The sequence below is a fragment of the Takifugu flavidus genome, chromosome 16 (genome assembly GCF_003711565.1).
Source record: "Takifugu flavidus isolate HTHZ2018 chromosome 16, ASM371156v2, whole genome shotgun sequence".
Taxonomy (NCBI): domain Eukaryota; kingdom Metazoa; phylum Chordata; class Actinopteri; order Tetraodontiformes; family Tetraodontidae; genus Takifugu; species Takifugu flavidus.
Genome location: NC_079535.1, coordinates 12,462,096 through 12,684,595, shown reverse-complemented (window position 1 = coordinate 12,684,595; position 222,500 = coordinate 12,462,096). Strand labels below are relative to the sequence as shown.

The window sequence follows — 222,500 nt, the reverse complement described above, 5'->3', positions numbered from 1 at the left end:
GACGGTGGACACGTCCAAGTCGGTTCCACCTTGACTGCAAATGTCTTTTATGTCTTTGATCTCCGGCACCTTCGGGAATTCTGGTGGAAAATGCGGGAGCGCAGGCGTCGACCTGCAGCTTCCAGCAGAGGAGCGGCCAATTAGAGAGAGCAGCAGGCGGTGCACGGGTCGGGCAGGCGTGCACGGGTCGGGCAGGCGTGCACGGGTCGGGCAGGCGTGCACGGGTCGGGCCTGGACGGTGGACTGCCGGGTCTACCTGCCGACGCAGGTCCCGGATCAGTTTCACACTCAGCAAATCAGGAACAACTTCAGACGCCGACTCAGCAGCTTTCACACACGGAGACACGAAAACGAGTTCGAATCACCGAGTGACACACCTGTATGTGAACCACAGCCGGTTGCCATGGAGATTAAAAAACCCCCGGAGAGAGAGAGGGAGTGAAAGGGCGTGGGAGAGAGATGGAAGGAGAGGAAGAGAGGGAGGGAGAGAGAGAGAGGGAGAAAGAGAAGGAGGGAGGGAGAGAGAGAGAGAGGGAGGGAGAGAGAGAGAGAGGGAGGGCGAGGGAGGGAGAGAAAGTGTGATGATGAGTTCCTTGTCCCAGTTTCTCCAGTGATGGTTCTGGTGCTGCTCCAGATTAACTCAGGACATCCCAGCTCCGTCCCCGTCTGGCAGCGACGCACGCGATGGCGTCATGGCGACGCTGTAATGATAGAGGGATCAGAGCAGCGTCTGCAGGTGGAGGCGTGAACGCACTTCCTGCGCTGAGCTTTGTGCCAACAGGTCCAGGCAGCCGCTTCCAGGGGCCCCAGGAAGACCACGGCTTTGTGACTGTTTACGCTTCGGGAAGCCGCCGCCTCCGGCAGGAAAGGGGGCAGGGCCGCTGGCAGAGAAGAGGGCGGGGCTGCTGGCAGAGAAGAGGGCGGGGCTGCTGGCGGAGAAGAGGGCGGGGCTGCTGGCGGAGAAGAGGGCGGGGCTGCTGGCAGAGAAGAGGGCGGGGCTGCTGGCGGAGAAGAGGGCGGGGCCGCTGGTGGATAAGAGGGCGGGGCTGCTGGTGGATAAGAGGGCGGGGCTGCTGGTAGAGAAGAGGGCGGGGCTGCTGGCAGAGAAGAGGGCGGGGCTGCTGGTAGAGAAGAGGGCGGGGCTGCTGGCGGAGAAGAGGGCGGGGCTGCTGGCAGAGAAGAGGGCGGGGCTGCTGGCGGAGAAGAGGGCGGGGCTGCTGGCGGAGAAGAGGGCGGGGCTGCTGGTAGAGAAGAGGGCGGGGCTGCTGGCGCTCTGATTCCTGCAAACGTTGCTGCTTCAAACAATCATCAAAGTCAATATTTAATGAAATTCCTGTTTACCGTCCGTTTGTTCCTCTGCTGGGATCATGTGCTCGGCTATTAGCTGCCTGTTTAATGGCTCGGAGGGATCTGGCGGAACCACCTGGATTACGGAGCGCTTTTTTAGCCGACTCTCCCTCATTTGACGAAACACTCCCTGTTTTCCAGAAAGCAAACGGCGTGCGTAGGTCTGTGTCTCTGTGTCCTCGGATGAGCGGCGGAGGTAAACAAAGTGACGGCCTCAGTTCAAAGGTCGCCGCTGTTAGAGGCAACGAGCTGCAGGTCAAAGGTCAGAAGGTGCCGCGCTGCGGCGACGAGCGCCTCGTGGAGCAGGCTGTGGCGGGCAGCCGCGGCGCCCCTCGTGGAGCCGCTCGTGGAGCCGCTCGCTGCGTCTCTCCCCGGCAACAACGACCTCGCCGCAGCGCCATTGGTCCATATTTTTATCTAATTGCTGGAGACGAACAGCAGTGAGCGAGTGGTGGGCGCGGAGCGCCGCGGCGCCGTGTTGGAGCCTCGGCCATGTGGGACGCCGTGGACGCGTTTGTTGCTCTGCAGATAAAATCTCGGGCAACATTTAGTTGCTTCAAACTGCCAAGTGATGAAGAGATGTGAGGAGCACATGAAGAACACGAATAAACGGCTGTCGCTGAAGCTAATCTGGCTAGTAGCTAGCTAGCTAACGTGACCCGTCATTAGAATCGTGCCCAGCTTTGACTTTCGTTCCTGGTACAAGCTTATGCTAACGTTAGCTAGCATTTTTGAGATGAGGCTAAGGTGTCTTTCCGATGTTGCCCTTCCTCATCTGCTCACGTCTCTTATTATTTCCGGCGCGGCTCTGGAGGACGCGGGGCGGATATCCCGCGCTGGCCTCGCACATTCGCTGCTCCACTTTTCTCTTATTTCCTATTTTTCCGTCCACATTCTTGGCAGCTTTCAGTGGGTTTCTTCTGATGAGCACCAGAACAGGAATTCCTCGGTTATCGCCAGGTTGTTGGGTCAAATCCCTCTGGCAGAGTCAGACTGTGTGATTCAGAGGAACTTAGCTTCCCGTCACGTCGCCATGGTAACTTCAGCCATGGCTCCACTCTGGTTTAGAGGCACCAACGGGGCAACTGGAGCTGCTTTAAGACCTTTTTAACGTTGGTTTCTTCCCGTCCAGGCGAAGAGCTGCTGATCCAGCGCAGCATCTACAAAGGGATGATCAACCCCGGCGAGGAGAAGCAGACGGTGGCGTCCCAGAGCCCCGGCGCCAGGCTGGAGTACACCATCAGGGTGCGCTGTGACGAGCACTACTACGGCCCCAAGTGCAACAAGGTGTGCCGCCCGCGGGACGACTACTTCGGCCACTACGTGTGCGACCACCTGGGGGACCGGGAGTGCATGGAGGGCTGGACCAACCTGAGCACGAGCTGCAAGACAGGTAGGAAAAGGCCGCTCCGGCCTCACGGGAACGCCGTGGAAGTTCGCCGGAATGTCAGGAATGCTGGACACCTTCAGCGTTTCCGTTGTTAGCGCACACAAACGGCGGAAGCGGCAGGAATTCTGCAGGAATTCTGCCGGGATCTGACGGACGCTCTTTTCCTCCCCAGCCGTCTGCAGGCAGGGATGCAGCCCGGAACACGGGACCTGCGCCACGCCGGGGGAGTGCAGGTGAGCCCGCCGTCGGGAAGGTTGGCGAGAGGCGGCGTGTGCGTGCGGGGGGAGGGGCCACGGCGTTGGTGGCGGTGCGTTCACCTCCCCCCACGTGTGGGAGGGGCCTCCCCCATCCCTCAGCCATTGTTCTGCTTCCTGTTCCAAACACAGATAGTGAGGCCCGTTGTTATGTTTCCTCCTCCAACCCCGACCCCCCCCCCCCCCCCCCGTCTGCTGCCCCCATCTCCTCTTCCTCTCTTCATCCTTGTTATGGCTGCCGCCCGCCTCGCCGGCAGGGTGGATCCACTCAGGCAGAACACACAGATCCATTCAGCCGCTTCAGTTTTGCTCTTCTGGTCTGAAGTTCAGAAAATCGCCCCCCCCCAAAAAAAAACAGTAGCCACCTTAGCATCGTAGCGCCGCCACCTTTAGCTACAGGAACCTTGAGGACTCCCCCCCGATCGCCAGACGGATCCGTGGAACCTGGAGCTGAGTCGGAGGTCGAAGGGTTAAAAAAACAGGAGAACGGAAAAAGAAGAAAAGAAGAAGAAAATCCCTAAAAGCGGCGCCGAGGAGAAGCCAGAAAGTGTTTGTTTCTCACACACAACCTACGTGTGACACCACCAAACATGTAGCTAGGCAACAGCGGGCTAAGTCCGTCGGCTGGATTTAGGTGCGAGGCTCGTCTGTAAATAATTCACACACACACTCACACACACACACACACAACACACACGCTCGGCCCTCTGGGTGTGGGTTGCCTGAGGGGGCCGTGGTGGAGAAGGGTTATTTGCTGGGATATTTTGGGCTCCGGTCGGCCCCGTGCCCTACCCCCCCCCCCCCCCCATTGATGGGGCAGCAGCAGCCCGGCGACAGGGCTTGTGGGCACCGCCACCTCCATTCACCCCCGCACTCCAGCAGCCAGACAGGCTGTCCACGCCGCCACCGCTGCACGGCCAGCAGTGGGCCGGCAGCAGCGCCGACCACAGCGCCGGACAGTAGTAAACAGTACACACACACACACACACACAACACACACACACACACACACACACACACACACAGGACAGGGCTGAAGTCTCGTAACAGCAGTTCAAATGTAATTATACATGAATAAATATAGATTTCCCCACATGTTTACATTATCTGTAGGTCTTTAGCTGCCAGCAGGACGCGTGGGGAGCGTCTCCTAGCCAGCGTTAGCATGCTAACGGGCTGAGATGAGACGTCAGTCAGCGTCACGGATCTCCGTTGGCCTGATGTTTGAGATGAACATCTGGAGACACATCTGGATCTCTGACATCAACAAAGTTCTTCTTTTCCCTTCTGATGGTTCCTTTGTTCTCACCTGCCTTTGATGTGTAACCTGTGAGATAGCGCCTCCGGCCACCAGGGGGCCGCCAGGCGCTTTAGCTCCGGGTTTGTCACATTAAATCCCGATTTTATGTTATTTTGTGTTAAAAATGTCGACGTTCCCACCTGGATGAGAGGAGGGCTGATTTCATGGTGCCGCGGCCCCCAGCCGTATATCACTGTTAAGTGTTTGCCTGGCATCCATTTTGTAGTGTTTGTGAGGCGTGGCAGCGGCGGGGGGGCCGGGGGGGCGGGTCAAAGCCTAAAATAGCCCCGACAGGAGAAATGACAGAACAGGTGGAGAAGGTTAGTGCTGGCCTTGGAATAACAGAGTGCTGCCATAAACCAACAGATTAGCTAACCCCCCCCCACCCCCACCCCCACCCCCCCCCCGAGACCCTGCAGCCTTCGATCCGCCGGAGCCGCCGCTCGCTTCACGTCTGACCTCCAGCGAACAGGCGACACACACTCAGAGGAACACACCGGCCTGGTGAAACGGTCCGATTCTGTTCGCTGAACAATGCTATCCACACACACACACACACTCACACACCCTCAGGAATGTCCTAAAATTAGTAACAGGCGCACGGATGGAGCGATTCTCCCCAACAGGTCCGGAATCATCTGGTCGGCTCTTCAAACATTCCTCAGTGTGAAAGTTAACGTTAACTTCACGTCTCTGGTGTGTGTGACCGGCTGAAATTCCCTCCAGCGGGAACACGAACACACACCCTCGCTTGTGAAATGAGGGAAATTTACTGTTTCTCCGCGGCTTCTGTTGCGCAACTCTGGGAACGAGCGTGCGGACGGGACGGGGACACGGTCCCCACGATGTGAGGAAAACCAGACTAACTGTGAAACGTTTCCCACCTGTGTCTCAGCTGTAACTACGGCTGGCAGGGCGCCCTCTGCGACGAGTGCTTGCCGTACCCGGGGTGCGTGCACGGGACCTGCGGCGTGCCGTGGGAGTGCATCTGCGAGAAGAACTGGGGAGGACTGCTCTGCGACAAAGGTCAGGACAATGTGGCGCGCGTGTGTGTGTGCGTAGGTTTTCCTGCCTTTGCGGGGACCGGCGTGCACGTGGACTTTGGTGCGCTCGTAACCCGCAATCAGACTGTAGCAACACGTTATTGTGTCTGGTTGTATTTTGGACAGTGGAGTGTGATTAGTGAGCTGGGCGGGCAGAGTTCCCACGGTCAGCGAACGTTACATCAGGAAGTCCTCTGGAAGTTTCAGGAATCCGAACGTTCCGAACAAATCGGATCTTTTGTCCTCGGCAGATCTCAACTACTGCGGAACCAACCGGCCCTGCAGGAACGGAGGGACGTGCATGAACACGGAGCCGGACGAGTACAACTGCGCCTGTCCGGACGGCTACTCCGGCAAGAACTGCCAGATCGGTAACCTTCCGAACGTTCCCAACGTTCCCAACCAGAACCTTTCAGGCCCTGATCCTGTCTCCTCCGTTCAGCCGAACACGCCTGCGCGTCCAATCCCTGCGCCAACGGGGGGACGTGTCACGAAGTCCCGTCCGGCTTTGAGTGCCACTGCCCGCCGGGCTGGTCCGGGCCCACCTGCGCCAAAGGTGAGAGCGGCGGCGTCCTTTGGCCCCGCCTCCAGACGCGATGATGTCGTTGACACTCCCGTTTGTTTTCCAGACACCGACGAATGTGCGTCCGGCCCCTGCCTCCATGGCGGCACCTGCATCGACATGGTCAACGGCTTCGATTGCATCTGTCCCCCTCAGTGGGCCGGCAGGACCTGCCAGATAGGTAACGCCCCCCCCGCGGCGCCGCCGCCGCCGGCGTGCTCGGGAATCCTGTTTGTTGATTTGTTTATCCTGACGCGGTTTCAGCCGCGCGCGTGTGAGGGAGACGAGACGCTCGTCTCATCTGCCCCTCGAGCCAGGTGACTTGGGTGGAGCTAAAAATAGCCCCCAGCCTGGCAACTGCTCGCCACGGGCGCCAAATATACCGCCGGCATGTTTGGCTCCAGACTGGGCGTGGCCAGAATGTACGCTACGGTGAGGCGGCGCCCTCTTCAAGTGCATCCAGGAAACACTTTAGTTCTTCTAAATATGCACACGGAGGATTCTGATGCCTGGATGGGGGGCTGGGGGCGGGGCTGGGGGCGTGACTAGGGCGGGGCTGGGCGCGTGGCTTCAACCCCCAAACAACAACTTTTCCTTTGAAACTTTTATTGATAAAAAAAATTAGCCAAAGTGCCAGAGTGACGTCCTGAGTTTGGGTCAGTACCTGCTGGGGGGGTATTTGGGGGGTATTTGGGGACAGCGTGTCTTTGGGAAGGGGGCGGCGGTCTTTGGGAAGGGGGCGGCGGCTTTGGTTTCAGCAGCCCAACAGGTGCCGCTTACCTCCTGGGAGGGTATTAATGTGTTGTGGCGGTTTATAGTGAGGACGACAGCGTGGCGGGGGGGGTTGTTGGGGGGTGGCTGATGGGGGGGGGGTATATCTGGCGGGAGCCGCCTCTGAAACTGACCACTCGGAATTCTCCTGGTCGGCCTTCAGGGAATTTGATGGGGGGGGGGGGGGCTGGGCATCGGAGCTGCTTTAACTTGTATTTGAATGAAATGTGTGAAAACTTTAGATGAGTGTGAAGCTGTTGACCTTTGACCTCACCTGAACTCACCTGTCGGGTTTTAACCCTGCAAAGATTTGTGGGAGGAGTTAATTTGTGCTTGGTGATGGTGCTTCAGAACAGCTTCATGGCTCTCTCCCCCCCCCTCTCTCTCCTCTCTCCTCCCCCCCTCCTCTCTCCCCCCCCCTCTCCTCTCTCCCTCCTCTCTCTCCCCCTCCCCCTCTCCCTCCTCTCTCTCTCTCTCTCCCCCCTCTCCTCTCTCCCCTCTCCCTCCTCTCTCTCCTCCCCTCCTCTCTCCCCCTCCCTCCTCTCTCTCCCCCTCTCTCTCCCCTCCTCTCTCCCTCCCTCCTCTCCCTCCTCTCTCCCCCCCTCCTCTCTCTCCCCCCTCTCTCCCCCCTGCCTCCTCCTCTCCCTGCTCTCTCTCTCCTCCCCCCCCTCTCTCTCCTCCCCTCCTCTCCTCCCCCTTCCCCCCCTCCCTCCTCTCTCCCCCCTCTCCCTCCTCTCTCTCTCTCTCCCCCTCTCTGCCCCCTCTCCCTGCTCTCTCTCCTCCCCTCCTCTCCCCCCCCCTCCTCTCTCTCCCCCCTCTCGCCCCTCCCTCCCTCCCTCCTCCCCCCCTCCTCTCTCCCTCCCCCCCCCCCCCCCTCTCATCCACAGACATTATGAGTGTCTGGACAGGCCTTGCCTCAATTCTTACTCTTGCAAAAACTTGATTGGTGGATTTCACTGTTCCTGCTTCCCTGGATGGGCGGGTCGGAACTGTGAGCTCAGTTAGTATCAGACGCCATCAGTCACCAGGCTGTTCCCTTCCCACCTTCCTTTAGCTTCCTTTAGCACTCTTTAGCTTCCTTTAGCACTCTTAGCTTCCTTTAGCTTCCTTTAGCTTCCTTTAGCTTCCTTTGCTGGCTAGCTCCTAGCTGCTTCACTCGTTTCTGAACATGACTCTTTTCCTGTCGTTTTCTGTCCACGTTCATAAAGAAAACGGATTTATCAGCAGGATTTTACAGCTCACTATGAAATAATAATGAAATGAGCTACATGCTAATGTTCAGCCGTCAGCACAGTGAATGTTGCCTTTTTTCATCACTATTTTCGTAGCGTCAGCTTCCTGTCTCCAAACTCTCGATTTTCCGGGCTAAAATTCTGACTTTTCCGTCTTGTGTTTGCATGCATGCGCGTCCAGACCGGCGCCTCCGGCGTTCCGTCCCAGCATGGATCCTTTAGCTTGTAGCTTTAGCACCTGACCGCCACCGTTATGGCGTCGCTGGATCGGAAGCTGATGTTGTTGGTTTCCCTTCGCAGGCGTGAACAGCTGCCACGGTCAGTGCCAGAACGGAGGAAGCTGCAAGGTGTGACCCGGAAAATTCTGGTGGCGTTCCGGCCAGGTCGCGAACCCGCCCAGTAACATGAAATGCTGTCGCTTTCAGGACTCGCCCAGAGGACACCAGTGCGTCTGCCCGCCGGGGTTTGTGGGTCGGCACTGCGAGCTGCGGAGGAACAGCTGCTCCGGCGCTCCGTGTCGGAACGGCGGGCGCTGCCTCCCCCTGCCGGACGGCTTCATCTGCGAATGTCCGCCGAGCTTCGCCGGAACCACCTGCGAGGTGACGCCCCCCACGCCGCCGGCGAGGACGGCTGGCCACGCCCCCTCTCTGACCTCTGTCCCGCCTCCCGCAGGTCCAGAAGCACCCGTGCAGCCCCAACCCGTGCCGGAACGCGGCGAGCTGCCGCGGCCTGACGGGCGATTTCCACTGCAGCTGCCCCGACGACTACGAGGGGAAAACCTGCTCGGAGCTGAAGGACCACTGCAAGACCCACCGGTGCAGAGGTGAAACGCCGGCTCGCCGTCGCACACGCCACTCGCACAAACCCCAATAACCACACGGGAACAATCCGTCGTCCGCAGTGATCGACAGCTGCACTGTCGCCGTGGCGCCCAACGACACCCGAAGGGGGCGTGGCACATCTCCTCCAACGTGTGCGGCCCCCACGGACGCTGCATCAGTCGGCCCGCCGGGAACTTCAGCTGCTCGTGCGAGGCGGGATTCACCGGGATCTACTGCCACGAGAGTCAGTCGGCGCCGCACGCCGCACGTTCGTGGGGGGGGGGGGGGGGAACGCCGCGGGCGCTAACGATTCTCTCCTTCCCGCAGACATTAACGACTGCGCGTCCTCGCCGTGTCGGAACGGCGGCACCTGCATCGACGGGATCAACGCCTTCCAGTGCGTCTGTCCTGACGGGTGGGAGGGGGGCTGTGCGACGCAGGTGAGCCGCGCTGCGGGGCGCCATTTTACACCATCGGTCACGTGACCGCGCGCTGACCCCCGTTGACCTTCCAGACGTGAACGAGTGCGGCCGGAACCCTTGTCAGAACGGCGCCCGCTGCGTCGACCTGGTGAACGACTTTTACTGCGAATGCGTGGACAACTGGAAGGGGAAGACCTGCCACTCCCGTACGTCGGCGCCAGAACCGCCGCCCGGGTCGCCACCCTCTGGTGGCGATGCCTTCACTGACTCCCGGTCTTGCTGGTTTCAGGTGTGAGCCAGTGCGACCCCGCGACCTGCAGGAACGGCGGCACGTGCTACGACCACGGAGACTCCTTCCTGTGCAGCTGCCCGTCAGGCTGGGGGGGCCGGACCTGCAACACGGGTCAGACACCTGAATCAGGCACCGCCCCCTTGTTACCATGGAAACATTTAGCATGGTTTCTGTTTTTTTGTTTGCTAGCCAAGAACAGCACATGTGACTCGGGTCCCTGCGAGAACGGGGGAACGTGCGTCGGCAGCGGCGACGCTTTCACCTGCGTCTGCAAGGACGGGTGGGAGGGGCCAACGTGCACCCAGAGTAGGTCACCTGCGTCACCTCTGGTGGTCGGAGTGAAGCAGCAGAACCGGTCGCTGACGTCTCTCCTCTCTTTTGCAGATGTTGACGACTGTAACCCTCATCCCTGGTAAGCCTAAACCTCAAGCCACGCCCCCTACAAGGGGGCCTTTAGCTCCTCCCCCTTTTAGTGGTCAGAGGTCCGGTGTTACCGGGGCAGATGAAAACAAAGCTCCTCAGATTTAATGTGTGACCATTTTAGTTAAACCCCATCCCCACATTCCTCACCCCCCCCATAGTGAGAGGCATTAGCGGTTGCTATGGTTTCGGGGGGGGGGGGTGGCTGCACGCCGCTCTCCCCATTCACCGGCCTCGACCCGGGGCCGGTGCTGAACACTGGAGGTGTGTCGGGGCTCGGCGAGGGGTCGGGCAGGATTAAATACCCAGCGTGGACATTGATCTGGGATCAGCTGCAGCTCGCCGTCGTGCTAGCGGCACAACGCTAGCGTCAGAAACTCACTTCCTGTTTCCCCCTGCAGCTACAACGGCGGCCTCTGCGTGGACGGCGTGAACTGGTTCCGCTGCGAGTGCGCCCCCGGCTTCGCCGGACCCGACTGCCGCATCAGTGAGTGCCCGGGAATCGGGGGGAGGGGCTGGGGTGCTCAGAGGGCGAGGTGGGCGGGAGGGGTCAGGGGTGAAAGGTCACGCGAGTAGATTGTTTCTGGGAGGAGGATTAGGGAGCCTTTCAGGAAGAAGGTGTTAACCTTTTGGGTTGCTGGCGAGCTCCAGTGTGCCGGCGGGTCAGGGCGCTCTCCCACGGCCTTCTGGGAAAAAGGATCTTTTCAGGGTTCTGGAAGATGAGAAAAAACGGTTGTTTTCGTCGCAGACATCGACGAGTGTCAGTCGTCCCCGTGCGCCGACGGCTCCACCTGCCTGGACGAGATCAACGGCTTCCGCTGCGTCTGCCCGCCGGGCCACGCCGGCCCGCGCTGCCAGGACTGTGAGTGCGCCTAGCGATTGTTGCTAGGGAAGGACTGGGGTCGCGTTCCGGGGGAAACTTCGGGCCTAAACCGCACGTTGTCGTTTCAGTCATCGGACTCGGGAAATCGTGCCATCACGCCGGCCTCCAGTTCCCCCACGGCGGCCGCTGGGACGAGGAGTGCAACACGTGCCGGTGCGCCGACGGGAACGTCCGCTGCTCCAAGGTCGGTTCTGACATCACAGGTGAGCCGCCGCTCCAGGGCCGCGGTTCTAAACCCCCCCGTGTTTCCAGGTGAGATGTGGGCGTCGGCCCTGCCGCCTCCAGGCTCCTCCCTCTCCCGCAGACGCCGCAGCGCCCTCCTGCCCCGGAGGCCACGAGTGCATCCAGCATCCGTTCCTCACCTGCTTCACGCCGCCGTGCCACCAGTGGGGGGTGTGCTCCACGCCGGACCCCCCGGCGCCCCTGAACACCCAGTGTGAGCCCAACAGCGGTTACCTTGACGACAGCTGCGCTCGGATCACGCTCATCTTCAAAAAGGACAAAGTCCCAAAGGTGAGGAGTGCTCCGGGACGTTAGCACGCCAGCTAATGTCTTAGCATTAGCATAGCTTGATGTTTTCTGTGCGTGTGTGTGACAGGGGACGACGGTGGAGAACGTCTGTTCCGAGCTCCGGTATCTCCCCGTGACTCACACGCTGGCGGACGAGCGAGCGTTGCTCATCCTCTGCGATCTGTCCTACGCCAACAGCGACGCGGTGGAGGTTGCCATGGTGACTGCCACACAAACACTTGCCGGTGTTGCACGTTCACGTCTTAGCATTTTGCTTTTTTGTTCGCAATTCTCGCTGCAGGATTTTAAGCTCTTAATGGGGGGGGGGATTAGCGTGTGTGTGATGTTTTGATTGACAGCTACAGGAGAAGGAGGGCGGGGTTTACAGCCACCCACATCTACTGAGCCTTTAGCCCCGCCCACTGAGGACTCACATCTGTAGAAAACGCCGGCGCTCCTCAAAGGCGCCGTTGGCTAAAACCGATGAGGCCGTTGATCTTTCACAGATGATGGCGGGGAGAGACCTGTCAATCACGTGGGTGGGCGGGGCCACCAGCAGGCGCTCCGCGTTTGTCTGTGGAGCAGCTGTTCTCCGCTCTATTGTCTGTTCTCCCTGAACACCCCCAGAACAGATAATCCCCCCCCAGCTACTTATTAGGCAATTAGCTCCGCCCTCTGCGGTCTCAGCAGGGGGGCGCCAGATGTTAGAATGAGTCTTTCATTCTTTTCCCCCTCTTGTGTTGTTGCCCCAGTGAGACTTCAAACGGACAAAACTTTATTGTTAAAACCAGCAAAAACAAACCAGGAATGTTTTTTTTTTGCTGTCATGGCAACGCAGGAAGCCGTCAGACAACATCTGCTCGTCCTCGCTTCCATTTTTACGGTTTCTCCTGCTCTGTCTCAGTCCTTCGAGGAGGACAGTCTGTCCAGCGACGGCGACCGTGGGCGGATCCAGAAGGCGGCGAGCGCCATCATCAACGCTCTGTCCAAGCGCCACAACAGCACGGTCATGTTGGCCGTGGTGGAGGTCAAAGTGGAGACGCAGGTGGAGTCCCCGCCCATCGGTGAGTCACATGATCAGCTCTTCTTCACGTGACGCTACAGAGCTAAACGCTAACGGGCTGGTCCTCAGGCTACCTGGTCCCGGTCCTGGGCGTGGTCTTCAGTCTCCTCTGGATCGTCTGCATCATCGTTTGCGTCATTTGGACCCGGAAGAGGAAGAAAGAACGCGAGAGGGCGGCGCGATCGGACGACATGACGGTCAACAACCAGCTGGAGCCGCTGCGGAGCAACGCCGCCAAGGACAACCGCGACAGGGACCTTCAGTACGAATGCAGGAAGCTGATGGGCGGGGCCGACAGGACGGGCGACGGCGCCGAGGGCGTGGAGGAGGCGGAGCTGGAGGGGGAGCTCGATGAAGACGAGGAGAAGAGGGTGGGCCCTGGCGAAAAGTGCCCACCGCTGAAGTGCCCCGGGGCGGCGGGGCAGGACAGGGGGGCGGCGACCAGGGCGGGGCTCATCTGTACCTCGCGCCGCGGCCCGGTGAAGGCGCCGCACCGGACGCCGTACAGCCCGAAAGATAACCGCTGTAAAAACTTAAACGCCGCCAAGCTGAGCGAGGACATTAGAGACCACTACGTGTGAAGTCGTGGCGGCGCCTTCGGGAACAGGAAGTGACGCTTTGATGTTCTTTTATCTTCAGTTCTTCACCTGCAGCTCGGAACAACAACGGCAGGAAACGGGTCGACGCTCCGAGGTGGTTCTGATGTTTACAGGCTGCTCCCCGGCCACCGCCACATCCTCCGGACCCCCACGGGCCTCCGGTGGTCTTCGGGGTTCTGGGCAGCGGTCGGGTCCGTTTCCTGGGCTCGGGTCGGACCTCCTGCCTTAGCCTGAACCTGCGGGCCTTTTCTACACTTCACGCGCTCCCAGTTTAAAGAAAATATGGACAAAAAACAGCGTTTTTGTTTACATTCATGACGTTTTGTCAGTATTTGGTGGAAAAGTGCCTTCAGCCTTGACTTTGGTCTCTTTTCTCCTCCTTTAGCGTTTAAATAAACTCATAAAAAGGGAAAAAAAAAATCCCCGCTAGCAGCTCTTCGTCCCTCGTAAATGCTGTTTCTGTTGCCGTGTAAATATGTACATATGAAGAAATGCCTGTGTATATTTGAATTTAATAACTTAAATGATTTTTGTATCATATTTGTTCTTTCCGCTTTGTTTTGAAACCGCGTCATTCCGTTTTTAGGTCACCACGTCGGCGCTAGCGCTCCAGTTTCCGGCTGTAGCGACGCGTCAACGTGCTAAAGTTAACAGCCGAGCGGAAGAGAAAATTAGCTTCCTCGGAATTCGGGAGAAAGTTACGATCTAAAGTCGGAATTACGAGAAATAAATTTTAATCCCCGAATATCTTCGTTTGGTTTTACTGCTCAGTGCAGCTACAAGAAAAAGCAATTTGAGCGTTTCAGTCAAATCATGGAAATAATTTAAATCACCACAAAGTTTATGCTAATGCTAATGCTAATGTACGTTTCTGTGCTGATTTTAGTGATCCAAACTTTTTTTTTCTTAAACCCCAAAGGTTTGACGTACATTTTTTTTAATATAGTTTGAATTAAAAACAGGGTCCAAATCTTTGAAAAGATCAGTCATAGATTTACCGTTGCTATAGCAACAGGAGGCCCTCTGCCCTGTTATTCCCCCGTGTTTCTGGTCTAATGAAGGGAACCAGGTGTGTTGGCGTCGTCATGCTAGCTGTCTCTGCACTACGAACTCCTCCACAGGACGTTTTAGTTTGGTTTCTCTGCGATAATAAAGCGTATTTCAAGTCTCGACATCCCATTTTCTCAGCTGCCTTTTCATGCTTGTCCCACTCGACTCGGTCTGTAATTGTTTTTTTTTGTACATATTTGGTCAGAAGTCTTGGTTTGTTAGTGGATTTTCTTTGGTCTTTGTTCTTAGAACGAGCCTATTATTTATTAAAGTATTTTATACCAACACTTTCTCCCTTCTGTCTTTCCTTTGTGGGCAGCGCTGCATTAGCCTGATGCTAATCATTAGCTGGGTTTTTAGTGAAAACTGTTCTGGCCCAGTAAGTGTGATCACACGGCCCGGCAGCCAATCAGCTGCCTCGCCGCTGCGCGCCTCGTTTAGCTGCAGGCCAACGAGGTGTGACCCTTCGTCCGTCTCTTTAATGACAGTTGGGGAAATGATTAACGTCGGTTTGGCCCGCGTGAAAACGCCAGCAGCTGCGCCGCACGTCCGCGATGCTAACGCGCCGCATGTTCACCAACCCGCCAGTTGTTGTTGGGAAGAATGGGAAAACCGTGTGGAATCCCAATCCCAATCCGCTCAGGTCACATGTTTGTTCAGCGCTCAGCGGCTGACCCAGTTGGAGATTATTACTGGAACCGCTTCCAGTCAAGGCTGCTGGTCCAAACTGGTTCTTCTCTACCCACACGCAACTATTACACGTCGGTTTCTTCAAATTCAGGAATTTTCTGGGGAGAAAATGAAATGTTAGCGCTAAGCTACAGCTAGCTGATGGCATAGCTCAGGTGAGGGTGGATTTTAGAGGCCGAGACGCTCGGACTCGTCATCTGTCGGAGACACTTTGCTGTAAATACGTGATTGTTTTGTTGTCTTCGCACCAGGACGGAGACGTTTCTACGTTGTCGTCTCTAAACCATCGTTTTAAAGGTGTTTGTGTTGAACATTTACCGTCTGTCCTTCTCTTCCCTCCGCTGTTCCACCTCGTGCTTCCATGTTCAATCAACTGACGTCAGACGGGAAAAGACGCGCCGCTGTGACGTCATTAGCACTGGACGGTTGCGTCTGTTTAAAGAGCATCCGTTCGTTTTAAAAATAACGGCAATTTTATAATATTTTATCTCTTTTTGAGTTTTCCGACTAAGTTAGCTTAGTGGAGAATTGGTAAAAGTTGTCAAAAGAGATTTTAGTTGGTTTTGCAAACGCAAAGTTGCCTCGGGTCCGAAGTCCGCCTGTACCTGAAGGCAACACACCTCCGTTGATTGATCCGTTGATTGGGGCTCTGTGGATCACGTGACCCAATTAGTGCCCAATTGGTACCAAACGACCCAAACGGTGTTTGAAGGTAACGCAGCGGGTTTTGGTCGCCGGTGGAGCAGAAACGGAAGCGGAAGTCGGTGAGTTTTTCCTTTTAACTCCTCGTTTGTTTGTTTTTCTCGCTGATTAAACTCTTTAGGTTCCATTAATTATTATTATTAATTAATTAAAAAGGACAAAAGGACACAAAATATTTAGTGAATAATTCACAAATGACTCGCAATTAAGCCCCCCAACACACGCGCGCGCGCGCACACACGCACACAGATTTTCCCAGTTACTCTTTGATTGATGGAGCGATTTTCATAAATATCACAGGTCTTAAACACGACTGACTTAGTTGTTGTTGCTGTTGTTGCTGCTATTGTTGCTGCTGCTGCTATCGTTGCTGTTGCTATCGTTGCTGTTGCTGCTATCGTTGCTGTTGCTGCTATCGTTGCTGTTGCTGCTATCGTTGCTGCTGCTGCTATCGTTGCTGCTGCTGCTGTTGCTATCGTTGCTGTTGCTGCTATCGTTGCTGCTGCTGCTGTTGCTATTGTTGCTGTTGCTGCTGCTATCGTTGCTGCTGCTGCTGCTATCGTTGCTGCTGCTGTGCTCCTCACTTTTCTGTGTCCAGCTCTGATTGTTGAAAGCTGAAGCCCATAAAAGTGTCTCAGACTGGACGTGAACGTGCACGAGAGGAACCGTGTGTTTGCAAAAGAAAGTGGAGGAAAAACGTGTGCTGACAGATAAACGGAGGAGATGGAACAGGAAGCTCAACATAGCGCGCCTTCCTGGGCTAAGCTAAGCTACAGGCGCTAAGCTACAGTCGCTAAGCTAAGCTACAGGAGACGAATGTCCTGAGTCCTGAGATGATGACATGACATTTAGCCTTGAATCAGAACCTCCAGGCCCGGCTACAGTGTTAGCATCGAGAAGCTACGTGAAGCCAGTTGTGCTTGTGGACCCAGTTAGCTCGATCGTTTAGCAACGGTGAAATTTGACCAGTCGGCGTTCCTCACACCTGGACGACCAGCGCACGTTGGCGCGCACGCTTGTTTGGAGGAAGTAACTGATGTGTAAAAGCTGACGAGCGGTTCGTTGTTGTCTTCATGCTCCATTTGACGTTCGCCGTTGTGGATCATTTAAATGAGCAACACAAAGCCGTCGCCATGGTGACGGAGTGGCGCGACGGCTTGATGTTTAACTGAAATCCAATATGTCAGGTGAGGGGGGGGCAGGTGTTTAGGTCGATTTATGTCGTTAGCTTCCAAGTTGAGCTAATCCTCTGAACCCTGGTGCGTTCAGGGACCGAAGGAGAATCTTGATTTTTGATGTTTGTGCTGATTTAATCGTGACAGATTTGATGGCTCCGTGTCGGCGGCAGGAATGTTGGCCGGGGCTCCCGGGGACAGCAGGTGGGCCGGGTTGCTCCTCGGCGCCGCCACGCCTCGGCCTCCTCGCGAGGTTCGAGCCAAGTCCACATGTTCAAACAGAGATGAAAGGCCCCGGTGAGCTCGCCGCCGCCTGCCAAGTCCGGCCTCTCTGGCGGCGCCCTCCCAGATGTTCCAACGCCTCGGGAGCGAGCGGGGCGCCGGCGCTTGACCCGTGCACATCAAAGCGAGGAGGAGGCCTCAAAACACGAGCACAGACGGAATATCGTGTTTGTACTCCGAGAGCGAATAATAAAGCATCAGGCCACGCCCACAACCTTCCCAGTCTCCTCACGTTACAACCAGAACGTTCCGGTTTGATGCGGATGACCCCGCCCCCAGCCCCCGCCCCCCCCCCCCCCCACGCTGGTCAGCTGTCATCGTATTTAAAGCGCTAACGAGCCTCTTCTTAACGTGATGAAGCACGAGTGTCCGGTTCTGGCTCAGGTTCCACACTGGTCATGTGACCCTCACAGGCGGCGTCTTCCTGGACGAGCTAACGCAGCTAACGGCGGCGTGGACCACAGCGGGAGGAAGTGGGCCCGGTCACCAGCACGCCGGCGCTTCCTTCAGGGGGGCCAGGCGGAGGTTAACGGGCCACTTCACCCCTGACCTTCCAGGTCAGAGGTCACGCCAACAGCACAGCTCAGGTCGGAGCTCAGATATTTGACGCCCCCCCTCCTCCTAAATGTGAAACAGGATGCGTTCACGAGCTTCCTGTCGATGCCCCGCCTCCTTGAGCGGCGTCCAGCACCGCAGCCGACCGTGCGGGCAGGTCTGGGCGCTGGCGCCCGCTTCAAAGCTTCAGGAGCGAGTCGGCGAGCCAGATGTGCTTTTAGCGCGTTGGCTAACGGACGCGCTATGAAGCAGCCCAGAGATCCTCTGTGAAGCCACGACGCTCCACATGACCCTCGTTTTCTGGTCCTGATCAGAACCAGCCGCAGAGCTAACGCTAACATTAGCATCGAAGCCTTTCCTCGCCCCGTCAGGAATGCCGCCGCTTGCGTGTCGGCGTCGCGTTTCGTCGTTCGCTCGCGTCATCGCTACCTGACGCGACACGTTCCCGAGCGCCGCCCCGATGAGGCGTGCTGCGTTTTTAAACCCTGAGTGGCGCCGTTTCCTTCTGTCCCTGAAGGCGTTCATCACGCGTGGCTCCAGATGTGGGCGGGCGGGAGCAACGCCGCCGCCGCCGCTCTCAAACACCTGCTTCTGATTCCCACACATGCTGGCGAGGAGCGCCGGCCGGCCCGGGTTCGGCTGGATCCACTCAGAGACGATGGTATTGGTTTCAAAGCCTGACCCAATTTCAGGAATTCATCAGGCAGAACTTCAAAGATGCAGATGAGCGAATCCTCAGCAGACGTTGAGATTAGAGTTGGCAACAAGCGGCGGCTCCTCGGACTCTCGGGGCTTTCGGAGCAACACGATTCTCCCGTTTGGTTCTGAGGGGTTAAAGGAACGAAGCTTCCCGCCTCTCGGCCTGTCTGGGCGTGAAGGTCTAACAGGAAGCTGGTGATTGGGCGGAGGAGGTGCTCATCGTGAGACCGCTGTGCTCGGGTTCTGTTAGCATGAGCGGGTTCTCCCTGGGTCTGACTTCACCTGTCGGCTAACCCTGGTTGCCGTGGGTAACGGGCGGCTGAAACTAGCAAAACCTGCTCGTTGCTGCTAACGATGCAGCGTCACATGTTTCCAGTCAACGCGCGGCGCCGAGCGCCAACAGCTGACGCACGCCAGCGACACGCCGCATATTTTCCCACTTTCGCGGATCTGCGTTAATCTGGCGCTTTAGCCCGGCGAGAGGCTGCCAGCGCGGCCCGTGGGCCCGGTTCAGAACCTCTTGATCTGCTCGGGGAGGCGGAGAGACGCCGCCGTTCCAGCCTGGCGAACGAGCAACGCCCTTCCAAACACGACCGCGGCTTAAACACGCCGCCCTCGCCGAGCCCACCTCGGCTTGTCTGGGCAGGGAGCAGGTGAGCGCGGCGAGGGGTGTGTCCACGCCGCGTCGCCCCGGGCGCCGCTGACAGATCAAAGCCTTTTCTATCGCGCATCGGCTTAGCTAATGCTACGTCAGCGGTACCATAAAAAGTGTTTAAATTAGCTTCATGCTAACGTTGGACCTCATTACAGTGACCAAGTTTGGCTGTTGTCACGGTAACGTGGCTCTCTGGGAGTTTTGGACGGTGGTGCCGACCTCCGGTCTTGTTCTCGCTTGTCCCCGATGGCAGGAGGACGCCACTCCCTCCCTCCAGAGGTTAGCGATCCCAGGTTAGCTAAGCTGCCGTGTTTCGGATCCATTCGTGACCTCATTGGCTTTAAATGGAGTAAGAACGGGGGAGTGGACGCCACGCCCGCGGGGGGGGGCGACGTCATCACACACACACACACACACACACACACACACACACACACACACACACACACACGTGTTCCCAACCCCGCCACCAGGGGGCGACCACGAGGCTCAGCTTTATCTTTTTGATTTAAGCTGCGTTCAAAATCAGCTGATATTGTGTCCTAATTGTGTGTTAGAACATTATTAATTGGGTTCCTGTCAATCATCTGTTCTGTTGATGGTTCTGGTCCGATTCCCTGCTGTGACCCGCTGCTGGGCGACGCATCCGTGAGGTCGTGTGATGTGCGATGACTTGGCGTTCTAAAGGCAGGGCGGCGTCGCGTTGGGGGGCGTTCACGAGTCCTTGAGGCGGTTCTGTGGGCTCCACCAGGGCGGCGCCGTGCTTGAGATGCTCCGGCCGGCGGGCAGTGGCGCTGAGTTATGGTGGGAACAGTAACACTTCCTGTCTGGTCCCGACTCGGGTTCCTGCTGATAACAAACTGCCACACAAAGACGTCCAGCGTGGACGTGGACATCGGGGTGTGTGTGTGTGTGTGTGTGTGTTGTGTGTGTGTGTGTGTGTGTTGGGGGTGGGGGCTCTACGGGGGTGTTCACATCTACGCTGAGATATTAATAGATTTGAGACACGGAGGAACCGGTTCTGTTTGGTCCGTTCATTGGCAGGAAGAAGGTTAGCGAACGTCCCCCGGCTCCTCTGTAGCGTTAGCGTGTGTTGATCCGACCCAGATGAAGGTTGGGCCCCTAACGTGGTTCCGGCTGCTCGCCCCGGCTGATGGACCGGAACGGACCGGACCGGACCGGAGTAAATGAGACTTTGATGCTCACTGTCATGGTTCCAGTGGGTGTTGTGCTAAGCTAACTCAGCCACTGCGGCCCATCCGTCAGGCTAACGACACGTTTATGGTCGTTACGTTGACAACGGGCGCGTCGCCAGGCGGGTAAAATTAGATCCGAAGGCGGTTCTGACAGATTTACAGCGGCTGACGCCAATAACGGGGGATCTTCTCGCCGTTTGGAGCGGGAAGCCTTCGGATCTCGCGTCTCACACCATCATTTACTGGATTATTTACCAGCTGGAGCAAAGAAGCTACAAAGATTTTCAGGATAACTTGGATCATTTTTTCTCTCCGAAAGTTCTGGATTCAGAAACGGGGCCGGTTTCTTGTTGGCGTCTCTGCGGCCGGGTCTAATTAGCATGTGGGGCTAATACAGGTGTAGCGAGTCCTGGTGTAAACCCTCAATCAGGGCTCTGATGGGTGTTTTAAACAGTTTCCAGCACTGTTGGCCCCCAGGCAGCCCCGCAGCACTGTTAGCCGTAGCACTAGTGAGCTAGCCTGAGCCCAGCATGGCTAACGGAGCTAACTCCTCTAACCCGACACGCCTCGGGTCAGCCTGGCGTTTGCACGTTGGTTCATGAATTGCTGATTCTGTTCTCTGTTCCGATGTTCCCGGGAATGTTAGCAGGTTCTCGCTAGTGCTGAAGAACGTTAGCAGGTTCTCGCTAGTGCTGAAGAACGTTAGCAGGTTCTCGCTAGTGCTGAAGAACGTTAGCAGGTTGATGAGCGCAGCAGATGTGAGTCAGCGTTCGGCTCACTCGGCTGGTTTGCTGCAGATTAGCCTGTTAGCTGCTACGCTGAGCGTGCTAGCACACGCTGATGCTGACAAAACCATCATGTTGGTTAGAACTATTGCCCCCCCCCCCCCCCCCTTCACCACCATCTCGATCTGCCCGATTGCGTCCGCGTAGCTTCTGCGTTAGCATCAGACGCTCATGGGAAGCTGCTCATTAATCAGCAGGTGATTCATGGTTACGGCTCTGTCTGCGTCTCACCACCAGTCTGTCATTAAAGCTTTCCCAGACTTCCCATCATGCCCCCCCCCCCCCACACACACACACACACACCTCCTCCTCTCCAGCAAACACCAGCGAGATGTTTAAAACTCAATAAAACATGAAATTCAGCTGATAAAACTGAGAAGAGTTTTTGTTGCTGGGGGGGGGAAACTTCAAAGGAAAAATATGAAGGTGGGTCAGAAAAGAGCCGTTTAACGGCGCTGACGAGCCGAAGCCTGTGATGTCACAACGGCGACACGGCACCGTGGTCGTCCTGCTGTGGGCGGAGCCTGAAGAAGCCCCACCCCCCAGCTGCCCTGTGGTGGGACAGAGTCCTTTTAGAGGAGACAGGAAGTTAAAGTAGATAATCTCACCTTTGATCCAGATCAGAACACACACACACACACACACACACACACACACACACACACACACACACACACACACACACACACACAGGGAGTGTGAGCTTCTGCTCCTTTTTTTAGCCGCCTCATTAAACCGGTGCTAATGATCCTCCGCTGGTGTAAATGGTCTGAGGGGCTAATTAACGTCTATTTCCGTCCTCGTGCACGTCGCCGTCACGGCTGATTTACGCTCCAGGTTTGGGACTTGGGCGCTTCCGTCGTTCTTCCTGCTTGAACCCAGCCACGTTAGCATTAGCTGCTAGCTGCCGCTGTACATCGGGGATCCGGGGGGATGCTGGGAAAGGTCACGTGCTGGGGCGGCGGTCGAGGGTCAGAAGGTCGAAGGTCGAAGGCGAAGAGGCGAGCTCGCGTTACGGCGCTGTAAATCCTGTTAGCGTGTTTAGCATTTTTAGAGGCACAAAGAAGCATTTTAGCAGTTTAAACCATCTTATTTAACCACAGTTTTTCATGCAGGTTTATTTTATTTTTGTTTGTTTTGAAGCCCCATTTTGTTCCTTTTTAAATGAATCAACGTGTGTTTGCAATAACACGGAACCGATCGACGTCCAGCTCAACGAAATTAGAAAATAAACATAAAATAAAGATGGTAACAAACCAAAAAAGTCGCCCACGATCTCCTCCCACTGGTGGGGAGACTGGGAGCATCGCTGCCCAAAGGTTAAAGGTTAAAGACGTCCGTCCTGCAGGTGGCGCTGTGATGGCGAGTGGCAGCGCCCCCGGTGGCCGCCGCCGCCGCGGCTCGATTCCTGAGACTTTTCGTCTTGGTTTGGGGCGTGAAGGCCCCCAGGGTCCGGCCGGTGGCATCTTCTGGCTGCTGGTGTGGTCTCAGACGGGGGTCAGAAGGTCGGCAGCTCTGACGAGCGGTCTGACCCCAGAGGTCACCTGACAGCCGTCCTGCTGAGTGAGGACGCAGGTCCAGCTCACACACACACACACACACACCAGACATGTTTAGAGCTGGTCATTTAGTGGTGAAGTGTCCATCTATCTGTGTGTGTGTGTGTGTGTGTGTGTGTGTGTGTGTGTGTGTGTGTGTTCTTTGAACTTTGGTTTAATAGCAGCTCCCTCTGTGACCTGAGGGCCTCAGTTTGTTTAGCTGCTGTTCAAGTGCTCTCAAACTGTGTGTGTGTGTGTGTGTGTGTGTGTGTGTGTGTGTGTGTGTGTGTGTGTGTGTGATGAATGAATGGTCCCCCTCCCTCACTTCACCCATGTGCAGCTGATCACCTGTTGTTTGGTCACACGGAGGGGGGGACTGTGTGTGTGTGTGTGTGGTGTGTGTGTGTGTGTGTGTGTGTGTGTGTGTGTGTGTGTGTGTGTGAGAGCATCGGTCTGTGAGGTTGTTGCTGCTCCAACTGGACAGGTCAGGAGACGCCTCCTTCTATCCTGTCGTAGTTAGCGTAGCCGCCGTGTTCAGGCTAAGATGGGCGACAGACGTGTCCCACAGTCGGTACCAGGAGACCCGGGAGGCGTTCCCGACGTTCCCGACGTTCCCGACGTTCCTCGTCTCATTAAGGAACATTTAATCAAATTAGGCTGCCGTGGTGACGGTGAAACCTGCAGTTGCTGCTGCAACAGTTGCCGTTGCCCCGTGATCTTTAGCCTGCTATTAGCATGACGTCATCAAAGCTGAAACTGGGGACCTTTGATCCGTTGTTCCACAGACGGAACACACTTGCAGGATTTGGGTCAGGACGCGGCGAAGCTACAGCCGAACTCTCGGAGACTGAACATCAGCAGACGCTTCGCCGTTAGCATTAGCATTAGCATCGGACGTCTTTAGCACCCCCGACTCTGGATGATCCAGTCTTTGATCTTGTGTTTGACCGCAGCTTCACAGGTGATACGCGGCGTCTGGGTGGGCGTGGCGGCCACCGCCGGCCTGGTCATGTGATCTGGCGAGCGGCGCTTAGCGGCTTTGTGCTGCACAGGAAGCGCGTAAATGGATCTCCCGCTTCCTGCTGCCCTGAGGGCCGCGACCACATAAAGGGCAGAAAACGACGCTGTGAACGCCGCCGTCGCCCCCTGGTGGACAGACGCGTGAAGTTCAGGTCAGTCAAAGGTCAAAGGTCAGTGTACACAGTTACAGCACGTTGCCATGGCAGCCAGGGCTCCCAACAGGTGTGTGAGTGTGTGTGTGTGTGTGTGTGTGTGTGTGTGTGTGTGTGTGTCCATGAAATCTGATCCGATTGTCTCGTCTTCAGTTGCTGCTCAGCTGAAACATTTTAAAGACGTCGGCTGACCTTTGACCCCCGTGGAGCAGCCTTTCGGACCGTGGCGATGAAGCGACGCTGCGTCCAGGAGGGGACCTGCTGAAGTGGGCGGGGCCACGGGATCGGCGAGAAGAACGTGGCGGTGAAACTGCAGCGTGGGCGTGGTCGGGTCTGCTTTGATCTTTGATCCGCCGCTCCTCGCTTCCCCTCCCGGATCCTCCTCAGAGCCTCGAGGAGGCCTGAGCCGAATTTCCTTTTTCAGAGCGCGGCTTCACGTGCACGCTGCCCCCGGCGCTCCCGAATCCCCCTCATCTGCCGGCTTTGATCTCCGTGCCAGCGCGTGAGCTCGGCCCGGTGCTCCGACAAACGCTGGAGATGTTTTATTGATTTTGTCTGGCTCAAACTTCTCGTCTCAGCTTCGGTTGTTTCCTCCGGCTGAAGATTTGGGATTTTTCCTGCCTAAATTCCAGAACATGTAGATTCAGTTACTGGAAGCTAGCTGGGACAATTAGCCTAATGGAGCTAAACACAAGGTTGGTTTTTACTGCAGGATCATCAAAGCTGCTCACGTTTAGCCGCTAATGCTGCCTCACTTCTCCCGCCAACTACAGGAGAACGAACGACCACTTCCGTCCTGCTTTGTGATTGGAGGCTGCAAATGTCACACGCGGGTCGGCGCTGCCCTCTAGTGGCGCTCCAGGGTTATTACACCTCCCACATTTGGCGCTTTTCTGACAGGAAACAATTAAAAATATTACGTGGCGAAGAAGGAGCTGAGGAAGGCGAAGCTCTCGATCTACCGGTCGATCTACGTCCCAGAAAGAACGAGATCGCGGATACGAGCGGCTGAAATGAGCTTCCTCCGCAGGGTGGCTCAGCCTTAGAGGGGGTGAGAAGACATCCGGGAGGAGTCCGAGCTTGTGGCTGGGGGGCCCCCGGAGGAGCTGATGAGGTGGCCTGGGGAGGGCTGCCTGGGGAGGGCTGCCTGTCCTGAAGCTGCTGCCCCCACGACCCGGATCTGGATAAGTGGGAGAAAACGAAACGAAAACTTTTTTTTCCAGCATCTTGTTGCTGAAGATCAGAGAATTTGCTACAAATGTCCCGTTGCATCCTGGGAAATTAACGGTCCTGTGTTTTGCTGTTGTTTTTGGCATCTGGAACCTGATGAGATCTCACTAGATCTCACTAGATCTCACACACTCATTTAAAATTAGTTCATTACTTTGGTTCCTAATCCAGCAAAGCATTTGTAAACTTTGAAGGTTGGATGGATTGTGTAAACCATGGTGAATACGATGGATCTGGGAGGTCAAAGGTCGCGGCTCCTAAAGGCTTCTTAGAGATGCTTCAGTGTTGATGGAAGCTGCAGATTTCTGGAAGCAGCTCCTGGTGGTGATGATGATGATGGTGATGGTGACGATGGTGGTGATGATGATGATGGTGATGGTGACGATGGTGGTGATGATGATGATGGTGGTGATGGTGATGGTGATGATGGTGGTGATGATGGTGGTGATGATGGTGGTGGTGATGGTGGTGGTGATGGTGGTGATGATGGTGATGATGGTGGTGGTGATGATGATGATGGTGGTGGTGGTGACGATGGTGGTGATGATGATGATGGTGGTGATGGTGATGATGGTGGTGATGATGGTGGTGGTGATGATGATGATGGTGATGATGATGATGGTGGTGGTGATGATGATGGTGATGATGGTGGTGATGATGGTGATGATGGTGGTGATGATGATGGTGATGATGGTGGTGGTGATGGTGATGATGATGATGATGATGGTGATAATGATGGTGGTGGTTGTGATGATGGTGGTGGTGGTGATGATGATGGTGATGATGATGGTGGTGATGATGATGATGGTGGTGATGGTGATGATGATGGTGGTGGTGGTGATGATGATGATGATGGTGGTGATGATGGTCTGTCAGGTAACTGCATCATTTTTCTTCACTGTCTCACACTCCTTCTGTACATAATTTCTGTTTATACTGTATAATGTACATAATATAAGAGTCTTTTTATTTTTAGTACTTCTCTGTATCGTACACCACGGGCTACCGCTGTAACGTGTAATTTCCCCGATGTGGGATCAATAAAGTTTTTTATCCTCATCTCCTCGTCGTCAGTGGTTGTCACTCACTTTTTCCCTGAGCTGAACAAAGCGGAGATGTTTAAAGACGGGACGCTGCCGCCCGTGAAGATGATCCAGGGACGCTAACTGTTAGCATTCAGCTAACGGAGGCGGGTCCAGACCTGACCCCTGAAGGTCGCCCCCCCTCCCGATGGCTCGTTTCCTGATCCTACTCCGGATTTCAACGTGTCTGACCGGAGACGGGAGGATAATAAAAAGGAAACGTTAGCGGAGCGACGGCGGCGAAGCCTCAGGCTGCTTCTCCTGCCTGCGTCTTCATCCGTCTCCTCGCCGTTTCTTCCCTAAAGCCCTCAGGACCTCAGGATTCCAGGAGCGGATTAAAGGAGAGCAAACACGGATCTGATTGCTAATAAAACTGTGTTTACTGTAAAAGGCCCAGATTTAACGACGTTAAGCTGCTCTGATCACCTCTGAAATCCTGCTGCCTTCCAGAATCCCACCGTCCTAATTCCACGTTCACGCCGACCTGGTGTGAGCTGGACTCTGGCGCCCTCTGGTGGGAGGCTGCAGGGACCCCTCACAGCTGTGAGGTGGGACAGGGACCATCTGGGGGGGTTTACAGCCGAGGGCGGCTGGGGGGGGGCACCGTGATCCCAGTGGCTCTTTCAGCACTGGAACCAGTTCAGGGGTTTGTAAGATGTTTAATTACCCATAAATCTGAACGCTAACGATGCTAATGAGCAGCATCCTGACCGGCCGAGAGCTGAGGAGCTCTCCCAGGTCCCAGGTACGGCATCAGGCTGCCAACGCTCACCTGTGGAGGCCTCACGGAGCCTGCGGACGGTTGATGGCTGCCTGGTCTGGAGGCTAAATCGAAACATTCAGCCAAATCTCAACTTTAGCAGCAAACATTTGGGCCGTTCCCGCCGAAATTCCAGAGGAACCCGCTCGATTCCCACGGCCTGGCTGGTTCCTCCTGTCCCCCGCTGCGTTCCTCAGACGTTCCTCGGTGTGTCCAGGCCAGGGTTCTCCAGCACGGTATCAGAACATGGAAGCGTGTTTTGGTGCGGCCAGTTAAGGATCCGCGTGTCCATGGCAGCAGAGTGCTGCTCCGAGCGTCTAATTCCCTCCATCCGCTCATGTTCTGAGCTAATTTTGAGTCATTTGAGGGATGTTCTGCAGCTCCTCCTCCAGCTGGTGGTGACAGGAACTGTCTGCTCACCGGACCAGTCAAACCAGGCTTCTCTCCCAGTCCGATCATACATTTGGAAATCTGTTCTCGGACATTTTGATCCCGGATTTTTGAATGTGGACCCTCAGATCTTGTTCTCCATGGGGGTTTTTTTCCCCGGAGACTAGCCCAGAAACGGGTCTGGCTTTGGCAGGCTTGGACGGGAACACTAGGACCAGGATCCAGGAGAAGCAAGGGGCCGGTTGCAGCACGACATCAGGAATGTCGACGGGGTCAAGGATGGAAGCAGCCTGCGTCCTGCCAGGGAATTTAGAGAGAGCCTTAAATTTCCCAGACAAGGGAAGGATTTCCACCAGACTGGAGGTCCGGAGGGTTCAAGGTAACCTCCCTCCCACACGCTCCCGCCGGCCGGATCCAAGTCGGAATTAAACGCTGGCGGACAGTCAAGGGTGACGTCAGTCCTGATTGTTTTAGTCTTCGCTGCTGGTGCCAGCGGGAGACGACGTGGAGCACCGATCCCGACCGATGGGGAACAAACCTGCGCCGATGCCTCAGGGTTGACCTCTGACCCCACCCGGACCTCCTGGAAAAGTCGGAACGCTGATCAAAGGAAATCGGCAGAAAAGTTGTCGTTCCTTTAGCGTTTGCGCTGCTGGACGAGAAGAATGCTGCGCTAACGTTGGATGCTAACGGGCAGAAGCTAATCAGTAAACATTAGCCTGATGTAGCCGAACGCAGAGCTGTTTCTGTTTAAAAAAGCGATAATTAGCTTTGCGTTAGCTGGGTTTGACATGTACTCGCACCAGTTAGCTTTAACTGGATCGCTAACGGCTGAGGATCGGAACCGAAGAAGGTGACGCAGCAGTTTTTCTTCCTTTCCGTCAAATGTAAAAATGCTTCGATAGCGCCAGGCCAGAACCGTCACGGCGTCGCCTTTTAGCGAGAAATGACCTTAAACAGACTCGGGTTTCAGCTCATCGTCTCATTTTAGCCGTAAAATATGTGAAGGCAGAACCGCGAGCAGCCAGAGGAATATAAATCACGGCTGGGAGTCAAATAAAGGAAATTCGGCTTTGAGCTGCGCAGACGGAACAGCGAGAACATCAGCTTTACTCTAATCGCCGAACAAAAGTGACTAATGGCCCCAAATGAAAATGATTACGGAGCTTTTGATTAGCTGAGTGGGAAAGTAGGCGCTCGGTTTGAGACCGTGCACGTTGGCAGTAATTAAAGCCTCCCAGGACAATTCCAATGTTTAGAAAATGAACTCTGCGTGGACTCCTGCCCACATCATCGTCAAGGAAACGGAGTAATTGTTGTTTTGAATCATTAAAGCTGACACAAATGTCAGGAAAGGTCTCCAGTTAATGCGGCTACCGCTAACATGCGCGCGCCCAGACGCACGCCAAGATGAACGGAATGCTGGAGAAAGATGGTGGCGGCAGAAGAGCTGAGACCGGCCGCCAGGGGGCGCGCGCGCCGCCCACCAGTGCGTGCTGCTGCTAGCTAACGCGCGCTCAAAGATGGAAATTCAGGTGATTCTTTACTTGTGCTGTACATCCTGTTTCACCTGGTCAATCGTCACCTGGTTGACGTCAGCAGGAAATGACGCCATTACGTCGCGACTCTGGCGTTTGAAACGACAACTTTGGCGTCGCGGTAGTTTGTTGCCCGTTCTACTAAAGTTTCAGAGCCGCCTCGCGCACATGCACCGTGACGCCCACGGGGCGGGGCGTGGCCAGCGCGCGGTGACGTATCCGCGCCGCTCCGAACCTTAAACGTGCGCTTTGAGGGAGCGGAGCGGCGCGGAGACGCTGGTGATCCGGCCGAGGATGAGGACGCGCCCGCATCGTGCGCTCGCGTGTCGGCGCGCCTCCTCGCTTTGACGCGGTCCACTTTCTCTCCTCACCGGCGGAGACGCGCGGCAAACCCGCAAAACTCCGCCAACTCCCGCCGGAGGGACCGCGGGTCGGAGCCCGCAGACGTTTGTCCGCCTTTGGTGAAGTTTGTCCGGCGCGCAGAGGCGCAGGAGCGGCGCGGCGCTCCCGGGGGCTCCGCAAACTTCCCCGGAACCGAACCAGGCGGAAAAAACAGGTACCGAACAGCTGCACGATCCCGGTGACGCGTCGGGTCGATCGATACCGCTGCAGGTTCCGTGTTTGCGGGTCAAATCTAATCAACAGGTGCGTCAACACTTGCAGGGTTGATCCTGATCCAGGGTAGATCCTGATCCAGGGTTGATCCTGATCCAGGGTAGATCCTGATCCAGGGTGGATCCTGATCCAGGGTAGATCCTGATCCAGGGTAGATCCGATAGACGATCATTTCTGCTGTCTTCACCTCCTGAAGTGATGAAAGTTTGAGACGAGATGTTGATTCTTTTGTCGTGTCAGTTTCAGAACAACGGGAATAAACCCAGTCGGCACCACAGAAGAAGAAACCGAAGCGTTAAAATTTCATCGTTTTATTCATAAATCTGCTTTTACTGACTGAACCATCCATGCAGAACCACGCCGTCGGTCTGGCGTTTCCTCACGTGGCAGCAGGTGGGCGTGTCGCCGACCCGGTTCTGAACGACCAGAATCTTGGTCTGGGTTGACAGGCGAGGGCGGGACCGCCAGAGGTGCTACACGTGGTGGATGATCGGAAGAATCGCTGACTTTTCTCAGCGTTCCTGGTTCGGTAAAGGTCACGGAGCAGCGGTTCTGCAGGGTTCTGAAGCTGATCCAGAACCTCCTCCAACTCTGGGTGAGGATGTTCCCCCCCAGCCTTGAGTCTGCTCCTGGTGCCACAATATTCAGGCTCTTGCTGTAAATACTGGATTCCTTTTCCTGTGAATAACTGAGCTGTGGGGGAGTCGGCGGGGGAGGGGGGGTCGGCGGGGGTGGGAGAGGATGGGGGGGAAGTACCGGTACCAGAAATACGGAGCCCGGTCCACCTCCCTTCTGCTCTTCCTCTGCTGGGTTTTGCCTTCATGGGATGAGAATTCCACCACCAAGCCCCCCCCCTTCCCCCCCAGAACAGCCTGAAGCTGGGCCCCCCCCCCCCCCCCCCCCCAGTACCTGACCAGTACTGACCAGCAGACGGGTCAACAGACACAAACGTCATGCTACATACAAGCTACATGCTAATAGCTTTGATGAGCCCATATTTTTGACAGCGTTGCTGTTTTGGGTGTGTGTGTGTGTGTTGTGTGTGTGTGTGTGTGTGTGTGGGGCACATGACCTTGGTGGGTGTTTGACAGACTCAGGTGAGACCTCAGCAGCAGTGGGAGGGGCTAAACACTGTCGACGCCCCCTCCGTCCACCTATATCACGTTGAAATAATCTTCAATCTTTTTTAAAAGAATTTTGCTAAACTAGTGAGCAACTGTGTAATGACAGAACGCACCACTAGGAGGAGACATTGAGCCAGAACAACCGTCACTCATTTATTTTAATTATTCTTCTCACTAAAGATTGGGCTATCCACATTTTAAAGGTAAACATTTTCACATTATATGTAGTTTATGTATCAAATAATTCAAATTTTGGAGATAAGTGCAGAAATTTGGCAGCTAAATGGCGTCTTGGTCGCGGTTCAGTGCGACGTTCCAACGCTAGTTGCCCGAGTTGTTGCCCCAGGCTGCACCGGCAGGACTCACTACTGCCCCCCGAGGCAGCTCACGGGATTACACCACGACTGCTGGACCGTTTAATATGCTAATTGGGTTCAAATAAAGTGCCGGTTTGTTTGAGGCAGACGCTGCGAACGGTCGTTTGAGCCTCACTAATCTGATTACTGTATTCAGATAATTGGACTCAACCAGCTGTTTCTGTCCCCTCAGAGGTCTGAATTCAGGCTTCTTCTCATCCCTGAGTCTCTGTTGCTTCATTCCACAAAGGAACAACCTTATTTTGTCGTCTCTGTTACCAGGTAGAAACCAGCTTTCATTGATCTTCCGGACGAACGCCATCAGATAGTTCCAATGTCCAATTTATCCTGTGTGACGCTGGTCGGACGGAGCGGTTGCTATGGCGATGGGATGGTTTATGATCAACGTGTGGTGCGTTTGTGGGGCGTCCGAAACGATGCCGTCGGTGTGCTGAAGCATTTTGGCTGCTGTGCAACTCCCCCCCTCACGTTCCGGCTCCCCTCCCCACGGTCCCCCCCCACTCACGCCCCCCCCCCCCCCCCCCAGCTCCTGGTGGGCTTTGTGGGCTGGAGAATGGTGGAATGGAAGCTGGTTAATGGTTTTACTGGGAATCTTTGTGTCTGGGGCTGTGCTGCTGGCCGGGGGCCGTGTTCCTGGGGCTCCTCGTTGTTGACGGGCCTGAGAAGCGCCCCCCCCTCCAGCCCCCCCACGTCTCGTTTGGGGCGTCATGTTCTCCATGTTTGAGGTGATGAGGTGACCTCTTCATGGACGGAGCACTTCCTGTAAGTGCAGCCGGAACAGAGAGGTTTGTGGAGACGGACGGGTTTTAATCTCCAGAGGTGGCGGACCCGGTCCGAACCGGGCTTTCTTCCCCACGGATCCCATTACTGTCGGATACAAACATTCTTCGGGAGTTTGGATGGAATTTCACAGGCTTTTAATGTGTTTGGAAGTTCAGTGGGAAGGAAAATCCAAAGAATTTCCAAAGAAATACTGAGAATGGAAACAAACTGTCTGTCTGTCTGCCTGACTCTGCCTGTCTGTCTCTCTGCCTGTCTGTCTCTCTGTCTGTCTGCCTGGTGCTGAAAGAGTCGATCAGCTGTGATGTCATGGTTGGACGCTGCCTTCAGCGTTGACCTTTGACCCTTTGTTAGCTTCCTGGTAGTTTGCCGTGGCCGTCTGCCATGAGCACCAGTGCGTCCAAAGCTCAAACTTCACCAGCTCCTCCTGCAGAACCAGTTCAGCACAGTTGATGGGTAAACTGCTGCTGCACGCGTCCTGTAGGTGAGTCGTGCTTTAAATGTCATTAACGCTGTCACTAACGAGCGTCTGGAGCTGCCCTCACTTTAATTTAGTGAAGTCTGGAGCTCCTAAATGTCAGCAATAAGCTTGGATGTCATTATTTCTAATCTAGTGTTTGTTCTGTGACTCCACAAAGTTTCTCAGCCTTTTTAGCAGCTCTTCAGCGGCTGTTGCTGCACGTGCACAGTGTGTGTGTGTGTGTGTGTGTGTGTGTGTGTGTGTGTGTGTGTGTGTGTGTGTGTGTGTGTGTGTGTGTCATGGAATGGTGACAGATGCCACCAACATCAAACATTAACTCCGGTTCTGTTCTGTAAAACGATGTTTGATCTTTGTTGGGGAGTCGGCTGGTCGTGATTTAGAATCAGGCCAATCCAGAATCCTCTAGACCCCCCAGACTCCTCTAGACCCCCCAGACTCCTCTAGACCCCCCAGACTCGTCCAGACTCCTCCAGACTCCCCCAGACTCGTCCAGACTCCCCCAGACTCCTCTAGACCCCCCAGACTCCTCTAGACCCCCCAGACTCCTCCAAACTCCTCTAGACCCCCCAGACTCGTCCAGACTCCCCCAGACTCCTCTAGACCCCCCAGACTCCTCCAACTCCTCTAGACCCCCCAGACTCGTCCAGACTCCTCCAGACTCCCCCAGACTCCTCTAGACCCCCCAGACTCCTCTAGACCCCCCAGACTCCTCTAGACCCCCCAGACTCCTCCAGACTCCTCTAGACCCCCCAAAGACCCCCCCGGATTCCTCCAGACCCCCCTCTAGACTCAGCAAATGTGCTGGTGTGGTGTAGTGCTGGTCCTGCTGGCCCTACTGGCCCTGCTGGTCCTGCTGGTCCTGACGAGTGTGTTTTTACGGGTGAGGGACTTGACCTTTGACCCGTCTGGCGGCGGCTCTTCTGCTGTCTCGCTCCAGCATTGGCGATGGACCGTGACGAGTGGGCGGGTCCTTCGGGAAGGAAGGTTTCTGATTGGCCGGTGACTGAGCCATTATTATGTGTTGACTCCAACGCTGCTCCGTTAGCTTCTCTGTCTCAGAGGCCTCCTGCGGCTCCCGGATGCCGATTCTGGTACTGATTAACCAGATAACGGACCTCTGGCACACTCCGGGTCTGTGTGGCCAGACCGGCTGCTGATCCTCCGTTAATATTTCAGCCTTTTGCTCAACTCTAATGTACAGATCAGATTATAGATCTTTGCCAACGTCCTTATCTCGGTCCAAATGTGCAGCGGTGGATCTGGTTTATCTCCTGTTGATCCTCCAGCGTCCCTGAACGTGCAAAAGGTCGCCGCAGGCAGGTCTGAGTTTTCCTACGTGTTAGCATCCTTCACGTCTGAATGACCCGATCACCACAGGATCACCACAGGATCACCACAGGACCCCCCCCCCGGTCAGTGACACTTGTTACTTCTGTTACAGGACTCGTCTCCGTCAGATGATGCGATAGACGGAGGCTCTTCGTCACATCCTTCATCACCGTCGTCATAGAGACACCCCTCCCCCCCCCCCCCCGGCATGGCCTCTTCCCCCATTCTGGACGTCCACCCGCTACTTCAGCTCCAGGAGGTGGACTCCAGCAAAGCCCCAGAGGGGCCCGTTTCCCCGGGACTGCTGCCGGCCACCTACAGCCCCCCCGCCACCATGGACGGTCACGCCGTCTGCATCTCGTCGCCGTTCACCGACTGCAGCCACGAGTACAGCCACGGACCTTTGACCTTTTATGGCCCCTCCCTCCTCAGCTACCCGCGGGCGCCGGGTTCCGAGAGCCCCTCGACGTTCTGGCCGTCCCACCACCACCACCCGACCCTGCCCTCCCTGAGTCTGCACTGCCCCCCGCCTTTCCCCTACAACGAGCCCTGGCTGGAGTCTAAGGGCCATAGCATCGACGCTAACAGGTGGGTTTAGCGGCGCTAACCATGCATGACCACCACCGAGCGTGCACGCGTTAGTGCACGCCGCCACACTGGCGGCGCAGCAGGTTTTCGAGCTGTAAACGATGAACTGCTGTCGAACGCCGCTTTAGCCTCGGTGACGAGTGACAGCTTTAGCCGGTGTTAGCGCGGTGCCGTCGCTATTAGCTCAATAATGGGCGCCACAGATTGGGTCCTCATGAGATCCTTGTTTTGTGGCTGAAAAGCTCCGTTTTTTCCCCCTCAGATTAGCATCATCATGTCACGGCGGCTCCACGCCACAGATTCTTACAGCCATTATTGTTTCACTCAACATTGCCGAAGTTTTCCGATGCAATTTTCTGGTCATCTGAAACGCCGCGCTGACAGCGAGAATCCTCCGGAAGAATAATGGCGGGCGACTGATGGGCAAAAATTCCGAAATGTCAAGTTGTCCCTCTTTCACACGTCTCCCGCAGCTCCATCAAGCCCCCGAAGAGATGCGAGGAGGCCGGCGAGGAGCTGAACTCATCCGTGTGCTCCGCCGCGGTCGGAAAAGCCGACATGCACTTTTGTGCCGTGTGCCACGACTACGCCTCCGGCTACCACTACGGCGTGTGGTCCTGCGAGGGCTGCAAGGCCTTCTTCAAGAGGAGCATCCAAGGTACCGGCGCCGCCGCCGCCGCCACGCGTTCCTCGCCTCAGTCGACCGCGTCACCCGCGTGACGCCTGTTGCTCTCTGCAGGTCACAACAACTACATCTGCCCCGCCACAAACCAGTGCACCATCGACAAGAACCGCCGGAAGAGCTGCCAGGCCTGCCGCCTCCGGAAGTGCTACGAAGTGGGAATGATGAAGTGTGGTGGGTACCGGACAACAACTAGCTGCTAGCTGGTTTTCTCCTGCTATGCTAGCTTGTCTTAGCATGTGTCAGTCCAGATAGTTGTGTCATAACTTTCTGTGTGGAGGAGAGAGTGACCAGCCAGGCTAGGTCAGAGGCGCTAAGCTAACCCTCATCATCAGTCCTCTCACCAAAGTGAGCAAAGATGTCAGGAATGTCAAACTAATATTCCGGAGTCTGACGGTCGGCCGGTGTCACACATTTGACAAAGTGTGCAAATGATGTGCTTGAGCGCGGCGACACGGCCGAGGAGAGTCGCTGCTGATGGAGCCGCTAGCTTCCTGTGAGGATCCCCCCTAATGCAACACATCGAGATTCCGACTCGGGACGGTCCGAACGGAGGCAGCGGCCGTAAACCGGCGAGATTCGGCCTCATTGACGCAGACGGTGGTTAAATGTGGTGATGTCACTGTTCCCAGGTGTGCGGCGCGAGCGCTGCGGCCACAGAGGGGCCCGGCAGCGCCGCGGAGGCCTCCAGCCTCGGTACTCGGGGAGATCTCTGGTCCGCGTGGACCCGGGCTCTCGGGCGCAGCGGCATCTCCACCTGGAGCCCCCGCTGGCCCGCCTCCCCCAGCCGCCTCACGAGCAGCACGCGGCCATGAGCCCGGAGGAGTTCATCTCCCGCATCATGGAGGCGGAGCCTCCGGACATCTACCTGATGGAGGACCTGAAGAAGCCCTTCACCGAGGCCAGCATGATGATGTCGCTCACCAACCTGGCAGACAAGGAGCTGGTCTTCATGATCAGCTGGGCCAAGAAGATCCCAGGTAAGGACCCGGGCGGGCCTGAAGGTTCTGGGGGTCGTGCGCTGTTGACTGAAGGTTCTGGGGGTTCTGGGCTCAGTTGTGCAGATGTTAACATGCTTCTGAGTGGGTGTGGCTGTGTGTGAGCGCCTCTTCCTCCTCCTCCTCTTCCTCCTCCTCCTCTTCCTCCTCCTCTTCCTCCTCCTCACTGCCGGTGATCAGCCCAGCGGGTCGCTCCTCAGAGGAGGTGCTAATGTGCCTCTAACGGACCATTTTCTGGAGCTCTTTCTTCTCCCGCTCCGAAGCGAAAATGAGCGCATTGTGGGAGGACGGATGAGGCGCCGGCGGAGAAAATGCTCCTCAGTTATGGTGCCGTTTGGAATCCCCGGAGGAGCTGATGCGGACCTGACTGTGATCAGGTGGCGTGATGGCGCCGGTGGTCCTGAGCTCCGTCTGTCCGTCTGCTCTCAGGGTTCGTGGAGCTGAGTCTGGCCGACCAGATCAACCTGCTCAAGTGCTGCTGGCTGGAGATCCTGATGCTGGGCCTGATATGGAGGTCCGTGGACCACCCGGGCAAACTCATCTTCTCTCCGGACTTCAAACTCAACAGGTGAGCGGTCAGGTGGGGCGGCGGCGTGCGGCGGCGGCGGCGGCGTGATCTTCCCACAGCGCTGAGCGATAAACAGGCCGTTGAGTCGGGCCTTGAAAGAGAAAAGATGTGAGCAGCGTTGGCGGCAGATAAATGTGATCCTCCTGGACCGAGGCCTCGTGTTTCCTGCCAAAAAATAAATAAATCACTAGATGTTCCTCCAGCGTTGACCTTCAACTTTGGCCAGATGAGCCGCTTTGCTCCGCCCCCCCGTGTGCTCGTGGTAAACATGCTGCTCCTGCAGACAGTGGGACAGGAAGTGGATCCGTTTGCCTCCTAAACTTAATCTGTTTGGTTGTGCGGTCGCTTGGGGGGCGGAGCCAGGTCCAGGTCTGACGTCTCCCCAGATTAACCCAAAACTGTTTTCAGAACACTCTGTTACGCTGGATCGCTGGGAGCAGCGTCTCCGTGGAAACCTCAGCAAAAACATCCGGAATGCGACTCCGTCCGCGTAATCTCATCGAGGCCGAGATCAAAGCCATCAAAGAGATTCTGCTCCCGTGTTTTAGCTGATGAAAGTAGACGAATCATCTGAAGTGATCTGTTGTCGCGGTGATTACAGCGGGAAGAGAACACTCACGCTAATGTTCTCACCTGCTGACAGGAAGTGTGTGTGTGTGGGTGTGTGTGTGTGTGTGTGTGTGTGTGTGTGTGTGTGTGTGTGATCATCTGCAGCTTTTAGCAGTAACACAAATGTCTTTGAGCTTTTGTTTGAAGGTCAAACCTGGTGTCACCAGAAATATGAAGGCGGTCCCAGAACGGGGCCCTGTGGAACACCAGGGCGGGAGAATGACCTGCTGCTTGTCTCCGTCTCTCTCAGGGAGGAGGGTCAGTGTGTGGAGGGCATCATGGAGATCTTCGACATGCTGCTGGCGGCCACGGCTCGGTTCCGGGAGCTGAAGCTCCAGAGGGAGGAGTACGTGTGCCTGAAGGCCATGATCCTGCTCAACTCCAGTGAGTCCGTCCGCTGGTTCCCACCGAGGCGGCGGCTGCTTTTTGAACTTAGCGTGTTGTGAGCGGTCACATAGTCCTCGCCGCCGCACGCCGTTCAGGTTTCATTGAGGTGATCGACCTCCCCCTCTCACACACACACACACACACACACACACACACACACACACACACACACGCCTTCCTTCTGCGGACTGAAACGTGAGGGGAAAGTTTCGATTTCCTCCCTTTGATGAGCCGCCTGCTCTCTGCTGCCCCCCTGCTGTGGCCCGTGGAAATGACCATGTGACCATGTGGTTCAGGCTCTCTCACCTGAACTTTTGACCTTCCGAATCTCGTTCGACCACGTTCAAAATCATGTCTCGCTCCAGAGTTAGGACGTCAGGTCCAGTCACGTGACCCCGGTCGCGTGACCCGGATCACATGACCCCGATCACATGACCCCGATCACGTGACCCCACTCCTCCGTTTCCACAGATCTGTGCTCGACTTCTCCTCAGACGGCCGAGGAGCTGGCGAGCAGAACCAGGCTGCTGCGCCTGCTGGACTCTGTGATCGACGCGCTGGTCTGGGCCATCTCCAAGCTGGGTCTGTCCACGCAGCAGCAGACGCTGCGTCTGGGGCACCTCACCATGCTCCTGTCCCACATCCGCCACGTCAGGTACCGTCCAGACCGGATCTCTCACGGCCTCGTCCTCGCGCTGGACAGTGGCCTTCATGCCATGGGCGGTGCTTCCTGTCTCCATAGTAACAAAGGCATGGACCACCTGTCCACCATGAAGAGGAAGAACGTGGTCCTGGTCTACAACCTGCTGCTGGAGATGTTGGAGGCCAACATCTCCAGCAGCAGCAGCCAGCCGTCGTCCTCGCCGAGCTCAGAGTCGGTCTCCGACCAGTACCAGTACCCAGAACCTCCGGCTCACCCAGGCCAGGACCAGACCATGGCTGACCACGCCCCCGCGCCTCCCGGCAACGCCCCGAACCCACAGGCTCCGCCCCTCCAGTCCTCGTCGCCGTTCCAGAGTTTGTTGGTCGCTCACATGGATGACGAGTAAGAACAGGAACCGTGAATACGTTTAGGTCCAGTTTGGCTTCAAACTTCGTCCAATTAAATCGTTTTATTTTAAATTCATCTCAGATTACAGAATTAAACGCCTTAAACGTCTCGTGACCTTTGCTCCTCTGCAGCTACGCCCCCCCACACCCGTGGTCGCTGGACACCGGAGACGAGGGTCCGCCGGCGGGAGCGCCGCACTACGGCGACCCCCCCGGCCCCGTCGTCATGGAAACCAGTTTGACAGGACTGTGAGCGATTTGCATCGTCCAGACTTGAATGAAAAAAAACAAAAACGCTGTTTGGAGGTAACGTTTTGATGTTTTTAAGTGTTTTTGGAAGAAACGTTGATATTTTGGCGTCGTTTCCTGTGAACGTGGTTCTTCTGTCGGCTTTTATAAAACCGTGTTTGTGTTTTTCACGTGGCGGAAGCAGAACGGCGGGAAGGTGCATGTGCTGAGGATCCCTCACCTCTTTCTCTTCTTCTGTGGACTTTTGATGTTTCGGGGTTTTTCTACGTCTTTGTACCGAGTCCGTGGCCTTTTTAACGAAACGACTGTTAACAGAACTGAAGTTACGGTTTGACCATTTCCTGTTTCCTGTTTCTGTAACATGGATCCAGAGATCTTTCGAGACTTAATCCCAGTTTAAACACTCCAGTGATTCCATCATGTTTCATGGAGCTCCAGTTAGCGTCCACGTGTTCGTTAGAAGATAAACATCTTTTACTTTCTAAATTTTTTAAAATGCTAATTTTCTATGAAATTGACGAATCGAACTTGGCGGCGCTCCTCGGCGCCGTGGCGATGGTACCTGTGAGCTCAGTCCTGTGTCGCTTGTTCCGTGGTCTCGTGTCTGTACGTGCATGAACACGCGTGTTGGCGCTTTAACCAGTAAACAACCAGATGTTGACATCAGTTTATTGTCGATCAACACAAGACGACAAACTAACGTCCCATCAACTCACAAAATAAATCAAACTTTACACACTTTTGCTGTTCTGGACTTTCAGCTTCAGATTATTTACAAATGGGATCAATAATATAGAAAACGAGCTAAAACCCAGCAGAGGATCGTTTACATTCATGTGGCGAGTGGGAGGAGCTTAAGGACGTTTCCACACAGGTAAATCCCGTCTTTAATCTCAAAATCAGATGATTTCATCCTGTTTTTGCAGGTTTTCGCTCGACGAGGTCAAAAATCGGTGAGTTACAAAGAAAAAAAAACACAAAAAACGTAAAAATTTAAAGGTTTCAACGTTGACTGCTAACCAGCTAAAACACGCCTCCGCTAGCTCCGCTAAATCCAGATATTACTGCCGACTGTAGTCGCGCAGCGCTTTTGGCTTCACCGTTACCGTTGCCAAGACAACCATGGTCGTTTCCCTGGTGGCGGTTGTTAACGTTAAACGTAGCTACCGCGTGAGCGCGAGGCTAGCAGCACAACTGGCTAAAAACGGAGACGTTTCGCCCGTTAGCGCTGTGGAGCTTTTTCTGCCCCCTGGGGGTCGAAACCTGTCAAATGTTGTTCCAACGTGCGCAAACGTCCGTAAAACGATACAGAATAACGAGGAATATTCCCGCGGTTCGGTGCTTCTTCGACGTTCCACTTCGGTGGTTTGGGAAAACCTTAAAACAGCACGTAGATAATGATCCGATAAAGTTCGTCACCGATCCAACAACAACCCTTCATTCATAAATGAAATGTGTGGTGACCTTTAGTCCCAGTGCTGGTGTTGCCATGCCGACGGCGCTCACGTGGGCGGGGGTCCGTTCGTGTAGCGCAGCATCGGGTAGAAGGAGCGGGCGAAGTTGTTGGACAGCGCGCAGCTGTAGTCGTCTTCAGACAGCGGAACCAGACAGGCCAGAACCAACAGAACCAGGAAGACCAGCTGAAGGGGGAACGCTGCCCGCAGAACCCGGGAGAAGAGGGAGCGCGGCGGGGGGGCGTCTCTGCGCTCCTCCCTGCGGGACAGGAGCCAGCGTCAGTCGGGTTAATGTTCTGACCCGATGGTAACCATGACAACAGTCCTTTGGTTTAGAAAAGAGGCCTGAATTCACCTTCCGGGTGGTGCCGGTCCGACCGCGGCCGCCCGTCGAGCAGCAACTTCCTGATGCTGAAGCGGCGTGGCGCCGTCCTCGTCCTCGGGTCTGGCCGGTTCCGCTCGGCCGACCTCCTGCAACACACAGAACCACCTGTAGAAGCGGAGCCGGGAAGCGAACGTGCCGCGGCGAGCGTTTGGTACCAGTCGGTGCTGCAGGTCGGCGTTGACCTGCCGCAGCAGCAGGTGCAGCCGGTTGGAGACCACGTGGACCTTCTCCTTGGCCTCCACGCCGTCGTCTCCGGCGGCGTCCAGCAGCAGCTGGGAGGAGACGTCCTGCAGCGAGCTCACCTGCCGGCGCCGCCCCTGCAGCTCCTCCTGCAGCGCCTGCCACCAGGGGGCGACACAGACTCAGCAACACGCCCCCAACGTGCAACACCGCCGCTGAAACGCGGCCTCACCGTGAGCGCGTCTCGCTGCTCCACCAGGACGGACCGGGGGGTCGCGGGCCGGCGGCGCGCGGCGACGGCGAGTTTGTTCTCGGCCTGGGCGAGCCACAGGACCAGCGAGTGGAGCGTCTCGTGGAACTCCTGGAGAGGAAGAGAGGATGGCGTTGGTTTCCCAGCGGGAAATCGGACGCCGCGGCGCCACCGATGACCTTTGACCTCTGACCTGACACTGCAGGAGGGCGGCGTGCAGCCTCCTCTCCCAGCTCTCCAGGCTGCAGCAGGCCTGCGTCCAGCTCTGATTGGCCGAGGCCAGAGCGTCCTGCAGCTCGCCCTGCTCGGCGCCGTCGCCCCCCGCAGGAAGTTGCGACCGCTCAGGTTGACGGAGATCATCAGACATTTGTAGCTGGTGAAGCTTTTCTGCATCTCCTGCGCGAGAAGAATAAAGAGAAGACCGAAGTTTTGCACCTCGTCATTTTAAACTCCCGTTATTTCAAACTCCCGCTATTTCAAACTCTCTTTACTTTAATCTCTCTTTATTTCAAACTCCCGTTATTTCAAACTCCCGTTACTTTAAACTCTTAAACTCTCGTTATTTCAAACTCTCGTCACTTTAAACTCCTGTTATTTCAAACACCCGTTATTTCAATCTGTCGTCACTTTAAACTCCCGTTATTTCAAACTCCCGTTATTTCAAACTCTCTTACTTTAAACTCTCTTTATTTCAAACTCCCGTTATTTCAAACTCCCGTCACTTAAACTCCCGTTATTTCACACTCTCGTCACTTTAAACTCCTGTTATTTCAAACACCCGTTATTTCAATCTGTCGTCACTTTAAACTCCCGTTATTTCAAACTCCCGTTATTTCAAACTCCCGTCACTTTAAACTCCCGTTATTTCACACTCTCGTCACTTTAAACTCCCGTTATTCCAAACTCCCGTCACTTTAAACTCCCGTCACTTTAAACTCCCGTTATTTCAAACTCCCGTCACTTTAAACTCCCGTTATTTCAAACTCCTGTTATTTCAAACTCCCGCTATTTCAAACTGTCTTTACTTTAAACTCGTTTTTTCAAACTCCCGTTATTTCAAACTCCCGTTATTTCAAACTCCCGTTATTTCAAACTCTCTTTACTTAAACTCTCTTTATTTCAAACTCTCTTTATTTCAAACTCCCGTTATTTCAAACTCCCGTTACTTCAAACTCCCGTCATTTTAAACTCCCGTCATTTCAAACTCCCGTTATTTCAAACTCCCTCCCGTTATTTCAAACTCCCGTCACTTTAAACTCCCGTTATTTCACACACTCTCGTCACTTTAAACTCCCGTTATTTCAAACTCCCGTCACTTTAAACTCCCGTCACTTTAAACTCCCGTTATTTCAAACTCCCGTCACTTAAACTCCCGTTATTTCAAACTCCTGTTATTTCAAACTCCCGCTATTTCAAACTCTCTTTACTTTAAACTCGTTATTTCAAACTCTCGTTATTATACACTCTCGCTATTTCAAACTGCCGTTATTTCAAACTCCTCGTTATTTCAAACTCCCGTCATTTTAAACTCCCGTAATTTTAAACTCCCGTCATTTCAAACTCCCGTCATTTCAAACTCCCGTCACTTTAAACTCCGTTATTTCACACTCTCGCTCTCACTTTAAACTCCCGTTATTTCAAACTCCCGTCACTTTAAACTCCCGTCACTTTAAACTCCCGTTATTTCAAACTCCCGTCACTTTAAACTCCCGTTATTTCACACTCCTGTTATTTCAAACTCCCGCTATTTCAAACTGCCGTTATTTCAAACTCCCGTTATTTCAAACTCCCGTCACTTTAAACTCCCGTCACTTTAAACTCCCGTTATTTCAAACTCCCGTCATTTTAAACTCCCGTTATTTCAAACTCCTGTTATTTCAAACGCCCGCTATTTCAAACTCTCTTTACTTTAAACTCGTTATTTCAAACTCCCGTTATTTCAACTCGCGACACTTTAAACTCCCGTTATTTCAAACTCTCTTTACTTTAAACTCGTTATTTCAAACTCCCGTTATTTCAAACTCTCGCCATTTCAAACTCCCGTTATTTCAAACTCCCGTCATTTCAAACTCTCTTTATTTCAATCTCTTTATTTCAAACTCCCGTTATTTCAAACTCCCGTCACTTTAAACTCCCGTCATTTTAAACTCCCCCGTCATTTCAAACTCCCGTTATTTCAAACTCCCGTTATTTCAAACTCCTGTTATTTCAAACTCCCGCTATTTCAAACTCTCTTTACTTTAAACTCGTTATTTCAAACTCCCGTTATTTCAAACTCTCGCTATTTCAAACTCCCGTTATTTCAAACTCCCGTTATTTCAAACTCCCGTCACTTTAAACTCCCGTAATTTTAAACTCCCATCATTTCAAACTCCCGTTATTTCAAACTCTCGTTATTTCAAACTCCTGTTATTTCAAACTCCCGCTATTTCAAACTCTCTTTACTTTAAACTCGTTATTTCAAACTCTCGTTATTATAAACTCTCGCTATTTCAAACTCCCGTTATTTCAAACTCTCCCGTTATTTCAAACTCTCTTTACTTTAAACTCGTTATTTCAAACTCAAACTCCCGTTATTTCAAACTCGCGACACTTTAAACTCCCGTTATTTCAAACTCTCTTTACTTTAAACTCGTTATTTCAAACTCCCGTTACTTCAAACTCCCGTCATTTCAAACTCCCGTTATTTCAAACTCCCGTTATTTCAAACTCCCGTCACTTTAAACTCCCGTCACTTTAAACTCCCGTTATTTCAAACTCTCTTTACTTTAAACTCGTTATTTCAAACTCCCGTTATTTCAAACTCTCTTCACTTTAAACTCTCTTTATTTCAAACTCTCTTTATTTCAAACTCCCGTTATTTCAAACTCCCGTCACTTTAAACTCCCGTTATTTTAAACTCCCGTTATTTCAAACCTTCAGCTTCCCGACGTTGACTTTGAAGTCTCGGATGCTGGTCGCCGGCGTGAAGCTCTGCAGCCGCTCCAGCTCCGGCAGCACCCTGCCCAGCCAGGAAGTGACATCACACAGGTCAGAGTTCAGCTTCTGCCGCTGCTGGGCGTCCGTCTCACGTTCGACCTTCTGGGCCTGCAGCAGCTCCCAGCGGTCGATCACACCTGAGCAACAATTTGATGGCGACAACTTTAAATTACGTAAAAAAAACATGAGTTATATACTTTTGTTACGTGGTTAAAAATCCTGTCGTCCCATTTTGGGTTGTGGAAATCTACTCCGAGTGAGACGTCCTGTCTTACCCGTGCCGGTCTGCGTGTCGGCGGCGCAGCTCAGGCCGGGATCCTCCGGCTCCTCGTGGTCGTTCAGGATCAGTTTGACTCTCTTGACGTCGTTGACGCTGCCGCTGCACTCTGACATCAGCTTCACCTGGACACACACCTGCACGTAAACACACGTTACTCTTTAAAACCGCAACACTTCAACGGGCTCTTACGTAGCCTTGCTGGTGGATCTCTGGCGGGATTCCTTTCTTCAGCGGGGATCCCGGCTGGTGCCAGACGGGCGGATCGCCGACCGACTCCACTGTGGAGGGAAGGGAAAGTGGGCGGAGTCAGAATCCCAGGTAACGTCAGAATGACCCGTGCTAGTTAGCGATGTGCGAGTTAGCGGATCAGCGTTAAAAATCATCTCACACGTTCTCAAACTTCCAACACAAATGAGGACAAAAGTGCAACAACAAGCAACTTTCACTTCAGTCGTTTAGCGTTAGAACGAGTCTGGTGCAGGATGGGGGGGGGGGTTGCCAGGAGACGGGGCATCGTGCCGCCTACCCGAGGCTGCGATCGCCGCTCTGATCGTAGCTCGACGCAGCGACGCTAAACTCTGAGTGAACTTGGTGTCTGGAAGAGAGAGTCGAGGTGAGCAGCTGCTGCTCGGAGATACCAGAGCTGCTCAACCTTCGGCGTGTTAGCCTGGCCGCTAACGTTAGCCTGGCCGCTAACGTTAGCCCGGCCGCTAACGTTAGCCCGTGTGTGTGTAACGTTAGCTCAGCAACGTCAGTTTAACTTTTACCGAGCTGAAAAGGTTCAGACGTGAACTCATGTCACATGTTCTGCTCAGGCTGACAGAAGCGGATTTACAGGAAATGACATCACTTCCTGAACCTTTACGGCCACAGAAGATCACCGATCCTACCCGACAGCGCGCTGAAGAACGCGGCCTCTTCATCCTCCTCGTGCGACGACCCGCCCACGTCCACCGTGTGGTCCCACTCCAGCGGGATGGAGTCCACGCTGACGGGGGTCTCGCGGCCCGAACGCTCCAGGGGCGGAGCCAGAAGGTGACAGGCGACCTGCTGCCCGGCGGCGGACACCTCCTCCTCCTCCCTCTTCCTCCTCCTCTTCCTCGCCTGCCTCCAGGTCGCCCCGTTATTCACACCAGGCGACTCTTCCAGATCCGACAGTTCCTGCTCCTCCTCCAGAACCTTCCGTCCCAAAAACAGACGGGAAACTCAATAAACAAACATTTGTGCTTTGTAATCAGATCACAAGTATTGATCAGCGATCGATATGTGGGCGGGACTGACCGGGCGCCTGTTGACCAGCCGCTGGTGGAAGCGGGCGACGCGGCCGAACACCTCCTGACAGTACGAGTGCAGCTCCTCCAGCTCGTCCTCGATCAGCGCCGCGTCCAGCGGAGCGCTCTTCTGGATCAGGTTCTCGCCGAACACGATCAGAGCGTCGATCTTGTTGGTGTTGAGGGTGATCTCCTGCTGGAAGCCCTGCAGACAGGAGGCGTGGCCACCGGGGGGCGTCAGGAGACCCGGACAGGAAGTGGTGAACGGCGGGCGCACCGGACTCACGTTGAGCTGCCTCATCTTGTCCTCGATGTCGCTGGCAGAGAAATGCTCCACGTTGGTCAGCTGGAGGTCCATCTCCGTCAGCCACACCAGGATCCCCTCCCGGGTCCCCTCGAAGTCCTCCCTCTGGGAGGTGAAGTGCTGCAGAACCAGCCAGAACCACGCAGGTTTACTGATGATGATGTCACCTGATCAGCGGCGTGGCGCCGACGCTCAGTCTTACCCTGAGGCGGCGGATGATGGAGGCTACTCTCCTCTGCAGGTTGTCCCACCTCCGGTTCCCCTCCTGGACCATCTCCTTCAGCCTGCTGGCTGCGTCCATCCGGTTCTCCCGGGCCAGCCGGCGGTACTGTTTGTTCACCAGCTCCAGCTGCGTCAGGCGCTCATGGACCTGCCGCTGGAACGCCTACCAGAACCACAAAATATTAGACACCAAACAAGAGCGGGTCCACCGGGTACAACCGGTCCGTTTCTCATGTCCCAGTCTAACCAGGTTAGCATGTCGGGCACCGGTGCTCCAGCGTGTTTAGCTAACGTCCACCAGGTCACCAGTAAAGGTGCTGAAGTACCAGGAAATCCAGTCGTGTGACTCAAACATCTGGACTGGATGTTCTGGAGGTCAAACAACAGACACACTGACCTCGAACTTCTTCAGCTCCTCTTTGGCGCCGGTGTAGAGGACGTCGGCAGAGTCCGGGTCGGCCGCCGTGAGTTCCGCGCCGCTCAGCCAGTCTTCAAAACGAGAGTAGTCGTCCAGGAACTTGCACCAGAGCCGCCAGGTCTCCTCGATCCTGAGCACATCAAAGAGACCTGACCGGGCGGTTCCTCGCGCGGGTCCGCTGCCCTCCGGCGGCGCTCACCTCATCCTGCGCTCCAGGGACATGGCGCAGATGTTCCTCCAGCGCCGGTCCAGGCTCCTGCTGGTCTGCTGGATGGAGTCGCTCTCCGAGTCGCTGCCGCAGGCGTCGGCGTCGCGAGCAGGAGGTCGCACAGCGTCAGCACGGACGCCACGCTCTCCGTGTGCCGCTCGATGTCGCGCTGGAGGTCCTGAGGTGGAGACAAGGACGCGGCTTCAGCGAGTGCCAGGAACCCTCAACCGCCGCTGATGTCTCAACCCTGAAAAGCGTCAGCCCGCGACCGGCTCGCCAACTTATCCTGGCTGCAAATTTGTTGCCTGTTTGTTCAGAGTCGGCCCTCGGGGTTGCCGTGGTAACCCCTGAAAGCCCAGAGGAGCCTTCCGTCCGTCGCCCTCCTCCTCTCTGCTCCCACTCCTGAAAACTCCCATTTTTTTTGCCCCTCAATCCAATTCCAGCTTCACGTCTTTGCAAATCTGAGACCTCCTCCTCCTCCTCACCTCTAATCTGCTCAGGAACTTTAGCAGCCAAAAGATAAAACCCATAATAAACCCCGATTTCTGCCTCCAGAACCCCGATTCGGAGAGCGTTTAGCACAGTACGCCGTGGTACTCTACACAGCCTAATGGTTCCTCCATTGGTTCCTAATGGTTCCTCCCCGCGGCGTCTTGGGTCTAATGCTGCCTGAGCCGGAACCACGGACTGCTAGCGCTTGTTAGCCATCAGTGCGCTCGTTAGCTTCCGTTTTTAGCTTTGTTTCTAACGCATTTGTGTTTCTTTCTTTGAAACTCGGTGGAAGGTGAGACTGAAGCTGGACGCCACCTGCTGCTCCGTCAGCTTCCTCTGGATCTCCTCGGCGTGGCAGACCTCGTACACCACCGGCTCGGCGAGCTCCGCCTCCACGCGGGACAGCCACGTCCGCAGGTTGCTCATGTTCTTGTCCAGCTGTTGCACCGTCACCAGCGTCTCCTCCAGCTTCCTCACCCTGCAGGGACGCAAACGCCACCGTTAATGAGCTTCCACCGAGGTCATGTGACCTCAACTGGTGGTTTCCTAACACACACACACACACACACACACACACACACACACACACCACACACACACACACACACACACTCTCACGTTCACCAAAACAACAGGAGCATTATGTCACACTGACACACTGACCTACATCAGACTGGGAGACGTTGTGTCCCTGTCCCAGGACCAGGACCAGGACGGAGGTCCATGTGGGGGTTGTTCAGAGAAATAAAGCGAATAAAAACGAGGAAACTAATGAACCAGCTCAGGACGAGGACGTTCCACCACAGGGACGAGTGAATAACCACACCCACATCCCTGGGGGGAGGGGCTTCGGTAATTGTTGTAATTTGATTCCATTTTTAAAGAGGTTATATTTCACCACCACGTTGTGACATCGGCCCTTTTCTGGGTCTCTGACGTCACGTTACGAGCGAAGCTAAAAACAAAGCTAACAAAGAGTCAGAAGCTCCAGGATTCAGGTGCAGCTGCCGAGAAGATGGCGGACACACACTGACCCAGCAGGGGGCCTCGGTGGAAAATCACCCATCTGCCATCTTCTTCTGTTCCAATAAACCTGCCCGAGGTCACCAAATAAAACATCGGGACACAACAGACGGAGGAATAACTGAGAAACGAGCGTGACAAACGAGGCTTCTCTACGCTAACGCAACAAAAGTTCGGCTTCCACATTCAATAAAAGTCTCAATTATGTTCGTAAACCAACACGTTCTAAATCAGAGCTCCCCCTACAGGCCTGGAGAATACTGCAGGCTTTTATGGATTTGGTGCTTTAAATACATTTGTTTTGTATCTTTCTTTTAATCTCCGAAGCTGCGTCACTGGGAAAATCTGCCGAGTTGCCGGTCACACACACACACACACACACACACACACACACACACCACACACACACACACACAGCTGTAATCCACCTGATCACCATGAAACTGTAAATCTTTTGTAACAGCTTTGTAAACTTAGCGATTCGACAAACGTCAGCGCAGGAACTAAAACAAACATCTGCCTGACGTTGGTCTCATTCATGCAAACGGGGACACACACACTCGCCCCCCCGGGGTTGACGGCCAACAGCACAAAGGCCCGTGTCAGCAGGCGGCAGCTGCTGGACCGTTTGTTTTGGGGGACAAAAGCGAGTCAAGAGTCAGAGTCAACTCGTCTAATCCGTCCGCCGAGAGACGAGAGGACGACGGGAGTCTGAGGACGTGAGATCAAGGCAGCGGTGGACATCTGAAGCCAGCTTGGTGTCCACAAGTTGGACCTTTATCAACATCCTTCATCCGCTCGACAAGAAAAAGACGAATAAGAATCTGGGGAAAAGTGGTCTTCATTAAAAACCATCAGCTAGCTTCTATCATGCTATAACATGTTTTTTTTAGGCTAAAGCAGCTCAACGAATTTATAGGCCATGTTTATTTTTTTTAATTTCATTCTGCGTCAGTCGTTAGCATCGTCTCGTATGAAATGAAAGAAAAATAACGTTTACTTTCTCTGTAACAGACAAACATTCCATCAGCCGGCAGCTCATTAACAGGCTTAACCTCGTTACGCTGGTCAGTCACTGGGGCGGGTTGGGGGGGGGGGGGGTTAATCCACTATTGTGTGTCACGCTCCCTCTACACGGGCGACGCGCTGCTACTGTTGATGCTGTGGGGGGGCGTCTCTGTCCCAGCACCCGGGACCACTGCTCGGGTCAGTGACCTCCTCAGACCGAGCCCACACACAGGATCAGGTAGGTTCTCAGTTAAGTACAAAGTCACATGACTGTAGCTGTTGCCATGGCTACTGGAAACAACTCCTGAACCATAGGTAGAAGCTCCATCCAGGCACCATATGGCGGCTCTAAGTCAGCCCCCCCCAGGTCGGGTTTAACCCCTTGGAAGAGCTCATTACTGAGAACTGGTGTCCTGATCGACAACAACGATGGAAAAACAATCAGTGATCAATAATCTGACAGAACCTTTGATGAACAACAACATGATTATTGATGGAGGACAGACTCAAACATCAACCTGTCGTTCCCCATCTACCCAGGAACCAGCCACCAGGGGCAGGTCAACTCCTGAATAAAGTCTTGTTTATAGCCAATCACAGCGCAGGACTCTGCCCGCAGCCAATCACAGCGCAGGACTCTGCCCGCAGCCAATCACAGCGCAGGACTCTGCCCGTAGCCAATCACAGCGCAGGACTCTGCCCGTAGCCAATCACAGCGCAGGACTCTGCCCGCAGCCAATCACAGCGCAGGACTCTGCCCGCAGCCAATCACAGCGCAGGACGGCACTGATAAACAGACATTTTCTCTGCTCCATTTCGGCTTTGCTGGATTAATAAGAATCTCTGCAGGCTGGAAGCTTTTCTGCTCTAATCTGCAGCTGCAGCAGAATCACAGCTGTCAGAGAAAACCTGCTGCATAAAACACATAAGGACCAGGGACCCAGAGAGCCAGGGAACCAGGGACCCAGAGAGCCAGGGACCCAGAGAGCCAGGGACCCAGAGAGCCAGGGACCCAGAGAACCCAGAGAGCCAGGGACCCAGAGAACCCAGAGAGCCAGGGACCCAGAGAACCCAGAAAGCCAGAGAGCCAGGGACCCAGAGAACCCAGAGAGCCAGGGACCCAGAGAACCAGGGACCCAGAGAACCCAGAGGAACCAGGGACCCAGAGAACCAGGGACCCAGAGGAACCAGGGACCCAGAGAGCCAGGGAACCAGGCACCCAGAGAACCAGGGACCCAGAGAACCAGGGACCCAGCTCTAAAGCTGAACAATGCCACCAGAACACAGAGTCATTCGGGCTAAATTAGAGAAGCTTCTGAAGTTCTCGGCCAGCTGACCCCAGGTCAGTGCTCTGGTCCTCACCTGGTCTCGATGTGGTCGAACAGGTGCTGCCAGCGGTCGCTCACGTCCTTCAGCTTGGCGTTGACCTCCGTCTCTTTGGTCCTGTTGCTGGCTGTGATGAGCTGCTCTCCCAGCTGCTTCAGGTGGGTCTTGTTCTCACTGAACAGGTTGATCTCCTCCATGCAGTCCTGGAGACAACCAGGGCATCAGCAGGAACCAGCAAGAAAAACACACTGGTGAAACCCTGAAGGCTGCAGAACCAGAGCAGATCTTCTCATGAAGACACACAACTGTTCAGTCTCTTCAGAGAAACTTCTCAACTCCCACAATGCCTTGTGCCTCTAGCAGGAGAGCAGTTAGGAACTCATTCAGCTCTTTGAGATCTGAACTCCATCACCCAGGAACCTCCAGTGACCTCAAACACGACCAGAACCAGAGACAGTTCCACAAACATCAGACGGTCGACACAACCAGAAGGTTCCTGTGACAGAGCTCCTTTGCAGTGGTTGAAAGGGAAACGTGGGAGAGGTTTTTACCTTCTTGAGCTTCTCCACCATCTCCTCGATGTTCAGGTCCGAGCTGAGCACCACCTTGTTCTCCATCTGCGTCAGCCAGTCACACAGCTCCTTGTTCTTCTCATGGAAGATGATCCAGGCGTTGAGGCGGTCTGCGATCTCCTGTTTACGCAGAGACACCTGGGACAGAGGTGAAGCTTCAGCTGAAGACGTTCGGACATCACGGAACCACAACCCCCCCCCCCCCCCCCCCCCCCCACGGTCCCTGGTGAACATGAGCAGTTCCTCTAGGTTCCTGGTGGACATTCGTTCAGTTGTTGCCCACAGAACTCAAGCTTTAGCTCAGAGAGACCAGAAATGTTCTACAGACTCAAACCACCAGGTTGTTAAAGTCACAGATCAGGACGGCGGGCTGTGATTGGCTGACGGCTCACCTTCAGACAAAGCTCCTCCCACTGGCAGTGGAGGTGCTCCACCTGCTCCTGCAGCAGCAGGACGTCGTCGGCGATGATGTACTGCGACAGGTCCGTCTTCATGGCACTGAGTTCTGTCAGGCTCTGCGCCCAGTCCTCCAGCGAGTCCTCGTTCTCCTGCATACCATAACACAGCAGTGGTCACCACGGCGACGGAGACGACCTTCCTCTGCTGCCTGCTGCGCCCTAATGTCGGCCCCTCTCTCCTCTCTCTCTCCGCCCACAGAGGATTAAGGGCTGGGGGCGGGGCTGAGGGCGGGGCTAATGGAGGGCGGGGGAGGGGGATCAAGGCTGTGACGGGTCACGGAGGATGAGAAACAAACCTTCACGTGTCACTTCCTGTCACACTCAGTCTGAATGTTTTGATCTTGGAAACGTCGTAAATGTAAACAATCTTTACTCCTCTGACGATATTTAAAAAACTTTCTTCACCATAAGGCTCCCTGACTCCGCCTCCCCAGGTCGTTTCTGACTGTTAAACCTGCACGCCGAAGCGGCGTCCGTCGGTACCTGGTTGGACTTCTCGGCGCCCTGCAGCTCGTCGTCGCTCTCTGGGACGGACCGGTTGAGTCTGGTCTTCAGGTCCTTCAGCCTCGTCATGCTGTCCGTCAGCCCGTCCTCGCAGCGCCGCCACTTCTGAGGCGGAGACACGAACCAGAACACATTTGAGGACACACGTCGCAGCTGATTGGCTGCCAGACGAGCCAATCAGCTGCCGTTAGCATTGATTAGCCGATTGGATTAACTAGAAAAAGAAACGGGCGAGTCGGCGGAGGACAAACGTCCTGTTTGATTTTAACGTGATCAGAGGGAACTTTATAGGGTCAGAACTGAGACAAATGTTTATTGTTGGGTTTGTTTTTTAAATTTCACATCAATTAAATTTGTTCAGCAACAAATAAAAAAAGAAAAAAATAATTTTGATCATCAAGATTTTAATGTAGAAACCTCAGAGATTTATTTATGAATAAATACAATTAAATAGGACCGGACCCTGGTCCAGGACCGGTTCCCCGGGCCCTGGGCCCTTATCCTGGTCCAGGACCGGTTCCCCGGACCCTGGTCCAGGACCGGTTCCCCGGGCCCTGGGCCCTGATCCTGGTCCAGGACTACTACTGCAGCAGATGTTCCCTCACCTCGATGATGGTCTGGGTCAGTTCTGTCCTCCGGCCCAGCAGGTTCTGGAGCTTGTCCCAGTCCTCCTGCAGGGTCCCGAGGTCCACCTGCAGCTGCTCCTGGGTCTCCTGGTCGGCCATGGCGAAGAGCTGCCGGCCCAGGTCCAGAGTGTGGACGAAACCAGCCTGATGACGCTGGAACTGCAGCTCGGCGCGCTGAGAGGATCCAAGGAGATTTACTGATTCCAAGTTCAGCAAAATTCTGAATTCACTTTTATCGTCAGAATTCTGCCAGAACTTCTGCTAAAGTTCTGCCACACAAATCTTCACGCTCAGTTTCTGCTGTTCAATCACCTGCTGGATTTAATCAAAGCTCAAACGGGACAGAAACCGTGTGTTAATCTCGTCAACCTTCCGCTGATTCCCGAAACCCTCCTAAATAAATGACTGGAACCGGATTTCTCCGGTTCCGGTTCTGACCTGCAGGTCCTGGAGGCTCCGCCGGAGCTGCTGCACGCCGCAGCGGGCCGGCCCGGCCGAGGGGAGGAGCCTCCTGGTGTCCGCCAAGAACCGCTGCAGCTTCTTCAGGCTGCGTCTGTAGGCGTGCCAGTGCTTCACCAGCCCCTCCACCAGGAGGCGCCGCTGGTCGGCCCGCTGCACCGCCCCCTGCCAGTGCTCCCGCAGGTGGGCCAGCTTCAGGATGAAGCCGCTCCTGCAGACACCCCCCCCCCCGGAGCTACAGTCAGCCCAAGCTAACGCCCGTGGCGTGCAGACGCGGGCGGAGCCCCGGTTACCTGTCGTCCACCTCGCCGCGCTGCAGCAGCTGGAGGGCGTCCGCCAGGACCGAATGGAGGATCTGGTGTCCGATGGAGAGCTCCGTCTGGAACCTCTGAAACAGCACGCCGCCGTTAGCCTAGCCGCGGCCGCCTTTAGCCGCGCGTCGGGACGCGTGTCACCTTGTGCGTGCAGAGCTGCCGTCTGAGGCCGGCGTAGGAGGCAGCGACGTCGACGGCGAGGTCGTCCTCCGTCCGCTGCAGGAACGACATCCAGCTCTGGCACTTCTGCTCGAAGCTCTGCCGCCTCAGCGCCTCCGTCTGCAGCTCGCTGCCCACCCGGAACGCCGGCGTTCCCAGTGAGAAATGAGATGAACGTGGTCGTCATGGCAGGCGAACGTGGATGCGACAGTGATACATGGATCCAACTCGGATCTCAGGAGATTTATTGGGGCTCAGAACAACTTCAGGGTGGGAAAATGGGGAAACAGCGCCCCCCGTTGGCCCGCACGTGTAACTGAAATAACCTTTATGCAACCGTCTCATGTCACAGTTATGCATGTGACATGAGACTAGATTATTTTAGCTCCTTCTAATCTTAGACTAATGTTATGTGTTCTGACCTGCAGGTCTCCTCAGCGCGGGCGGCGGCGGCGGCCCAGCGGCGGTCGAGGAGCTGCAGGCGGCGTGCTGTAGCGTGGTCTGGCGTCACGCCGCGGCTCAGCTCGTTCAACACATCCAGGTCAGCAGAGCGACCGCAGGGCTGCAGGAGGTCAGACTGTGGACAGATGGAGACGTTTAGGAGTCTGGAGGGGGCGGAGCCACCCTGCCGGCAAATGAGAGCAGCCAATCAGAGCCCAGCTGCTTAAACCAGGTGAGACCCAGTTTTAACAATGACGAGAATAAGAATCAAAATAGGACTGAGAAATGAAGAGTTTTAAACAGTTTATAAGATTCTACTGATTCACTTTAAAGAAATGATCTCAAGTAAAAACAAACTTTTGAAGAAATCTCAGAAACGGAGTAAACTTGTACACAGGTAAACTTGTACACAGGTAAACTTGTACACAGGTAAACTTGTACACAGGTAAACTTGTAAACAGGTAAACTCGTACACAGGTAAACTTGTAAACAGGTAAACTAAACCACTCAGAGACGCGACGTCGGCGGCCGGAATAAAACGTTTAAACGTGACCGACCTGATCAGCCTGAACCTCCAGACGCTGCTGCCACAGACGCAGATCCTCCTCCAGAGAGGCCAGAAGAGCCGAGAGCTCCTGGAGCCGCTGCAGCTCCTCCTACACACACACACACACACACACACACACGCACGCACACACACGCACACACACACACACACACACACACCACACACACACACACACCACACACGCACGCACGCACACACACACGCACACGCACACACACACACCACACACGCACACACACGCACCACACGCACACACACGCACACGCACCACACACACACACACACACCACACACGCACACACACACACGCACACACACACGCACACACACACACACACACACACACACACAGCTGTCTAATTTGTAGGTCAGTGTGAGTTTAAGCGTCACTCACAGCCTCAAATGTGTAAGAAACCAAATATTTTATTAATCAAATATTTGGTTTGAAAGAAAAGTTTCTGAAATTAATAAAAACTGAGATTAACACGTGAAAAAAAGTCATCAATACTCCACTCACCCTCATCCCCTCATCCCCTCATCCACTCATCCCCTCATCCCTCCGTACCTGCAGCTGACCCAACCTCTCCCTCAGGTTCCAGATGGTCTCCTGGATGTCACGTGACAACAGACGCAGTTCTGATTGGACCAGACAGGCGGCTGGAGGTTCCAGCAGGTCGGTGAGGCTGCGGGAGGCCTCCAGCGCCCCCTGCAGGTCGGCCTGCAGGACGTCGGCCGTCTGCAGCAGGTTCTGAGGGAGAGTTTGAATGTTGCAGCTCCACCAGAACCTTTGGATCATCAGACGCTTCCTCACCTCCACCCGTCTGATCCTCTCGGCCGTTTGCTCCACGTCTCCTTCAGCCGGCGCCCCGCCCAGCATCGCCGCGGCGTCACGTCGCAGCGTCTGCAGCCTGCGGGTCAGCGCCGCCGCCCGGCCGCAGTGACCCTCCCAGACCTGCAGGAGGCGCCCACTCTTCTGCAGCTGCCTCTGCAGCTCCGAGCGGAGCGCGCTCCACCTGCGGGACCACGGAGAGTGAGCGACCGATCCGTCAGCCGATCCGTCAGCCGACCGAAGACGCCGTCGCGCCCGGGACGCACCTGTCTCGCTCTCGCTCCGCCCGCTCGGCGAGGAGGGCGGCGGCGGCGGGACTGACGACGCCGCTGAGGGCGGAGACCGCCTCAATCAGCCGACGCCACTCTGAGGAAGACGATGATGTCGCCTCCTGAAGAAGCTGCACAGAAGAGAGACTTTCAGAGTGGGCGGGGCCGGGTCACATGACTCGCCACGAGCCGCCGGCGGGTGGCGTCAGGTCCAACCTGCAGCTGCTGGTGAACATCTGTGTGGGCCTGCAGGCAGATCTGAGGCTGATGAAGACGAAGGCTCTGACAGGTGCTGCTCGTCTTCATCGCCAGCTGACTCAGCTCCTCCTCCAGATGTTCCCACAGCTGCTGCGCCGCCGCCAGCTCCTGGTCAGCGGACGCCGCCTGCACGCGAGACAGAAACGTCCAATCAGCAGCGGCCTTCAGGGCCAGTTCGGGTCGAGTTTAGCATCAGAACTTTAAAACGCATCTAAAACGCATCACTGCTGTCCTCACAAGTACATGTAAACCTGACTGGCAGAAGATCAAAGCAGAACGTGCGACAGATGTGCCGACCTGTGAGCCGAGACCTTCGCACGTCTGGATCAACATCTGGGTCTGACTGAAGAGACGGGAGCACATCTGGTCTTCGCCAGAGAACTCCTGGAGGAGAGCAAGCTGCTGCCGGACCTCCAGCTGCAGGGCCTGACACACACACACACACCACACACACACACCACACACACACACACACACACACACACACACACACAGGGTTTCCTTTGACCCTGACCTACAATGTGTGTGTGTCGTGACCTGTCGTGACCTCTGACCTGGCAGGCGGCTCTGCTCCGCCGTAACTCCGCCCTGCTGCTGGGCGTCCTGGCCGCGAGGACCCAGCGGTTCTGATCGGCGGCCCACCGGCTGATCCGCTGCAGTCGGACCTCCTGCTCCGCTCTGCTCCTCAGCTCCTGCTGCGCCTCCTGAACCTGCGAGTCACCTGAAGGTTCTCACGGTTCTCTCAAACACCAGCTAGCTTAGCTTCATTAGCATTTCCCCAATAAAAACTGTTTCCACGGCGATGAAAACAGTCAGAGAAAGTAAAGGTTGAATGTTCTGACCCGACACTGGAGCCTCGCCTGCAGACGGAACCATCTCCGGCTCAAACCGCCCTGCTCCTCCGCAAACTGGTTCTGCTCACAGCGCCGCCGGTGGTCATGCTCGGTACTGCACCCGTGTGAAGGCTGGTCCACAGAGTCCAGGGTGGCCTGATGGGAAACCATCTCGGTCCGAAGATCCTGAGCGGCACCAGACGGATGAATTAACTCCCTGGAACAGTTCTGGGTTCTGAAGTCACTTCAGGTGTTTTTTTACTCTGCAGTCTTTCAGCTGCTGACTCAGCTCTGTCGTGCTGGATCGGGTCCGACTCAGAAGTTCCTCCAGTCGGGTTTCAGCCGAGTCCACCCAGGTCTGCAGGACCTGCAGCGCCCCCTGCTGGCCCACCATCTTCAGCCACCGCTGAGGAGACAAAAATGTCCAGGATGAAACCAGCTGAGCTGGAACCCAGTAATGGGGGGGGGGGGTCTCACCTCCTGCAGGGCTGTTTGGACCGCAGGAACATCAGCCAGCAGACCGGACCAGTCCAGTTCCACCTGTGTGAGCTGGGCTTGGAGGCAGCTCTGAGCCGGGTCTGGAGTCTCATCTCCTTCATCATCTCCTCTCAGTTGAAGCATCTGAGCTCCAGCGCCGACCACCGCCGCCTTCAGCCCAGATCTGGACTCCAAGTCTTTGGTCAGCTCCTGAAGAGAAGAACCAGAACCATGAGGTAAAACCTGCCCTCCTGGAGGCTGGTAGAGCTCTCCAGCATCACATCCATCTCACCACAGCCTGGACGAAGTGTCTCTGGCTCAGGTCAGCGTCCACCTCCTCCAGCCTGGACAGCTGGTCCAATGTGTCAATCACCCGCCTGGCCCCGCCCATCCACTCAACCAGGGCATCAAAGTCATGAAGAAACCTGTTCACAGGTGGGTCCAACCTCCAGGTGAACAGAGCTCAGGGCACGACGATAAGATCTCAGCTTTCTTCCGCTCACCTGCATCTCAGCTTCCACCTCTTCTCTAATCTCGAGTGCTCCTGCTCCGACTCCCCAAACAAGGTTTTCCAACGAGCAACTAAGTTGGCGGTGGACACGCCCACTCCTTTACAGCCCGCCTTCTGCAGCCAGAGCCCCGCCTCCAGCACGCGACCGAACTGGGCCTCGTTGTTCTCCAGAACCTCACGGATTCCCTGTCGGAAACAGCCGAGACAGAAAATGCTAACGCTGCCCGCTCACTCATGCAGACGTATGTGAGGAAGCTAATTTCAATAATCTGAGATAGAATAATTATGCCTATGTTAGCATATTAGCATGAGCTTTAGCATTAGCCTCAAAGTAAATAGGTCGGACTGGTTCCGTTAGCGTCGTTTGCTAAATTTGCAGTCCCCGAATAAAGAGGCAGAACGAACCACAATAACGCTGGAGCTCTCTGCTCACAACTTCTAGAACATCATGTTCTCCCACAGAAAACATCTCATTTACTCCCACCTAATCATCCAATTGGGTTTGGACCGGCGCCGGCTGCCGAGCGCGGAGGAAACGCCGGCGGCGGCGCCCTGATGAGCTGCCTGGGCTCTTACCTTGTAGACTGAGAGCTTCTCTGATATCTGCTCCTCAGAAGCCCCCTCCTGCATTCTGGGAAATGAAGTTTGGAGGGGTCTCAGCAGGGAGTCTGCCCAGGCGCTGTCCTCCTCCCACTGCGACCACACCTGAGAGAGGGGGTCATCATTTCAGAAGAGTCTGACGTGCTAACAGGCTGTAAGATATTAGGCTAACATATTGTAGCATCGTGTAATCAGAATAATATATATTATTAATACATTTTTCTAGCTGTCGGGGTTAATTTTGGAAAACAGAATCATCGGTTTCACTGAACGTTAAGCTATGCTTCAAGTTGACTTCCAGTTTTTATTGTTTTATTTCGTACCCGCAGTATTTCCTGCATCGTAGTCGCCTTTGCTAACCCGCGGCGGCGCAGCCGAGCAACCTCCTCCTGCAGCCCCCCCTCCCACCTCTGGGGGGCGCTCTGGCTCAGGTACTGCAGGGTCCTAAAGTGACGGTCCAGGAACTGGAGGAACTTCTGAGCAGAAATATTTTAAAGATGATTTTAGCGTTCTGACGTGGAGCCGCGCAGCAGTTAGCCGTAGCCGCTCTGACCATGTGACCGGCGTGCTGCTGCCTCAGACCAGCCCTGTCGCGGAGCTCCACCTCGGGACCCGCGTCCAGGCGGTCACGCCCCAGAGCGAGCAGCTCCTCCAGGCTGTGGACGAGCTGCTCGTGATGATGCTGTAGCTCCACGCCGCTGTTCTCCTGGTTGCCATGGCAGCACACACCAGCCAGAGGTTGGTCCGGCTCCCCCTGAACAGTCGGAAAAGACGTCCAGCAAAAGTCGTGCCGTAAAGGCGCCACTTCAGTCGCCAAAAGTTTAGACCCACCTGTGACACCTGATGGATGGAGGAGGTGGACAGGTCACCTGAGCTCACCTGGGCGGTCTGCTGGAACATTGATCAGTTACATTGATCTGATATTTACACATCGATTAGTCGATTAAACCGGATCCTTTGTGACATCATCATATTTGCTCATCAATAAGCCATCGAGGGGGGGGGGGGGGGGGCACTCAGCTCGTATCCACGGTAACCAAGTTCTCACCTGTTGGATGTTCTCCTGTTTCAGGTCGCCGAGCCGCTTCTCTCGGAAGGTCAGGGAAGCTCGAATCACGGACAGGACCCTGAACGCATCGTCCAAACACTGCGGCACACAGGAGCTTTGACCTCCGCTGAACTTTGACCTCTGGCAGGTCAGCGCCGCGCCGAGGGCGTCCAGCTCTGAGGTCAGAGTCTGAAAAACGAAGATTTAAAAACAGCCGAGAGCGGGTCGATGGTTCTGGAATGAACCCGGACCCGCCGGCACCCTCACCTGCAGCAGGCGCCGACGGCGTCCGTCCTCGTCCTCCGTCCCCCCGGCCGTCCACCTCAGCACGTCCCTGATGGCGCTCAGACACGACGGCGTCCTGTGCAGGACCTGGAACAAACCCGAGTCCTGCGGACCCACAGACCCGGTTTCTTCTTCTCTCCTTTTCTCCGCAGATTTAATTTCAATGAAACAACTGATTTTTCTGTTTCATCTTCGACTCTAAAACCGTCGTATTTATTTTCTCGGGGACTCAAAGCTGCTGCTGGTGTGTGTGTGTGTGTGTGTGTGTGTGGGGGGGGGGGGGCAGCTATACGATATACGAGCCGATCACAGGAAGTCATGTGACTAACCGCGGTCTCCGCCGGGCCGAGCGCCCTCAGCGCTCTGGTGAGCGCCTGCAGCTCCTTCACGGTCTGCGTTTCGCTCCCACTCTGTTTCTGTTTCGCTGCTCCATCGCCCGTAAATGAGTCTGTCACCTTCAGAGAGAGAGCGTCGTCAGGGTAACGCATTTACGGGAGCCCAGCAGGGCGCCCAGCAGGGGGCCCCGTAACGCCGCCGCCACAACAGGGCTCCTCCTGCTCCGAGGAGGTGATAATCAAAATGATTCTTTATTTATTTTTTACTCCTGCTGGTCTAGAAATTGAGGACGGAGACGATGCGTCACCTCAGACGGAGACAGCAGCCAGTTTTCCTCCAACAGGAGGAAACGGCGGCGAAGGTCCGACCACGAGTCCTGGTCACGGGGAAGGGCGGGGCTACCGGAGAACAGGTGCGACAGCGCGTTCAAGCCTACTGTTTTTAAGACAACTGTTAAGGTTTTAAAACCTGTGGTTACCATGGCGACGCCTGGCCCCGCTCCCCCGGCGGCGGGTCATGGGGTCGAGCCCGGCTGCCCTGCAGTGCGATGGCCTGGGTCAGTCCTCGCTGCTCGCTCAGCTGCTGCTCCAGCTCCTGCGCAAACAAACGCACACATCGGCGATAAAGCCGGCCGGTTTCCTGTTTTGGGGGGGGGGGGTTCTAAATACAGCTACATGCGTGCTGTTGGGCAGGGGAACAGCACCCCCTGGTGGACAACCATAAAGACTGATCAAATACGAGATCAGCAAAACAATTACAGGTAAAAGAGACAACGTGAAGCAGCAACGTTAAGAGACAACATGAAGCAGCAACATGAAGCAGCAACATGAGGGAGCAACATGAAGAGGCAACAGGAAGCAGCAACATGAAGCAGCAACATGAGGAGGCAACATGAAGAGGCAACATGAAGCAGCAACAGGAAGCAGCAACATGAAGCAGCAACATGAAGCGGCAACAGGAAGCAGCAACATGCTACCACCTTCTGCTGCTGCAGGCTGCTCTGTCTCAGCAGTTTGTTTCTTGGCGATGAGAAAATCTCCTGAAAGCTGCTGCTGCGCTTCAGCCTGGACTCCAGGGGGCGCTCCAGCTGAGGTTCGGGCCTCTGTGCACGACCCCAGGTACCGTCCACGTTTCCTTCCCGTCGCTGTTGTGTTTGACAGGAAGTGACATCACTGGCCTGCTCCAGCGCCGCGCCTCTCTCCTCGCTGCGCCGCTGCTGCAGCTGCTGCTGGACGCCGACCAGCTCGGCCTTCAGGAGCTCCAGTTTGGAGGACAGCAGCTCCACCACTTCCTGCTGGGATCCCACAGCTCCCAGTCCGTCCAGCTGCGGGTGGTCAAGGTGCTGCGGGTGGTCAAGGTGCTGCGGGTCAGCGGCTGGGCCGAGTGCCGACAGCTCCGCCACCTTCTGCTCGATCTCCAGGAAGATCTCCTGCAGAGCAGCAGTTACAGGAGATGAGATCATCACTGTGAGACAAGACGTCTTGAAGGGTCTCACACTATTGATTGATTAATTGGTTTCTGTTTGATTTTGGCCCGTTTGACCATCAAGACTTGAACTCCAGGCACGTGAAAAACTGCTTCCTGTTTCTGGATCGCGGCAACATTTTCTTTTTCATCTAAAACCTGACAAAGATTATTACGCGTCAAACGAGCTGAACCCCCCCCGCCAGTCCCCGTGTCACTGCTGATGACAAACACCTGTCTGCGTGGGCGGGGCTTACCTGGCAGGTGAGCAGACGGCTCTCTATGGCGTCCCGCTGCATGGCGGCGGTTCCGCTTCCTGTCAGGTAGCTCTGGGCTTCCAGCAGCCGCTGCTCGAGCTGAACGAGCTGCTCCCGGAACTCATGCAGGACGCGCCGTCCGCTGCCGGACCGCGGGTTCTGGTTCTGGACATAAACACAACAGAGCCGCTGAGGGGAGGCGCTGCGGTCCAGAGCGGGAGGACGACGAGGACGACAGACGAGCTCAAGTTTCACTTTTTTTAAAACATCGACTCCACCTGAACAGGTGGCAGAGCTACGAGCCCGTTTCCCTTTCTCTATTTGACCGCTCCGCCCACCTGACGTGGGACTATTTACTTCCTTCAGCGGCGGAGGGAGACGGTTCGGCGGACGTAGTCGAGACGAGCCGAACTCGAGCGGTTTAGTCCGAACAGTAACGCAAACACACCTGCGTTTACCTGTGGAGGAGGAGGACCCCAAAACTAACAAGAACCGTTTTTAGGCCACAATTTCGAGCAAAGTTTAAACAGTTGAGAAAATGTCCTCCATGTTTAATTTCCAGATGTTGGTTTTACCTACATTTGATCTGCTTTGTTTTCATTGTGGATCCATAAAAGATGATCTGGTTTGAATCAGCCCGACCAGGATGTGAACGCCCAGTCAACAAACCAGCCGGTGGGAGGAACCAAAGCTCATTAACGGTGTAGAAACCCTAATCCGGTTGGAGCAACTTTTCCTTTGTTTTATTTAGGATCTCCGGAGTGTTTCCGGATCTCCTGAAAGGACCAAACGGCTTCGGTTTGATTCCAGAGATCGAGTGAAATTCTTTGAATTTCTTTCTCACAAAAGTGTCAAATGCAGAATTTAAAGAAAATGTTTCAAACTCCAGCCCAGATTCACCCACAGCAGCAATTTTAATCATTTTAACACAGCTGGAGTTTAGAAACTGGGTTCAGATCTACTGATTCATCACTAAACTACAAAAACTACAAATTCCCTGAACTGGATGTGAATCTGGAACTATAAAAGAAAAAAAATTCAAATGAGGAAAGAGACCCTGAAGTTAAAGAGCACGAGCAGGTTTGAGTTTCTCGAGCAACCACCAACGTCGGAGTCAGTCCGTTAATCTGTGCAACCGAAGTCCAACGTTAGAGGATTAGATGTGCGTGTGTTCTGGTGTCATGCGTGATCAGTGGGTGTGATTCTGACACAGACACGGAGACGGAGGAGTGGATCACTGGATTTATTCAGATTACGTGCTGGTTTAGACAGAAAGAAAAACAAAAATAAAGAGGAACAAAGTACAAGAGCAGCTCATGCCGAGAAGCTCCGGTCCGCTGCTGCCAGGTGAGAACCGGCCGCTCCAGTTTTCACCTGCCGACATCGGCGTTGTTAATGTTAAACCAGTGCATTTCCATGGCCGATTTACCATTTTAACGAGGTTAATTAGCTCCCGGGTCGACCCACATCACATCCTACACAAACGAGCCAGAAGCTGGTTCGGAAACATCTGACAACGAAGATTCCACCTGGCAGGATTCCGTTAGAAAACGGGTCACTGAACAGTTCATGCAAGTTACGGTCAAGCTTATTCCAGCCTGTTCCAGCCAACATGCCGTCGCCGTGACGACCACACGTCAGTGGATCAGCGGCTGCAGACCAAACAGCCGGAGAGGATGAACGTCTCATCTGGAGATCGAAACAGAACATCCCTGGAGAGCTGGACCAAAGCTCTGGGACTAAGCCATGTAAATGCACTGAGATCCGGTTCTGGAGGAACCAGAACCAGAATCTGCTGCTACAACATCACAGGTAGTGTAAAGTTCTCAGAGGGGGGGGGGGCAAGAGGTTTAGTTTGGTAGGAGAAACACAAGTTCTTTTCGGGAAGAAGAAAACCATAAAGTTACAGAGTTGAACCAACAAGAGGAACTAATCTAGAACAGTGTAGAAGAGATTAGGAGGTGGAACGTTAGCTTCTAGAAGAAGTTCTGCTCCTTTTAGAATTCCAGATCAACTCCAGAAGACAGAGGACCACGACTGAAGCAGACGTGTCCAGCGGAGCTTCGAGACTCTCTAGAAGTGGGTTTTCTAGAGTCGCCCTCTTCAGGCGCAGACCTCTGTGGGACTTTGGTTAGGAGCTTCTGGATTTGGTTACCTGCTTTTTTCAAGGGAAGGATCTCTGGAATCCAGTTTAAATAGAAGATCTAAATAGACCCACTGATTCAGAGTCTGGAACTCTGTGGTGGCTTCAAAAGGAAGATCTTGGGTGGACTAGAGGAGACTTAAGGAATCGAGGCTTTCTTGTGGAGGAGCCATCAGGCTGGATCTCATCTGACATGAGTTCCTGTGATTTAGGTTCCAGGGGGGGTGGAGGAGAGGACTAGTTCATGGATCTATTCAAACGGGTCGTTGGAGGAGCTGCAGAATCAAGGAAGGCTTCTAGGGGAGCTTTGGAGCTCCACAAGAAGCTGGAAGTGTAATGAAGTTCTAGACTAGATCTAGGAGATCACGCATCTCTGCTGGGCTCCTGAGGTGGGTTTGGAGAGCTTTTCGGCGGAGTCTGTTTTTACCATGCTGTGGGACTCAGGCTGGGTTCTGACCGGACCCGATGGTTCTGAGGAAGCCTCTGATGCACCTGCCTCAGTGGCTTCAGCGAGCTGCTCGGCGCCCTGAAGAGCAGCAGACGGATCAGGAAAAATCCCCCAGGAACCAAAGATTTCCCCACGTGTGACTCACCTGTGCGTGTTCACCTGTCTGACCAACCTGGACCTCGGGCTCCTGACGGCAACAGACAAGAACGAGAGAATGAGTCGGTACAGAGGTGGAAAACATCACATGACCTGCAGCGGAACAAACTTCTGAGCACGTTTCCTACGAGGACAGAACCCCCTGATGGTTCCTCTGATGGTTCCTCTGGAGAAGAGCCACCAAACTAAAGCTGTTGACATGGAAACATCTTCACCCAGGAGCTTCAACCTGTGTCTCTGACACTAAAGGTCAGCTGAGATCCTGCTGAGATCCAGATGTTCCTCCCCCTCCCCAGCCTGAGCCCTCACACCAACTGGTTCCAGACTCGTTCTCGACAGGCTAAACCAGTTGGACCGCTGGAAAGTCTCCTGGTTGTTTCTGGAACAGCGGCCAAAACTGACCGTTCTTCTGAAGACGGGCGGTTTATTTTTACTATTATTTTTGTTATTTGGCTCCTTTTTAACATGATTTCTATTGCCAAAGTACCAAGGTTAACGAGGAACTCTCGGGCAGAGTCCTGGTTCCTGCCAGCTGAGACCACCTCCAGGACGGCCCCAGAGCTGCGAGCTGCTCTTTAAACCCAGATACCAGAAGCACAAGCTGCTTCATGAGAAGAACAGAACCGCAGGTCCCTTCAGCGTTCCCATAAAAGCGTTGGAGAGCCAAAGTCCACCAGCTCGCCGTGATCCTGGCGCCAGTCTCCATTTCCACTTTCGTTGTGATGAACTTTAAACTCTCTCAGCTCTCCTGACGTGACGTGGAACCAGGAGCTTGTTGTGGCCTCTCAGCGGTGCGGATTTGTTAATAATTGTTGGTCACATGACCAGAACCTCTGGGCTTCCGTTCCCCTTTCTAATCCCTTTATCTTCCCTCTGGCTCTCCGAGCCTGGTTATTACCTGGAAACATCCATTGGTGCTCCTCACCTGGGGCGCATCAGGTGACCTCTGTTCAGGTCTCTCCACCGTCAGCAGTGCCGCTCCAGACCGCTTTAGGACGTCTTCTCCCAGGTGAGCGATCCCGATCCGGCCCTCCGTCTGATCTCTCTGGCGGATCACACATTCAAAGAACACATTCCAACACGGTTCCCACCATCGGATACGAGGAGCCACAGGGGTCTATCTGTGGAACCTTCCTGTTTCTACTGAATAAACTCTGCCTACAACACCTTCTCCTCCCCCGGGAGATGTTCCAGAAGCACAAAAACCAGCCTGACCACAGTGAGTGAAACACGAGGGCACTAAAACCACTCAGACGTGGTTCTGATCCGGTTGTTCCGTATCATCGGATTTTTACGGTCAGGTCAACGGGCGCCACACTGATCGAAGACGACACTGACCTCGGCCTCCAGGTGGGAGGATTCTGAGATTGGAGAAGAAGAACTCGTCTGCTCCGCTGTCAGAACTCTGGACTGGGCCGGATTCAGGGGCTGCTGGGCGAACAGAGCCGGGACTTTCTACAGAAGCAAAGAAATTGAGAAGCTCTGAGAAAGAACGAGAAAAAGACCGAAACTATTGGGACTGATGGGTGGACTGAGGGTCGGACCTTCTCCAGGTCCTGCAGGAGAATCTGGAGCTGGTTGACAACAGTAAAGACTGTCAGAGTCTCCTCGGCGTTCCCTGGAAGACCCAGGTCTGGTTTGCACCTCTGGATCTGAGCCACAGTGGCCCTCATGGACCCGACCCGCTGCTCCACCATCTGAAACACACGTCCAGGCAGAACATCAGCACAGAAGGCGGCTCCAGCCGTGAAGGCGGCGATGGCAGGAAGGTTCTACCTTGAATCTTTGTTTCTGGAGGCTGGGGCAGCTCTCTGGGGACACCAGCACTTTCTTGATCTCAGCCACGTCCTTCTCAAGCTGCCTCACTTCTCTCTCGATGCTTTCCACCTTCTAAACGAACAACGATGGGCGCGTCAGTCATACGGGTATTGAGCTGAAGGTCAAAGGTGGCCGGGCTTACGGTGACGGCGTGCTGCAGCTGAGACAGAGGAGCCGTGAAGCGCTCTTGAACTTCGGCCACCCGGCGGTCGGCCGTGAGCAGCTGCTCCTGGAGCGCCGTGACGTCACAAACCTGCGACATTTCCTCCAGAACCGAGGCGAAGCCCTGCAGAGCGGTTCGGATCTGTGCCGAGTCGTCCAGAACCCTCTGAAACACCAGGGAACCTCTGATTAATCAAGATTTGTCAACGTGGAAGACGTCAAATTCAAGCCGACGGGTTTGGCTCGCCCCCTGGTGGCTAGTGATGGAATAAATAAACCAGCAGCCTTTAAAATAAAAAAATTAAAGCTTTTATCTTGGTGAGATTAACCACCATAAAACTAGAACATCTGACCAGAGTATAAAATCAGAAGCCCTCTAATGTAGCAGCCTTACAAGCAGGAACTCGGCTAGAGTGGGAGGAAGTGGAGCGTCCTTACGAACCCACCTGCAGCGCGCGCACGCGGCCGCTCAAGCATTTGGCGCCGGCGTAGGTGCAGGGCGCGGCGAGCCAGGACTGCGCTTCGGACATCCAGCTGTCGGAGCTGTTGATCATCTCCTGATGTTCCTGGAGCCATGGGGTGACCTGAGCCGAGACACAACACCACTGTGTTCACTGCTCCACCTGAGCAGCAGGTGTGTAACCTTGGTCTCCGTCCTGACCTTCCCGATGAGGGCGGTCCTTCGCTCCGCCTGCTTGGCGAGCTGCGAGTGGAGCTGCTGGACCTCCGTGAGTTTGTCCGTGATGGTCACGGTGTCCTCGGGCTTCTCCAGGTCCTGAGCGTCCGACTCCAGCTGTGCCAGGCACGAGTGCCACGTGTCCAGCTCGTCCCAAACGCGCTGACGCGTCACCACAGGTAAACAGGTATTAGTGATGTAATCAGCCGACCGACAATGGCCCATCAAGGGCAGGGGGCGGGGCTTAAGCCTTGGCGTGTTTTACCTTCTGAGTGTCCTCTGCTTGGGCCACAGTGGAGCTTCTCTGTTCAAGTTTCTGTCGAACTGACCTCAGACCCGTCTGGATCTCAGACAACTTGGCGTCCAACCTGTAGGCGGGGCCACTCCTGTCCACCGCCTCCACCACCTGAGACAGAAGAGCGTCCTCCTGTTTCTCCAGCCTCTGCGTGATAACCTTGGATCCAGATGTTCTCACCTTAACTTCCAGCTCCTGCACCGACTGCTGGACCTCCTGCAGAAGCCCGTGGAGCTCCACTGGCACCAGCAATTGGACATCGGAGTACTTCCTCTTCATCCTGTCCATCATGGCCTGGAGCAAAGCCTTCTGGGTACACAGCTGACGGTGGACTTCCTGAAACAACCAGAGGACTTTGTTTCCTCTTCAGTTTCAACTTTGGTCTCAAAGTTCTTTGACTCTATTGTAAATAACTATTGTAGGAGCACAAGCTGCTATATTCAGTTCTGTTCATCAGATAACTGAAGAAAGAACCACTTCCTGCAGGAGATTCATGCTTTTACTGCAGGATGAGGAATAAAATAAAGATTTTATATCTAAGACTCTATAACAAGGAAACAAGGCCGTAAATAACCTATTTTAGGAAACTTTCCTGGCTTTGGGGATAAAGTTACAAGTGTGCTCACACTAGGGATGTGGCTTGGAAAGGACAATAATAGGCCTCCCAAATGTGACAGTGTGTGTGTGTGTGTGTGTGTGTGTGTCTGTGTGTGGTGTGTGTGTGTGTGTGTGTGTGTCTGTGGGTGTGTGAGAGTCTTGGCTTTCAGCAGAGTCTCCACTTACAACACAGAACAAAACAAGAGGAGGGTGACAAGCAGGAGTGGTGTGGAGGTGTGAGGGGCCGGGGGGGTTCAGGTCTTTCAGACCCTTTGTCTGCTGAGCGGAGGGAAAATGAGAGTGTGATGGAGGAACGACGAGTTCCGAGTCTGAGCTCACGTTTCAGATTCACAGACTCTGATTGGTGGATTCAGAAGAACAATAAAGGTCCATATTCACACGTTCATATTCCCAGAGTCTCTCTGCTACAGTCGGAAACACCGATGCCTGATTGGCTTCCAAAAGCTGTAAATGTTGTTATTTCAACAGAAACATCAAACAGGAAGTGACTTGACCCTGTTGAGGATCGTCTCACCTGAAGCTCCTCAGTGCTCCTACCCTGCTCCATTTCATTCAGGAGAACATCTGCAGCCTCCAGCCACAGCTGGACACCATGGAGCTCCTCACGGACCTTCTCTCTCTCCTCCAGCTCCATTCTGGCCACCTCCAGCCCCTCGCCGCTCCTCTTCTTCACACTGTCAACACACAAACAGGCTTCAGGCCTCGGCTTCAGCGCCTCCACGGGAGGGAAGAACGTTCCGGAGTCTCACCTGCTGTATCGAGCCTGCATCATTTGTAGCTTCTGACAGAGCGGGGTGGGAGGGGCCTGCTCCAGGTGGGCGGGGACACCCAGGAGCCTGGCGGTGCGCAGCTCCAGCGCCGACAGCGCTCGCTGTTCACAGTCCAGCCGGTCCTGGTACTGCTCCCAGGACTGCAGCAGATCCTGCAGCTCCTCACTGGAGGCTTTTACCCCGGCGCCATCAGGAAGCTCCGCCTCCACCTGCTCCAGGACAACGGAGGCCTTCTCCACCTGAGAGCAGAGCAACATGGTTTAGTTATTACACTTCAAGTTCTTCAGTCATTAAATAGCAACAATAATCGTACGGTGTCGCTGATCTCGCTCCATTCCGTGATCCTGTCTTCGCTCCGAGTCGCCAGTTTCCACGTGCAGTGGTGCAGCCTGGACAACCGTCTCCAGAGAGCGGCGAGCGTGGCCTCCCGGCGCCGGTAACAGCTCTGCTCGGTGCAACACTCCTTCAGGTCCTTCAGACACCTCAGCTGAGCCTCCACCTCCTCACCGAGGGTCTGCACAAACAAAAACACAGCTTAACGTTCTCTGCTGAGGGTTTCTCTCACCCTCGGGGATCATACGTACCGTCAGCTGGTCATGCTGCTCAACGCAGTCGGCCAGGGAGGCGAGCTTCTGCCTGGTGACCTGCAGGAGGTTCTCCTCAATGTCCTTCACACTCTGGAGGGTTTCTTCATGACACTGGGTGTATTTCCTGTTGTTTTCTGCACACCTGAACCATTGAAACGTGCTTTTATGGCCTGCTGAGGTCCAGGAAATAAAAAGCTACTCCTTCCTCTATTATGTTAAGGTTTTGTCAGTTTGGCCAAGATGATCAAATGATGAGTGTTAAAGAGAATAAGACCTGATTACTTTGTTGTTACCTGCTGAGATGCTCCAGCTGAATGTGACCTTTTGCCTGGAGCGTGGACATTCGCACCAGCAGCTGGCTCAGGATGGTCTCCTGGAGTTGCTGCACCTTCTGGGGGGAGAGGTAAGGATGCACGATGACCTGGTCCTGGAGATGCTCCACGTGGGTCTGGAAGTGGTGCTGCAGGGCGTGCACGGCCCGTTGGGTCTCCTCTATCCGTTCAGAACAGAGTCCAGCTGGGCCCTGAGGGGGCTGCAGAGACAACTCGATGTCCCTCAGGAACTGCGCTGCCTGTTTAACGGTGCAGGTGTAGCTTCTCAAAGGTTCTCTGGCCTGAGAAATGTTCACCTGCAACATACAGACAATCGATCACCTAGAACAACCACATAAAGTTCTTGAAGGTAACTGAACCTGCTGATGACCAAAAGCATCTCTTTGACACAAAAAAGTCCGAAATGTTCTCCGATATGTTTAACTGAGAATGACGAAGAAAAAAGAACCAGAGTGAGAAGAGAAACTTGCCATTTTGGAGTCACATTCACTGATGACTTTATCCTTCAGGTCCTTCAAATTCTGGAATTCCCCTTCCAGTCTGGGTCGCTTCCTTGTCCGGAGAAACTCCACCACTCTCATCCTGGACTTGATCATCACTTTCAAGGTCATGATTTTCTGATACTCCTTCTGAACAGCAGCCTCATCTGGCTCCAACACTGGGGTTCTCTGGAGCTCCTTCTGGGTCCTCTGGAGGAAAGCCAGAGTAGCCTTCTCCTCTGAATCAAGGTCCAGGTCTTCCAGAACATCCCTCTCAATGATGCTTAGGTTGTTGTGGAGAGTTACCTCCAAGGTTTCCAGGCTCTCCTGGTGGAGCTTCAGCCTCTGTTGCTCTGCATTAAGCTGTGACGGGTAAAGGCTGGCAGAGATCATCTGGAGTTTGGAATGAGTCTCCTCAGAAAGAGACTTTACTAGGGGAATCTTGAGGATGAGGGTCTGACAGAGCTTGTATCGCTCCTCCTGACCCATGCTGGCTCCTTTGGTCTGATGGACCTGTTCCTGGATGTTCTCCCTGAGGTCCTCCACACACTGCCTCATGGACAGATAAGTTTCATGATCTCTGGAATTCCTTTCCAGAGCAGCCATTTTACTGAGAAGTTCAGAAACAACTGAGTACAGTTCTTTCACCTTCTCCTGAGGAACCCATGGTTGCAGAAGATCAATTTGCGACTTGTGCTCCAGGACCATGTGTTTAAGTGGTTCTAAAGCTTGTAAGGAATCTTTTGTTATGGGGTACCGATGTCTGCCCACATCTACTAACATCTGCATGAGGCTTTTTTCAACCGTGTTCAGACCTTCATTACTCAAAGCAATAACCTGTGTGTGATCATTTAGGTCCTTTTTGTTGGCCCTCTCATAGTTTCTGATGGCTTGGATGTCCTCCTTGAGGTTAGTGAGCTTCTTAAGTAGCTTACTGTTCTCCGTGATGCTGAGTTCTGAGGAAATGTCATTTATCTTCATCAAGAGATCCTCACAGACAGTTAGTTGTTTCTCAGCCTCAACCACGTTCTCCTGGGTCTGACCAGACCTCCGATCAAGCTCTGCAAGGCTGAGGTCCTCATCTGCACTCTTGGAGGCCTCTCTGAGCAGGTGAGCCATGACCCATGAATCCAGGTCGGCAATTTGCTCCGTCAGCTTTTCTCTGGTCTGCAGCCCAGACTCCACCTGCCTGACAGCGCTCGTTAACTTTTCAGTGGTCAATTTCGAAAGTTCTTGAAGCAATTCCAGAGTAGAGTTCACCACAGGCACCTCCTCAGCCTGGTCCAGCTCTGGAAGAAGTTCTGTCACCTCCTCAACCAGAGTGCGCAACTGTCCCTGTTTGGCTATGACCTCCAACTGCAGCTTCTTCAGGTCTCTGAGCTGCTGGTGCACCTCCTCTGGGAGGAGAGCCACCTTCGTCCGTCTGCCCTCGATGATGCACTCGGTCTGCTTGGCCCATGAGAGGCCATCCTTCATCACCACCATCATTTTCTCCATGATGGGGTTGCCGCTTCTCTGCATGCACGAGGTCACCAGCCCCTCTGTGTGGGCAAGTTGGTCTCTGACCTTCTGAAGTCCCTGCTGAACCTCTGTCAGTTCCTTCTCCCAGCATGAGTTTAAGCTCAGCGGCTCTGACAGTCGCTGTAGCTGAAGATGCTGCTGTTGGGCTGCTTTAACCTCAGCATTTGCTACCAACAGCTCTTTTGCCTTCCTGCAGCTCCACTGAGCATCAGGATACTTGGCTTCAACATCTTTGCAGATTGTCTCCAGGTTTGTCTGAAGATTTGAGATTGAAGACAGAAGGTTGCTGGTCTCCACAGAGTAGAGTTCTGTCTGAATCAAGGTTCTATCTATGTCTCTTTCCAGGCTGCTCCAGCTCTCTTGAAGATCTCTGATCTCATTCTGTGCAGTCATTCGCTCAGATTGGCTGAGGTGGGGGGCCAAAGTGTCAAAGGCCACAACCATCTGTTCAAGTGATGCTCTGCTCTCCTCTGTCTCCTTCTTTAAAGAGGACAGTCGTTCTCTCTGCTCTGAACTGCTCTCCTCTGGAGACCTGAAGGGGATGATATTTAAATAAGAACCTAAGCTGAGAGGAAACACCTCAGAACATATGTAGCTGCAACAGCCTGAATAAATGTAGTACAGCGTCACTCACATTTGGGCAGCACCCAGCTGCATCTTCAGGCTCTCCAGGGTGGTCTTGGCTGATTGGCTCTGTTGGCTGTAGTCTGCGACCAGCTGTAGCTCCGCCTCCTTCTGCTGGATGACGGCAGCAGCATCCTGAAGAGCAGCGCTCCATTTGTCCTCCATAAGATCCAGATCATCGCTGCCGTCAGCATCAGCAGCTCTGGCCTCAGAGAGCCCCGTGAGCCGCGACTGCGCGGCGTCTCGACACTCCTGAAGATAACAAACATATCACACACTTGCTCTCGTTCATCTCAAACACTTCCCTGTTCCGAGGCCCACCTGAGCCTCCTGGAGCTGCTGAGCCATCGCTGTCACTTCAAGCCTGATTGGGTGGTTCTTACAGCTCAGAACTTTAGACACCAGCCTGTTTCGACAGTTCTCCAGATCACTGGAGGTGGTCATCAGAGCCTCTGGACCATCCTCCTGTTGCATACCCTGAAGACATGACAGCCATCAGGGCACAAATTTCTAAACGTTGACTGGAGGCCTTTCTGCCTGAAGGTGACTGATACCTGAAGGAGCTGGCTGTGGGGTTCTGTCCCCCAGAGCTCCTGGACTTCCCTGAAGCTCCTGAACACGGTGGGTTGCGTGTCCGTCTCAACGGCATCTTTGCCTGCTTCATCGTGAGTTTGCAGAGATGGTGTTCCTTCAGTCCAGATTTGCTCAGCGCAGATAACCTCTGAAGATGATTCCACCTCCTACAAAGATTTGAGACACGTGAACACTCGAAGTAGAGCAGAACATTTCAGCTAATGTCTCCAGCCTTAAATCTTTAGTTATGTTTTACCTGTGGTGACGCCACGCTCGCCATCTCCTCCAGAGTGCTGGTGGTTTTCACCATCGGGAGCGCGAGACTTACTACTTCTATCTCCATCGTGTCCATTTTGGGGCCTGGAATGTTCTTGTTCGCGTCTTGATCGCTTTCTTTCGCCTTTTGATCAGCTGGGACGGGGAGGGCGGAGCTTTCTGAGGCCCCTCCCATCACTATGGTGCCCTCTGACTGGACTTCATTGGTCGTCACACCTTTTCCTTCGTTAACGGTTTCTAAACTGATACTTGACTCCTCCTTTGGCTCCACTCCAGCCAGACTATCGGCTGCATCGTGAACATCCCTTGGTGACACTTTCGCATCACTCACCGCCTCTTCTTTCACCTCTGTGTGTGCTTCTTGCTCAAATTCTAAATAGGTCAAATTTTGGCTTGAGATTAGCTGCTTCTGTTCAGGTCCTTTCATCTGTTGGGCTTCCTCTCCGGTCGTCTCTCCTGTAGCCAGCAGATCGGCTGTAGTTCTTTCAATTCCTGAGACTTGCTCACCACCTTGAACTGGAGCTTGTTCCTGAAGATCCTGTTCCTCGGCGCCCACACCGAGTACGGTCAGTTCCACTGTGTCCATTTCAGGAAGAACATCGTCTGAGACCAAGTCTTTTCCACACTGAACACTTAGATTTAGATCAAGTGCTGGTTCTTTGGTGATTTTAACAGACATGATTTCCTCCTCGACGCCGATCTGAGTATCTTGCTGGAAAATGTGCACTTCAGAGCCCTTTTCAATCTTCTCCATCTTTACATAGTTTTCATCCTGGACCTCAGGCTCTTCTCTGACTTGCTGCTCCTGGACTGGTGCAGGGCAGATCTGTGAGCCTTCTAAAGGCTCTCTGCTTGTTTCTATTGGACTTGTTTCATAGATGCTTATTTCTATGAATTCAGAAGGAGTGATGGATTCAGCAGAGCCGCCTGGAACGTCCACACTGCTTTCCTTTAGTATCACATCAGGTTTCTCAGCTGAAGGTTCTTGCAATGCTACGTCAGCTGTGATGATCATTTCACCTTCTGGGGCTTCTTCCCTCTGGATACAAACATCAGCACGTTCTCCTGTCTCTGTTGTGTTCCTCTCCTCCAGGTCTGCTGCTGTATCTAAATGTAGGATACGGACCTCAGGATCCAAGTGGATTTGTTTGGTCCAGACATCCATGGTGTCCAACGTGTCAGGTGTCTCTTCCTTTACTACTTCTTTTGTGGGGATTTGAGTCAGAATCTGTTTTAGAGTCCCCACATCTCCAGATGATTCTACCATGTCCTCAGTTGGATGGGCTTCTTCAGAAAGGAGAGATGTTTGGGCTAAGACCTCCTGAGAGCCTCCGTGTTGAGCTTCAACTGTGTCCTTCTCCATCTCCTCTTCAGCAGCAGATGCTTCTGTTTCTAGCTGTGTTTCATTCAGGTTCTTGGTGTCCTGCTCAGACAAGCGTTCAACAACGGTCTCTTGGTGATCTGGTGCTCGGTCAGATGTTTGGCTGAAGGACACCTCAGGGAGATCAAGAACCATATATCTCTTCTCAGTTTCATCCGTGTCCTTCCATAAGGTGTCTATGTACTCGGACAGACTTGGAGCGTACGTGGGCTCATTCGAGAGACGAGACAAGTCGTTTTCCATTGACGGAATCCTGTTTTGATCCTCCACAGTGTTTGTGCTCACCTCTACCTCAGACGGTGGACCTTCAGATACAGTTTGCGTGAGTGACTCCACACGTTCTGGTGCTGCAGGAGTCCCGTCTGAGTTTCTTTGTACTGGCGCCGATGTTTCTGGGGCAGGAACCTCCTCCCCTTCCTTTGGCTGTGTTGCGCCTGTAGCTTCAATTGTAACGGTATCTTCAGTGAGTTGCACGTGTTCACCTGTGTCCACCTGTCCTGGCGTGTCACGGTCAGACCTTTCTTCAGGCTGCGTCACCTGGATGACAGCTTCTGGAGACTGTTTTTGGGTGGATGAGCTCATTCCCTTTCCACCATCAGTGGTTTCTGGTGTTTCTCCAGGCAGCTTTGATACTGACAGAACACTGATCTCAGTAGATTCTCTCAGCACACCTGCAGAACGTGCTTCTATCTTTCCTGTCAGCTCATTGGCAGAAACTTCTGAAGGTGGTTCTGGAGCCTCTGTGACCCATGAAACACCATAAACGTTGTCAGCCTTTAGCTCCATCTCGCTCGCTACGCCCTCCACTTTTTTCTGAACAAGTTCTGTTTCGTGCTCCAACGTTGGTTCCTTTTCTGTTCCAACTGAAGAAATATCGTGACCATCAGACTCGTCCTCTTCTGCGGTTGAAGATGACTTCTCACCATCTGAGTCTCTCCTAGCTTTGATTCTTGGTCAGAGAGCTCTGAAGTAGGTTTCCAATCTTCTGAGCGTGGTTTAATGTCAGTGACTTCAGTTGGGACCTCTACAGGTGACTGTGGCTTCTCAGCATCAAGCTCTTCTTTGGTTTGCATCGATCCTCTGTCAGGAACCTCTGGGCTGGTATTATCTGGTGTCATGTCCTCTGGAGAGGAAAGTTTCTTCTCAGCATCTGACTCTTCAGTGGTGTTTGTCACCTCTGGTTCAGAAAGATCAGAAGACTCTTTCAGACCCCCTGTTAAGTCTTTATCTGGTGAAATTCCACTATTTTCCTCAATGGTATTTTCAGCTGCTGTTTTATGAACATCTGAAGCTGAAGACAGAGCTTGAATGTAAGATTCTTCGGGGTTCTGGACCCACTCATCAGGAGACTGTGAGGAAACTTTCAGTTCTTTTGATTCTCTTTCTGTTGGAGAAAGTTTCAGCATTTCTTCATCAGCAGATTCAGAAATGTTGGAAGGTTCTCTGACCTCATCTGGAGCTTCTTTTGTCTTTGGAAGCTCTGTGCTGCTGAGCTCCTTGGAAGCTTTACCAGCCTTTGATTTTCTTTTGGTTGGAGACAGCTTTCCTTTTTCCAAAAAAGTACTTTTAGCTTTGTCTGGAGCCGTCTTTGGACTAGAGGACTGGTACTGGGCGTCGGGCTTTGCCACATCTCTTGTTGGAAACTCTTTGGAAGGTTTTAGACCTTTGGGCTTCCTCTTGACTGGTGAAAGCTTACCCTTCTCAACTGTTTCATTTTGTTCGGTAGATTTCTGACTTTTAACACTTTCTTTTGACTTCCTCGTGGGTGCGACCTGAGTTTCTTCGCCCGAGGGCGTTTCACTCACCTGACCTACTTTTCCTTGCTTTTCTGAAGCCTTTGCGTCATCTTTTTGAGAAGGGTTTGGAGAAATCTTTGGACTTTGTGACTTTCTAGCAGTTGTCAAGAGCTTACTCTCTGCCAAAACTGTAGTCTCAGACGTCAGAGTGGAGCCTTGTGTAGCCGAAGAGATACTCCTACTTTTACTTTCTTTGCCAGCGTCCTTGGACTCCGACTCAATGACAGGTAAGGAGGCCTTTGACCTCCTCCTGAGAGGGGTGAGCTTCCCTTCAGTCTTCTCCAATGACTGCTGTCTGCCAGCTTCTTTGATGGCCTTCCCATTGCCCTTGGTAGCAGGTTCTGGAGGGTGTTTTGGACCTTTTGATTTTCTTTGGGTTGGAGAAAGCTTTGCTTTATTTTCTTCTACAAGAGCAGCAGTAACAGCCAAACCTGTATTTGAAGAGTTTTGGCTATTAACTTCTTTCTTACTGGGTTGAGGCTCCACATTATCTGGACCAAGATGTGGAACTGTCTCTGAAATTATGGAAACTTGACCATTCTTTGACCTTCTTCTGGTTGGTACAAGTTTAGTTTCTTCAACAAGAGTTCCACTGGGAGTCAAGCGTTGGACTTCAGGATCTTCTTTGGTCTGATGCTCCACAGATTTAAGAGGAAGATCTGTACTTTTTGATTTTCTCTTGGGTGGTAGAGGCTTATTTTGTTCACCAGCACTTTCCTCCTGAGCATGGACATTCTCAAGCTCTGCTGGTGCTTCACACAGTGAATCAGTGACTCCCCCTAGTGGAGCCACTGATTCTGAAACAGTGGAGACCTCAAAACTCTTTGACTTCTTCCTCTTTGGTATTTCAGGATCAGCTGTTTTGACAACCTCAGTTGATGCATCAGAAACATCTTGGATGGTGGCTGGCGTTTCCTTTGCTTCTTCAGCAACAGTTTCCGTTTTCAGAGCTCTGAGTGGAGACGTCTGGGCTCCAGGCTCTCGCTCGCTCTCCGTCTCTTCTTGGGAAGCAGATTCGGAGGAAAGCTTTAAGTCCACAGCACTTCTCTTACGGGGAGGAGGCCGATTGTCAGCAGTTGGTTCAGTTACAGCTGAAGAACATCTCAGACCATCACGTTCACTGTTCTCTTCTGACTGAAGCTTCTGCAAAGATTCGTTAGGTCCGGAGTTCTTTGACTTTCTCCTGGTCGGGATGAGCTTTGTTTCAACACTTTCAGTTTTCTCCATCAAACTCACAGCTGCCTGCTGCTCATCCTGACTCCCAAGAGGTTTCAAAGACTCACTGTCTTCCCCAACGGCAGCTTTGATCGGCTCTACGGAAAACATTGAGGATGTAGATTTCTCTTGGTCCTCAGCAAGACCAGAACTGAGGTCTACCTTCATCATCAGTGTATCTTCTGATGGTAAAGCCTCAGAACTCATCATCTTCAGTGTATCTTCTGATGGTAGAGCCTCAGAACTGAGGTCTACCTCATCATCAGTGTATCTTCTGATGGTAAAGCCTCAGAACTCATCATCTTCAGTGTATCTTCTGATGGTAAAGCCTCAGAACTCATCATCTTCAGTGTATCTTCTGATGGTAGAGCCTCAGGACTGAGGTCTACCTTCATCATCAGTGTATCTTCTGATGGTAGAGCCTCAGAACTCATCATCTTCAGTGTATCTTCTGATGGTAGAGCCTCAGAACTGAGGTCTACCTTCATCATCAGTTTATCTTCTGATGGTAGAGCCTCAGAACTCATCATCTTCAGTGTATCTTCTGATGGTAGAGCCTCAGGACTGAGGTCTACCTTCATCATCAGTGTATCTTCCGATGGTAGAGCCTCAGAACTCATCATCTTCAGTGTATCTTCTGATGGTAGAGCCTCAGAACTGAGGTCTACCTTCATCATCAGTGTATCTTCTGATGGTAAAGCCTCGGAACTCATCATCTTCAGTGTATCTTCTGATGGTAGAGCCTCAGAACTCATCATCTTCAGTGTATCTTCTGATGGTAGAGCCTCAGAACTCATCATCTTCAGTGTATCTTCTGATGGTAGAGCCTCAGAACTGAGGTCTACCTTCATCATCAGTGTATCTTCTGATGGTAAAGCCTCAGAACTCATCATCTTCAGTGTATCTTCTGATGGTAGAGCCTCAGAACTGAGGTCTACCTTCATCTTCAATGTATCTTCTGATGGTAAAGCCTCAGAACTCATCATCTTCCACGTATCTTCTGATGGTAAAGCCTCAGGACTGAGGTCTACCTTCATCATCAGTGTATCTTCTGATGGTAAAGCCTCAGGACTGAGGTCTACCTTCATCAGTGTATCTTCTGTTACAGGTGCTAAACGATGAGTATCTTTATGCTGCAGGTTGGCTGAAACATCATCTTTAAATGATGCAGATTCTTCTGTTGAGGGAACTTTCTTCTCTTCCTCTGTTTTCTCATTTGACTTTTTTCGTGACGTCTGCTCTGCATCATCCTGAGCAACATCTTCACTGCTCTCCTCAAGCTCCTTGAATTAAAGAGAAACAAAGTTACTTGACAACTTCAAGGTATTTAACAAAGAGTCATCAATATAAAATACCTTTAGGCTCTCTTTGAGGGAAGTTCTATGAGTTTCTGCTTCTCGGAGGGCGTCAGAGGCATTCTTCTCCAGTTTCTCCAACAATGCTGAGGTCAAAGTCTCTTTTAAAAACTGTTGATGTGAGAGCCCCTCCTGCAGACTGGCCTGGACCTTTTCACCTGCTTCCAAACTCATCTAACAGAAGGGACAATGCAGTCAAACCTCCAGCGACTACAGGCAGCTAGATTCCTCCTATTGGCTGTATCCCAGTCAAAAATGTGCTGCATTTGAAAGCATTGACGAACCTGCAGAGAAGAAGTGGAGCGTGCTGGTCTGCTGCGACTCCACTCCTGCAGGGCGTGAAGATGCTCCGTCAGACAGCGAGCGCTGTCAGCAGAACAGGTATCCTGATTCTCCCTCAGCCTGGACTTCAGACTAGAAACAAGTTAAAAACATGTCACATCTGCACGTATCACTGGGTCATGAGATGATGTTCAGAACACAACACACACATTGTAGTCTCTCAGGGAACAAGCTAAATATGAAGTAGTTCAGGATTCAGGCTCTGAAATTAGGCAGCCAACCTGAAGCAACCCTCTCTGTGGTTCTGTTTATAAAGCCGGAGAGTTTCTGTGTTCTGGTCAAGAGCAGAATGAACCACTCGGGCGTATGTTTGGCATTTATGAATAATTGAAAGTAGAATCGAAACAGATGACATCCAGCTGAGAATCTTTAAAGCAAGCAGCTTAATGTTCCACATCTGGAGTCAAAAAATAAATACAAATATGAAAAAATGTCACAAGCTTTAGATTTAGGAGCCGGACATAAGAAATGCATTTAAAGTATCATAAGATGGCCCTAATAAGTCAGCAAACTTTAGGGAACCGGGTTCATTTCAAATACTCACATCACTGACAACAGTGGTGCAGAATATTCTTAATTCAAAGGCAAAGATACAGCCCATAAATATGCTTGTGTGTTTACGGCCGGCTTCTTTAAGAGGGTTAAAGATGTCAAAGTTAATTAAAGCAGACTTTCATCATCTCTCGTGTCTTTTCTTTCTGTCTCTGTGCACTGATTCTGAGGTTTTATGGAGGAAGGCAAAATCCACCTGTCGTGTTGTTGGCACAGAGCATCGACCAGCGTGCTGATGTCTGTCGGCAGCTCATCACTCCCCAGAAAATCCTGCACTTCCTGGTGAAGATCCTGAACTTTGACCCCCAGATCTCCCAGTGATTTCTGACAGTTCTGAGAGGAAAACGACCTCACGTTAGCCATCGTCACACACAGGCGACGCGTGACTCATCTTCTACCCGATATTTGGTGACAGCAGGACTGAAGTCACCTGGAGGCTGTTCCAGCGCTGCTGCAGACTGTCGACGTTGTTCTGAGCTTCGCTGGAACCAAGCGCCTGATCCAGAGAGCGGAGCTCCCACTGGATTGCTGCTGCTCGCTCCTTCAGTCCCTGGCTCCTCCTGGTCAGCTGGTCCAGCTCAGCCAGCGCCGCCTCACAGGCCGTTAGGCGCTCCCTCAACTCCTGCTCGGAGGCGTCGCACAGATGGTGGAGGTGACCGACCGCCAGGGCCAAAGCATCTCGACCTCCGGGACTGCAGAGGTTCATCAAACTATCCCGGGCCAAGTCCAGTTCCGTCATCTCCCTCTGCTCCCGGTCCACAGTGAGGAGCAAAGCCTGGAAGAAGGAGGAAGAGATGGTCAGAGCCAGTGGAGCCAGCAGAGGTGCTGATATACGCATCCATCCTGTGTAACAGAACCAGGTCCCTCATTATAAGATTAGATTAGACATAACCAGCATCCACACTCTGCCCTACTGTAACTAACACATTTAGTTTGAAAAACCAAACGTGCTCAACGTTATGCTTAAGGACAGCAGGCTGGAGGGCAGCGACCAGGTTTGGTGTCGCTGACATTAACAGCAGGCTAACGGCAGTGATTTCACCCTTTGCTGACCTTCAGTGTGTTGACAGCACTGTGCAGACCCTCTCTGTCCTCTGGAGGAGCCGTCAGACTCTTGACTTGATCTCTCAGCCAGTCCTGAGCAGCTTCGTGCTGCTCCACCAGCTGAGTGCACTGCCGCTCCGCCAGGATTCCCTGATCCAGCTCAGCCACCACGTCCTGAAAAAACAGACCCATTTAAACTGAACTCTGACACCGACTCCACCCACACGATTAATTTCAATTAGTGTGTTTACTGCTTTGTTTTTGCTGTGACAGATCGATGCTAACACCCCCTCCACATACAGATGAAATGACACTAAAGGTGTTAAAACATTGAAGTTAAAACCCATATTGAAGTGATTCGATGGAGATCTCACAGTCAGCTCTCTCAGCAGAGCAGGGATCGACTCCTCCTTGTCCGCCCAGGACGGATCAGTACAGCTCTGGTCCTGGGTGATCTCAAACAGCTCTGCAGTCTTAGAGAAAACACTGTGTTTAATATAAGACACTGTGCAGAGGATCCCACCTGTGTCAGGTATCCCACCTGTTTCCTGACATCCGACAGGACAGGCGACATAGCTGCCGTCCTGTCCAGGAGCATCTGGGCCTGTTCCAAAGCCTGCCTCCGCTCTCCCAGACCGGGCCAGGGGAAGAGACGCGGGACGCTGGACACCTGATGCTTGATCTCGGACAGACGGCCCTCGGCCTGAACCCGCTGAGTCTGACACGACTGTATGAGGTCCGCGACGGCCGTCAGCTGCCTTAAGGGTAACGAGGAACGATAAGATGGGGTAAGAGCCAGATCGTGAGCAGCTGTGATGTGAGAGATGATGGCAGCACCTGTGTGCGTCCTCTGCAGCCTCCAGCAGCAGCCTCCACCGCTCCTCTGCATCTCTGGCTGTCTGCTCAACCTCCAGCTTCCTGTCTCCATCCAGACTACTGTTCCCACACAGACTCTCGGCTCGTCTCCTCAGATCCGTGACTTGGGCTTCGCCGCTGGACCTGCGGCTCAAGACAGCCTGAAGAAACAACCACTTTCTCATTAAATGATAATTACAAAAAAAAGTATTTCTTGGAAGAATAAAGCTCATTTTCTGCCGAACCTGTGCTGTGCTCAGCCTGTCCTCTATTTGTGCCTTGCTGCCCTGCGTCCCACTTCCTTTAGACTCGGCCTCCTGCTGCAGCTCTTTAACCCAGCAGCTGGTGCTCTTTGCCTGGTTCCTGAAGGCCTCCAGCTCTCTGGACAGTGAATACTGGACCTCTGCTTTCTTCATGTTGTCCTCAGCAGACTGCAGAACTCTCCTCCACTGCTCCTCTGAATCCTGCACTGTGTGGTGGACCTGTTGCTTCACATGTTCCTCCAGATCTGGCTGCTCCAACAGACTCTTACTGTGTCTCCTTAGTTCTAAAAGCCTGGAGTCTCCATCGGGTTTACAGCTCAGGACGGCCTGAGGACAGAAATATCTCAGTCTCAGCTGAAACACGTTTATTTCGTCATTTCCAAATGAAATCTGACCATTTAAAAGAGGAGCTAAGCTAAAAAGTGAAGCGGATGCCTTGTCTCCTCGGACTGACCTGCGTGTCATTTATCGCCGTTTCTGGATCCGCCTGGGAGGCCAGAGTTTCCAGGCTCTGCTGTTTGTCCTCCAGCCAGGTTCTGGTGGTTTCACTCAGGGCCCTAAAATCACTCAGCTGGACGTTTAGCGTGCGCTGCTTCTCAGCTTGATCCAGGTTTTGTTTCGTGGTTTGGACGACGCTCATCCATTGCTCCTCAGCTCTCCTTAGCTGTTGCTGGAGTTCTTGTTTTTTGGGTTCCTCGATGTCCAGGTTGCTCGCACTCTGGACTCGCCTCTTCAGCTCCTGGAGTTTGGCATCTCCTTCAGCTTTACAGCTCATTATGGTCTGGTGAGAGAGATGCAAAACCCTTTAAAATGTGCAGGAGTTGACGTATAGCTGCTGAGGTTTAATGTGTCGATGAGGCACCTGAGCCGAGTTCATGACGTCCTCGGATCGAGTTTGACTGCTCAACAGGTCGACTTGTTGTTTTTGATCTGACAGCCAGTTATTAACGTCTTCAAGATGGACGTCAAGTTCGCTCAGCTACAATGAGGGAAAAAAACCCTTGAATATACTGAACCCTTCTTTCATTTCTATATTTCGGCATTTGTTAATAAAATAGCCGTCATAATCGAACAACCTCCAGCTGTTTCTGCTCGGTTCTCTGGGTGATCTCAGCGGAGGCAGCGGCCTCCACGTGTTTGGCCGCCATCAGGACAGTCCGCCACGTCTCCTCGGCATCTCGGACCAGCTTCTGAGCGTGAAGTTTCCGTCCCTCGTCTGCATCCGTGTGGTCGAACAGAGTCTGGCTGCGCCTCCTGAGGTTGTTCACCTGACAGTCGCCGTCAGGTTTTGAGATCAGGATGGTCTGCAGACCAAATACGAACATATGATTCCAACTTTAGATGCTTAAAACCTCGGGCGTAGCGAGAAGGGGGATCAGGTCAGACCTGAGCTGCGATGCTTCTCTCCTCGGGGGGCGTTTGAGCTCCAACAGTCTGCAGCTGCTGCTGTTTCTCTCTGATCCACGACTGCGTGTTTTGACTCTGAGCATCAAAGTCCTCCGACAGAGTCCGGAGCTCCGCCTGTCCGGCCGTCTGCAGCGCCGTCCTCCACTGCTGCTCCGCATCACCAACCAGCCTCTGCAGCTCTGCTCTCACGCTCTCCTGGAGCTGCAGAGCATCGCATCGACTCTTCAGACCCGTCACCATCGACTCTCCTTTAGCTCTGTTGCTCAGAACAGCCTGAAGAACAAGAGACTATTGTCATGAAATCGTATCACTTTTGCATGAAATGTTCCACTTGGAACCCTCAGAGGAGCATCAGCCTGAGTTTTTACTTCACCTTAACAATCTGGATCCGTTCATCAAACGGCATGTGGCTGCTGGTCGACATGAGTTTCTTCTTCTGATCCCTGATCCACATCTGCACATCTTCAATTTGGCTCTTAAAACTATCAACCTGTTGCTGAGTGTCAGCTTCGGTTTGGGCTTTATTCAGAACCTCTTCAGCTGTCTGCAGGAGGTTCCTCCACTGCTCCTCCACCACTCCAACAGACTGCTGGATCTTCTGCTTCTGGACTGTCTCCAGGGTCTCCTGCTCACACAGATGCTCACCTTGTCTCCTCAGGTCATCCATTTTATAGTCTCCCTCCTGCTTGGAGCTCAGGACGGTCTTGTTGGAAATAATTCAAAAGCATTTATTAGAATTGTGAAGTCAGACTCCTCGTGTTATTCTAAGATCTAAGAAGAAAACCTCTGTTAAAGTGTTGATTGAACTCTCCATCACTGACCTGTGCTTTGTAGATCATCTCTTCTGGCTGGTGGTCTGGGTCACTGAGGGGTTTCAGGAGCTCAGTGATCCAGGTTCTGGTGCTCTCGGCCTGGCTCTTAAACATGTCACACTCCCCCTGCAGGACGTTTTGGGCCTCTGCGCGCTCCTCGAGCCTGACGCTCAGGTTTCGATATCGCTGAATCAGGTTATCAGAGTCCTTCAGAAGGCCTTCCGCTCTGACTCCTTGTCTGCGCACAGATCCTAAGAGCTCACCGAGATCCTCTGCTCGACCACTGTCGCATATGGAGGGAAAATTGTAAAATCCTCGATTACTTTATTATTATTACTATGAATTTCACATTTAAGCAAACAAACTGTGGCGCTTCATCATCCACAACGAGTTTCTTGCTGCTCTCTGACCATGTAATTATTTATCTCAGCAGCAGATAAAATAAGATAGAATTGTGCTTTCAACTGAATTCTACAATATGTGATGTTTTAACGTGAGTTGATGTTTCCCTGTTAATATCGACCAGATCTAAAGGCATTAAAGGCAAACGTCACCTCTCCTCCTGGAGGTCCTTCAGAAGAACGCCGACTTTGTCCAACTCCACTGACTGTTTTTCTTTGGTCTGCAGCCAATCGCGAAAGCTGTCATGCTGCTTCTGCAAACTATGAAGAAGAAACAAATCAAACCAAGATAATTTGGTCTGACAGATGATCGGGATCTTCTCCGTCTCGCCGGGACTCTGCTCAGTGGTACCTGCTGAGCTCGCTCAACAGCGACTCCATTTGTTGCTGCCTGTTGTGGCAATGGCTTCTGAAAGTGGACACCTCCCCTCGCTGCTCCCTGAGCCACTCGGTGACCTCCGTTTGCTGCTCGGGGGGGATCTGCTTGCCTCCTCGCTGTAACTGATCTTTGAGGTGATCCAGGCGTCTGTCGGCGTCCTTCGATTTCAGGAACGCCTGAGCGACACGAGACAGTTGGAGCTGCTCACCACCCTCAACCAAGATGGCCACAGAATCCGATTCTTTCTGCCGAGGAGCTTGTGTCCAAGTCTGTGAACCTGAACTTTGACGTTCACTTACAGCCAGCCTCTGCAGGTACACTTCCACGTCCGTTTTGCTTTCCGGGTTCTCAAAACACTCATTGACGGACAGTTGCAGGTCCTGGAACCATCCCTCGAAGGACTGCCTTCCATCTGGACAAGAACCGCGCTATTGTCACGTATGATGTCATCAACCATCTCCTGAACCAGGAAATCAATGTGAGCGTGTACCTTTGAGAACCTGGATCAGGCCTTTGTCCCTCTCCTCTCTCTTCAGATGGATCAAGTCTTTGGTGTGGGAGATGGCCTCCCGTAGACGTCTGCAGTCTACAGACAGAGCTTCCATCACTTGTGGACTGGCCACGCTGGAAACCATTCCCACCTCCTTCAGCACGGCCTCTGCCTGCTCCTCCTGAGCTTCGAGCTCGTCACACAAATTCTGGTGAGGGTGAAATAAAAGTTGGGGGGTATCTTTTAGTAAATTGGTGCCATGGAAAAGAGGGGGGTGTAGTTTCAGAACCACGTACCTGTATCTGGTCTTCAACATTTGATTCTGAACCATCAACCTCATTGAGAGAACTCTGTATGTTCTCCACAGCTGAGTGACACTCCTCAATCTTCTCAGCCAAATGAGTCTTTACGGCAATCAGCTCCTCGAAAACATCCGCGCAGTCGTCGAAAAGCTCCTTCACCTGCTGCATTCTTTTTCTCAGCTGACCCTCCATCACCTAGAATATCAAGAGGAACCTAAATGTTGGACACTTGGACACTATCCAGGCCGTAGCAGCGTCTCTGCCCTGACCTGCAGCTCCAGCGGGGCCTCCCGGCTCTGCAGCATCTCCTGGATCTCCACAGACTTTTTGTGGAAATGTTCAATGTTCTCCTCATTTTTGCAAATCTCTTCCTGTAAAGTGGCAAAAAAAAAAGATTAAAAAGTACATTAACAAACAAGACAAGTTTGAAGTTTTTTAAAGAGATCTCACCTTCATATCGGAGACGTTCTGCTGGTTGTGGAAAGGATGGCTCTCAGCAAACAGGGCCAGTTTGGCCCCCGCCCAGCTGTCGACCTCCCCCCCGAGACTCAGCTGCTTTTCCCACAGCTCCAGCCCCACCCGAAGGTTGTCCAAGTAGGCATCTGTCTTCTCTGTCACCTGCAAGGACGCCAAACATCAACACCGCTTCAACCAGCAACATCAACCTGGAATGGGATCTTTTATTGAACAATAGCAGCTTGAATAACACAATCGCTCATCAAATCTTTAAGCTTCCTACAAAAATGCTCACATCCAGCCAGTTGTCCATGAGAGCATCAGCCTCAGCCTCGAACGAGGTCTCACTGCAGTCAGGTGACTTCTTCAGCTCAGACTGAAGCTGTCTGCAAACACTCCTCATCTCCTCGATTGTTTCACCAAGGCCAGAGAGTCCCTCCTTAATATCAGAGACCTGAACAGACGAGCACAGATCTATGGAGCCAACGTTGCGTTGCGTGTACACGTGTGAGCGTCTCTGGTGAGCACCTTGGTTATGCTCCTCTGTAAGTAGTCCTTGCCCATGTAAGAGGCCTGTTCGTTGACCGCCTGCTCTGCCGTCTGCATGGTGCTGCTCAGGTGACCGCGGCAGCTCTGGAACTTCTTCAGCAGATCCAGTAAGATGTTGCACTGTTTCTTCCTGCCAGACCAGGAACGTGAAAGAGTCGATATGGATTCACAGCAGGAACACAGAAAGCTTGCGTAGAAGATTTTTCCCGCAGTCATTAGAGAACCAATCAGAACTGAGTAACTGAAGCACATCAATTCTAAATAAAACTAGAGTAGAACTTTGTTGATGAACGTATCTCAGTTTTGCTCTCTGCCTCACCCACCTGTCAGAAAATGCCTTCTGTGTCTCCTTCCACTGAGCCTCCAGTTCTCCATAGAGATTTTCTCCTCCTCCTTGTTCTTCCTGAAGGTCACGAAGGTCATGGAGCTCAGATTGGTGGGTCTGAAGTGGACCCTCCAACTCTGTAAGCGCACGAAGTCTAGAAAGATGATGGAGATGTGGGGATTTAACTCCAAAGCTATAAGAAGCTTACACAAAGCTGAACTGGATCAGTGGTTCTGAGTCCACTGATCACTGAAAAGCCTTTAAAGTACAGACCAAAGACGTCAAAATAGCCATGCAGCAAATGATTACTGCAAACAATTTACAAGTACGCGGACAAAATGATGACAGGTTTAGCTTCGATATCGTTGCCTCATGTCGACGGCACTGAGCAGGCACCTGTGCTGGACAGCAGGGATGGTGGGCTCCTTTAGACTCTGCCTCTCAATGGAGTCCTGCAGCGTTCTCAACTCTGCCAGCAATGTTCTCTTCCTCAGGCCCAGGGATTTGCTTTGGTTCTCCTTCTGGAGGGTCCTCTGCTGGCTGGCCAGCCCATGGTCGGCCTCGTCGAGCCGTCGCAGGAGGACGGCCACCATGTCCAGGCAGGACGCTGGCGCTCCGTCCCTGGTGACAGTTAGCCGAGCCCCCTGCAGCAGCAGATCCAACTGAGGTGCTTTCTCCTTGAGGCTGTCAACGCTCTGTCGCATCACAGCCAACTTGGAGCGGCCGTCCTGCAGTAGCTGGGCGTCGCCACTGGGGGCGCTGTGTACTCCGGAGACGTCTTCGTCTAACGTGCGCAACGACATGAGAAAACGGTCGAGGGCACGAGCGGCTGCTTCACTTTTTCGGACCTGTTGTCGAAGGTGGTCCAGGCTAGTTCTGTGAGCCTTGACCTCACTGGAGAGAGGGAAGCAGTCTCTGGGGTCCAGATCACTGGAGTCCGGATCCAGACGGCCCAACTGACCCAGCTCACTCTGAATGTTGTCATCCAGATCCTGGGAACACAGCAGAGTGGGGGCGGAGGGGATACAGTCAGCTGGGCGCTTTTATTTGCCTAAAACTGACCTCAAGTGTTTTTAAAGCCCCGACCCTACGATCCAAGTGATAATCTCTTAAAAGTTTTTGTTCATTATTCCAAAGATTCTTTTTTTTTTATCTTTTCTTTAAACAAACTGCTTTCACAAAGATAATGAAAATGCAAGATGGAAGACCTTGATGTCTCTCAGGATGTTACTGTTGACCAGCGTAAAGCCGACGATGTCCTTGGGCTGCCTCAGGTAGCGGTTCAGGCGGTCACTGAAGTCCACCAGGTGGTTTTGGGTGGAGTCGATCTGCCTGAGAGCGGCAGCGAGGGAGCTGCCTCGTCTCTGGAGGGCGGACTGCTGGCGACTCCACTCTTCCTGCAGACCCTCCTTCTCCTGCTCCATGTGGCAGGTCCCACTTAGCTGGGAACACTGGTTTGTATATTCCGCCCAGAGCGACTCCGTCTCCTGCCTCAGGAACTGGAGGTGACGGCCCAGCAGTGTTTACAGACGTATCCCGGGTTGATGTGCAAACGTGTGTGTGACGGAGGCTGTACCTGTATTTCCTGGAGTCGGGTGTGCAGACCATTCAAAGAGACGGATTCTGGTGGGACTTCAGTGATGCTCAGCTCATTTTTAGCCAGCTGGGCCTGAAGAGTCCTCTTACAGTTGTCATACCTGCTGGTTTTATAACAAACACTAAATGTACTGTAACAAGTTCTGCTTTAGTAAACCTGGATCGGGCGGATTTTATCTACCTTTCTAAACCCTCCCGTTTTTTGACTTCTTCTTCAGACGCCTGCTGTTTAGCTATTCTCTCCGCAGGGACGGTCTTCATGGTCACTGGAGACGCCTGAAAGACCAACCAACGGTTTAAATTCATGGAGATGATCTTGTAATGGCTCATGGTCTAAATAATATACATTCAGACGTGTCGTCAGCTGCCATCAGCAGGTGTAAATGGAAAAACAGGCGAGTGCGATGGATACCTCAGATATCTGAGGGCTGTCGCTAGATCCTGGAGCTTCTCTCTGAGTGAGCAGACTCTCGCTGAAGATAGCAGGAATCCTTCAAGTCAGAGGTGAGAAGAACCGTTCAATCCTTCCTACCGTGGTATTTTAACTGACGCCAGATTTAAAACAAGGCGAGCGAATGTCTGATGAAGATCACCTGGAATCAGAGAGCGGCACATCCTGGTCTCCACTGAACTGGCGCTGGATGTCAGCCAGGCGGGTCTGACACTCCCTCAGCTGAGTCTGGGCCAGCCGGTGAGCGTCCTCTGGGCTCAGCGTGTCGCACAGCTCCTTCAGAGCCTGGAGGTGCCGTCCCGCCTCAACAAAGCTGCTGTCGGCCGAGATACAAGCCTGGCAGACAGCACAGCAGTGAGCTTTGGAACTAGAAAAGCAACTTTCACCACATTAAACATTGGATGTTCTTGCAAATGATTATTACAGCAACAATTGAAATAAGTTGACAGACAACCATGTCTCGACCTGTCAGCACAACTGGACATTTAGACTCTGTCAGAGACCACAGCTCCATGTTTGGATGCTGTCTCTGGAATTAAGGCTCTCGCTCCTTTTCTTATTAAAAGGTGTCTCTTTACCAAACACCCTGCTGAATTATGGGGTTACATTGGGATTTATATAATCACAACTACATTATGACTTTCAGATATTGTCAAATAATGTGGTGACAGGACTAAACATGTCAACCGCATAAAGATGTAGAAAAAAGAAGATGATTACTGTACTTTTAACCACAGATGATAGTGACTCACTGAAATGGAAAATAGTAAATGAAAACAACATAGAGCAATAATGAAGTAGCAGCATTACCAAATCCCACGGACAGTCTCCTGCGAGGCATGCAAAGAAGGAAAAAGAGTGACAGAAGGTCAGTAAGGTCAGGTTGGCTGAGCAGCGATACACCCAAGCAGACACGCCGAGGTCCTCTCCACCTCTAGCTACCCGAGCTCGGTTCTCTACCTGGGACCTTAAGTGCAGCTCACACTGCAGAGCAGCTGTGTTAAAGTGTGTTCTCGTAACTTCAAAGCTCAACTGCTGTAAAAAATCTGAGATCTCAGCTCGCACATCCTGGGGAACACATGGATTTAGGGGAAACACATCACGCATGAATGCTTCACACACTAACGATGTCACATACTAATGGAGATGAGGCAAACATCTCGACCAGTTAGCTTCTTACCTCCCACTGAGTCCTGACACACTGGGTGTAGAACTCCATGTCTCGGAGCTGTGATGGGGAACAGAAGGCCTCCATGCCTTTGGCTGCCCTCAGAAACTCCTCCAGTAGTTCTGGGTCCAGAGTTCTCAGAGTCTCCTGAAGAGAATTGTTTCTACATGTGTTTACACTTCAACGATATAGTTTGGCTTCTTTCGGTTTGTGTGGGACCTGAACTACCAAAGATATCTGACTCCGCAGCTTTTATTAGGCTTCCTGCCGTATAAAGTAGAAATAAAAACCAATGTGTTCACCTCTTTCAGGGACGCTTGCTCAGCAGATACAGACTTGTCCTCAAAAACGCTGATTGTTTCCAGGATGTGTTCTTGCAGACAGTGCTTCGCCTCCTCAAAGCCATTCCTGGCCAGAGCTTGGGCTTTGGTGTACGCCTCTGTGTAGGCCTGGGGGGGTGCCTGGGACAGGGTCAGAGGTGAATCACACAGGTCTGGTGACTCAGACGGGCCCGGAGGCAGAACATCTTCCTGGTAGAGGGCAAGGGTTTGGGATTTCTGGGCCCGTGGAGGTGACGGGGTTGGAGGTTTCGCCTGAGATTGACCCTCAGATCTGGGCTGGGATGGTGACTGAGCCTCTGGTGAGGTTGAAACCTGTCCTGGAGGTCCTGGCTGGGCTGGTGACATGACCTTGGGTTGCGCTGGTGACTGAACCTGATGTTGAATTGGTGATGGATACTCAGGTGGCGATGGTGCCACGTCTACCTCAACCTCAGCTTGATCACAGAGGTCATCCTTGACTTGACCTTGTGCCTGATCTTTGGGGTGGGGTTGTGATGTAACCTGTGGTGTAGGTGGGACATGCTGCGTTGGTGGAGATGACTCGGCCTTAAACGCCGACTGACCCATTGGTTCTGTTGGAAACGTGGGCTCCGTCACAGGTGGCGGCTTTGACCGGACGGGTGACTGAAGCTCTCCCTGTGGGGGCAACTGGGCGGAATTCTTGCATTTTTCTGGGGATTCACTTGTGGAATGCATTTGTGGACGTGTTTGAGCTGGGAGCTGTGAATCGGGAGAAGGCTGCCGTGGTTTTACCTCCAGCGGTGATTGCGCAATAATGTGTTGTTGGGCTAGTGGGAGCGTTGGTGGCTGCAGGGGCATTTGAGGCAAAGTATGGGAGTAATCCTGGGGTTGGTGTTGAGACGAGGTCTGAACCCAAGTCTGCTGCTGAACCTGGCCTGGATGTGTTTGGATGCGGAGGAGATCATCATAAGTCGTCATCTGAGCTTGAGTTGAGGAACTCCAGTTTATTACTTGTGGCAGAGCTTCTGTTTGCATGTGAGGCTGAGTATAAGAGAGCTCCACCGAATATCCAGAGGGACCCAGCTGAGGTCCTAACGGGGGCCACTGTGGTGGAACAGTGCCGGTTGGATGGCCTTGTGACTCTGGTGCTTGAGCCATCTGCTGAGGATATGCTTGGGAAATGGGATGTCGCTGCTGGGGCACGGCTTGGATGTGTGGTTCTTGTTGGGGTACCCAGGGCTGGGCAGGAGCCTGGCCCTGGACGTAACCTTGGGGGTAAAACAGAGGTTGCATTTTTGCGTGCAGCTGCGGGACGGCCACTGAGGTGGAGGCGCCCACTTGAGTCCAATGAGGGATTTGGCTCTGAGAAAAATGGTCCGAGTACTGAACTGTAGTCAGAGGTCGAGGGTGACCCTGAGGCTGAGGGTCCAGCGGAGCGTTCTGGGTCATCGGCTGGGTCATGGTCCCGGGCTGAACGGTTGTCTGCATGTGGGACTGTGGATGTGTTGGTGGTTTTGGAGACGGAGGACGAACGGGGGCCCAAGACGGCGGGTGACTACGAAGCTGAATGTGAGCGGGGACGGGCGGTTGAATATGGCCGTGCAGCGAGGCCTGCATGGGGGAGGAAGGTCTTACTTGCGCCCATATCTGTGCATGAGCGATTACTGGTTCAGGGACGAGACCCTGCGACGGTGTTGATAGTTGAGGTTCAGCTGGAAGATGTGTTTGGACCCGTGTCTGTGGTGGATCCTGACTTTGGGTCTGGGACACGGTCTTCGGTGGTGGCTGACCACCTGTGGGGCTGTAGGCCACCTCTGGTAACGCCTGGCCTGCTGTCTGAGGTGCAGGCTGAACCCCAACCTTGGCTTGGGGCTGACTTGGGAACTTCTTTTTAAGCGGAGGCTGAGTGAAAGGTGCCGTTGTGGACCCTGTGCTGGGATCTGACAGGCTTCGAACCAGCTGTACTTGTTCCTGTTCTCTTTTCTTTAGCTCTTTCTCACTTTGCTGTGGAACACCCTGAACTGGCGGCTCGGGCTGAGCCCGGATGCTCTCAACATTTGCCTGAGATGAATCGGGTCGTGCACCTAAACGTTCTGCTGGCTTCTGCAGCCACGGTCGGTTCTTCGCAGCTTTTGCTTTTCTGCTTTGCAGTTCCTGGGGGGTCAAAGGAAGCTTCACTGCACCTTGTTCTTGAGCTGAAGCACGCTCACTAGGCTCTGGTTCTTCCTGAACTTGTGTTTGAACCTGTATCTTAGCTTCACTTTGCTTCTGAACTGGATATTTTCGGGGGTGTTGCTCTGGTTGCTGGTGTTCCTGCTGCCACTGTTGCTTTTGTGCTCCAGGTTCTGGCTGTTGGACTTGTTGCAGTGGCTGCTGCTGAGGCACCATCTCCTCTTCTTGACTTTGCTGATGCGTTTGTGGGTAGCTTTGATCTCTTGCTCCCGAGATTCCCTCATTCGCCATGAGAGATTGGGCACAGACGGATAGAGCTGATGGCATCTTTTCCTCACTGTATTCCTGCACCACTATCTTTGGCAGGAAGGGATCGTGACACTGCTGAGACTTGAACTGAACCTGGGGACTCAGACAGCCGGGGCCCGAGTCAACCTGACGTTGAGTCTTTTCATCCTGGATAAAGACTTTTGTAGGAGGACGTCCTTCTGAAGGGCTTCTGCTTCTGTCTCTCCTGGCTCCAAGGCTGCTCAGCATGCCCACCACTTCCTGAAAGTGAAAGATCAATCAGCACTGACGTTTTACTTGCCAATTCTGGCCGGTTCTTCTGACCCTTTGAAGAGTTTTGAATAATTTGTCCAGCAAGTTAATAAAGAGAAAACAAACCTGTGACTGAGCGACGGCGCCTCGCACTCGTTCCTGCATTGCAGAAGCGTGGAGATACTGGATGGGAGAGTTCTTCTGACTGGTCATCACTATCACCTGAAGGTCCTGATCCTCGGTGACCACCTGACCCTCCAGCTGCAGCCCACGAGATATCAGAACCTGCAGGAAGTAGAGGCAGGAAAACGTGTTTGTCTTCTGAGTTTCTTCCTTGAGGATCAGAACTGGATTCACTTACTCTGGCTCGAGGGTCTTGGCCCCTCCGCTGTCTGTCTGAGGTCTTCAGATGTTGGTAGACCTCTCTGGCCTCAGTTATCCAGAAATGCAGCTCAGCCAGACGCCAGTCCAGACCTGAGACACTGTGCAGCAGCTCTGCACAAACCTGTTCTGCCTCAAGTAACGTCTGCAGTACCTGCAAACATTGTATGAAGGGAGACAGACAAATCATATTTTATAGACGTTGGAACACAGATATATAAAGGGTGATTAAAGGAACTGTTCTTACTTCAGGTACAGCAAGCTTTAGCTTCTGTAGGTGATCTGCTGGGCATTCTGAGGACGGACTCAGAGCATCAAAATCAACTTCCTGTAATTTTCTGATGATCAACTGCAAGTAAATAAAGCAAACACTCAGTTTATGGCTTCCAACCTTTTACACACACACAGTTTCTCCTTCAAATAAAGCAGAAATCTGAAGCAGTCAGTTTGACGTCTACCTGAAGTCTCTTCCTGTAAGTGTGCAGAGGTCCTGTCATGGCCTCCAGAGGCTCCTTGAGGATGAGCGTAGATTCTCTGACCAGAGTCTGGACATCCTGAGCGCTGACCTGTGTATCAGCACTGGACATGCCGGCCTGAAAAGAAAACACGGGAAAGGAAGTTAAATAGGAACCACATCATCAAATTAGCTCCTGTAAATCATATTGAAGACAATAAATACGGAACAAAACAAGCTGTTACAAGCGATCGGATGACAATGGTTTGACCACATGTGGGTTTTTGTGGTCAGAACCAGTAACTTTAACATCCAGGGGCATCTTGAATCTGATCATAATGTAAACAAGAATCATTTAACTATGTCCAGTTTATGCTTTCATTATGACCGAGGCCACATTTAAGAAACAAAGACCTGTAATTATATAATTCTACCCATCTTTTCAGCAATGCAACCTAAAACAACAATCAACCTACATGATAATACCATGTGACCCAGTGAACTAGCCGTGCCTTTCTAATAACCTCAACACAAAAAAGAAAAGGAGGAGTACGGCTGAAAGCATAAAGACACTCCTTAACCTCTCAGAGTCAAACAAAACACAAATCCAGTTCAAATTCCAAAAAACCTGATGCTTTAAGCTAACAAAGAACTCTGCTGTGGTGAGTCACTGAGGAGCAAAACAACGTTCATATGCTTTAAAAATATGAGTGAGATATCAGAACTCTGCAAGGACGAGGGAATAATGATAAAATAAAACGTTCTATTTTGGATCCTTGTGACTTCGACCCTCATCGCACTCCCTGAACTCTGCTTCTCAACATTAGCGTTGACATACAAACGAATTTGTCCTGGTGAACTCCGTCCAGCGCAGGTGGAATCGACGCAGCTCCTCCTCCAGGATCCTGCTGGTCTGAGGGTCAGTGAACTCCATCAGGAAGGTCCCTGCCTCAGTCAACCGGGCCCTCCGTGACTCCCACTCAGCCAAACACTCTGCTGTCACCTAAAAGAACAAAGATCAGTGGCGGTTGGCGGTAATTGTGATCGTTCACCGAGCCTTTCTAATACCTCTGCTCTGTGTCCGTGGCTCAGTCGGACGGAATTCTGCTCCAGCCACGCCTGCAGCGAGCTCAGACAGTCGCCGTAGGACTCCCAGGCGGACAGGACGCGTCCCATGATGCTCTTTGCTGTAGCCACCCCTGCCAGAGCCGCAGCGCCGTCCTCCTCCAGCTGCTTGACCTGCTGACTGACGTGGGGGTAATCTGCAGCTGAGAAACACGCACGAGAATTCAAAGGTGCACGTGTGTCTCACTGCGAGTGAGGGGAAACAAGCGTGTCCCCAGGAGACACCGTCCAGTTCAACAGTTTTAAGGGTTGGTGCTGCACATGCTGCCACAGGAACGTACCCAGAGCAGATTTGCTGGAATACTTCTCAGAGACCTGCTTCAGCTTATGAAGGGTTGATTCCAACATGGACGGGAGTTGCCGCGTGTTCACACACTCCTGCGTTCAAAAGTATATTTACACATTAAAAAGATGAAGCCGAGCGAGGCCTGCAGCATCAGCGGGGCCACTTACATGCCATTCTTGCAGGAGCACCCGCACAGCTTCTGGTGCGACGTAAGGTCTCTTCCAAACCTGCAGCTTGTTCCGGATCTGCCCCAACAGATCCAGAGCCGTGTGCCGGAGCTCCCTGTACTCCAGCTTAATGCCGTGGTATTTAGCAGACACTCTGACACTGGTGAACCTGGACACCAAAAACCGGTGAGATGATTCCTGATTCACAGGAAGGACTTCTCAGCCATCATTATAAACTTGCATTTAAATATGTCATCAAATCTCAAAAGAATCCTCTCATCTGGTACAAAAATATCTTCCACCAGGACACAAACCCACCCGCTACTGGCAGCACATAAAAGCACCAACTAGCAACAACACAAGTGAACAGGAAACGCTGTAGAAGACTCTGGATCAGGAGTCCCTCAACAGCATTATCTCCCATCTCCATGGCCTCACCTTCTCTTTAATTCATCCAGCTTGTCGCTGGGAACCATCATGTTTCCATCGTGGTCCGTGTTCTGGAAGGACTGGAAGGTCTTCAGGTGCTGAGGCATCTCCTCCAGACAAACCTTCAGCAACAGCTCATGATTCAGTAAAAAGACCTGAACAACCTCCTCCAGTGTTGCTGATGACCAAACTCACTTTCAGCAGTTCCTGCTTCTCCTTGGCGTCGTCTGCAGCTCGGCCGTGGTCCTGAGGCTCCGTCTCTTCCTCGCCAAGAGCGCCCTCTGTCTTCAGCAGCCAGCGGGCCACTGCGTCCAAGGGGGCCGGAAGACTCGTGTCCAACTGGATTCTATAGTCGCGAAGCTGATGAACAAAGACAACATATCTTAAATTAAACGTTAAACAAAAAAGCGTTAATATGGAAGACAGAAAAACCTGAATCGGAGAATATCATTTTACAACTATTTGGGCCAAAAACATGAAAAAAAAAGATGAAGTTTTCAAGTTCTGTGCAAACAAGCGAGAGAAACCTTCTCGGCGAGTGCGTCCCAGGCCTCCCTGAGAGCTCGCTGCTCTCTACTCGGGTTGGGGCTTCGCCGCGTGGCCGTCAGCAGAGGGATGATGGAGCGCCGCTGCTCGCTGAACGACACCACGAAGGTGTGAAATACCTGGGGGTGTCAGAGAGGTGAGACACAGCGTGACCTGATGGAAACAGCTCAGATTTGAAAGCGTTGTGATCCAGCCGGACTCGTACGTGGTATCTCTCAGCGTAGCTCTCCCCCTCCGTTGAGTCCCATCCCTCCAGCAGCTCATCCAGCGCCTGCAGGAGCCAGCAGGTCACCTCCTTCACCTTTTGGTCCGGAGACGCCTGCCCAACCAAAAATGAACGAGCCGATGTTTATTACACATGAGCGCACGAGACGCTGAAGCATCTTCATGTTGTCGAGCTGAAGCTCATCTACCTGCATCAACGTCGGAGATAAACTTGATTCCGACATAATTGAATAACAGCATCAAAGAATTTGCTTCCATCAGCAGAGGAAATGGTTTTAAAAAGCGTTTGTGTCAACTGAAGGTCGAAACAAGTTGAGAACCGGTACGTTTATGCAAACAAGCTGCCCTATTATTTAAAAATGACGCCAGGAGGCACTGACGAGTCATGAGACACTTCTATCGTGCTATCGAGCTATTATTAAAAATAGATCATTTGTCTGCAACACTTTTTTACCACATGAGGTCATTATATGCAGAGCTGCTTTCAGATGGATGATAAATCAGATCGATTTCCACACGGATATCTCCGAGCTGAGGGGGGGGGGTACTATTACCTAAACAGCCTCTTTCTGACTGTTGCCCAGAAGACAAAAACAGGTCATGCAAGTTTCACGCTAGAAAATTGGTCCTGTCTGCAACAGAGAGGTGATCTGTCCACTGAGTGAGGGAGAACTGATGCTGCTGCGCGGCTCCGCAAACAAAATCCCTTTTTCAATACTGGTTTGCGTTCACGACCAGAGAAAATGTCATTTGTCCTGGTGGCTCCAAGGAAAACACACTATGTAAACATCAGGAAATAACGGAAATAAGTAAAATAATGTGTTCTTAATCATGCAGGTTAGATCTTTAGTGTTCACGGCCTGGTCAAGGTCAGGTGGAGGTTACCTGTCGCAGAGGTGAAGCAGAGACAGCAGGAGTGTAGTGAAGAGGAAGACTGACAGGAGAAGGACTTTTAGGGAGAGTCAGGTACTGAGTCTATGAGAAAGAGGAGGTTGAGGAAACAGCAGTTCACACACACACACACACACACACACACAGACCTCAGCATCAGTCAGAGTCCATCTAACAGAGACAGAAGCAGAAAACACAGAGAACCTGCAGCAGGCTACACACCGAGTGTTAAGGTTGATCTGATAGAGTTGTGACTATAAATCATTGCTCATCCGTCTTAATTAACCTTCCCGAACACTGACAGAGAACAGCTAATAAGCTGCCTCGTAGCACACTTCCACAGTACAGACTGGAATCCAGATTCATCGTGCAACGTGTGTCTGAGCTTCTGTGAAAAGCTGCAGCAGCAACAAGCTGCCGCCAACTGTGGCACCTTCGCTGAAAACCATCAGCTGCATCACCTGGAGAGTCAAAACTACGTTTGTCACGTAAGAAAATAAATGTTGAGGACGCTACAGACCTGGACGTCCTCCTCGGCCACCGGCAGGTCCTTGGAGTACTGCAGGAACTGAGCCACGTAGGTCATGATGGACTTCTCGTCCGGATCCCGAACGTCCACATCTGCATCCACATCACAATCCTCCATGACGCCTCTCAACAACTACAGTTCCACCGTCGGCAGGTGGGTTTTTCAAGACTCGCGAACGGAGACGGAACGTTTCTGTCTGCTCGTGAACTGACGGAGCAGAGAGAAACAAGCGGAGGTTTTATGTACGGCTGAGAAAACAAGCAGCGAGTGAGTCAGCAGACCGGGATCGTCATGCCGCGCGCCCTCAGGCGGGCTGGGCACGGCTCCGTCACGGCCGCACTCCTTCACATGCACATCGCAGCCATTCCAACCCTGCCACCCGACACGGAAAGGACGAAAACACAGAGCCAGCTTTCATGAAGCGAGGCGCAAATGGAGCAGACTAATTAGGAGTGACTAATAAAGTCATCCAACCTGAAACCCATCATCATCATCATCATCATCATCATCGCTGTCACGCTCTGGGACTTTGAGACACTTCCTGTTTCTGTTGCTCTCACGTTGTCACACCTGTTGCTCTATATATCAATAGGTTACGGCTTCCTGCCGAGGTTAAGGTCCCGGTTCTGATTTTGTTGAGTTCTTCAGAGGTGGAAAAGTGGTAAACGTGGTAAAAGTGTGTGTTTTAGGGGCCCTGAGGAACACCAAAGGCGTGTGTATGCTAGTAGAGCTGCTGGTGGACTCACCGTCGGGGTCCAGGAGTTTGGGGATCCTCAGCTCGCTCTCAGCGACCCGGAAGGCCTCCTCCAGGTTCTGCCTGTTGCTTCTGGTTCGGGCTTTGGACAGGTCCACCACATCGGGCCGCAGTGCATACAGGATGGCGAGGAAGACCACGCCGCTCCTCCAGCTGGTTTTAAAATCCTTCACGTTTAACGTGCAGCCGGCTCTGGAGGAAACGGGAGAGGGTTTAACACGGAAACGCGGCCGACTGGCCTCGCCGCCGCTCAGCGTCCGCCTACCTGTGGCACTGCTCCCGGACCCACAGCAGCAGGGCTTTCTTGGCCGAGACTCTGAACCGGCGATGCAGCGGCGATCCCCTCGGGGGGACGGGACTGCTGCTGGCCGAGCGGCTGGACAGCGTGGAGCGCGAGTCCAGACTGGCCAGAGACTCCATGGAGGACTGACGGGAGCTGAAGGAGAGGCTGCTGGCCAGCTCCTCGATCTGAGAAGAAACAAGAGTTCTGTTCAACATCTGGAGCAGCTCTGATGGGAAAGACCCAGACACGCTTCCTCACCTCCACCCATCAGGTTAATGTGAACGGAGAGGAGCAACGAAGGTGTGAAGCCTTCAAACTCACGTGATACTGGAGAATGATTGTCCATATGAGGCCCAGGATGATGGACGGCTTCCCATCAATGATATCAGGAATGTTTATGTTGACGAGTTTGATCTGGAGAACAAAACAGGAAGTGAGGTGAGCGTGTGGCGCGGAGGATGGGATCATCTTTGTGGTTGCGGCGCTGGTGGAAGTCACGTACGGATTTGGCCTTCAGGAAGCTGAGGGCCTTCTCAATGTTGCTCCTGTGCTGAAACATTCCGCGGCCTCTCTCACGGCTCTGCCAACACAATGTCGGGGGGGGTGGGTGGGGGGGTGGGGTCATGAAACCATCCGCTGGTGGGACAACGTGCGGAGAACTCACCAGGCGCTGGCCGCTCATCACCTCCAGCAGGTCCAACAGTCTGGAGCCATCCCGGAAGTCCTGGAACAGGTCCAGGATCATGCATGGCGGCCTCCTCTGTCAACATCGGTTGAATAGAGAACAAATAAAATTGAACTCTTGTTTATTTTTTTGACGTAAAACTATTCACAGGCTTCATGACGGGATGTGAAAATTTGGAATTAACATTTCCCACAATGAGCTGTTTCTCTGGAACAACCAGCGGATTCATAACTGGAATTAAGGAGGCGGCGACGTGGATTCTGGCAGGAGACAGTTCAGACACACGTCACGTCAGGGCGATGCTCGTTAACATTAGCAACATCACACATCATCGTTGCCGCGTGACATCGGAAGCCAGTAAAAGTTCGGAGCTCCGATTTAAAACAACATTCAGGATGAAGGGAATGTTTCCCAAAGCAAAACTGGAACCACTTTAACTTCGCTGGGACAGATTTAAATTCATCTTTACTCTGATTTCTCTCCCTTCATTTACAGCTTGTTGGTTCCTTTAACTTTCTGACATTTGAAATAATTATTTTAGTACAATTAAGGCATTTATAGATATAAATATCCTAAAAATGGCGTGACGTGTGCTGCCCTTTAATTCCTATTGCTTGATTATTAAGGACCAATAAAAATGACAAATGTTATTAAATCCTTAGTTGTCTTACCAACAAATAAGAGTCTCGTTTTGAGCAAAACCTCACTGATACCAGCTCGGTGAGGTTTATGGATCAAACTTCTGCTGTGAGGGTGAAGCTAAGGATCATCTCTGAGCTCCGACTGCTGTTGGGTCAGTCGTGGGGGGGGCAGGGGAGGTTCTCTGACCCTCTCCATACTTATGTCCCACCTCTGGAGCCCCTCCACCTCCTGTGGGGTCTCCTAACTCTTATCCAGAAATTTAAAATTCCCCTCAGAATGAAACTGTCTTTCAAACTGTCCTAATATGTGTTGCTTGAATGGACCTGCAGAGAGTCAGAACCAGGGCCGAGCGTGCGTGAGCGAGCGTGCGTGAGCGTGCGTGAGCGTGCACATCCCAACACCCTCCGGTCTCACCTTTGCCAGCTGAGCGTTGACCCAGTTGGTGAAGGTCTTCTTCTGAATCTGTTCTTGTTCCACTGTTGAGGGAGAAGGAGGATCCTCGTGAGTGCTCGCTAGATCAAACGCTCGATACGGTGAATGAAGGTTCCAACGCTCGATACGGTGAACGAAGGCTCCAACGCTCGATACGGTGAACGAAGGCTCCAACGCTCGATACGGTGAATGAAGGCTCCAACGCTCGATACGGTGAACGAAGGCTCCAACGCTCGATACAGTCAGCAGCCAGTGAACGAAGACTCTAACGCTCGATACGGTCAGCAGCCAGTCAATGAAGGCTCCAACGCTCGATACGGTCAGCAGCCAGTCAGTGAAGGCTCTGCGCCACTGACCAACACCAACGTTTGCGTCGACTCCTGTTCTACAAAGGCACCAGCAGCACTTTGTCAACACGTTTCAGAAGCGCTTCGGTGTTCCTCTACATTAATGGATCAGCCTGCTGGCACAAATCCAGCAAAAACTATTTATACTTGCAGACGGAACAATTCTGGAAGGTCGCCCAAGATGGAATTAGATCATTGTTGATATTTCTATTACGTTTTTAGAAGAATCTGATGAGTCTGAGACTAAGATTGGTCGTCGGTTCTTCTCACCGTTGAATCAAAACTGTTGATCTTGATGGATCCTGCAGCTCGAACCACAATATTATTAAACTGAGTCATTAAACCATTTTAAAGGTCAGACGAGCGTCGTCTCAGGTTGACACAGCTACCACAACAATAACTCACCATAATGAAGTTCTACAAAGTCCTTCAGGTCAGAGACTGAATGAAGGGTCTTCTGCTGAACCAAGTCCTCCATGAGCTCTGAATTATTCCCGTAATAACCTGACTCACATCATCTCCATCTCTGACCACCACAGCGTCCAGCTCCTCATCTCTGACTGCAGGTCAGTACATAAAGGTCAAGAAGAAGCTGCTCTCCACTTTGAATTAACAAATCTAATCTCAAATCTAAAGGAGTGATCTTCAGAGCTGCACTTTCTGTCTCCATGTGTTGAAGGGAAGCTCTTTTCCTTGACTTGCAGTATAATTAGAATCACAGGAAGGTCGTTTACTGACTCATGCTATTATAATTAATCTGGTATCAGCTAACAAACACCCGGGAGGTTTTCAAACACCCGATGACCCTTTCAACGCTAATCACTAATCCTGTTTATAGTTTACGTCAGTCAAGAAAAGTCACAGAAACTCACCCATGATCAGGCAAAAGCTCTGAGGCAGATCAAGTGCAAATCTAAGGTTTCTATCAAACCGGCCCAGTTTTCCCCGTCGCAGCAGGTCCAAGGGAGCTCCAGCCTGCAGGGACGTGGAGATCAGCCTGGCTCCCTTTAACCTGCAGCAGAGGCTCCAGGCCTGCCCAGACACAGCCTGCAACACCCTCCTTCATGCTGACTAGGCAGGTTTTGTTTTTCCCTCCAAATGTCAAAACCTGAAATTTGATTCTTGGCTCTCCTAAATTAACCCCACGTAGACCAGTGAAGCCTTTGTGATATCACTCTTGATGATCCATTTATCTTAAATAACACCGATCAAATGTGGACGCACACGTTCTCGCTGCTCCAGCATAACGCATGAACACATGCACGTCCAAACAGGACCTCAGATGCTCCTCACTGTGAGCAGATACTGGTTCTGAGCAGGTCCACGCGGGACGCAGACTGACCCTGCAGCAGCATGTGGACGTCGTCAATGTCCAGAGGGACGGACCCTCTGTCCACCACCTCATCTCGGGAGTAGAAGTCAGACGACATGTCTTCTCATCCGTAACCTCCCGTTAGCATGATCCCGCTGTGGAAGAACAAAGAGAGACACGTTTAAAAGGCGTCGAGGCTAATTTATGTGGGAGTTTCTGATGTACGACTATGGAATGTCTGAACTTCCTGTCAACCTTTAACACTCAGATCAGATCAGATCTTTCAGAGCTTTGAGATCGCGGATGCATCCGTCAGTTCTTGTTGGACAGGTGGGTGTTGGACTTGCCTAGTTCTGTCTCACCCGAGGACACGGAGGAATGAACAGAGAAAAACATCTGACATTTAGATGCTGACTTAATCCCTCGCTGGAACCAACCAGAGGAAAGAGAGGACGGCGGTTCAGATTTGACCCGGTGTTTTTATCTGCTGAGCGACAGTTCAGGAGAACGGACAGGTGGGCGCAGCCAAACCAGGCCAAGACCACGTCTCAGCGTTTGTTAGGGGTTAACGGCCTGTAAGGGGTCGAGCCAATGCACATGTTCATCAGGCTAAAAGGGTCAAAGACGCACCATAAACACACACCAGCCTCTGGAGACGGCCGCTGGTTTCAGCTTCATCTGCAGCGTACGTTAAACATATATGACGTTAAACATATATAATGGACGTTTTCTCCTGACTTTAGAGGCTGAAGTGGAAACGAGTTGTTTGATTCCTGCTGAAAAAAGAAGGCTGAAGTTGCCCAACCAGCTGTTCATCAAAACAAAGGCGTGACATTGTGGAGAACCTCCTCTTTTTAAAGGTTGGTCATGTGCTGCTGCTGCGTTTCTGCAGCAGTTAACACATGCAGCGTGTTTAAGAGGCAGCGTGTGTGTGTGTGTGTGTGTGTGTGTGGGTGTGTGTGTGTGTGTGTGGGTGTCTGTTTGGGGGGGAGACAACTATAGCACGGCATCTGAGCTATCCTAAAGCTTCATGTCAGCTGCAGAGCGAGGAACTGGGGGAGGTGGGGGGAGGAGAAGGGGGGGGGGGGGGGGGCAGGAGCCAAATATGAAACACCCAGAATAGCAGTCTCAAACTTCATTATGAGCAAAAGACAATAAGTTTCACTGCTGCACAGTCTGACATAACATGAGTCAGAGGTAAACAAAAGGATTATCCTGTCTAACCACCACACACACACACACACACACACACACACACACACACACACACACACGTCAGTGAGGAATCAAGACACAGCAAAGGTGTGAGAGGTTTAACTCTGTCAGAGAGATTCACTGTGTCAAACCTCACTGTAAACACATTTCTGCTGCGTTCATCCACTTTGGTGGCTCAAGTTGTTCAGTGGGGGGGGGGTCATCGGGCGTCATGGAGACGACCAGCAGGGACACCATCAGGGGTTTAACACATGGGTTTGAGCTTCTGAGCAGTTCCAGCCTAATTAGACAGAATGACTGCACAGATGGGCTGAATGGACACACTGATGTTTAATTCCAGGGCCTCACAGATGTGCACGTGCACGTGCACAAAACCAGATAATCTGATGTAAACTGGAAACGGAGCCGGGTCCAAGAGCTTCAGTTCTGCTTCTGATTACATGAAATCCACCTATCTGCACCCCCCCCCTTAACAAGACTGGGTCAAACACATAAAACCTCTGCTCAGAAAGGCAGGAACCGCAGCCAGAACCACCCGAGCAGCTCATATTGTTCTGGGTTCAGATGAAGAAGATGAAAAGTTCAGGACATCAAATAATGCAAATAAACTGTGAGGAGAAATCAAAGTTGGACAGAAGTTCGTGGACACACTGTTTTTCCTCCCCAGTCTCGTAAATACGTGTGTGTGTATTTCGAAGCGCTACGCCGTGCGCGCTCCTCAGTGTCACATTAAACCGTCAGCACCAAAAATAGCAGCAGGACAGGAACGTTTCACCTCATCGCCGGCGTGTTGAGAGTCCTTGAGGAACCAGAGGACTTTGGAACAAAGTGCACGACGCGCACGGTTTCACACCAGTGTAAAATGAGAGATCCCCACACTAATTACAGCCGCAGCGCCGAGGCAACGGCCCGCAACCTTCAGCGCACGTGCTGGGAAACAGGTACGACGAGAACACGTGAAACAGAGAAGTGGGACTTACATGCGGAGTGTGTTTCAGGTGGTGGTGCAGGACCCCCCCCCCCCGCAGGTACCGGCAGCAACACGGACCTCCTGAGCGGAGCAACGGGTCTGAGGAGCGCTGAGGCGTCGCCGCTGGAGCTGAAACACGAGCGCAGGGCGACAGATCTGCCGTCCGCACAGTTCCAGAACAGACCGGGTCTGACACCGGAGAAGCCAGAGCCATACCGGGAGGGGGGGGGGGGGGGGGGGCTCCAGTGAAACTGCCTGAATACCTAAATATAGACAGCAGCTAGAGATCAACATGGCTGCAACATAACAACGGTCACCTGCCTAAAGGGCGGCGGCAGATAGACGACACCGATGTCGACCTACCACGAAAAGACTCGAGACTAAATGAATACAGGAAAGAACAGAATGACAATAGAGTTGTTGAAAATAAACCTGCCCCATGTGATGAAACGAGTAGAGGTAGAGGTCAAAGGTCAGTGCAGCTGCCTCTCCTCTCTGAACTATCTGAACCAGCCAGAGGGGCGCTGGTGAGTCCAGCCGACACCAACATTGATTAGGAGCCAGTCCAGCACGATCAGGTAATCGGGCAATACCACCGAAGACCAGCAGAGGGCAGCACAGCACCAGGCTGCGGCTGCAGAGCCTCTGGGATGAGAGTGACACACACGCACGCACACCATATTACACCGCTCGGGATTTTTAATATTTTAAATCATTAAAAGTTGGGCATTCATTGACAAACTCTAAGACCAGTGTTGTTCTGGTTCTGCAGCTGGATCAAAAACAAGCTTTGCTGTCATCCGTCCTTTCAGGACTGGATCAAACTGGTTCCACACATCAACAAGCTTCAGGAATCAAACGAGAGCTTTGGTCGTTAGACTCACTCAGGTTAATTAGACGCCGGCGATCCGTCACAACAATCCCGCTGGAAGATCGACAGACTTAATGAGCTCAGACTGTTGCCAAGCAAAAAGCTGTTATTTCAGAAAATATGTTACAGGAAGGTCCGTTTTTGTTTTAAACATATATTCAATACAGATCAAATCTATTTTCCCACTAATATCCGAGGAAAACGCTGTGTGCTGCGTAAACTTTGTTCCGCTTGCATGCGTGTTTAAACTCTGAGCAGAATCGTCCTGACAGCAGCGCGATGGGGAAGTAGCTCCCAGGAAGTTCCGATCTGGAGCGGATCCCTGGATGATTTCAGCAGAATTTCCCCCCGAGAACAAGCAGCAGCAGAGAAAGTGCGGAGGTGAAGTCATCAGAGCCGGCGTGTGAGGACACGACGCGGTCTGACACCGGGGCAGCGAGCAGAGCTCAGATCAGTGACACAGACGCCGCGCTCCTCTTCCATGTGGACGGCTGCGAACAAAAGGGAAGAGGTTCCCACCTTTAATCAAGCTAATGGACTGGGAACGGGCTGGTGGTGGAGCCGAAGGGCCTCCGGGGAGGATCAGACAGGCAGGACGCACGGCCATAAAAGGCCTGTTCCACGCCAGCGAGGGAGAACTTTCAGGGCAGGTGGGCGTCAGGTGTGTGTGTTTCAGTGTGTGTGTGCGTCACAGCGGCACAGAGAAAATGATCCTGCGGCAGAAGCAGCAACTGTGGTGAGTAAACGTTCATCGCTTCCCAAAACGTGAGGAGGTTTGAATCTCGTGCAGCGGCTTCGTGATGTTTAGATGTTTAAACTCTCCTGGTTTTACAATCTGTCTGCAGCTTGAAAGTATTTTAGCTGCAACAATCAAACGCTGTCTCTTTCCCCGCCAGGAGGTCAGACCTGCTGCTCCCGTTGCTTCTTCTTCTCTGGTTCTCCTCGCCGACACTCTCCGCCCGCCAGACGCCAGCGGTGAACCTGCACCGCTTCGTCGGCTGTGCCGTGCGAGAGTTCACCTTTCTGGCCAGAAAGCCCGGCTGTGGGGCGCTGCACATCACTACCGATGCCTGCTGGGGGCGCTGTGAGACCTGGGAGGTGAGTGCAGAGTGTGTGTGTGTGTGTGTGTGTGTGTCAGAGAGAGAGTTCAGGATTCTCACACCTGTTTGGCTTGTAGAAACCCGTCCTGGACCCCCCCTTTGTGGACACTTACCAGCGGGTCTGCACCTATAACCGGAGCCGTGTGGTGACGGTGAGCCTGCCGGGCTGCCTGCCGGACGTGGACCCGGCCTACTCCTACCCCGTGGCCCTGCGGTGCGACTGCAGCGTGTGTGTGACCAGCACCACCGAGTGCATCACCTCAGTGTGACGCCTCAGCTCTGAGCGGCGCTTTCAACGATCCTGAGGACGGGAAAATCAAAAACTAACGTTAATAACGAGCGCGTCGTCGTTACATTTGAACCCATTTTTAACCTTTTCAATAATAAAAACTGTTTAAAAATAGCGTGAATGTATTTGTGTAGGCGCTTCATCTCATTAAACTCAGACACATCGGTGGCTTTCTCTTGTTTCTGGACACGCGTGAGGAACCAGAGCCGTTCGACCTTCCCCCCCTGACGTGAGCCACGGCGCAGCGTCGCCGCGGCCCCCTGAGCACCGCTAATCACCAGCGCCCATTGATTCTGCTCCATTTGCAGCAGCTAACCTGGTTAAACGGCGTTCAGGTGAGCCGGTCCAGGACGTCTCTGGTCTCCGCTGACCTGTTTGAAAGAGCCAAACCTGCAGCATCCTGTTGACAGCAGCTAGCATGGAGGAGGCGCGTGAAGGTGAAGCCCGAGGTTAAACGGGAGAGCGGCGCCGTCTAGACTTCGGCGTCTCCCGAGAGCTCTGATATCTTCAGCAGCCGTGACAGCAGCGCCTCCCTAATGACTCGCGTGCTGCTAATCGTTCCCGACAGGAGGGCTTCCTCGGGCTGCAGCGGGAGGACGGCGTTGGGGAGCTCCAGCAGCTCTGTCAGGGGAGCTACAGAGGCAGAGAAGCCATCAATGCAGGTTTCTGACCCGATTCCCCTCCTCCAGGAGGCCGGGGGGGGTCGAGTCTCAGGGGAAAGCAAACATTTAGAAGACTTTAGTTACTTCTGAAGGGTCAGTTTGGAGCGTTAGATGGTTTTATTCCTTCAACGTGAGCGCAGGCAGGAGGCATTAAGGGCAGAGACGAGACTTCCCGCTGATTAAAGGGAAAATTAACCGCAGATCTGCAAGAGAATGTGATCACGCAGAGACGCGACATCCTCACGTTCACTCTCGGCTCGTTACAGAAAGGTCACGCTAACCCACGGCGGCTAATAAACTCCAAACATCACCCTTCCTGGTCTCTCCTCCTCCGCTCAAGCGCTTCCAACGGCAGCGCTCTGCTATTCTGTTAGCATTGTGTTGACATTTAATGTGAAACATTTAAAAGTGGGCAGGATTTGGCAGGCGTCACATGTTCAGACCCGTCAGCCACTCATCCCGGCCCCAGGCCCGGCGGCCCCGGCGGCCCCGGCGGCCCCAGCGGTGGCGGCGGCCCCAGCGGCGGCCCCCAGCACGCCCACCTCCTCAGCAGGAGACTGGAGAAAGGCCACGGCAGCAACAGGAGGTCACGGTGCTGCTGCCTCATTATGACGCAGGAGTGTTTTCGGAAGTCTTCAGCTGCGACATGGAGGACAATATCACAATATCAGATGCTGGCTGCAACGTGGCAGTTAAAATCACTTTAACCTGAACTTTAACCTTTAACCTTTCATCTGACCTCCAACGTTTGGTTCAGAAGTGAAGACACGTGTTCAAAATGAAGAAAAACAGGAAGCTGCTCGTCTGTAGGACCGGAGGAGCGACACGAGACGACGCTAAAGATAGATCCCTGTTACACACACACACGCACACACGCACACACACACACACACACGCACACACACACGCCTCTTAACTGTCCAATTCAACGAGTCTTTGAGGAACCACTCAGAGATTTTCTATTAAGGCTTCAATCTTCCTGATCTCACAGATTTGATCTTCAACAGGATAATTAGATCTTTACACACAGTGAGGAGCAGATTTCAGCTCTGAACATTTAATACGCCATATAATCATTTTTTATTAGTAGAGCTGTGTCATTGTGTAAAATGTTAAAGATCCAGATGAATTCAATTTAAAATGAAAATACACCACAAACTGAGGCCAATGAGCTAAATTCGATGAGATAACAGATTAGATTAGATTATATAAAAGCAGAATAATGATCCGATTACCGTCTGCTCTCAACTCTTAAACTTATATTCTGATTGCATCCTTTTATTTAATTGTATTCTACTGCTTTGATGCTTCTAAAACCACATCTACAATAATTTATATCATTAAATCACTGATAGATGATCACAAGTAAAATTAATGCGGACAAAAGTCCAGTAGAACATCGTTCTTTTTAGTTTACACTGAAACTTTGATTAAAGAGAAGCATTTATTTTATTGTTGTAGTTTCATATGAAATTATTTCAATTATCTTTAAAGATAACTGTCTTCTAGTATTGTTTTATGAGTATTTTATTCAGTTATTTTACCCAAGAAGAGCAGAAAGTTGAAGGTAGAAAAAGAAACTTGACTGACAGTAAAATAAGCCAATTGTGATGGAAATGAGCTTCAAAAGCAGCTTGACTTGAAGCTGCATTTCGATAAAACACCTCGGCAGCAGCAATTAAAACTGTTTTGGGAGCGAATCGGCGGCTCCATTCCCAGTTGACGGATGCCAGTTTACGCTCGCTGTCAGGACGTGCTCCCGCTAATGGAGATGAGCGTCCTGGTGAAGCTGCAGGTGTGCCGGATGCTCTCCACAGGCTCATTTCTCCTCTACTTCCTGTAACCAACTGCTCTCGTCATCCTCTGGAAAAACCAACCGTGATGATTCCGCTGAGCCGTAATTGGCTGCAGAGATTTGAGCCCATAGGTGCGGTGTCAGAGGAGGGCCCGGTGGGACCGGTTACACGGTAATGAACAGAAATGCCGACGGATAAAGAAAGAAGAAAGCGATGATTCTAAACTGTCAAAGATCCTTAACGAGATTCTGAGGTGTTAAACGGGGATTGTGGATTATTGCACATTAGATTGATCCTCTTACAGAGCAGCAGCCAGGAGCCAATATTATTAATTCTGCTCACAGGAACCAGAAAAAGGTGAGGGGAATGAATGAGGGAGTTTCCATTTGGACAGCTGGAGTTAAAAAGGAAGGAAAAGCCAAATGTTCTGGTAAAGTTCACTCACTGCCCTCATCTGGGTTTTATTGACCCACAAATGAATCCAGGAAGTCCTCCCAATCAAGCCAGTCCTGCTGGTTAAAGGGATTTTACCGAAGTCTAAAGTCAGATGATTTAACTGAAATGTAACAATGTTTACAGGAACAGTGACTTGTATCTAATGATAGACTGTATAGTATAATATAGACTGTGTAATGATAGACTGCTGTCCTAATTTAAAGATTTGGAACCAATGATCATGTGGTCACGACCACACCACAGCTACTGCAGAATTAGCTTAAAAATACTTTATATATTGTAGATAGATCGATTGTATTAGTGTTAATGTACCAACCACAACAGGGAATTGTGAGGTTCGGAGGACAATTAGGAATAAAAACTGACAAAGTTATCACAAATCAAAGGCAAACGACCATTGAAGCAACTTTACGACGGCTGGACTTGATAAAGCGGCGTTTGTTACCTAATTAGACACGAAGCGCGAAACGTTTACTTACCTTAATGTAAAGACTGTCCCACGTGATCTTGAGCTCAGGTGACTGAAGCTCCTGAAATAGTCCAAACATCAAGAAATGTACCTGCGCATTAATCCATAGTTGTTCGTTTTGTACAGTTCGTGTGAAAGTAGTGAGCCGCCAAAGTCGTATTTAGACAAAGAAACGCTTGATTAAAACAACGCCTGGGTTTATTCTCGGCAGTCCCCGAACAGGTCGGGACGGAGCAATGACGTCAACAGTGCTAATGCTAACGTTAGCGTCACTGGCTGCTCCAGAACTGGGGCAGAACTGTCGTTTCTATCTGCCTCGGCACCATAAGTACCAGGTCCCTTAATTCACCTCCGTTTTCCCGAGTAATACCAACATTGATAAAACTAGCAAGAAACATGTGTTACCCGCCCACGGTTAGTTCTGCGCGCGCCGCCGTAAACTACGGGCGAATACTTCCACGTCACGTGACTTGAAATATTTATTATTCGATTTTGAGCGGATATTTTCCTTGTACTGATAGAATCTGGCGTATTCTTTTCCATTTTTGTACCCAGTTTCACACACTTTAGGGGAAAAAATCACTACCACTAAAACGTTTCTTTTGTTTAATCAACGAGTTCCATCATCAGTCTGAAAATTATGGCGAGTTTAGATGGAAAGGAAGATGGATGTTTAATGTTTGCAAGGCAGATCGATGTCGCAGTTTGTTGTTCCTGTAGCTTAAACTGTTGTGGCCTTAAATTACAGACCCGTCTCAAGTGTTTCAGCCTGTCCTCTGGTGGAGTTTGATACATTTGCTACTGATTGATGACGCAATGGAAGTAAAACACATTTTTGCCCTTAACTGTCCAGAACCCAATCTACAGATAGCAGGCCCTGAGGGCAAGAGTGAGGAAAAAATCCATTTTTTTCATTCCACCAGTCGAAAAATGTTTTATCTAAACTGGATGAAGGCAAATCTTAATGATGCTAAAGCCTTTTTATTTTTTTTTAAACTGGCCGGCAGGATAACAGAGGATTCAAATTCAATTTAATGATAAAGGTTTATTACCAGTTAAATACACTTCATTCTTCGGACTGAAGAAGATTCCTAAACAAAGACAGGAAGTCCAGAATCATCCCAGACGACTGTTTATTTTTGTGAGACTACAGTCGAGTGTGTAACTGTAAACCAAGACAAGTCAGTGTAGCTGCAAAACAGTAGAAATTGATGACATTCAAGCGCAGAAAAGAAAAGGCCTTGTTTATTTGAGTCATCGGAAGCTTTGTGCCCGAAACTGAGCTGAAGCTTAGATTGATGTAAAATTAATCCTGGTGAGAAAATTCAGCAGGTTACCTCAATTTTCTGAGAAAAGTAGAACAATAAAGAATTCTCTCGCTCTCTGGGAAATGAGTTTCCATCTCTTTTATCTTCAACGCAATATGCAGAAATCGAATCAAAGGGTAATTTGAATAAACGAGACTGTCTGTCCATCCCTGCCGAGGCGGCGTTCGTCAGCCAGCACATCACATCACGGCGGCCGCATCATCCACACGCCGAGGGGGTGGAGGAGGCGTGATGGTGGGGGTGGAGGCAGAGGAGGGGGTCCAACCAGCTGGTGGAGGGGCGGGGTCATACATTCATGGCTCAACTTGTGTCTTCAGCTAGCAAGCATCGAACTACAAAAATAAATGTGGCTCGTCGTTCTGTTAAAATGTCCACATCCCTCAGTGGGATCGTAACACATTTCGAGTGCCCCCTGCTGGAGGTGGCTTCTGTTTCTATGTCCTATTACAGTTTTATTCATTTTTATGTCCAATAAAATCATTTTTGGTTTAGTTTCCAGGTGTGTTTGAGTATCGTTAGCTCCTCTGCTAATTAGTGTCAATGTTAGACTGACAGAAGGGACGAGTTGGACGCACCAGTGGATTTAGAGGGTCCACGTTACCAGATCAGAACAGATCCTGAACTTCTCAAGCCTGCGGGACTTTAGTGTCACTGAGGAGAACTCTGAACCTTTTTGACACATGTCCCTCAAGGGCTTCCACACTGACTGATTGACACATCAGGCAGTAAATAAAAAGTCAGATGTGTTCCTCATTTTGGCAGCCGCCTAAATAGCAACTGTGCTTGAAAGTTCGTTAAGAGGCTACAAATGTGACGTAAAACGTCGTCCAGTTTTCAAATCGGTCGACAACACGTTTCAGGTTACCTCAGGTAAAAGATCCCGACGGTGGAAAACGATCGCTATTTTACCTACGTTTTCATGCAGAAATATGGAAACAAAGCTCAACGGGGAATCCACAAACTTTCAAGCACCTCTGCAGCTTCGCGAATAATCTTTAACCCCTCGTCTGAAGATGACACATTTTGGTTGTCGGAGATAAATAAAAGATCAGTTATCTACAAATACAAACAGAATATATTTGCATTAATGCCTCTTCATGCTCTTCTATTCACACTACAGATATGGAGAAAGGAAAGTCCATCACAATCTGTGTCTGGATGTTGCATAGTCATGCAGGATTTCAATCACATGATCAGATATGTGTTTTCTCTACGTGTTGATGGAACTACACATATTAACAACCCGGCCCCCGGCCGCACCCCCCAGAGGAGATGAGGCAGACGCACAGAAACAGAAAAACAAACCAGAAAAACCTTCACGACGGAAGTTTCTCAGGAGAATAAATTAAAGCGACAGTGGAATTAATCTTCACCTCACGTGACCAAGTTACGTCATCACTTTCCAATAGAATCAGTCAAGTTCTGTTTTCTCAATGATTCACTTTCATGCACAATTATTTACCCACATTCAAGCGTCACGCCGATATCGGCGGGTTGGGATGAACCATTATGACTCCTGTCCTTCTAATTAAAGGGTGGAAAATGAAATAAAAGAATCCAGTTACGACATTAAAGTGCGACATTGATCTGAAAGATTTGTTCACAAAATATATATTTCTGTCGGATTTCAACGATCGTGTTAGCGTTGAAACCGCGTCATTATTGCACAAGGTCACCCCCCCCCCCCCCCACGTTTGCATTAGAACGTTTGGCCGTGTCGATCAGGGAACGTTTTATCGTACGGAAGAACAAAACAGCCAGATATCAAGTGTTCACGCTAATAATGAAAATAAAAATAAAAATCTGATTTCTGAGAAAGAAAAATAGTAAACATGTCGAAGGAAGATTGTTTTATGAAACAAGTGTGAGCTAAAAAAATAATTTGCTGTATTTCTTTAGTATATTTGGGCTCAGTTTCAGTTTCAGGAACTAATAATAAAACAGACCAAACTTCCCAGCACTGATATGGGTCAGAACTCACCACAGACGGGTCAGAACCAACGCAGGAAGTGCTGTTTCCAAACCGCCACCATCAGCTGCCCCTAACAAAGCTACAAAGCTGCCCTTCTCCTTCCACACCACCACCTCACAGGTACAGGATGGTTCATTCGAGGGTGAGACTTGGTTTCCTCCTAAAATCTACAGAAAAAAAGTGTTTTGTTTTCATTAAAAAAAGACTTTTTTATTCAACAATAGAATAAAAGGCTTCCACGATGGCTTCTGTGCATCTTTGTTCTGTGGTTTTAGGGAGAGAGAGACAAAGAAAATGAGAGAGAGAGATTTCGGAACAGGAAAAAACCTGAATAGACCTCTTGACTGAGGAGTAAAATTCATCATGAGACGCCGTCTCGCTGCTCTGACAAACATATCTGCTGTGTGTGTGTGTGTGTGTGTGTGAACGCACCCACTCTGGAGCATAAAACTACTCCTTACATGCAGGTTTACAAAACTGATATTGTAAAATATGACGCTCCTCAGAGTCAAAGCAGCTGGAATTTGAATCCACTCGCCGGTTCGGGTTGGGTCTCAGGATTAGGCGTCACCGTGCCAACCGTCGCGTCATGACAGCGAGCGCTGCCTCCATCATGCAGAGGGAAAAATAGAAAAATCCCTCATTCATTGAAATGATAAGAGAGGTACAATTACTCAGAATATTCTATCAGCCAAGTGATGCATAGACACGAGGAGGAGGAGGGTTCACCGCACATCTAACGGAGGACTGATCTGATCAATAAAATAAAAACAGAAAAGACCCTCAAGTGGAGGCAAATATGAGATAAAGATAAAAAAGAGAGCCAGCTTCTTGAATAGGCCATGCACTGTCCCTCGGCCAGGTCGACTCTTGTGTTTGAAGTGCTACCAGTACGCAAACCCTGAAGTCCACATAGGAAATCATCCATGAAAAATATTCCCTTCAACAGTGGAGCTCGATAAAACCTCGACTCTGTAACTCAATCTGCATGCAGTCAACTGCATAATATACAGGCAAGAACCAGGAGTTTCTTTGGCAGGCCAGAATCCAGCTGGACATGCATAGAGAGGTATGTACAATCAAGAGAACCTGTGGCTCCGGGTGGAGGGAGCATCCGTGTGCAAATGTTGGAGAAGCCAGTGGAGACCAGAGGCGTAGCTGCCAACCGGCTCAGACCGAGGGCCCGGTTTGGTGTCAGAGGGACGATTCCAGCCAGGAATATTAACACAGGAGTTTGGAAGATCAGGGTCCGTTCGTGGACTCGCTGCTGCTGCTACCGCCAAAGCCCCCGTCAGTAAACTCAATGTGCTCTTCTCCAACTTCGCCCTCGGTCTTCAGCTACATGGTTGCACATATAGACGACATCAGGAAGGATTCCACGGACGGACACGAAGCTCCGCCCTCGTCTCTGTTCGCCGCTCTGATCCACGCCGCTGGCTGGCGTCCCCTCAGAGGCCCCCGTCCCGCTCTGAGTCTGGAGAAACAGGCCTGGAGACGGTGAAAATGTCCTGACGTTGGATTTTGGTTTTGGGTGTGGCGGCAGCCGGCGGCGCCTCAGAGGCCGCCGCCGGCTGCTTCCTGTCTGACAATAGTTTGATGATTTGGGCCACCTGAGTCTCCAGGGCGCCCAGACGGCCCCCCAGGGTCTGTATGTTCTCCCGCAGCTCCAGCCGGGTCTCGTGCAGGGCGGCCTGCAGGGCCTGCTCGGGGATGGGGCAGAAAGGGTGCGGGGACCCCACTGCCCCGGGGGCGGGGCTGTGGAGCAGCGGGGTGACGGAGACGGGCGTCCTGGCCTCTCCGGCCCGGTCGATCCGCAGCTCACTCTTGGTGATGCCGCTGTCGCAGGAGTCCGTCTTGCGGAGGGGAGGGGATTGGTGCCGGAGACCACGCCCTGCTCCCGACCCCTGCGCGCTTCCTGTCCCGCCCCCTCCTGGGACAGCATCTCCACAGAGACCGCCTTGTTGTTCAGTCCCTCCTTCCTGGCCTCCGCTGGAGCCATGTTGGTCTTCAGGCGCATCCAGCCGCTGGCCTTGGCGGCGGGTTTTGCCGGCGCTGGACTGGTGCTGACCTTCAGCCTGACGGCCGGCTCCCCTCCCCCGCCCACCGAGCTGGGCTGCAGCTCCATGATGTCACAGTTGTTCTGCTTGGTGGCCAGCTCGCCGCCGTGGCCGTACGCCAGCGAGCTGTGCATGGGCGTGACCTGAGACACGGTGAGCACGCTGCTGCTCGGCGGCGCCCCGTTCTGCATGGCGTGGGGGGGCCGCGGCAGGCTGAGCGGCAGCCAGCGAGTGCTGCAGGCTGGAGTGGCCAAGCTGCAGGCTGTGGGGGTGGAGGTGTTGGTGATGCTGCTGCTCCACCTGCAGCTGGTTCTTCTCGAGGTCCAGCTGAGGGGCTGCAGCGGCTCCCTGGTTGCGGAGCTCCTTCTGCTGCTTGAACTTCTGGAAGAGCTTCCTGACGGGATGGTCCTGCGGGATGGTGAGCTGCACCTCGTTCTTCGCCCGTTCCCGCTCCTCCTGCTCCTTCTTCACCTCACTGATCTTGCGAAAAATAATCTGGAAAAGAGAAAACGGAGCTTATCAGAAGGTCGGAGCGCTCGCCTCGTGTGGAAACCGGGAATATGAAATATTCCGCGCCGATGTTCCTGCCGAGGACGTCACATTCGTCGCTGGAGATAAAAACGGAATTTAGATTATCTGCATTGATTTTTATTAAATCGGTGCTTCTCATATTGCGTAATGTCACCAGGTCTGAGCAGAACCCAGGAGACGGCGTGAAATTATCCATCATCTACGACTACGCTACTCCCCACACACACACACACACACACACATCTCCACCCAGATTCCCCCTCTTTCTCCCGCTCCTCTAATCACACCGGGAATGACAGAATCCTGCGGGCACGACCTGGAAGATGAACACCTTTAATTAAATTATGACAGGCTGGTTGGATTCAAGGTTACTGAGGGTGAAAGGAGCTGATATTTCCTGTTTTCCTGTCTGAACAATGGGACCACTGTCACTGTGGAGATGAAGCCACAGCTGAGCTGCGATGATGACGAGACTCGTCAACTCGTCTTTCACCATCACTCTGCATTAGCTTCACTTTCTCCAGTCCGGAACACCAACAGGAGCCGGTATCACCTGCAGGTCGGCAGGATGTTTTCATAATTGTGGGTGGATGAACGCTGACATTTATTCACGTGCCAGATTCTGTCCCAGAACAGTTTAAGTTGTGTGCAGTTTGGTTCAGCTATTGGAGGGAAAACCTGAACCACGATTGTTCCAAACTTCCGCAATGAACTCAAGGAGCAAATATGCTGACATTCATCTGGTGATGATCATGGAGCAGCACCCAGGGAAAGGTTTTGACTGACCTCCTGGCGCCTGACAATAACAGTAAAGCAATTTTGAGATCCGGTGATGAATGAATGTCCTGTCAAGGCTTTTTTTGGGACTGACCGAACCTCTGGACCGGGACAGGTTTCGTCTTCACCTCCTGACTCTTCCTTCAAGAAGACGACTCCAGTTTTGGCTGCTGGTCAGACTGGGAACGGCGGAGGCTGGCAGGAGCCTTCAGGCTGGCAGAATAATCTCCCATTTAGCCTGATTTCTGCTGACCTAATTATTCCGTCCTTCTGTCTCGTCAGCAGCCGGCGTTCGCACGCCGCCGCGTCGCCTTCGGGAGAGGTCGATACTTCAGACCAGAGCGGTTCTAATCAGAGCGGAGGGACGTGAACCCAGATCCGTCCAGCTCTCCACCTCCTGAATATCCTTCATCAGCCACAATTCTCGAGTACACAACTTTACGGATACAATTTCATGATTGAACATAGATGTAATTATGGATAATGCAATCTTAAATTTACAATTAGTTAGACAATAAATATTTAAATCCAATTAAAGCCAAAGAAAAGGGATTACTGACGAACGAGCTCCTCATCTCCCATCTTTGTTGTGGTGACTCTTCATCATCGGATCTGAAATTAGTTACAGTTTGACATAAACGCTGGGAATCAGCAGAGAAATCTGAGTTTAATTATTAATTCACACATTCAAGTGTTGAGTAAATTGAGATAAAGATGTTGTTGAGCTGCTGACAGGGATGAATTCACAGCTCGGCCCTTTTAAACAAACAGGCACGTTCAGTTTTCATGACTGGAAGAGCCGTCGTGCACTTTAATACTGGACGCATGAGAATAAAGGTGGGTGAGGCCATGGCCCACGTCCAGCGCGTCCTCGTCTTTTCATCGGCAGCCACATAAATCTGATCAAACAGGACAACAGATGGTCCTGAGTCACCACCAGGAGAAGAAGGTAATCTGCTAATGTGATCCACTCTTCTGATCTACTGTCCAGGTCAGTCAGAACACCCCTGAATTCCAGATGCAGCAAGAGATCAAAAACAGTCAAATGAAGTGATGAGTCTCATCATCCACCTTTCCCACAGCAGGAAGTGAGATGGAGTGTTTGACTGAGGTCAAAGAGGTTAAAGAGAACCCAAAGTCAGCGACCGGTAGTGGCCCGGTCACGTGCTCGGTCACCAAACATCCATCACACTGCTATTTTTACTAGCCAGCTAAAAATAACTCAAACTTAAAATCAGCACAGCGGCTGGAACTAATGCAACATTATGTTTACGAGCGTCCCAGCGGAAGGTTTAAATATTCAGGAGGCGAGCAGACGGAGCGAGTCAGGTTTATTCAAGGAGAGAGAGGCAGAAAGTGAGTGATAGAGAGACATAGAGGGAGGGAGAGAGAGGCTGTTTGGGCTGAGTAATATCTTCATTTCAGTCCCATTCTGACTGGAGGGAGGAAATACATTCAACACTAAAAGAGAGAGAGTTACATAAGAGAGAGAGTGATGTATAACAGCGCAGGAGAACATGTGGAAATGTTCTGTTTGTTCTGCTGCAGCAGGAAATATTCATATTAATTACAGCCTGACTAAGGAATACGTTTATGCAGCAAAATTGAGAGTGGAAAAAGAAGAGACGAACACAATGAACCATCCAGGATCACAGCTGATCCACAGCAGAGCTTCATGGGGTCGTCCGGGAAACATTCCCGACCCGACAGCATTCCCTCAGAAGGTGCTAATACCTCTGCTAACGTTGGCGTTACCACTGTTGTCATGGCTACGTGGCTAACGGTTAGATGGGTTTGACATAAACTCAATGACAAATGTGCAACGACCAGAGTGAAAAGATGCGAAACCACGTGAAATCCCACTGCATTATGGGTAACAGCGCCTTGTTTCATGTTAAAACATTGATGAGTGTGAACAAATACAGTAAAACAAATCATCTAAGATCATATTTGCGTCTCTAAGCACGGCGACTGCTGCCTCCTCAACTCCAGATTAAATATTCCTCCAGAGAAATCTGCAGCAAAGCATTGTGGGTGAGGATGAGCACCTCCAGCCTCCTTTTTGAATTTGACGTTCTTCTGCGGCGCTGAGGAGGGGATCAGCCTCTCAGTTCGGGGTTTATACGGAGCTGCGGGCGACCTCATTCATCATCGTAATCGCCGGGGCAGGAAGTGGCGGCGTGTTGATGTGGCGGGGTGCGGGAGTGACAGAGGAGCCCATTAAAGATGAGCGTGACTTGCTTTTGTAACAAGTCACACTCAAATAAAGCAGCCAAAGACGGGACAGAGCTCAGAGCTCGGAACAAATGACGCTCAGAGGAAAAGGGAGAGACGAGAAGCCGCCGGGCAACACAGGAAGTCCAGATTTAAATGGTCGGAGCAAAAACGCATCCACGGCTGAAGGGGGTGATTTTGTGCAGCGCACCTGAAGAGACGGTCGCTTCCTGTCTGGATGTGTTCGAGTGCCTACATGAGCTCACATGTGTTGCTGTGACAGGCTCGACAGGTAAGGGGCGGAGCCTGTGCTGCAGGGCTTATTCATCCTGACTAGCAGAAATGGGAGAAGGTCATCACACCACGCTCGTGATGTCAGACAGGAAATAAAGTTAAGGAACTAGTACAAACACATTTGAGGGGCCTGAAGGAACGAAGGCAAGTTCCACTTCAGTTTCCTTCTAATGGAGTCTTAGTTTGCTGTTTCCAGGGTCAAAAATCCACTTTAAACTGCTTAAAGACTCAACTCAGAGCAAAAATGAGTCCTCCAGAACCAAGGGAACCACTAACCAGAACATTTACAATGGCTCTGCGTGTGTACGTGCGTGCGCGTGCACGTGGGTACCAAGAACTGTATACAAAGAATTTAATCAACTGCTAGATTGAACCTGCATCACTGCCGACACACACACGAACACACTCGCATGCACCCCCCCCCCCCCCCCCCCACACACACACACACACACACACACACAGCAGTCAGAGTGATGGATGGACAATCATCCGGCTCACACAACAATATCTGGCCTGAATAAAAAGGGTGTTCACGCCTGCGATCCAACAGATGAACTAAAATAATAAACGTGTGTGTGTGTGTGTGAGCGTGTGTGTGTGTGACCAATGCAGCTCCATCCTGGCAGACTATCAGATGTCATAAAAGCTTCTATAAATAGAAACAATGAGGGAGCGCGCCAGCGAGGCAGCGAGACTGTAGACGCAGACGAAAACAGCTCGTGATCGGCCCGTTTTCACGCCTCATTAACGTGCGATTCAGACACAAACGGCAGCACAACAACAATTAAAAGCAGAGACGATGGTTCTTCTAGAGGAAAATTAAGTCCGACCGCCCGTCCTATTGGTGAGTATCGAACGGCGATGGGACTTGTCTGACGTGCCCGTTGCACGGAGAGCGTTTACCCATCATGCACCCCTCCACTGTCTGAGAAACAAAGACTCATCTGTCTCCATTGTCGGCGGGTTGTTTTCTGCCCACAGAGAAGAATTGTCCCTCTAAGGGGACACGAGCAGGCCGGAGGAAGGCTCCTGTGATCCTGCTGCATTTCCTCCCAACTTCAGCCATTCATTATTTACAGGCCGAGGAGGGAGAAGATGAGAGCGTGCACGGATGACTTCCCTCCTGCTGACACAACCCTCACAAAGCTAATGTATACATGCGACACGCGTCCCCACAGGCTCACACACACACACACACCACACACACACACACAGCAGTCAGAGTGATGGATGGACAATCATCCGGCTCACACAACAATATCTGGCCTGAATAAAAAGGGTGTTCATGCCTGCGATCCAACAGATGAACTAAAATAATAAACGTGTGTGTGTGTGTGAGTGTGTGACCAATGCAGCTCCATCCTGGCAGACTATCAGATATCATAAAAGCTTCTATAAATAGAAACAATGAGGGAGCGCGCCAGCGAGGCAGCGAGACTGTAGACGCAGACGAACACAGCTCGTGATCAGCCCGTTTTCACGCCTCATTAACGTGCGATTCAGACACAAACGGCAGCACAACAACAATTAAAAGCAGAGATGATGGTTCTTCTGGAGGAAAATTAAGTCCGACCGCCCGTCCTATTGGTGAGTATCGAACGGCGATGGGACTTGTCTGACGTGCCCGTTGCACGGAGAGCGTTTACCCATCATGCACCCCTCCACTGTCTGAGAAACAAAGACTCATCTGTCTCCATTGTCGGCGGGTTGTTTTCTGCCCACAGAGAAGAATTGTCCCTTTAAGGGGACACGAGCAGGCCGGAGGAAGGCTCCTGTGATCCTGCTGTATTTCCTCCCAACTTCAGCCATTCATTATTTACAGGCCGAGGAGGGAGAAGATGAGAGCGTGCACGGATGACTTCCCTCCTGCTGACACAACCCTCACAAAGCTAATGTATACATGCGACACGCGTCCCCACAGGCTCACACACACACACACACACACACACGCAGAGACACGCTTCGCTGCCTACAGTGTGGAGAAGATTCACACACGTCTCATTATCTGAAAACCATTCAGCCACTTCCCTCTTTTGATGGAATTTCTTGAGATAAATGTTTTCCCTGCTATTCTTTTTTTTTTTTTTGCACGCTGATAAAATGCGAATCATGTGATTCGCTCGTGTAAACAGCACGGAGACGGGCGATTAACACGGTCGGGAGCCATTCAAGAACCATCAATCTGGTTTCTTTTGTTCCTTCACAGCAGACGTACGAAGGATCAGACCCGGGAACCATGGCGCCAGTTTCAGGTCCTCCTGAGAAGCTCCTGATGCAGCAGAAGCGTGAAGAGGATCAAATTCAGGTGGTTTAAGGTCCAGGAGCAGAGTCTGCTTACAGGTACCTCCACAGGCCTGTGACAATCCTTCAGGATCTCCATCAAACTCCTGAGGAGACACGGACCTCAATGAGTCTCTGCTCAGTTCTCCTGGGTGTTCCCAGAAGATAAACCCTTCAGAAGAGTCCAGCATGATCAGTATGTGGATACAAGCAAAGGGACTGAAGCTGTGCTCATGCACGTATCACCGATAATAACTGAAGAGCATCATCTTTGGTCCAAGTATCCAAACAAAGTGGAGCCACACTGTTAAAACCATCACTGGAACACTTCCAATGTGAAGGTGGAAACGTCCCAGAATACTTTAAACCGGGGGCGACGTGTAAATTTAGAGACTGTGGTTACAGAAACAAAGACTCAGCGCTTCTAACCTCACCGGCTGGTCAACACAGAGGTTCTCCAGATCTTCCTCCCTACACTCCACTCCGAAAGAATGTGCTGAAGCCATTTTTGTAGGCGACACCTCGCGTTTCGCTGCTGCCATCTTGGATTTCCACACCTCTGTTGAAACATCTCCAGTCTCACGAGGCCTCATTACTTATGACCAATACTAGGTCAAGTATAATTATCACCATCATTTTTATGATCCAACTTGTCTTCAAAGCCTCTCGCAGTCTCAGGCGTCCTCTCAGAGTTCTGCTGCAGATGGAATCACTCAGGAGAGCTGAGCTGATGGAAGCAGCCTGCTCCAGTTCTCACCTATGTCTAATAGAGCAAATCAAACTTGACTCTGTGCCATGTAGCCGCGGCGCTAACGCGCTCGCTAAGATCTCTCTGAGGAGGAAGCGCTCTCATCCACATGTGGACAGCTGAAACACATCAGCCTGATCGATGTTCTCCACCGGTGGCTCACATTCCTGTGGAGAAGGAAACCTGCTGATGGTAGCAGAGGCTTTATGACAGGACGAGTCGAAGCATGTGTTAGCTTGTTTAGGTCCCGCCGGCTGCATCTCAGGTCCCATCACAATATCGCTCGTCTTCATCATGACTGCACTCGAGCAGCTGCTTGAGAACAGAGGGGCTAAGTGAGGAGGAGGAGGACAATTCAATCTTCATCACTCTTCCTGCCGCTCAACGTGAGGCGATGCAGAGGCAGATTCTGCCGCAGTAAAACTGCACCAGAGTCAGGTTCTGTTTAACACTGACTGGTCTGCAACACCAGATAAATCAAAGGTAACTAGGTTGATGTTCCTACGCAGCAGCATCTGCAGGATGGATTCAGACTCCATCAGTTCTGATTCAGCACAGGACAAAACGAGAGAAACAAGACCCCAGTATGCTCAACCAAGAGGCAGTTGAGATAACACACGCATGAATAACATCTGATTAATAAAGTAAAAACATTAAACACACATAGAAACGGCGAGAGAGGAGTGGCTGCCTGCCAGACGGATAAAGGCCACGGACATAATGAAGCAGCCACCACGGCATGTATAATTTATGATGCTGGAGGCATGTGGAGAAGGAGACCTCCTGGGTGGAGAGAATAAGATAAGTAAACAACATGAGAATAAGAAGAGCAGAGAGGGTGTGTGATCAGGTCAGATGGGCTCAAAAAACCGACTCTGGATGGACCTTTCATCCATCTTCTCTAATTCTTAGATGAACAAGCCTACGAGCTCAATAACTGAGCACGAGCTCAGAAGAAAGAACACCGGCAGTCTTACCCGCTTGCGGAGGTTGCAGGTGAGGATGAGGTTTCGGGAGAAGGAGTTAGCAAAGGCGGTGTAGAACTCCAGCACCTTCAGCAGGGCTTCCCTCTTAATGACGTGAAGGTCGCAGTAAGTTAGCGCCCTGACGTTAGCGCATGCGTGTGCTAGCGTGGTTTCCTTCCAGAAGACATCCCCGAAGACGTCGCCTTTACCTGAAGACCAGAAAAGACAGAGACGGCCCAGCATCAACCAACCAACCATCAGCCCAAATCATCTGAATGATGATGAACCATGAATGAAGATTTAGAAAATATAGAAACATTCATCTGATTCCTCCTTAAAGACTAACGCAGCGAGTGTGTGACTGTTCCTGGCAGCCCTCCTCCATCCCAACACCCCTCTTAGATGGTTCCTGTCCATCTAAAAACATCCAGCAGGAGACTCCTGGAATTAGTTCCCAGGGGATGCAGTTAGCGGTGGGTGGAGGTGGCGAGGAGAGCCAGACTCACACCGGGAGGAAGGCTGGTGAGATTCAACTGACGGCGAGAGCATGTTGACACTTAGAGAGGATCTAGGGTTCCGGTCTTGATGCGTGGATGCTGCTGGTCACATGCCAGTTAGCCCGTTAGCCCGTTAGCTCGTGACCCGGAGCAGCGACTCTCGGGCTCCTCCACCGTGTTCAGCAGAGCGTTTGTGAAGTGCTGAATGATTAATTAGCTTCTGCTCAGTAAAACTAATAAAAAAGTCTCAACCATGAGAAACTCAATCTGCCTAAAATTCCCAACATCAGTGTCATTAATCAGAATTATTCCCAGTAATGAGGGAGTAATTATTATAATGGATGCGCTCATTTTGCAGCGTCTCGCAGCACATCGCTTATGTTTGTATGAGATGGAGAGCATGAAGGAGGACGCCAAACATTCATCTGGGCTGGAAAAGCTATGAAAGCTAACCCCACACCTGTTGTGGTGTGATGAGACGATCCATTAGGAGGTGATGACAACGTGCTGGATTCATAGGACACCAGTGCATGATGGGAAATAAGAGAGTTATTACTTATTTAGTATTTACTGTGGCTGCCACGGTGCTGCTATTATTGGAACAGGGGTTCTGAGTGTTTACATGTATATGAGTGTGTGTGTGTGGTGTGTGTGTGGTGTGTGTGTGTGTGCACCTGACGGCTCTCCACACTAATGAGATCAGAGTGTGAAACAGCCTCAGGGAGCAGCCTGGGGAAATCACCGCTGTCTAAACCACAACACACCTCCCTTCATTTTCTTCTTCTTCTACTAAATCTTCCCTCTACGCTCCTCCTCTCCCTCTTCCTACCTGGATCTTCTCCACTTTCCTGTCCATCTAACCGTTTCTCCACATTCCCACGTGCGGCCCCCAGACCCAGGGTCAGGTGACTGACACGCTGGCCACGCCCATTTCGCCGCCACCCCCACCTCTCAGGGACAGCATACCTAAGATGGCGATGACCTCATCATCCTGGATCACCTCCAGCGACCCCGACACGACAAAGCACAGCGTGTCCACGCTCTCCCCGGCGTGGAAGATCAGGTCTCCGGGGGCGCAGTGGGTGGTCTGGAACTCCACCGCCAGCGAGCGCAGGCAGCCGTCGCTGGCTAACCGGAAGGCTGGATGTTCGTTGAAGACCTGGATGAGAATCGGGAGGGAGGCGTTACATTTACAGGACAATGTCCACGCCCACCTACAGAAAAACAGGAAACGATGTCAAATCTCATCAAATTAAAGTAATCGCAGATTTCTGGGGAGGATTTAAGGCACCGACAGAGCCGCTCGCTCGTTCAGGCAGCTGCATTTTGTCAAGATTCCCGTCCTTTTCTGCCCGATCAGCAGCTCTGGTGCGACTCCTGTCAGCAGCTCCAGTCTTAAAACATAAAACTGTCCTGGATCCGGCTTTAGAAGGGCTGATGATGGGAGTGGAGACAACGTCCCCCAGCAGAAATCTACAGCATTGTAATTACATGATTATTTCCATAACGAGTTCGTCACACTGACAGTGGACCGCGGTGAGGACGACGGGCTGGGACGCTTACCTTCCTGTTGAGGTGGACACAGATGTCGGCCCGCATGTCTTTGGGACAGATGGACAGGACCTGAAGGACAGAGAGACACCAGGAGACACTGTTCAGGAGGTGCGTCGCTGGATGGGTTTTCCTTGATTAAACCAACGTTGATGGAAATGAGATCAATTTATCTCCGGATGACTTGGCACACGGGACTCATTCTGCAGGAGCCGCAGCCGATGGGCCCGTCTGCGGTTCTACTGGGAACGGGTCACGGAATTAAACACAAGCTGGTGCCGAGAACGTCTGAGATGGTGAATGACCTCATGTCCCGGCTAATTACCTACACAGAGACACCCACGCCAGGCAGGGGATGATTAAGAAGAGAATGAAATGGAATTATTAGCAACAGGACGCGAGAGAAGGAATTGGTCAGACGAGCAGAGGAGATAAAGAGGCAACGTGGTGACGTGCACGAAAACAATGAGGAGATTAGGAAAACAAAAAAGAGATTAAGGAAATAAACGACTGTTGGAAGAGCACGCGCACAGACAGTTCAATTCAATCCAATCTCAGATGATCACATGAAAGCGGAAACAAATACAGTCAGCTCTCATTAATAATAAAAACCCCATCTGCTGTATCGGCAGAGAAGAGATTCTAGAGAAAAGCTTTTTTTCTTCTATCTTTGTGAGGACTTTCAAACCCCTCAACCATAATTTGGACCTAATACCAGTTCTAATGTGACCCGTCCACCTGTATGAACCTCACATACGCCTCTGACCAGAATAAATGTCCCCTCATTGATAGTGGAAAATATTCTGGTCCTCACAGGCATCTAAAACAATCCGTACACACACACACACAGGTCTCAGTTTCAGCATCTCCATCCACTGTGAAGCCATTTAACCACAATCTGTCAAAACAAAAACCCTGGGGGGCATTTATCACATGACTGAAGGGAAACTTGGCCTGTTGAAACAGATGGATGTCTGACAGTAAATAATAAAAACAGGGAACACACACACGCACACACACACACATCAGAGCTGTTCACAGGTGGGAAGTGTAAAAACTGCATCACAGTAAACGGCACTTTGTTTCACCATCGTTGACCCTCGTCACGAGTGAGCCAATAAGACTGTGTGTGTGTGTGTGTGTGTGTGTGTGTGTGTTTGAGGGTCCATAGTTCAGAACTCAGCAGGTGTTTGGGTAAATGAGGACTCAGCAGTGAGCCACCAGGAGACGCTGGAGGCCAGATGACTCCAGAAGATTCGCTCTGAATTGTTTGTTATTTTACTCTTTACCCATCACATCTTCTCCACATGGTGACAGATGTGGTTAATGTTCACAACTGTTTTCACCCCGCGTGGAGAGTCCGGTCCTCACCTTCTCAGTGTCGATGCCTTTGGTCATGGACCACGTGGACACGATGTAGTCCATCACCCGCTCGCTCAGACCTTTGGGAACCTGGTAAAGTTTCAGGAAGTCCCGGACATTGTTGAGCATCTCGTGGTAACGGTTGGTGTTGGCGTACATTTGCTGGAAGATGGTGGTCACGTTTCCAAAGATGGTGGCGTAGAGCAGAGCTGGAGAAGACAGACAGTTTGACTTTTAGCTCAACAAAAGTTGTAGTGTTTGAAAAAGCCTTAAAGGCTGCTTAATTCTTCCTCTAGAAAGTGTCTTTGCACTTAAAGACGAGCAAGACGTCGCTACTGATGAGCATCTTTGGAGACCCGCCAGCTGCTGAGAACATGAAGCTGTTGGAGTCGGAGCAGATACAATTTGTGTGAAGCTGATTTTCACGCTGACAATTCAGAGTAAAAACATCTGAAGGTGCTCCCAGAGTTCCCATAATGCACCATTCTTGTGTCCCCCCAGTTCTCCGTAAAGTTCCCAAAGCAGCACGCGACCGCGTCTCCGTCTTCAGTTGCCGAGGAGGCGGAGCTTCGCCCCATTCGCTGCGGAGCCGTCGGCTGCGACAGTGTTGCGCTGTTTCCATAGAGACCTCACTCAAAATAGTTCCTCTTCCATCCCCTGTGCCCCTCTCGCCTCCCCCCAGTCAATAAAAGTGACAAAAAAGGAAAGATCAGACGATCCGCTTGGATACTTCTACTGGAAAACGGGGAGGAAATGGAAGGAGAGCGAGTGATGCCTTTCAAAATAAAAGACGGGAAGCTGCGAGAGTGAGGGAAGAGGAGAAAGATCTGTGAGAATGAAGAAGCAGAAACAGGAAGTGCTCAAAAAAGAAATGACAGCAAAATAAAGATAAACTCAATGCCGATGATGACAGCCTTCCAGGACCTTCCAGGACCTTCCAGGACCTTTCCGGAACCCTGCCAGCTGGTAAATATGATCTCTGAGCCCTGCTCCCACCTCCACCAAACCAGACTCATAATTGGTGCACCAGAAGCACCTCTGGAACCTCTGCACCTCCGGGGCAGGATCACATCATCTTCTACAACTCTCTCTCTTCCTCCTGAGAGGTTTGATGACACAACACTGAAATGGAAGAAAGACCTGCCTCAGAATTCTGAGGAGGGGGCAGATGTCACCTTGGGAAGTCCCTGCTGGGAGCAGAAGGCTCCAAGCAAGAAACTATCTTTTCCTTCAGAATCTTCTGGGATCTGGAATCTGGTGCTTCCTCCTCCTAAGAAGGGAATAAAAGACGGTAACCGTCCAACTGGGATGTAAAATGCTCCGACAGCGTCAATGAAACGGAGATGGCGGAGCAGTCAGGATGGTTCCGTCAGGAATCAGGAGACCCGGCGTCATAACCGGTCTGGGTTCTGGACCTTCTGCCGGGGGACGTCAGGCCGATTTGTCAGAGCGAATGAGTGTGAGGGACAGAAATCTGTCTGTCCAGGAGGGGCCCCGAGGTCTCGACACCCGAGAAACGTCCATCACAACAACCGTACATGACACACACACACACACACACACACACACACACACACAGGGGGTGGAAAAGGCTGCAGCCCCGTCAGAAAACACTTGATGTTATTTTAAAGGTTTAACCTTTGAGCGTAGGCTGACATTTCCCGTGTGATCAACGGCCATCGTGGCGCCGCCGTGACGCCAGCATCACTGCCTCTCCGGGTCCTTTCATTTGATTCTGAGCGTAAAGGCACCAGGGTGGCAGGTGCGACGCCGCCGCCGCGTCCCAGAGCCGCCGTGGCCTTCAGACCCGCCACCTCCACCACGAGCCGTCCAGCTCGGTCCGTTTGGCTGCTCGGTCGGCCGGATGGCGACACATCAGACGGCGGCAGCACGCTGCTCTCCACCGCCAAACGCGGCGAGGCCGTCCGCCCCATCAGAGCGGGAAAATGAAAACGAGCTTCCGTGTAAATCCGCTCTGACAGGCAGTGATTGCGCATCAGGGGCGCCGAGCACGAGGCTGATTGTTCCTAAATAAATATCGACTAAGCGATCTGCAGGATCGTCGAGCCGCGGCGGCAACGCTCGCCGCCACGGCAACGCTCGCCTCTGCGGCTGGGAGCTGCGGTCGGTACATCTGTCCAGAACAGCTGGGTTTGGAGGGGGGGGGCGGCTAATGTGGGACGCACCCACACGATCAAACCACACAGCTGGACGGAGACAGCTAAACCTGGACTAACAGAGGAAGAGGTTCTGGACCATTTTAGCCGTTTACACACGGTACCAGGCTCCTCGTGGGGGTGAGCAGTCACGCTTGAGATGGTTCTGATGAGCTAACCTGTTTAGCGCTGGTCAGAGAACATCGGTGTGATATAATTACAGTCGGCGTCAGTCAGAAAAGGAGCTGCGGCCTCGTAGATGGTGGAATAACGGTGGTGGAGCTTTACTGGAGCTTTAATCTCTGGATGCCTTCAGATTAATCAGCTCGTTCATCAGCTGCACGAGGGCAAAAAGCTTTAAGAGCGCCCGTTTGAACATCGGCGAGGAGCGCCGTCCTCCACGGGTCAGGTGTTCGATACGAAGACCGAGGCCATGAAAACTATCAGGAATAACAGCCCCCCCGGGGACCGCGATGAATCGCCTCCACTTCAGGTAATTTGTCTGGATGAAATCATCAATAAAGCTGGAATCTCCGGGGAGCTTTAATTCCAGCGAGCGCTTTCTTCCTCACGCGAATCAGACGTGAAAACTCGTCCTGCACAAACTGAACCGAGGATAAACTCCAACCTGAGTTCTAATAAAAGGTCGTCCATCCTCGTCTTTTTCTGTCTCTCTGCGAAAACAAGACAGTTTAAAGAAAAACAGATGAGTTCCGGCCTTTTGGCTCTAAATGTCAGTTTTATTCAAAGTCGATTGGAAGCATTTCAGCATCACGAAGACGACAAACAAACCCGAGTCACTGCTGGAGGTAACAAGGCCATCGGGGGCTGAGAGGGTTCCCGGGGGGGCCGGGGGCCACGGCCTCGGCAGGTCTAATGAAGTCACGGAGGACCAGTCGAACAGATCCGCGGAGCGCTAGTAAACCATGGAGGCTTTTTTGAGCAGGACCAACTGAAGCTGAGTGTTTGTTCACCATCAACCAGCAAGGTCATGGTCAGGGCGTTAAAGGGTTAGTTCCCCGTTCATCCAGGGACCTTCTCACACGCATCAGCAGCTGTTTCACATCATCTCAGCTGCAAATGGCCCAGAAACTATCAAGAACACGATATTGTGATGTTCTGTTGTCATAAACCAACATAACTGATCAACAAACACCCCAAACTTCCGTGTTCTCCCCAAACTACGGACCTGATGACACATCGATACGTCTCATCGAGGGGCAAGGACCCGCCCCCTGATGTGGCGCGGAGCGAGTCCCGAGACGGCGAGGTCGATATTTAGATGCCTGATCTGGTGGTGATCGATCTGCTGATCGCCTGACGTTCAATCATCCATTTAAACGAGTCGGTGACTTCAGCAAGAATCAGCAGAACATCTAAATGGAGCCTCGTTGGGTTCTGGGTCCACCTCAGTGGTTCTGGGTCCACCTCAGTGGTTCTGGGTCCACCTCAGTGGTTCCACAGGAACTAACGTCTGCCGTTAGGACTTTGTTCATGGCTGTCGGAACATTTCAGGGATCAGCAAACGCCGTATCTGAGAGCTAAAATGACTCGAAAATCTTTAATACGACGTTTCTAAACTCTGAATCGTTATTTTCCTGATAAGATGCTGAACATGGAACTGAGAGCGCGAAGGAAAAAAACAACGATTGTCTTTAAGGGGAAGGCGGTTGAGAGGAGGTTAAAAATACAGCGTTAACCTCGGCTCGTTTCTATGGCGGCAGCTCCTGCGTGACCTCCAGCCTCGCTCTGACTGTAACGAGCCGCCGCTCTCTGATTAGTCCTTGATGGTTGGCAGGTCTGCCCATCGACCTGTTCGGGGCGTTGGCATCGGGTGACGGCTGCAGCCGACATCGATCCGCCGTTCAGCTCCTGGTTTCGTCTGACTCCAGCTCGGTCGGGATCAGAGGTGGAGGCGAATCCCGGGAGCGGAACGCTCTGGCTCCCGAGGTCGTTATTCTCCGGTGTTCCAGCAGGTGAGGCCGCCGCCACCTGCCTGATTCCTAACGTTCCTCCTCTGACTACACTCACTGCCCCGGCATGAATCACCAGAAAAGAAATTAAACATAATGAAAATAGGAGCCGCTGCCGCCTTTTCAAGGCTTTGGCAGCGTGAATGATTTGGTTCATAAACGGGGGAAGAAACACGCCGTGATTCCCACCACTGATAATAATGGAAATATGTGCGAAGGCACCAAAATCCCCCCGAGTGATTAACGCAGCACACACGGAACAGACGGAGCTGCTGGTAATTATTTAGCGCCGTATGCGATTGTTTGAAACCCGTGGCCGGAACCTTTTTACTCTGACACACAAAAATATCGGGAAAATCAGACGAACTGACGTATCGACTTTCGTTTGGGCATCTGTTCGGTTCCGGAAGCATCTGTTGAGAAACGGTTCTGTAGAACACTGAACCCCAGAAAAAAGAAACAAGTTAGACCCTTGAGGAGGAACTGGAGCGTTGAGGAGTCTATGAGCGCTATAATCTAGAAGAGCTCCTGATTCTGCCTTGAACAGGAGGAAACCCTGAGCAGGACCGGGCTCACATGGGGGGCAACCTCATCCACCCCCCCTTGAACTGTCATCAGAGGAGCTGCTGCTACATGAATCATTTGACAAACACAAATTGGGAAAGAGTTTAAGAGGTGATTGAGGCTGATGTGCGTCTGAGCTCGGCTGCCAGGAGACGGGTTAGGACCCCTGTTTAAACGGAGCTCAGGCCCACAAACATCAATGGAGAAAGTTGTTTCCAATGATCAAAGGAGTTTCAGCGGTCAGCAAAGAACAAGTGATCCAACCTTCAGAGAGAAGGTTCAGAGGCTGGACGCTGAAGCGTTCCCGGTGGGTTTAATGAGGCTCCTGGAGCGGGAGACCTTCAGACGGCTTCAGACACAAACCTCTGACAGAAACCTTTCCGATTCGTCTACTTCAACTCGCGTTGGCCGGCTCCAAAACCCAAAATTTACCCCCCCCCCCTCCCCTTTGCATCAATTATTCAGCGTTCCGCGGCGCTCGACGCACTCGCTCGCCACGTCCAGCGTTTAGTTACAAGGGACACGACGTCGCTCCGAAGCTGCTGAGGAGAGGACGACATTGTGAGGGAGACCAGGAATAAACCCCCTCCAGGACAGGACGTACGCAGCGGAACCGTCTGATCCCCAACAGAGGAGTGACGAAAGGATCCAGTGAGCAGCGGCGGGACGTCTGCACCGTGCACGATTGCACGTTTAGAGCAGAACAACAAACACGGCTGTGGGAATTCAATAAACTGAGGAAATTTTTAAAAAAATTGATTGGAATAAAGAGAATTTACGCTTGTGTGTCGGCTTTAAGCTTTTCTAAGTCCGACTGATCCCAAACTAACAATCCACCAGAAAAGCCGAGCTGATTTCAGATGGAGGGAGAGAGAGAGAGAGAGAGGGGGAGAGAGAGAGAGAGAGAGAGAGACTGGATGGATATAACGAGGAACCTGAAACATGGGATGGAAGGAAAGGGAAGCAGGGAAGGAGATAATGAGAGCGAGTGAGGATAAAGAGGAAGAAAAGACAGAAAAAAGGCTCTTTATGGATTAGACGACTAATCGCTTCTCCGAGGCCACACCAACCCTCTCTCCACTCCTTCACCCTCCTTTTGTTTCTCCGGCTTTCCAAACTAATCAGGATATCTGAGCCGAGAGGCCAGAGGGGCGAGCGACCCCCCTCTCCTTCCAGCCTCTCCTCTCCTCTCCTCTCGCAGCATTGTTTTCCTCCCTCGCTCAGGCTTCTCCGGAGCGATGCTGGGGGTGCTGGTGGGGGTCGGGAGACCTCCCAGACTCATCTCGTTATGTGCGGAGCGTCTTGGCTGCGGCATTAAGTCGGATAAACTCAGCCGACTGAGCAGACCAACACGACGCTTCTCCTCTAACTCCCGACGCCTCTTTCGTCTCATCTCCACCTTTTTCTCCTCTTCCTGCTGAGTCCTGGAAGTCTCTCTCGTTTAGCCCATGCGTCTGTCATCCCCCCCCCCCCCAGCTAAAGCAGCCACATCTTTCCTCCCCCGCTGTGCACGTCCACGGTGCCGCTGGACTGATCTGAGCTCAGGTAATTCTCATAATTCCGTGTGAGCTGCAGCCACTGCAGAATTCCTCTGATTCCAGAAAGCACAGAAATCTCACCTCCGTCTTAAATCAGCTCCCGACTCGGCTGAACGGTCCCGACGCTCCGGTCCCCTCGACCTTAACGATCCAGACCTTTGACCCGGTGTCGGTGGGTTAGGGGTAGAGGTGGAGTGGGAGTTCCTGGACCGGCACAATATGACACCATACTTCATCTGAGACTGGATACAAAAACACGCCGAGCTTTCATTTGTCCTTCCACAAGAACCTCAGAGGAACCTCGTCATCAGCCCCGCGAGCATCTGGCGTCGGTCACATGACTTCAGTTAAGCCTCCAAAACTGACCCCCCCCCCCCCCGAAGAGATGATGTGGTGGAATTACTCATGATAGGGAAGCAAATCTGATTGTGCTAATTACTCTTTAAACGTGTTGATGAAACTTTGATGATCCTGTAGCTTCATCTGTGTGTGTGTGTGTGTGTGTGTGTGTGTGTGTGTGTGTGTGTGTGTGTGTGGGTGTGCAGCAGCTCCAGACTCTGCTGATGGTTGCAGATACGGTAAAGTGGCTCATTAATCCTGAGGAGTCTTGTGACAAACACAGTGTGAGACATGTGGGAGGACAGCTGGGAGGAGAGGGACAGACAGAGGGACGGACGGAGGAGCGGTCAGTGTCACACTAACAGGAAGTGTCACACTAACAGGAAGTGTCACACTAACAGGAAGTCACTTTGTCTGTTTCGGTTAGCCGACAGTCGGACCCAGAGGTGAAGGACGGAGTGAGTGCGGTTTTGTTTTATTTGTCTTTTTATTTTATTATTTGTTTTGATTTAATATCTTGTGCCGCTGCTCTGGAGCTTTACTTCCTTTTAGCCATTGTCTGTTTGGGTGCTGTGGTAAACACCTCGCTTGTGTTGTTTATTTACTCGTCAGCTTTATGGAGGAATTCATGCCAGACGACGTTTATGGGCGCCAACAGTTAGCGCTTCCCGCTACTCCCGGACCGGACCGCTGCCAAAACAACATGGATCAATTAGAACCGGAGCAGCGGCGTCTGAATGAGCGACACGTTTCTCTGTCTCCACCACAAAGACACCAAAGATGCCGTCACGCATGAAGGGAAGCAGGTTAGGAGGAGCGAAGGCAGCGAATCCAGAAATAAAGGATCAGATTAGGCTTCCCTGGTGGACAGGGAGGGAGGATCATTCGCAGCTGTCCTCCAAAGGAAGGTCTGGAGGCGGAGCCAAAGGCCGTCACGATGGCGAGTTCAGAGAAACCGGTTAGGAACGCGGTGCACCGACCGGAGGGGACACGCCGGTGACCTGATCCAGATTCTGTGTCTCCGACTTCTTCCGCCGCCACGGCCGTCACCTCCAGACGTGGCGTTGGGCTGTGATCCGAGCGCCGTCCCCCCCCCGGACGTGTCGGGGCGGGAGAGCAACGCCGGCCCGCCGCCACCGGCAGAGGTTTGGTCAGGTGGGATTAAGTCTGAAGAGTCGGAGGGTTGGGAGGGAGGGCGGCCTGAGGGGGGGCGGTTGGCCTCCACGCCACCTTTATTGTTGTTCTTTCCTTTATCGCATCCCTCCATCATCCATCCCTCCGTCCCTCCATCATCCATCCCTCCATCATCCGTCTCTCCATCATCCATCCCTCTGTCCCTCCATCATCCATCCCTCCATCATCCATCCCTCCATCATCCATCCCTCCGTCCCTCCATCATCTATCCCTCCATCATCCATCCCTCCGTCCCTCCATCACTCCATCATCCATCCCTCTGTCCCTCCATCATCCATCCCTCCGTCCCTCCATCATCCGTCCCTCCATCATCCATCACTCCATCATCCATCCCTTCATCCTCCATCATCCATCCCTTCATCCCTCCATCATCCGTCTCTCCATCATCCGTCCCTCCATCCCTCCATCATCCATCCCTCCATCATCCATCCCTCCATCGCCTCTATCCTTTTTCTCCATTAAAGTGTCTAAAAAGTTCGGAGAGAGAATCCAAGTCTGAGCAGTCAGAACTTTGCTCAATCGATCGGCGACTGAATCTCAAACTACGCAGAGGATGCTGTTCAGTTTCTGCTCGGCGATGACCTTTGACCTGTGCTGCCGGACAGAGGAAGAAGCTAAGAGTGTAAATGCCAGTTTGGCTCAGAACTTATTGGAGCCGCCGGACCTCCAGAACCCTGGACCCATCTAAATCACCAAGTAGTTGGTGGAAAGGCATTAATCCCACATTCTGGGTCCAGAACTCCACAAACACGGCAGGAACATGTTCACACCCAGTGGCGCTATCGTCTGAACGCAGGGAGGACCACCCACGGAGTTCCTGGAGCAGCAATAAATCCTAAAATCCAACTAGAGTAAATCTGAAGGTTTGTGGGCCAACAGTGTTTTTGGATTAAACGCCGCTGCAGCTTAACTCCTCAGCGGAGGAAACAAAGAGCAACAGCTTCTGTCGTGTTTCATCGTGTTCCGCTGCCGCCCACAGCCTGGGAAGCTAATCCCGATTCTCTCTTCTGGAAAAAAGTTGCTGATTTCAATTAAGGCGCAACAGAACCCGAGCGGCTCCTGGGTCAGTCTGCGGGCTCGGCCGGGCCCGGCTCCCCACACACCGCCGGTGGCCGAGGCGCTTTTCGCTCTCACGAGACGTCGACTCCTCCGAGATGTTGACGAAAACAAAGAAACACATTTCACGCCCCGCTGCTGTGGAGGCCAAAGGTCGCTGCCGAAAACGAGGGTTGGACCCAAACACGGACCCGAGCAGCGGAGCGAGAGAGGAGAGGCCGGTCCAGGTGACCGGACGGGGCGAGAACAGGAAGCCAGAGCCGACAGCACGGAAACCAAACACAACCGGTCCCGGTGGTCAGGCTGACCTTTGGCCTTCGCTCACCGATCAAAGAGGCTATTTCCATAATTATCAAAGAGCTTTCATGAACCTGATTGGATGTGATTGATCAGGTGGTGGAAGGACAGGCGAGTCGGGCCCTATATGGGCAGTGAGGGGCGGAGCCTCAGTCAGACCCAGAGACGGAAGCTAACAGCTGCTAACAGCTGCTAGTAACAGCCCGACGCTACTACAGCGACGTCTCAACAACGCTCACACGCACACACACCACACACACACACACACACACACACACACACACACACACACACACACACACACGGAGATTTCACTGAAGAATTCCACTTGACATATTCCCCGTCCGCCGGGCAAACTGCACCCTGGCGAGCATCATCTTTCCTTTCTGCTCTGGTCAATATAACCTCTGCTTCATGAAAGGTCGCGTCCATTTAACCTGGATCCAAACACATAAACACAAGCGCTGCGTTCGGCGGCGGCGCCCGCGGCGACGCACTTCCTGGGAGGAACGGGCCGAATCCGTGCTGCCGCTGCTGCAGACGGAGCAGAGAGTTTAATAATTGATGCGCTGAAAGGAAGTTTTCCTCCAGGATGGAGACATTGTTACACAAGCTGCAGCAAGAACAGGCGAGAGGCTGCAGGCACGGATCCGTCCACTTTAGGGAAATCATCTCCTGACAGGCGGACGCGGCTGCTTTCTTTCAAAGCTCCTCTAAAAATAAGAGTTTACTCAGTAAACGGTGCGATGAAGGCAGACGTTAGTACTTAAACATCTGTTTCACTCCCAGGACCTCAGTGTTTCTGCTGACCTCATCCATTCTTACAGCCTTTTCACACCCTTCTGCGCTTCCTCCCATAAACCCTCCACCAAACCCAGCAGAAACAAGAAAATAAAGAGCGGAATCGCTGAACAATCCCAGAATATCCAGATCCAGCTGTGATCCCTCGGATCACTGGGGCCTTTTCACGGCTTCAGTAGACAACGCCTCCACAACACAGGTCACCCATCCCTCCCCCCCCGAGCAGGAAGCAGGAAGTGTGACTGGTACTCACATCCCACCATCATCATGGCCACGGAGAAGATCTTCTCTCCGTCGGTGGAGGGGGCGATGTTCCCGAAGCCGATGGTGGTCAGGCTGGTCATGGTGAAGTACAGGGAGGTGATGTAGAGCGAGTCTTTGCCGGGGCCGCCCTCCCATTGGCCGGAGCCGCTGGCGTTGTAGCGGTAAGGGGAGCCGATGCTGATGGCCAGCTGATACAGCCAGCTGTCCATCTTGATGGTGTTGGTGGCCTCGTCGATGACCTCGTAGTCCCCGATGCTGTACCTGCACGGGCAGACGGTGTCAGCCACGGTTTTCCTGACGTTTGCCCCTTCAAACTTAATTTTCCTCCACTTTAATGGATATTTAATGGGTGCGATAAAATAAACATTTAGCTCAAAATGACTGGCGTTAATATTTAGCCATTAGCAGCTGTAATCTAAAGATAACAAACGTCGACCATAATCGACCATAATAAGAGGCGTAAAGACGCCTTTTATTATAAATGAGATTCTTTACTGCTGAGCAAACACAGTTTTTTTTATTAAAGATTGTCGTTAAGGAAATTTGTCCTGGAATAAACTAGCAGGTTCAGTTTTGATTCATTATTCAGCAGAATTCCGCAGTTTTGGTGCCTTCGGAGGTGATTTTAGTTAGACGGCAACAGTTTCCCTCAGTGACATTTGAATATTCTTCTGTGGAATCAGAGAACAACATGGATCCAACTGGACCCAGAAGGAACCTGGACCCGTCCCAGCTCTCAGCAGGGGGCCGGGTCACCGCCCAGACGGGTGAGAACGGATGAGATTCGCCTACCAGATGCAGGCCAGCCAGTGGGCCACAAGTCCGAAGACGCAGACCAGCAGGACCAGGACAGCTGCTCCGTACTCCAGGTAGTGGTCCAGTTTCCGAGCCACCCGGCCCAGACGCAGCAGGCGGACCACCTTCAGGGAGCTGAAGAGGCTGCTGATGCCCTGCGGGGGAGGACGGAGCTGGAGTTATTACAGGAAAACATCTGCTTTCCACCACAGCTGCTGATGGCGACGCGTCCCGCTGATGAAGACCAGCTTCCAGTTTGGGTCATTTAGGACCATTCATTCAGGTTCTTCACCTCAACATCTGAAAAGCTGACAAAAACCAGAGCGAGACGGAACCTGAGCTTCACACTTCAGCCCGGAGCAGAACAGCACCAGTAGGAACCCTCCCAGTCTTCCCGGTAGCACCAGGAAGAGGCTCCACAGGTGTTCAGCAGGACCTGGAGGACCGGATGAGGGGATAAATCTCTGCTGCTCGTCTCCATGCTCACACTCATTTTCAGGAACCAGCTTCCGCCTCTGGTCCAGTCGAAACCAGAACCAGTCACGTTCCAGCACACATTTATGACACTTCTTCATGGTCAAAACGCTCTTGAAGGTTAAACCTGTTTGGATACGAAGACCAGAGCGAGACACCAACCTGCGGCCTCCTCGTGCACTGCACAGCATGTGGACTAGATATCCCACAATGCATTGCACCTCATGTCATGACATGAAGTCAGACGTGACCTCCCTCCTCCTCCAGTTTAACCAGGAACAGACACCATCTAGCCCACCATATGGGGCGCCTTCAGGAACAGATCAAAATCCAAAATGGCCGGCGAGGTTTGAAACACCATTATAGTTTTGGAGGGAAAAGGTGGGAACGTTGCCCCCCCCCCCCTTCCCCATCCGTCCCCCCCGGCCCAATTTTCTCTGGACCAATTATCCTGATAATCAAATAACGCGGCGCCGGTAATCGGAGCTGACGTGTTTCTGTTGTAAAGGTCACGGTGGAGCCACGGTTGTGTAAGCCCCTCCCACCCGCACTGATCACACGTGGACTCTTTATGCCCCCCCCCCACCACCACCACACAGCTCGCCCCTGGCTCTGTCAGCTCGCTCATGAAGATGGCAGCACGCACAGCGCCAAGAAAGGTCAGCCTGGATTAGACCCCTGCGGGGCTGCCACCTCCCCGGCAGCTTCCGGCTCCACTGTGGCAGCAGGTGACTCCAACCCGCAGGAGGCCCCCCCCCACACACACACACACACACACACACACACACACAGAGCTCTCTGGGGGGCCTCAGCTCCTCAGAGTGTTGCATCACTTTGGGCGTTGCTGGTTTGTTGATGCTGTTGCCGACTGATTCTGCTGCAGAAAAAACTATTTGTTATTAAAAAAGAAGAAAAAAAAAGAGGAACAATCGGCTTTGAGAGGCGTTCAGGGGTCAGTGAACCTTCGGAGCAAAAGCTGTCGTTTATGAGACACGGACACCAAATTCCAGGTTCTACAAGAGCGGGAATGATGCTGGACCACGTCTGGAGCAACTTCCTGGGAGGAAGGACTTGGTCACCGATGCTAACATGTCGCTAACACTGTCGCTAACACTGTCGCTAACGCCGTTCTCTGATGCTACACTGAGATCTCCGCCCGCTGGCAGCAGCAACACCCCACCGACCAACTTTATGGGCCGAATTAACATCCAAACTGCAGCAGGAACATTTGTTCCTCCACATTTATGGAAACAGTTGGTCTGATGGAAGGAAACATCAGGAGCATCCTCACACCCTCAGGTCCTTCACAGCCTGTTAAACATCATCCCAGATGGGTCCTTTTACTCTTTATCGTTACACCAGAGCAACGACTTCGTGTCTGAGGGGAACACAGCATGTGATCAACCGCTCAAACCGCCAGGAAGCAACTTTGGGTTGGGATCCGGAAACCTTCACACACACACACACACACGAGAAGGTGAGGTGAGGAACACCTGAGAGCTGAAACATTAGTAGATTTATGTCTGATTGATTCTCCTGCCCTCGCGGTTCTACAGTACTTAATTCAGCATGAAGCCGAGCAGAAAACCACCGTTAACGGACTCCAGGCTGCATCGACGCCAGTCTTCGATACGCGAGGCGGTTAAAGAGCCGTGAAGCAACGAGCTGATGGAGCCACAAGTCAGTCAAGGTTCTGAACCTGAAGCCCAGACGGCAGAAACACGCTCGTCAGCTAATTAGACGTAGATGTCGACTGTGATCAATGTGGAGACCAGGTCACATGACGCACAAACAACCAGCTGGAGCTCCTGAATAAACATCCTGTCTGCAGATCTTCTTCCTCTCCATCAGCCGGGATGGATGAAGGTGAAGGAAAAGTGAGGTGTTTCAGGCTCCTGCAGCTGCGTCGGAGCTCAGACTCACATCACGGCAGCAAAATGTCATCAATTATCTCAGGCAGAGTAAAACAGCACAGCTTTAATTACTAATCAATGATCTTTACGGGCTTAGTAACCAAGGTCCCCCTCTGCTGCGTGTCTGGAGCCACACGCCGACTCCCAAAGTCCAACCACCAAAACGTCAGGGTCGTGTTTTCAGACGCTCCTGCCAACAGTAAATCACCGTTTGGATCAGAACGGGAAGGTTTTCCCAGTCCGGTGCTCTAAATTTGAAAGTCAAACAGGAAGCATATGTTTCTAATACAGCAGCCGACAATCAGAGCAACGGGGAAATAGCGACGCGACGCAGCTCGTGGCAGCGCCCTCCGGTGGCCGGCGGTGGGAACGACGCAGTCAGAACATCATAGCGTACCTCGTCCACGTTCTCGAAGGCGTTGATGATGTCATAAGGGAGGCAGGACAGCAGATCGATGACGAACCAGGTCTTCAGGTAGTTCATCCGGATCAGCTTGGGGTCAGAGATGACCTCGCCGCCGGGCCCCACGAAGGTGGTGTGGAAGTTCAGGACGATGTCCACCAGAAAGATGACGTCCACCACGCTGTCCAGGACCAGCCACACGATGTTGTTTTGCTTGGTCTTGAAGGAGACGTTGTAGGGAACCATGATGGCCGTGTAGAAGGTGAGGATGAGGATGACCCAGTCCCAGGTGGTCTTGAAGGTGCAGTAATGCAGGATGATGTGGGGGGGCGTCTTCGGGGCCTCCTGCTTGTACTGGGGGAGAATGTCAGAGTTCAGCTGCAGCACCTGTGGACGGGACAGGGGACCTGGTTACTATGGCAACGTCCGGGTCGCAGAAGAACCTCCCCACCAGCAGAACGCAGAGCCGTGATGGAGCAGATCAGATCTCTTTAATGACGGAGGCGAAATTAGAAGCACATTTACTGATTATTTCACACACGATTAAGTTTCAGGATTGAAACATTTTCCACGCTGGTATTTTTCAGAGCTGCCTGAAGAAAAAGGGTCGAGAAAAACAAGAGAAAAGAGGAAATTAGTGGAAGTGATGAAAGCTAAATGAGGAAAATCTGCGTGGCGCCAGGTCAGACTCCGCCCACAGGGTGGCGGCGCCTGAAGCTTCTAGATTTAAGATGGCGGCAGCAGAAACACGTCAGCCATCTTGGTTGCTGTAGAGTCGGCGCGGTGACCTCAACACGCTGACACTTTCATTAAAGTCGCTACAAATTCTAAATCTGACTCACGGAAGTTAGCTTCCACTCGCTCATCTGCCCTCACACGTGGAGGCGGGGCCACAGGCCTCCGCCATCTCCTCTAAATTCCCGCTTTCAAAGCCGTCAATCAAACCGACGCCGGTCAAGAGGCTCAGCGATGCTTCAAGCCGGAACCGCCAATTAGGAGTCCAGGCGAAGAGCAGGGAGGAAGAGAAACCTGTGCGAATGTGACACTCGAAGAGGAAGATGGCAGCTGCGCCTTTCAGCCGCCGAGCGGATGGATCACCTGCGACGGCTCTTTGGCGCCCAGGCCGGGAGAACTGGAGAATTATCTCCTCTTCCTCCTCTTCCTCCCTCTGCCAGCGAGTCTTCACTTTTCTCTTCCTCCAGCTTCTTCATTGCATCCTTAAATCCAGTCTTCTAAAATCTGCAGACTCATGAATAAGCAGCTTTGATGATGAAGATGATGATGATGACAGGAGGATGCTGCATCAGCCAGAATCAACCCGATTAAACTGGAGCGATGCTCCAAGATTTATGACATCCAGAACAATCCTAAAAGGTCTGAAGCTCAACATCTCAATCGTCCTTCCTCCCCTCGACATCTGCCAGAACTTCAGCAGCTTCCGCTTCAGGTTAAAGGCGACAGAGTTGGTGAATAAAACAATCAGACCATCTCCAAAATAAAAAAGGACCAAACGAGGCCGGTGCCCGCAGCACCGGGCTTCAGGCTTCAAATATTCATGGCGCCCGCATCAGCGGAGGAAACCGTGCCTGTCCAGCAGTGTTGGGGAGGTTAGCGTGTTAACGGAACTGCAGACACGTCAATGCTCAGGTTCAAACTTTCATGTGAAGGTCACCTGTGCACAAACAGTGAACACAGTCCAGAGGCCCAGCTAATGATGCTAACAGGCTAGCTTACCTAACAGCCCAAGTAAGAGGGAAACGTGTTTCATGTTTGTGTTCTGTCTCGTCAGCAGATTTTATCCCAACTAGCTTAAATGATGCTAGATGATGCCCTATTGCTGTTAGCTTCACAGGTTGCTAGCTTGTATTTGGACTAGCCTAGCCTTTTTAGCTCGTGTTCCTAACTTTATGAAAGCAGCGAGTGGTCGATTATTGTGCTACATTAGTGACATCACGCTGGCTGTCCATTATCCAGACGCGAGGAGAGACAGGAAGTCATTCTTTTTTATTCTGCTACGGTTTTAGCCGTTTCCGTGCGTGCTGGAGCTCACCTCCGCCAGTCTGGACTGCTTGTGGCTGACTTCGGGTTTGCTGATGGGCGCCAGCTGCTGCAGCGTGTTGCGGTTGTTGGTGAGCGCCCGCGTCAGTCGTGCAAACTTTGTCCATCCTACAGGGCCGAGACAGAAAAGGCCAGGTTTACAATGAGGGACAGGAGTCAGGACATCGCATCTTATCCCGATTCGTCATCGATCTGAAGGATAAATGCAGCAGAGCGTGGACGCGGCAGGAACCCGCCCTGCAGGACGTGTCCTTGGACACGAGCAGAAGACAAAGCCTGCAGCTGTCCAACGAGCTCTGCCACCCATGGACGTCCCAACAGAAGGACAATGTCTCCTTCAGGGGATCGATACCAAACACTCAATCCTGGTGAAATACGGAAGTTTTGGGGATCGATGACGTCACATCCCGAAACAGGAAGAGGTGGCACGGTCTTCAAAAGCTGTATTACACTGTAAAAAATGAACTTTTACAACAGGGACGCTGCCGAGCGCTCGGTTCTCAGGTTTCGTTGCGCCGGGCGACCGACAACCAACAGTTTCACTTCTGCCCGACACACGACGGAGCAGCTTGTGCCGCGTTGCTGGGAGACGGGCGCTCCGACTGCGCTGCCCTAAAAATAAAAATCAAATGTTTGAAAGGGCAACAGCGGCGACAGAGACCGTGGTGGCACATGGCGATCGACCCGACCCTCTGAAGGGACCATTACCAATAGGAAGTGATATTTGAAATAGCTTTTATCAGCCAGGCCTGCAGCGGTCTGACCCCCCCGTCCCTCAGTAAGGACAGTTTATTCTGAGCCGTCAGTGCCCATCACTCACCTTCCCTCCAGGAAAACGGTCCTGCGCTCTGTTGTGTGGCCGCTCGCTCGCCTTTATGTTTATTTTTTTCTATGCTAATAGCGCAAACTGGCTGCATATTACAGAAAACCAGTCACTCTCTGTCACATCGGAGTTGTTTTCATGTTTCCTGGAGGCAAAAGTGCTGCAGCAGCACTTACGGAACCTTTTATGGTTGCTGCTCAAAATCGACAAAAAAAAGGAGTCGCTGAAGCTGATCACATGCCTGTAGCTAACCGTTAGCTTTGTGTATGAGATACTGACAGAGGAAACATTTACACGACAATCTGGGACACCCGAGGATGGAAAAAGCTTTGTGAGGAGTAGCCAAGACAATACTGCCCCCCCCCACATTAGCCTTTTCCACAGGAGAATGGTGGAGAACTACAGAAATGAACTCCCCTGTTTCGCAATTTCCTTTTTATATTTACTCAGAATCCACAGCAGCACGCTCGTCCCTCATGTCCCTCATGCTGCTCTGACAGTCCACTGAAAATAAATGAAATAGAAGAAAACCTGACAGTTCAAAACCGATACCACAGTATCATCAGCAAACAATCGTGTAATCTATAGTAAAAAAGGAGCCAAGATCAGGATTAAAATCTGCCTTTAAACTTTCATCCCAGTAAAGTCGTTAGCTAGCTGCCAATATTCACCTGTGCATCTTGATATGAGCCCAAATATTAAAGCCACTTGATTATATTAGAATATCCGAGTTAGAGAACACGGAGGCAGGGCGACTGCAGGGATCACGGAATCTGGGATTTACTTCTTTATTACTTTTCTTCACTTCATGCAGTAAAAGTGCCGACAGCAAAGTTGCCATCGTAACTCTGCTTCAGTCTCCTGCAGCATAATGTTCTATATAGGACACCATGCATTATAGAAGGGGGGGGGAGGAGGGGAGGGGAGGGGAGGAGGGGAGGAGGAGAGGGAGGAAGGGTGGAGGGAGAGGGAGGGCGAGAGGGGAAGGAGGAGGCGAGACGGAGGGGAGAGAGGGGGGAGGGGAGAAGAGGAGAGAGGAGGGGAGGAGAGGGGAGGAGAGGAGAGGAGAGGGCGGGGAGAGGAAGAGAGGACGATGGAGAGGGGTCGCCCCCTTGGGAGGGGGGAGGGGAGGAGGGGAGGGTGGGAGAGGAGGCAGAGGGGAGGGGAGAGAGAGGACGACGGAGAGGAGAGATGAGGAGAGGAGAGGAGGCGGGAGAAGAGGGGAGAGGCGAGAGGAGAGGAGAGGAGAGGAGAGGACGGAGCGAGAGGAGAGGAGAGGAGAGGAGAGGAGAGGAGGAGAGGAGAGAGGAGAGGAGAGGACGAGGGAGGAGAGGAGAGGGGAGGAGAGTGCAGGAGGAGAAGAGGAAGAGGAGTGAGGAGAGGAGGAGGAGGAGAGGAGAGGAAAGGAGGAGAGGAGAGGAAGAGAGGAGAGAGAGGACGAGGAGAGAGGAGAGGAGAGGAGGGGGGGAGAGGAGAGGAGAGGAGGGAGAGGAGGGGGAGAGGAGAGAGGAGAGGAGAGGAGAAGAGAGGAGGTCAGCAAACAGATTTATCTACCGACCAATGGCCACTAGGTGGCGCTACACCCATAATGGAGCCTATTTCTGGCGAATCAATAAAACTGTTTGCCAACAACAAACTGCAGCCGAGTTCCTTGAGTCCATGAAGTCTGATCTGTTCCAGTCGACCCAGTAAAACTCGGACCTGTTTGGTGGTCAGACGCCACAAGAACCTCCAGCTCCACAAAGATCCAGGAAACCTGAAACCTCTGGTCTTCACAGTAAAGCAACAAGCTAATCTGTTAGCATTAGCCAGTTTAACCACGAATCCGAAAAATCCAAATCAAAGACATGTGACAACGCCGATAAACTCGAGCCGCCGTTACGTGTTCCACCCGTGTCAGCGAGCACGCATCACCGACGCAGCGGTCACATGACACCTCCAGGCAGGTACCGCCGGCGTGCGCACGCACGTGTTACTGTACGTGCACGTTCAAGAGGGGTGAAGGATGTCAACGGGCAAACGCACCCACTCGGCCGTCAGCGGCGCTGATGCCCCCGGGGCAGACAGACGAGAGTAGGGGGCACAAAGGACAGCGAGTCCCGTGATTCCTGACGTCCTCAAACACAACCTGACTGCTGGAGACGTGGGACGCCCAGATGAGACGTGAGGACAAGGACAGGGACAGGAAAGACATGAAGGATGGAGGAGGGACGCCGTTTCTTCTGTCCTCGCAACGTTCTGAAGCCTGAAAGACTCGACCTTTAACGTGTCAGGAAGCTTTAAATAAAAGAAAACTGGAGAAGTCTGGTGAAGGACTGGAACAAAGACAATAAAGGCCGGAACATCAAAGGAGGACGAAAGATGAAAGAGACGGATGAGAGGACAGAAGTGAAAGAAGAGACGCTGACGGACACAAACCGCTGCTTCAAAACAGAGCTGCTCATCCATCCATCTCCATCCACCATCCACTCATCCATCCATCCATCCATCATCCATCCATCCATCCATCATGTCATCCATCCACTATCCATCCAGCCATCATCCATCCATCCATACATCATCCATCCATCCATCCATCCAAACACCATCCTCCTCTCTTCCATCATCCACTCATCCATCCATCCATCTACTCATCCATCCATCCATCCATCCACCATCCATTCATCCATCCATCCAGTCATCCATCCAGTCATCCATCTGTCCATCCAGTCATCCATCCACCATCCACTCATCCATCCATCAATCCACCATCCATCCACCATCCGTCCATCATCACTCATCCATCCACCACCCACTCATCCATCCATCCAGTCATCCATCCATCCACTCATCCATCCATCCATCCATCCATCCACCATCCATCCACTCATCCATCCATCCAATCTGCTCACCCACCTTTGGTGGTTTCATCCTCGATGGGCTGCTTGAAGAGGGTGATGTCCTTGAAGGTGCAGAGGAACAGAACCACCTTGTCGTTCTCGTTCCTGATGGGGGCTACTTGCATGTAGAACCACACCGGACTTCCTGTGGAGACAGTTGAAGGCTCTCAATGGTTGACAATTTTTGACTTGACAATGTTTCTTGGTATTAACGTCAGTAATCGGTTCTGGTTTTTTATTCTTAGATGAAGAGTCAGGAAGGTTAATGCTCATGAGGCCTCATCATGGATCTACTGTCAGGACTCTTCAGGCACCAGGACTCCGTTTACACAAGTGATCATTTTCTCCTGAAACCCGGAAGAATTCCAAGTGATTTACTTTGATTTAAAAGAGGAAAAGCGGAACTTTCCATTTAGAAACACTCACTGTTCTTTCTGTACAGCAGAACCTCAAAACAGTTGGACTCATAGTTGTCGAAGGTCTGTCGCACCTTCTCGATGGTCTTCTTGTCCGTCAGCTCTCCATACATGAAACTGCGAAAGGAAGCACAGCAGCCATCAGCCCGGAACCAGGAGGACTTTTGGAGGGTCCGATCGGGCTGGTGTGGCTGTATTCAATGCTGAAGAACTGATCCCGATCTGATGCAGGCAGGTCCAGGATGCCAACCAGGACTCGTGGAAGTTTCTCTCAAAGGACACATATAGGGTACGATTGCTGCTATTTTCAGCTCCTGAAATGTGAAATCAGTCATTTATGCTAACTGCTAATGTAGCTTTCGGTGGAGTTTGACATATAAACATGTATGAGTTGATGTTTCCTGTGCATAATAAATGAAACCTTAAAAGACATGAAAACATTTGTGGCGTTTGTACCAAACCCCATTATCTCAACAACCCCACCACCAGGGGGCAGCAAGCCAGCGTCCCATTATTGATGCTTGGCAGTGCCCAAAGCCACGCCCCACGGCCACGCCCATAGCCACGCCCAGTCCATTGCATCATTGTTTGGTTTACTGAGGTGGAAATTATGACTGAACTCAGAAAAACTGGAGGAAAACACAGAGACGCGCCGCAGAACAGCGCGCCGCCGCCGCAACAGAGCGCCGGACGACGCGGCACGGGGCGCAGAAGCCGGAACGGAGGGAGCAAGACGAAGAAGAATAAAGCGCGTAAGAAAGCACGGGCGGCGACGCCGAAGAAAAGAGGAAGAAGAAAAGGAGGCGGAAGCAAGAAGAAAGAAGCAAGCGAGAAGAAGCCAAAGCAAGAGGAGAAGGAAGCGCGAAAGAGCGAGAAGAAGAAAAGCGAGACAAGCAGAGGAAAGGGGCGAAGAAGCCCACAGCGCGCGCGACGAAGGAAGAGCGCCGCAGAAAGAGCGATAGAAGAAGAGGCCGGAACGCGAAGAAGAAGAAGAAAAAGCGCGACGAAGAACGCGGCGAAGCCGAGAAAAAACCGAGGAGCGGAAGAAGAAGGACAGAGAGAAGAAGAAAGAGAGCACGAAGCAGAGGAACGGGGCGGAGACACGAAGAACAGCTCTCAGCCTCACTCTTCTCCTCTTCCTCCCTAGAAACTCTTCTCCGAAGCCTCCTCTACCTCTTCTCCTCAGGCACAGCTCTCCTCCTCCGCTTCCATCTCCTCCTTCCTCACATCTTCCTCCTCATCCTCTGATCCTCTATCCTCCTCCTCACTGTATCCGCCTCCTCCCTCCTCACTTCTTTCTCTCCTCCTCCTCACTCTTCTCCTCCTCCTCCTCACACCTTTCCTCTCCTCCTCCAGTTCCTTTTGCTGATCTGTCTGAACCTCCTGCCTGGTTTCTGAGGCTCCGTCTGTAAATAACAGCATCGTCATGGAGACTCTGAGGATGAGGATGGAGGGATGAAGCAGGAAAACAGCGGAGGAACTGTAATCTCCCTCCCAGAGAGAGAGGGAGCGACTGGACTTGAATAATGGATGAAAGTGAATCCAAAATGTCCCATTCGGAGATCTTTGCAGTCTAAAAAGAGCAGCTAAAAGCACGAAGGTGCCCTTTGACCTCCCGGTAAAGCAGCGTTTACCTGACGGTGCTGCTCTTCTGCATCACCTCGGCCCGGTGGAACCCCGACAGTTTGCAGAACCCGTCATTGCTGTAGACGATGGGCCACTCCACGATCTGGGCGTTGCCTATGAGGAAGCTGGTCTCTGCAGGACGGGAGACAGACGGGCTCAGTCCCTGCACCAGAACCTGGAACCAGCTGGACCAGCTCGTGTTCGGCTTCCTCTGAGGACGCGAGGAGCTGATCTGAACCACATCGGAGGTCAGACCCGTCACCGCGGCAACGCTCCGACGCACCCACGTTCAGGTCAAAGGTCGCACATTTAAACCGGGTCAGATGAAATATTCTGCCGATAAAGACGATCTCTGTGATTTGGGACGCTTCTGGGTTTAAACTGGTTTCACTGGTTTGGAAGATCAAAGCCCGTATTTCTATTTCCTCTCCCCCACTGATGTCCGTCTAACGGGGCATCAAAGCCGCCGCCCACTGCGCGACCTTTGAAATTAAAGCGGCGAGTGCGCCTCTCCGCCTTCCTGCCAAAAAAACTACTTACATGGAGTTTTTTTGGGCCAAAAGTTGTTGTTTTTTGTTTTTCGGATGATTTTTCACCTTTGATTCTCTGCTCATCAGAGACGTGACATCATCAGCTGCCTCAGACCTGGACCAATCACTGACCTCCAAATGTCTCCTCACCATCTTCTGAAGCTTCAACCTGTATGATTCTTTGTTTGTTTCACTTTTTTGGTTTTGACGTCGTTTCGAGGTGGTTTTGCTAGCAGACGTGTGCTAAGTCTCGGCTAGCTGTGGCGTTCTCGCCCGGGTCGTCTGTTCGAACCGGCACTTTTGTCCTCGCGGTTCGACGTTGGTGAAGCTGAATATTTGATATTCTCAAGAATCCAAGTGAAAAGGTCAGGAAAAGACCTCGTTCCCAGCAGGAATATGAAATTAATGAGCGAACCAGCAGATAAATGTCCTCCAGTCGCTGACAAATCTGCAGCTCCTGTTGGTTTGGCAGGTAATCATTCAGTGTTGTGACGGACTCCTTCTCCCTTTAGAAGCTCCTCTCCCAGTTTGATTATGTGTCTTCCCAAAATACATCTGAGGACCTTCACTGGGCAGCCAGAAGAACTCACTCGCTCGCTCGCTCGCTCTCGCGTTTAAACCCTGGGAACGGATCCATGAAGGTTCTTCAGAAGCTCCCGACGATGTTTCAGGTTGTTCCTTCATCGTTGCTGCTGCTGGTGTGTGATGGTGGTTCTGTTTACAGACCAGCCCGATCCAGCAATCACCCGAGAGGCACTGGGAAGAACCTTCTCACAGGGACGTCTCACTGGACTGACCTTTCATTTCATGCTAACTGTCTGCATGAAGGAGCAGCAGGAGGCTGAAGCGGGCCTTCAGAACCGGGGTTCATACTTCCTGCCTCAAATCAAGAAGGTTTTTAGAACTTAGTGAAGCAGAACAGGAGGACCGTCCGAGCTGAAGGGTTTAACCTGGTGCTCTTCAGCAGATATCAGCACATCTGGAACAGCTGCAGATGCTGAAACACACGTTTGGTCACCAATCGTCAGGCGCCTTCGAGAGCCTCCATCGTCCAGACGTTCTGTGAGGAACATCACCTGATGTCCTGCTGTCGGGCTGTGGAGCTCAAACCCGACAAATTACCGGAAAAACCGGAAAAAAGATGAGAAACGTCCTCAAGACTCAGCGAGCGAGCTCTCACGCGCGCGCGCGCGCACAACCTGCGACATGGTCGTCAGCGGAGCCCCAACTCCACTACCCCTGTCACACGCACGCACACGGCCCTGATCCGACTGCGGCCAATTGCCGCACAGACTTCTGGGAACACAGAAAGTAATCAATCGAATCAGAGGAGCGCGCGCGGGCCGGTGCCAAGTCCGCGTGGAATCGTTACGCAGACAAAAAAAGAGGGTCCAGACTGACGGAACCAACACAAACTACAGCGAAATGCCGATTTAAACGATCAATAACGCGAGAAAATGTCAAATATTCCACATTTTTAAAAGAGCGGCGCTGTAAAATGATACGTGAAAACAATTTTAGAGACTCTGCGAACAGAAAATGGCTCAATACTGAATCCAGGAGCTCAGAAGTGGGTTAAATTGATCTCCAATAACACAACCTGAACAAATTCGGATTATTTCAAACTTAAATCTGAACACAGCGGAGCTTCCAAGCGGCGCGTAAACAGAACTCCACACAAACACGTTCAGACCTGTTCAGGTGCGTCACGAACCCGGTCTGACAACAGGTGAAGTCCATCAGAGCAGAACCGAGCAAACAGAACCAGCCTGACTTCAGGATTCCAGCAGAGTTCGGGTCCGAGCCGTCGGGAACACCCCCACGCCCACCCCTTTAAAAACACACGCAGCTTGGTTCCGCTCACCACTGGACCGCCGGACGATGTTCTCCAGAAAAGTGTTCTGCGGTGCCACCAGCCCTCTCTTTCCCCGGGCATCCTGCTGCGGGCGGGCGGAGCCGGTGTCGGTGTCGCTCGGGTTCTGCGGCGGTGCGTCTGCTGCGCGGAGCTCGGTTCCGATTCTGGCTCTCAGTCGGCCCGGTGGGGAAGCTCATTGTAACCGTGCGCACTGGCAGCTCGGGGCGCACTGATCCGCGGCGGAGGCGCCGCAGCCCCGCTGCCGGACCGCGGCGCAGCGCGCATGCGCGCACGGAGCTGGCGGGTTTGTTGGAGACGCGTCTGATTTAAAACCGACACTTTATTTAAGCCGCGAAAGAGGCGAGTTTAAATTCAGCTGTTGGGTTTTCATGTGTTTTACTGTGTTAAAAGGTTGAGTTTTCCTCAGTTCTGTAAATATAAATGTGTGACCTTTGACACAGAGTCTATATTTATTCATGTTTTAAGCTAACACGCGCTCTCCACCCCTGAGGAACGCTCATTTACTGGTATGAAGAGTTAATGGGGCTCCTGGGAGCTGAGGGCCAACGGGGACATCAGCCGGTGCTCCAGCCAGCTGACACCAACCTTCTGTTCGCAACCATCAGAGACTCATCAGAGAAACCTCTGTTCCAGGTCCAGGAGCTCCGCTCCAGGTCCAGAAGCTCTGCATCAGGTTCAGAAGCTCCGCTCCAGGTCCAGAAGTTTAACACCAGCTTCAAAAGCTCCGCTCCAGGTCCAGGAGCTCTGCATCAGGTCCAGAAGCTCCGCATCAGGTCCAGAAGATCCGCTCCAGGTCCAGAAGATCCGCTCCAGGTCCAGAAGCTCCACTCCAGGCCCAGAAGCTCCACTCCAGGTCCAGAAGCTCTGCATGAGGTCCAGAAGCTCCACATGCAGCAAACTGATCCATTTAAATTAAACCTTCTCAGCTTCTCTTTGAGCTTTGGTGTGAAGGCCATCAACACCATCAGTTACATTCCTGTGATGTTCTTCACCTGATCATCATTCATCCAAGAACCTCCTGATCTTGGAGGGATTTTTTATTTTATTGAACCTTCATTCCAACAGGGACCTTAGTCACCACAGACCTGCTTCAGACATGAAGGAGCATCAAACCGGCAACCTTTGGATGGTCCACAGCTCCAGGCCGATGACTGAAGGTTCCGTCGGGTCCTGGAGTTTGACCATCAGGTGTTCCTCACGTGGAACAGAGAAGGTTCTAGCGGAGTTTCAGAACTTTGACAGATGGTTTCTGGTCTCCAACATCTTGTGTTGGAAGCATTTGCAGCAGGAACTTGAAGCTCTGCAGGAGAAACAAAACCAGCAGAAGTTTCCGTGACTCAACCCGTCGCCCACAGTGGACTATTCACAGACTCCGTCGCCGTGACAACGGGTGGATTATCTGCTTTATACGGACACACAGGTGAGCACGATATCGGGTTTCGAGCTGCTGCTTCTGACAAAGTAGGTTTGGTTTCTTCTGAGTTCCTCGGCTGTTAAACATTTACCTGCGCTGTGTCGACATTCTGGGATTCCTGACCTCACAAATCAAATCAAATTCAAAATCTTGATCTGCCCAGGTGAGACCTCAGATCCTCAGAACCCTTCATGAGAAGAAACCTGAAGGAGGCACAGACGGGGGATCTTCTGCCTGGACAGGACAGACGTGCAGTAGATGCCACATAAACATCAGCAACACATCTGTGGTCATTATAATTGGCGGGTTCTCCTGGTCCACTGTTCACCTTGGTGAGCTCCACGGCCAAAAAGAGCAACATCAGCACCAGAAGAAAAAACCATTCCAGCGTGTAGACTGGTCCCAGACCAGTGAAACTACTGCACCATCAGCAGAAATCAGAGTCTCCATGTTCTCCTGGAGTCTCCATGTTCTCCTGGTGTCTCTGGAGTCTCCATGTTCTCCTGGTGTCTCTGTGGATTCTCCATGTTCTCCTGGTGTCTCCATGTTCTCGTGGTGTCTCTGTGGAGTTTCTAGGTTCTCCTGGTGTCTCTGTGGAGTCTCAATGTTCTCCTGGTGTCTCTGTGGAGTTTCTAGGTTCTCCCGGTGTCTCTGTGGAGTCTCAATGTTCTCCTGGTGTCTCTGTGGAGTCTCCATGTTCTCCTGGTGTCTCTGTGGAGTCTCAATGTTCTCCTGGTGTCTCCATGTTCTCCTGGTGTCTCTGTGGAGTCTCCATGTTGTCCTGGTGTCTCTGTGGAGTCTCCATGTTCTCCTGGTGTCTCTGTGGAGTCTCCATGTTCTCCTGGTGTCTCTGTGGAGTGTTCTGTACTTTTAAAACATCACAACACTGCAGAAGAAGATTAAAGCCCCGCAACTCTTATTAATGAGCTAAAGTGCTCAACGGTTACAACTTAAGTGGAGTCTTTGTCTGTTGGAGCTCTGCTGAGCATCAGTGGAAGCTTTCCATCATCTACAACATTCCTGAGGAGAAAGAATCCACCAGGAGAACAAACTAAGACCCAAAGCTGGGAACGTTTGTGATTTTTACTTTACTTTACTTTAGAGTTTCGATAGGTGTGTGTGTGTGTGTGTGTGTGTGTGTGTGTGTGTGTGTGTGTTGTGTGTGTGTGTGTGTTGTGTGTGTGTGTGTGTGTGTGTGTGTGTGTGCTGTTATTTAAGGCAGCTGTGGGAGGCTTCAGACCTTCAACATTCTCTGTTCCCAGTACAGTAACTGACTGGCTGCCACATGTTAGAGCAGCAGAATTTGATCGTTTCTCTTATTTGGAGGTCAGTGATTGGTCCAAGTTAAATTGTAAATAATCACCAAAAGAGAAGAAAGTAAAATAAAGATATTTTGTCCTGGGGAAGCAGCCGGACAGAAAAGGATGAATAAGTCCTGATTCTCATCTTTTGTCGGCATTAATAATAAAAACGTTAGAAAAATGATCAGTGGTGGATATAAAAAGAGGAGATGCCCAACAACCTTCTGTGTCACCAGACGGCTGAAGGATGCTGGACTCTGGTGTGAGTGTAAAAAGCAAGTGTGGAGAAGAACCTTCTGAGACAGAAGCTTCTAAATTATCCTCGAAGGTTCCTCCAAATGACAAAATAACCAATGAAAAAGGGGATGAATGGAGCTGTGATGTGTAAAAATGCTACGCTACTGCAGGAAGCAGCTCAGCTGAGAAGCTTTGAGGGCTAAAACCTCCAGCGGCGCCCACAGGGACGCATTTTTAATACAAGTATGCCGAGTGTGCACTGAAGCGTTCCACTAATTACACCCAGCCCACCTAATGGAGATAGAATGTGGGTGAATCTTAGAGGACAGTGAATCTTCTGCTGGACAGGTGAAGCTAATTAGATATTTGGTGACCAGCTACAGTCCTGACCCCAATTTAGAGGTGAAACAAATGGGAGATCTGTCATCTTAAAGGGATTCTTTCATACTACTTTCTTGGTTTGGCTTTCTTCCCCTCTCAGTGTGTACGGCACTTTTACGCAATTTATGACATGGTATTTCAGAATTTGAAAAAATAAAATCATAAAAACATTTGCGTTTCTGTTTGACCGATTTAATTTAACTCACAAATAATTTACCGCGCATTTTCGGAACTTTGAACCACTGCTGCCATCTACCGGCAACGCCAGTAACTGCACTTTGTGTTTTTATTTCGTCATTTAAACGGAACACCCAAATAAACTATAATTTAGTTGATAGGGTTTTCTTTTGGTTTTTATATATCATTTGATATTCACACGATGTTTACGCCTTTCAATACAGTGCAGGCTAAAAAAATAAACATTTTGTTTTCCATTTTGGGTCTATTGTGTACTTCACGGTAGGCGGCGATGTTGCTCTTTTGCTATTAAAGGGGCTTTTCTGGTTGAGCGTAGGTTGGTTATTATCAAATCAAATCAAATCGCCTGTAACAATCATAATTAGCGAAGTTATTTAATAGAATATGAACGTTTCAAATCTGCATTACGTCTTTTTTAAACAGCCGCGTTTTGTCTTAGTGTCTTTATGTTCCGTATTTCACGGTCAAACACAGTTAAATCATTGAATATTAAAAAAACAAAACCCTCGTATAAACCGTTTATTAAATATACTTCGGGTTGAGTTCTGAAGCTCATTCGGTGAGGAAACCTCAAACTAAACCTGGGTTTGACCAGAGAAACTCACGTGTTGCACCTTCATCGCTCCTCCTCCTCACCCACCTGCAGCTCCTCAGCTCACCTGTTGGTGTCGCTACACCCACTCTCGTTTTAACCCTTTCGCTGCTGCTAAACATTTAATTCAGATGTTTGATTCAAGTAAAATGATGCACTTATTTATACCCCCGTGTTCTCTCTCACACACACACGCGCGCACACACACTTGCGTCAGTAAATAAAATCAATGCACCATCTGGGCGTTTATCACAAAACAGGTTTAATTTAATATCTCTTTATTTTTTAAAATAATTAAACATTTGTATTTCTCCAACCCTTTTTTTAATCTGTGTTTTCCCCTCCGTGTTTGATCATATTACATCTGGGCCGCTCTAACACACACAACTCTGTGAGGGAGAAGGAGGGAGGTTCAACCATCGCACCTCCGCCACAGTGGTCTGCTCCGGGCCTCCTGCCCTCTCTACTACCCCCGCCCACCCTCCCCAACTAAAAAAAAATATATATCCAAATGTCAAAAGAATCGTCTCCAAAATATCGAAAATGAGATAAAAACCAAGAGGGAGGAGTCAGACAGAAAGAAAGAGTAAAAAGGGGAAACACTATCATAAATAGCAGGAAGTTGTTCCATAATACCTCTTTATATACTGGATACTCCTCTCCACATGATCCTACACAAAAACTAAAGTACTACACGATACAAGATTATCAGTGTACTGCATTCCATAACAATGTACAGGGTTGTCTTTTTCCCACTGCTGTTAATACTGTGGAGTCAACACGGCGCCCCCTGGTGGGCGGAGGACAGAGGAGCAGGCTGAGGTGGACTAGATGACTTTCAGCACTTCTGATAACTTTTGTCTGTCAAATCCATCTAATGGCACCAGGAACCAGTTCCAGACTGACACCTGGGAGGACTGCTGTGGAAGGTACACGGGGACGGAAACGGAAAAAAAGAAAAAAGAAAGGATTTTTCTTTTGGTCCACATGTGGGGAGAAAAAAAAAATCTAAATTAGGGGATCTTTTTCAAATTATGTTGAGAGAAAATTTTAATTGTGATGAAAATTACAATTCTTTTTTTTTTTTTTTAGTGGAAATTAAAACCAAAAAACAAAACAGACAAAGAAAATGACATATTATGATGTACCCCTAATTTTTACTGGTATTTTCTCCAATGTGGCACTAATTCCCTTCCGTCCAGAGTTAAAAGGCAAAATTTGAGTGCGTTTACACGTGGACAACAACCCTGATGACCGTCCCCCGGGGGGGGGGCATCCGACCCGGCGCTCGAGGGCTGTGATCAGCAGGGATCTTCTGTCCGACCAGGCAGCTGACTGGGGTCCCACACCCCTGGGCCCCACAGCCCTGGGCCTGGGTCCCACAGCCCTGGGCCTGGGTCCCACACGCCTGGGCCTGGGTCCCACAGCCCTGGGCCTGGGTCCCACACGCCTGGGCCTGGGTCCCACAGCCCTGGGCCTGGGTCCCACAGCCCTGGCTCCCAGTCAGCGTTCACGCTGCCTCGCCAGCAGCTGAAAACCACCACCAGGTGGGGGCAAAATCAAAAGAATTACTTTGGAAGGTATACTTTCACATTTTCGTCAGTGGTTGCCAGGAGGGGTCCGAAAAGACATCGAGAGCATGTAAATGCACTCAAAGGGGAGACTGCAAGTGTGTGTTAATGTGTGTTTCCGAGCCCCCGTCGCTGGTTTTAAATGTGACCGGTTCGTTTTTCATCCAGCAGAAGGGAGGGGGCCGTTTTGAGGGGGGGTGTGAAGAGAGGGAACGTAAAGATGGAGGCATCCAGAGGAGAAGCAAAGAGGAGAACCAGGAAAACAAAAGATTACATCAGGGATGGGAGCGACGAAGAGCAGGATGAAGAGTTAAAATCAAACTATCTTCTTCTCCTTTTTGTTTTCCAAGAGTTCATTTCCTGTCCTACAGCCCACAAAATGGTTTTAATCCCCCTCCCACACAAGTCATATTCATGGTTTCTATTTTTTCTTCCTTTTTTTTTATTATTACTGTTTTGTTTTTCTGCAATAATATCGGTTTAAGGGGAAAAGAAAAAAATAATTATTTACAGTGCTGCTGAAATAATGAAAACAGACGTGATGAATCTACTGTAAAGTAAGTCGCACAAACACAGGAAAAAAAATAAAAACAAAATGAGGAAAATCTTAAGAAAATGGCCGATGCTCTGAATCAATCCAGACATAACGACCTGTTTCAGGGTTTGCTCAGAGCTCTGGGCAGACATGGCTGATGTAGAGGGGGGTAGGAGGAAAAAGGCAGGGGGGGGCAGGAAAGAAGGGGAGGGGCCTAGGGGTGCATGGCATTGTTTTTGTTAGTTGGGATGATCCCGTCACTCCTAAGGCCCCGCTTCAGCTCCAAATCCTCCAACTTCTTCCACAGCTCTTCCCGCTCCTTCTCTTTCTTCTTCTCCCTGCAGAACCAAACCAAGAAGACGTGAATTCAGTGGACGGTCCGTTGTTCCGAGGCCAACGGCATCCCGTCGGTAACGGCGAGGAGGTGCGACGGCGGCTGCTTACCGCTGGCGGTCTGACTTGTAAGTGGCTGTCAGCTCATCAAATAAGGTACTGTTCATCTCCATGAAGGCCTTCAGCACGTTGTAGACCAGCGCCACGATGGCCCTGTAAGCGGGTCAGAGGACAGAGGGTCACAACTGAACCCATCTCAACCTGCAGCGCTTTAGGCTTCAACGACTGTTGTCATTTATAGCACGATTTAGGCCCTCCAGGTCGGTGCTAAACCCCTGGTGGCCGCTAGAGGGAGCCAAAGGTAGCAGTTAGGGTCACAGCACTGGGCCGGAGAATTGGCAGCCCCAGTAATTATTGCAAAATAAAGTTCCCTTGTTTCTTATTTTGATGGTAAAGATGTAAGAGGAGGTCAGGAAAGACTGACCTGATGCTGCTACACTCGTTTACAGCAAAAGAACGGCCGAGTCTAACGTGACAATGTGACTAATCTGTTGGTTGCAGCACTCACGGGTTCCAGTGCTCTTTGGAGATCCTGTACAAGCTGGCGAACATGATGGGCAGGATGACGCTGGAGTTCTCCTCGATCAGGCTCATGATGTACTCGTTGTTCCAGTAGTACAGAGCTCGCTCCGCAACCTGAGACGGCCAGACACAACCGTGAGCGGACGGCCACGCGTCTCCAGACACGAGCTTAGTGCTGGGACGACTCCGCAGAGCCGGACAGGGCGACTGACCTGGAAGTGTGGGCTGGAGACACATCTGGAGATCTGTTTGAAGAGGGGCTCCTGGATCTTGACAAACTGCGTCGGCTCGATGACGTCCAGGATTTCCTCCAGCTCGCCCAGAAACATCACCTGCAGGGCGACAGCATCGCGTCACCCCCCACGCTCAGGCGGAGCCACCAGACTGCCAGCGGCCACAAAGTCTCACCTCTTTCTGACTGCAGGTTTTAGGCCAGAACTTCAGTAAACCCCTGATGACCTGACGAGGAAGAGGAGGAGATGAAGCTTACTGTAATGACCAGCTAACCTAGCTAACTTCCTGAAGCTAATGGAAGGGAAATCGGTTCTCGTACTTACCGGTTCTGTTAATGTCGGGTCTTTCTCTAGGAACTGTACAATGCAATACGCCAACTGCAGGGAGAGAACAGAACCAGAACCACATTCGGAGAAATGTTTCGTTTTCATTTTAAAGCGGTTCCAGATTGAGGCGGCGAGGCCCAGAACCATCATCACACCTCTGGACGAAGCCAAGCAGATGTTGACAGATCTCACCTGTGCGTGGAAGAGGGACAGACTCCTGACCGTGTGGAGCGGGATCAACACCTTAACCAGGAACTGTTTATGTTCTGCTTTCAGCGGCAGAGCGAAACCGTTGATTATACTGGAGATGGGGGCGCATCACAAAAGAAAAACCACATTAATTAATCATGAACACATGAAAGCTTCTCACTGACAAAGAGAAGAAGATCAAAGAGCTGCAGACAGAAATTATTATTGGTCCTGTAGCCTGGGAAAGAAACCGGTACCAGAATGGTCAGAACCACAAAGGACATGGTCTACAAACCTCCCCAGGATCTCCAACAGCTCGGCCACCCCGTTGAAGTGCTCCGTTTCATAAACAAAACTGACGAGACAAGAAGGGAGCAACAAAATTAGACCCAACACGAAGCACCCTGACCCGCTCGGGCCAGAAATACCCGACAGACTCACCGTAGAAAAATATTATTGATCTGTTTTCGTATAAAAGCCCTCAGCCCCAGGAATTTGCCATAGATTCTATGCAAGACTGTCTTCAAGTAGTCTCTCTCCCGAGGATCCTCGCTGTCAAACAACTCCAGGAGCTGGACGGGAGGAAAAGACCAGAGAGGTGAGACCATCGCAGAGGCGGGGGGGGGGACGCAGAGACGGACACGCCGAGGGACGGACGGACGCACGCACCTGTAGGACAAACTTCTGGTCTATGTACTTTTTGGCAATGCTGGGCTGGAATTCCTGACTCTCCAAGAAACGGATGAAGAACTCGTATACCAACTGGAGAGGGGAGGAGCCAAGGAGGACGAGAGGAGGAGACAGAAAGAGAAAGAGGGGAGATGTTAACGTCCACGGAGACACTGGCGAGAAGATCGTGGTCACCCGTTCCCGTTCCATCGCATTAAAACGCTGAACACGACGAGACGTTGGTGTGAAGATGTGAGACAGACCAACATGTCACTTAGCCCTCAAGCTAGCCCCGCTAACACTACGACTGGGTCACACCTCAAAGGGTCAAAGGTCACACACAGCGCAGTCTGAGGTGGGAAGGATGAGGACTGGACAGAACAGGAAGTGGGGGAGTAAAAAGGTTCAACTGGCTTTGGGGGGGGGGGGGGGTAAAACCTAAAATATAGAAGGAAACAAAAGAGAAAAAAGGTTTTACCAGGAAGCTTCTCCTTGAGATTTGCATCTCATTTCTAAAGGAGTCCTGGGCAGCAGGCACACAGAAGGAGGAGGGGAGGTGAGAGACCAGAGCATCTGGCTCTTTGGACCCAAACAAAACCAGCAGGAGAAGCAGCTGAGCAACAGCGTCATTTACAAACGCACGTTACACCCCAGCCATGTAGCAGCAGCAGGCAGCAGCTCTCTAGTTCCCCCCCCCCTCCCCAAGGTTCAGGCAGCATGAACTGTGGTGCAACCAACCACCAGGGGGCCCCCCAGCATGACTGATCACTAACGCTAGACAGAAATCAAGGAGTTCCTCAGGGGAGTTCCCGTAGCGCACCTGTAGGTGTGGCCAGGAGGCCTCGAGCGTCGGTTCGTCCTCCTCTGGGTCAAACTCGTTACTGTCGCTGGGCGGAAGAGTCCGGAATATGTTGTGAGACACCTGAAGGTAAACATGAGGAACGATGAGGTTAACACTTTCTACCGGGCTCTGGTTACCACTGGGGGTGTGTGTGTGTGTGTGTGTGTGGTGTGTGTGTGTGTGGTGTGTGTGTGTGTGTGTGTGTGTGTGTGTGTGAACAGCACAAATAATCTTTCAGCATCCAGATTAAACTTTAGAAATCCAGCGACTTCTTTTTTCATTCTCCTGTCCTGAAGCTTCCGCCAACGTGCGACTGACTTTAACCGGAACGTTCCGGGAATTCTCCATTAAGCCCCTCCCACTCACCATTTTGACGACCTCGGGATAGGCCTGCTCCGTCAGGTAGCCGCGGCTGACGGTCACGTAGTCCACCAGCTCGTTGAGCGTGGAGCGCTTGTACTCCTTCATCTTGAGGTCTGACAGCGTGTCCATAAAGTCAAAGACAGTACAGCACTGCTGCAGCTTCTTCAGGAACAGCTCCGGCTGTTCCGGCGCTGGCACGTCTGTGGGGGGGGGGGGGGGGGGGGGGGGGGGGGGGGGGTGAAGGGAGGGATCCCCGGAAAAGAGGGCAAGAGGAAGGTTAGAAACATCCACACAGCAGCACTTTGGAATCCCGAGTTGTTTGTCCGGCAAATGAAATCACAGAGGAGTCAACAGGATCATCGGGTCAAAGACGGGCGTGTGTGTGTGTGTGTGAACTGATAGAGGAAACAGGCAGGAACCATGGAGTCACTGGGAAGAGCAGGATGCTGCAGCAGCAGGTGAAGGAGTGCCTTTCCTGCCTGCTTGGGTTTTACTTATTCATCAAAGCTCCGCAGCAGCATCAGTATTCCGCTGAAGAGGAGCCGTCAGACCCGGAGCCGTCAGACCCGGAGCAGGTCGCTCAGGTCAGGCAGAGTTCAGCCCGCAGACCTGCGACGCACCGTTAACACCGAGTTTTGGGATTCACCTGATTCCAACCATGAAAACAGCAAAGCACGGACTAATTATCGGGATCCAAAGGTGAAAAGAACCACAATTAACAAAAAGGCTCGTTGAGTTTGCTCATTAATAATTCTGCTGTCCCCTGATGCTCCATTTAAACGGAAATGGTTCCGAATGAAGGCGTGATTCCGAAGGCCAACCGGATCGAAGTTCCCCTCCGATTAAAAACGGAGTGCTCCTGCAGGAGCCGTGCACGCGTGCACGCTTCTGTCGTGGGCGGCGATGATGGCGGCGAGGCCTCGGGGTCCGCAGCCTCACCACCGGAGCAGCGTGTGAACACCCGTAAAGGAAGCTATTAATAGACACATAATCACCGAGGATCCAGTAATCCCAGAGACAAAGACAGCGCAGCCAACCACGCTGGAACCCAAGGACCTGATGGAGAACCGGCGAGCTGAAGGACAGAGAGGCCGCGGGAGGAGTGTGTGGTTCCATTTAAAGGTGTGTGAAGAGCCAAGAAATGACGCCCACGCTCACCCCACGCACACCAAATTAGAAGTCAATTAGAATGACGGTCATGTAGCATTTGGAGCGATTAGCATCGGTGTGTTTCGCTAACGCTCAGCCGGGGTTGAGATGTGGTCCGATCGGACCCCGTCTGACCCGTGCAGTTCACACGTGCTCATTAAAGCATCAGTCCTTCGATCGGGCTGAATTATGCGCTGCTAAATAAACGAACTATTGGGCCTCCTGGTGCAGCGATTGTGCTGCCTGGTGAAAAACCCTGGAAATTCCAGGTTGTCTGGCTGGAACGTCGGCCTCCACCAGCTCTTCTGCTCCAAGTTTGTCTGCTCTGCTTCTCCAGTTCAGCCTCGACTCTCATCTGAGCTTCGTTAGCGGCGGAAGGGAGACTTAATACCGTTTAATTAATGGAGGAGAAGCAATTTACAACTCACAGCATGAGAGAGACCCAAAAACAGACCGTTCACCACAGGAACCCCCGAGAGTGGCACTAAATACACAACAGGACCGAGCGACGATCACGTGCACGAATGGGAATACGGCAGCTCGTGTAAGAGAAGCTAAATGAAGAAGAATCGGATGGTTTTACGGCATTAAGCTCTTCAGATCTTCAGAAGGAGGCTCCAGATTACAGCAGCTCCTAATGACCCGAGCAGCCAAACATGATTAAGAGTTAAGTAAGTCTACAAGAAGCTCGGTCAGAATCACACACACACACACACACACACACACACACACACACACACACACACACACGTTCATTCAAATACTCAGAGGTGGTGAAGCCCAGGTGATGTTATCTCAAACGTCGCAGATCGCCCGTCGGACACACGGACGCCGTCGCTGCAGGGCGCTCCGCTAAGCTGACGGCGCCGACTCACTCGGGCTGTTTTCAAGCTGGGAGGAAACTGGAGTACCTGGAATTTGACAGACCCGGGAGCTCCGGATCCTTCAGACCATCCCAATTACTCTTATTAGGAACCTAAAAGCCACGATGACACACACACTCACTCACACACACACTCACTCACACACACACACTCACTCACACACACACACTCACACACACACTCACACACACACTCACACACACACAACACACACACACACACACACACACACACATACTCACACACACTCACACACACACACACACACACACACACCACACACACACACACTCACACACAGGGAAAGCCCCAAGTCTCTAAAAGCAGCGTGTGTATGACTGGTCAGGCGAGCTTGAGTTACAACAGGAGAGAGAGAGAGAGAGAGAGAGAGGGGGCCAAGGGGCGAGCTGCGGCGCCTGAAGGTCAATTAAAGGTTTGTTATAATCAGGCTACGCTAATATCATGTTTGTACATGTGCTAATGGGCCGTGTCATCACCCACAGCCACCATCACGGTGCACACAGGCAACGCTAAACGCCACAGATCAAAGCCACGGAGACGCTGGAACAGGAGCCAAGTATTAATAATCAGGATTCAATATTGATTTCCTCAACAGAAGCAGAGGACTTTTAAAAGGCTGTTTGTCATGTTCCCTGCAGAGGACATGGGTTCTGTCCCCACTGGGGCTATAATCCACCCGGGTCAGCGTTACATAAAAGATTATGGCGAGATGAGAAGATACATCCTGGCTGGAATCACATCTGCTCCTTTTGTTGTCCTGTGGTGACGTTTCCATCAATCTGCTTTTCAGCTACTCCCACTTCTTTTTTCCAGTCGTTTCCTCGTCGCAGGGATAAAATAAAACAGATCCCACTTTAAGTGTTTAAGATTCCAAAACACGCGATGGAGAAAAGAACCCCGTGACAGCCCGAGTGTCGCCGAGCCCGGCGGCAGCGGTCCCGATCACCTGGGATGGTTCACACAAAGACAGCGTTCAGCGCCACCCCGACGGGAGCGTCGGGATCGCTCGCCGCTCGCATAGCAGAGATTCCAGCATCGTGCACCCCCCCCCCCCCTCAGAAGGCAGAAGCCTGAAGGTTGTTGGAGGTGGTTCCCCTGAGTGAGGAACCATCTCATGTTGAGGAGTTGACAGTTCGCCCCTCTGATCCCTTCTGAACACGACTCGATTCACCCGTCAGCGCTGGGGGGCGATTTAGGGTCCGACTGTTAGTTAACTACAAAAAAACCCCCGTGGAGCACCGACCCCAGCCAAGCAGCTCATCTCCACAAATACTGTGACTCAGTAGAATAGACCATCTTTGATCTTTGGAAGGTCAAAGGTCAAAGTCCCTCTGGAATTCCAGAACTTCTCTTTGGCCCGTGATCAACGTTTCCTGGAAATGTCATCACAAAAAGCACCGACGAAACCACAACAACGTGCTAAACTGTCGTAGTGGGCCGACGCGTGAAGCCGAACTGGACCGGAGTCCTGACACTGGTTCTTCCTGGTACCAGAGCCTGGAACAGGTCAGCACCAACTGGACCACAGAGACCCGCTCCTCCACGCAAGACTTTCCAGCCTCTCCTCAGCCAGTGAAAACACTCGTCTTCTGTTACCACGCGGTCCATTTTAAGTTACCTTTCTCTCTGCCTCGCGAGTGTGTGTGGACACACACACGCACACACGCACACACACGCACACACACGCACACAGCTGGTGACAGCAACAGCCGAGGCTAACTTTAACGCGCAGCGCTCGTGCTAGCGCCTGCCACACAAACGAGCCGTATCCACTCACTTAATCAGGATTCCTCTTCCTGTCGGGCTCCAGCGGGAGAAAACGACCGTGGCGAGCGCTGCGGCGGGCGCCGATCAAATTAAACACGTGGACCGCGGGACTTTAACTGACCTCCCGCTCGCCTGGCAGCAAGTGTGGGGCCGGGGAACTGTAAAGAGACGCTGAGCGGGTCGGGTTTCTCCTGAGGGGAGGGAAGATGGAGCGGCGTGTGGGTGGGAGGGTTTCACTGACAGGGTCAAATCCAGAACGACTGTTCAGCAATGTGCATCTCCGCCTCTATTTTCTGCTCCTCTCGGCAACAGAGGCCAGACGCCCGTCGGGTCTCTCGCTCCTCCACAAACGGGTCGCCTGTAGGAGGACTCAAGGCGCCGGTGGAGGAACGTTAACTCTGCGGGTCCCAAACCGCCCAAATACGCCTCATTGAAAGACCAAAGGACTCGCGGGACATTCTGGACACCCAGAAGACATCAGATGAAACCTGGGACACGTTCAGGGTCTCACAGAGGAGCCCCGACAGCGTCAGCGAAGACGGACCTGGAGCCAAAAGCTGGTCGGGAAGAGTTTCCAGGTGTCTGATCAGAGATCGGAGCCAAAGGAGACAGAGGTGGAGGAAGGGGAAGTTTTAGAAAAGTTCCTATTTAAGGGGCTCAGATCAACCACAAAGCGACACAAGCAGGTGATTTAATGTATAAAATAAACAGGACGAAGGACACGAAGGTGTCCACTTTATGGGTGTTTGCCTCCCATCGGAATCTTTTCACCCTCAACATAAAGGGAGGATTCAGGCAACGTGATCTGCTGTTGCTATGCCAACTCGGGTGGTAACCAGGGAGCAGGCTGGCAATTTTTTCTGCCCTTCTCATCTAAATGTTTGAAGAAAACATTCCCGCACCAGTTCCATATTCCAGCGGTTCATGCTAACGTTGCAGGCCGTGCTAAAGAACCCTAGCAGAACCTCTCTTGATGCTGTCCTGATGGGTCCAGTCAGCCAGCCCATAAAAGACGGCCCATAAAAGCCGCCCAACTGTTGCTGAAGGCCACCCGTGTGGTCGGCTGCAGCCTGAACGACTACGGACATCTGCAGCCGTTACGGCTCTTCTGGACTTTATCTGGGCCTCCACATTCTTCCTCTCCGGGTGGACGGTCAGCAGTCGGGGACACTCCGAGGGTGTCTCGGGTTCTGGCCGGACTCGCCTGCCCTTTAGCAGGTCAACTGGAGCGCCCAGCACCGTGCACAGCGCCCAGTGCTGGGTGGCACTCGCACGCGTGGAGCCGCTCTTCATCTTCATTTCATTGTTCTTAGCTGCATTTGCTAACGGTTGGAGACCCAAATGATCCCACAATCAATCAGATGATGGCAAAACCGTCAGAACGCTAAGCCCCGCCCCCTCGGACCAGCAACGACACCAACACCAACTCTGGCAGCTCGTCTCTCTTCTTCTTCCCTTTTAGGAGGGTGCTGGTGTCCATCCCGTTTGCTTATGGGTGAAGGCAGGAGCCAGCTCATTGCACGTGAGCATTCCCTCCCCAGGTTTCTCCTGCATCGGAGCTTGAACCAAGAACCCTCCGTGTCCCGGGCCCACAGAGCCGGGGCGACCTGCCGCCCCACTCTGGCAGCTGCCAGTGTTTAACATCACAGGACACTACAGAGAAACGTTCACGGATGATGATGATGATGATGATGATGTTTGCATTTGTTACACCGTCACACTCATTTACGCTCGCTCCAACGTACACACACTTACACACACACACACACACTGCGCTTACCCTTGAGCAGTGGCAAGGGCGTGAGCTCTATGGGTTTGCCCTGAGAGCGGAACTGGGACGAACTCTGCGAGCGCTTCTGCTTGGCCTTTCTGACAGACTTCCGGGAAAATCCATCTACTTTGTCCACGGATGGTGATGTGGTGGCTGCCGAGGACATAGCCCTGCTGGGAGAGAGGACAAGGTGAGAGCGCTGGGGCAGCAACGCCGACTGAGGGCAAAACACAGACATTAATGCATTAGGATCACAGCTTTAGCTTGAGTTTAGCTTGAGCGTTAGCATGGCGGCGCTGCTCTTGTTCCTCACCACTTGTTAATATCGAAACAAACAAAGGCAGCAGCACCGAAGCAGGTGTGATCACGTCTTCGAGCAGAGAAGCAACAGCATCGCGACCACACTCGGACTCGACTGTCCGCGTCTGACGCGCACGCGCACGTGCACACGGACCAAACAATGGCAGCAGTGGTGCGTCTTGAAGGCTTCTGCCATAGAGGAAGCAGAGGAAATGTTCGCAGCAGCATGTTTGCAGCTGATTACGTCTAACGAAACAGCAACGGGAGCAGCCAGTAAACGTCTCCCTCCCCAGCAGGAGCTGCTGGACTCTTGCTTCAGCAGCACGATCATTTTCCTAACGTCGTGTTCACGTTCCAACTCTAAACCGCACAAAAGCAGCGTCTCCGCGCCCCCCCAGGTGGACGAATCCTTATAGAGATGCATTTTAACTCCTCAGCACAGCTCTCAGGAGCCGACCCAACTCAGAACAGAAGGCCGTGGCGCCGTGGCGTGCCCGTCTCAGCTCCACCCACGACCACTTTGTCCCAATAATATTATAAAACACGCGAAACAGCTGCAAATCTGGAAGGAAAAGGCAGAATTGAAGCTAAAGAATGGTTACATAACGAGGCATGAAGAAGTGGCTGCGGGCCATACGTGTGCTGGCTGCATCTCTGGAGTCAACGTCGGGGGGGGGCACCCGGGATGAGCACGGTTACTGTTGCCGTGGCGAGCACGAGCGCCACCAGGAGCACTGGATGCCAGCAGAGACGCTCCCACCCGGCTGGTATCACGCCGCTCCTGACAGAAACCGTCCCAAAGTCACACGGAGGTTACTGCGAGGCTCCCGGGGGCCAGGGGGCACCGAGGGGGCCAGGGGGCACAGAGGGGGCCAGGGGGCACCAAGGGGGCACCAAGGGGGCCACCTCAGGGTCCCAACTCTGAATCCACACTAGATAGGGGGGTGACAACGTTCACCAGGGGTTGAGACAGACCAACATCCTGAAGAGCATCCATGAACGCTCCTAATGGAGGTTGAAGGCTGCTGTGCTACAAAGGTCTTTGGTTTGCATCCCAGCACGCTCCCGGACCAGCGGGACCGAACAGCACAACCTAGACCCACTCCTCTTAAGACACCGGCAACAAAGGTCCAACAGAACGTCCGAACAACAGCGAGGCCTTTGAGTGGCGTCGGCTGGGCCCCACCGGTCAAACGGACCCGACGCACCTGGACTCTGGACTCACCTGCACAGAGAATCACTGGAACCTCCATGAAGCACCATCGGTGGCCTCTGTGGCTCCGACACCAGCCGGCCGAACGAGGAAACGCTCCACAACACGGAGCGAGCGGGAGCCGGAGCGGCGGCAGAGACGGAGAGCAAGGCAGCTCCAGCCTCAGTCCCCTCCCCGTCCTCTTACATAAGAGACCAGATGATGTGGACACATCGGGATTAAAGCACCGGGAGGACAGAGAGGGACCACGGAGAGGAGGGACCTCACCTGTGCCAGCCTACGTTTACACCACAGAACCCACAGGAGCGCTCAACGTCGTGCTAACGTGTTAGCTCACACGTGCTAACACGTGTTAGCTCAACGCTGTGTAAAAGAAATGATTCTTGTTTAGCATAGATCATTTCAACCAGTCAGGTCAAGCACGTTCATCTGATGATGCTTGTGCAGGTGCACGAGGTGGAGGACAAGTCCAACACAGCATGGAGGACAAGTCCAACACAGCATGGAGGACAAGTCCACACAGCATGGAGGACAAGTCCAGGCGGAGGACAAGTCCAACACAGCATGGAGGACAAGTCCAGCACAGCACGGAGGACAAGTCCAGCCCAGCATGGAGGACAAGTCCAGCCCAGCACGGAGGACAAGTCCAGGTGGAGGACAAGTCCAACACAGCATGGAGGACAAGTCCAGCACAGCATGGAGGACAAGTCCAGCACAGCATGGAGGACAAGTCCAGCCCAGCATGAGGACAAGTCCAGGCGGAGGACAAGTCCAGCACAGCATGAGGACAAGTCCAGCCCAGCATGAGGACAAGTCCAGCACAGCATGAGGACAAGTCCAGCACAGCATGAGGACAAGTCCAGCCCAGCATGGAGGACAAGTCCAGCCCAGCATGGAGGACAAGTCCAGCCCAGCATGAGGACAAGTCCAGCACAGCATGAGGACAAGTCCAGCCCAGCATGAGGACAAGTCCAGCACAGCATGAGGACAAGTCCAGCACAGCATGAGGACCAGTTCTGGGTGTTCTGGCTCGGAGGTTTGACCAAAAAAAGCTGCAGCCGCTTTTTAAGCAACACTAGAATGTTCCCGCTAGATCCCACATGATGGGATGTCTGGTCCCCGTGGCAACTGACAGAATCCAAAGAGCACCAAACAGAACCGTCACAATCGTGAGGACACGGGCCCGGTTCCCTGGGAGCGGAACATCGCAACCTCGTAGTTAAAGATGCATAAGAACAAGAAGTGCATCAACTCCGGCCCGTTATCGGAGCGGCCCGGTCCAATGACCCTTCGGACCACATGACCTGCCGGCGCCGTTAATGCGCTGATTAATTACTGGATTTATAGCAGAGCCAGAAGTGACACGAACCAGCAGGAACCCTTGCAATGCACCACATTAGGGCCCAGGAGCCAGGGCCCCCAGCAGCCAGGGCCCCAACGCAACCAGGCCCCCACGCAACCAGGGCCCCAACGCAACCAGGGCTGCCACGCAACCAGGGCCCCCACAACCCCAACGCAACCAGGGCCCCCACGCAACCAGGGCCCCAACGCAACCAGGGCTGCCACGCAACCAGGGCCGCCACGCAACCAGGGCCCCAATGCAGGCACGGCCCCAACGCAACCAGGGCCCCCATGCAACCAGGGGCCAAAACGCAGCCAGGGCCCCCACGCAACCAGGGGCCAAAACGCAACCAGGGCCCCCACACAGCCAGGGGCCAAAACGCAACCAGGGCCCCCACGCAGCCAGGGCCCCCACGCAACCAGGGGCCAAAACGCAGCAAGGGCCCCCACGCAACCAGGGCCCCCACGCAGCCAGGGCCCCAACGCAACCAGGGCCCCCACGCAGCCAGGCCCCCACGCAACCAGGGCCCCAACGCAACCAGGCCCCCAACGCAACCAGGGCCCCAATGCAGCCACGGCCCCCACGCAACCAGGACGTGTCGAGGGCCGGTCCACGGTCACCTGAGACACATGGACCTTCCCTCCATAAGGGCCCGTGGGACAGGGCCAAACGAGAACGCCCCCCCCGATGGCCCCCAGGGTCCGGCCGGACATCACACCTGCCCGCTGGCACCTTGGAGCCTCGGACACAGGAAGGAAAAGTCTAACGGACGGTTGGTTTCTTCAGGTCGGTCTCCATCAGCGACATCTCTCACTCATCAGCATGTTCCCGTACCCCCATCACCTTCATCACCATCATCATCATCACCCTCATGTCACCACAGTGCCCTTGGTCGTGCACGCGCACTCCACTAAAGTCCCAAGTTGGAAAATGCGACGCACAATTTTGGTCCAAGTTGAGCCTTTTCATCGGGGCGGACACGTTCTCCTTCCACCGAGATCGAGACCCAGCGGGACCAGCTCTGCCCGGGCAGAATCACCCGCTAACTCCCCACAAAGACCGGACATTTTGACCACGATTGCGACCGCACGTCCCGATAATGGCCCACATTATCGGGGCAGAAACGCCGATCGCGAGAGTAACCGTGCGTTTCAAAGGCGACCGCGTCGAATAAGTGAGCAGAAGCGAGCCCGGCGATGTCGGGCCTGGCAGCAACACAATATTCAAAACTTGACAGCGCGATAGCCTCAACGTTAGCTAACCAGCTACCGCCGCTTCCTGGTGAACTCAAACGTCTTAAACGAGACCAGGATTACCGCAGCTAGTTGTTTTCTCCGTGTTTGCAACACACGCCATCGAACTTAACGTTGAGTCAATGAAGCCTTCAACCACAACTTTCGAGCCGTATTTTAAAAAAGAGCATTTCGGATAGTTAGCTAACGTTAGTGCGGCGGCTATCGCGGGTTAGCTTAAGTTGAACATACAGCCTTAGCGTACAGCCGTCACCAGCTAGCTTTCAGATAATCTTGCAACTCAAACGCTGGAAGCTGCAATGAAAACACAGAGTAAATCATGGTATGGATTTACACAAATACTAATAAAACCACGTTACCTGGGCGGGCATGGGCGATCACCCATCATCCCAGATGTAAATACAGGGGCAGTGCTAATACTGCTACACTTAGCTAGCGCTAGAGGACTGACAGACCGAAAAGGTTGGGATACACACTCTGTCCCAAGTCCCGACCAGAGCTCGGCAAGCTGCAGCCGGCAGAGTGGCCCTTAGCCTCTCCAGATGTAGTACTTTACCTTGATCCTTTGCGGTTCGCAACGGAGACGGTGGCAAGGAGTTCCTATGTTTGGAAATCTACCGGGCTTACAGTTCTGCTACCCGCAGCTCGGTGCAAACAGCCTTTTCCCAAGCAAGCGGCGTAACAGCAGGAAAATTTGGCCTGAAACAAGTCAAACCCACGAGTGCCCGTTCCTTCCAAAAGAATAACGTTCAAACTTCCATTAATAATAAAGTACGGCTGTATAAAACGATTATGTCAACGCAATTACATTCCTGATAGAGCCTGGCTTCCTTAGCTTTCCAAATCCCCTGGAGTTTATATTTTCCTCGGCTAGTTTACGATTCGGGGATGTTCCGTTTCACCCTATTGTCAACACTACTGGGTTGAGACCATGGCACACATAACAGAAATGCACCTGAACGTGCTTGACGGGTTTAGACGGGAGAACGACGCTGATTGGCCAACGGGGACGAAGCCGCGCGTTTTGATTGGACGACGAGTCACGTCAATCACGTCGGGGGTGGACGAGGGTCTGAATCCGTTGGTTGGGCGGAGAAGAAGGGACGAGAGATCGGGGCCGACATCAAAGTGCTGTGTGTGTGTGCGCGCGCGCGCGTGTGTGCGTGTGTGTTGGAATGAGGCTAAACCTGTATGAGGATCAGCCCTTCGTTTCTCCGTCTTCAGACTTTCACGCACGTCGCCGCGCGTCCATGTCCCGCATGAATGCGTCCGAGTTCACGTCAACGCCGAGTTGTGTTTCCGAGGGTTTTCGGGGTAGTTGTTTGCAGCGGGAGTTACATAACTACAGTCTGTTGCTCGGTAGTTGGCGAGGCTAATGCTACAGCTGGGGCAGGGGCGCGCTTGGGGGGGGGGGGGGGGGGGTGAAGGGTGGCCCCGGCCCCCGTCACGCACAGGTGCATCACAGTGCTGTCAGATCCCTAAAATCCAGTTGATTTTTGCTAAACTGAGAGTTTTCTTCCACCTGGACGACCGAGAACAATCACGGGACGTGTTGTGTGAGTGTATTCTGAGGGGAACTGACATCTTAATTATGATAATTATGAGTTTAACTGAAGCAGCCGGACAATTGTTGGGCTATAAAATGCTATTTCTGCCTATGAGATGTCAATAAACATGATGTAAGACTTTTACATTAGAATATTTTCAGAATTTGCACTTTACTGCAAAGTTTGGGGGAGAAGCCTCTCCACTAATTGGCTGGTTTGCATCCTGTCTAAAACGTAACAGATTAGCGACTTTAAAACAGCCTCAGGTTGAGAAATGATGGGATTTTAAACTTCATAACTGGACCAAGCTTTCTGAGGCCAGCACCCTGCTGGGTTTCCTTAATAGACTGAATTCTACGAACAGGAGTCACTTGTGAGCTGTTGTGATGAGGAAAAAACTGCAGATATTTTTAATGGCTCCGTGTTCAAGGGATAAACTAAGTGAAAGCAGTTTGTGGCCCTTTTGAACATGTCCAAATCTCATTCCCCTGCAGACGTTCCTCATTCTGGGAGCATCTTCAACACTTTAAATTTCTTTTTAATAAAGCACGTACGTCACAGGAAAAGCCATAATATTAAAAGGTGAAATGCTAAAAAAAACAAAAAACACACTGTTTAGACAAACAAGAACACTCTGTCCATTTATGGGTGAGATGTAAAATGATGGAAGTCACGGTTCTGATTTGACCCGCAGAAATTTCAGACTCCTCCATTTAAACGGCTTTAAGAAATCAGCGAAGTGGGAGATTCTTCCTCTGCTGGATGTGAAAGTGTGCATCATAAAGCCCTTTTCTCTCTGCATGTTTGTGCTTTATTCACCACCTGGAGCTTCCTTCTTTTTGCTCTGGTCACCGTATTTCTTATGTGGCCTGCACTTCAGCCTCACAGCTGACTGGCTCTTCCTCGACTCCATTTTCCGTGGCGTGACCACCCCCCCTCCTGTTCTCCATAGCAGCAGCTGGGAGTCCTCGCCCCCAGTGACCAGAGAGTCCTCCGCCTCGTCCCACAGGAAGCAGCGCACCGTGGAGGTGTGGCCGCCCACCAGGCTTCGCAGGAGACCGAGTCCTTTGTCCCTGCACTCCATCAGGTGGACCTCCCCGCTGTTCTTTCCACCGACCACCAGCAGCTTCTGGGCCTTCTCCAACCACCTCCCACCAACCAGGTAGTCCACAGCTCCTCCATCGTCCAGGCTGCGAGCGTCAAAGGTGCTGTAGACGGTGAGGGGCTCATCGGTGTCCAGCTGTCGCAGATCCCACAGGTGGAGCCCCTCGTCGTGGCTGAGGCACAGCAGCTGGCTGTAGTCCGCACCGCACCAACAGATGGCGCTGGCGGACGAGTTGCTGTTGCAGGTGGACAGCAGCGCTTCGTCCTCTGTCCCCCGACTCAGGTCAAACACATTGACGAGACCGTCCGTGGAGCCGCTTGCCAGTCGGTCCTTGTCCCGAGGGTGAAAGCGCACCTGTGTGATGTCATCACTGTGCGACTCAGAATACACCCCGAGGAGACCGCCCCCCTGTTTCCTGACGTCCCAGAACACCATGAAGCTGTCCTCTTTGTTCACTTGTGCCGTTCCAGCACAGACGATAGTGTCACAGCAGCTCAGGTCGAAGCTGCAGTAGCTGTGCGACGGGTCGCTTCGGAACACCTGCGCCGCCTGTATCGCCGGCCGCCGGACGTCCCAGCCCCTGACTGTCCCGTCCGCAGAAGCAGAGTAGAGCAGATCGGGCGAGCTGTGGGAGAAAACAACCCCGGCAAGTGGCCCACTGTGACCTTTCAGCTGTCCCACAGAGTCCAGCGTGCTCTTATTGTGGAGGCGGATGGTGAAGTCAGAAGAGGACGCGGCGAGGAGGCCGTCTGGGTGCGCGGCCACATCCAGGAGGTAGGTGCGCTCCTCTGAGCAGGACTGCTGAGCAATGGACAGACCTTTGAGCTTCTCCTCTAAAGCGTCCATGACAGCTCAGAATGCTGCTCTGCAACAACATGAAATCATGACTCGGTCACGAAGGATTAAAGCAGTAATAAAGTGTGGCCCAAGCTAAGGTAAAGCAAGGATAGATATTAATGTACAAATTACTATAATTAATGTTTTCTGTGGTTCTTACAAACATTTGATCCTACCTGCTTTTTCCAGGTCGACAAATACGCCCGCGCGCTATAATCTGGCACGCTTCAAGACATATCAGTACAAAATATTGCGTAAAACCTTTTAATAACGACCTAAATTTGAAGGCGAGGTTTTAAAAAACACTTTTTGCAGCAACAATATTATCGATTCCTTGTGGAAGCATGCGTGTGGGGTCTTCTTCTCTCGCGGTGCGGACGGTCGGACAAGCGCCGTGGGGCCGCTGCTGCCCCCTGCTGGAGCGCTTGGGGCAGTGCTGTGTCCAACAGGGGGATTTCACTGTCTTTGGTAGTGACCTTAAAACTGAAAAAAAAACTCATTTGACGTTACATTTTTAAAGTCACCACCAAAGACACTCTTTACTACACCTTCCAACCAGCGTAGTAAAGAGGGGATCAATGTTCTGGAGTTTGAGCCAATTGGGGGAAACGCTGTAGGAAACTGAGGGATGCATTAGAGGTGAAACGGCAGGAAGCACAGGAGCATGAAGTGGGGTTAGAGGGGGAGGAAGGAACGAAAATGAGATTAAGTAAAACGAGTTTTTAATGCCTGAGGAAAATTGGAACTCGGAACAGGTGCTATAACATGTTCCAGGTCCAAAGACAATAACTAATTCATAATAAGTATGCCACTCCCTTGTTGGTTAGCTGTTACAGAAGCGGTTGACATGAATTACCACCAGCTTTGATCCTTAAACCAGCAAAGAGACCTGGCCGAGGGGGATGAAGGTCACCACTTGGAGCTACACCATCATCATCACCATGGGCCCTTGAGCAAGGCCCTAAATGCCATATAAAGTTTTTAACTATGCTATCAATTTATTTTTAGCCAATGTCTTTGAAGTGCTTTGATCCTTTAGAGTGATTTGATCCCCTGGCTTAAAGGGAGTTACCAATAATTGCAAACATAACACAGCCAACAATATTTGTGGCTTTTAGCATTCCAGACGTCCATAAAATGAAGTCAAACCAGAGAAAAAGTGCAAAAAGTGGAAGAGAAAAAGACATCGAAGATGAAAACTCGCCTTCGTTTTTGAGGTGGCAGGTGAAGACTCTGCTGTCGGAGAACTTCAAATGCAGACAGCAATTTGTTGACCAATCTGTTAAACAAGAACAGATCAAAAAATGCCTGGAGGATGAAACTGAAGCCTTAAAGGCAGAGCTGCAGTCTGTCAAAGAAGAGAGGAACTCGCTGAAGGCCAGACTGCAACAGTCTCTCAATAATGAAGAAAGTGCAAAGAAAACTATCAGCAACTTGGAACACGACCTTGAAAAGAGGAAAAGGGCAACGGAAAAGCTCACTCTAGATTTTTCACAATACAGAGAGAACAGCGAAAGGAATGTAGAACAGCTCAAAGAACAGCTGAGTAACACAAATGCGAAAATGGAAGAAGAGCGGAACAGATTTAACAAAGGGATAAATGAGCATAACAAGGAGATAAAAAGAGTCAAGAAGATGGCCAATGTTCTGAGAACGGAATACAGTAATTTGATGAATAGTCATAAGAAAACATTGGCCAAGTTTAAACTGGTCCTTGAACTGGACGGAGTGGCAAATGGCGTGCTGAGCAATAAGCTCCACACAATAGAGGGGGACTTAAAAGAAAAGGAACTTGAGAAGATAGAATCCTTCAAAAGGCGGCTGAATTTGAAGGACGAAAAGATTCGAAAGCTGGAGGAGCTGAAAGCACTGAAGGGAATTGTGGAGCAGTTGAACGCAACCGTTGAAGAAAACCTCAAAACTATCGAGGGCAAAAATTCGGAGATAGAAACGATGATGGGGGAGATGCGGGACATCGTAACTAAACATAACATGAAAGGACAAATGAATGCTGTTCTGGAGTGTAAATTAACTGATGCTCAAGACCAAATCAAAGTCCTGGAGGAAGCAAAGGGGGAGCGAGACTTGACAGCCAAAAGCCTCCTGGAAGAGAAATTGCAGAGCGCCGAAGAGAATAGAAAGCTACTTGACACGCTGGTTCAGTCCAGAAACAGGCTGCGGCTCAGGGAGAAGAACAACAAGAAGCTGGACAGCAAAGTCCGGGAGCTGGAGCGGGAACAGTCCCAGTTCAGGGCAGATTTACACGCATGTGTGTCCCTCATGTCCAAACCCAAAGAGCTCAAGTCGAAGCTCGCCGCCCTCAAGAGACGCTACATAAATGATGAGTTTGAAATTAAGATAGCCAAAGACACAGAGGTCGAGTACCAAAACAGGATCAAAGAACTGGAATATAAGCTGGAATGCCAGGTGAAGATCAGCCAGAATCGGGAGAAGGCCATGAAGAAGATGCACCAGAGGATGGAGTCGCTCGACACCTTAGCGGCCGCCAGGGAGGTCCACTACATCCAGTTACTCAACACCGAAATTATAAAGACACAAGATTTACAGAAGAAAATCCAAGAAGAAAAATAACAAAGGCACCGAAAATGTCCAGTTGTCACGGCAACGGTGTGTGTCGTTACACTGCGACTGTAGGCAAGCACGGCGTGACGTGCACATCCTGAGATAATAGAATCCATGTAACAGAGAAGAACAGTTTTCTTGTCTCCTTTATTGAGTATGAAAACCTTTTAGGGACAGGAGGGCAGTGCACAGGAGCCGTTTCCATGGTTTCCGCACAGCACCAGCCAATGACAACGGGTTCCTGAGTACCGTTGGTATCTGAGTCTGGAGACTTCTTGTGGACCATCTTCTGAGCGGTGGATTGAATCTAACCACCGTCTGTTTGGCCGGTTGAAGGCGACTCTGGGCCATCAGGGAGGGGAAACAAGAGTTATCGGTCATTGACTAGTTCTGTGTTTAAAGTTGTTTCATCATGATGTGACCTCTACCGGGTTAAAGGTGACCGATGTGTCTGGTCATTCTCTATATCTTTAGCTCTGGGGTGTGTGCACGCGTACTCCTATAACTGTGTTTTTGGTGTCAGATTGGGGCAGAGCTGCAGTGATGTTTGGCCTGTTGGAACTCTGCCTCCTTACACTCATGTCCCAGAGCTCTGAGGAGGTTGTTCTGACCTCAGGGTTTGGGTTTTAATTAAAGAAATTAAATAAAAATACCATAAAACAGGATGATCTGGTTTCTGCAGTTATCAGACTGTTGATGACATCAACAGCTCAACAGGGTGTCTCAACTGGATTTCCAGCCACTTCTGACATCTTTGTGCCTGTTTACCTGCTCACTTTTCACATCTAGAGGTGTAAAATAAGTCCCAGAATGGTGGATGACAGGTGACCACCATGGCGCCCAGCAGGAGAGTGGACGATGAGCCACCAAGTCAAGGGTGCGAATGCTTATGTTCATGCAAATAAATATTTAAGAGTGTGTTTTCACACTGTCATTCCGGGTATTTAATATATGATTAATGAGGGACTCTCATAATAATTATAACATAATAATTAACTGTCTGCCCACCTGACACTGATTCATTTTATTTCTGTCGAGGTCTTATTAAACTACCAGGAGCTCATTCCCTTACACAGCACAGCTCTGAGGATCCTTCAGGAACCTTTAGCTTGTCCCACCCATCTTGGAGAAGACAACATCTCAGCAGAAGTTTAAGGAAAAAATGTGCTCCAGGCTTTATTACATTTTTCAAAAAAAAAAGAAAGGAAAAAAAAAAGGCCTCCATCCTCCTCGACAGACAGACGTTGGATTTAATCGGGGTTGACTCAGAAACAAACATTTTACATGAATCCGTCCACTCCTGCACTTTGAATCGAAGCTGATGTTTCTCCTGAATGAGATGATTTAGACTAAAGCCCAGAATCAGCAGTCAGCTCAGCCGTCCTCCATCAAAGGCAAATGCTGGTGGTTTTTTTCCCTTTCGAGTCTTTTCTCTCTCTTAAAACCCCTCTCCCCTTCATATTAACTCAGACATCCCTTCAGTCTTTTACTTGGATGTCGAGAACGTCAGAATAATCCACCCGATAACAAAGTAGAAGAGAAACACCGGGTACACCACCAGTGCTTTGCGGTTTGGCGGCTGGCTGTCGGCGAGGAAGGCGGTGGAAGCGAAGGTGGACCAGCCGAAGGACGCCGTCACTACCACCAGCCGCACGGCGAAACTCACTGTCCCCGAACCCCCCATCAGGACAATCCGACACACAACCATGGCCACCGTCAGAGGCAGGATGCAGTATCCCAACACACACAAGCTCTGAAAGAAGGAAATGTTGCCCCCCAGCAGCTTGGAGTTGAGCGTGATGATGATGGAGCCAAACCAGATGATGACGAAGACCTTTGAACAGATTTTAGAGGTTATGAGCACATGATAATGAGATTATTATTACTCTACAGGATAGGAATTTTAATTCAACCACGTCTATGTTCTTTCATCCAACGTGTCCTTACCTCTGCAAACTGCGGCCCCCCCTGATCGTCGCTGTCAGCCGCGCCGCCCTGCAGGAGCAGGGCCAGGGTGACGCATAGCAGCAGCGGGCCCCACAGGTCCCAGTCCCGGAGCAGAGCCGAGCTGCGCTTCGGGTACAGCACGTGAATGAACTTTTTCCCCACCGCTCGCAGATCCCTCAAAATGGTCTCTTTGACCGGCTCGTCCAACGTGGAGAACTCATCGTCCGCCTTGGAGGAGCCGACGGGCACCGAAATGTCTCCCTCCACCGGAATATCCTCCGAGATTGAGACGTCTGACAGCCCTGCGAGCTGCCTGCTGGCCTCCTCCGCCGCGGCCGCCGCCATCTTACTTTACAGCCAAGAGGTTAGCGGTGAGTTTCAGTTATTCAAGGAGTTCACACAACAATGGCAGGGTTTATTTGATAAAAGTTACAACAAAGCAAAGCCCGGAAGCAATTTACGTTTTCCAGAGGTGCTGTAGTCGGTTCCCGTCTGTCCAGTTGCTCCGGCTGTTGTCCCTCCACGTCAGCTGAGGATTGTTTACTTCCGCGGGACTTTGGGAACGCACATCCGGGTGGTGTGTTCAGGGACATCTTTAAACGTAGGTTCATTAATGTAGGTAAGCTACTGAGTGCCTGCTTTGTCGATTATCTTGCGATCGACGAGATGTTCGGCTGTGGTCTTTGATACAAAATTACAGGTTAAAAAAGACAAGCAATTATTTACAAACATACACACACAACTATCACATTTCAAATCTTACTTTTTATTATCATATAGTAATTATCAAGTATTACCATTAATCTGTTAATGCCTGTTAAAATATTACTAATGTTACTTTCAATTAAATTAATATATTTTAATGTAAAAATATGTTACAATGTGAACAACACTATGTACTATTCTCTATTATGATCAGAAATGCCCAGAAATTCCTACAATAATGTGAAGTAAATGCGTCACATGTACTTTGTAAAATTCGGTCGCGTATCAATGACGTTTGAAATCTGCGACAGCATTATTTTGTGTCGTTTTATCTGCCCGTCGTTTGTGACGTTTTTTTGTTTTGTTTTAAATAGTTTTTTATTAACAATTCCCGTAATCTACGCGTTCGATTTTGTGAAAATGAAGCAGTGACATGGACTTTTGTCTGAAGCAGGTGCAGTCAGACTGCGAGGAGCTACTGAGCCGATTCCAACGATCAGAATCTGTCCGCTTCGAAAATTTCTCCGAAATATGGAGGGAAATGAAGTTCTTCCAGATTTTCTAGTAAATCTAATCTCGAAACACACACACACACACACAGACATGGATGATAGTGTGTCATCATCACTCTTCTCATGATATTTTGCAGTGGGACGACGAAACGTCAAAAGAGAATGTTTGCACGTCTGATCCTGGACAAGGCCTACAGCTTTTTCCTGCCTCCATTCAGCTTTCAGATCCGAGTTGGAGCTCTTTACCTGTTGTACAGTCTGTATGGATGTCAGACAGCGTCACCTCAAGAACAGGTTGGAAACACATCATGGGCTCTTTAATGGGGTCTTGCTTGAGTTAAAGGGTTTTCGTGTTCTGCAGATCCGTGTTCCTCTGAAGGACTGGGAAGACATAAAGAGGTTTGAAAAGGATGCAGTGGATGCTCAGCACCTGGATGTTGTTTACATACTGCGACAGCTGATGGCGCAGAAAGCTTTCTACTTTACCGCCATGCCCACCCTGGTAACGCTCCTTGTTCAGCACGAAAATGTACTCCTAGATAACAATCAACCTAAAATAAATACCATCCCTAACAAGAGTTATGAGTGTCGGAGTGAGTAGCTGCCTTCCACAGGCTCTCTGAGTCTCCTACCAGTCCGCTTCTGTATGAATGATGGATCCAATGTTACAGGAACTAACGTTAGCTCCGTGGCTCTTCCTGTCGTCAGCTCTCCTACAACAAGAAGAGGAAGTTGCAGAAGTCCCTGCAGTGTGTGGGCTTCATGGAACCGTCGTCCCGTCCTCAGGAGCTGGTCAGCACCGAGCTGCTGGAGGTGGGCTCGCTTTCAGCTGTTGTTCAGATTGATCGGGAACACACAATGAACTCTGAGCTGTTTGTGCAGGAACTAGCCCACATCCACGGACTCTATGGCAAGATGAAGGGATCTGTGTTCCCCTCCACAGAACAGTCGGCTTCATCCGTCCAGCTGATCCGTAAAGACCTGGTGCTGGAGCTGCGTAGAACCGTGGTTGACTTTTACCAGTGGCAGTGCAAGAAGGTGAGAAATGGAAGGTTCCTGGAACTTTCCCCCTCGTACGCTTTTCTTTGTGGGTGTGATGAGACGATGTCCTGTTTGTCAGGAAAACGACGAAGATGAGGACGACGGTGGTGAGGGAACATCCCTGCAGCAGGAGGTGAGGAACATTGTGCAATAGAACATGATGTTCTGCTGTCGCTGGTTCTAAAGTGCCGGCCCGTCTCTGCGTTCTCAGTGCTCCAAACGAGCCGATCTTCTGGCCTCCATCAAGTCTAAGGCTTTCGGACAAGCCTCGGAGGTTTGTGGCACCCTCCTCTCATTCAGGAAAGACTTGTTAGAGTTAGTGGCACGTAGAAAAAACCTCTACATCTCTCAGACCTGCAGGTCACGGCGCCACCGTCATGTGGAGCTGAACGTCAGCAGTAACGAGGTGGGATCCTCAGGGTTCCCCTCGGCCCAGAGGCTGTCGCTGAAGGCCAGAACCAAACGGGACGTGCGCATCTCAGGTGAACCCTTCAGGTTAGAACGTTGAAGGTTTCTAATCTCTCAGATTCTTCAGCATTTCCCTGCTTTCAGGCGACATGCGGAAAGAAGCTGAAACCAGGACCCAGATCAACCGTCTCACTTCACTGGACTTTCCCGTGACGGTAAGCGTCTAAACCGCGACCGTCTGCTCCGTCACGCTCGCTGCAGAATGAGGGTCACATTTCTACTTTTGTTCGTTTCAGAAAAACATCCAGAAAACACAAAAGGAAGTCAGCAGTGAAGACGATGACGCCTGACTGGACCCGACCGGACCTGCTGCTCTCAGATGTTGGACTGTATTAGCTGCTTTAGCACATTTCCGCGGCGCTTCGGCGCCCAGTGTGAACATTAGCAGCTGTATTTTTAATGCTGGGATTTCCAGGTTTTACTCCCAACATTTTTGAAAAATGCACCATTTTTACCGTTTTACAATTTTTTTTATTATGTTTCAAGAAAAACAGGTAATAAACATCTTATAAGTGGATGCGTCCAGCTCCACCACCAATGGTCCGCTTTTTAATAAGTCCTTCCCCATTAAAGTTAGGAACTTAACATTTACTTTTCAATAGTTGTGGGTTGTTTTTAAAAAAAAATAAAAAAATTCACCTTTTGTTTTTATATTTTCTCAAATGCCTCATGCACGTAATTTGTTAATCTATTGGAATAGATAGTATCTTTGTGCACTGATTCATGACATAACTGTGACCGATAAATAGCCATAACCACAGTAATGTTTTGAAAGTAATTTAACATATCCTTTTTGTGAAGGATACTCAGGATGGCTCATATTACCCACCCCAGCTTGTCTCAATGACTATCGTCCAGTAGCACTCACTCCTATCATGACAAAGTGCTTAGAGCAGCTGGTCTTGGCACAACTCAAATCCTGTCTCCCCCCAACCCTGGACCCCCATCAGTTCGCCTATCGTAAGAACAGGAGCACAGAAGATGCAGTCTCCACAGCACTGCACTCTGTCCTCTCACACCTGGACAATCATGACACATACGCCCGAATGCTGTTCATAGACTTCAGTTCAGCATTTAACACTGTCATCCCCTCCAAGCTGATAACCAAACTCAGGGATCTGGGCATCAGCATCTCCATCTGCAACTGGTTATTGGACTTTCTGACCAATAGACCACAACATGTGCGGTTAGATCATCACTGCTCCCCTCCCCTCACTGTAAACACCGGAGTACCACAGGGCTGTGTGATGAGCCCATTCCTCTACTCCCTTTTCACCCATGACTGCAGAGCTCTACATGGTTCCAACACCATCATCAAGTTCACAGATGACACCACGGTGATTGGCCTCATCAAGGATAACGATGAGTTGGAGCAGCGGTGGAGCGTGTGTCCAGCTTCAAATTCCTGGGGATCCACCTCTCACAGGACCTCACCTGGACGACTAACTGCTCCAGTCTGGTGAAGAAGGCTCACCAGCGTCTCTTCTTCCTGAGGACTCTGAAGAAACACCACCTCTCTTCAGACATCCTGGTGAACTTCTATCGCTGCACCATCGAGCGCATCCTTACCAGCTGTGTTATGGTCTGGTATGGGAACTGCTCTGCCTCAGACAGGAAGGCACTGCAGAAGGTGGTGAAGACCGCCCAGCGAATAGCTGGAGCTCCTCTTCCTGCCATCGAGGACATATACAGGAGGCGCTGTCACAGGAGGGCCAAGAAGGTCTCTAAAGACTCCTGTCACCCAGCGCATGGACTGTTCACCCTCATGCCCTCTGGGAGGCGCTACAGGAGCCTCCGGACAAAAACCACCCACTGCTGTCTCCCTGCTGAACTCCGACCCCTCCCACTTTACCTCCCTTCAGGCACAATAACCCCGTCTGGACTGACTGATTGTACATTCATGCTATTTGCACTGATTACATCTGTTACAATAATTGCACTATTTACATCCGGTTATTTGCACTACCCACATCCGTTTATTTGCACTGCTTTCCATACTTTGCACATTTTTACCATATTTTATCATTATTGTATAGTCAAAACATACGCATAGTTAAAAACTGCATAAATAACCTCTATTGATCCTGTAGGAAATTCAGCACCATAGTTACAGCCTGTATATATATTTATCTTGGTTGCAATGACTTTTATATACCCTTTACATATCTGTGAACTCTGTAAATACAAACATATAGATTGATATCATAAACATATATTATTGTGTGTATATACCCCATCACAGTTTTATTTGCTACTTAAGCACTTCTGGTTAGATGCTAACTGCATTTCGTTGCCTTGTACTTGTGACATGTGTAATGACAATAAAGTTGAATCTAATCTAATCTAATTTTAAAAAAGTGAACATGTCAAAAGGAGCCCAACATAGATCACTTTTATACTGATGATCCCTCGCTCAGTCTGCGGGGGGGGGCATCTACAGGAAGGGCCAGGGCCTGTGAGACAGCAGGTTGCTCTCTGATGCTATAGAGACATGAACTTCTGGAGCAAAATGAAAAACTTCCTGCCCAAATACTCATTATTTGGTTATTGTTACCTTTGAGGTGGTTAGCCGCTATGGTAACTGATCAGAACAAACTTAGCTACGTAGTACGAAAAGAAAAATGTTGAAAACAATATAAGTAACAGGGTTGCATTGCTTTGATTGACACAATCCATCATGTCAAAACATGAGATTTTCCCATAGTCAGACCAATTAGGCTAATGATGAATTCTGCTGAGTCATTTGCTAGTTTTCCCTCTTTCACTATAAGGGTAAAATGTTTTAGTAACCGGGTTGCGTGTATGTCGAGGAACACAATTTCAGAGTATCGCTACTAATATTTAAAATATGTCTGCGATAAACCTAAATGTGCTGACGGTTACAGGGAAAATGTATCAACAAAATCAAACAAAAAAATTTGAGTTGGTGATCAAGAACAATGGGGAGGCGAATTGGCTCCTTGCTACTTTGTATTTGAATGCTATTGAAATAAAAGTCCTCGGCGGTTTAAAACATAAATGTGTTAAATCGGTGTACTGATTGGATCAAAGGCGAAAATTTACGTGCGCGAAATATCGAGAGTGCCGACAATTCCGACGGTCCGCGAAGGACCCATCACCGCAGATTTGCGGGTCTGGAGGATGCGGAGCGGCAGCTTCATCTCTGCCGATCACACACTCGGATTCATGGTCGATGTGAGGGCGGACAGGTGGAACCATGGCCTCGGACAGTAAGTACCACTCTGCCCTGCTGATGTGGCCGTTGGGCCGTGATTTCCGGAGATGGATGCTGCTCCGTCACCGGTTTTTCTGTGGGGGGGTCTTGGGGTGCGAAGGCCAATTTACTCTCCTTCTGCTCCGAACCGTCAGCTGCCTGTCGGCTTTACAAAACTATCATCTCGTCGTGTCTGCTCCAGCAAAATAAAATAAAACCGAATGCTGTCAGCGAAAGATGCGTTCAGGTATCAATGTGCTGCTGCCCGCAGATGCCTCTTCGTGCGTGTCTTCTTAGCTTCTTCGGATGTAAACCAGCGGTTTACGCGCTCCATCGAATGATTTATTCTATAGATTCTATAGCTTTCTCTGTGCATTGTGCATTCCCAGACAGCTCCAGGAGGAAATGTTGCCTTCAGGGTCCAGAAGAGCGACGGGAACAAAACTGGTCAAATGTCGTCACAGAGTATTTAATTGGGCCTGGGTTCAGGGTGGGAGTTTACGGGCTCAGGCCTCCCCCCTCTGACGGGCTGCAGCCATCTCAGACCCACCTGAAGTCTGGAACCAACGCTTTCACCCAACCCCCCCCCCCCCCCACTCGCACACATTCATGCCTGAACGGGAAGTTTTAAGGACAGTTTCTTTAGTCGATCATTCCCAGATCGTGTATCCCAAAAGGTGAAAGGTGGCGTTCCGTCCACAAGTGTTTTGTGTTCGGTCTTCATTTAATGGTCGTGGTGGGGGCGAGGATCATCCGGCACGCTCGTGCAGGTCTCAGGAAACCTGAGGAGCCAATAAAGTCTGTTTGTTCTGCACCCTGAGGCCTTTGCAGCCTGACGGGGGCCCAGGATCGGTTTCACTGTGGTCTGGTTGGGCCGATCCGGTGCCGTGATGGTCAGACCGCATCAACCCTGTGGCGCCAGAATGCCGGAATAATCCTGGAATTTGACATCGTGGGCTATAGCGGGAGACTGTCCCGCCGTCCCAGAGCCGAAGGGAGTGTCGTCTGTTTAACAGTGTCAATATGTGAAGAGTAAATTTCAGCCAGTTTGTGGCGCCAGGCTCTTTCTGCTCCGCGTCCTGCTTTACTCCTCCTCTCTGGGGCCTTCCCTCTTGGATTCCAAGGTTTCCCCACACTGATCCCACCGGTCCTTCCCCCCCGGCCTGCCCACCCCTGCTGTGCAGCAGGACAGGACGTCCGCTTAGAGACTGGCAGAGAATAGAGCGGCAGGAAAAGGGGAAGGGGAGCAGTTGGTTCCCTGCCGGAGCAGGAAAGCGAGAAGAGAAAAGCGATAGAGGAGAAAGCGGGCCGGAGGTGAAGACATGAGCCGAAAAGGAGAATCCGCTGAGGTGGCAGACGATAGCCTACGTGAGTGTTACTGTGCCACTGGAGGGGGGGCAGGACTGTTTTCTCTGCTCTTGAACTTCACTCTTGTTTCAGAAGACGGCAGTCAGGCTGCCTCCTCTGTCATTTCCTTCACAGAGTTTGAATTCTAAACCTTTAAAGATGCCTCAACTGGCCTTTATAGCATTTTCTCGGACTACGGGTCAGATTCGGGTCATTTCCCGTCAGTTCTAGCAGGTGATTTATCACTTGTGCAGGTGCTGATGTTCCGCTATTAGCCGCTGCCGCCTCTGTCCGCCAGGGGGCGCCGGAACCTCACTGCTGATCAACGCGTTCTCGTCCTTCTTTGATGATCGATCATGCAGGTCGATGTTATCACTTTGTCTCACCATTTTCAGCTCGTGACCTGGATTCAGTTGATCCCAGTTTCATCCTAAATCATGAAAAGGATCAAATCTACACATTATTGATGCATCTAATGCTCCGTTCCCTCCCAGTGACCGTTAAGGAGCTGTTGAGCTGTTGTAAAAAGCATTTTCAGGGTGAAAACAAGTTTTTAAAAGCTTATTCATCTTATATTATTTATATTATTCATCTGCCCTCCAAACCAGTCATGATACAGATCGCCATGGTAACATGAGGTCCACTTACATGTGGGTTAGAAAAGACACGTTCCATGTCCTTTAATGGAGCCGCTGGCCTGTTTCCAGGGAAACTGATTTTGTATGTGTGTGTGTGCGTGCGTGCGCGCGCGCGCGTGTGTGTTTCCCATCTGCTCAACAACAGCTCAGATGTTTTTGTGTAAAGCGCCGTCAAGGAAACACGTGACTGATTGTTTTGGTGAGACGTTTGGGGCGTCGGGGCCTCCAGTGTTTGGTCTTCTGGTTGTTGGTTTGTGGATCCAATATTCCAGGAACAGTCGAGGGCGTTCCTTTTAGTTTGGTATCAAGTTTGCTGAGTTTAGAGAAGAAGAGGCGCTGGAGTTGAGTTTGATTATGTTGATCCTGAACACTTTTAATCACTGGTAGCAGGTTAAATTAGCCGCGGTGACCTTTTTAACGCTCACACTGGTTCCACAGCCGTGGGGAAGTTTCTGCTCCTTCATTTCAACAAAGATCCGGCTCCGCCCCGATGAAGAGCTGAGGCAGAACCATCTGAGTGGCTCCAGCAGGGATGGAGACAGATTCAGCTGCCTCGTTACACTTTTAATCTCCATCCCGAAGCTGACTTGAAACACTAATGAGTGACCAGAGAACGACCCGCCGGCACGAGGGAGCTGCTTTTATCCAGCGCCAGAAAAGCAGAAGGAAGGGCGCGTAAAGCTCGGCGCTCGTCCTCTCCGTGATCTCCTGGCGCTCTCCTTAATGAGCGATAACAACGTGGCCTTCGCTGCTCACATCAAAGCGTTTCCTCCGTTCCCCCCGGGCCTTCGGCGCTGGAGATGAAGTCAGCGGCGGCGGCGTAATTAGCAGCTGAAAGTGTAACGTTGGCATGTTTGAAACAACCTTTTCACCGCCAGAGTGGAGGGAAGCGCCCACGACCCTCTCCGCTTGTCCCACTTTCATCTCTGCGTGTTTCATCTCTGCGCAGATCTAAGGCGCTCCAACGTGCTCGTCGGCGAGTCAGTGAAGGCAACACCGACTGGCAGAACTCCTACGGTACCGATGTCCAGCAGACCGCCGCTGTGGGTGGCTTCAGCTGTCGCAGGAAGTAGAATTAACACATGAAGACAAAACACGTGATTGCAAAGGATGATGGGATGTGTTGTTGGATAGGAAGCGGTTGGTCGTACGCTATTTTTTACGTTGCATTGTGGGATAGACTGGGTGCACAAAACCTCCCTCAGTTAACATTCAGACACCCTACAAAAAGGCGTCGTCCCCAGTTAGTGCACGATGAAGCAGCTATAATCGTGGAGAGGTCTGTGCACAGGTGATGGGGCAGGCCAAGCCTTCCATTCACCTGTGGCTTTGTTCCGTGGAGCCAGAACCGCAGCAACATTTGGGTTTTTTTTTAATAAAAGTGAACTATGAGGATTAAAGGCGGGGCCATGCGTGCATGTGGATACACTGACATCATGTGACACAGGCGAAGGAAAAGGAAGGATATTAAAATGTGCTGGTGTTTGTCAAAGGCAGGTCCTCCACAGCAGGTTCAGAATCGGCTCTTCCCCCTTTGCACATTTGCCTCTGCGAGTGTTCCGCCGCTGACATGCACTTTCGTGAGGTCCGATTCTGCACTTGACCGCCAAAGAGGAGGGAAATGGACTGGGCTTCATGGACGTAACAGTAGGACAGGAGACCAGGAGGAACATTACAGAAAGCTGGTTGTGTGAGTTCTTGAGGGCTACAGACGCTCAGACGTGACTGTCAGTTCACGTGTGTTTTAACAAGGTTATGAAAGGGTCGGGGCGGCTGCCCAGCCTCTTCAGCAACACGCTGGTGTTGTGGGGTGGACTAACATGTTTCTGGGGTAGAGTAACATTTTCTGGGGTGGACTAACATGTTTCTGGGGTAGAGTAACATGTTTCTGGGGTTGTTCTGGGGTAGAGTAACATGATTCTGGGGTAGAGTAACATGTTTCTGGGGTAGATTAACATGTTTCTGGGGTAGAGTAACATGTTTCTGGGGTAGAGTAACATGATTCTGGGTGGACTAACATGTTTCTGGGGTAGAGTAACATGATTCTGGGGTAGAGTAACATGATTCTGGGGTAGAGTAACATGATTCTGGGGTAGAGTAACATGATTCTGGGGTAGAGTAACATGATTCTGGGGGTGGACTAACATGTTTCTGGGGTAGAGTAACATGATTCTGGGGTAGAGTAACATGATTCTGGGGTGGACTAACATGTTTCTGGGGTGGACTAACATGTTTCTGGGGTAGAGTAACATGTTTCTGGGGTAGAGTAACATGTTTCTGGGGTAGACTAACATGTTTCTGGGGTGGACTAACATGTTTCTGGGGGTAGAGTAACATGTTTCTGGGGTAGAGTAACATGTTTCTGGGGTAGAGTAACATGATTCTGGGGTAGAGTAACATGTTTCTGGGGTAGAGTAACATGATTCTGGGGTAGAGTAACATGTTTCTGGGGTAGAGTAACATGATTCTGGGGTGGACTAACATGTTTCTGGGGTGGACTAACATGTTTCTGGGGTAGAGTAACATGTTTCTGGGGTGAACTAACATGTTTCTGGGGTAGAGTAACATGATTCTGGGGTAGAGTAACATGATTCTGGGGTGGACTAACATGTTTCTGGGGTGGACTAACATGTTTCTGGGGTAGAGTAACATGTTTCTGGGGTGAACTAACATGTTTCTGGGGTAGAGTAACATGATTCTGGGGTAGAGTAACATGTTTCTGGGGTAGACTAACATGTTTCTGGGGTAGATTACATGTTTTCTGGGGTGGACTAACATGTTTCTGGGGTACACTAACATGTTTCTGGGGTAGAGTAACATGATTCTGGGGTAGACTAACATGTTTCTGAGACATCCAGATTCTTTGTCAGATTCTCTGTCCTGACACTCAGGAAGTCGGTCTGCAGAGGTCCGAGTGTTGGCACAGATGTGTGCGGCTCCACATCTCATTTCCTTTCTGCCGTTTGATTCCAATGTTCTCCTGTAGTTCATGACCTCATTCACAAACACTCTTGCTGAAGAACCTTCCTGGTGATCGTAAGATGCTTTCAGGGTCAGGAAGTAGAGGTGGTGTGTGTGTGTGTGTGTGTGTGTGTGTGTGTATGTGTGTGTGTCTGTGTGTGCGTGCGCGCGTGCGTGTGTGTTACCTTGTCACGCTTCAGATCATGTTTGCTCGGGTTGGCAAACTGACTCTTCTGTGGCTTCATAACGTGTGTTCTCGTTTCCGTGGTAACCAGAGACTCTTTTGTGTCCATGTGAAGGCGGGATGATGCTGTTTATGAGCGAAGTGTGTGTGTGTGTGTGTGTGTAACCCAGGCTGTCACGCTCGCTCTCAGTGGTGTCTGTGCTCGTCTCCATTTGATGCAGCTCTCTGAAGTGTTGCTGTAGAAACCAGAGCCCCCCCCCCCCATGTGCATGTCTTCATTCTGCTTTTATTCTCCTTTTTGAAGCAGCTCCAGCTTCCTTCTTCCGTTTGTTTCCTGCTGCCACGGTGTCAGAATATACTTGGAAGTATGTCTGGGTGAGGTTAAAAGGTTTCCGCCTGTTGCCGTCACCTCTGCTGTGATCAGTCAAGCTGCTTTTTGTGATTAAAAACAACACCGATACTAAAATGTGGCCTGTTTTGTTTGTGTGTATCACGCCATGCGTACTGTACGTGTGTGTGTTTGTGTGTCCAGACTGTCTGTTTGTGTGGTCTGATCAGTGTGTCATTGTGTGTCCCCTCTCCCTCACCCTCCTCCTCCCAGTCACCCCCGAGGCCATCGGCTTCCTGTCCACCGTGGGCCTGGTCATCGTGCTGTTGACCATCTTCCTGCTCTTCATCAACAAGAAGCTGTGTTTCTCCCGGGTCGGCGGGCTTCCCTGTCTGGAGCAGAATGGCCACCGGAAGAAGCGTCCGGGAATGCGCCAGGGCCTGGGTGAGTGGCTGGCAGACGGAGAAACCTTCTGAACTGCAGGTGGAAACGTCCGGGGAATGTTCACGGTGCCGCTCCGTCTCAAACTGGGGCTCCAGTCAGACGGGGGGGGCTCCCAGCCCGGCTCGCCGGCCAGAACAGAGAGCCGAATGCTGGGTCGCCGGTTGAGGAACGTGAGAGGGCAGAAGCTGGAGAGCCTCTTTCAGTTGGTGTTCTGTGATAAAAACTTGTTTTTTCCCAAGTTTAACAATGTTTTTTCCTCTAATAACAAACAAAAATGTGCTGAACGGGTTCCTGCGAAGGCGTGGCGGGAATGTTTGCTTTATGCTAAACTAGCCTGAGCAGCTGCTGGTTCCGGCAGGCTGAGAAACACGGAACATTTCCGCACGATCCTCCCAACCTGAGAGCTTCCCCCACGGAATGGAAGTGATTCAGGATCTGCAGTAATCAGCAGATCCTTCTACAGAATCTTGAACTCCCAGTGGGCAAACACGCAGGAGGAGTCTCGGTCACGCTCAGCCTCTTCGACAAACACCGAAGATCCTGTTTTCAAGCTTGAGGGAATCTGCTGGAGCTTCACAGACGAGGACTAAAGAGGATCATCTGATCAGAATCTGCAGAGCTGATTTGTAAACTCCCTCAGGTCTGAACCTGAGGCAATGTTCCCCAAATGTTGGAGCTGTTAGCTTTGAGAGTTAGCATCAGAACCTCCTGGGAGGTGGGTGTGTGGCTTTGACTGATGTGTTTGACACACGTCAAAGGCAGAACCTCATCCAGGTCAATAAAGAACGGCGCTCTGCTGCTGGACACGTTCTGGAGCAGATGATGGTGTGGACCAGAGGACCAGTGTGGCCTCAATGGAGACGCCCCTCCTGAGGTGCAGGGAGGTCCAGGCTTGAAAGATAACCTTAGCTAACAGCTCAATCCAGCTGAGAACGTCGCTTGTCAGTTCGAGACAGTTCGTCCATCTCACCGAGGAGGCCAGGAGACATCAGCGGGTCCTCCATCTGAAGACACGTCAGCTAACCGGTTCCAGACACGGTTCCAGACACGCCCCGCAGAAGCAGGAATGGTGACTAATCTTCTCCATCATCACAGTTTAGCCAACAGCTTCCCAACCAGGAGGAAGGTCCGGGAGGGCGAGGCTGGACCGTTTCCTCGTTGCGTTCACAATCAGATGAGTCGTCAAGCTAGCAAACGATGTTTACTAGCAGCACTGAAGGCAGAAGGGACGAGAAGAAGAGTTGCCTCCAGCAGCAGAGACAGGAAGAGGCAGAACTCCAGAATAAAGCCAACATTGCTGTGTGATGGGTTTCAAGTGCCTGCTCATTCAAGCTTTAGAGGACACGCGGTAACAGACCAATCAGCTGCCGCTCGCCCACTCAACAACTACTTCCTGCCCAGGTCGCCATGGCGACTGCACAGGTAGAGGCTGGCGACCTGCACTTTACAGTGATACGCAGCATCCCTTGTGCGGCTGTTGCTATCCAATTATGGACGAATGGTGATGCGAGAGGAGGAGTGGCGCCGTTAACAAGAGAGAGAGAGAGGAAGGGCGAGAGAGGATGCCTTTGCATGTGTTCTTTCAGGACGAGCGATGCTTCCAACATTTTTCTGTGTCTTTTATTTATTGATTCATGAACAATAATTATGTGACTTAAAACCGCTGCTTAGTGATTGTAGCTAAACCACGAGCAGCCTTCATTGATAAACATCGAGAGCAATGATGCTAACCGCTTCAACATGACTTTGCTAACAGACAAGCTAACAGAGATCCTCCTTTTCTGTCTTTCTGTCAGCCGAAATTATGGAAACTAATTTAGCTGTTAGCATCCCCCCGACAACATTTGTGCCTTCTTGTCTCTTAGTGAACAGCTTCGGCAACGAGGAAGACAATGGCACCACCTCCTCCGACAGCGACGGCGAGATCCTGAAACAGTTTGAGATCTCACACTCGCAGACCTTTCGCGCTCAAGCCTCAGTCCGCCGCGAGCGACCGAGGTCGGTCCAGACCTGCAGCATCGACCAGGAGCAGGAGCCGGTCGGCTCGGAGCTGTCGGATCACGAAGGTGTGCCCGCGAAACTCTCGGTTCTGCGTTCGGCCCGATGTTTTCTCATGGGGACATTAGCTTGTTGAGAACAGAAAGAGTTAGCTTTAGCTTTAGCGACTGAGAACATTGAAAAAGGACAAAAAGTTTGGAGCAGCTGCTTGTTGTTGATGACATTTTAGGTTGGGGTCACTGTGTTTTTTACTTTTCCTTTGCACACGCACATGCGCTCGCACACACGCACACACGCGCACACACAGGCTGATGAGTCACCTTAGCCCGTTGCTACAATCAGCACTCTTCTCAGCCATCAATATAAGAGCCAGAGCAGCCTTAACGGTGGTGAACTGAGATAACAGCTATTGATCGGTGCGAGGGACAGACAGTTCTGTCTCAGCAAAGGTCAAGACTGCACAATATCAGTCTCTGTAACGAGTTGTTGACAGCTTCTGTCGAACAGTCTGGCCTCATTAAGGAAGGAGGAGACCGTCGTTCCAACCACGTTCACCTGTTTCTCCTTTCAGAAATGGATGCTCCCAGCCAGCACAGCGGCCAGGACTCGCTGTCTGCTGCCACCGCTCAAAGAGAGGCGACACCTACGCCCTCTTTGGACCGATCCGTCAGCCTCCAGCTCTCAACAACCGCAGAGAGTCCCCCCCCGAGCGTCCTCCAACAGGCCCCCGAGAGCATCAAAGGTGCCGAGGCCGTGGACCTGGACAAGAACAATGACACGGACAGCCTCTCCACTTTGAGCCCCGAGGTACTGAGCGGTTTCAGGTTCTCTAGACCCCAAATTCAATCCCGAGAACACGTTTTCCATGTCTTAGCTTATGGAGCAGATAAGAGGATTATTTAACAAGGTGGCGGCTCATCAGTCACCCTGTTGTCACCATATGGGCGACAAGAGGAGCCTCCCTCATCATCATCTTCATCTCCTGATCCTGATTCATCCTGGGAAAATCAAACCTAATGGTGACACTGTCAGCTTCTGGATAGATGCTCCACATCCCACTCATGTATAACAATCTGTGTGTGTGTGTGTGTGTGTGTGTTCATGTATGTGTATGAGTTTGTGTATGTGAAGAATGTATTTATAAATATGTGCACATGTACCTACCTTCCAGTGTGTATTTTGTGTTGTGTGGGAGCGTGGGAATGAAGCTAACAAGGATCACACTTTGAAATAAGGAGCAATTTGTGCAGTAAACACCTCCCACACACACACACACACACACACACAGGCACACACTGTTGTGTTTCACAAATATTGGCACAAATATTCTGTAGCTCAGTGCTAATGCTAATGCCATCTGTGCTACCGTCTCATATGAACGCCCATGAATATGAACGTGAATCCATAGGAAGGTGATGTTTTACAGCACCTCCGTTTCTTCGTTCCCCAGCAGGAGAACCCTCCCCCGGATGAGGTCTCCTCCCTGCAGGATGTGGCTTCCAGTGCTGCTGATATCTCCAAATGTGGGGACCTGCTCCTCTCGCTGGAGTACCGCCCCAACGCGGAGAAGCTGGTGGTGACCACCATCGCGGCACAGGACGTCCCCGACAAGGCCCGCAGTGGGATGGACACGTGGCAGGTGCGCATGGTGCTGCTGCCCTACAAGAAGCAGCGGAAGAAGACGTCGGTGCAGAAAGGCTCGCTGCCCCACTTCAACGAGACCTTCCACTTCTCGGGGCTCCATCCCTCGGAACTGCACAAGATGGCCATCAGGTTCCGGCTGTACGCGCTGGGAGGGAGGGTTCTACGTGATCGGATGATCGGCGAGAAGGTGCTGCGTTTAGATGAGCTCCAACCAGAAGGAGGGACCACGGAGATGACCTTGTCACTGGAGCCTCGCAGCAACCTGAAGGTGACCTTTAGGCTACGTCCGCGATGTTCTGGCAGCAGCTCGTCCCTTCGGTCTACTAATGTGTCCTTCTGTGATCCAGACACTCAGCGCCCAGCAGAGCCCCTTCCCGACGGCGCCCTGTCCTCCCAGTCGCTGGCCCACGGTGGCGTTCCTGAGCTGCTGCTGGGCCTCTCCTACAGCGCCACAACGGGACGACTGTCGGTGGAGATCATCAAGGGCAGCCACTTCCGAAACCTGGCCATCACCAAGCCCCCAGGTGTGCTGGGAGACACCACCAGGCGCAGGTGTGTCATGTGATGTTAGCGGCCTCCGTGGCTCACGTGTCCCCTCCTCTCTTCCGGTCCAGACACCTACGCCCGACTGTCCCTCCTGAACTCCGTGGGCCAGGAGACCTCGCGGTGCAAGACGTCGGTGCGCCGCGGCCAGCCCAACCCCGTCTACAAAGAGACGTTTGTCTTCCAGGTGGCGCTGTTCCAGCTCTCCGACGTCACGCTGCTCGTCTCCATCTACAACCGCCGCAGCATGAAGCGCAAAGAGATGGTGGGCTGGGTCTCGCTGGGCCAGAACAGCAGTGGCGAGGAGGAGCGGCTCCACTGGGAGGACATGAAGGAAGGTCGAGGACAGCAGGTCGGCCGCTGGCACGTCCTGCTGGAGGCGTAGCCGCCCCCCCACCACCGCAGGATGATGGGTTGATTCGTGGGCTGGAGCCAAATAAGAAGAATCTACACGAATAAAAGCTTTCCGCAAGGTTAGAGGAGAAGCTGGGATTGATCTGGACGGGTTTGTCCTTCGCTGGCGGAACCACGTGACGGATCTTTTCCATTTACAAGTTCGCCCAGTTCTGAGATTCGAGCGACAACCGTCTCGTCCTCACCGCCGAACTGAAGCAAAGACGTTGGGGGGCGTCGTCCGTCCAGATGTTGCCGTTGTCACCAGGCGTTCCTGCCTGAGGCTGAAGCTCGCCGAGATGAACCCTCATCTCCCGTTAACCTGACTGGAAACTGCCAGAAATCACTTTAAAACCACTTTATTACGTTATTACGAACATGAATGTTTGGGTCCGTACACTGCGGCATTGTGGGGGATTTTTCCCGGTGCCAGAGGTTTATAAATCCGATTCATCAGGGGAGGAGATGCTGCGGAACATCTGCCCGTTTCGAGAGCATCCGAGTGTGTGACGCCAGCGACGCAGCTGTGACGGTGGTCGTCTTCACCTCTACGTCTGTCCTCATGTCTCCTGTCTGTCTGCTCCTGGCAGCCATGTTCTACACAGTTTATTGCTTTTGTATTTGATCGGGTTCCTCGGAAAACGACGCTGGGATTGTCCTGCAGAATGTTGTGACGCTGAAAAAGTGCCTGTATGGGAGGGGAGCCTCCAGGTGGGGGTCCAGACCAGGGCTGAACTCAAAACCAGCGGAAGTGACAGTTTCATACCCAGATTGGAAAAGAATGTCAGCCTTTAGGCCTCCGGCTGTGGTCGGAACCCCTCAACACAACCGGCGTTTGTCTTTGCCAATAAAATCCTGAAGACCTGCGTCCCCACCACTGGGATGTCTGTTTGCCATCTGTGGTTTCCAATGAGCTCCTTTCACACGCGATTCCCCCGTTCTCGTGAACCCGTTCGCTCACCGGACCAAAGCCGCCGAATCCAAACGCAAATTTGATCAGGAAAAGACCCTAAAAATAATCAATAAACCCAACTACATCCGCGCCGGTTCAATGAGCGGCGCCGCGGCGTCATCGCTCGTACAAATTCCGTCTCCTAGCAACAGGACACACGCGGCGCCAGGCCGGACCAATCAGAGCGCGCCTCGATCCGCGCGCATCGCGTATCGTTTGCGGTGATCCGGATATTTGAGGCTCGGGAGCAGCCGAAGGTGCACAGTCCGTCCGAACAACACTGGGGGGCAGCGTTCCTGAGGCGGCGTGAGGCCGGTGGATGTCCGCGGAGCAGCAACCGGATGTTACCTTTCAGGTGAGATTTAAGGCGTTTGAGACGTTTTCTCGGTGTCGGTTTTGTGCGTCAAAATTCAAAAATGGATCAATAAGAGCACCGGAGTGACAGAAGAAGAGGCAGAAAATAAAGAGAGGTTCAAGAAGGTGGAAGAAGAAACACTTCGGGTTTCAGCAGAATGCAAGAAAGCTGTGACACACGCACGCGCTCATGAATCTAAATCAGCTTCATGCAGCAACAACAACTGTTATTCTCTTGGTTTTTCTTTTCTTTCTCCATTTTTGGTCATGTTGATGGTGTCTTCGATCGATTTTCCAGGTGTAACCACAACAGCAAAAACAATAAAACGATGAAAGTCGAATAAATCAGAGCTAATAACCGAATCATAATCAGTCAGAGAGGAAAAACTGATGGTGTCAATTGGGAATGTGTTCTGAGTCCTTTAAACACGAAGTTTTTCTTTTATTTCAACATCAGTTGATCTTTTTAAAAAAAATAAATGTATTTACAAGTATTTTACATTTGAATCTTTATCAGATTGATGTAAACTGTACATTCAAGTGAAATCAGACATTAAAAATGTAAGGTGTGATTAGACGTCTCATCATTCTGTCGGGTCCAGGATGGACGTCCTCATATCCTTCGTCTTCTCCATCTTCTTGCTTTAGCTTCACCGCCCTCTTCCTGCAGGAGCCCCAGGGCCATGTGGAGGTTCGGGTCTGACTGAGCTGAACGCGTCTGCAGCAGCAGGTCGTCTCACGCTCGCACACGTTCACCTGCACTGATGTCAGCGATGATGATGTCACTTTCATTTGATTGACAGCCTGATTGACAAACCACCAACATTCATAAATATGGAAGATGCTGTTGTTCCTGAAGGTTCTGACAGAAAAAATAAGGGAAGGGCGACATTTCTAATCTTGTTTTCTCTGTTTTAACATTTGTTCCTGCGTCGGTTCTGTTGAACCCAGCAGCTCCTTCCCCCCGAGAGATACCAAACCATTCAACAACGTCGAAAGTTGCTTATTTCAAGAGGAAATATGCGGAGGAGGAGGATCTACAGGAACGTCTTCATGGATATTTTCAAAAAGTAGGAGCTGTGTTCATGTTTTTCCGTGTCAGACGTGTCACACGTCTGTGACGGCTCCTCCTTTTGTGTTGGCAGCACCTGATACTGCAGGAGGACCGCAGCTGCATCGTGAAGCTCTCTCTGGAGAAGCTGAGGTTCCTGGAGGACCCGGAGGCCTACCTCAGGCGCTCGGTCCTCATCAACAACCTGCTGAGGAAAATCCACCATGAGGAGGAGGAGCTAGAGGTGGGAGTGGAGGAGGAGGAGGAGGAGGAAGTAAAAGAAGAGTTGGGGGAGGTTTCAGGAGAGAAGGTCCAGCATAGGTTGTTGTTCCGGGACAGGACGAGGTTGAAGGTTCTGGTGATGGACTGCTGTTCTCCAAGCTTCAGTCTGGAGGAGCTGCAGCGGTATCACCAGTTGATGTCTCGGTGTTGTGCATCGGCACAATGTCTGTACATGTGCCCGGGCCTACCCCCGGACCCCCGGGTCCTCCTGTATGACCTGGACGACCACGGGTGAGATGGACGCAAACACAACGCATGGACGCATCCCCTCTGCTTCAGGATCTGCAGAGCCCCTGATGTGAAGTACCCAGAATCATCACCTTTCACATCAAACGAGGGCGCCTCAAAACAGGCAGGAGATGTTGCTTGTGCCGCCACTATTATTACTATTATTATTATTATTGTCACTGTTATTGCTCATGTGAACCATGAGAGTATTCAGGGAATTATACACACTGCGCTGCTTTTTGCATATCTGGATTTGTTGGGTAAATCTGCTTCTGTCCTTTTTTACGCTTTTTTGTGATAACTGGCTTCAACCGTGTGGACTGATGCGTTTAAGGCCTGTGGGAAAACTCAATTTTTTGCTTGCATTTGATGCCCTCTGTTGATTTGTTGTTATTTTGCTGCCACCTGCTGGTGACAGGGTACATGTGCCGGATTGATTGAAACTGAAGATATGACAAATGGTTTTAAATAAAGTAAAGCTGAAAAACTGAATAACTCTGTGAAATCGATTGTTACGGAAATTATTTTCTTTTGCCTTTAGGTTCAACAAAGTTGGTTCGACTTTTCACTGTTAAAAAGTGACTGACGGACTGAGTTTTAACGTGATGAATTGTTCTATACTGTTTATAATTCGCATTTAAAATTCTTTGCAAATTAAATTTTCAATTCAAGATGCCGATCTACAGCTAATTATTTTTAATGGATGTATTTTTTGACTATTGAACTTGAAGCAACACTAAAAACGTTTGTTCGACTTTACAGAGATGAGCTTGACTATTTTATATTATTCCTTCAATACAGTACACAAACAATTACACGTCCCCATAACAACACTATTGTGTAGTTCGATGCTTATCGTTTTGCTTTATTTTAGGGATCAACAGTTATTTTACAAAGTTTACGAAGCATCGACTATGTTGAGTTCACCTAGCGCCTCCACCTTCTGTCCACTAGGCGGCGGTAACGTGCGCGCACGCTCAACCCGACGTCACCAAATCCCTGTAAGAAGAAGAGAGAGAACGGAAACTTTCGACGGCACCTGAAGGCATCAGGACAAAACGCGTGACACGGTCGGAGGTGTCGGTTCCATCCGGAGTTAACGGACCTCGATTCTGGTTCAACCGTCATCGAACCAGGAGGAATTTACCGACCAGAACTCCCGGTCGCCATTACTGCACAGCGGGTCCCGCTCCGTGATGCTGGTCGACTCGCGCAGCCTGTGAGCTCGCGACCATCCGCAGGGCAAAGTAGCGGCGTCTGCGCTTCACTTGTGCGGAGGAGGAAAACCGCCGAAACATGGAGAGCAGGAGCCGTTTGGGAGAACTTTCCCGCTATGTGGGAGAACTGTTCCACTACCTGCAAGACCCGCACCTTGTCGCCCGCTTTCAGCGCATTTGCGGGGTGCACGGGACGTTTTCTGGACCCGCCGGCAGCAGCAAAGCGGGGCAGCGGACTGATCTGCACACCAGCGGGGCTCGGTGCCGTCATGCCCGGGTGGGAAAGGAGAGCGCGGGGTCCCCTTTCGAAGGAGCCGGGGAGGGCGACAACGTGCGGAGGACGGAGCCCGAGGTTCGGAAGAGTTCTGATACAAACCTTGCAGAGGTCCACGGAGAGAGATATGATGTGCGCCCCCAGAACGGGTGCGCGGCGACCAGCGGCGGGCAGACGGTCGGCGCGGCCGGTGAAGGCGGCAGCCCGCGAGGAGCAGCCGATGGGGGCAGGACCAGGACCGGGGTCGCGGATCCACCGGGAAGCAGCACCGTCAAACCGCGTCGCAAGAATTCTCTGACGGGCGATGCCGGCCAGGAGTTCGTGATCGAGAACCGATTCCTTTACTACCTGTTCAGCTTCGGAACCGAACTGGGCAACGAGCTCTTCTACATCATCTTCTTCCCCTTCCTCACCTGGAACCTGGAAGCCTTCGTGAGCCGGCGGCTGGTCATGGTGTGGGTCTGGGTCATGTACCTGGGCCAGTGCACCAAGGACGTGATCGGCTGGTCCCGGCCCGCCTCCCCTCCGGTGGTCAAGGTGGAGATGTTCTACAACTCTGAGTACAGCATGCCGTCCACGCACGCCATGTCAGGCACGGCCATCCCCTTCGCCTTGTTCTTCATGACCTGCAGCCGATGGGAGGTCAGTGCAGCCCCGTCGAGATGTTCCACAGCGGTTCTGACAGCAGAGAGGTTGGAGGAGAGGGTTCCAACATTTAAGGGTGGTACTGGCTTCTGACGGGCTGGGGAAAAGAATTTATTTAGAACGAAACACCCATCAGGGGAGCAAATCTGACCTGTTGGAAGATACAACTGGTCACAGGTCACACACACACACACACACACACACACACACACACACACACACACACACACACACACACAGCTGCGACCTTTGATCTGAGGAGGAATTCAGTCACTTAGAAAAGGAATAGAATGTTGAATCCTTCATTTACTACCTCATATTCCAGCAATCCAAAAACCACAGTCATATGAATAAAGATCTTCACCACGTTGATGAACAAATCTTAAGAAAGGTTCTACGATCCCGCTGGCGAGATGTTCCGAAGCGCCGTCTCACTTTACGATGCCACTTTGACCCCTGATAGTGGATATCTGACGGATTAGAGACGGGCGATATAAGTATCAGCCACGGTCGTCCAGACTTTGTCCAGAACACAGTGAAAACACACTCGTGACTGTTTGTCTTGCCTGTGTGTGTGTGTGTGTGTGTGTGTGGTGTGTGTGTGTGTGTGTGTGTGTGTGTGTGTGTGTGTGTGGTGTGTGTGTGTGTGTGTAAAGAGAATTTAAAAAAAATCCGAATCCTGCTGGGAGTGGAACCGGTAACACGGACCGCTTGTCCACAGTTTCTGTGTGTTCAGCCGGGGGCTTAACTGGACTCTGGTGCGTCACCAGTAAAGAGCTGTGGGCACCTAACTGGTGTTTAGTTTTCCATCAGCAGAAGCTGTGAATGATGAACCGAGCGTCACCCGGCCTCACGTCAACTCTGGCAGATAAGCAGCATCGTCTGGAACAAAGGTTGAGTGTGTGTGTGTGGGTTGTGTGTGTGTGTGTGTGTGTGTGTGTGTGTGTGAGTGAACTTCAAAGGGTGGATTTCCTGCAGAATTTTGACATCCTAAACAATATCAAAGTCAGCTATTAAGGACTCGTGTCCTCACACACGTCAGCGCGGATCTGGCAGCTCTTTTCGGTTGCTTGGCTCCCTGGTTGGTGAGCAAGGCATCAGCAGCTCATCCCTGATGGGCTCAAACGTGATGGTCAATCATGAATATGAATGAATAAACAGGTGTCATGGCAACGGCTGGGCTCTTGTTGAGGGTTCAGATGTCTGGAAGAGACAGGACTGTTCCAGGACGGTTCCAGGACGGTTCCAGGACGGTTCCAGGACGGTTCCAGGACTGAAACCAAAAAGTTGAATCATTGAATAAGAAGCTGATTTAATCAGCAGATGTGTGAAGTGTTTGAAGTGTGTGATCCATTGATACAGTTCCTGGTTCCGGCTGCTCGTTTACGGAATCAGAAGATGAGTCTGAACAGATGCAGTCATGTGACTCCGTGTTCTGGGTTCACCTCCACAGTACCCGGACCTACTGGGCTTCAGCCTGGCTCTGTGCTGGTGTCTGCTGGTCTGTGTCAGCCGGATCTACATGGGAATGCACTCGGTCCTGGTGAGCACACAAACACACACACACACACACACACACACACACACACACAAACACAGCTGGGCTCAACCGGGGCATTAAAACATCCCGAGCTGCAGTTCTAATAAAGCAGAATCCTTTTGTTGAAGGTTCTTGTGAATTCCTCTGGAGCTCTAGTGTGTTTGTTTCCTTCTGGTTTGTGTGTTTGTTTGTCTCAAGTCTTCGACGCGCTCAGACCTGCAGCCAAAGTTTCTCAGAACCCTGGAACAATGCATGGAAGCTCCTCCCTGGACGAGGCTGCCTGCAGAAACTTATTCCTGTGTGTGTGTGCGTGCGCGTGTGTGTGAGTGTGCGCGTGTGTGTGAGCATGCGCGTGTGTGTGTGGTGTTTAACGCGCTTGTTTTCATTTTAGTGAAGATCTTAAAGTTCTTCATATTTTTAGGGGCTCCCTAACAGGTGTTTAAGGTCTTAAGGAACAACATTCCTGAGAGTAAACGTTGTTGTGCAGGTAGCAAAACCAGGAAAACTTACCCAGAACCACTGACCGGAGCAGGTGTTCCCGGCGCACCCAGGGAATCCTAAACTCTTGAAGATAAAAAAAAAAGAAAATCTAAAACAAAACATCCCAACCAGCAGCTCTTAGACTCAGTTTCTGTAACTGGTCCTAAACTGGGCTCATCTTTGACTGAAATGCGCCCCCTAGCGGCCATGTTTGCATCACCTCAATCTGGCCTCTCAGGATTGTCTCTGCTCTGTCCCACCAGGACGTCATAGTGGGGGTCCTGTACAGTGCCCTGATCCTGATCCTGATCCTGTTCCTGCCGGTGCTGGACCTGATGGACAGCTTCAACCTTACGTGCCGCTACGCGCCACTCGTCATCGTCTCTCTCCATCTGGGCCTGGGCCTCTTCTCCTTCACGCTGGACACGTGGAGCACCTCACGGGGCGACACCGCTCAGATCCTGGGCGTGGGGGTCGGCGTGGCCCTGGCGTCGCACCTCAACCACCAGCTGGGCCTGATGCCTGACCCGTCGCCGGAGCAGCTGCCCTTCGCAGCGCCCGAGCTCAGCGTCCGGCTGGCGGCCGTAGCGGCGCTGCGGCTCACCGTGGGTGTGTGCGTGCTGCTGGCCACACGGGCGCTGATGAAGGCCGTCACCATTCCGCTGGTGTGCCGGGTGTCCGGGGTGTCCAGCGGCGACATTCGGAAGGCCCGGCAGCACATGGAGGTGGAGCTACCTTACCGCTTCATTGTCTACGGGACGCTGGGCTTCAGCATGCAATTTCTGGTCCCGCTGCTCTTCCGCCACATGCAGCTGCCCTGATCCATGGAATTGCTCTCCGCCCTTCCGAGCGGGACTCCGGATGATTGTCCATCAGTGCTGTAAAGTTTGTGGAAGAGAAATTGTCCCGTTTTTCAGATTTACCAGACATGAAAGTTCCTATTTCCAGAACTCAAAGGTTTTAGTTGGGGCCTAAACCAGGCGAAGGCGGTAAATGTTGCTGGCAGTGACGAGAGCAGAGAGGCGACCAGCTCAGGACACGCATGGAGAAGCAAAATGTCCCCGAATCCCCAAAGTCCTCATCCTTGGCGTTTATGCACTTCTGGTCCCAGCAGTCGACGACTGAGTCCGACCTTCGTCTCAGGTTTCACTGGGTCACATTTGTGGGCACATACATGTAGCGTGTAGCTAGATTATCGATGTGATTCAGCCTAAAATATGCACAAAGCTGCTGCCGGAGAATTCCGAAATTTTGGTTAAATTTAGTTCAGATTTTTACGTTTTCACTCCACACGTCACTGTAAGGTCGCGGTCTGCGGTTCCCCCTCCTGCGAATCTGGGATTTTAAAGCACGTTTTGACCAGATTCCAATGCTGAGCTTCAAATCCCTGCAGGTTCCTGCTGACCCGGCTCGGAGGGTTTGGCGGTGTGGACAATTTCCTGAGCCGAAGCCGTTTGTCGCCACCATCGCATCGTAAACTCACTCTTAAATGTATTTTTCTGAGGGTTTTAACCACCTTTAAGCGATACCACTGTGCAGGCCACGTTTGCAGAGCTGTGAGTAAAATCGCAGCCTTGCTCAGTGGCGGATCTACTGCCCCCTGCCGGACGTGTTGGGGAACAGCAGACATGTTTGTCAGTCATTTATGTGAATGCACTTTCCCCTTGATGCACTGCTCCCCCCCTCTTCCCCCACCCCCCACAAGAGGCCAGACAAAAGCTTTTAATGAGTTTAATCTGAGGATTAGATCCTTTATTGATCCCACAGCATCACAGAGGACTTTTTAACAGAGATACAGATGAATAAACACACAAAAAGCCCAACATGTACAATAGTGACAGTAAAATGTTTGTTGCTGTGACAGATTACGAATGAATATTCTTCACTTTGCTTTGTGGGTGTGATCCAAGAAGCAGCTCAGGAACGTGAAGTTGTCCCGACACTGTGATGATCCAGGCGACTTTAATTACGCCTTCTGTATGCACAGATTAACCCAGCATACGTGTGCACGTATAATAAATAACCCGTTTGACATAAACAAACCCAGTAAACATTGGAATAAGATTATCTGATAATACATTCCTTCTGCTAAAGCTTCTCCATGTCATTCCTTTTGAAGAATAAATTCTGTTTGACTCCGATCAACACGTCGTCTGGGTGGTGTGACTTTAGCTACATGATTGTAGTTGATGTAAGATTTTTTTTCATCAATGTTGGGTTGATCTGAACTGTCTCACATACTTTTATTTGAGCCACGTCGACACCTGCGATGTCCTGGAGGGTGGGCTGATGTGCGGTGAAGCTGATGGTCCAGGATGGTCACGTCTGGTCTTCAACCAACCAGTGTGCCCCCCCCCCCCCAACTGATAGAGCTTCACTGGTTAACTGCAGCTGCCCAAACTGAGCTCCAGCCACTTATGCTAACCTTGGAGCTGGATCTCCTCCTCTGACTGGAGCAATCCTGTTAGAGCCTCTCGTCATACCTGGCTACCCGATGGTGGACCTCAGCCAGAGGAACCTTCTCGACCTTCACATCCCTCTTCTCTCCATCTCCACAGCTCTGATAGTTGGTGGTTGCACTTGACTAAAATGTAAGAATGTGACAACTCGGTTTGAGTTTCAGGCAGTTTGTTTTTCATTGGTTTAAAATCTCGTAAAGATTGTCGAGGTGAACGTCTGTGTCTTCGTCGGACCTTCACCAGAACCTCTTCCTGTCTGCTCGGCTTCCATTTTTTTATGTTTCCTCAACCCAAAAAAGTGGCACATTTTAGTAAATGCAGACTTTTTAGTCTTTTGGGTCTGCCCAGATGTCTGCGGGTCTTCGTTTTCGCCCGCTTTCTGCTCGCTTTCTGTGCTTGGTTTGTTTTTCCGATGCTTCTTCCGTCTCTTCCTCTCCGTCAGCAGCTCTGAGGCATCGTTTCCTTCCTGCGCGCTGACATCTTTACCATGTCTCTTCTTCTCGTCGTTCCAAGGCTCTAGTTCAGTATCACTGTCAGCCTTCTCACGGTCCTTGTTGTGGGATTTTTTGACCTTCTTCCGGTCCTTCCTGAGATGATCCGTCTCTTCGGTTTTTGACTCGCTCCTTGTCTTGTAATCGTCCAGCTGAGCACGAACGCTCTCAAAGTGCATTTTGGCGTAACTCAGCTGGTTTTGCTGCTCCTTATATGCTAGCCGAATGGTGTCCTTCTCTTTCCTGAGACAATCATACAATTTCTTCTCCTGCTGGGCTTCTTTTTTTGATTCCTGTAGCTCACTCTGGAGACTCAGGACCCTGCTTCTGAAGTTCGTCTCTGCAATTTTAAAGCTTTGAAACATCCCCTGGTTTGAGGACATTCCCATACTCCCTAGGCCTCTCATGAAAAGACTGGACTCTGAAGACTGAAGATCCATTTTGGATTTTTTGAGGTCAGCCCGGAAACTGTCAAACTTCTGTCTGAGATCTTTTTTACAGGTTTGGTGCTCCTGCTCTAGAGGAGCTTCGCCACTGGACTGTTCCCTCTCAATTGTTTCCTGGGCTTTCTTGAGGTCCCGCTGAAGAATCTCATACTTTTGTTTGAAATCTTTGAGCTCTTCTTTATGATTCTGAAGCTGTTCCTCATATGCAGCTTTGGTCTTCTTCAGCTCTTGCTGGCAAAGGTTTGAGTGTTCCTTGATAGTCTTTTGGTGATCACACTGAAGACTCTTCAGTTGCTGTCGGACATTATCCAGCTCAGTTTTATGCTTTTGAATCTCCTCCGCACTTGAAAGTTTTACCTTCTCCAGTTCTTCTTGGGCAGCCTTGTTCTTGCTCTTCTCTTGCTGAAGCTCTGCTTCAAATCGTTTCAGCAGGTTCAAACATTCCTCTAGGTTGAGGTTTTGGAGCTTTTCTTCTGATAGAAGCTCTGACTTGTGTGTCTTTATATGGGGTTCAGCTATAAAGGGTCCGTTGCAGTATTTGAAGAATTCTTGTAGCTCTTTGTCCTCTAAAATATTCCCTTGTGGAGGTTCTGCGTTGACTTCCAGATGTTTGGCTTCATGGGCATCAGAAGATTCAACACTTTGTTGTTGTTTCTCTTCCTTAATTTCTTGTAATAATTTGCTCATATCATTTCTGCCAACTAAAATATCCTGATGAGCTCTTTCATAGTCCTCAATGAGAAACTTGATGTCCATTTCTAGATCGATTTGCTCATTAACTGCCTCCTGGATGGTTTCCCAATCGCTATCTTCTGATTCAGATGAACTAGTGGGATTATTTGGGTCAGGCAAATTCGACTCAATTTCCTTAATTAATTCATCAATTGAGGAGAGAAGGTCACGATCCTCTTCTAATAGCTCTTCACCCTCATTTCTTCTGTCCTGATGTCTGTCCATTTGCTTCACTTTTGTTGTCTTTGTGCTGTTGTCATGAAAATCCTCATCGCCTGAGTTCCAGTCACCTTTCGGGATCGACTTCAACATTATGACTGATTATTAAGGTAAAATAACATTTGCACATTACTTAAAAACTATAAAGCATTGACCACAGGGTAACAACTTTGTAGCTGCTTTAATGTTGCATCAAAGGCAATTTCAATAGAGTCTGATCATATTAAAATGGGCCTTTAATGGTTGAAGCCTTTACTACTGTGTTACGTGATGTCATAATCATGCCAGTGTGACAGAAACTTCCGTTGGGTAATGTATTGCGTCACTTCCTGTCCTCTCAAATAGTGTTCGTTGGTGCACGGTGCGTGTGTGTTGGATTCACTTTTATTTTAAATTGAATACTCGGGAAATTCTAGTCACTCGATAACAACAAGGAGAAATAATTAATGTTAAACAAATACAGGACTCCACCCATTCGACCGATCATTAGTACTAGCATGGCCTCACCGTCTGTTTCACCCGGTGTCTGTGTCTGTTCAGTGTGTGAAATGTTTAGTTACTCCTCTGCCTCCTTTAGTGAAGGAAATAGGTGCAGAAAGTGTAGTTTATTAATGGCTTTGGAGGCGAGACTTGGTGAGCTTGAGAAACGGTTCCGCAGCTTGGAGTTGTCTGGAGTTGTGTCAGGTAGCCAGGAGAAGGTAGCTGCTACGGCGCTGCCTAGTGTAGCTACAGCTAGCGGCCCCCCGGCAGCAGCAAGCTAGCAAGGGTGGCTGGGTGACGGTTGGCAGGAAGCGTAGCCCAAACCAAAGGCCCACGGTGCACCACCAACCGCTTCCCGTGGCTAACCCTTTTTCCCCACTCGGCGACACACCCGCTGAGAAACCGACTCTGGCAATTGGCGACTCTGTTTTTTTACGTGAAGCCGACTCCAGCGACCATAGTCAAGTGCATTCAGGGGGCCAGAGCGGGCGACATAGACGCCAATCTAAAGCTGCTGGCGAGAAGTAAACGTAAATTCAGTAAAGTTATTATTCCATTCGGAGCAAACGACACCCGGCTTCGTCAGTCGGAGGTCACCAAAATTAACATAGAGTCGGTGTGCAAGTACGCAAAAACGATGTCGGACTCCGTCGCATTCTCTGGTCCCCTCCCCAATCTGGCCAGCGTTGAATGTTTAGTCGCATTTCGTCGCTGGCCGTCACGGTGGTGCCCCAAAAACCAGGTGTCCTTTGTAGGCAATTGGAGCAGTTTTTGGGGGAAACCTTGTCTGATTAGGAGAGACGGTGTCCATCCCACACGGGATGGTGCCTCTCTCATTTCTAGTAACTCGGCCAATTTATTAGACCCGAAGTGACCTGACAAACCAGGGTCCAGACCAGGATGCAGAGTTGTAGTCTTACACACCTCTCTGCCGCTTCCATAAAACCCTCATCCACCAACAATAATATTTTTAACGCTATCGAGGTAGTCTCTGTTCCACGGTTAAAAGTTCACCGAGCACAGAGCAGGGGAGCGGTCAATCACCATAATCTAATTAAAATTAATACTAAAACACAAGTTGGAGAAACTAATATCACAATTAAGTGTGGACTGTTAAAATTTACATCTCTTTTGTGTAAATCCCTGTTCGTGCACGACCTGATAGCGGATCATCACATTGATTTATTTTGTCTTACTGAGACCTGGCTTCAGGAGGAGGAGTATGTTAGCTTAAATGAATCTACTCCTCCTCTTTCCTTTATTCACATCAGCTCGTTAGCTTTGTGGAATTTCACCCCCTCCCTAGACGCTTTTAAGGTTTCAGATAATCTCACAGTAAATCTGGTGCTCTGGACAAGTGTATTAAAACAAGAGAAGTGAAAAACACTCTGATTCTTCTTTATCTACTGAGGTGCTAAACATACAAATGCATTTAAAAGATAATAACAGAATAATTATTCTCACACTGTCCATCTCCCACTTTCAGGCAGTTTGTTTTAAATTGGTTTAAAATCTCGTAAAGATTGTCGAGGTGAACGTCTGTGTCTTCGTCGGACCTTCACCAGAACCTCTTCCTGTCTGCTCGGCTTCCATTTTTTTATGTTTCCTCAACCCAAAAAAGTGGCACATTTTAGTAAATGCAGACTTTTTAGTCTTTTGGGTCTGCCCAGATGTCTGCGGGTCTTCGTTTTCGCCCGCTTTCTGCTCGCTTTCTGTGCTTGGTTTGTTTTTCCGATGCTTCTTCCGTCTCTTCCTCTCCGTCAGCAGCTCTGAGGCATCGTTTCCTTCCTGCGCGCTGACATCTTTACCATGTCTCTTCTTCTCGTCGTTCCAAGGCTCTAGTTCAGTATCACTGTCAGCCTTCTCACGGTCCTTGTTGTGGGATTTTTTGACCTTCTTCCGGTCCTTCCTGAGATGATCCGTCTCTTCGGTTTTTGACTCGCTCCTTGTCTTGTAATCGTCCAGCTGAGCACGAACGCTCTCAAAGTGCATTTTGGCGTAACTCAGCTGGTTTTGCTGCTCCTTATATGCTAGCCGAATGGTGTCCTTCTCTTTCTTGAGACAATCATACAATTTCTTCTCCTGCTGGGTTTCTTTTTTTGATTCCTGTAGCTCACTCTGGAGACTCAGGACCCTGCTTCTGAAGTTGTCTCTGCAATTTTAAAGCTTTGAAACATCCCCTGGTTTGAGGACATTCCCATACTCCCTAGGCCTCTCATGAAAAGACTGGACTCTGAAGACTGAAGATCCATTTTGGATTTTTTGAGGTCAGCCCGGAAACTGTCAAACTTCTGTCTGAGATCTTTTTTACAGGTTTGGTGCTCCTGCTCTAGAGGAGCTTCGCCACTGGGCTGTTCCCTCTCAATTGTTTCCTGGGCTTTCTTGAGGTCCCGCTGAAGAATCTCATACTTTTGTTTGAAATCTTTGAGCTCTTCTTTATGATTCTGAAGCTGTTCCTCATATGCAGCTTTGGTCTTCTTCAGCTCTTGCTGGCAAAGGTTTGAGTGTTCCTTGATAGTCTTTTGGTGATCACACTGAAGACTCTTCAGTTGCTGTCGGACATTATCCAGCTCAGTTTTATGCTTTTGAATCTCCTCCGCACTTGAAAGTTTTACCTTCTCCAGTTCTTCTTGGCAGCCTTGTTCTTGCTCTTCTCTTGCTGAAGCTCTGCTTCAAATCGTTTCAGCAGGTTCAAACATTCCTCTAGGTTGAGGTTTTGGAGCTTTTCTTCTGATAGAAGCTCTGACTTGTGTGTCTTTATATGGGGTTCAGCTATGAAGGGTCCGTTGCAGTATTTGAAGAATTCTTGTAGCTCTTTGTCCTCTAAAATATTCCCTTGTGGAGGTTCTGCGTTGACTTCCAGATGTTTGGCTTCATGGGCATCAGAAGATTCAGCACTTTGTTGTTGTTTCTCTTCCTGAATTTCTTGTAATAATTTGCTCATATCATTTCTGCCAACTAAAATATCCTGATGAGCTCTTTCATAGTCCTCAATGAGAAACTTGATGTCCATTTCTAGATCGATTTGCTCATTAACTGCCTCCTGGATGGTTTCCCAATCGCTATCTTCTGATTCAGATGAACTAGTGGGATTATTTGGGTCAGGCAAATTCGACTCAATTTCCTTAATTAATTCATCAATTGAGGAGAGAAGGTCACGATCCTCTTCTAATAGCTCTTCACCCTCATTTCTTCTGTCCTGATGTCTGTCCATTTGCTTCACTTTTGTTGTCTTTGTGCTGTTGTCATGAAAATCCTCATCGCCTGAGTTCCAGTCACCTTTCGGGATCGACTTCAACATTATGACTGATTATTAAGGTAAAATAACATTTGCACATTACTTAAAAACTATAAAGCATTGCCCACAGGGTAACAACTTTGTAGCTGCTTTAATGTTGCATCAAAGGCAATTTCAATAGAGTCTGATCATATTAAAATGGGCCTTTAATGGTTGAAGCCTTTACTACTGTGTTACGTGATGTCATAATCATGCCAGTGTGACAGAAACTTCCGTTGGGTAATGCGGGGAGCGGTCAATCACCATAATCTAATTAAAATTAATACTAAAACACAAGTTGGAGAAACTAATATCACAATTAAGTGTGGACTGTTAAAATTTACATCTCTTTTGTGTAAATCCCTGTTCGTGCACGACCTGATAGCGGATCATCACATTGATTTATTTTGTCTTACTGAGACCTGGCTTCAGGAGGAGGAGTATGTTAGCTTAAATGAATCTACTCCTCCTCTTTCCTTTATTCACATCAGCTCGTTAGCTTTGTGGAATTTCACCCCCTCCCTAGACGCTTTTAAGGTTTCAGATAATCTCACAGTAAATCTGGTGCTCTGGACAAGTGTATTAAATCAAGAGAAGTGAAAAACACTCTGATTCTTCTTTATCTACTGAGGTGCTAAACATACAAATGCATTTAAATGATAATAATAGAATAATTATTCGCACACTGTCCATCTCCCACTTTCAGGCAGTTTGTTTTAAATTGGTTTAAAATCTCGTAAAGATTGTCGAGGTGAACGTCTGTGTCTTCGTCGGACCTTCACCAGAACCTCTTCCTGTCTGCTCGGCTTCCATTTTTTTATGTTTCCTCAACCCAAAAAAGTGGCACATTTTAGTAAATGCAGACTTTTTAGTCTTTTGGGTCTGCCCAGATGTCTGCGGGTCTTCGTTTTCGCCCGCTTTCTGCTCGCTTTCTGTGCTTGGTTTGTTTTTCCGATGCTTCTTCCGTCTCTTCCTCTCCGTCAGCAGCTCTGAGGCATCGTTTCCTTCCTGCGCGCTGACATCTTTACCATGTCTCTTCTTCTCGTCGTTCCAAGGCTCTAGTTCAGTATCACTGTCAGCCTTCTCACGGTCCTTGTTGTGGGATTTTTTGACCTTCTTCCGGTCCTTCCTGAGATGATCCGTCTCTTCGGTTTTTGACTCGCTCCTTGTCTTGTAATCGTCCAGCTGAGCACGAACGCTCTCAAAGTGCATTTTGGCGTAACTCAGCTGGTTTTGCTGCTCCTTATATGCTAGCCGAATGGTGTCCTTCTCTTTCTTGAGACAATCATACAATTTTCTCCTGCTGGGTTTCTTTTTTTGATTCCTGTAGCTCACTCTGGAGACTCAGGACCCTGCTTCTGAAGTTTGTCTCTGCAATTTTAAAGCTTTGAAACATCCCCTGGTTTGAGGACATTCCCATACTCCCTAGGCCTCTCATGAAAAGACTGGACTCTGAAGACTGAAGATCCATTTTGGATTTTTTGAGGTCAGCCCGGAAACTGTCAAACTTCTGTCTGAGATCTTTTTTACAGGTTTGGTGCTCCTGCTCTAGAGGAGCTTCGCCACTGGGCTGTTCCCTCTCAATTGTTTCCTGGGCTTTCTTGAGGTCCCGCTGAAGAATCTCATACTTTCGTTTGAAATCTTTGAGCTCTTCTTTATGATTCTGAAGCTGTTCCTCATATGCAGCTTTGGTCTTCTTCAGCTCTTGCTGGCAAAGGTTTGAGTGTTCCTTGATAGTCTTTTGGTGATCACACTGAAGACTCTTCAGTTGCTGTCGGACATTATCCAGCTCAGTTTTATGCTTTTGAATCTCCTCCGCACTTGAAAGTTTTACCTTCTCCAGTTCTTCTTGGGCAGCCTTGTTCTTGCTTTTCTCTTGCTGAAGCTCTGCTTCAAATCGTTTCAGCAGGTTCAAACATTCCTCTAGGTTGAGGTTTTGGAGCTTTTCTTCTGATAGAAGCTCTGACTTGTGTGTCTTTATATGGGGTTCAGCTATGAAGGGTCCGTTGCAGTATTTGAAGAATTCTTGTAGCTCTTTGTCCTCTAAAATATTCCCTTGTGGAGGTTCTGCGTTGACTTCCAGATGTTTGGCTTCATGGGCATCAGAAGATTCAGCACTTTGTTGTTGTTTCTCTTCCTGAATTTCTTGTAATAATTTGCTCATATCATTTCTGCCAACTAAAATATCCTGATGAGCTCTTTCATAGTCCTCAATGAGAAACTTGATGTCCATTTCTAGATCGATTTGCTCATTAACTGCCTCCTGGATGGTTTCCCAATCGCTATCTTCTGATTCAGATGAACTAGTGGGATTATTTGGGTCAGGCAAATTCGACTCAATTTCCTTAATTAATTCATCAATTGAGGAGAGAAGGTCACGATCCTCTTCTAATAGCTCTTCACCCTCATTTCTTCTGTCCTGATGTCTGTCCATTTGCTTCACTTTTGTTGTCTTTGTGCTGTTGTCATGAAAATCCTCATCGCCTGAGTTCCAGTCACCTTTCGGGATCGACTTCAACATTATGACTGATTATTAAGTAAAATAACATTTGCACATTACTTAAAAACTATAAAGCATTGCCCACAGGGTAACAACTTTGTAGCTGCTTTAATGTTGCATCAAAGGCAATTTCAATAGAGTCTGATCATATTAAAATGGGCCTTTAATGGTTGAAGCCTTTACTACTGTGTTACGTGATGTCATCATCATGCCAGTGTGACAGAAACTTCCGTTGGGTAATGCGGGGAGCGGTCAATCACCATAATCTAATTAAAATTAATACTAAAACACAAGTTGGAGAAACTAATATCACAATTAAGTGTGGACTGTTAAAATTTACATCTCTTTTGTGTAAATCCCTGTTCGTGCACGACCTGATAGCGGATCATCACATTGATTTATTTTGTCTTACTGAGACCTGGCTTCAGTAGGAGGAGTATGTTAGCTTAAATGAATCTACTCCTCCTCTTTCCTTTATTCACATCAGCTCGTTAGCTTTGTGGAATTTCACCCCCTCCCTAGACGCTTTTAAGGTTTCAGATAATCTCACAGTAAATCTGGTGCTCTGGACAAGTGTATTAAATCAAGAGAAGTGAAAAACACTCTGATTCTTCTTTATCTACTGAGGTGCTAAACATACAAATGCATTTAAACGATAATAATAGAATAATTATTCGCACACTGTCCATCTCCCACTTTCAGGCAGTTTGTTTTAAATTGGTTTAAAATCTCGTAAAGATTGTCGAGGTGAACGTCTGTGTCTTCGTCGGACCTTCACCAGAACCTCTTCCTGTCTGCTCGGCTTCCATTTTTTTATGTTTCCTCAACCCAAAAAAGTGGCACATTTTAGTAAATGCAGACTTTTTAGTCTTTTGGGTCTGCCGAGATGTCTGCGGGTCTTCGTTTTCGCCCGCTTTCTGCTCGCTTTCTGTGCTTGGTTTGTTTTTCCGATGCTTCTTCCGTCTCTTCCTCTCCGTCAGCAGCTCTGAGGCATCGTTTCCTTCCTGCGCGCTGACATCTTTACCATGTCTCTTCTTCTCTCTGTCGTTCCAAGGCTCTAGTTCAGTATCACTGTCAGCCTTCTCACGGTCCTTGTTGTGGGATTTTTTGACCTTCTTCCGGTCCTTCCTGAGATGATCCGTCTCTTCGGTTTTTGACTCGCTCCTTGTCTTGTAATCGTCCAGCTGAGCACGAACGCTCTCAAAGTGCATTTTGGCGTAACTCAGCTGGTTTTGCTGCTCCTTATATGCTAGCCGAATGGTGTCCTTCTCTTTCTTGAGACAATCATACAATTTCTTCTCCTGCTGGGTTTCTTTTTTTGATTCCTGTAGCTCACTCTGGAGACTCAGGACCCTGCTTCTGAAGTTTGTCTCTGCAATTTTAAAGCTTTGAAACATCCCCTGGTTTGAGGACATTCCCATACTCCCTAGGCCTCTCATGAAAAGACTGGACTCTGAAGACTGAAGATCCATTTTGGATTTTTTGAGGTCAGCCCGGAAACTGTCAAACTTCTGTCTGAGATCTTTTTTACAGGTTTGGTGCTCCTGCTCTAGAGGAGCTTCGCCACTGGGCTGTTCCCTCTCAATTGTTTCCTGGGCTTTCTTGAGGTCCCGCTGAAGAATCTCATACTTTTGTTTGAAATCTTTGAGCTCTTCTTTATGATTCTGAAGCTGTTCCTCATATGCAGCTTTGGTCTTCTTCAGCTCTTGCTGGCAAAGGTTTGAGTGTTCCTTGATAGTCTTTTGGTGATCACACTGAAGACTCTTCAGTTGCTGTCGGACATTATCCAGCTCAGTTTTATGCTTTTGAATCTCCTCCGCACTTGAAAGTTTTACCTTCTCCAGTTCTTCTTGGGCCAGCCTTGTTCTTGCTCTTCTCTTGCTGAAGCTCTGCTTCAAATCGTTTCAGCAGGTTCAAACATTCCTCTAGGTTGAGGTTTTGGAGCTTTTCTTCTGATAGAAGCTCTGACTTGTGTGTCTTTATATGGGGTTCAGCTATAAAGGGTCCGTTGCAGTATTTGAAGAATTCTTGTAGCTCTTTGTCCTCTAAAATATTCCCTTGTGGAGGTTCTGCGTTGACTTCCAGATGTTTGGCTTCATGGGCATCAGAAGATTCAGCACTTTGTTGTTGTTTCTCTTCCTTAATTTCTTGTAATAATTTGCTCATATTATTTCTGCCAACTAAAATATCCTGATGAGCTCTTTCATAGTCCTCAATGAGAAACTTGATGTCCATTTCTAGATCGATTTGCTCATTAACTGCCTCCTGGATGGTTTCCCAATCGCTATCTTCTGATTCAGATGAACTAGTGGGATTATTTGGGTCAGGCAAATTCGACTCAATTTCCTTAATTAATTCATCAATTGAGGAGAGAAGGTCACGATCCTCTTCTAATAGCTCTTCACCCTCATTTCTTCTGTCCTGATGTCTGTCCATTTGCTTCACTTTTGTTGTCTTTGTGCTGTTGTCATGAAAATCCTCATCGCCTGAGTTCCAGTCACCTTTCGGGATCGACTTCAACATTATGACTGATTATTAAGGTAAAATAACATTTGCACATTACTTAAAAACTATAAAGCATTGCCCACAGGGTAACAACTTTGTAGCTGCTTTAATGTTGCATCAAAGGCAATTTCAATAGAGTCTGATCATATTAAAATGGGCCTTTAATGGTTGAAGCCTTTACTACTGTGTTACGTGATGTCATAATCATGCCAGTGTGACAGAAACTTCCGTTGGGTAATGCGGGGAGCGGTCAATCACCATAATCTAATTAAAATTAATACTAAAACACAAGTTGGAGAAACTAATATCACAATTAAGTGTGGACTGTTAAAATTTACATCTCTTTTGTGTAAATCCCTGTTCGTGCACGACCTGATAGCGGATCATCACATTGATTTATTTTGTCTTACTGAGACCTGGCTTCAGGAGGAGGAGTATGTTAGCTTAAATGAATCTACTCCTCCTCTTTCCTTTATTCACATCAGCTCGTTAGCTTTGTGGAATTTCACCCCCTCCCTAGACGCTTTTAAGGTTTCAGATAATCTCACAGTAAATCTGGTGCTCTGGACAAGTGTATTAAATCAAGAGAAGTGAAAAACACTCTGATTCTTCTTTATCTACTGAGGTGCTAAACATACAAATGCATTTAAACGATAATAATAGAATAATTATTCGCACACTGTCCATCTCCCACTTTCAGGCAGTTTGTTTTAAATTGGTTTAAAATCTCGTAAAGATTGTCGAGGTGAACGTCTGTGTCTTCGTCGGACCTTCACCAGAACCTCTTCCTGTCTGCTCGGCTTCCATTTTTTTATGTTTCCTCAACCCAAAAAGTGGCACATTTTAGTAAATGCAGACTTTTTAGTCTTTTGGGTCTGCCCAGATGTCTGCGGGTCTTCGTTTTCGCCCGCTTTCTGCTCGCTTTCTCTTTGTGCTTGGTTTGTTTTTCCGATGCTTCTTCCATCTCTTCCTTCTCTCGTCAGCAGCTCTGAGGCATCGTTTCCTTCCTGCGCGCTGACATCTTTACCATGTCTCTTCTTCTCATCGTTCCAAGGCTCTAGTTCAGTATCACTGTCAGCCTTCTCACGGTCCTTGTTGTGGGATTTTTTGACCTTCTTTCCTTCTTCCGGTCCGAGATGATCCGTCTCTCTTCGTTTTTGACTCGCTCCTTGTCTTGTAATCGTCCAGCTGAGCACGAACGCTCTCAAGTGCATTTTGGCGTAACTCAGCTGGTTTTGCTGCTTATTATTGCTAGCCGAATGGTGTCCTTCTCTTTCTTGAGACAATCATACAATTTCTCTCCTGCCTGGGTTTCTTTTTTTGATTCCTGTAGCTCACTCTGGAGACTCAGGACCCTGCTTCTGATGTCAGTTTTTCTCTGCAATTTTAAGCTTTGAAACATCCCCTGGTTTGAGGACATCCCCATACTCCCTAGGCCCTCATGAAAAGACTGGACTCTGAAGACTGAAGATCCATTTTGATTTTTTGAGGTCAGCCCGGAAACTGTCAACTTCTTCTGTCTGAGATCTTTTTTACAGGTTTGGTGCTCCTGCTCTAGAGGAGCTTCGCCACTGGGCTGTTCCCTCTCAATTGTTTCCGGGCTTTCTTGAGGTCCCGCTGAGAAGATCTCATACTTTTGTTTGAAATCTTTGAGCTCTTCTTGATGATTCTGAAGCTGTTCCTCATATGCAGCTTTGGTCTTCTTCAGCTCTTGCTGGCAAAGGTTTGAGTGTTCCTTGATAGTCTTTTGGTGATCACACTGAAGACTCTTCAGTTGCTGTCGGACATTATCCAGCTCTTTTATGCTTTTGAATCTCCTCCGCACTTGAAAGTTTTACCTTCTCCAGTTCTTCTTGGGCAGCCTTGTTCTTGCTCTTCTCTTGCTGAAGCTCTGCTTCAAATCGTTTCAGCAGGTTCAAACATTCCTCTAGGTTGAGGTTTTGGAGCTTTTCTTCTGATAGAAGCTCTGACTTGTGTGTCTTTATATGGGGTTCAGCTATAAAGGGTCCGTTGCAGTATTTGAAGAATTCTTGTAGCTCTTGTCCTCTAAAATATTCCCTTGTGGAGGTTCTGCGTTGACTTCCAGATGTTTGGCTTCATGGGCATCAGAAGATTCAGCACTTTGTTGTTGTTTCTCTTCTTTGAATTTCTTGTAATAATTTGCTCATATCATTTCTGCCAACTAAAATATCCTGATGAGCTCTTTCATAGTCCTCAATGAGAAACTTGATGTCCATTTCTAGATCGATTTGCTCATTAACTGCCTCCTGGATGGTTTCCCAATCGCTATCTTCTGATTCAGATGAACTAGTGGGATTATTTGGGTCAGGCAAATTCGACTCAATTTCCTTAATTAATTCATCAATTGAGGAGAGAAGGTCACGATCCTCTTCTAATAGCTCTTCACCCTCATTTCTTCTGTCCTGATGTCTGTCCATTTGCTTCACTTTTGTTGTCTTTGTGCTGTTGTCATGAAAATCCTCATCGCCTGAGTTCCAGTCACCTTTCGGGATCGACTTCAACATTATGACTGATTATTAAGGTAAAATAACATTTGCACATTACTTAAAAACTATAAAGCATTGCCCACAGGGTAACAACTTTGTAGCTGCTTTAATGTTGCATCAAAGGCAATTTCAATAGAGTCTGATCATATTAAAATGGGCCTTTAATGGTTGAAGCCTTTACTACTGTGTTACGTGATGTCATAATCATGCCAGTGTGACAAAACTTCCGTTGGGTAATGCGGGGAGCGGTCAATCACCATAATCTAATTAAAATTAATACTAAAACACAAGTTGGAGAAACTAATATCACAATTAAGTGTGGACTGTTAAAATTTACATCTCTTTTGTGTAAATCCCTGTTCGTCACGACCTGATAGAGCGGATCATCATTGATTTATTTTGTCTTTACTGAGACCTGGCTTCAGGAGGAGGAGTATGTTAGCTTAAATGAATCTACTCCTCCTCTTTCCTTTATTCACATCAGCTCGTTAGCTTTGTGGAATTTCACCCCCTCCCTAGACGCTTTTAAGGTTTCAGATAATCTCACAGTAAATCTGGTGCTCTGGACAAGTGTATTAAATCAAGAGAAGTGAAAAACACTCTGATTCTTTATCTACTGAGGTGCTAAACATACAAATGCATTTAAACGATAATAATAGAATAATTATTCGCACACTGTCCATCTCCCACTTTCAGGCAGTTTGTTTTAAATTGGTTTAAAATCTCGTAAAGATTGTCGAGGTGAACGTCTGTGTCTTCGTCGGACCTTCACCAGAACCTCTTCCTGTCTGCTCGGCTTCCATTTTTTTATGTTTCCTCAACCCAAAAAAGTGGCACATTTTAGTAAATGCAGACTTTTTAGTCTTTTGGGTCTGCCGAGGTCTGCGGGTCTTCGTTTTCGCCCGCTTTCTGCTCGCTTTCTGTGCTTGGTTTGTTTTTTCCGATGCTTCTTCCGTCTCTTCCTCTCCGTCAGCAGCTCTGAGGCATCGTTTCCTTCCTGCGCGCTGACATCTTTACCATGTCTCTTCTTCTCATCGTTCCAAGGCTCTAGTTCAGTATCACTGTCAGCCTTCTCACGGTCCTTGTTGTGGGATTTTTTGACCTTCTTCCGGTCCTTCCTGAGATGATCCGTCTCTTCGGTTTTTGACTCGCTCCTTGTCTTGTAATCGTCCAGCTGAGCACGAACGCTCTCAAAGTGCATTTTGGCGTAACTCAGCTGGTTTTGCTGCTCCTTATATGCTAGCCGAATGGTGTCCTTCTCTTTCTTGAGACAATCATACAATTTCTTCTCCTGCTGGGTTTCTTTTTTTGATTCCTGTAGCTCACTCTCTGGAGACTCAGGACCCTGCTTCTGAAGTTCGTCTCTGCAATTTTAAAGCTTTGAAACATCCCCTGGTTTGAGGACATTCCCATACTCCCTAGGCCTCTCATGAAAAGACTGGACTCTGAAGACTGAAGATCCATTTTGGATTTTTTGAGGTCAGCCCGGAAAGTCAAGATATGAACTTCTGTAGTGAGATCTTTTTTACAGGTTTGGTGCTCCTGCTCTAGAGGAGCTTCGCCACTGGGCTGTTCCCTCTCAATTGTTTCCTGGGCTTTCTTGAGGTCCCGCTGAAGAATCTCATACTTTGTTTGAAATCTTTGAGCTCTTCTTTATGATTCTGAAGCTGTTCCTCATATGCAGCTTTGGTCTTCTTCAGCTCTTGCTGGCAAAGGTTTGAGTGTTCCTTGATAGTCTTTTGGTGATCACACTGAAGACTCTTCAGTTGCTGTCGGACATTATCCAGCTCAGTTTTATGCTTTTGAATCTCCTCCGCACTTGAAAGTTTTACCTTCTCCAGTTCTTCTTGGGCAGCCTTGTTCTTGCTCTTCTCTTGCTGAAGCTCTGCTTCAAATCGTTTCAGCAGGTTCAAACATTCCTCTAGGTTGAGGTTTTGGAGCTTTTCTTCTGATAGAAGCTCTGACTTGTGTGTCTTTATATGGGTTTCAGCTATAAAGGGTCCGTTGCAGTATTTGAAGAATTCTTGTAGCTCTTTGTCCTCTAAAATATTCCCTTGTGGAGGTTCTGCGTTGACTTCCAGATGTTTGGCTTCATGGGCATCAGAAGATTCAGCACTTTGTTGTTGTTTCTCTTCCTTAATTTCTTGTAATAATTTGCTCATATCATTTCTGCCAACTAAAATATCCTGATGAGCTCTTTCATAGTCCTCAATGAGAAACTTGATGTCCATTTCTAGATCGATTTGCTCATTAACTGCCTCCTGGATGGTTTCCCAATCGCTATCTTCTGATTCAGATGAACTAGTGGGATTATTTGGGTCAGGCAAATTCGACTCAATTTCCTTAATTAATTCATCAATTGAGGAGAGAAGGTCACGATCCTCTTCTAATAGCTCTTCACCCTCATTTCTTCTGTCCTGATGTCTGTCCATTTGCTTCACTTTTGTTGTCTTTGTGCTGTTGTCATGAAAATCCTCATCGCCTGAGTTCCAGTCACCTTTCGGGATCGACTTCAACATTATGACTGATTATTAAGGTAAAATAACATTTGCACATTACTTAAAACTATAAAGCATTGCCCACAGGGTAACAACTTTGTAGCTGCTTTAATGTTGCATCAAAGGCAATTTCAATAGAGTCTGATCATATTAAAATGGGCCTTTAATGGTTGAAGCCTTTACTACTGTGTTACGTGATGTCATCATCATGCCAGTGTGACAGAAACTTCCGTTGGGTAATGCGGGGAGCGGTCAATCACCATAATCTAATTAAAATTAATACTAAAACACAAGTTGGAGAAACTAATATCACAATTAAGTGTGGACTGTTAAAATTTACATCTCTTTTGTGTAAATCCCTGTTCGTGCACGACCTGATAGCGGATCATCACATTGATTTATTTTGTCTTACTGAGACCTGGCTTCAGGAGGAGGAGTATGTTAGCTTAAATGAATCTACTCCTCCTCTTTCCTTTATTCACATCAGCTCGTTAGCTTTGTGGAATTTCATTTCACCCCTCCCTAGACGCTTTTAAGGTTTCAGATAATCTCACAGTAAATCTGGTGCTCTGGACAAGTGTATTAAATCAAGAGAAGTGAAAAACACTCTGATTCTTCTTTATCTACTGAGGTGCTAAACATACAAATGCATTTAACGATAATAATAGAATAATTATTCGCACACTGTCCATCTCCCACTTTCAGGCAGTTTGTTTTAAATTGGTTTAAAATCTCGTAAAGATTGTCGAGGTGAACGTCTGTGTCTTCGTCGGACCTTCACCAGAACCTCTTCCTGTCTGCTCGGCTTCCATTTTTTTATGTTTCCTCAACCCAAAAAGTGGCACATTTTAGTAAATGCAGACTTTTTAGTCTTTTGGGTCTGCCCAGATGTCTGCGGGTCTTCGTTTTCGCCCGCTTTCTGCTCGCTTTCTGTGCTTGGTTTGTTTTTCCGATGCTTCTTCCGTCTCTTCCTCTCCGTCAGCAGCTCTGAGGCATCGTTTCCTTCCTGCGCGCTGACATCTTTACCATGTCTCTTCTCGTCGTTCCAAGGCTCTAGTTCAGTATCACTGTCAGCCTTCTCACGGTCCTTGTTGTGGGATTTTTTGACCTTCTTCCGGTCCTTCCTGAGATGATCCGTCTCTTCGGTTTTTGACTCGCTCCTTGTCTTGTAATCGTCCAGCTGAGCACGAACGCTCTCAAAGTGCATTTTGGCGTAACTCAGCTGTTTTGCTGCTCCTTATATGCTAGCCGAATGGTGTCCTTCTCTTTCTTGAGACAATCATACAATTTCTTCTCCTGCTGGGTTTCTTTTTTTGATTCCTGTAGCTCACTCTGGAGACTCAGGACCCTGCTTCTGAAGTTTGTCTCTGCAATTTTAAAGCTTTGAAACATCCCCTGGTTTGAGGACATTCCCATACTCCCTAGGCCTCTCATGAAAAGACTGGACTCTGAAGACTGAAGATCCATTTTGGATTTTTTGAGGTCAGCCCGGAAACTGTCAAACTTCTGTCTGAGATCTTTTTTACAGGTTTGGTGCTCCTGCTCTAGAGGAGCTTCGCCACTGGGCTGTTCCCTCTCAATTGTTTCCTGGGCTTTCTTGAGGTCCCGCTGAAGAATCTCATACTTTTGTTTGAAATCTTTGAGCTCTTCTTTATGATTCTGAAGCTGTTCCTCATATGCAGCTTTGGTCTTCTTCAGCTCTTGCTGCAAAGGTTTGAGTGTTCCTTGATAGTCTTTTGGTGATCACACTGAAGACTCTTCAGTTGCTGTCGGACATTATCCAGCTCAGTTTTATGCTTTTGAATCTCCTCCGCACTTGAAAGTTTTACCTTCTCCAGTTCTTCTTGGGCAGCCTTGTTCTTGCTCTTCTCTTGCTGAAGCTCTGCTTCAAATCGTTTCAGCAGGTTCAAACATTCCTCTAGGTTGAGGTTTTGGAGCTTTTCTTCTGATAGAAGCTCTGACTTGTGTGTCTTTATATGGGGTTCAGCTATAAAGGGTCCGTTGCAGTATTTGAAGAATTCTTGTAGCTCTTTGTCCTCTAAAATATTCCCTTGTGGAGGTTCTGCGTTGACTTCCAGATGTTTGGCTTCATGGGCATCAGAAGATTCAGCACTTTGTTGTTGTTTCTCTTCCTTAATTTCTTGTAATAATTTGCTCATATCATTTCTGCCAACTAAAATATCCTGATGAGCTCTTTCATAGTCCTCAATGAGAAACTTGATGTCCATTTCTAGATCGATTTGCTCATTAACTGCCTCCTGGATGGTTCCCAATCGCTATCTTCTGATTCAGATGAACTAGTGGGATTATTTGGGTCAGGCAAATTCGACTCAATTTCCTTAATTAATTCATCAATTGAGGAGAGAAGGTCACGATCCTCTTCTAATAGCTCTTCATCTTCACCCTCATTTCTTCTGTCCTGATGTCTGTCCATTTGCTTCACTTTTGTTGTCTTTGTGCTGTTGTCATGAAAATCCTCATCGCCAGTTCCAGTCCACCTTTCGGGATCGACTTCAACATTATGACTGATTATTAAGGTAAAATAACATTTGCACATTACTTAAAAACTATAAAGCATTGCCCACAGGGTAACAACTTTGTAGCTGCTTTAATGTTGCATCAAAGGCAATTTCAATAGAGTCTGATC

The 222,500-nt window shown here is 51.1% G+C and overlaps 11 protein-coding genes and 4 long non-coding RNA genes across 25 annotated transcripts in view; 8 read left to right on the top strand and 7 right to left on the bottom strand.

The window, feature by feature from the left end:
* LOC130540144 (protein jagged-2-like) overlaps window positions 1-14,246 on the top strand; it is a 21,549-nt gene extending 7,303 nt beyond the window's left edge. Inside the window, 24 exon segments of the mRNA XM_057059089.1 lie at window positions 2,480-2,740; window positions 2,910-2,970; window positions 5,187-5,317; window positions 5,586-5,705; window positions 5,777-5,890; window positions 5,964-6,077; window positions 8,200-8,246; window positions 8,325-8,498; window positions 8,572-8,722; window positions 8,801-8,841; window positions 8,844-8,964; window positions 9,048-9,143; window positions 9,146-9,160; window positions 9,235-9,348; window positions 9,432-9,545; window positions 9,624-9,740; window positions 9,819-9,846; window positions 10,256-10,341; window positions 10,603-10,716; window positions 10,806-10,921; window positions 10,990-11,250; window positions 11,336-11,467; window positions 12,152-12,311; window positions 12,380-14,246. Coding sequence (XP_056915069.1) covers window positions 2,480-2,740; window positions 2,910-2,970; window positions 5,187-5,317; window positions 5,586-5,705; window positions 5,777-5,890; window positions 5,964-6,077; window positions 8,200-8,246; window positions 8,325-8,498; window positions 8,572-8,722; window positions 8,801-8,841; window positions 8,844-8,964; window positions 9,048-9,143; window positions 9,146-9,160; window positions 9,235-9,348; window positions 9,432-9,545; window positions 9,624-9,740; window positions 9,819-9,846; window positions 10,256-10,341; window positions 10,603-10,716; window positions 10,806-10,921; window positions 10,990-11,250; window positions 11,336-11,467; window positions 12,152-12,311; window positions 12,380-12,891 — 3,200 coding nt within the window. The 3' untranslated portion in view covers window positions 12,892-14,246.
* A 14,325-nt stretch (window positions 14,247-28,571) lies between these two features.
* On the top strand, window positions 28,572-38,984 carry esr2b (estrogen receptor 2b). Of its 4 annotated transcripts, none has more exons than XM_057012019.1 (10): window positions 28,572-28,964; window positions 33,227-33,702; window positions 34,176-34,360; window positions 34,442-34,558; window positions 35,017-35,364; window positions 35,812-35,950; window positions 36,810-36,943; window positions 37,418-37,601; window positions 37,689-37,991; window positions 38,129-38,984. In XM_057012019.1, exons 2-10 carry the CDS (start codon window positions 33,323-33,325, stop codon window positions 38,247-38,249), a joined length of 1,911 nt encoding a protein of 636 aa, XP_056867999.1. In that variant the 5' UTR covers window positions 28,572-28,964; window positions 33,227-33,322; the 3' UTR covers window positions 38,250-38,984. The 4 variants fall into 4 exon arrangements, with proteins under 4 accessions (XP_056867999.1, XP_056868000.1, XP_056868001.1 ...); XM_057012020.1 differs by lacking the exon at window positions 28,572-28,964 and adding an exon at window positions 29,124-29,618; XM_057012021.1 differs by lacking the exon at window positions 28,572-28,964 and adding an exon at window positions 31,562-31,788.
* On the bottom strand, window positions 38,901-104,774 carry syne2b (spectrin repeat containing, nuclear envelope 2b). Its single transcript, XM_057011577.1, is given in 128 exon segments — window positions 38,901-39,958; window positions 40,055-40,170; window positions 40,240-40,422; window positions 40,497-40,625; window positions 40,708-40,833; window positions 40,836-40,910; window positions 43,431-43,630; window positions 43,769-43,895; window positions 43,963-44,051; window positions 44,300-44,368; window positions 44,664-44,952; window positions 45,055-45,249; window positions 45,331-45,468; window positions 45,551-45,733; window positions 45,968-46,118; window positions 46,188-46,302; window positions 46,305-46,374; window positions 47,004-47,166; window positions 50,082-50,248; window positions 50,597-50,755; window positions 51,010-51,165; window positions 51,559-51,684; window positions 52,185-52,379; window positions 52,644-52,875; window positions 52,958-53,052; window positions 53,120-53,267; window positions 53,560-53,714; window positions 54,136-54,234; window positions 54,712-54,894; window positions 54,958-55,159; window positions 55,242-55,375; window positions 55,461-55,628; window positions 55,740-55,928; window positions 56,057-56,212; window positions 56,345-56,521; window positions 56,598-56,741; window positions 56,813-57,022; window positions 57,105-57,237; window positions 57,316-57,509; window positions 57,900-58,028; window positions 58,247-58,399; window positions 58,477-58,677; window positions 58,755-58,814; window positions 58,972-59,160; window positions 59,239-59,361; window positions 59,586-59,711; window positions 59,900-59,990; window positions 60,071-60,186; window positions 60,572-61,021; window positions 61,314-61,478; window positions 63,884-63,982; window positions 64,050-64,091; window positions 64,959-65,105; window positions 65,399-65,515; window positions 65,605-65,757; window positions 65,837-65,950; window positions 66,021-66,206; window positions 66,487-66,624; window positions 66,702-66,878; window positions 66,982-67,122; window positions 67,192-67,347; window positions 68,144-68,303; window positions 68,379-68,638; window positions 68,713-68,913; window positions 68,984-69,128; window positions 69,280-69,614; window positions 69,789-71,850; window positions 71,953-72,194; window positions 72,264-72,419; window positions 72,497-72,682; window positions 72,772-75,127; window positions 77,439-78,466; window positions 78,539-78,712; window positions 78,823-78,952; window positions 79,629-79,765; window positions 79,863-80,207; window positions 80,486-80,650; window positions 80,851-80,949; window positions 81,018-81,234; window positions 81,314-81,492; window positions 81,577-81,921; window positions 82,049-82,375; window positions 82,457-82,573; window positions 82,671-82,898; window positions 82,981-83,274; window positions 83,375-83,704; window positions 83,823-84,096; window positions 84,368-84,475; window positions 84,567-84,769; window positions 84,893-85,005; window positions 85,084-85,291; window positions 85,380-85,580; window positions 85,655-85,756; window positions 85,836-86,003; window positions 86,137-86,295; window positions 86,370-86,520; window positions 86,714-86,869; window positions 87,112-87,707; window positions 87,924-88,214; window positions 88,292-88,415; window positions 88,493-88,587; window positions 88,724-88,802; window positions 88,905-89,098; window positions 89,723-89,830; window positions 89,943-90,077; window positions 90,233-92,953; window positions 93,071-93,229; window positions 93,306-93,479; window positions 93,573-93,674; window positions 93,784-93,918; window positions 94,618-94,782; window positions 94,848-95,047; window positions 95,186-95,282; window positions 95,358-95,526; window positions 95,796-95,908; window positions 95,982-96,146; window positions 96,314-96,451; window positions 96,538-96,651; window positions 97,443-97,532; window positions 97,969-98,069; window positions 98,724-98,923; window positions 98,997-99,199; window positions 99,336-99,428; window positions 99,517-99,594; window positions 99,679-99,774; window positions 100,756-100,817; window positions 102,463-102,587; window positions 104,628-104,774. Coding segments are annotated over 127 exon segments (28,470 nt in total). The 5' UTR covers window positions 102,551-102,587; window positions 104,628-104,774; the 3' UTR covers window positions 38,901-39,747.
* Window positions 104,775-104,834: 60 nt separating this feature from the next.
* gphb5 (glycoprotein hormone subunit beta 5) lies at window positions 104,835-107,006 on the top strand. Of its 2 annotated transcripts, none has more exons than XM_057012024.1 (3): window positions 104,835-106,149; window positions 106,385-106,586; window positions 106,666-107,006. In XM_057012024.1, exons 1-3 carry the CDS (start codon window positions 106,022-106,024, stop codon window positions 106,855-106,857), a joined length of 522 nt encoding a protein of 173 aa, XP_056868004.1. In that variant the 5' UTR covers window positions 104,835-106,021; the 3' UTR covers window positions 106,858-107,006. The 2 variants fall into 2 exon arrangements, with proteins under 2 accessions (XP_056868004.1, XP_056868003.1); XM_057012023.1 differs by having other exon boundaries at window positions 104,835-106,224; window positions 106,666-107,004.
* Window positions 107,007-114,868: 7,862 nt separating this feature from the next.
* kcnh5b (potassium voltage-gated channel, subfamily H (eag-related), member 5b) lies at window positions 114,869-151,037 on the bottom strand. The gene is given in 15 exon segments (XM_057012018.1): window positions 114,869-115,458; window positions 115,461-115,844; window positions 115,846-116,112; window positions 123,439-123,635; window positions 124,890-125,082; window positions 125,487-125,546; window positions 126,846-127,045; window positions 137,008-137,279; window positions 137,811-137,968; window positions 140,598-140,990; window positions 142,654-142,769; window positions 146,380-146,508; window positions 146,790-146,896; window positions 148,414-148,537; window positions 150,800-151,037. Coding segments are annotated over 14 exon segments (2,949 nt in total). The 5' UTR covers window positions 148,437-148,537; window positions 150,800-151,037; the 3' UTR covers window positions 114,869-115,008.
* Window positions 151,038-151,095: 58 nt separating this feature from the next.
* LOC130513301 (uncharacterized) lies at window positions 151,096-153,174 on the top strand. The gene is made up of 2 exons (XR_008946671.1): window positions 151,096-152,231; window positions 152,389-153,174. It is a non-coding gene; the product is annotated as an uncharacterized LOC130513301 (long non-coding RNA).
* A 1,999-nt stretch (window positions 153,175-155,173) lies between these two features.
* ppp2r5eb (protein phosphatase 2, regulatory subunit B', epsilon isoform b) lies at window positions 155,174-170,826 on the bottom strand. Its single transcript, XM_057011742.1, has 14 exons — window positions 170,637-170,826; window positions 166,179-166,342; window positions 160,581-160,777; window positions 160,194-160,295; window positions 159,374-159,466; window positions 159,146-159,276; window positions 159,000-159,059; window positions 158,708-158,816; window positions 158,513-158,566; window positions 158,364-158,414; window positions 158,168-158,287; window positions 157,942-158,069; window positions 157,485-157,586; window positions 155,174-157,378 (listed from the first exon to the last, which is right to left on the bottom strand). The coding sequence occupies exons 1-14, from the start codon at window positions 170,663-170,665 to the stop codon at window positions 157,255-157,257; spliced, it is 1,464 nt and encodes a 487-aa protein (XP_056867722.1). The 5' UTR covers window positions 170,666-170,826; the 3' UTR covers window positions 155,174-157,254.
* On the bottom strand, window positions 163,659-166,172 carry LOC130513136 (uncharacterized). Its single transcript, XR_008946625.1, has 2 exons — window positions 165,645-166,172; window positions 163,659-165,597 (listed from the first exon to the last, which is right to left on the bottom strand). It is a non-coding gene; the product is annotated as an uncharacterized LOC130513136 (long non-coding RNA).
* Window positions 168,025-168,778, top strand: LOC130513135 (uncharacterized). Its single transcript, XR_008946624.1, has 3 exons — window positions 168,025-168,149; window positions 168,264-168,332; window positions 168,658-168,778. It is a non-coding gene; the product is annotated as an uncharacterized LOC130513135 (long non-coding RNA).
* Window positions 170,827-172,346: 1,520 nt separating the features above from the next.
* On the bottom strand, window positions 172,347-174,594 carry wdr89 (WD repeat domain 89). Of its 2 annotated transcripts, none has more exons than XM_057011743.1 (2): window positions 173,943-174,594; window positions 172,347-173,794 (listed from the first exon to the last, which is right to left on the bottom strand). In XM_057011743.1, the coding sequence occupies exon 2, from the start codon at window positions 173,773-173,775 to the stop codon at window positions 172,636-172,638; it is 1,140 nt and encodes a 379-aa protein (XP_056867723.1). In that variant the 5' UTR covers window positions 173,776-173,794; window positions 173,943-174,594; the 3' UTR covers window positions 172,347-172,635. The 2 variants fall into 2 exon arrangements, with proteins under 2 accessions (XP_056867723.1, XP_056867724.1); XM_057011744.1 differs by having other exon boundaries at window positions 172,347-173,789.
* A 2,905-nt stretch (window positions 174,595-177,499) lies between these two features.
* yipf6 (Yip1 domain family, member 6) lies at window positions 177,500-178,914 on the bottom strand. The gene is made up of 3 exons (XM_057011746.1): window positions 178,758-178,914; window positions 178,297-178,645; window positions 177,500-178,183 (listed from the first exon to the last, which is right to left on the bottom strand). The coding sequence occupies exons 2-3, from the start codon at window positions 178,639-178,641 to the stop codon at window positions 177,836-177,838; spliced, it is 693 nt and encodes a 230-aa protein (XP_056867726.1). The 5' UTR covers window positions 178,642-178,645; window positions 178,758-178,914; the 3' UTR covers window positions 177,500-177,835.
* Window positions 178,915-179,292: 378 nt separating this feature from the next.
* Window positions 179,293-181,560, top strand: snapc1b (small nuclear RNA activating complex, polypeptide 1b). Its single transcript, XM_057011745.1, has 10 exons — window positions 179,293-179,565; window positions 179,651-179,807; window positions 179,875-180,015; window positions 180,222-180,326; window positions 180,396-180,551; window positions 180,634-180,687; window positions 180,766-180,828; window positions 180,907-181,036; window positions 181,107-181,177; window positions 181,259-181,560. The coding sequence occupies exons 1-10, from the start codon at window positions 179,435-179,437 to the stop codon at window positions 181,310-181,312; spliced, it is 1,062 nt and encodes a 353-aa protein (XP_056867725.1). The 5' UTR covers window positions 179,293-179,434; the 3' UTR covers window positions 181,313-181,560.
* A 2,537-nt stretch (window positions 181,561-184,097) lies between these two features.
* Window positions 184,098-198,078, top strand: syt16 (synaptotagmin XVI). Of its 5 annotated transcripts, none has more exons than XM_057011733.1 (9): window positions 184,098-184,252; window positions 189,899-190,138; window positions 192,004-192,204; window positions 192,708-192,943; window positions 193,587-194,304; window positions 194,395-196,023; window positions 196,671-196,752; window positions 196,977-197,092; window positions 197,168-198,078. In XM_057011733.1, the coding sequence occupies exons 1-6, from the start codon at window positions 184,240-184,242 to the stop codon at window positions 194,706-194,708; spliced, it is 1,722 nt and encodes a 573-aa protein (XP_056867713.1). In that variant the 5' UTR covers window positions 184,098-184,239; the 3' UTR covers window positions 194,709-196,023; window positions 196,671-196,752; window positions 196,977-197,092; window positions 197,168-198,078. The 5 variants fall into 5 exon arrangements, with proteins under 5 accessions (XP_056867713.1, XP_056867719.1, XP_056867716.1 ...); XM_057011736.1 differs by having other exon boundaries at window positions 184,105-184,252; window positions 189,968-190,138; XM_057011735.1 differs by lacking the exon at window positions 184,098-184,252 and adding an exon at window positions 185,445-185,604 and having other exon boundaries at window positions 189,968-190,138.
* Window positions 198,079-198,422: 344 nt separating this feature from the next.
* On the bottom strand, window positions 198,423-200,306 carry LOC130513134 (uncharacterized). Its single transcript, XR_008946623.1, has 2 exons — window positions 200,033-200,306; window positions 198,423-199,816 (listed from the first exon to the last, which is right to left on the bottom strand). It is a non-coding gene; the product is annotated as an uncharacterized LOC130513134 (long non-coding RNA).
* Window positions 198,623-203,880, top strand: sgpp1b (sphingosine-1-phosphate phosphatase 1b). 2 transcript variants are annotated; one of them, XM_057011740.1, is made up of 3 exons: window positions 198,623-199,716; window positions 201,173-201,262; window positions 202,003-203,880. In XM_057011740.1, exons 1-3 carry the CDS (start codon window positions 198,880-198,882, stop codon window positions 202,558-202,560), a joined length of 1,485 nt encoding a protein of 494 aa, XP_056867720.1. In that variant the 5' UTR covers window positions 198,623-198,879; the 3' UTR covers window positions 202,561-203,880. The 2 variants fall into 2 exon arrangements, with proteins under 2 accessions (XP_056867720.1, XP_056867721.1); XM_057011741.1 differs by having other exon boundaries at window positions 201,082-201,262; window positions 202,003-202,459.
* Window positions 203,881-222,500: the final 18,620 nt, after the last annotated feature.

What these genes read in the sequence shown, in the direction of transcription:
- esr2b (XM_057012019.1), top strand. Translation starts at nt 33,323, where the DNA reads ATGGCCTCTTCCCCCATTCTGGACGTCCACCCGCTACTTCAGCTCCAG. An exon ending in AGTGGGAATGATGAAGTGTG is followed by an intron (nt 34,559 to 35,016) that starts GTGGGTACCGGA and finishes CACTGTTCCCAG; the next exon opens with GTGTGCGGCGCGAGCGCTGC. An exon ending in TCCCACATCCGCCACGTCAG is followed by an intron (nt 37,602 to 37,688) that starts GTACCGTCCAGA and finishes CTGTCTCCATAG; the next exon opens with TAACAAAGGCATGGACCACC.
- gphb5 (XM_057012023.1), top strand. Translation starts at nt 106,022, where the DNA reads ATGGACTGGGAACGGGCTGGTGGTGGAGCCGAAGGGCCTCCGGGGAGG. An exon ending in CGGCAGAAGCAGCAACTGTG is followed by an intron (nt 106,225 to 106,384) that starts GTGAGTAAACGT and finishes TTTCCCCGCCAG; the next exon opens with GAGGTCAGACCTGCTGCTCC. An exon ending in GGCGCTGTGAGACCTGGGAG is followed by an intron (nt 106,587 to 106,665) that starts GTGAGTGCAGAG and finishes TTTGGCTTGTAG; the next exon opens with AAACCCGTCCTGGACCCCCC.
- ppp2r5eb (XM_057011742.1), bottom strand. Translation starts at nt 170,665, where the DNA reads ATGATGGGTGATCGCCCATGCCCGCCCAG. An exon ending in GATCGCCCATGCCCGCCCAG is followed by an intron (nt 166,343 to 170,636) that starts GTAACGTGGTTT and finishes CCTCTCTCCCAG; the next exon opens with CAGGGCTATGTCCTCGGCAG. An exon ending in ATCAATAATATTTTTCTACG is followed by an intron (nt 159,060 to 159,145) that starts GTGAGTCTGTCG and finishes TTGTCTCGTCAG; the next exon opens with TTTTGTTTATGAAACGGAGC.
- wdr89 (XM_057011743.1), bottom strand. Translation starts at nt 173,775, where the DNA reads ATGGACGCTTTAGAGGAGAAGCTCAAAGGTCTGTCCATTGCTCAGCAG.
- yipf6 (XM_057011746.1), bottom strand. Translation starts at nt 178,641, where the DNA reads ATGGCGGCGGCCGCGGCGGAGGAGGCCAGCAGGCAGCTCGCAGGGCTG. An exon ending in GGGGGCCGCAGTTTGCAGAG is followed by an intron (nt 178,184 to 178,296) that starts GTAAGGACACGT and finishes ATCTGTTCAAAG; the next exon opens with GTCTTCGTCATCATCTGGTT.
- snapc1b (XM_057011745.1), top strand. Translation starts at nt 179,435, where the DNA reads ATGGACTTTTGTCTGAAGCAGGTGCAGTCAGACTGCGAGGAGCTACTG. An exon ending in ACCAGTGGCAGTGCAAGAAG is followed by an intron (nt 180,552 to 180,633) that starts GTGAGAAATGGA and finishes CCTGTTTGTCAG; the next exon opens with GAAAACGACGAAGATGAGGA. An exon ending in CACTGGACTTTCCCGTGACG is followed by an intron (nt 181,178 to 181,258) that starts GTAAGCGTCTAA and finishes TGTTCGTTTCAG; the next exon opens with AAAAACATCCAGAAAACACA.
- syt16 (XM_057011733.1), top strand. An exon ending in GGGAATGCGCCAGGGCCTGG is followed by an intron (nt 190,139 to 192,003) that starts GTGAGTGGCTGG and finishes CTTGTCTCTTAG; the next exon opens with TGAACAGCTTCGGCAACGAG. An exon ending in TCTCCACTTTGAGCCCCGAG is followed by an intron (nt 192,944 to 193,586) that starts GTACTGAGCGGT and finishes TTCGTTCCCCAG; the next exon opens with CAGGAGAACCCTCCCCCGGA.
- sgpp1b (XM_057011740.1), top strand. Translation starts at nt 198,880, where the DNA reads ATGGAGAGCAGGAGCCGTTTGGGAGAACTTTCCCGCTATGTGGGAGAA. An exon ending in TGACCTGCAGCCGATGGGAG is followed by an intron (nt 199,717 to 201,172) that starts GTCAGTGCAGCC and finishes TCACCTCCACAG; the next exon opens with TACCCGGACCTACTGGGCTT. An exon ending in TGGGAATGCACTCGGTCCTG is followed by an intron (nt 201,263 to 202,002) that starts GTGAGCACACAA and finishes CTGTCCCACCAG; the next exon opens with GACGTCATAGTGGGGGTCCT.